Source organism: Manis javanica, chromosome 3 (genome assembly GCF_040802235.1).
Source record: "Manis javanica isolate MJ-LG chromosome 3, MJ_LKY, whole genome shotgun sequence".
Taxonomy (NCBI): domain Eukaryota; kingdom Metazoa; phylum Chordata; class Mammalia; order Pholidota; family Manidae; genus Manis; species Manis javanica.
The window spans coordinates 190,986,854-191,275,211 of NC_133158.1; the positions used below are offsets into that span (position 1 = coordinate 190,986,854).

General features: G+C 36.4%; 1 protein-coding gene and 1 long non-coding RNA gene across 14 annotated transcripts; one reads left to right on the top strand and one right to left on the bottom strand.

Annotated features, from left to right (window-relative positions):
• Positions 1-16,663: 16,663 nt before the first annotated feature.
• On the bottom strand, positions 16,664-66,913 carry LOC140848536 (uncharacterized). Of its 2 annotated transcripts, XR_012129604.1 has the most exons (4): positions 65,871-66,913; positions 65,450-65,604; positions 41,535-41,641; positions 16,664-16,763 (listed from the first exon to the last, which is right to left on the bottom strand). It is a non-coding gene; the product is annotated as an uncharacterized lncRNA (long non-coding RNA). The 2 variants fall into 2 exon arrangements; XR_012129603.1 differs by lacking the exons at positions 16,664-16,763; positions 41,535-41,641 and adding an exon at positions 59,849-59,975 and having other exon boundaries at positions 65,871-66,376.
• On the top strand, positions 23,544-228,150 carry PDGFC (platelet derived growth factor C). 12 transcript variants are annotated; one of them, XM_036999248.2, is made up of 9 exons: positions 25,011-25,141; positions 25,735-25,968; positions 29,089-29,150; positions 126,815-126,875; positions 138,648-138,843; positions 175,285-175,465; positions 216,896-217,103; positions 221,737-221,954; positions 226,545-228,150. In XM_036999248.2, exons 2-9 carry the CDS (start codon positions 25,851-25,853, stop codon positions 226,659-226,661), a joined length of 1,161 nt encoding a protein of 386 aa, XP_036855143.1. In that variant the 5' UTR covers positions 25,011-25,141; positions 25,735-25,850; the 3' UTR covers positions 226,662-228,150. The 12 variants fall into 12 exon arrangements, 9 of the variants coding, with proteins under 9 accessions (XP_036855125.2, XP_036855108.2, XP_036855114.2 ...); XM_036999258.2 differs by having other exon boundaries at positions 25,740-25,968; XM_017654129.3 differs by lacking the exon at positions 29,089-29,150 and adding an exon at positions 48,419-48,582 and having other exon boundaries at positions 25,000-25,968.
• Positions 228,151-288,358: the final 60,208 nt, after the last annotated feature.

The window sequence follows — 288,358 nt, forward strand, 5'->3', positions numbered from 1 at the left end:
GGATTCGGGTGAGCTCTAAAATCCAAGGTCAGTGTCATTGTAAGACAAGAAGAAGAGAGACACAGAAGAGAAATAGAGAAGGTGATGTGAAGACAGAAACAGAGATTGGGGTGGTGCTCCTTTAAGCCAAGGAACACCAAAGATTGCCAAGAGTTTCCAGAAGCTACCAAGAGGCTGGTAATGATTCTTCCCCAGAGCCTTCATGGGGCTGACACCTTGATTTGGTACTTCGGTCTCCAGAACAATGAGAGCACAAATTTCTGTTGCTTTAGACCACCAAGCTTGTAGTTATTTATAACAGCAGCCCTAGGAAACTAATACAGATTTTAACCTAAATTTAAAAACTCAGAATTATCTTTTCATTTCTTTTTCTCCCCTGTCCATCCCCACATCCCAACTTACTTTCCTGACAAAAAATTATTGCTGCCAAATTGTGTAAATTTTACCTCCTAGTGGGAACCTGTCCTAAGCCTTGGCCTTTGTAATATTCTTCATAGCTCTGCCAGAATAAATCACAATATTATTCTTTTCATATAAATAAAAATTTCAAAACCTTTCCATGATACTCCTTTGTTTATGACTGAAATAAAAATTCTTCAGCTTGACATTCAAGGCCCTTGAACAACCCAACAATATGTCCAACTGTTCTAATCTAGAATTCATTGTTTGGAGTCCTTTCCCATGAGAATTCAGTTCCAATTTGTGGAAATGCAGTCTTCCTGCTAAGTGTGTCTGATTCTTCTGACCTAAAATATTAACTCACTGAAAAATTTCCAATAGCTTGTTTTTTGCCTTTAAATGAGTTATATTTTGCCTTGTAATATATTTACATGTCTTCTTCTTGCCCTGTCCAACTAGAATATAATTTCTCCTCAAATAATTCTATACTTTTACTTACTCTTATTTGTCACGCATATAGCAGGCTTGTGAGTTAAGTTGGCATTAGCTGAAGTAGTTTGAATTTGTTAACAATTTGGAACTGATAAATCCAGAGACTATGTAAGGTTGAAAACCTGAGGTGTGGAGTACAGTTAGCAAACTATTGACATTAACCTCATTTAAGATGTACCACAGAAGGGTAAATGCTCTTTCAATGCTTACTTTGTTTTTTCTTAAGTAAGCTAAAGTTAACCTCAGTGTTTTTTGGGATATCCTTGCAAAATATGAAGAAACTGTAAAAAAAGCTGTATGATAGTTTTATGACTATATATAGGTGTTGGGTTCTGTGTTTATCATTATTTTGTTAACTCCAAAGAAAAATAGTACCTAAAGTAAAAGAAGAGCAAAGAAAAATCTACTTCAGTGGAAAACTGTATTGTCAAGACTTTAGAAGATACTCTCTGGATTGTCTGATCCTGATTCCATGGAAACTATGAAAGCTATTTACAACTCCTAAAATTGGAAAAAATTGATAGTAATGCAAAGTAATTCTTGTTTTTTTGCATGCAAATTCTATCTTGTCCAGTAGAAGTTCAACTGACAATCTTCCACCATCATGGAAAAAACGAATTTGGCTCCACTTGCACAATCATATCAATAGTCCTTATCTATAAATGTGTCCTTTCTTTGGATTTTCTTTTGAACCACTATAATACCTGCCTGGTTTCCTCATTGATTATGAATTTGATGAAATCTTTAGCATGTATGCATTTTTATACCCATTTGAGAGTCATAATTTTTTTTTGAAAATTAACTTTTAACAGAAATGAGTCTGTTTCATTCTCCCAGGTATTGTCATAAATCCTGGCTACTCTGCTCTAAGTAGGACATTGGGTAAATTGGAAATAATAAGAGAAGGGTCACTGAAGTAATTAGGGAACCTCAAAACCTGAAATACAAGGAACATTTGAAAATTTGGGGAAACTTAAGTTGGAGAAGAATAATTTTAAAGGGAAATTGTTGATCATTGTTCTAAAAACATCCTAAAGGGTGGACCATGAAAAGTAGTCACATTTCTTGAGTTTCCAGAGGATAAATCTAAAAAACTGGGTGAAATTTTCAGAGGTCAGTTTTGACTTGGTATAAATCCAAACTTGCCAATGAGAACTATACAGAAATGGTTTAGTCAGCTTTGTGATATAGGGATTTTTTTGTGTCTAGGGCTATTCAAATAGTTTGTGCAAAATCTTACGGCGATTCTTTTACCAGTGATTAAATTATCGACTGTAGAATTGGATTAGATGCCCTTGATAGGATTTCAATCTAGAGTTTTCATTTCATGATTCAATTCAATCCGGGTTGTGTAGGTGGGTTGACACTCCTGGAACACTAGCACCACCCTAAAAATGTTCTCCTTAAGTTATTGCAACTCATCTTTGCATAGTGGCATGGTTAAGGTGAGGCTTTCCTACATTTGGGAGTTTTGGCTCAGATCCCCAAACTGGGGACAAGACATAATAAGAACCTGTGACATAGATGATTTAAGATAGTCAAGACTTGTAGAGAATGGCGTGCTTATCAGCTTGTCAAAAACACAGAAGTACATCTCTATACCCAGCTGAGTTTCCATGAAGCTGCAGAAACTGAGACCTTCTCTCTAAACACAGTGGCAAGATATTTGGGAGTCTGGGACCACTGGGATCTGAGGGAGATCGGTTAGTTGGCAGCAGCTACCAGGGGAGTGGCCAGCCCATAAAGAATTTGGTGGGTAATATTTCCCAAAGCCGGTGGCAAGAGCTTGGAAAGTAGCCAGGTGTGAGTCATCAGGAGAGAACATTACACCAGCGACTGTTCCTTTGTGAACACCACTGGGGCATGAGTTGAATGGCAAGTGTCAGGAAAATATTAGCCCAAAATTGCACTGCTTGAGTTAGGAAACAGTCCAGTGCTGGAGAAGGGGGGTGAGATGGGGAAGGGCAGTTCCCAAATCTAACAGGAGAGAAACATTTTGAGCATTTCCCATAACAGAAGGCCCATATTCCATATTGCAGGAGCACCAGTTCCTTAAGAATGTGTCCTTTCCTCCTCATTCCCCCACCCTTTCCTCCTCCTCATCAGGAGCCATTAGCCTTGTGGTAAGAGGAGAAGGAGGGGAGGAGCAAGCCAGGGCAAGTGAGGCAAACTGCCTTGCTAACCTGCAGAATTCCTCCTGGGCTGAGCCTGAGCTGGGACAGGAAGACACTCTGAAATATTGAAATTGTTACATTAAATTGGAGCAGGGTCTTAATGCCTGCAAATACAATTGTACTGCTACATGAAAATTGTATGGAGATACAAAAACATGAGATATCCAAAAGGCACTGGAAGTTTGGGGCTTTTGCCTAATAAGTTGTGCAGACGTAAGACAGGAGCTCAAGAGGCAGGTGTGTAGAACTGAGATGGGGAATAAAAGGTTGTTTCAGCTTGCACCCCACTCAGTAGAGCGTATTTATGAACCTGCTTCAGTTGTCACAGCAAACTTTCCTGTGCAGACATAAGCTACTCTTTCCTGGGTACTCTTCTCAGTTATATACAGATTTCATGATAAGAAGGTCCATTCTGTGATTTGAATTTCATTTCACTCAGTCAACAAAGAGCCACAAATTTAAATTTGCTAAATGGATTTAAATTTCTTATTCTTCTGTTCATGGTCTCATAGCATGCACAAGTTTTCCTTCTTTTTTGTCTTTTTTCTTTTGAAATAGAAAATGTGATACATTTGGACATTATTTGAGAGTCTACTAGTTTAACTCCTATGTTGATACACAGCAGGTGGGGTATTTTTCTCTTCTTCAACCAATACTTCACCAATGCTACCCCACTCTGCACTTTCAGCTTAGAACACAAACAAGAGGGTGGGAAGGAAATATTAATAACATAAAAGGAATATTTTTAAAAAAATTTAAGTTGAAGGAAGAGGCAGATACTTGTTTAGCATAATACTGCACCACATGTTGTGGAGGACGGTCTAGCCAGAGATTAAATTTTACATTTCAGATCTGATTTTCTTTTAAATAGCCATCTAGAGATTAGAGGATTTTGACATTCTAACTCCTCTTCCTCCACCCTGAAAGATGGTTGAAGGCTAGGAGGACTACTTGTGAAGGAATTCTGAGGACTTGAAATTCAGCAAATAAATAGATTGAAAGAGAGAAGAATCAGGGAAGAACTTGCTACAAGTTGCACCCCTAGAACCGAACCCTCATGCCTGGAAACTGAAGTAGGACCAGTGAAGAAAGAAAGAGGAGCCCGCAGAAATCTCTAGTTCTCTTTGGACTTTATATGGACCCAAACATTTACCTGCTATTTTCTTGGCCAATCTCTACTTCTTTTACAACTGACCAATCTCTACTTTTTTTACAACCGTATCTTCCTAAAATCCCATTTGAATCAAATCATTCTTTCTACTCCTTTTTGCCATGGAACAAAGTCTGCCCTCTGGACCATGTATGCACACCTGCTCACTTCTCCATGCTTTGTGTGGACCCCTCTCCTTCCTTAGCCTTCAAAAGCCAATAGTACCATATATCTTTTCTTCAAATCCCTCAATAAGGCACGTTCCCTTTTGCCCCCAGGTCTTCACACATGATTTTTTTTCTGATTAAAATTTTCTCCCACCCCATATTTACCTGAAAATCTCCTCAAGTTCTTGATATCTCTGCTTAGAAGTTCCTCTCTCCGGGAAAGCCATTCTTATCCCTGAGATTTGGGATAAGTTACTTTTCCATGTTCTACAGATGTCTGCCCTTTACCTCTCATAGAATTTGATGTGTTGTGCCAAAGTAGCTCAAGCACATGCCTGCATGTTCCAACTGACTTCAGGCTCTGTAAGAGCAGGGAGCTTTGTGTCAATGGTTGATCCTGAGTACCTAGCACATGACTACCACCTATCAGATGCTTAGTAAACTGTCAGTGAATGTTTGAATACCAAAGCTTACTAGAAGACACATTTGACTGTTGAAACTAAAATCAAGAATTGAGATTCTTATCTTCTGAAACAGAACCAGTGTTGGTTTTCCAACACTTTTTCTATAATTCTAGAGTTTTATCTCAGTATTCATTTGATCAACTGTAAGGACCCTCAGCTGTGTTACTGCACTTGTTTATATTTTTCTCTTTTACAGAACTTGTTCTACATTTTACTATAAAAATTTAGTTATAAATGTGTCACTCCACTGGACTCTCAGCACATACAAAACAATATATTTTCTTCATTTTGGTATTGGGTTACCCACACTGTAAGCATTCAGCAAGTGCTTGTTAATGTTTAATGGAACCTCTTACATAAAATAATGTTTTCAGAAAAGTGATCCCTCTGGTGGCTACTGTACATTAGTACATATTTTTTTAAGTTATGAACTAGCTTAGCAAATATAAAAAGTAAGAATTAAATTTTGGTCTGTTAATCTTGTTATATGGTATTAGCCATACTGTATCTTTTGAATATTTTTTTATAGATGAGAAGGGAAAGATATGGAAAAGAGTTCATTAATAATATTTAAAAATATGAATTTACTCACCTTAACATTTATTGATGTTAATGAGCAATAATAATTCTTTCATTACCACTTAAAAAGAAAATGTTTTCAAGTATTTGTGGGTATATGTGTTTTAAAAGAAATTACGTTTACAATAAAAAAATTAAATAACTTTATTGTTTTGCCTATATTACCATACATCTGATAAAAGGGAACATGATGGCCAAGTGATATACATTTCCTATTTGGAACCTATTAGATTTTTGGATGCATTTGTAGGATTTGGATTATTAACATTTGACTTGATGCAATATTGAAAACATATTTTTAATCTCCTGTTCATGTGAATGGAGCCCAATTTTCAAGTTGTTAAGCAATTATTGTTATTTGATCAAAAACACTCAGCAACTTTGCGCTGGCTACATGGGGATGCAGACAGTAATAAAAGTGAGTGAGTTCAGTTTGCATACTTGTTATGCACACTCCCAAAAAATGCTTTTCTAGTAGTTTCATAATATAATAATAATTTGCTTTTTAATTTATGCTTCTAATACAAATATGTCCATAAGTTAATGTAGCTAACTTAGCTTGTAACAACATCTTTCCAAAAGTACTTTGTTATACTCAAAAGCATCTTAGGGACATCAATTACATACACCAATAGGGTTGAGTTTGTTCAAAATATACTTCTTAAAGTATATAATAATATTTTTATTAAAGCATATAGCTTTTGTATATTAGCTCACATAAATATTATTTTCATTTACTTAGCAAACATTTAATGAGCATCTGCTGTGTGTCTGACTTTGTGACACAACTCCTGTGTTAAGAATCTGAGGATTTGGGTGAGTGGTAATCACAAAGATATACAAATAGATCATTATAATACAATGTGTTAAGTGAAAGATGGAGATGTTCACAAACTCTTAAGGGATCACAGAGGAGAGTCATCTAACTCAACATAGGGTTTATAGAAAGTTTATGAGAGAGATGGTGTCTGAGCTGTGATTTAATCTGTAAATAAACCAGGGAGGAAAAAAGGGAGGTAAAATTATTATTCAAAGTTTGAAGGCAAGAAAGAACCTCATGTGTGGGAGGAAATACATGCCTTTTGATACTGCTGGAACCTAAAGCCAAAGCAGAGATGTTGAGGGATGAAAAAAAGAAATGGACAATAAGATCATGAAGACTGTGCCATGCTGTTTTGTAGTGATGGAGAACAGTTGAAGAATTTTAAGAAGGAGAATGTCATGGTCAAATTTGGAAAGAAGAAGAGTGAATTTGAGAAAGACAAGGCCAGAAACAGCAGGACCAATGAAGAGGCAGCTAAAATAGCTCAGACAGAGATAACGGAGCCCTTAAATAGAACAGTAATAGTAGGACTAGAAGGGAGAGGATGAATTGAAGAAATATTTAAAGGATCAAATTGGCAGGAACTGAGCTATGAGGGAGAGAGGAGAAATTCAAGATGATTTCTTAGATTCTAGTTTGGGTGATAAACAAGCTGCAATAATTTTTTTTACAAGTGATAGAAAACCCATTTCAAATTGCCTAAAAAGAAATGAGACTAAAATTTTAGAAGTAGTTGTTACTTCAGACACAAAGGTTCGAATGAAATGGCCCTGAAGCTTAGTCTTCCTGTCCTCCTTCTGCCTGTGTTGAGCCCTACCCCTTAAGTGTCCTGGCTAACCCACTGCTTCTCCAGGAGCCCCTGGGCTCTTCAAGATCCAGTAAAAAAGATTCAACCCTGACCCTGCATGGGACCTCCAGGGATCTGCTCCAACACTATGGCCAATATATTTAGGTGCTGTACAAGTTGTTAAATATCTTCAATAGCCCCGTTTGATATAGGACACATGGCACATACTCATTTTATAGTACACATATAGGTAATAAAGTGCTTTATCATAGATGATGAAGCTGATTGGTCAGATCTGGTGAACTGGAAACAACAAGTACTCTGGATGCCTAGAAGGAAACATGCATGCCAGCACATAAAACTTACAGAGCTAAATAGGCCAGGCACTTTGGTGAAGTTTTAGGGGTCAGTGATCTGAGTTAGGAAATGATGTTCTTCCCATGGCAATATACATTATGTTATAGTTTGCATTCCCCTAGAAATAAAACCTAAGACAAGGGTTAAAGAACAAAAAGTTTATTTGCAAAGTGATTTCAAGGAACACCAGTAAGGGATGAGGGGTGTAAACCTAGTAAAGATATTTTACAAGGAAATCGCCATTGTGTGTAAGTGGAGCTTAATTCCACAGGAACTATAGTAGATAGTGAGGTTTGAACTCAGCCTCACTGTTGGTCCACTTAAGGGGCAAAGGAGCTGGGATGTTTATACACCAGCTTCCACTAGTCTTTGGTTAAGAACTGCTCCTCCGGAGGATTAATTCCTTAGTACTTCTGGCTTTCATGTAGTTTATACCACCGAGAAAGCACTCAGGCAACAAGTTGCACATGCTGGAAGTTAGAAGGCAACCCTGTAAGGAAGAGGAGGTAATCCTGGAGGCTGGGAGGGGGATCAGAGCACCATTCAGATCCACTTATGCCCCTGATAAATTCACATTGTCCTGCCACTGCTTCTTCAAGGGATGCCCAATCACAGTTTCTGATGACAAGAACTATAGTAGGAGGATTTGTGAAATCAGATACAGGTCCTGCTGAATCTATTGGGCTCAACAGCTCAACTAATACTATCAGCCATTTTCTTCCTGCCACATTCTAGATACCCCTCACCCACAGCCATCTCCTCTTGTGGTCTAGTTTGCTTTCCCAGTGGAAAGGTCTATGAATCAAACCTCCCTGAAGAGTTAAGAGTCTCTGGTTAATAAGTTTGTTAAACAGTAGTTGGTGCAATTTCCCATTTATTGCTATTATGGGACATGGAAGCAGCAAAAGGCACTAGAGTGCATCCTCTGCATTCCAGACATAATCTTTTCCCCTCCATATGGAGCAGCAATCTGGTCTCTCCTGGTCATTAGTGTCAATTACTCTACTTAGTCTTGGAAAGTTTTTTTTCTATTCTCCTGATATGTGGACATGATGAGCCCAAAAGTTCAGAAGACAGTTACACTTTAATAGAACTATTAATATTGCCTCTGATAGACAACTTACCTTACCTACTTGAACACCTAGGAATGAAGACTGCTACCCCATCAGAGCCCGTCTTAACCCACCCTTAATTCTGAAATCATTTGTCTAGCTCTTGGGGACAAAGCTACATATAATGGCCATATGTTTAAAGTATATACTGCATCTTGAAGATCAGGGCTTCAACCCTACAGGGTGTTTCCTTCAAGCTGGCACATTAGCTACATCTTTAAGAGGCTATTCCAATTGTCTATCAGACCAAAGCTTCCAGATTATTCTATATAGGGTAAAGTCAGTGAATTCCAGTACGATATATCCATTGTCTCACCTAATTTACATTGAAAGGGATTCTTTGGATTAAGGTGATGTTTTGTTGGGTGTTAGTAAAGCAGACACTAAGAGCCCCTACTAGAAGAACTATAAAAAAAAAAAGAAATAAATCAGTAAGAATATAGATGATCTAAACACTATGATTCCCTTTAATAATTTCAAAAAAATACATTCCTCTCAAGTTTGAGTGTTCACCCAGATGTTTTATGAGGCTAGTGTTACATCATTATCAAATCTAGAAAAAGACATTTGAAATAAAGAAAACTACAAGCCACATGCACAGCAATCTTTAATAGATTGTTTCTATTTGGTATTATTGAACTGAATACCACAACAAGTAAAGAGAATACTATATCCTGACAAAGTGGGATTTATTTCTGTAATACAAGGTTGTTTTAACATTTGAAAATCCATCATTATCTTAAAGGAACATAACAGAAAAACCTCATGATTATCTAAATAGATGCATTTAATAAAATTCAATTAAGTCTCAACAAACTAAGAATAAAAGGGAACTTCTCAATCTGATAAAAAATGACAATCAATATATATATAATGGTGAAATAGTCTGAATACATATTCTCTGAGGTCAGAACAAGGCAAGAATGAGCATTCTCCTCACTTCTTGTCTACACCAAAGTACTATAAACTGGGTAACTAAAAGCAACATAAAAAGTTCTGTAGACTACAAGTCTAAAGTCAAGGTATTGGTTGGGCCATGATCCCTCTGAGACCTCTAGGAGGAGGATCCTTCCTTGTCTGTTCCTAACTCCTGGTGGTGGCTGTCAGTCCTTGGCATTCCTTGCCTCTTAGCTGTACAACTCCAATATCTGCCTCCATCTTCACATGGTGTTCTCTCTGTGTATCTGTGTCTTCTTATGACCATATGACCATCTTTTTATTAAAAAACCAGTCATATTGGATTAAGGTGCACCCTAATGACCTCATCTTAATTAAATCTTCAAAGACCTTGTTTCCAAATAACATCACATTCAGATTGTACTGGAGGTTCTGACATCAATATATCTTTTTAGGGGACACATCCAACCCATAACGGGATGACATGATTGTATACACAGAAAATCATAAAGAATCTAGAAAATTGTGAGTTAACTAGTGAGTTTAGCTAGATCAACAAAATCAATATATACAATTGATGTTATTTCTCATATTAGTAACTAAATTGGTAAAAGCAGTAAAAAGATGCAATTCCATTTGTAATAGTATTTAAAAAACAGGAAACTTGTTTTAGGGGTGAATTTCACAAACTCTGTAGGCTGAAATCCACCAAGCATTGCTGAGAATAACCAAAGACCTAAATAAATAGAAGGTGAGAATATATTCATGGATTAGAGACTCGATATTATTAAGATGTCAATTCTCCCAAATTTATCCATAGATTTAAAGTAATCCTAATCAAAATTCCAGCAGGATTTTAGATAGAATTCAATAAGCTGATGTAAATCATATGCACTAGTTAAAGCAACTTAAAATAGAAAAAGAACATATCTGGAGGACTCACACTACTGGTTTAAAGGCTTACACATGAAACTACAATAGTTAAGATAGTGCGGTAATGATAAAAGGACAGAAATATAGATTCAGGACACTGAACAAAGAATTTGGAAATAGACCCACACATATATATGTTCAGTTGGTTGTCAACAAAGATGCCAAGGCAGTTCAATGGGGAAGGCAAAAGCTTTTCAATGAATGATTCTGGAACAATTAGATATTCATATTGGGAAACATTTTTTTGGTCTTTCTCTGTACCCAAATATTAACCTGAAATGGATCATCATTATAAATATAAAAACTTAAACTTTTACAAAATTTCCAGAAGAAAACATAGGAGAAAACCTTTTAAGATTAAACAATAAAGATTTGTTAGATGAGATGTAAAAAATACCTCAAACCCTGAAACAAAAACATGATGAATCAGACTTCACCAAGATTTAAAACACTTTGAAAGATACCATTAAAAATCGAAAAAGGCTAACCACAGAATGAGAGAACATATTCTCAGTATTTCTAACAAAAGACATATCCAGAATATATAGAGAATTCTTAAAATTTAAAAAGAAAGCAAACAGTCCAAGTGTACTGGGGAGCAGCATGTTAGTGTTAGTTTGTTTGCTGTGTTAGTTTCCCAGGGCCCCCATAGCCCTAGAAAATAGCTAAACATACTGCCAACTGGGTGGCACAAAGAGATTTATTTTCTCACAATTCTGGAAATTAGAAGTCCAAGATCAAGACGTAGTTAGTTCTGGTTTCTTTTGAGTCTCTCTCTTCAGCTGGTGGATGGTCACCTGCTTGCTGTACCTTTAGAAGTCTGTCCACCAGGTCATGTTTCTGGAGTCCCTGAGTGTGTCCAAATTTCCTCTTTTCATAAGGATAACAGTCAGATCGGATTAAGGCCTACCCTAAAGATCTCAATTGCATTTAATCTCCCCTTTGAAGATCATACTTCCACATATAGCTACATTCTGAGCTACTGGTGACTAAGACTTCAGCATATGAATTTTGGGGAGTGAGGTGGAATTGTACGGACACTTCACAAAAAGAAGAGTTATAAATGGCCAATAAAAACATGAAAAATGATAAGCATTATCAGTCATTAAAAATGTAAATCAAGACTACAATAAGATATCACTTTATACTCATTAAAATGCCTAAAATTTTAAATGTTGATAATATTAATTGTGGAGCAACTGGAATGCTCATAAATGGCTGATGTAATTATAAAATGTTACAAACACTTTGAAAAACTGAGAATTTCTCAAAAAGTTAAATATACATCTACAACACAACCTAGCAATTCCATCCAAAGGTATTTACCCAATAGTTCTGAACACATATGCGTTACATAATGTTCCATAGTAGCTTTATTTATAACAGCAAAAAAACCTTAGAAATTTTCAAAATGTCCATCAGTGGTGAATAAATAAGCAAGGCATGGTGTAGTGATACAATAGAATACCCATCAGCAGTAAAAAGTAATAAGCTACTGCTACCCACAACATGGATGACCATTAGAATCATCCTGCAAAGTGAATGAAGCCATAAGCAAAAGAATAGATAATGTATGATTCCATTTATATAAATTTCTAGAAAATGGAAGCTAATCTATAGTGACAAAAAGCAGCTCAGTGGTTACCTGGGGATGGGGTAAAGGGAGGTATGGACTACAAAATGACACAAAGAAACTTTTGGAGGTAATTAAAAGTCACCAAATTGTATGCTTAAAATGTATGCACTAATTGTATATAAATTCAAACAACAACAACAAATGCTGATGAGGATGCAGAGAAAGGGGAACCCTCCTACACTGCTGGTGGGAATATAAATTAGTTCAACCATTGTGGAAAGCAGTATGGAGATTTCCTCAAAAAACTAAATATAGAAATACCATTGGACCCAGGAATTCCACACCTAGGAATTTATCCTAAGAATGCAGGAACCCAGTTTGAAAAAGACATATGCACCCCTATGTTTATTGCAACACTATTTACAATAGCCAAGAAATGGAAGCAACCTAAGTGTCCATCAGGAAATAAATGGATAAAGAAGATGTGGTACATATACACAATGGAATATTATTCAGTCATAAGAAGAAAACAAATCCTACCATTTGCAGCAGCATGGATGGAGCTAGAGGATATTATGCTCAGTGAAATAAGCCAGGCAGAGAAAAACAAGTAGCAAATGATTTCACTCATCTGTGGAGTTTAAGAACAAAGCAAAAACTGAAGGAACAAAACAGCAGCAGACTCACAGAACCCAAGAATGGACTAATAGTTACCAAAGGGAAAGGGACTGAAGAGGATGGTTGGAATGGGGGCGGATAAGAGGGAAAAGGGGCATTATGATTAGTACACATAATGTAGGGAGGGGTCATGGGGAAGGCTGTATAGCACAGAGAAGACAAGTAGTGACTCTATAGCATCTTACTATGCTGATGGACAGTGACTGAATTGGGTATGTGGTGGGGACTTGATAATGGGGGGAGTCTAGTAACCACAATGTTGCTCATGTAATTGTATATTAATGATACCAAAATAAAAAAAAAAGAAGGAAGAAGAGGAGGGAGAGCCAGGGAGGAAGAGGAGGATGGGCAGGAGGAAGGGGGAGGAAGGAACAGAAGGACAATGCAGAGGAAAAGCCCTTTTATTAAAGGCCATACAGCCGATTCAAGTTTAAAATTGAGGTCCATGTGCTCTGTTTCTAAGAAACACCCATTTCTGGCATCTTCTAAGTTACATGCCATCTCTGGCTGGGAGTGATAGTTCTCAATAAGCCAGGCCAAGAAAGGTTGGTGATCAAATGCAAGTACACTCGGGAGAATTTCTCTAGTTTCTACCTACAACATACAATTGGCTCAGGTTGACACTAAAAATTGCTTTCAAGGAACACAGTACAAAGATTGAGTTTCTTTGTTTTGCTGTCCATTCACAAGAAAATATCTGTAGAGATTTGACAAAAAAAATATAGATATATACTTCAATGAATTTTTTAAAGGAAGCAATATGCAATTAACTTCGATTCATTCGATTCTAGCTTTTGTCATTATTTTTACAATGAAAGCTGCCTTTGTCAAGGTCACCAAGTTTCCATGTTTTCAAAACCAGTAACTGCCACCTTTCCAAATTCAGCATGTTACTTTTCTATTTTTGCTATGCTGTATCCACAAGCCACTTTCCATACTTCTGGCCACTAAAAATATTCTTTTTCTCAGCTCTCATGACAACATTTCCTGATTTTATTACACATCAAAGAATTGGCTCTCCTTAATCTCCTTTTCTCACTCATTCTTTTCTACCCAAAGTCCACACATCACAGACTCTCAGGGCTTCATCTGGGGCCCTTTTCTTTTCTCAGTCTTCTCTCTATTGCCTTCCAGGACCTAGCACATTGCCTGATACTCACAGTTAATATCTGTTGAATAAAGGAGTAAAAAAAATACTAAAAATACAAGCTCAAAATAATGTATCAATACATTATTATGATTCATGATCTGGAAAGGAATATCTTTCTAGGATGCTAATAATGACACTTTAAATCGAGTAAATACTACAAGATAAATTTATTTCATAGTCACCTCATTCTAAAAGTGATTGTAATCAGCATCATCAAATTGAGTATATCCACTATACAGTCCAATTCCTCTTTATAATTACAGATTCCTCTTTATGTTACAGATGAAAGTAAATATTAGATGTGGCAAAGCTATAGTTTGAGCAAGATCAGGTTGCTATTATTATATTATTGTTATCAGGTTGTTACTAGCCCTAAAAATTCAGCTTATTTGTCCATATTGTTGAAAATAGCTAGATTTTACTTAAAAGAAAAATAGGAAGCATATGACTTTAAATAAATTTTAAAATGTGATGTCTAATTCTCAGCAATAATTCTAAAAACAGTGAACAGTAATGCTTTAAATGTATGCATGCATGATGGTTGCTGTCCTTTTACAATTTATCTAATAGTCACCATAGTAACAGATGCAGAGTCTCCTCTATGTGCCTCCTGGTGTTATCAATGTGAATAACAACACATTATTAGATTCACAGAAAGGCAGAGAAAAAGTCCATAGCAGAACATCATGAGATAAATTTTAACTGTAGTGTTTTAAATTAACATTTAAATATGGAAAATATTAATATTCATTATATTGTTATATAATGATAAAGGGAATATTTCCTTTTGTATCTTGAAAATGTTAATATTAATGCCAGCATAATTTGCATATGTATAGAGGAATAGACAGAGCCATCAATCAATAATACCCTTTTACAGTGCTCGGTGGAGTTCAAACAATGTAGGTTTGCTACAGCAGAACCACCAGCAAAGTTTGCCAAAACAGAAATTGGCCACAGTCATTTTACAATTCATGTTTGCATAAAAAGATAATGAATAAAGGCAATATAAAAATCCTATGTTGTTAAAATCTTAAAGAATATTTTGGGTAATCTATTTTTTTTTCTAAAGAAATTTGGATTTTAAGATCTTTTGTCTTCCTTCCTTCTTCCTTTCTCCTTTCTTTGATTTCACACATTCTTTTCCTTTTCCCTGAGTCAGCTTTTGCTTATTTCTTTATTTTAACATTTTAAAATCTTTTTACTGTTACCTATACTCTGTTTCTGGCCAGAGATGTCTTTAAGGCACAGGTAAAAATGTCTTTAAGAATAATGACTCCTTTAATAGGATGCCCAGCTAAGTGGAAGCTCTTTGGACAAAAGCTATTTTTCTCCAAAGAAAAAAGATTCTTTAAGAAGCAATATTCTCTCAAGGAAGAATATGAGAATATGTATATTCTCTAGTAGAAAATAAGAGAATGGACATTGACTCAGAAAATGTTCAAAATAGAAATCAGCCAAGTAAACTTTAATTTTTCCATTTATGGACACTGAGGATAGAAAACTTAATTACTTAAGTCACATCTCTAATTGTGGTAGAACTTAGAACTTTTGATTGTGAGCTCTTACCATTGAACCATAATGCCTGAAAATAAATTTATATCCTGGACCAAAATTTTGTGTATTTTGACACATGTTTAAACTTTCTAAATTAAATTACTAATGAAGACTCAGTTCTAACTTCAGAAATATCTGCTACCTTTCTTGATGAAACTTTTTGCGTGATTAATCTTATGAAGGAAATGTAAATGGAGCGGTGGGTGACAACTACATAACTGTCAGTGGCAGATTCATTCTAGCATGTGAAATGTATCAGATGAAACCTATTAAGGGATAAGGAAAATATCATCATAAACAGCGTTTTTATATCACAATAAATAAAATCAATTTGTATGAGCTTAAAGAATCATTAAAGTAATAATGTTTTACCTGAGTTCATCAAAGTTTGTTATTATGGTGAGATGACTTAATTAATTTATTCCTTAGAATAGAATTTTAGGTTTGTGCTGTTTTAAAGTAATGAATAGATGCCAGATAGAAGGTAAAAAACATAAGTGGCATGTTTGGCTCATTCTATGGTAATTTCTTTTTGTTTTAAGATATTAATTGAGAGCTGAAGCCTAAGATTTCATAGTAAAATTAAATGGTCAAGGCACATGATGTACAAAATGAATTGTTATTCACTAATTTACTTTACATTACATTAATTTATATATAAATATTCATAAAACAGAAACACTTTGTATTCCATTTCAGCTTGGTGGCCCTTAAAATATTTTCTACCTAAGCAGCAGTAGTTAGCAATCATTATTTCAAGGCCACATGCTTTCACACACATATGTATTTTAAACAGTAACATATGCATTTTAAAACCTAAAAAGAAAAAAGATTTGCACTTGACATCATAGTTTGAAAATATGACCAAGATACTTTCATAGAAGTTTCTTATAAAATAATGACATCTTGGATACAACAGATTGAATATTACATAGACAGAGACTTGTGAACCATCTGTTACATAAGATTTCTCTGTCAAAAAGAATTAATTCTGTTTAAACCAGTCAGGCAATACAAGTATGGACTGTTTGCCAGGCCTTAGAAATAACCTTGTTTTATTGGAGTGAATGTTGCCACAGTATTCATGAGAAAACAGGGTTTGCATTTCTTCTATCTTTGAAAAGGCCTACCTGCTCTTCTTCCCAGCCCATCAAATAAAAAAAGTCATACAAATAACTCTCACTTAGGTGTGACTTAGAAATTAGTACAGCTTGACTGCTGTTTTTCTTAATTTAGTGCTTCCTTTTACAAGATTCCCAACTTTGACTGACAGCCAAGCAAGAAAATGAACTCCACATGGCTCCATTCATCCCAATTATGTCCGAAGTAGCTGTTCTTCCTCTGTTTTTCCTCCATGAAGATTTATCAATGGGCATATCTGCATTGGGTGCTTCCTATTTTTGTTTATTTCACTCAACAGCTATTAAAAGATGTGTTGAACATGAATCTCCACATGCAGTGTCAGATACTGAAGGGGAGAAGAGGCACAGGATGGTTAGTGGATTAAAAAACAAAAATATGGCAAAACTTCTGCTATTAAAGAATTTTTAATCAATTACAGGGAGGGTATATCAACAAAACTAGAGAATATAACAATTAATGTTATGGACAATGAGGTTTAAGATTTGTCTTGGGAAGTTTTTCTAAGGATGTGAGATTTATTCCAATAATGTAGTCAGCGATGGTGAGAAATTACTTAGCGTCACCCTCATTTTAAGACACCATTGATTATAAAATTCCCCACTGACATATTAACTGCCTTTTGGAGAGAGAAAAAAAATAAATAGTTTTGCTAAGTTTCTTCCGACACTGAATATGACATGGTAGAAATAATGAAACAGAAAATAATCTTATCTTATAATTCAGAAAATACAACTATACAACTGATTATATATACTGCAGGTTTAAAATATCCTGGGCATTGTGTCAAAGGTTTTATACATTGTGTCTTTTTAAATTCCCACAGATTTCTGAGGTAGATTCTATTACTATCTGTTTATAGCAATGGCGAATCTGATGTTTTGAATATTAGTTGTCTGTTATACATTTTCTCAACTGATAAGTGGCTAAGATGTCAGCTTATATCTCTGACTTCAGTGCATGGACCACGACTCGGAGTCTATATTGCCTTCAAGAATTGATTGAGTGCCCTCTGTTAGAGGCAGAGTGATGGTCAAGTGCAGGGATTCTAGAGTTAGATTATTGAGTTCAAAACCCAGCTCTGCCACTTTACCACCTATATAGTCTTTAGCAAATGCTTAGCCTCTCAGTATCTTTGCTCCTCTGTAAAATCTATTTTATGTAACTATTTGTTGTGAGATGAAATAATATATATGAAGTCCTGAAAATAGTGCCTGGAACATAGTGAAAGTTGGCTTTTATTGTATGTTAAGTGCAATATGGTAAGTTCTGTGTAAAAACAGATAAAAAGAAAGCAAAGTAGAATAGAATAAGTTCTATATTGGGCTATGTACAATTGTGAAAGAAGCATGAGAAAAGCAAAGATGGTGAGGCCTTCCTACTGATCTCTGAGTAGGCAGTAGATAATGCGAGAAGCCAGGGGTTATGTTTGACATGGAAGCAGACACAGATGAAGATTGATTGGAGATGCAGAATAAGGGGGAACTCACACTTACCTTGTAATTTCTTGGGCCCCACAGCAGGTATTAATGTCCCTGGCAGACAGCTATTCTGGTAAAGTCCCTGATAATCTCATAGTTAGTAACAACAGAAACTCTGTTTCTTACTTAGAATTTTCACCTTCCCCAAGAAAATAGTAAGTCATCTCACTAACTTTGCTTTTTCCTGCTATTGTCCTTCAGAAATTTATTTGAACACACACTACATGTTTCCATCACCATAGCATGTCAGAGCCAGCAACACTTTAATGGTGATTTTGATAGAGAAGTTTTATTGCTAAGAAGGAGGGCAATGGATCCTTTCCCTTTCATATGGTTTCAGAAGATAATTTCTCATTTCTATAGCCACTAGAAAAGGTATTCAGTCTAAGACACAGTGACATTTTCATTGACTAAATGCCTAGTTTCTGGGTGCTTGGGGCACTGTCCTTTTGATGTCAGGCAAAATCAGAATTATTTACTATTTGTTGTTGGTAATAGAATTTTTAAGTTACATATTTATGATCAGAATTTTGTGGAGTTATTAAACAAACACAAATGCTTAATATAAATGTACACTTTATAAGTTTGAAATGTAGTTTTTGTGTCACTACATATTTAGCACTGTGCTAGATGATAGAAGGAATGACAAAATGCCATGGTTAAAAGTTCCAGCTCTGGAACCAACTACGTGCATTCAAGTCTGACTTTTTATAAATGGTGTGACCCTGGGCAAGGATTCTATTAATATTTACAAAAAGAGTATTACTATTCTATTAATATTTATAGAATGTTTACTCACAGAATATTAAATATTTACTCATAATTGATAAATTGTTTGATAAGCAGTAGGGGATCCCATTGGAGAATGCTCCATTGTGAATATTTCAATAGAACAGTAATGCGTAATCAGCTTCACAAGATGTAAAATGAAAGTAGGCAGGCTACAATAGTTCACAGAATAAGTGACAGTTGATTCAAATGCCAGACTAAATAGATTCTGAGGAATGAGAAACTTCTTCCCCTTAACTGGGTGGAGAATGCTGAATGTGAGTGTAAGTGGTAAAAATAACTTTTAAAGCAGAAATCTAGATAGGAAGAAAGACAAAGATATTCAAAGTGCTTTAAATTTTAAAAATACTGCTTTTCACAGACATAAAGTATGATCGTTTGCTTATCATAAATCATAAATATGAATGATAGTACCTAAAATAATTAGCTGATTCTCACATTTTTCTATGAGTTTTATGAGTGCTTAAAAAGCAATTTATGAAAGACAGTAAAGAATTTTTTTCCACTTACTGTCCAGTGGGACAGAAGTGACACCACTAGGGTCTTTTCATATAGCATATGCCATCAGATACAAATGTCCAAGGAGTTAGAATTTCAGTTGAAGACTTTGGTTGCCTGAGGGCTTAACAAGTCACTAGTTAGTTCATGTAGCAGTCTTTGTGCCTTGAAAAACTCCAACCAATCTGAAAATACCTTTGTAAAATTATCAATGAAGATTTATATTTGCCTCGCTCAAAGGCTTTAAAAAAAAAAATCTCATAGACCAGGAGTTTTAAATTAGAAACATATGGAGGGATACTTATAGAAATTGTGTGAGAGAGGCCTAGACTCTGACATCTATAGTTAATCATAAATTGATTCTTCAAAGGTAGCAACTCAGAAAGCAGTGTATTTCTGCCTTGCCCTGATGTTTTAATTCGGTAGCAATCCTAAGTAGGAAAGGAGTAATTCATTCCCTTTGTCCTCAAAGACAAGGAGATAGATTCTTTGAAATAACTGTCCACAGATGGTCTAGGCTAAGGCATTTGCTGGGTGAGTAATTTTGGCCCGGATAAACAGGATACTCATGCTAGCCCACGCTTTGGGTGGGCTTCAACCCCAAGACCAGCTTTTTGAAGCCTTAGTCACCACCACTGTGGCAAGTAACCCAGATTCACTCTGGCTCAAATCTTTTATTTAGGCTGTTCCAGAAAGATAGCTGTCTAGTGTCGTATTAGTGTTCTCAAGCATGCGGGAAAATCCATCTACACATCCCACAGTGCACCTCAAATTGAACAGAAGGGAAGGCAGTCGTTGTGAAGAAAACTTAGAGGGAAACGTAAGAAAGCTGCAGATAAGAATGCTGTTGTTCAAAATCCAGAGCCCAAAAGTGTCAAATTAAAAACACAGGAGGAGAAGGGGAAAAGCTTGAGTCTAGCATTAACTATACCTGTTATTAACAGTATGACTCCGGGAAGATTAATTCTCCTCTTTGAGTTGCAGTTTCTCTGCAGTAAGATGGGGAAACTGACCTTCCTCAAAGGATTGTGTGGGAAGTTTAAATGAGAAAATATACCTTGAGGTATCTAACAGTTCTGGGGAGATGACAGGTGCTTCAAAAAGTCAATTTGGACATGAATAATTCTCCCCTTATTTTAATTTTTCTTGGTTGGCCTTAAACTGTGAATCTTTTGAGCTGCCTGCAAGAGGAAAACATGTTTTCACCCTCCTAATTTCATGGAGGGCAAGTGAAAGAAGATAGAGATGTTGAGAAAGGAGAGAAGGTGGTTTAAGAAGATGGAGAAAATATCAAAGCAAATTGTGCTGATAAAAACAAAAATTTGGGAAAATAAAACACTGCCTTAACATGTTGCCAAGGCTGTTTTAGGATAGAAGCACTTTTTTTCACTATAAAGATTGTAAAGACAGCAAACAGCAATAATCACAATAGGGGTGGAGGATGAAAATCTCTTGAACTATCTTGGACTTCAAAAGCAATTGAGGATTCTTTCAGTATAAGATTAGTTAAGCCGTATTTTCTTTTCTACCAACCAACAACACTTCTTAAACATTCATTAAGTAGTGTGCTGAGGCTATCCACCTCGTTCACAAAGGCTAGTAGCCAAGGAAAGGACTGCATTTAGAACAATGATCACAAAGTGAAAGGGCTCTTCTCCCATGACCTTTGGGATAAGAGGGTCACTATCTGAGAAAGAGGGATCTGTAGCTATGTCTTGACCTCTTACTATGATTTGTCAAAACGCGGACAAGAGCCTTCATATCCTACACATGATTGCAAGGCAGAGAAAAATGATATCTTTTTGACTGGAGGATATGACCAAGCATCAGGTTTGGTTGATGTCCACATATTCAGGGGATGCCCCTTGGTCTCAAGATAGTTTCACATTCTACTGGTGTGATTCTATACAATGCTAGGAGATTGGTCACCTGTTCTTGGCTAATAACAATATTATTTCCTTATTTACAACTCACATCTGTACTATTGCTATTTTTCTTCACCTTGGGACCACACTTTCAATATTTTGATGCCATTACCATGACACTAAACAAATATTAAGAATTAAATTGTGGATAACCCACGTATTATTTATTAGCTCCTTTCAATTTGATAAAATTCCTGATGATTGCCCTAGTCAGGGATTTCCAAACTCTTTTTTTTCTCCCCTTCTTTTTGGTTAACAAGTAGAACTTGTCTTTCCAAATCATAATAGTAACATATAAAAGAGGACTACCTTAACTGGATGAGTTTAGGGAGAAAAACATGTTGATTATGTCTTGCCAGCCACCAAGATACCTTTGAGTGGAGACAAGGAAACTATTTTTCTAGTCATGTATTAAATCGCAGAAGTACGATTAAGTTGAAAAAGTGTTGTTATCATTCTCTGTTTGCTCAGAGAACCAAAGAATTCTAAAGTAGGAAAAGGGTTGAGACATCACCCAGAATACATTTCTCCCTTAAAGAAAAGGGCCCAGAAGGGTCTCTAGATCAGGGCTGTAGTCTTCATCCCAGTTGTAAAGCCAGACTAAGTTCATGGTCTTCACATCAACCAGTGAAATGATCTTTTGTTGTGGTGGTTTAAAGGTTACCAGGGCCCCTCTTTCTTTGGGGCTATTCCTGGCTACTTACTCCCTCTGAGCTCTGAGTCAGACAAGCACTTCCGAGATTTTGAAAAAATCTTTGCATACTCAACCATGATTGTAATAGGGTACAGCAGGTTTTCTTTAATGGGAAAAGCCACAGTGGGCCATCTAAAGGCCAGTCCTTGTCACCCGTTTCTCTTGGCTGCATACCTCTAACTTCCTACTTCCCAACTCCCTTCCCCGAAAAAAGTAAATTAGAAAGTACCTCTTCTTCTTTGAGAACAGGACCTTAGTCCAACCCTTGACTGAATGCCACAGGAAGCAAGCCTTTCTTAGATAAGCAGCTGTTACAATGGGAAGTAAAGATGACTTATGTGGAAGAGTAAAATATAAGAAAAAAGTGTTTATTATTTTTATGTTGCAAAATCAGAGTATTAATACATCCTAGATATCTAGAGACGGCAGGTCATATGTTTCTTAGGATAGCTGGAGAAAGTGGAGACAGAAAAGGATGTCTCTAAGGGAGACTACTTAGCTAATTTTTTTTTTCTCTTTCTTTTCCTAGAATAGTTCTTATTCCTGTTGTGATCTGTGGACATTTACTTTGCTTACTAATGTTATCTTCAGCCTCCAGCCTCATTTAACTCTGTGTGTGCTGCTTGCTAGCTATTCTGGAAACAGTAGACATTTAGGTAGATCAGAGATTTTCAAACGTCAGAAATTCATGCTCGATTATCTGTCATTAAAATGCTGAAAGGTTCTGCGAAAGTCTTAAAATAAGTTCACATGTATTCCTTTGTGTATATGTGTGTGTGTTAGGATTGAATCAGAAGAAGAGAGAGCAAGAAATTTTAAAATACCTGATTTTCTGAGGCAAAATATGTCCCCATGGTTCCTGCCTTTCTGGGTTTAAATGACTAGCTAAATGGGTATTATGCTTTAAAACTTAATTTCACTTAAAACAATTTAGTAGTGATACTAAATAGAACAACCAAGGGAATTCTACCATGTTCTTCAACAGGAATTTGTATGTAACATTCTTTCTGCACTCAGCCAGAGTGGATACTCCTTCCTTAGGTTTAAGAAAACATGAAAACCACAAAGAATGTTTGCAATTATTGGCAGAACAGATGCCTTTCCTCAAGGAAAATGCCTTAGGCCAAAACAAAGCCATATTGATTCAAAATATATTGTTTAGTAATTGTGCAGACTTTGATTTATATAAAATTTACTTGTCAATGCAAAGAACCCCTCTTTCTTGGGAAAGGTTTATAAGCAAAATTGAGCAGGAAGACAGGCAGAGCATAAAGTGTTAAAAGAATGAGCTACGCCAAGGGCAAGAACATTTCAAGAAAAGACAGGGCAAGTACATTGAAAGGAAGCCAGGCAATGTGAACGAGATTTTGTCTAGGGGTCATGTAGGAGCACCTGGCTGGCTTTATTTATAAGGCAATTGTCAAATCAATCTGTAGAATATGGATGAGGTGAAACACAGAGGCAGAGCATTATTCTAGATCATCTGTAACTTTTCAAATACAACCTTCATGCTGAAATTCCAGGGAGAATATAAGTGACTCCAATAAAGAAACCTGTCAGTCAGTCAAGAGTGTTTATTTATTATTCCCTTGGGCCAGGCACTGTTCTAGCCAATATGAAATGATACAAAATAAAGAGTAGTCATCACCCTTACAATCTTGTGACAGCAAATGGATTAAATCTGCAGACAAGCACACATACCCTCTATGTGGGTGGTCAAGAAACTGAGCTATATGGACATACAACAGCCTCATTTAGGAAAGTCATGATCAGAAAATAAAACTTACAAAATTAGAAAAACTGGGGAGTAATTAGTTTTATTACAGATAGATTAAAATGAATTCATAAAGCATGTCTTTTATGTAACAAGGCTCACTCTGCTATTAAAATTGGAAACACTCTCCCAGAGCCTCACAAATCTACAAAACATTTTTGAAACATATTTATGATGAAAATATGGATTTTGGTGCTGAGGTGCTGCAAAAGTGAATAAAATAACAAGCCATGTGCCCTCTAAACTCTTAAATTCTTTAAGGCCAAAAACAGGGCCTTTTTTATGTGCCCTGATAGCCTGCACTCTCAAGATAGAAGTGGTAAAGGAGTAAGAATAGATGGGGTAGGTGTGTGAAGTTTTCAAAGAGAAACCGGGCTTGGTGGAATTTTAAGAGGAAAAGAAGAGGATTAGTATATTACAAGCAAAGAGGTCGAGATGGTTGGTCTCAGTCTTTATCCAAATACAGGAAGAGAGCTTAGCATTTCCACCCTGAGGAAAAGTCTGCTCCTGGTTTGTAGACGTCCCTGCTCAGGGACCTTTGGATCCTTTTTACCGGGCGGCTCTCCTTAATACTTAGAAGATGGCCTTGCAGGTCCAGGAAGAACCTGGCCCTAAAAAGAGGCTTTTGGGACTCCACCGGTATTTCAGCTTATGCCTTAAGGCTCTACTTTTCTTCCAATCCCCTGTGGGGCACTGTACCTGGTCGAATTGTTTGCACTGATTTATTTCACAAGGGGTTGGGTGACATTCTCATTTGCTTGCCATGGCGCTTGGTTGATAGTAATTTAGCAACTTCACGAGGACAGAGATGTTTGTGCTTTCATCCCTACTGCCTCACCTCCTGAAACAGTGCTGGACCCAGTAGGCATTCAACACAGACTGTATTTGTTAAATGAATGAATGTTCTTATTTTGGCCATTGGTCTCTACTTTTGCTTTATTTCATTCCGCTTCAAAGAGCTGGAAACTGGACGGGAAGTCTTTGACTTTCAACTTCCCTTCCCTCGGTTCCCTCGGTCCAGTAACTCCGGCCAAGCCCTTTGGGAATGGGGATCCCCTCGGAAATTAATGGCGAGTCACGGCCACAGGGAGCGGGGAAAGAGGGAGGGATGCAGAAAGGAAGTGCTTTCCCACTTAGTCTTGCTTTCGCAGCACCCTTCGCCACCCACCTTGCTCTTTATTTGGGGGTGGGGGCGTCCTGTGGAGAGGAAACCGGGGGCCGCCCGGCTGCACTCCTGGCCGGGCCGCAGCGCCCCTGCGAGTGTCAGCACCTGTTGGAGCGCCGGTCGGCGGCCCCCGCGGGCGTCAGCGGCAGCGGCCCGCACCCGCCTCCCCCCTACAGCCGGCGGCCCGGGGAAGGTGGGGAAGGGGAGGGGACACGCCGGCGCCTCGGGCCGCCCGGCCTTCTCTCTGCAGCCGGGGCCGAGACGCCGCGCGGAGCCCCGAGGCGCGGGGGGAGGGCACGGGGAGCGACCGGAGCCCCGTGGGGACCCCGAGCTGCCGACCGCCCCTGGGCTTCGAGGAGCGGGGGGCGCACCCAGACAAGGTGAACTTCGGTCGCGGAAACCTCCGGCCAGGTGCCGGGAGCGAGCGCAGGCGGCGCGCCGGGCCGGGAAGCGGGAGCCCGCGCCCGGGCGGCCTCGGCGGCAACCCCCGGCCGGCCCCTGCCTCGCGGCCCCGGGGACCCGGCGCGGCGGCCTCGCCTGGCTTCTCCCCTCCCCCTCCGCGGTGGGGGCGGGGTGGGGCGGGGGAGGGGGCGCCGGGAGAGCAGCATCTATTGGCAGCTTTGTTATTGATCTGAAACTGCTGGCCGCCAACTTGGCTTCGAGCTGGCTCCGCGGGACCCTCGAGACTTCGCCTCTGTCCTGTCCCCCAAACTGACAGGTGCTCTCAGCAACTCGCTGGTGACTCCCCGCGGCTCCCTCGTCTCCCCCCGGCCCCACCCCCCTTTCCTCCCTCGCCTTCACCCCCACCCCCACCACTTCGGCACAGCTCAGGATTTGTTTAAACCTTGGGAAACTGGTTCAGGTCCAGGTTTTGCTTTGATCCTTTTCAAAAACTGGAGACACAGAAGAGGGCTCTAGGAAAAAGTTTTGGATGGGATTATGTGGAAACTACCCTGCGATTCTCTGCTGCCAGAGCAGGCTCGGCGCTTCCACCCCAGTGCAGCCTTCCCCTGGCGGTGGTGAAAGAGACTCGGGAGTCGTTGCTTCCAAAGTGCCCGCCGTGAGTGAGTTCTCGCCCCAGTCAGCCAAATGCTCCTCTTCGGGCTTCTCCTGCTGACATCTGCCCTGGGCGGCCAGAGATACGGGACTCAGGCTGAGTCCAACCTGAGTAGTAAATTCCAGTTCTCCAGCAACAAGGAACAGAACGGTGAGTCTTTCCCCTCGTCTCCCCTTCTTGTTTCTCGCTGTGCGTGTCACGTTGGCATTGTGCACTGGTGTGGGATGTACACGGGCCTGCGAGGGTATAATCGTCTCTCTATCCATGCAAATGCGCGCTGCGTTCGTGGGCATGGACTTTTGGAGGTTACGTGCAGTTTGCAACTTCGGGAGCTGCCTCAAAGCTCTACCAGGGCAACGTGAGTGGCACTGCAGCCTCAGCTAGGGAGAGGACATTATGGGAGCGATCGTGAGCGTCAGTTCCAATTCACAGTGCAGGACCTCTCGCTGCCAGAGTTATAAGTTCAAGAACTGCCTCTAAAAACGAATCCAAGATGAATGAGTCTTGGCATGTTTGACTTTACTCATTTTTTTTTTTTTATTGGGGAGAGGGAGTGTTTCAGGAAATGTGTCAGCCGCATTAATTGACGCATTCTAAGTAGAAGGACATCAATTAATCAGTAAGTAGATAGGAAATATAGAGGTCAAGAGGCTGTGTGGACACTTTTAGGGGGAATTAAAAAATATGTTTTTCTTGCGCTCTGTTTTTCTTAAAATGTGCCTTTGTACTCTGAAATCCTTACCTTTCTGGTGGTGTGTTTTTATGTGTTGGTGAATGACTACTATTTTGTGTGTGCTGGAAACGACTTAATCCTGCATAGGAAATGAGAATTACTTTCAGCTTTCAAGTGTACCTGAAATGTTTAGAAAACTCTCAGATGCAAGTCCCTTGGGCTGGGATTGCACAGAACTGGAGAAAGGCCCCTTTCATAAAGGCAGGGCAGCGTCAGGGTGTGTAATTTGCTTAGCCTCTGAACCCCATATGATTTACATCATTCAATTTCTAAACTCTTTTTCTCTTGATCTACCATTATGAAGTCATTTTTGAGAATACTTTGTAAATAGAAATTTTATACTGCACATGAAACCACGATGTTAATGTAGGCTGTCTAAAATTAGAATATTAAACACTCTGTTTACAAGTGGTGACTTGTAATGTTATTTGAAAAGAAATGTACATGTTTTTACTGCTTTGTATGGCATCTGTTCACAACGCAGGAATGCTGTCATTTCATTAACCAGGCGAAATGAACACAAACAGCACACCTAGAAAATCACTATGGGGTGTACTGTATTTTTAAGTCATAGCAACTTATGTCTCAATGTATTAGGGTGTTTCAAAGCTTCAACTTTGAATTGAAACTCTCTGAAGTGTTCCTTTTTAAGAAAGCACAGAGGGTTCTAGAGTACAAAAATAGATAAAGTAGGAATCCCTGGGTCTTTTCTAAGATTATTTGTATTTGTTTTATGTGCAGTGATACATGGTATCACATTTATCAGTCAATATTACTGTGGCTGTTTCTTAAACAACTTGCTAGTGTGATGGCACATGGCACCTGCAGGCTGCTTGAGCTGCTGATCAAAGGGCAGCCTAAGGATCTATCTCTAATCACAGGAGCTGCAGAGGACTGGAGGAAAGGGATCAAAGGAGCCACAGCACCAGCTGTACCCTGGCAGGAAACAGATCAGACCAACCTTTGTTCTTTCTCTTATAAAATAAATGTCCAGTTCAAAATACTGCTTCTTACTAGACAAGCTTTTCCAAAATGACAATGCACAATATTGCTGGCTTGTGTATTCCATTTTTTTTTATTCCTGTGCTTTATCATTTTCCCCACTGCTCTGTCTTAAAGCCTGTCCTGGCATCTGTCATATTCTTTAGTCTTAGCTACCTGTGCCTCTCTTTGTCCTTTCCTTGTCATGCTTTCTGTGATCCACACACCATCATCATTTTATAGTGGGCCCCAGAGTGCTCATGTGGCCATTGGCCACTTGATTGAATAGGTTCACATAGACCAGAGAGGTGAGTTCATTGAGCCAGGCCACACACATTCTGTTGCCATCAGAGGCTGGGCCATTTCCATTCCTAAGATGCATGATGCTAAAAATAGCCCAGTTGTTTCCTAATCTGTGGGCAGAGGATTGGGCTATGTTTAGCTCTTGGGAGGGTTGGCTGCAGGAAGTAACTAGAGGTAGAGGAACTACTCACCTTGTGTTTTTTAGCCTAAGAAGAAGTGGGACTGGCCATCACTAGGGGGCAATATAGAGCTATTTTCCTGCACATGCTCAGGTTGATTATGCTTCAAGTCTCCTAAGATTAGAGGAATAACAGGTAGGTGCTAAAGAAGTTCCCCCTGGAATGTGAACAGATTTGCTGGAACTTTTTCTTTTTTCTTTTTCTTTTTTGACTTTCAAATACTTCATTCCCTCTTGTGGGTATTTTTTGCCCTCATATTGGGTTATGATTAATATTTGATTGCCCCATTGCTCTTCTCAATTTTGATGATTTTCGATTCTGGAAGTACAAAACCTCCTGAGGATGCCACGTAGAAATGTCACTGGCCCAGTTCTTGCATTACATCATTTTAGGAAAGGTTTTCTAAATGCTAAGTGTGAAATGGCCAAATTGATCAATTGAGACTATGGAGCTCATTCCTACTTTCAAGCACCCCTCCCCTAAGATTCTCTTTTTCCTTGAATATTCCTAAGCCTCAAATGGTGTTGATTCTGTCCGATCCTCAGGCCTGCTTCAGTATTAACTTGCTGTCTCAAGAGGCAGAAAGTGATTGCTATAGCCAATGCTAGGTATTTGGATTTAGACCAGAACATATGGAAGTCCTTCAAAATCAGTTTTGAGAGATCAGTATCATTTACCCCAATATTAGTTAGCCAGTTTTTGGCTTAATACCATATTGCAGTTCTTGCCACTGTACTGTGACAACAGTTTTATCTTCCAGTATTTTATAACTTGTCCTTGCATCCTTCATTCTTAACCTGACTTTTAATGCTGAAGTCAAACATAAATCCATGATCTCCAGGTGTAAGTTAGAGGAGATAAAAAATAAGAACGTTGACTTCGGTAGGCTTCTGGCCTATACTTCCAGTATGACTGTGGGAAAAATTACTAATACCTGTGTGCACTCATTTTAGCAGAGAATGCCTACTGTGCAGTGAGTTAAGTTCTGGGATGGTGTTTATGAGTGGTAGCAGAAGGAATCGTATACTTCAAAAAACAAAATAATACAAAGCATACTTTATCTATTGCATTTAGCTCAAGTAAACACCAATCACAGAGTTGCTGATGGAGTAAGGCCTCACCTCTCTGTGTCCCTGGTGAGTGATTTTGTTTTAACCATATACCTGAAACCTGCTGCTTACTCTTCTTATTTTCTTGAACATTTTGAGTATAGATTCGGAATATGCCTCTGTTAGAGTTAGCCTATGAACATCCTTTATTGTATGTGTGCTTCTCCTCAAGGACTTTTGTGGCCTGTGGAGTCATTTACTTTGGGGACAAATGGTCCCCTAGTGATGCCTTTCTGGGTACATTTATTTTGTGTTTATGGCTTTGCTGTTTTTTTCTCAGTGCCAGCTTTTTCCTCCTCCTACTGTAGTGTGCCTGTGACTAATAAAATGGCACACACTCCCCTTACCCTTTTGAGATGGCAGCCTCACATCTCTATTTTACTGAAAAACAGATCATGACAATTCCTAGAATAGTGTCCATGAGTAAATAGGCTCTGACCTAGGACTAAAGGGACTTTCCTGTGCATTAGTCTATAAGTTATAGTGCCTGACCTTTGTGACATTTATTTTTGTTATTTAGAGACTTTTTTTTTATAACTTCCTCCCAGTTCTCTGCTGTGTTTGAGATAGTTGAGGAAGTTGAAGAAGTGAAGTGCCATTATGTAATGATGAATATTGTCTTTCATAATAGGTGACAGAAAAGCCCCACTCTAATGTATTTTTTTCTCCCATACCAAGTATTACCTTTCATATTTTATCTGATGTATGTTGTATCTATCTCTGGAAAGGTAATCACAAAGTACAAAGGTCTACAATTAAGCTTTTAGGGCTAGTATATCCGTTGTTAAGTAGTTGTAAATAGACGCTAGGATCGGACCCTAAACTTGTCCCATTGGTGCCATTTTGTAGAGTTCTGCCTGGGGCACCAAAATCTTAGTTTTGTTTATTCTTATTTCATCCTTCCTGAAACTTATTTCTTACATACCTTCTTGATTCTCTCATACTTCATGTTTTTTAGGTCTTTGTAATGCTGAAATTCTGTTTCATCTACTAACTTGCACACTTTTTGTAGAAACAGGATTCTAAGGATAATATGAAGTGTGTTAAATAAAGAATAATTGAATCAATGCATTCATATTGTCCATACTCCCCCAAGAAATGTTTCTAAGACTGCTAAAATTTTCCCCATGGGTTCCTATTTGTATCAATTAAAATGGTAGAAGTCATAGTAACAGTCTCTTCCATTACTTAGTCTAATTTTGATATTTCTGATTGTTTTTTGAAAATACTATATACATAACCAGAATCTCCGTATAATATTATATAATTTCCATATGACTCCTTTATTAAGTAGTCTCTGTGTATTATTTTTCTCCACCTCACCTCTGCTTCCAACTGTGATTATTTTCAAATATCTCCTTCTCTTCTCATAAAGATGGCTCTAGTGGTTGATTTGCATTTGGTATGCACCAGTCCTGCCATTGAGATTGTTAAAATATTGACATATTCCCAGTAGGTAGGGATAGGAGCCGGTGCTACTCTTCTAGGACAAATGGACCATCGTGAACCAGAAGCTGCAGGGCTCGTGCCTGGCACAGCTCAGGACCTCTAGGCCACTTCTCCAACCCTGCTGGTCTCCTTCCTGATCCATCAGTGTGCCTGCCACATTCATTGTTACACATTTTAACACATTCAGCTTTGGATTTTTAGTTCATATTAGAGTTCAAACACCTGTTTCTTCTCCTCCCTGCTTGGAGCCATAACTTGAAGGATGTGGCACAAGGAAAGGGTATGGCTTTTTTCAAGTCTCCTCCTTGCAGCATCTTTGATTCTAGCTCTCAAGGGCTGGGGCCTTGTAGGTGAGATGGGAAAGGGGACATGGCACACATGGCATGGGATTGCAGCCCTCAGTAGGTTGTTCCTGCTTCTCTGGGTGATGCTGATCATTTTCTTTTGTATGGGTAGCACCTTCCCGTCATCTAGATTAAATGGGTCACCTCCTCAGTGAGGTCTTTGTCTGACCAGTTAATCGAAATTAGCCAGCCCTTACTATCATATCTGGGTTAATTGACTGCACAGTGTTTATCACTTTGCTATTTTTCTTGTTTCTTAATTAATTTATTGTGAACCTACTCCAACCACCACCCCTGAAGCGTGTAAGTCTCCTGAGAGCATGGACCTTGTCCGATCGCCCTCTGTGGGAACTCCAGCACCTGGAGCAGAGAGTGGTGTTCAGAATGTGTCCAATAAATATTTATTGGATGGTTCTGGATATGTAGTACATTATTAGAGTAAGACTGTGGTGTTGACTAGAACAGCAGGCCGTTTTTGAAGATGTCCTTTTGGTCTTGAAACTCTCTGATATTGTTTCCCTTTTTTTTGTAAGAAGATAAGCTGGTTTATAGACTGTGATGAGAATGCCAAATCAGACTACTACTTTATAATCTTGGCATATATACCATGTCACCAGGTGGCTGTGTACCAAACCGGTGAGAAGGTTTCCTAGAACTGGAGCTGGTTACTCTCTTAAAAGTGCCTGTGCTGTATGTACCCCTGTATTTTCTAAAGATGGGGTTGTTGTGGAATAGGACCAAGAATTCTTGAAGAATGGTGGATTTTGGCTGACATGCTTTCAAAATCAGTGTGCTTTCTGTCTTTTGTTTGTGGCAAAGATAACTTGCATGGGCTAGAACTCAGTAATAAATGTGGTGTGTGGAATGTTTAGCCTGGAATGATCCCAAGATCCTGTCCTCCTATGTAAAGTGAGGCCTGGAGAGTGCAAATGACTTTGTCAAGGTCACTCTTGAGTGCAACTGTATTATACTGCCAATTTGCTGATCTGTTTTCCTCTGTGAAAACCAATTAGGCAAGAGGAATTCTAGTTTCAAAATTTTAATGCTTTATATGAAAGCATTTATTAGTTTAGGGAATAGCATGCTTCGCAGGTTGTGAGGGGAAATGGGGCTCCTTTGATCCTGAAACATTATCTACAGAAACACTAAGGCAAACAATCTCAGAATAATTACATTAATTAAATATTAATTTAATTACAATAACAGATAATCTGTATATTGTATATAATGTATATTATAATACTACTGTTGGAGTGAAAATCTGATATTTGGCAAAGGACTTGAAGCAATACCTTTAGAATTGTTACTTGTACATGTTCGGGTCTTACTTTAGGCAGGTGTACCAAGTCCAGGGATAAATGATGTTTATTTCAACATTTTGGTTCTTTAATTGATGATGAGGTGGAAGATGGTTGACATTGGAACACTGGGTTCCACAGGGAGGCTTTTAAAAAATAATTTTGAACATTTTATTTAGCAGGATGTCTCAGTGGTGAAAGTACCAGAGGAATGAGTAAATAAACATGGCTTAGTGAGCTCTAGAAAGCACAGCCTGTTATCCTTTTGAATGGATTTAATGAGTGACCTTAACTTTCACTTGTATTATGTTATATGGGATATTCTCTTTAGAGGTTCTGATTTCTTTTTAAAGTAGAGAGCATCAGGAAATAAAATTCATAGCCGTGGACTTGAATGGCTTGCCTAAAACAGGATTACCTTACCAACATTTTGTTTGTAAAGTTCCAGAATCTGAGAACAAAAGGGCTAAGAATTATGAAGAGGTCATCATTAAAGCCAAGTTAGTAAGACTGCTATTTTTTTTTTTTTGGTAGCAGTAGCTCATTTTGTCTTTTGCTTCATGAGGACACATTTTAAATTGGGTCTGAAGCCAATTTTATATGTTATCTTACTTCACATTAGACTTCATCTTCAAGCACTTATTTCCAGGTCCCGAGTGACCGAGCAGCCTCCAGCCTGGACATCTGCCTTGGTTCTGGGCCAAGCCGTCTTTGCCAGGTCGGCTGCACTGATTTTGTTTCCTTGGTGTTCCTCTTCTTGTCATGCTATGAATTTTTTGCACTTGACTCTTTCCCTGTTGCATAGTAGCTGAGCCATCTCTCCATTAGTGAGGTGTGTGCTGGGTTGTTGCAGGAGTTTGGGGGCAGAGGCAAAGTGAATGTCTGGTTCTTTGAGGGAAACCAGTGTTTTCCAACCAGCTGGAGGCATATGGATGGTCATTGTGAGATACAGATTTGCGTTGCTACCCTGTACGCTGTGGAGTGATAGGAAACCAGTAAGACGTTGGGAGGGCAATGATTTGCTGCATTTTTTGTTAGATGGTCTAAAGAGCTCTTAGTGGGTCTTTGATTTTGTAATGCTTAATAATTATGCGTCAGGAGTACCTGTTAGCTCCACACTTGTGCTCCATGTTTGCAGACAGTATACAGTTTATCTTTCTAACCTCCCCAAGAGGCAGTAGGAAAAACACTGAGGCTTCAGCGGCTAAGTAGCTTAGCCAACGTCCCACAGCTGGTGAATGTTTGGACCTGGGTCTGACTCCAAGCCAGAGCCAAGACTCAGAGCCACGTGCCCCTTCCTTTATGAGTTAAATGGTCTAATGTTTTATTAGAACATTGTTTTTATTCAGCAAATATTTATATGCATCTGCTCTTTGCTAAGCTCTGTTCTAGGTTCTGGGTACACAAAGAATAAAATGCAGAAGCTCTGTCCTAGAAGGATGACAGACCCTTCTTTCATCTCATGGTCTGTTAGTTCTGCGCTTCAAGTGCTACGGGAACACAGAGTGCTTTATTTCACTTCAGAAATCCTCTATTGATTGACTAAATGTTTGATTCTGCCAGGAAAAGAAGTACAAGGACAAAAGTTCCCCCAGAGGAGGTGATGTATTTTGAGGTGGGCCTTGAAGGGAAAAAGAGGAAAGCATTCCAGGCAGAGGGGATAGCCTGCAAAAGAGGCATGAAGAGGCCTATCGCTTGTGAGAGACGAGAAGAGCCTAGTGTTGAGTATGAGTAGGGGAAGGAAACGTGTCCTGGGTGTGGGCATTCAAGGGCCCTGATGCTAGTTGAGTTCCCCGTTAACAAACAATGAAAGGAAAGGTGGTCTCTGTGTTTCAGATGTAGTTAAGACTCTCTTATTTTTGGTTATTCTCTAATTAGGCATGTAGTAGCAGAGTTCTGCTCTGCTGTGTTAGTTGAGTGCCTGTTACTGGAATTTTCTCTCAGTCAGTAGGCATGATTGTAAGTTCTGAACTGGTTAGAAGGGCAGGCTGCACAGCCTCAGTTACACTCAAATAAGCTAAGCCCGTATCCACACTACTCTCCCTTGCTTCTTTATGTAAACAGAGAGCTATTTTCACACTTCATTCACAAAATGGATGGCATGCAGGATGAGGCTTGGTGAGTGATCTGGAGATTGCGATAAAAGGGAGGCGGCCTCCAGCACACTGAATTAGTGTCATGAAGCTTTTACATTGCGAGAAGCAAAGGAAGCCGCCTTAACGCTTTTAAGGCCAAGGCTTCCAGGTTTCATGGACAAGTACTTCCTACGAGGTTCCTCTGCATTGAGCAACTGCATCATTTCTCTAATGAGGTTCATTTTGGTCCCTTGTATAACAATGCTAGGAATATTTTATAGTCTTTAAGGATCTGAAATGAATGAGTTCCCTTGGTAGATGTGCATCTAGATGAAACACCATTTTTTTGAAGCTATGCTATTTGCATTCTAGGAAAGCCTTGTTCATGAGTGGATACTAGTTTAAGCTTTTCAATATTTGTGAGATGGAGATATACTTCTGTGCTTAAATATGCCCAGCTGGCCATCGCACCTGCCTTTTGAGTCACTACAGAGATCAGAAACCACTAACAGCAGAAGGTGGACTTATGTGGTACTTATCGCATGTTGTTTCTGGCAGTTATTTTTGCTGGGTATTTATGAGGACATCTGTCTCTTAAAGAGTCATATTATTTATCTTTTTTTCCACTGAGGAATAAATCACAGCTTGTTTCCCATACTGCCACACACATTCATAGTCCGAGATGATTAGAAATGCAAATTGGGAGCATTAAAGCATTATAATTTCTTTTTCTATGGCAGCAGGCGATGTTTACAATCAGTGTACTAAGAATGAACATTTGCTTAAAATGTGATTAAGATGTGAACAAATGAGAAGAAATATTCACTTCCTTAATGGAGATTTTTTTACTGGGTTTGGAAAAAGGGGTACCTGCAGTGTTCATTTCTAATTTACCATATTTTAAACCTGAGACATGACAGGTGGGGTGCACATTGTTTAAGTACACAGGAAAAACACAATAACATAAGGTTTTCAAATTGCTCAGTGGAAATATAAAGGCTCCTTCTAACTAGCATGTGATTTGCCATTGGATTATCCATTCAAAGGACAAAATTCAGCTGCATTGCTTGTGGTCATTCATGGATATGTGAACACTGTAACAACAACACTGTAAGAAAAACAGGTGGATAGTGTTAGGATAAAAAGCATGGATCTGCACATCCAGCCCCATAGTTGGGGTGCACAGGAGGCATATCCCCTTTGCTGGAAATATGTTTATGTTGTAGGGGTAATAATAAGTACTGGGGGGGTTGCTTTCAGTTAAGTAAGAGAGATTGCCATAAGCATGTCTCTGTAAGCGTGCATTTGGTTGCTGACTTTACTTTTATTTATAAACAAAAGCACACTCTATTTCTGAAAGTCTCCCTGAAAATGAATTGCCTCTATAATACAAGAGACTGGACCTCATAGCACGTTATCATTTTTGTACTTTCAGATGCATTTTTATATACATTAGAGTTATACATGATGGGCTCAGCTGTGTCTTTACTTTGTGTTAGTCACCGCAGTAAAAAAATGTCTTGCTGCTTCTCAAAAAATCAATAATCTAAAAATAGCAGGTATTTCTCAGGTCAAAATCTGGCCAGATATTGAGAGATTTTGAGAGAAATGTTGGGAGTAGATGCCTATTGATAAACACTAACCCTTGAAACAGTCATTTGATCTATTTTCTTGAGAATGGCAGCAGGCTTGAGGCTTATATGCATGGTGAAGAATGTAAAATTAGGAATAAATAATCTTTATGCTCATTTAAAAAAACCTTTTCCTTTATGGTGGAAAATTTATCTTTAATCTGTACTGATAATTTTTAATAGGCACCAGTTGAGCACCCAATTAAACTAACTGCTTTAAAATGGTTTCCTTTAGAACTAACATTTACATTCTAGGAAATCAATTAGGGTGTATGGATTTCACATTTCCTTTGTAATCTTCGTTTGCAGTTATTTCTGAATGCAACCTATCATAGCAAAACACTCAGAGGTGCAAATCTTTTAGAAGAAGTGCAAATGCCACACTTTTACTAAGAAAAATGGAAAAATAGGACTTTTTAAAATATGTCTGCTGACCATTAAAACTCCATAAAGCGCAGGAAATACTTCTGGTGTGTGGGAATGTGTGGTGTTTCCAAACTACAAACATTGTTTTGAAAATTTCCCCGGTAGTGGTGAGTTATATGAGACCACGTCCATCTAAGAAGAGCTTGTTTAACTGGCTTGTGGTTCTGGGGCTCATTCAAACACTCTTAAACAAAATAAAGGGAATGGATGTAATAACTTCTTTATGGAAAGGCCATAAAAAGGTACAGGGCCATGTAAACAAATTGGGTCATTTACTAGATGTTTAAGTGATAGATTTGTAGTTCAAATTCAGGGTGTGTACTATGTTTTATAGGATTGTGACCATGTTCTACCTTGAAAATGAGGTTACAAGCTTATGTTTTTGTTTGTTTATTTATTTTTCTTTAGTGCTTGGAAACCTATTATTGCTACTTTATCATACAGTTTGAAAGCATACTGAATATTTTAAGCACTTATATATATAAGTTCGTTCATCTTTGGAAAATGTTAGAAACCCATGTGTGAAGTTGAATTGACCTGATTCTTGGTAGCACTGGGCTCTGTTCAAGGAAAATAAGATGATTGAAATTGAAATTTTCCTTCTGGGTTGTTCAGACATGTCTAAACTAATTGTAAAACAGTTGTTTTGGCTTACAAGAATAGACTCATAACTACAACTGTGTAAAGTAGAAATCCACCAACAGTTGTGATTTACAGGTACTGTAACTTTGCCAGTCTTGTAATAAAACTGCTATTATAACCAACCTACTGTGATACTTATCTTACTTGCGACTTAGGTAAAACGTCCTATTCCAAGCTGTCCAGCTTTGGAAGGCCACTTTATAACATTAGGGTGTTTACCTCCTCTGAGATGGTATGAGGAGGGTGCCAGCACCGTCCAATAAAAGGAAGGGGGGTGGGTGCGAATCTCAGAACGTGTGGTGCTGTGCTTGGTGGTGATGACCCGTGGCAATGGAAGTTAGAAATAAGCTGAGAAATTGAAGTGAGGGAAGGAAACTAAATAATTTCTATGCTGATACCATAACATTTATTCATTCTGTAACTTCTCTCAATCAGGGTTGGCTCACTTGGCCTAAAGGAAGTAGATTGTGTAAGAAACCTTGGTTAAAAATCAAAGAGCCTTTCTAAGTCTTAAAAACGGATGGCATCATACTGCACTGGCAACTTTTAAGTGTTACCGCTGGGTGTTTGGCAGCGGAAATAACTGCTCCAGCTCCGCAGGCCTAAATAACAACGGACAATGGTGGATATTATAGTTTGTGTATAATTTGTGACTTGCTATTTCCTTTTCTTTTTTTTTTTAAATGAGTAACTTAGGGAAAGATGGCCTTAAGTCTATGAAAAAGTTAAGATCTGCTTTTCAATTGGATTCTCTCTGATCATGAAAACAATTTGTGTCTTTTCCTTTATCTACCCACTCACCTCTTTTATAGCACAGGTTTCTACATGGTTATATGCTATCTAAATAAAAATTCACCAGAGTTGTATACCACAAAGTGACACTTGGACTTGCCTGAAACTGTGAGGCATTGTGGGAGATGCGAGATTGAATTAGACATTAAGTGCTGCCTTCAAGTAGTTTATAGTAAAAAGGGGAGATGAGACATGCAGCTAGCTATAATACAGAATAAAGAATGAAATACAGTGTCTGGTGGGAATTCAAAGGAAAGCTAGATTATTTACAGCAAAGCCTTTGGGGTATGCTTAGAAAAGTTGTTATGGGAAGAGCTGTATTTTGAGCACAGGGCCTGGGAAGATCAGTAACCCATGTACGTGCAGAATCAAGGGTAGAGTGGATTTTAGGAGATGGGAACCTAGTGTAAATATGGAGAATAGAAAGGTAGGGGAAATTCATGCAGTCTAACGTGTGGCTTGTTTTCACTGGGACCTCAGAAATAGATTCAGTGAGCAAGTCATTAGAAAGTGGATGTGCAAAAGGGGGGTGCTGATGTTTGAAAAAGCTGGGGCTTGAATGATTAAAAGAGTGACTCCTCATGCTTTGTTTTGAGCTTGGCTTTGGGCCTTCCCATTCCAGCTACTCAGGCAGCCAAACCACCCACTGAATCTGACTCCTCATGGTGTATAGCAGGTACAGGCAGAATGAAAGTTGCTGAAAAGTGAAGAATAAAGTTAGGAAAAGGAAATCCCACATTACTTGTGACCGAGAACCATGATAAAGAAAAACAAAGAAGTAAATTAAAGAGAGAGAGTGTGTGAGGAGAGCTGGAAATGAGAAAAAGAAAAAGGGAGGGAGAGAGAGAGAATGAAAAACAAAGTAGCAGCTTTAAGGCAGATAGAGGAGGAGGCCAAGGGTGGGGAGAAAAGTCGAGCAAGCCTGCCTTCTGTATGAAACCCAGCAAGGATTCAGGAAAATGAGGATCTGTGAGTCCACAGCCTGTGAGTTCTCAACTTTGACCAAAAACAAAAACCCTTCAGTGTAATAAAAGGTGTAGAAGTGCAAGGGAGAATGGGTACAGAGTCAAGAGAGGAAGTTAGACAATGGTTTTAAGACTTTTGGGAAAGTTTTGGCCATCGAGGGAAGCAGATATTGCAGTGGTTCCAGAATGGAGAGAAAGAGAAGGGAAACATGTTTTGTTGGCCAGTTGGGTGGGTTTGGGAGAGATCCAGAGGAGAGGGAAGAAGAGCTTCAGTGTGGCGAGAGGTACGACTGGCCTCGAACCGCTCAGTGCAGTTTGCTGATGCAACACAGGAGAGGTGACTGCAGAGCCTTAGATGACAGGTCAGACAACTGCAGGAAGAACTGAGCATGCTGGTCAAGAAGTAGGAATAAAATTTTGTAGGAAGTGACCCTTGAGATCAATTTTGACAAAGTGAGAGGTTGAGAGGAGATGCAGGGGAGATTTTATCAGTGGTTCCCTAGCAGTGGAGTTGCTTAAACCCCTATAATGATGTTTTAGTCCAACCTAATGTCTAAAGTAGAGGTTTAAATGAGAGAAAAGATAACAAAACATGAATGTTTTTGCCTGGTCAGTCTTTCTTGAGTGTTAAGAAGATGATACGTTTTGATATATGGAGCTGGAGGAAAGTGGGTTGGCAAAGAAGATTCATGAATGCAATGGCAACAGTTAGGATCATTATGTGGTAGTAATTGGTAGTTACAGGCAAGGGAGTGATGTGGAAAAATGTATATTAAAAAGACACATCTAAACCAGAATTAACAAGGATTCTTAACTTATTAAAAAGCTGCAGAGATGTTAAAAGAAGCCATGGAATTTCAAATTAAATGACAACTTTGAGGGCCCTTACATTATCTCTCTCGTGCTAAAACCCTTGAAAGTATGCTGTCAGAAATCAGAAAAGGTAGCAGAAAACCACTTCCTGGGCTCTCTGCTATGGAAGCTCAAGCTTCCCTAGCATCTGTTTCAACACCACACAGTTGTTTTCTTTATAGCAACTATTAAGGCCACATAGAAATTTGTGGGGGGTGGGTTCAAGTTGTAGCAATTGTTTGCTTAAAAGAAGCATATACTGGGGTATGTGTATTCCACACTGTCCAAAGAGGGCTGTGTTCTGGGTACAGTGGCAGAGTAGGGGTTATGTGTGCTTCTATCATGTGGAATCCTTCTTTTTGCCCCATAATCATTGGCAACAGGTACATGGAACTGGTTTCTTGAATAACCATGACCCATGTGTCTTGATCAAAATGTAACTTTATTTTGTTGCTCCTGGATTTTACTGAGCAGGGATAGTTTTCCTCTATTCTAAGATGAATATTTATGCAATACCATGGTTTTTCAGCTCATTCTTAAGAGATACTGAGTTCTAAAGTAAACTTCAAATATAAACACCTTGAATTTAGAAATAAGAATCCACATTCTTTTGGAATACTTAAAACTCCAAATATGACAGCTTTGGAACACTTAACTTCCTACCAAGGCCGACTTCTGAGTGGAAACTTGTCCGGGAATGATGGTGGGTAGAGGGCACAGGAGCCTTGATCTGCCTGAGGGATTCAGCATTCAGGGAGCAGCTTCTGGCCATTTGCCTTGAAACATCTCACTGTCACCTGGTGTCCTCGGTACCTATCCTGTTGGCATCTCAGTCCCTTCCTAGCATCCAACTACACATGTGTTTAGAAGACTCCTTGTTTCTCATAGCTGGGCTTTGTCTTGCCAATGGGTTTCAGCCCCGGGCAAGCTCACTATGGATTCAGTAAGACCAAAGAATGACAATGGAATGTTCTTCGAGTGAAAGGGTTTATACCCAACTTTATTCCCATGGTGTCAGGTCAATCACTAGAATCCCGTCCCCTCAGAGTAAGTCTGCAGGCAGCAAGCTGGTCCCTGCCTCTGGGCCTCTCTGCCCCTGTAGCTGTCCCAGTCTCTGTCCTTGGTACTGCCACCACTCCAATCTCTGCTCTCCTGCAGCCTTGCAGCCATGCCATGGTGTTGCCCAGAGCACGGTGCAGAGCTCTTTATATAGAGTCAATGACAGCATATTGCCCACATGTGTGTGGTGAGCTAGCCAACCAGGACTAGGTGAGAATCTTGACCATAGGAACCTTCACTTTATTCACAGCTTGCTTTCAAGAGCTCTAAGTCTGAGAATGCAACTTAAAACTAATAGTTTTTGTTCTGTTCCAATATCATTCCTTCACAAAAATTAAAATGTATAATACAGTAAATTGAAGAAGCCTAGAAATATTGTCCAGCAAATGAATGAATATTGACATTTCTGTTTTCCACTAATTACATTTATATTTGTAGTTTCTTCATCCTCACCGTCATCTGCCCAAGTCATGTGCTAGTTACCTAAATTGTGACAAAGTGTCTGAATTCTTCCTTCTATATCCAGCTTTTCCCATGCCTTCCTGCACCTATTGATCATATATAGGAGGTCAATGCCAGATAATCTTATAGTAGGTGTTCTGGTTGTGTTACTCCTGTCGGGTTTGGAATAGTGCTTCTCAGACATTAATGTGCCTACAGATCACCTGGGCACCTGATTAAAATGCACGGTCTGGTTTTGTAGGTCTTTGATGGGGCCAGAGAATTTGTGTCTTAGCAGCTCCCAGATGCACCTGATGCTACTGGAATGAAGACAAGACTTTTGAGTACAGGGCTCTGCTCGGGTGTTCTCAACGTCTGCTGTGATCTCATCTCAATCTTTTTAATAAAAAGAGTGTATAGAGGAGGTGTCTGCTCACCACACAGATGACTCTCTCTGCCTTTGCTCTTGCAGCTCTTTTAACCAAGAAGTCAGTTCAGTTCAATGAACATCATAGGCCTTGTGTTCTGGTTGCCAGGTCTCATCCTGAGAACAGATAAAGGAAATGCAGTCCTTTACTGGATGTTGACTACTGAATGTTGGAGTGTGGCTTGGGGAACACCTAGGGATTTGCTCAGAGTGCTCAAGATGTTCCATTTCCTAGAAATGGAAGGCTTCTCACGAGACCATTATTTAAGCTGGATCTTGGTTCATAAAGATAAATTTATTAGAAAAGGAAGAGGTGTAAGCAGACATCATTAACTTAGGAGACAGCACAGAGTCTGTTAAAAAATCAGCTGTTTGGTGGGAAATAAGATTGAAAACATTTTTATTCATTAATTATGAAGGGTTCTGCCTGACATATCAAGTAGCATGTTTAGACATTATCTTATAGATACTAGGGAGAAGGCCATGTGCCTTCTGCACTATTTCCTAATTTTAAAGGCCCGTCTTTTCCTCTATTTTCAATTCTTATACCTGTATCAGATCAGTAACTTTATTTATTGAATGGTCTGATCTGGGATTTTTTTTTTTATTTGCTTTTTTGTTTCTGCCAGACAAGCTGTATCAGGATGATTGTTAAGGACAGAGAAGCTAGAAACAGGGGCATGAGTTTGACAGCATTTACAGCAGTTTGGATGTGGGATGATGAGTAAATGGACCAGTTACTGCCCGTGGTGAGAGTGGAAGGGTAACCTGCATCTCTCATTTACTCTGCATCCAGAGTCTATATGTATGTAAGACCCTGCCTTACTGGACCTCCGCACTGCTCTCAAGCCTTCTTATTTCTCTCAGTTGGCATGTATTTCTTGTCTAAATGTCCCAGAATATTGTAGAACCTACGGTTTTCTACCTTAAATTCTAATTATATGTGTATCTTATCTCCCATAATTTTCAAGTGTCAGAGTAAAATGTTGAGTAAATCTTTGACTTACTGTCCCATTAGATGGTAGATCTTTTAAGTGAAATGAAAACAGCCCACTTAAACCCAACACAGCCAGTTCTGTTGTGATGGCATCTGGTCTTGTAGGTCATCGCTGACTGGCTCTAAGGAAGTCATATGCTTATTTTGCAACCAGAGGGCACAACGTATGCCTGGCTTGATTTTGAGGAACTAAACGGGACACACTGGAAGTTGTCTTAGTCTTTCTGCTTAGACTGAGTAAAATGAATGTACAAAGAACCTTACTGGCAAAATTATTATGATGACTGCTAAGAATGTTATTTCCTCAAGAAAAAAAATGTAGCATTTCCAGGAAAATTATTTTTAAACAGGGAACTTTATGATAACATTTATTGCAATCAATTCATTAAGAAGAACATGGAATGTCAAACATCTCTTTTCAATAACTTTAACTTGTTTTTGTTTTGAATTATTACTTCCTGTTCTTTCTAGTTAATGTAAGATATATCCTCATGTGCTTTTTTATTTTCAGTTTGTTTTATCTTTTTTTTTGCTTTGGGGTTTTGAGATTGACAATTGTGATTTATCCCCTGGCAGCCAAAAATCCTGAAAAAGTCATTATTTCAAAAAATCACTCAAAGAATGTATTTTTTCTTGGAAATAAAGTCGATTTTCTCAGTTCTGATCAAATGAGATTACGGGCAAGTAGTCCTTAGTTCTGGCAAGTGGACAAAACAGAAGCAGACCCTGGAGAGAGAGAGTTCAGAATTCATGGCAGTAAGCACATGTTCAGTATGCCAATATTTATGGTGTCACAACCAAATTAAAACCATACCCTGTGCTACTTACATAAGCATGGTACCCAGATTGTGCAAGTTTATGCCTGTGTTTCTCAGTAGATTTAAGGCAATGCAAACATTCAGGACTCTTAGAGACTATGTTATTTATTTTCACATTCATTTTTATTTCTTCCCATGAGGGAGCATGAATTATCTTCATTTATATTCGTTTCAACGTTAAACAAAATTAGAAGGGATGGCATTTAGCAGGGGTGAAGCCTGGTTTTGTGCTTCTGTATACTATGTATTTAGGAATTGCATGCTGGCATTCTTGGGTCCTGTGCTGAGGGGGAGTCTAATGTGTTGGTTACTAAGAATGAATGTAGACAGCTTCTTAGGTAGATGGATGATTCTCAGTCTTTCATATCTAGTGTCTTACTCATGTTATTAGAAAACCTGGGTTTTACCCATTTGGAAAAAGAACAATCACATTTTTGGTAAGAAGACATATTTTAGGTCTTTCTATGGCAACTTTTAAAATATTACCATCTGGTAAATCTTTAAGGATAATAAAATCAGAAGCATTGTTGGGAGCACATCTTATTTCTCTACTTTTACAAGACAGAGAAATCTAGAAATAGTCATACTAACAGTGTTAAGCACTTGTATAGCAATGTAAGTGGCAAAGACAACAAAAACTGCAGTGATATTATTGGAAATAGGTTTTGTAGAAAATCCCATATCACATTGGATATGGCATTTGACTGTGAATGAATTCTTAATGAGCCTTTTGAAAGTCCCAGAATCATCCCAGTTTCCTCCTGATTCTACACTCGTGGAGACTGTAGTCTAGCAAACCATCTGGACAGGAACCAGATTGCTAGATGTCTTTAACAGCTTGGCTGTTTGGCTCTTTGGGAGGTGGTTGTATGATTTAGTATCAAGTGGAAGTTTTCATATTCGGTGTGACAAGGCAAAAATTCTGAAATGTTCTAAAGTAAGTGACCTAAGGGCGGGAGAATGAGGGAGAGAGATGGGAAGGTCATCAGTCCATACCCCAGGGTTGGGCTGTAACAAACCAGAAACTCCCTGTTCCTGAATGAAGTCCTTTCAACAAACATCTATAACCACCACATCCCCCTTGCATGACCATTGTCTGACTCATCAACAGCCCATCCACCAGCCTCTGGACTAACCGCCTTTCTCTGCTTTGCAGTAACCCGCCCCTCTTATCTGTAGCCAGTGTGAATCGAACGAACTTTCTTTTTTTGAGATCCTCATAAATGTGCCTGTTTCTTGAGTCTGGCAGACAAGTTGTTTCTGTTAACTAGCCTTGCTGCTGGTGAAGCAGAAACTTCCTGTTCCAGGACTCAATCCTTATCTGGCAGGCATTTCAGTAAACCTTTTTATTTCACTGATCTCTCGGGCTCTAGTTTTTGATTTGTCAGGTGACAGCAAGAGGCGATCTTTCAGTGCTTTCTAATTGATAGGATCATTGAGTAACTCCCACTGAGCAAATGAAGCTTGACTATGTAAATCTTTCTTTTATGATGGGATAGAATCCAAGGTATTTAAGAAGTCATTTTATCTTTGAGTTTGGTAATTTAAACATTGTATTTATGTTCTCTTTTGGTACTCCAAAAATCTATTAGTAAGATTTTCTTTGGTGTTTGCTTAAAAAGACAAATAATTGTCTTAAAGAAAAAACAATCTTTTCTTTACTATTTTTTTCCAGACTAATGTTCAATTGTTTTTATGTCCAATAATTTTTAAATGATCATAGATTTTTCACTGATTTTTTTTGTGTGTCTGTCTTATTTTGGTGCTGAAAAAGAAACAAAAACTGTGGAAACTATTCTGGGTATTTTAATCCTGCACAGATTACTAAAAAATACCAAGAAAATTTCTTTGGCTGTATATTTGAAGTAGATGACTGGCTTTTGCAGCTCATTAAAAGATGAATTTATTGAATGTTTGGTGTTAGGTATCTCATTATCAGACAATGTCTTAGGCATTGGAAAGAATTGGCCCATGCTATTGACATTCTTGACTAGCTGCCAAAATTGATTTTCCCATTTTGTATGTGACTTAGGTCTTTGTACTGAAATAGATGGCAGGCTAAAGAATAGTTTCTATCTTAAAACATGAATAGATTAAGTTTCAGTGCTGTCAGTTATTTTAGTGAATATAAAAAAATCCACTTTCATTGAAATGTTCTTGAAGATTTCTATTTTATTTTCTACATAGTAAGAAGTATTGATGTTTACCTTCTTGATAATTGACAATAAATACTACATTTCCTTAGAAACTTGGCTGTGTATGTCTATGTGTAATAATTAACCTGTTATTTAGGTTTCTCCATCATTGTTCTGTGACTTGACATTTCTTGTTTATGACTTTCATGACTCCTCTTATTTTATGGAAAATACTATATTTATTTGAGTGCAAAGAGATTGTTGGTAAAACTAGGTATTTAGTGAAAGCTCTAGAAAAAAGTTTTGCTTGTTGGAAACACCCAGTATTTTAAAATTCAGCAGTTTCATTCTTTTGCCTAAATGTATGTGTCTTATGTTATCAACAGGGCATTTTCTGTTTCATTTCAGTGTACATACTACAACAGGTTATACCGCAAATAAGATAATGTGACCAATGGTTGTCATTTTACTATTTCTGGGGAAGGAAGTCTGAAGCAGAAGAGAATTCCTGGGGGAAAGATTTGGGTGCTCCTCTACCCATTTAGACATTTCACTGGCAGGCTCTTTGACCTTAAAATTTATATTTGAAATGGCCCAGCGTTTTTGGATGTAGATAATTTTTAGGGGCCATACATCTGTGGATAGCAATGACTTACTTTTGATCCCTTATGTGCAGTGAGTTTGCAATAGAAAGCAAGTGTTTTAATATTTCCAACCTAGATGGAGTGTGGCTGTCCAGACTCAGATTTTGGTTAAGTTGAGAAAGCCCTTTCTCCTACTAGGTGAGTATCACAAAACTAAGGCTGACTCTGGAACCAAGGGAGAGACTGTCTTCTTTTCCTTATACACCATTTGAATTGCATTTCATAGATTAGTATCATGACCTTGAAAATGAAACTACTCAGGAGTCCTGGTTAACTTCTGCCTTTCTACATAGTCTCATAGAAGACAACGGCTCTTTCAACAGATTACTCAGTGAGAAACAAAAGCATTGAGAACCCCACAATTCACTAGTCACTACTTGCATGGTTATGTGATTTCAAAAAAAAAAAAAAAATCTGATTCTGGCATATTCAAAGACAACCACATATCAATAGAGAAATATGTATATATATGTTCTTTAAATTATTGCCTATATTGATTGTGGTGGGTGCTGAGAAATTGAAAGAACTATTAAGTAAATTTTAAAACTACTAAAATATAAATTGATCTTGTTATAACAGCGTATCAGTTGACATTTTTACTGTGACATTTTTGCCATTTTTTTAATCAATTTTTACATTTTGTCATGTTTATAATGTCATTTAGCAATTCAACAATTATAAACATTTTGAATCTATGTATTTGTGAGTGTAAAGATTTTTCCAACTCAACACTGCTTTTCAAATTTCCTACTGAACTGTGTAGAGGAGGAAAAAACTTTTCCTCTGTCCTTTTAGGTTCAGTGGCTGCTGTATGTGAATTAAGCTGACAAATTATAGATTAACAGGAGAAAAGGCATACAAATTTTGTTGGTATTTTAAATTTTATGTGCACAGGGACTTCACAGAGAAGAAAGAAAAACCCAAAGAAGATACAAGCAAGGTTATATACCATTTCAGCAAAGGGCTATAAATTGTGGGAAAGTGAGTAGGAAATATATGGGGGAAACTAGTAGAAGATAAGGGTTATTTTAGTCTGGTCTGTTCATGCATACTCACATCCCTGCCATCTCTCTGTCTCTGGTGATAGCTTTCCTCATCCTGGTACTGGAAAGAGGGGAAATTTATATCACTTCAACACAGGGAAATTTTATGCTCTGCTTTTTGCCAAATAGGGGCAGAGCAGAGAACTTTTCCGGCATCTGTTGATTTTCAAGTGCCTTCTCTTCAAAATAATCCTTATGGCAAAGTGGCATATTTTGGGGTGGCATAACCATTCATAACCATTGGTTACAGCATTTGTCTTTTTCTAATAGCCTATATAGCCTAGAAAAAGGTCATAGGTGGTGCTGGGGGTGGTTGGGCGTTCTGGTGCTTGTGTACCTCTGAGTAAAGCTACTTTTGCTTTGTAGTGTGCTGCTGAGTTTTCTTCCGGTAGGTATAGCTTAAGTTTTCCAATAAAATGTCATCCAGTTCGTGATAGTTTCCACCAGGACTGGATCTATACTGTCACAGATGATTTCCTCAGGGGGAGGGGCAAGGAGCAGCAGTTCTGTATCCTTATATGTGCCATACTTGATTTCTGTAGAAAATCAGAGGTCGTTCTAGTAATATCCAGTTAGGAAATGTGAAGTGTTATGACTCATTTTATTTTGGCTTTTCACCGTATAGAAAATTTCTTGGCTAGGAAGGAATTCCTTTTCAAACTGCCAGTCCTCTCTGAACAATGCTCCTCCCTTCTGAGTAGGTAGTTCTCTCTTTGCACATTCTTCTGGGCTTAGCTGCTGTGTGACCTTCTAGCCCCTCATTAATAATTTCCTGAGGCTGGTTTGTTATAAAGAAACATTGCAGCAAGACTGTGTGTGTGTGTGTGTGTGTGTGTGTGTGTGTGTGTGTGTGATTACGATCACTCCTTAATGACCAGCTCAAATGGTATTAATGCTCTGAAGAGAAAAAACAAGTGAGCATTAGATTCTTTCCCTGTTTGCATGTTAATCAAGGAGATCACACCCTTACGCAGAAGGTAATGAATGCTTTTTAACTTCTCTTCCTTCAAATTAAATGGCTCATTTTCTATATTGTACACACACTTACGTAGCTTGAGTAAAGGAAGGACCATGGATCTTCAAAGGCTTCTTAACATTAGGGTACTAGAGAATAAATTGATCTCGTTTTGATGCTTAACAAGAGAGGTTCTCTCTTTTCCTGAAGAAATCACCAAGGAACCGATTGCATTTAGAGATGGGCATTTGGGCTTCCACCCTTCTACACTGTAATCCGTTCTCACCTTTCTCATGTTTCAGTTACACATGACGTCAGCGAATTCAACACTTGTCCCGTGGTGGCCACTAGAGCAATAAACCTCCCATGAGAAATGCCGTGAATTATACAGAGCTGTCATTACTCAGGGGATGGGGGTACTGATCAAAATGCTGTGTTTGTTGGGAAAATGCTCGCACTGTTTATGGTAAGTGAAAAAGCAGGGTGAAAATTAGATTTTAAATACTTTTATGTATGCCCACAGAAATTTTTCCATATATGTAGATGGGCTAGAATGAAATATACTAACATGTTATTAGTATTTTGTCTGCAAGAGCTATAGGGAAACATTGGCGGTGTTGATATTTTAGTTCCTAAAATAAATTTGGTATTTTCTAAAATCTGTAACAATTTTATATCACTACTATAGTAGAAATAAAGCTGAGCTAGATTTTTAAACTCTAAAAGAAAGCACCTAAAATGCAAGACTTGTTTTTAGAAGGCTCGGAGATGGCATTCCAAAAGTTGGCCCTTTGGGGTTAAGATTTAAAGGTGGCTCTTAGTTTTCTCCCAGAGGCTGGATGTGGGTACAGCCAAAGTTGTAAGGCCGTTGGAGCAGTCGGTCAGCGAGAGCCATCACAATTATCTGTGTTGTCTTTGGCACTTTATAAGAAATGTTTTCATAAGACCTAAGAGTTTTGTCTGGGAAGAAAGAAGACAGCTGCCAACATTTGGCACCATCTGGGGTTTTCTACTTTTTCCTTTTTTTTTTTCCCTAAAGCTTAATGTGTAGACTGTACATCCTGCTCTTTAAGCCTTAAAGACCAAGAAAATACTGTGGGTTTTCTTTTTTTTTTTCCTGGACACTTGTTGGAAACATCTGGAATATGCCATTAGGTTGCACACCACAGGGTTTATTTACAGAGAGGTGTGTGATATAAACCATGAAAAAAAAAATGGACCAAGCCAAAACAAAACCCTGCCTGCCTTTGCTGCTGCATCCTATAGCATAAGGTGAGTCAATATCTGTATTGACCACTTATACTCCTGCTAGTCTTTAGTAGAGACTAATAGATTGAGAAACCATCACATTACTTGCCTTTCTAAGTACAGTATATCCTCAGATATCCCAGCACCTGGTCCCTTATTGAAATCAGGCAGTTTCTGCCAGGCCTGCATTGACCCTGAGGCTGCATGCTTGCACACTTTACAGTATATAAGTTCATCTGTCCTGTGACTACCTCATAGAACTCCAGGTGTAAAGCATGTCAAAAATTCTGTTCTAAAGAGTACTATTTTTTTTGTGGGGGGGAGAAAGACTACAGTTCATATTTATACTCTAAAGATTCAACTAAGGAATGGAAAAAAAAGCTAATAGTGATAACTTCATTTTTTATGCCTGTGATTGAAATCATACTTCAACTAAGACATTTATTTGGGGATATCACCCCCACATTAGTTTATCTAACACATTAAGGAATAAAATAAGTAGCAAAGAAAACCAACCAAACAAACAAAAAAATCCAAAAAAAAACTACACAGGTGTTATATTTACTGAATCTCATTTTTTCAGGTTGCTTTTATTCTCTATTGTCGTTCCTTCAGTTTAATGTTTAATTATTATGGTTCTATGTTTCAAATGAAAACTAGTGTCTGCAGGGTCTGGAACCTCTCAAAGTGCATTGACCTCACACTAGGCCATCTCAAGGGAGAACTGTACATTAAAAGGGAGTTTTGAGTAGGGAAGTAAATTGGGAGTCTTGTGTAGGGAAGCAAGTGTCAAAGCAATGGTCTATGTCAACTGTGGAGGGGAGGGAACATCCATGGTGAAGGGCTGGGGGCTGCAGTTGTATGTATATACAGATCCTTAATAAGAGATCGCTGGTCAGGGGCTTGTGTGTGTTCTTACTGTTTCTCTCCTTGGTTTTCTATCCCGTTTGCTTCCTGGTGGCAAGAATTGTAAGAGATCAGAGGGTGATTCTTCTTTTCCTTTCTGCTGCCCTCCTAGCCTTCTGTGGTTTAAGAGCTGTAATGGTGACTCATTACCACTGCATTGCTTGAGTGTCTGAGCAGAGGGATGCCCGTGCCTGCTTCCAGCCTTCTCAGCATTAGAACTGTATTTTCTTTAAAATGGTAACTTTAAAAATTATTTCAAGCATTCTGAACTAAACCTGAACTAAATATGTCTTCTTAATGCTTTTGTTCTGGACATTTTCAGGGCTAATAGAGTCTTCAAAAATTTGGGGCTGTGCCCTGGGAGGGGTTTAGGTATGGTTTTGTCAGGGCCTCCTCATCTTGTCTAGTGAGGGGTGAAGTCATTTTCTTAGTCACGTATGTCTTGGCACTGGGACTGGAACACAAGTCTAGCCCTTGGTTCTGGGTCTCAGTGAGCCTTGCCTTGCAATTTGGTTGTCTTGGTAATAAATAGGTGAACTCTCAAGAAAAGGCAAAAGCTCTAATTTCAGTGCCTTGGCAAATTTGAGCTCCCTATTGCCTCAGAAAAGGGATTTGTTGGCTTAAAAATAATACTATGATCTTTAAATGAAGAAATGATACCAAGGCTATTTTTCAAAACAGGTAAAAACCTTGCTCTAACATACTTGTTTATAATTTTCTCTGATAAGTGAAATAATCTTGGGTGAAATATTCTATATAGTATACTTTAAAATGGGTTGTTCTCTTTTTCTGCTCTACACATGTTGTGTTTCTGGTTACTTTGTTTAGCATATGCTTTGAAGCCAGAGCTATTCTTTTTGCCTTAATCTGAGTACATATTCCACATTCTAGGTGGTAGATAAGGAGACATTTCAGCATGTCTCCTTAAATTCTTGATTTTTAAGGTTATTTTCCATCTTCTGTGTGAGATGTGGATAGTATTAATTAGTAGTACTTTCTTCAAGACTCAGTACTTTTTTGTGTGTATTCTGTGGGCTGTTTTAATAGGTGGGACATAATCTATTTTTATCCCTTTTTGCGTAAGTATAATAAATACTCTATAGTTTACAATAAGAGATACGAAGGTTAAAGCATCCTGTTATTGGAATGATAAATATTATGAAACCAAATATGAGAAGAGGACAGAATATGAATTCTAATTTCTTAGTTCTCAGTGGTTGATTTGGATGCAATGTGATCAGCTTGTGGCAGCAGAGGGCTGCGATCTGTCTAGTAATGGGCCAGGTGGTTCAGGAGTCATATTAAGCTCATTAGTGGCTATCACAATAGAAAGAAAGTGGTACGGTATTGGATACTTTTCAGATTAGAATTAAAACTAAACTGCTGTGTCTGTATGGTCATTAAAATCCTCAGTTCCTTTTTGCAAGATTGTGAGTTGCTAGCCAGCATCCTGGCCAAATGAGTAATTGCTCTGTCAGCCTCTGCAATTTCATTTGTACAAATTCATCACATCCATTTCCTGAGCTAAACTGTCACATTAAGGGAGAGTGGTTTGAGTTCTTTAATTAATGACTAACTCATAAATTTATTAATTTTTTCCCCTTTGTTTTGGGAACAACAGTAACTATTTAGCTTCTATAAATTGGAGTTCAGTTGGTTTTTTTTTTCCTTCTGTCTTTCAAATCTGTTGTTTGATTTAGATTTTCATGCAGGAGAAAGCATATCACTGTCTTAAGTTTTCCTCTTGAGATGACATATATTATATTTTGATCTTGAAATCCTAATGTCTAGACCATTCATTAGTCTAGGGGTGAGTAGGATGCCCATGCTCCATATTCATTTGTTCTTTCAATAAATATATACTGAGAACTTACTGCATATGCAGCAAGCCACTAGCCACAGATGATGCAGATGTGAACAGAATGTACAAAATCTGACCTCGTGGAGGTTACTTTCTAGGAAGGAGAGAAAGATGACAGACCATTTAGAGAAGTAGAGTGTTGCTCTGCTAGATCACAGGAGAAAGGGGTGTGGGGTTAGAGAATGTGGGTGCAGTTTAAAATGAATAGTGCATGGAGGGCCTCCCTGAGGTGACTGGGTGCCAGTCTGAGGAGATGGGGGAGAAGAATTTCAATGCAGAACCAGTGGAGAAGCAGGGCCCTTAGAGAGCAGTGTGTTTGGCACGACTAGGAATTGCAAGGGGGAGAGCTGGCTTGGGGTGAGCAGGTGGGTGATGCATTGTATGGGGATTATTATTTTGGTTGGACTGAGAATAGGCTGTAGAGGTGCCCAGAAATGCCATTATGGCTTAGATCATAAGACAGTGGGTAAGCGGTCAAATTTGGGGTAGATTCTGAAATTACAGCTGTTAGAATTTGCCAGCAGACTGGAAACTAGGAGTTGTGGATGGATTGTCAGGAAGCTCTTCCCTAAAAGCCTGGACAAACGTCTTAGTCTTTGGTTTGCTCTTCATGTCCTAAAAGTCTTCAGGCTCCTTGTTAATTGCTCTGACTAGGGACCAGTGGACATGTGAATTGACTGTGAGAGTGAAAGGGTGGAAAAGATACAAGTTGGTGATGAATTTTATTGTTTATTTTTAAGCATGATTGTTGATAAATGTATGAGGGTTTAGGATCAATAAAAGAGAAGGAAGCAGATTTATTGACATGGAAGAATATTACCAACTGCTTAGCTAAGTGGAAGACTAGACTTTTTTTTTTTTAACAGAGGCAGGTTGTACTAGAATAAGAGATTTAATTTAATAATAAATATAGTTAACACTCACTGAGTGCTTATTGTACCATACATTGATTTACATGATTTATATACATTAATTCCTTAAATCCCCACAAAAAAATAACCCTGAGGGCAATTACTAGTATTACTCCCAGTTTAAGGAGAATGTAAACCGCTTGGACAAGGTCAAGTAGCTGCGCTGGGGCGCCAACGGAGGCAGTCTGGTTCCACAGCTGCAGGCCCTTAATCACTACATTATACTGCCTCACTTCAGTTTGTCAGAACTAAAGCTCTAAGTTGGAAGCTGAGCTGGCTTGCTCAGCTTAGGTTTCACTTTTTAAACGTAGGGAGGTTGGTGAGGGCTCTGAATACCCTGGAGATTTTCTCACCCACACCGCATATTTGTTTCAAGGAAAAGCTTGGACATTTGGGATAAGAAGAATCCATAGAGGAAGAGAAAGCAGCATGTGAGAATATGACTCAGGGAGACCTGGAACTGAGTTTAAATCCTACTTAGTTGTGTTATCTTAACTTGGTCACTTAACGATTCTGAGAGCGTGAGTCTCCAATTTGCAAAATTTTAAAATTAAGAACTACACTTGACCCTTGAACAACGTGGGTTTGGAGTTTGAACTTTGTGGGTCCACTGACCCACAGAGTTTTTTCAATAAATGTACTGGAAAGTTTTTTGGTGATTTTGCGACAATTTGAAAAAAACTCATAGATAAACCATGTAGCCTAGAAATACTGAAAAAATTAAGAAAAAGATATGTATACCTAAAATGTATGTAGATACTAGTCTATTTTCTCCTTTACTACTGTAAAATCAACAGTAGTCTATTAATGGCTAAGTTTTTAGAGAGTCAACAGTTTTACAGAGATTTTCGACTGCGTGAGGGACCGTGCCCATAGCCCTGGCATTGTTCAAGGGTTATGTGTACCCACCGAATAATGTTACTGAAACCCTTAGCAAAATGTCTGATCCGTTTAATATGTTTTACTTTCTCTGCCCATCTTCCTGGCTAGATAGGCTGAAAATGACCATGGGGTTTTCTAAAGATGAATTGAATAGAGGGGGAAAAAGAAAAGCTTGATTCAGGGGGGCTAGCAAAACCATCCAGCGTAGCCCCACAGGAAAGAACTAAAGAAATAATCTGTGTGCGTTTACCGAGATCAGTGCTTGTCAGACTTGAATGTCCATTTGAACCCTTTGCAATCTTAAAATACAGACTCTGCTTCCATAGGCCTGGGATGGGGCCTGAGGTTCTGCCTTTCTAAGCAGCTCTTGTGATGCTGACGCTGCTGGTCTGGGGGTCACACTTTGACTTACTAAAATAGATTTATGAAGTACTATGGGAAGTTACAGTGAGTTAACATTCAGGTCAGTATCAGTAAAGCATTTTTCCAGAGTTTCTCAAAGGTGGAGTGAGCTGCATTACAGGTGTTCATCTGCCACCCAAGGCTGTATTTCCACTGTTGCCAAATCTGTATGTACTACTGATACATCCTACACTCTGGAGGTTGAGCCAGTCTTGGATTTTATCTTACACACTGGTACAAGTTAACCTTAAATAGAAGTGGGTAGAACATTTAAGTGTTATCAGTTAGACAGGTTCCTGGGGAAAAGCGTTTGAGTCTCTCCACTGCGAGACCACAAAGCAAGGTGTTTTAGAGGCAGTTCACTCAATGAAAAGGCAGTCAGATCAGATGACTGCTAATGTTCACTTTAGCCTTTTGATGGGTCTTTAAATCAGACATTAACTGAAAGTGATAATCTAAGATCTACTTGGTGTTTAACATGTTACTACACTGAAATCTCAGAATTTCAAGGTTTAAGTGGGAACTATTCATTGTGTTCATAGTCATATACACTGTTTGATATCTGATCACACTTCTGTAATTATTCATACACACACACACACACACACACACACACACCAAGTATTGTGTACCTGCATTATGCTGTTCTTTTATTGTTTTTAGTATTTATTTGTCTCTTTTAAGCCTTGGTGATTTATGCACTTAACTGTTTCTCAGAAAAATTCAAACTTTAGTCTTCCTTCTAAGTTAACTATGAAACATAAATGGATAGGGCACTGTTATTGAGCATAAATGGATTGTTTCTTATTCCTCAGTTTTCACATAGCTGTAATGTTACTTTAAAAAGTGTCTATGTATGGGAAATGTGTTTTCTTTCCTCTTGCTGAATCTTAAAGACTTATTTTCAAGTATTTCTAGAGCTGCCACCTGTTAAATGATAGCGATCTTATGCCTTGTAGACATTTTTGTCATGGAAGAAGACAAACTAGAAAAATAAAGTGCATCAGATGTTGGAAAAATGTCATCAACTTTTTGAATCCTGTTTGCATTGAGCCCATGGACCCTCCTATTCTGGCCAGCCTTCAGGAGTGCCTGTGAGCACAAAGGAATGGCATGTATTTATACTTGTGTAAATAAGATCCTGTATACTTTCCACTGAGAACACGCAGGCGGCCCTTTTATGGTCAACAAGGGGTTTTCCCTCCTGCCTTTAGGCAGACCACAGGGCTAGGTGCTCAAGTGTGTGTTTTTGATACCATACGTAAGAATGGTTTCACAAGCTGGTTCTCTGTTATAAAATCTTCGAAACAGTTTGTTACACTTGCATTTATCCACTAAGAGGTCATCCAAGAACTCAGGAAGGGTTTTATGTGAAAAGCCAAAAAATCCTTTTTTCTTTTTTTTTATGTCAACTCTGTTCCTGTTCAACTTTGAGTTTTTTTAATTAGGTTCTGCCTGCAAAATCAATAATGTCCCATTATTCTGATCATACCTTGTTATGTTTAGAATTACTAGTGTGCCTTCAAAGAATATATGGTATCTTATTTTATTACTTAAGTAACTTTAAAATTTGTCTTTGATGAGGAGTCTCATGCATTCATATATCCAAATAAATTATTAACCAACTTGAAAATTGAAGGATGGGTGAGTGATTTTAGGACACACCATTGAGTATCAAACACATATTTGATACTTTATTTTGATTTGACATCATTTTTAATAGCTAATAATATTAACATTGATCATAATAACATTATTTTAAAACTGATTCATTCTAGAAAATGATAGACCTAACCATAAGCCACCCTCTTTCCCTCAGCACAATATTCCTGTGAGAGGTAGTTGGATGTCCAGCCTTGGATTCAAGGGTTTTTTTCTATAACTATGGAATAGAATCTGTTAAGAGGCATTTCCATGGCTGTCGGCCCCTCATCCTATCCAGTTTCTCATTTGTAAGAGAACACTTCATTTTTAATCATGTTCTGCAAGCTGCTCACCTGCATGGGAAACATTTTAAATAGCACTGTTTATAAACTGTGTACACTGTTAAAGAAAAGTTCCCTCCCACCTTAACCTTTCACTCAGGTTACAGATCTCTTATCATCCCTTCAGACCTGAGCTCAGTAACCACTGTGTTAGAACAGCCCTCCCCGTTACTTCATGGTTTAGCACTTACACACAGGAGTTACGTGGCTAGGCCGTTGCCCCTCAGTCTTGGTTTCAAGATCCTTTTACACTTGTGAAGACTATTGAAGGTGCCAAGCAGTGTTTGTTTGTGTGGATTATACCTATTACTATTTATCATTTTAGAAATTAAAACTGAGAAAGCTTAAACATATTTATTAATTCATTTAGAAATAGCAGTGTTAAACATATTAACATTAACATGCCTTATGAGAAAATGTATTTTCTCCAAAGCAAGAGTAGGAGGAAGGGCATAGTTTTACTTTTTTTGAAAGTCTCTTTAGTGTCTGGCTCACTGGCAGACAGATGAAGCCTTATATCTGGCTTGTGCACTCACTCTACTGTGGTATCACAAATTAAGCAACCTCAGAACAACTTGACTGCATGCTTGTGGGAAAAATAGCTTTGATCTCACGGATCTCTCAAATGGTCTTGTAGAGTCGTGCGGAGGTTCCCAGAGCACCGTTTGAGAACTGTTCTGGGGTAGAGGCCAGTGCACAAAGGGACACCAGCCCCAGCCTTTGTGGACCTGGGGTTGGTTCTCATAGTACTGAGCGATCTTCCTTCCTTGTTAATACCTTTAACTTTCTCACTACAGTAAAGTCTCTGAGAGGGCAGGGACTCCTTGTTTTTTGATGTTTACTTATTAGTTTATTCTTCTTCTTTGCATTATTTAACATTTATTGAGTGAATGGGCAGCATCAACTCCTCTTAGTGTTGAATATGTGTTTTCTAATCCTCTATTTAGGGCATTCATGTTACTAGTATAGACATGATTCCAGAATCTTAGAGAAGACTGGTGTAAGTCTCTCTGGCTCAAGCACTATCCCTTTTGAACTTCTTCAGGATACTTGGAAATATATACTAAAGTACTTAGTTAGGAAGGAAAGGCTATCTTCAAATTGGAAAATAATTGATTTGATGTAATAATAAGATTTCATTTATCGTTCCTTGAATGTAAATCAGTGGTTTGCTTCTTTAAATATGTACTTTTTGTAATTCACATTGTTCAACATTATAAAAGCTTTACATAGGTGAAGAATCAGAATTATTATTAATTATCTTAGATATCATGAGAAAATGAGAAAAATCTGTTATTTTTTCTTAGCATGTGTTTGTAAATAGGAAATAGTGCTTGTAAAAAGTAGTGTTGTTGATCAACTGTGATTGTTTAACAGTTTTTTCCCAAAAGTCATTCCCATGCCTTTTTACTCCAATAAGTCACTAGCAGAATTATGTATTACTAACCCTAGTAGGTAGAGTTGCATCTTTATTCTGCTTATGTCAACATGCAACTGGTACCAGTATTAACAGTTTTGTATCATATGGGCAATATCTAAGGAGCAGTTTGTAGCGAAAGAATCAGGGTCAGGAATTAAAATTATTATATAATAAGTGCTTGCTTAGTAGTAATATTTCTTAGAAGAATGTGTTGATCTGATTTCTTCTGAAGATACTTTTATGTCATAGTATATTTTGAATAGTATTTAAAAAAGCCATGATTTAAATATATAATGATAAAATATTTTCTCTGTATGTTTCATTTAGCTTATACAATTCTGAAGTGAATTCCTCATTGCCATTTAAATGAAAATATGTGTTTTTTATGTATGCGATTTTTATAGACTCATCTTTTCAAGTACATATAAGCCTAATTCTACTTTTTAGGTTTATGAGAGAAAATCCAGCAGTGGAAATAAGGCCTTGTTGATTATAGGATTTTCTTTCATGTAGGGTTGAACTTGCTTGTTATTTCTTGTTTCTATCTATGACTCATTGAGTTCCTTTTCTAGTGAATTCACATTGTTCATGATGTCAGTTTTACAAGTTTATACACATGTTGTTGTATAATATAATTGAAGACAACATTTGGAGCCAGAGAAGAACATAACTTTAAAAGTGGTGACTACAGAGGAGGAAGTAGTGTGCTTGGTGTGGCATACCTTTGAGCCTAAAGAATAATGATATGCAAATTAAATATCAAAGTATCTTCAGTTAATTTTGTATGCCTAAACTTTATTCATTCAAGAGCTGAAAGCAAAACCATTCAAGAGAAATAGTAAATAGTGAATCACAAAGTCCAGATCCTAAGGGGTATATTCTGTGTTGGTTTCATATATATTTACTAGGAAATCTAATATTTGTTAATAATACAGTGTTTACCTTAAATAAAATTTGATTTAAAAATTTTACATTATAATACCTATTCTTGTGTCTAAAATATTTTCCTAAGCATTACAAATATCATCAAATAAAGGTTACATATGTTAATAGTTTACTTATATGAGAAAACATAAATAGGTCATTATAATTTTGAGATTTTTTTTCTATTGAATATGTTTAAAATTTACTTGCAATAACTAATTTAAATATTTTCTTATGTAGCTTTTGTAATTTTTTTCTACATATGAATATTTATGCATTTCAAACTATTTTACAAAAATGAGATCTCATAAATGTTATTTTTAAACATGCTTTTTTCACTCTATAAAATATTGTCAATATCTTTCTGAATAAATACTTGCCTGTTATTGTCAGCTATTCTTAAACTCTTCTGTGTTATAACACACTTGACAGTCTAAAGAAATATGGAACATCTCATTCTCCCATAAAAAATGCATATAGAAGGAAATATTACATAATGTTTTAGGGGTCTGAGGGCTGTGAATCTCTTATTAAGAAGAATTGATCATATCATCACTCTTAATAGGATTCTAACCATTGGACAACTTTTTTGTTTAACATTGCCATGTTGGACTTTTAAGATTATTTTAAATTTGACTCTGATAAACTACTCTTAAATGAACATACAGTATATGTATATCTATTTATGTATTTTCCTATTTATTACATTAGAATGACTTCCTGGAGATGAGCTATTGGAACAAAACTTTACTTTTTCAGTGTCTTTGATAGATTGCCATATTGCTTTTAAAAATGCCCTTTCATTATAAATATGTAAGAGTAGCATTTTTCTTTACCTGGTAGAATCCCTCTAATCTTTGACAGCTAATATGAAAATGTAATATATAATATTGTAATTAGTAAATGTAGAGTGGTAAAGTACATTATTATAATTGAGAAGAATTTTCAGGCTCTGGTTTTACGGCTTTCAGTTTCTTACTTATCCTCTAAGAACTTTATTGTTGGTGACTTTTTTTCCTACTTGGAATTAAATTACTACAGAAAGAAATTTGGCTTTCAACAAATATTACAGATTGTGTTGTAGTAAGTAGTACATTCAGAAATTGATTCAGAGACTTCAGACAATTTAAAAAGTATTTTGCCTACCATGTTCAGATAGTGACTATGCCTTTCTTGTTTTAAACTTAGTAATTTCTTGGGTTCTTCATTTTTAGTTTATTATGGCGATATGCAGAAGAAATAGCTCATACTGGGTTTGCAGTGGAAAGGCAGTGTACTCCACTTTCTCCAGCTCCGCATGGAATTTTATGCACCCTAATTCTGGAGAAACAAGAATCAAATGCATTACATGATGGTATTTCCAAGAATTACCTATTCTATTACTATAATCTGTTCTTGGGAAACTTCTTCCATGACTATGGCTTCAATGACCACGTGTTGTTTGGTCATTTACACGTAAGTATCTTCAGCACACACCTTGTTTTTATGTTTCAGAACCACATACCCAATGCCTGCTGATTGTGACTACTTGAATGTTCCCCTTATACCTCATTGAGAACATGTTTAAAACTGATCTGAATTCCCAAATGTGATTCTTCTCGTGAATTCCCTGATATGGGAATGTCTTAGCCCATTCAGGCTCCTATTAAAAAAACTCCTAGAGATTGGGTGTCACGAATGTTTATTTCTCACAGTTCTGGAGGTTGAAGTTCAAGATCAAGACACCAGAAAGATTTTGATCTGGTGAGAGCCTGCTTTCTCATTTCTAGGCAGCTGCCTTTTCACTGTGACCTCACCTGGCAGAAGAGGTGAGAGCAGTCTCTGGAGTTTTTTTTATAAGGGCACTAATCCCATTTGTAAGGGCTCAAGCCTTATGACCTGATCATATTCCAGAGGTCCTACTTCTTGATAAGATCACAGGGAGGTTAGTTTTCAATGTATGCATTTGGGGAGGGCATAAATGTTCAGTCCAACAGTGGAATAAAAACACTTTCAAGTCAGAAATCTGAATCTCTCCTTCCTGTGTCTCTCATTGATTGTATTTAAATGTTTTCCCAGATCTCTTATTTCTACTTCCTAGGTATGTTTTAAGCATTCCTTTTAGTTGCTCTGCCAATTCTTGAATTTTAGACAACATCCTAACATCCTGGATTGCTACAGTGGCCTCTAATTTGTCATTCTCCTCCCATACATGTAGTCCAGCCCATATATCTTCTACACTGTTGTCAGCAATGTCAGTCTCTTAAAATTCCTTCATAACTCCCCTTAATTCCTTAGCATGACTTTCAAATCTTTCAAACTAGTCTTTCCTCTCCCACCCTCCACCCCTCCGCTAGCTCATGGTTCTACCATATCAAGCAAACTACAGGCTTGGAATATCCTGTCTCCTCACAGGTCTGCAGGTGCTGTGCCCTCCTCCTGGTACCCTCTTCTTTACTGTGATGGCTTTAATTTAACCTGCAGTTCTGTGTTGCCATGTCCTTGAAGCCTTCCTTGGATCTTTTAGGCTGTGTTGTGTGCTTCTCTTTGCTTTCATTATTCTTGGCCATGTGCTTATTCAGGCTAAATTTTGGTGTGTCACTGTCCATCATTTTTGTTGTATTTACATTTCTGCTTTCACAAAAATAGAATCATATGGTTCAACTGCTTTATAATATGATTTTTTCATAAAATAGTAGAATACCATGGATATTAAATATTAGTCAACTGCATATTTTGTTCATGGTACACTGCTGTCCCTTTCAATTCATGTTCTATAAATCCTTTGCCCAGCTTTTTACTGAACAATACATAAATTTTGACTCAGTTTTTTTGTGTCTCTGTAAGCAATGATGTGATGATTATCCTTTTCAGCTAAGTCTTGTTTTAAAACACTTAAGAGCAATTTCTCATTTTGGTTAGCATAGCTTTCATTACTGGTTAGTTGAAACTTTTTTTTAATGAATTTGTGATAATTTGCATTTCTGTTTTGGTAAGTACCTCTTCATATCCTTGATCTGTTTTTCTTTTGTTTGATTTGCCTATTCTCATTATGTGTAAGAGCATATTTATGATAAAGATTTTAATACATTGACACAGAGCTAGTGAATGTGTTCTACAGTTTATAATTTGCTTCTCAGTATGTGCACAGAAGATAAAAAAATATCTAATCAAAGAGATCTTTTCCAAAATTTTTTTTATCTTTCATTTTATGAAATAGTAAATGGTTTTTCAGTGACATATGAATAAGATCTGGCTCCTTTTTATTCAGGAACTAAAACTGTTGGGGCTGCTTGTACTAAACCCATGTCAAGCTCCTCCTTGCTCACTTTTCTTTTTGACTGAAGAACCTGCTTTTTCCTCTTTTTGGAGCAGACCTTTGCCCATTTTGTCTTTTAGGTTTTTGCTGACACACAAGCCTGGCTGCATTGAAGGACATGGTGGGATTTAACCTCCTGATTATTCCTTCCTTTACTGTTCCTGGAGACAAGAATAGAGGCTTTTTTCATTTCAAAGACTTTATTTTTAGTGACAAACATTTGATAATGAAAATGATTATGATTATATGTAAAGCTACTATAATTGAGCCATACTCTTTTGTTGAAGTGATAAATGAAGTTAAGCAGGGCCTCTGAATTTGTTGCTTACCCTCCTGAGATTGCAACTTCCTAAACCTCTTTTGTTGGTGCTTTTGGACACAAGACCTCCTATTACTCCTCTTGACATCCCTGATTGATAAAGCATACAGGCAAATAACTGAAAGTCCAATGCTAAGCAAACTAACAGCTTTGCTAAAGGTTGACCAGTCATCCAATAACTCTGTCAAATGCAGGGCTTCAGACAAATCATGTTGGCGAATGAGACTTGCACCTGAGACCGGCATGGGGTTTTCTCTTCCTTGACTGGGTCTCTAAACAGGCCTGATCTATGTTATCCAGCAAATCAGAATGGTGAGCTTTTGTGGGAGAGGTTTGGAAGGAAATGGCCACTGTGGTGGAAGGGTCCTGGCAGGAAACAGAAACCAACTAATGAAGAAGTTTTAAAAATAACAGTCGACCTATTATATGTTAACCTAAATAACATAATTTTATGGGAAATAATCATCTTTCCCAAAGAAGAAATTTATTTGTAGCAGTGAAATTGTTTTGTATTTTTGTAAATTTCTTTAACGTCTGACATACTGGAAGACAGCTGGGTGTGATACCGTGACACGTTGCCATGACAGGGTTAACTGTACACTTGAGAGAATCTTAGCAGAAAAGGCTAAAGGCATGTTCCTATCATTATGACAATAATTTTTATCACACGGACCCCTTGAAAGGGCCTTGGGGACACTGAGGGGTCATGCAATCACAGTTTGAAAACCCTTAAATCCAGAGGTCAGAGAAAGAGGAGGTCACCCGACTAGAGAATAAGTACACTCCAGGCCTTGAGTGAGGGAGAAGTAGAGGACCAGTAGAATGAATGGCCAGATGCTTCTCGCCTGCCACCTGACCTTCTCTCAGTGATTCCCACTGACCAGTCCTGACCTGAATGTTGGTGGGCAGGGGCACCTTGTCAGTGCAGGCAGAGGTCGGCACCTGAGGACACGGAGCAAGGCCAAGGAGGGCGCAGAGTGGGTGAGGAGAGCAGCCAGCACATCCCAGCCTTTCTCTGTTTGCTGAACCAGAGGAGAGCATAAGAAAGAAAAGTCAAGTACTGCACTGGCAGGTCACAGAGAAAGGGTGGAAGTTGTTGTTTTTGAAAGACACAATAAGCACAGTAAGCTACTGATTAGACCAATTAAGAGTATTAGCTCCTTCCTCTTCCCTGAAATGGAGTTAATTGGGAGGTGGAGGTTGTGGGGAAGAGAGACCCAAAGTGTGGTGGATTCTGTCTTCTAAGCATTCCTGCGTCCCCAGATACTGACTTATTCTTGAGATGTAATCATGGTTTGACGTTTAAATATTTAAGGAAACAATTCATATCCTGGGCAATCTAAAGAAAGATGCTTTTTGAAAATCAGCCTATGGGGATTATAAGCAATATGGATTTCACTAACAGGCACATTAAACTGCTGGGAAGTCATATATCTAACAAATAAACCAGCCATTTTTGTTATTATCTGACTCCAGCCAAAAAAGGGTGGTAATTTATATATTTTAATCTTAATCTTCAACGACTTGATGCTTATGTTTTTTACACAATAGGAAAAGGAAAGATACCATTTTGTAATTATACCTTACTGATCATATTTCCATTCTAGCAGTTGCCAGTTTGTATTTTAATGTTTTACAAAGTGTGTTCTTTAATTTCCTTGGAAGTAAAGACCTGTGTTTTGTTAATTGTGTGTTCTTGTTGTTTAACATAAGATCTAGCATATACAGTCAATTTTTGTTATTCCTGGTAATTATGTTTTTATAAAGTTGTTGCAAACAATGAATTAGTGAGTGCTGAACTATTGCTCCTAGGGGAAATGCAGGATCAGGTTCCTTTGAGCCCCTGGTCACAACATTTTCATCAACCAATAAATAGATAATCTCATTTTATGTGTATTTCTGTTTACAGAATATGTATGTTGTTTAGTATACACACATACACACACATTTAATATATATTGTTGACTCATTAACATTAAACTCAGCCAACACACTTGGGGCCTTGTAAAATAGCAAAATCACAACAAAAAGCACAAAATTGGGAAAAAACATGGCACTAAATACTCTGCATAAGGGGCATTTATATACAGTATGAGAGCTGATACAAGAAGGCAGAGTATCTCCTTGTTTGACGTCAGCTGGGATTGTATGCCTTAGATGACTCGAAGTTTTTGCAGCTCATATCTCTGAATGACCAGAAAAGTGTCATGTATTGATTTTCGGATTACAAATTTTAGCCAATAGGCAACCTAGAAAACACCGAATCCATGAATAATGAGAATCTAGTATAGTAGCTTTGAATATTTTAATTAATACATGAGAAGCATTTAATTTTATGAGAGGATATCCTTTCTAGTGATGTCTACTGTGGGCCAGCATTTCATTAGCTTTCTATCATTTTAGTCTTTAAGCAAACCTATAAGTTAGAGAACTTTTGCGTACAGGTAAAGCAATGCAGTGTTGGAGAAGTTATGGAACTTGCCCAGGGTTCTGTGGAGGTGTGAAGGGGTGGAGCCTGGGTAGTCCACAGGCCTCCCTGACTCCTCAAGGTGGTGATTGGTTAAACATAACTCCCCTTCCACACGTTTTTCTTCAGCTTTGAGCCCAAATATACTGTACTGTATCTGGATTTACTTCCTTTAACTAGATAAAGTAAATATTTTGTCTGCTGGGTATCAGCAAGCTAAACCTAACTGCATTCATTTATAAGATTAAAAAAAAATGTTGTCCTTGGAAATGTAAGTTGCAGTAAATGTGAAGATATATTTAATACAGCCAGTCACCTGCTCAAAACAGACTATTTGGCATATTAAAATTTCCTAATAGTAGATTAAATTAACATTAATTAATAAGTAAATATCCCCCTCCCATTTCTTTTGTCTACATTTTCTAAAACTTTGAACTATTTTTAAAACAAATCATATACTATAAATGTCATGACCAGGAATTCTAGGTCCTTTTAAATATTGCTATAATATTCTTTTTATGAAGAACATGTGGAATAATTTTCAAGGGAAAGAAAATTCTAAAATTAAAAAAAATGAAAGCACAGTGTATTGTGGGAATTTTCTGTTCAACAGATGCAGTTTAAAAAAAACACTCTTATACATGTAGTGTTAAAAATCCATATAGAGATATGTTCTACTGTAAATATAAACCATATTTCTGAATAGATACCTCTGCTTTAGTTTAACAGGCTGGTTAGCATAGTGCATGTGTGGGTGGTCCAAGTTTCACAGGACTTGAGAATTCTCTGGAGTCAGGGCCAGTGGTTTCAATTCTGGTATTAACAGCCTTGCGTTTGTCCATTGTCATGGCCTTCATTGTCCCAGCTGTAATACAGTTAAGGTGTGATGTATTTTAAGATTAACTTGGAACATTTTTTCCTGGATAGTAATGAAAGGTAATCACTGCTGACCCTCCTCCCCGACAGCCAGCCAGCCCTGTGATTGTCCAGTGACCTAAAGCATGTGCACTAACCAGAGAGGTTAATGTGATCCTGGACAACTTAAGCCTTCATGGATCTCTGCCTATAATTTATTGTTCTTCTCAGTAGAAATGTAATATTCTTTGTCCCATAGCTTAGAGGCACTCTTACCAGTCTCTTCACTGTCACTGCTCAGTTTTCTTTTCAGAAGCTCTACATTAGTCTTGGGAAGGTAATCCAAAAATGCTTTAATAACAGGAAATATTTGCCATTTTACCCATTATACAAAGAGTCCATGTGTTTAGGGAGCTGAGTCATACATCTGCTTTCAAGTCCTAAAGGTCAGAATTCTGAGGATGTCACATCCTTTGCTCTCACAATTCTGGTCGATTTTGTCTATTCAGAACAATGGGCTGCATTCCGCACTTTGCTGACTCTTCCCTACCCCCAATAGGTAGAAGGGAAAGAAAGTTAGCTATGGGCCTAATAGGCAGGAAAATTAGAAGCAGTAATAATGTGATAAGGGAAAAGGAGTGAGGCTGAATTTCGTGTACAATAAAAATAAACCTTATTCTTAGGACAAACCTAGATTCTTAATTGCAATTCTTTATTACAAGGAGTTTCAGCTTTGTAATGGGATTTGGTTTTGTTTACAATGATATGACTATTGTGGTAATGCCTTGTTTAAACAAAATTTCTTTGAAAATAAGGTAAACAATTCATTCTCTGCTTTACCACCCCCAAAATCTAATAGCATTTCCTATCCTACAAATTCTTCATTGATCTGGCTCAAATGTCTTGTTGCAATATCTTATCCACCTTAGATACCTTAAGTCTCAGTTATTCTGAAATCTTTTAAGTTCCTCAAATTGAATGATTTTTGGCTTGACTTTGTACATGCTTTTCACATTGCCTGAAATCTCTTTTTACATTTGTCTGAAAAAGTCTTACAACAATAAAGGTGAACAGTGTAGAATTTTTTAAGTTAAATCTGCTTTTGAACAAGGTTATTTCTTAAAATGCAGTGTATGTGAGTTACCAGTATTCATAGAAAAGCAATATAGGTGAGGCAAAAGCTCAAGTATGCTTTTGGGAGGTTAGAAATGTGAGTTTACTGACAAATGAAGTCAGTCAGTAACCCAGTTCATGTACTTCAAATCCAAAATCAAATGGCAACCCATTTGGTGTTGTAGCATTTAGTATATATTCCCATTTGTGGACTGATGATTTTTTTTCAGTGTTTCTACTTGTGTGGGCCTTCTGAGCAGGGCTGTGTACCTCTCAGGACACTGTAAGTTCTGGCCTGTCAGCACAGATGTCTTCAGAGTGCCATCTGAAAGTAGGAGAGGTAAGTGGATATGAAATCAAGTATTTAAAAATGTATCAACTAATATCCGTAAGTAACTGAAGGATGAATAACCAGGCAGCATTTCCCATTCTGCTCTGCATGAAGATTGAGCATTAAGCTCTCTCCTCCCTCTTTTTATTTTTTTTTAAGCTGACCTTAGTTAACCCTTATTGAACAGTTAGATCATTCATTGAAGGAAGAGGAGGGGGAAGAGGAAAAATTTTATCTCTTTGGATTATTCTTTTGTGTTTTTATGCTTCCCGGAAGGCTGGAAGAATAGAAATTCCATGTGCAGATGCCATGGGCAAAATCAGTTTTTTTTTTAACTGGAGAGTAGTTCTACATTTTATTGCCCTTTTTTTTCTATGAAAATTTGATTTTATGATTTAAAAGTCATTTTTATAAGATATGTTACCTATTTTTTATCCCCTTCATTTTCTTTTTTCTCTCTTTCCTCCCTCAACTGGTATCTTATCTAGGTAATTCAGAACATAGAATGTATTATATTTTCATCCTTTCTAAGTTTTGGATGGTGATCAGTTTTCTCTAGATATACACATATGTTGAGATATTGGATTAACACATTATTTATGTATAGTTTTTATTTTAATGCAGTCATTTTCCAAAAGTTTGACTGATTTATATGTCGCATCTTCTTGCTGGTTGACGTTTTGCACTTCTTTTTTCAACTAAGGTCTTCAGGTTGGTGAGGGCCTCTCATGCTTAGTCTCTGCAGAAGTTTCACTGCTTCCTTGTCCATTGTTTCCAGACTAAATCTCCAAAATTGCCCCTCTTGGGTTCATTTACTGCAATTGTGTCTACTAATTCTTCATTTTTGAAAGAGTTCATGCCCATTATTTGAGTTTATCATTCCTTTGTCTGCTGTGTTTTCTTTGCTGCTTTGTTTGGCTCTCTTGTTCATGTAAACATGTATCGTTAACATGATGGTCCTCTTGAGAAACCCCGTAGACATAAACACTTGGTCCTACAGTAATGATAAACTTTATTCTTAGGAAAAACAATATGAGAAAAAGTGGAATCTCTTGTACATAGTGTTTTATAGAAAGTCCTTTCTGGCTAAATTCGGTTCGTTAGGAGCTGTGTACTAGAAAGACTTTTTAAAGGTTACCATAAAAGGACGCGTCTCATAAAGACACCAAACTGATGGATTTGAAATGAACGCCATGTAAAGGGATGAGTGCAGAGCATGAAACAGGGAGAAATGTCTCTTTGCAGTCCATGACTTTGTCTGTCCCTCCACTGCCTGTCTGGGCCGCAGGCATAATTCCCCCCGGCATGTTCTGAGCCTGTATTTCATCCTCAGTGTACTCGGCCACTTCTCCTTTTTCTTCATACTGACCAGTAATCAGGAATCCAAACTTATACCCCTTACAGATCGGACAATAATGCATGAGTTTTCAGTCTTCAAAGATAAAATCAGATAGACAGATAGATGGAAAGGGTGTTATTAAATGATCTACAATGTGGAGAAATAAAACCGAAAGGGACAAAATAAATGAGAAGTGAATTTTCTAAATTGCTCATAGTACCTCTAACACAATGGAAAATGATATATAAAACTGAAGTGAAATGAAGTCTGGTTTCCAGAATTTTTCTGAAGCCCAACCAAATACATATTTGGTGCTGTAAGAGTGAATTATTTCCTTACATGGAATACTTCAGAGATGTAATTAATAAATCAGATATTCTAGAAATATTGACCACTTCTGCCATTCATATATTCTATCAATTGGCAAACTGAACTATTTAGTGAACTCCAGAATTATCCTGCCTCCAATGTCCTGTCTCTGTGATTTTGTTCAAGTTTCTCACTCTTGAAATGCATCCACCTCCTAAGTGTTTACAGAGCAAGTTCCACACATTTGAAAAGGCTTTAAGCCTCAGCTTAAATGCTATTTTCCATTCAAAGCCTTTTATGATTTTGCCAGGTGGAAATAATCTTTTTCCTGAGTTTCCATGGCCTCTTTTCTGTATCTCTGAACAATTACCATGGGCAATCTGTAGTCTTTAAGGGTTAGTAAACCTCTTAGCCCATAAAAAATGAGGGTTAATATATATCTTAATTTCCTACAGTTCTAAGCATAATGTCCTAAGACTATTTTATATTCAATAAATAATGAGTGAATGAATGAATAAAAGGATAAACTGGCTGTGATTACTGAAGTACATTTTTTTGTGATATGATTAAAGTTTATTGACATAAATTTATTATTTACGGTATACAAATCTGTCTTTGGGCTCATTTCTTCTTTACACATAAACTGCCCCAGGCCACATCATCTAATCTCTCACCTGCAAATGCTGTATAATGCATAAATGACTCCCTTATATCTATCTCTAGTTCTGATCTCTCTCTGATTCCAAATTTGTATATTTATTGATCTGCAGATACCTAATAGGCATATTAATGTTAACCTGACTAAAACAAAGTCTTCATTTTTTCCACAATTACACTTCTCCCGCCTTCGTCTTTTTCTTCCTTAGTAAAAGGTATCACTGCCACTTCTGTATACAGAGTTTATAACGAAGAGAGTTTGCAGAAGTCTTGATTCCGCCCCTTCTCCACCCTCTGGCGCACGCGGCTCAGCAGCAAGCCAGCGGTCTTCAACCTCCTTGCACCACCATTGCTCCTCCTGTAGCAGTGCCCTCAATTTCTTGCTTCTCCTCATGACCCCGCTATTCATTTGCACCAGCGAAATCTTTTAAAAATGAAAATAGGATCCTGCCAAGCCTGTGCCTCCCACCTGTGTCTTCCAGCACAACTAGAATAAATGCCAGACATTTATCTCTGGCTTCCAGGTCCCTCGGTGATCTGGTCTTCACCTGCTTTTCTGACCTGATTTTCTACAAATCTTCCCCCTTGTTCCATACATCCTACCCAGCTGACCTTCCAGAAGCACACTGAAGATCCGGTTCTAGCCACTCCTTCTGTCTGAAAAATATTTGACCCTGGATCCTTCTTTCCATTTAGATCCCAGCGTGTCTTCTCTGCCAGGCCTCCTGCAGGTCCACCGCTGCTCTGCTCCACTTGCTTCACTGCGCAGCTGTAGCCCCTGCGTTTCATTGTCCGAGTGCGGTCTTTTCCCAGAGAGGCGCCTTTGCTGCCCAGGATGGACGTACTGGAGAATTCGGGGAATTTGATTTTCTTGTCTCAGATCCACAACCTCCTAATGATATTTCTTCCACCTCCCAAATAAACTTACTGCACTTAAACCCTTGTCCCAAGGTCTACGGCCGGGGAAGTCAAAGCTAAGACACCCAATGTGACCACCAGCAGTACACGCTTGTCTCTGTCACATAACTATATTTTAATTCTCTGCATAGCACATAACATCATTTGATATTTTTCCTGTTACCTTAGATAAAGTTTATTTAAATTTTTTTTCTACCTGGGTTTTATGATCTAGCAGATTTCTTCATTAGCAGCTCTATGGATGGTAGTGGCTATGGTACCTTTAACTAAGGAGGAAGCCTGTGGGGGTGGGGCGTATATTTGTGAAAAATTCAGTTTTTTTAGTCGTGTTAAAATTAGGATGCCTATTAGTTATCTGCACATCAATAAATAGACAAGTTTGGTATCAGAAAAACAACAGAACTATATGTATACCCTCTATAGTACCCCCAGCAACTGAAACAATGCCTTGTGTATCACAGGTACTCACAGATGATTAAGGAAGAAGTTGGCAATGATTATACACAGAAAGAAAAGGCCCAATTACCTGACTGCATGCTAATGATGTTTCTAACTTTTATATGGACCAGCTTAGCAGAGAGAAGAAAAAAGGTTATTATTCACTTGGTCTGCAAAAGTATTTAGTAGCTCTTCTGAGTATTTTAGGCTTGGCTGCTTGGCTGGGGTGGTATATTAAGCAGAACCTTGAAAGAATAATATTTCAGTTGATATAGTTAGGCATGGGAAGTGTGATTTTTTTTTTTAGGAATAGGGGTCAGCAATTACCTGCTACACATCTTTTCTTTCATTTTCCCTCCCAAACCATGTGCTGTCTTCCCATTGCTCTCTCCACCCTTGCCCCCACATCCAGATATCCATGTTTGCTGCTTTTCTGTCATGTGTCTTTCTCCAGACCACAAAGTGTAGAATTGTAAGAACTAATTTTTTTCAGCCCTTTGTCGCCTGTACTTTGCATGTATTAGTAAATGTTCAATAAATGTTTGCTGACTGATGAGATGTTAGATCTGTTGGAGTGTGTGTTTGTATTGTCCTCTTTCAAGACTTATTCAGGTTATTTTAAAAGAAACTACTGGGAATTATGGGTCTTTCTAATGACATTGAATGGAATTCAGAAAAAAGAATCTTGGTTTTTATATTTCATTTAAAAAGATGGCTTGAATGAAAATGGCTTTTGTGTTCTTTGAAACTATGTCTTTATTTACAAATTAATTGCTTTCTGTAGCATTTTGCTTTAATGCTAGCAACTGAAATTATGTAAAAATAACTAATAACCACACTATTATAATAACCACAGTTCCCCTTTAAGTCTATTCGTTGAATAAAATGAAGTGGTTATTTTCTCCTTTTTGTTTTTGAGCTAGTTTTCTTAGTCATTTTTTTTAAGCTCCCAGAGCATTGAGTTTGATTCATAGATTTAAAATAATCCTCAATTAGGTCTAGCTTTTTTAATAGTATACTACAGTTGTGGTAGAGTGAGGTATAGATAGATATAATGAAATAATAATACTATCTGTTTGAGTATATGTTAATTTCCCCCATAAATTTAAATTTTATATAAGGAAGAAATTAATTATTGAAAGCAATTCTTCAGCCACATTAATTATTTCTACAAACAACAAAATAAACATATTTTGGGATATTTTAAACAAAGATTTTATGAAGCCAAAACAGACAATAATGTTCTCTGGAATCTTATGTTTAATGTACAGTATTATTACAAACTGTAAGCCATTCCTAGGGGCTTTTATGTGTAAAATGCTAGGAAATTCAGAGTTCAGTTGACACTTCATCATTAACAAATGCTGTTCTTCTGAACTGACTTTAACTTAAGCCATTATTAAAATAAAATGGGTAGGCCTTGCACTGGAGACATTATCACTAACCCTTTTTATGCACTTATTGTGTAGTTACTTTTGGTCAACATTATTGGCTTGGGGTTAATGTGATATTTCTGTACTTTTTTACAGAGTACCATCTACTCAAGTTAATAAATACAACTGATTTATGGTATTATAATAATTTATTACACCTCTACTGACATTTTTATTTCCTTGACTCTAAGATGCTCATTTTTTTTAGTTTTCCCTTGCTGAAGTTGTAATATACCTTAATGCTAGAATGTATTTAATGTCCTTTGTCTTCTTCCTTCAAAGCAATGATGTGTCTTAAAGTCAGTGACATCTTAAGCATATTAATTATATATACAAAATAACCCTTTCAAAGTGTGAAGTATAATTATTTAAATCATATACATTTGAGATGGAAAAGACCTTAAGGTATCAAATGATTCATTAATGCACAATTATTTATTTCACTGGTAAGGCAGCAGAGGTGCAGAGAAATTAAAAGAATTATTGAAAGTCAAACAGCTAACACATTTATGAGTAGAAGAAGGGGATTTTCCGTAATAATGTTGATGATTAATCCTTTAGAAATAATATATTCCTTTAACTGTCATTCTGGATTGGTTGGGAGAGAGAGGCAAAATCATTCCTTGCATACCAGTTTCTATTAATGAGTGCTAAGTCTAGGGCTATGGCCTAATTGTGCCGTCTAGCACAGTAGCCACTATCCACATGTGGTTATGTAAGTTTAAATGTGTTGAAATTAAATATAATTTAAACTGAATTAAAAATTGATTTCTTTTATTACTATCATCACTTTCAAGTCAGTAGCTACAGTTGGCTTGTGGCTACTTCATTGGAGATGCAGATCCTTCTGTGTCCCAGGAAATTGTATTGGATGGTGCTGGCCAACTGAAGGGGCAGCTGCATTATGGGGGCCCCTTTAGGTGATCACCTTTGAAACTAAAAGCCAACTAGGAGGTGAGTTTTTATTAAGACATAATATTAACAAATTTCTTATGCACACCCTGGGTAACTTGTCTTTGTTTACTAATTTTAACTTGGGTAGCAAAATCTCAACACTGGTCATTGGAATGGATTCTTCATTTGTGGGAGATTGCCTTTTTCGGTAGACATTTTTGTTTTCCTGCAAACACGTTTAGTTTCAGAAGGTTATATTTGTCTGGATGTGTGGCTGGCGAGGGCTGCCAGCCTCCACTTGCCCTGAATCTCTTCCATGGGTTTGCTGTGCAATGCCTTCCCCTCCTGAAGGGCCCGAAATTCCTAACATTAGAACAAGTCATTACATTAGAAATCAAAGGACACCATTTCCAGAAGGCTGCTTTTAACATTTATTCTAAGAGTGGAAAGAGGAGGTTATTTCCTGGGAGAAGAACATACTAACATATAACTGTATCTTCAGTTTAGTCATTGGCACATAGTAGGTGCTCAGATGTTTGACAATGACTAGGAACTGAAGGAAAGAATGATTAGATGATTTACAGAGACTCCTTCAATGTTGATGTTATATAATTCTATAGTTGAGCCATGTTTCTCATACTAATGGTAAATTGGTTTGTTAACCCATGTAATGGCAATCTATTAAACTTCAGTTTTATGCTGGACACACTTAGGCAGAAAGGACATATAATTTTCAGCTGTTTAATTGATAATCTGAACATTGCTAAGGCAGATTTCATTGTATTTTCTTTCATAGTCTCAGTACCTTGCAATTAAGGTCTCATTTATTTTTTTCCTCTTGTATTTTTGTACTCCAATGCCTTTCGAATTTTCATTATGTTGTCTTATATTCGTCTTTTAGGTTTCATATAATATGGTGCCATTTCAGCAAGCCTTCTCGCCTGCCTGTCCCATGTAGGCTGCCTTCTTCTGGGCTTATCTCTTTCTTAAGTCCTCTGACTCAGTCTTTTAATATCTCTAATTCTTAAATAATTTTTGAGTGTCTGCTATGTGCTAGGCATTGTTCTTGACTCTAAGAATGGAAACGTGAATAACATAGGCTAAGTCTCTTCTACAGATTACATTCTCATGCAACAGAAAGATAATAAACAAAAAGGTACCTCCTACACACACACCCCAAAAAAAAGAAAAAAATGTATCTTTAGATAATGGTAGGAAGGATAGGTGCATAGGGGAGAGGAGTAGGGGAGGAGGACGGGTGGCTTTAGATATGTTGCACTGGGGAGAACATGAAAGATGAAAAGGAAGCAGCTGTGCCAAAACCAAAGAAAGAGTTTCTAGGCAGAGAATGGAAAGTATAAAGACCCTGCCTAGGAGGCCTGTGAAAGGAGCAGCAAGAAGGCCTGTGTGGCTGCCAGGGATCTAGTCGGGGGCACAGAGATGGTTTGGAAGGTTGGCATAGGTAGGACCCCATCATGCAGCATGCAGGTTGGCATAGGGCCTGTCGTGTAGGACAGCTTTGCAGGTAATGATAAGGAGTTTGGGTTATATGCTAAGAATAATAAGAAACCTCTGGTGAGTTTTATAGGAAATAAATAAAATAATCTGATTTCTGTTTGAAAAAATCAGCTAGCTGGCTTCTGTGTGAAGAATATGCAAGGATGGGCACAAGCAAACTAGAGAGTAGAACAAGCAGTCAGGAAGCCATTGAGAAATTAGGAAAGAGAAGATGACGACTTGTACACGGGCAGCAGCAGTTAGCGTGAATGGAATTGCTTGGCATTTCCTCACTTCCCAAACGGCAACAAAGTGTCCCTCTTCACATGCCCATGCATTCTTCCTTGTTCTTTCTCTCTTGACAAAACTTCCTACTGCTCCCCTTCTTCCAAGATCTGTTCACTGGCCCATGTGGAACACCCCAACCCCCGATATCATTCCATGGGGATGCCGGCTCTTTGACCTTCCTTTTCTGCAAATATTCCCTCCACTTTCTCACATTAACTGGGTCACCTCTATTGCCATTCATTGTTGCAGATCTCTGCATGTGAACATGGAGCCACAGTCATCATTACCCAATGATACTTCCTACCTTCTTGAAAACCATTAGCCTTTTGAGTGTCATCCCATTTTGTCGTACTAGCCACTGCCTTTCCTCTTGCTGTCATAGTAACACTTACCTCACTGTGTGTTAATAATATGCTACTTTTTAATATTTCTAGTATATTGAAATTTCTAGAACAATACACATGTTCACTGGTGTATTCCTAATGTCTGCTATATTTTTGGATATGTTAGACACTGAGTAAGTAAATGAATGAATGGATTTTCCAGGTGAGATGTGGTGAAACAAAAGATTCTGTCCTTTAAAATTTAGTACTAGTGAGTCGTTTTTAACTGAATAGATATTTTGTTTAGGAATTGAATTAGGAACCAGAAACACATACCAACACATACACATACACCCCTACCCCACTTCCAAAGGGTGACTCCTTGGAGATTGGCATAACCCTATGGCTTTCTCTCCTCTGGGCCCCTTACAATATATTTTTAATAGCCCTCATTACACTGATATTATATTTTGGTTTTTCATTAAGCTGTAGCCACATGAGGGCTATGTTTATCACAATTGTCTCTGTACCTATTATTAGCATAATTAGCAGTTTATTACCTCAGTTGGCATCTATAATAATTACTGTTCTGGTGGTATAAGGATGTGTGTGTGTGAATGAGAGAGAGCTGCTAGGGAGGCAGAATTTTGAGGTGACAGCTTCTGTGTCAAAGAAAAATTAGCAGTATCAGCCAAGGAACCTCAAGTCTGTAGAAATAGTTACCTGTATTTCTTTTAAAAACAGTTCTCTACACTCTTATAAGCAGTAAGATGAGAGTGTTTTTCCTAAGTTAATTTTTTTTTTTTAATGATAAGCTTCCAAAAATGAGTAGTAGTAGAGAAAAAAACATTGGACTAGGAGTCGGGAGAATTGTTAGTAAAGAGCTGTAGGCATTGGCAGGTACTTTACTTGGAAATCAGTTTCCTCTTTCATTAAATGGAGAGATTGAACTAGATGAACCCCAAAGACTCATCCAGCCCTAACACACCATGATCTGAGAAGTAAAATTACAAGGTTTTGATTGCCATTTTAAATTTAAAAATTCAGTCATCACACTGGAAACATCTTTCTGCCCCTTGGCTTTACTGCCAAAGGAAAAGCGTCCTCTAGTTCAGTGTTTGTCTCTTCTTCCTACCCCTCCCCTTCTCTCCCCCGCCCTCTGCCTCCCTGTCTTTTGTTCTTTTTCGCAATTTTTACCTACTCACCAAATTCTCCAGACTTCTGGGATCACTTTCCCTTACCTCCCAAATCTACCCCATCCCATTTATTACGAGACATCCAGCAACATTCTCAGTAGTTTTGAAGTTAGGGGATGAGTGTTTGTTCCCCGTTTGCCTATTGCTGTGAACACTCGGTTGTAGCCTGACTTCATTCCTAATCGTCTCTCCCCTCCTTGCCACCCTGGCTCTACCTAGGGGGGAGCTCCTTCCTTCCTTCCTTTTTTAAACTTTAATTTTCTTTTAACTTTAACAGACTTGTTATATATTACAGACTGCCACTGCAGTCTTTTGGATAAATAAGGGAGGTAAATTTAGCATGGTATGGGAAGAAAATAACCTAAAATTGCTTGTGAGTCTTAGAATTTCTTGACTACCCCTCTCATGGAATTTATCTTATTGGTTGTCATATTCCTCAGGCCCAGCTTCCAGTTAATGCTCTTATAGTTTGAAGGGCATGTTCTCTATTGCAATTCATCTCCTACCTCCACTTCTTTCTCCCCAAAGCTACAAATTTTTGTTATTTTATTATGCAGAGTTTAACTTTGAATCTCTAACCATCAGGCTTCAACACACTTTGGCATATACAACAGGGTTTATTGTATGTTCTCAATCAAAAGAACCATCTACTAGACCATACACTTTCAGAATCAGAAAAAAGGAGGAAAAGGTTTGCAATTACAATTTTCACTTAATTTGAGCCAAAGCAAATTCTTAGGCAGAACTGTTCTCCACCTATAGGACAAACTAAAACTACAGGGTATGAGCGTGTGTGTATGTGTGTGTGTGTGTGTGTGTGTGTGTGTGTGTGTGAGTGTGTGAATTTTCCCTTCCTTTGAAGTTTTCTAAAGCACAATTTATGTATTTTCAAGATATAAACACTTTCTCAGATCATTTGATTTTCTTAAAGTGGGGAAACCTACTGATTGAAGCTAATTAAAAATTAGCTTGAAACTGAAGACATTTTTCTTCAGGTAGTGCAGAAGTTTGGAGAGAGTGTGGAGTTTGCAGCCAGGCTCTTCTGCATTCAAACCCATTTGCACCACCTTTAGGCATTTGTTCTATAACCCCAGTGTTTTCCATCTGTAGGAACAGTGATGATAATATCTGTCTCACAGACTTCTTAAAAGGACTAAATGAGACAGTGTTTAGGCGTTGACCTACTTTCCTGTGTAAGGCATTTCTTAGATGTATTATCATTTCAAAACAAGGAAGCTGACCATAGGCTGATATGTTAGAACAGTTGTATTTTTAGAAAACTAAGTTATTTTGAAATTCCAATTAAGTTTCGTAACTCTGTCCAAATTAGTACTGCCTTGTCACTCTTCCAATGACTACAAGAAGTCACAGCCGACTGTAAGCTGTTTCTGGGCAGTGGCTTCTCTGTGCCCATTATCCACGGGAAGGCTGATCCCGGGCAGCTCTCCCTCCCCTTCTCTCTTCCTCTGTGCTTCCTGGTAGGCAGGCGCTTGAGGAGGATTCCATCCGATCAGCAGGATCCCAGAGAAGGAGGAAGATGATAGGAGAGAAAGCAAGTGAGGAAGCCCAGCGAGCCTGCTGCTGGGGCTGTTTTCTGGAATCATTCTCCCTCTTCAGTTGGGGGTTTCCGAAAAACTTTTAAATAATTCTTTGGGCTGTTCCATTTTCTGTACCAACAAGTTCTCTACTCAGCAATTTGGAGGTCATTTAGGAAAGTTAGAGATTACTTTTTTGTCGAAAGAAGCACATGTATTTTTATGAATTGTATTGTTAGTTTTTCCTTTTTAATTTTTAATGAGATTAGTGGGAAAATATGATTTGTAAAGCAGGCCTGCCTTAAAAGATAATACTTTTCTTTACATTTTCCAGATATCCTCACAAACAGTTTTTAGACTGGATATTTACATTCTTCATTTACAAATTTGTATTGTCTATACCAGGTTGAGTGTGTATTTGGAAACAAGTGAACATTTATCTAGCTATGAAAGAGGGCACTTATTAAATATCATTGAAGATGTTAATTTTACATTGTAAAATAACTCTTTTGGCTGTAACTTTATTATCATACAACTTAAGACAATAGCAGAAACCATTATGAAATGTACATTCAAAGAAAGTTCTTTTAGGAAATTTGATAACACCTTCTGTGATAACTTTATGAATTGTATCTTTCAAGTATGTTCAGTGTTACTAATTAGTGTAGAATATTGAATAATTTTCAAAGGGACATGATCAGTAGATATAACCTTTCTAATACCTGTTTTCTCCTTTATTTTTCCTGAGTGGAGCATGTATGCCATTAACTCCATATATTTTACATATCTTCAGTATTTAAATATTTACGATTTCTCAAATTCCCCAAGAATAGTTATTTCTAAGGAGAAATGTGAGTTTAAGAATAACCGAATTTAAAAGGTGCCTCTAAGACAAATAAAATTATGAAATGTATTCCATTATGACTTAAAGATGATGTGGTACAAGTGTGTGATTTAGTGGAGCAAACTTGGTAAAGTAGATCATTATGGGAAGGTAAATGCACTCAAGTATGCCTCTAAAATTTAAAAAGTATTCTTTCCTCACTAATGGTATTTAATTAGATTAGAAACAAATTAAAACTCTTCTGAATGTTGGAACAGACAGGTGGTTTGAAATACAGATCAACTTGAGAAACTAATGAAAACAAAAAGTTACTATTTAGTTTACACAGAATTATTTTTTTAACATTCTGAAAGTTTAAAAGCTAAAAACTCCATATATAAGCAAAATATTCCTTCAAATATAATTCATGTAATTAGGTGAGTTAAAGATGGATTAACTTAATTTATTAAAGATTTTGTAAGATAAATAATTTGAAGCACTTTTTTTACTTTAAGAATTCTCATTTTTTCCATATCTATTTTTTAATATCTATATGGAAGATCAGAGTCAAGTTTTAGCTAGAACTCTTTACCCTACATTTAAATTTTAGCATAGTAGATGCTTTAAAATGTTTTACAAACTGTATTTACTGGAACCTCTTCTACAGTGCTTATGTTTCACCCTGGGTGCGGAGAGAGAATTTGACAATTTACTTTTGTGTCTGTAGCTGTTACGTGGACTAGTGAGAGGCGTTTTGTATTCCTGGGTGTTTGAGATGCTCAGAGGAAGGACATGAGAAAGCTCCCTGGGCCTCCCCCGTCTTTAGCTCACTAAAGTCTCACCCCTGATGAAGTTCATATGTTAAAATTAAATTTTAAAGAATTAGGAGAAGAGCATTTTATATGTTGGTGTATATAGGTATAGGCTAATTAAGAATCTTTTTTGGGAAGGACAGTATTCTGAGAGCTTGTTGATCTAAAAGTTTATGAAGTGATGGTAAGAGAAAATAGTACTTTTTAAAAGGTGAACTAAAATGATGGTAACCTTATGCTAATATCCAGTTAATTAGTTAAAAAATTTATTGAGTTGCACAACTGTGAATATATAAAAACCATTGAATTATAGACTTCATATGGGTGAACTTATGGTTGAGAATTATATCTCAATAGAGCTGTTACAAAAAATAAATTATTGACCCATGAGACCTAGATGGACAGTTACTTAGGTGAAGGATGGAAGTCGAAATTGGAGCTCAAGTGTTTCGGTGTGTAAGTGCTAGTTGATGCCCAGAGTGTCTGGGAAATCCTTCAGATCTCTTTACTCGAAAAAGGGGGTACAAGGGAGACTAGCTTTTAAGAGGCAGTTTTTTAACCTAAACTTTACATCTGGATTTTTCCATTAGCGAATCGTGAGGGGTGACCTCACTACCAGAAGTCTGTGTCCAAAATGGATGTTGATTGTGTTGCCAAAGACTATAATCGTAAAAATGAAAGGAAAATACCTCCTAAATGCTTTTTTTAATCCCTCCAGCTCTTTTAGCAGGATTCTTTTTATCTTATAGTTTATAATTTAAAAAATTATGTGTAGAATATGTGGCATTTTACTATGTGGAATATCAAAAATCTGACTACCTCCAATGTAGAGAAAAATTTGAATATTGATATACTGTTGACAGTATATTAACATTTCTTAGGTTTGCTTTTTTCCCACCTAAGATTATGGTTGGTTCCTTTTATTAAAATGGTGAAATCTCATTAGAATAGACAAATGATGCCAACTTAATTCATGGTAGGCTGTTAGAATGCTGTTAATTCTCAGAATTTAGGGATACTTTCGGTATCTTTGCCATAGACACACATCTCCTTTTCATGTTCTCACCTATCAGAAAGGAAGGAAGGAGGGGAGGAGGGTGGGGTGTCTTCTAAGGACATGTGCCTTGAGTGTAGTAACCACTTCTGTATCTGAACATTAATACTAGGCAAATATTAACAAACATTTGAACATTTGAGTATCTACTGTGTACAAGGGACTGAATTCTTAGATGTAGCAGGTTCAGTGATGAAAAACAGGATGCCTGGATACCTCAAGATGTTTTCAAGTTCATTTCTCAAATGGTGATCTCAGCCAAATGGAATCTATGCAGAGTCCAGGAATTTCCAATTTTGATGATAACCTTAGGGCTTCCCTTGTTGAATCTTGATTTTTCTGTCGGGCTTACTAAGTATCAGATACCCTGTTCTTGAACTAGAATCCTTTCTCCTGACAATCTGAAAAAAAAAATCAATATCCAAGTTCTGAACTAAATTCGCACTCTGTCTCCTTATTTATTTTTTGTCTAAATCCTAACAAAACTCTCCTTATTCTCTCAAATCCAAAGTCTAGCCCCTCTTTCTTCTTATTGAAATCTTGGTCCAACACTATTTCTGCCCAAGAATAGAATTTGCTTAATAATTAGTTATTTTCCAGTCATGATACTATTATTTATAAGTCATGAGCATATCTACCCATAGGAAATACAATTTTTACTTACTAGTGCATGGTACATTAACTATGTGAACTTAAATGCAAATAACCCCTCTGTCTAACTACTCCACCATTAAGGTATCTGTTCAGGGTAATTATACATGTCTGTTTAGTTCTGTTTAAGGGATTCATTCTAGAATCAGACATGATTAGATTTATTTCTCATCTCCACCAATTTGTAGCTGCTATAGACACAGTGTTTGTGTTCCCCCCACCAAATTCATATGTTGAAATCCTAACCCCCAGTGTGATGGTATTAGGAGGTGGAGTAATGCTGTAAAATGTTTCAGCCACTCTGAGAAATATTTGTCAGTTTTATATAAAACAGAGCATGTACTTGCCTATGATCCAGAAATTGTAGCATTGGAAATTTATTCCAGACAAAAGAAAGCTATATTTTCACACAAAAGAATATGTACATAGATTTTCATTGCTGCTTTATTTATAATAGCCACAAACTGGAAACAACCTAAATGTCTTTTGGTGAGTGAATGGTTAGACAAACCCTGGTCCATATGCACAATGTAGTCTTGCTCAGCTATAAGAAAGAACAAACTGTTGATAAAGTACAATAACCTGGATGGATCTTAAGGGCATTATTCTTAATGAAAAAAGCCAGTTTTTAAAAGGGCACATGATGTATGATTTCATTTATATAATACCCTTGAAATGACCAAACTTTAAAGATAGAAAAAGATTAATGGCTGACAAAGGACAGAATGGGGGAGGGGGATGTAACCAGGACAGAGTCACGTGAGGGAATTCCTTTGAGGAGATAGAATATCTGACAGTGGCCGTGGTTAGTAGAACCAGTATATGGTATCAAATCCTACAGAATTAGCACACACACACACACACACACACACACACACACACACACACTCATATGCACACTCATACAAATGAGTGCATGTGGAAAACTCAGTAAGGTCTGTAGTCTAGTTAACTGTTGTCGACATGCCTGTTTCCTGGTTTTGACATTGTCTTATATATGCGATGCCACCATGGAAGACGCTGAATGAGTGAAGGGTTAAAGGGATTCTAGGTACTGTTTTTGCAACTTTCTGAGTCTATAATTATACCCCAATTTTTAAAAGTCAAAAATTACAAAATATAACTGTGATAGTTTCCTAGGGCTGTTTTAACAAATTCCCGCCAACTGAGAAGCTTAAAATAACACGTTTATTCTCTTAGCTTTCAGAAGGCCAGAAATCTGGAATCAAGCTGTTGATAGAGTTGGTTCCTTCCGGAGGTCCTGCGGGAGGACCTGCTGCATGCGTCTCCTGCAGCTGCTGCTGGCTTTGGCTGTCCTTTGGGGTTCTTTGCCTTGTGGGTCCATCACTCCAGTCCACCTTTGTCTTCATAGCCTTTCCCCTGTGGCCCTACATGTCAATTCTCTGTCTCCTTTCTTGAGGGCACTAATAATTGAATTTGACATTAAATCCAGGATGATCTTATCCTGAGACCCTTAACTGAAGAATCTGCAAAGACATTATTTCCATATACAGTCACATTCATAGGTACAGGGATTTAAGACTTGGAAATATGTCTTTGCAGGAATACTAGTCAATCTGTTACAACAACCAAGAACAAAGAAAAAAGAAAATCACCCATAATTACATTATCAGTGATAAATACTGTTTCAATATTAGAATATATATATATGAATATTTATGGAAACGTGTGTGTATAAATGAAATCAAATTACAACTAATGTTTTATGTCTTTCTTTTCTTATTTAGTTTTGTATCACGATAAATTTTCTAGGTATAGAATAGTTCATTGAGTGACATGTAATTGTAATTACACAGATAATTATAAATTACACTGTGCCAAGTGCTTGTACCTCTGGCTTACTTGTCTTGTTTTTTTATTTCTTTTGAATTTTCTTTAATATTTACCATGCTGAGAGAGTTCTGCACATCCCAACTTTGGAAATGTTTAGGTAGGTGAACTCATGAAAATGTTGTTTGTATAAAACAGGAAATTTCATTTTAAGATTTTATTTATAACAGCTTTATTGAGATGTAATTCATACACTATATTATTCACCCATTTAAAGTGTAAAATTCAGTAGTTTTTAGTATATTCAGAGTTGAGTAACCATCATCATGATTAAGTTTATAATATTCTCAACACCTCAAAACAGAACTGGAACCCTTTAGCTAGCATCTCTTTATCCCTTCATTCCCCCATATCTCAGCAAAGACTGATGTACTTTCTGTCTCTAGACATTTGCCTGTTCTGTACATTTATATCAGTAGAGTCATATGTATATACCGTTCTTTGTGACAAATTCCTTGTTTTCAAATTGCATCTATTTTGCAGCGTGTATCTGTATTTCATTTTTATGGCCAAATAATATTGCATTGTGTAGATATACATCACATTGTGTTTAACCATCCATTAGATGATGGACATTTGGACTGTTTCCAACTTTGGTTATTATGAATAATGCTGCTATACTTGTTTGATTATTACCTAAGGCTACAGAACCATAATTTCAAGCACAGGTCCCTTCGAAAGATCACTGGCTTGAACGGAGGTAATTAAATATATAGTAGGTTTAGGGAGACAGAAATCAACAAAGAGTTACTGGATGGAAAGAGGTTATTTGAAGGATTGTGGTTTGTCAAAAATTGAAGTAGGATATCATCACAGTGTTACTAAAATTTATTATTTTGTGCAATGTTCTTGTGGTGATAATTTCCCAGTGTTTTCTATTATGCCATACCAATTATGCTTGTAATTAAAAGTTTTTCTATTATGGTGTTTAGCAGGTGGCTTCGTTTATATGAATATTTTAATTCTAAATTGGCATTTCTAGATTAAACAATTATGCTAAAATGAGTGAAGAGAATTAGGAGAACTAATTAAATTGCCTTTAATGAAATATTACGTATTTCACCAACTATTGTAGGTAATTAGGGTAATGTTGTGATGATACACTATAAATTCACTATAAGTCTCTCAATGTTTTATTCTTCCCTTAAAGCTAGACTAGCCTTTGTGAAATGACATGAAAGGGAATGAAGTTTCAGCTTTTGAAATTAATTAAAAAATGCAAATTAAGGAGAAAAAAGTCCTCATTTTCATCCATTTTACAGTACAAAATCCCTAAAACTTCATGTTCCATTTCTTTGGTACTGATTTATAAAGTAAACTTTAGGCATACTTTGATTTTCTTTTGTTTCTATTTTTAGCTTTCATTTTACATTATATAATTTCACTCATATTCAAGCAAGCAAATTTGTTGTTTATGATTAGACTTAGAATTAGGTGCTAGTTTAAGAGAATCTGGTGAAAAAAATAAAATGTGTAAGGTACGATGGTTTTATTTTTCACATTACAGTAGTATTAAAGGCAGGTGCTACTTAAATCATTCATTTCTTAAAATCTCTTAAAAAATATCTCTTAAAACTTACTGTGAATCTCTTTTTGGTCCGCTTTTATTTTTAAGCCTTTGTAATAGGAAATGCTCCTAGTGTAGGATGGTGGACTCCAAATATTCATATGCTCTGAGCAACATAAATACAGTTAATAAGCAGTATGATTGCTTTTATTTATCAAACAAAAGTACCTTTATTTTCCCTGCAGTAAAGACTGAATTTCTATCATGAGACACATTTGATTATGTCCAAGTCAGTTTACTAAGGCACAGTGCAGTGGATGGGGACACAAATGATGTCCCTGCTGTCTTAGTTGCTCAGGCTGCTGTAACAAAATACCATGGACTGGGTGGCTCTGACAATAGGCATTTATTTCTCACAGTTCTGGAAGTCCAAGTTTAAGGTGCTGATAGATTTGGTTCCTGGTGAGCTCTCTATTCCTGACTTGTAGACAGCTGCCTTCTCACTGTGTCCTCACATAGCTGAGAAAGAGCTCTGATACCTCTTCCTTTTAAAAGGACACTAATCTCATATGGGACCCCACCCTTGTGACTTCATCTAAACCGTATTGCTTCCCAGAGGCCCTACCTCCAAATACCAAATCCCCATTAGGGCTTCAACATATGAATTTTGGAGGGGTCACAATTCAGTCCATAGTGCCAGCTAAAACCAGGTTTCCTGTTACCATTTGGGGTCTCTTTGAAAGTGATTATAGAATTAAAACATGTTAGAGATTGTCCTAGAAATTCCGAGACAAGCATGATTAACTTCTAAAGTCCCATTTTTGCATTGAACTCTTAGTAATATGCCTGCTACTTTAAGTAAATATAAAGTTGCAACAGTATATAAACTCATGGATATAAATGAGTTATGTACATAACCATGGCAAATAGATTTGAGACAACATTGTTTTTACATGAAGAAAACATAGGTAACTAAGTACCTAGTAGTAAGTACAGTTTTTTTAGAAAACCAGATGAGTTTATTTATGTTTCCTGGTTAAAGCAATTGCTTTCCCCTTCCTGGCTTACCTAAAATGCCATCTACCTAAAAAAAAAAATGCAGTGTTTTGGTAGGCTTTAGTTTGGTTGACCTGATGAGATCATTGGCAGAGATGCCAGCAGAAAACTAGGAAAATGGAAAACTCACCTTATAACCTAGGCTCTCAGTCAATTTACACATGGTTAGAGATAATAGGTTTCTTAACCTAAAGCCCCATAAAATTGAGCCAATTTGTGATAAATGACAAAGACAATGGATGCTGTTAATGTGAAGAAGTCACCTGCCACTTGTAGGGTTCATGCTCATCATGGGATTGATGAAGTACACAAAAAAGCAAAAATAATCATTGTCTATGATGGTGGGGTTGGGGATGCACTACCAGACTTTGTTTTCAGTCAAGAAAATAAATACATGAAATTAAGTGTGAAAGTGTATTAATCTTAATTCTACAGCTTGTGAATTTTTACAAGTATATACCGTATCAGTCAATCCTTACCCCACTTGAACCACTATTTTGACTTTTATCACCAATGATTATCTTTGTTTTTTCATGAACTTCATAAAGTAGAAACATGCTGTATTAATCCACTACTTGAATGTGAATAAAGTACCATTTAATAAGCTTCAACCTGGAAATTACTAAATTAGACTGAATTACTAAATCTTAAATAAACTACCTTAAATTATGTGTATATATTATGCATGCATGCAGAAATAATCATGGTAGAGTTATATAATTATGACCACTAATCAGTTTTGTTTTATGTTAGTCATTTCAGGAAATTGCAGAGGTTTCTAATCCCTCTAATTGTTAGCATATTAAGTATTGCTTTCCTATTTTTTTCAGAGTATGACATTTGATGAAAACATTAAATTAATATTTTCAGTGTTCTTATGGAAATTTAATTGTATCTGTTTTAATATTTGATTTTTCACTTGGTAGATATCATCACTAATTAAAGTAAAAGCCATCGGTGCTATAATTTTGAACAAATTTCTATATAGTTCTTTATGTTATTAATATATTTATGGAATAATTTAGGAAGGAATTCATTTAAATTACATAAGGTTGATTTTTTTAAAAGAAGTTTTTAATGTAAGTTGTTTTTCAGTTAGAGAGAAGTTTTCTGCTGTATTTTTTTTTATATAGATTAGCGTGAACAGCATCGGAGATTTTCAGTATTCACTTTTTTTTTTAATTGAAAACTGCAGTCTTTGGTCAATTAAAATAGCCTGAAGTAGAAGTGACTTTAAAAATATACATATCGAACCCAGTGTTTAAACTAATATCTATGAGCCTATATTGATATAAATTAATGATTGAATAAATAAATAAATGAGGAGAATAGACAAATTTCTCATGCAGAAGAAATCCAAATTACTTATGTGAATACCCTCAAAGAGATGGAACATAACTCCCCACTTTTTAAGTGTGAGCTGTGCATCATAACCTCCTTTAAAATAATACAGTGCAAAATGGGAGTAGTCTTTTTAGGGAAGAAACTTGACAAATACTGCCTCACCCAGGTGATCTAATATCAACATTGGTGAGTCATGTTGAGAGTATGTACTTTTGACATGATGTGATGAGGATGACATTTTCTTCTGTGGTCTTGCTCCTACAAACTCATAACTTTGGTCTAATCATGACAAGACCGTCAGGCAAATCTCTATTGAGGGATATTCAACAAAATACCTGACCAGTATCCCTCAAAACTTTCAAGGTCATCAAAAAATAAAAAAAGGAATGTCTGAGAAATTGCCACAGTAAAGAGAAATGTAAGGTAATATAGTGACTATAGTAATGTTATATCCTAGAACAGAAAAAGGACCTTAGGTAAAAACAAAGGAAATGTGAATATTTCCTTTGTCAATAATATTGACATTGTTAATAATAATGTATCAATATTGGTTCATTAATTATAACAAAAGTCCCATAAGAATGTTAACATGTTAATGATAGAGGAAACAAGATTTAGAGTTTATGGGTACTCTGTACTGTCTTCACAATTTCTCTGTAAATCTACAACTTTTATAAAGTAAAAAGTTTATTTAAAAATTGTATGGAATTATTTGTAATTGAGGAAAATATCCCAGTTGCCAAATTCAATTGACCTACCAGTAGAACCCTTTATATACTCCCCTTTCTGCACCTTGAGACTCCATCAGAAAAATACTAGAGGATAGCCAGAAACCTGTCTGCAAAGAGGAAACTGTAAGAACGTTATGTATCTATCAGAAGTCTATTTCCACTTTAATTATATCCCCAAACTTTAAAGATAAACCTTTGTCCATGCTCAGACTTTTTTAAGTGCATCATAAATCTTTTTAAAAAACTGTCCCCCTAAGCTGCCTTCCAAGAATTCTTAATTACAACACAGTGAAACACCAGGAAGTCAACTCCTATTACTCATCTGTCTACTCTTAGGATTATGGTTTTACTTTCCATTGAATCATATTTTTACAAGTGATTATAAAAAAACATAGTAAATCAAAGAGAGAAAGTCATTATTCCTACTTTGCTTTACACCAAGGAGTGGCCACCACCCCTCACCGTGAGCCGTAAGTATTCTAGAGTTTGAAGTAGGGAAATAGAAATTGAATTTTAATCATCATCTTTAACAACAAATATAATTTTAATGAAAAGTGGGCAGAGAAAGCTTATTTACATTTTCAAGATTTAGGACATTAAGAAATCTAAGCAAGCAATATTTTAAAGAGATTTGTACTGTGAACATGTGAAATACTTTTTTGTTTGTTTTAAAGATTTCTGACCTTACAACTCTGGAAGTGCCATTATGTGACATGTATTTATGTATGTTTAACATGTATACATATAGTCAAATGTAAACACATATAGGCAGATTATTAATGGAGTTCTCTGTGCTTACACACATACACAACACACACAACACAAGTGGCAAAGGAAGGAGCATCTTTCTTACAATAATGCTGGGTTTTATGTGTAACCTTGTGTCACCAACACATTTGCATAATGGATATGTAAGCAGAGCTAGGATGTATATTTGAAGTAGTATATCTACAGTGTATTAAATGTGGGTACAGTATATGACAATAATGTTCCTTTATTCCATTTCAGCGATAGAATGTATGCTTTGAAAGGCTTTTCTAACATAATTAAAATAAAGCTGAGCTCTTTAAACTCTAATGTATTTACTTTGGTATCTGGACAGTAGTATTTATTTGGGAATATATCTGAGATTGCATACAGATATTTCTAAATGGTTGATGGAGAGGGGACAGCTAGATATATATTTTCTACTCCAACTTGAACCACTTGATAATTCATAAAATCTTTTATAAAATTTGGAATGGAACCTTAGTATTTTAGACAGAATAAAAATCTTTGAAGACTTGGCCTGGCTGTGGTACCTAAGTCTCTGTATTATTTGTGTTAAATTTTGCTAATCTCTTTGAGACACAGTAAGTTACATATCTGGATATTATGGGTAACTATCTTATCTTTGAGAAACAGGTAAACATAAGCAGTATGTGAAATACCTTACTAAGGTGTCTGGCACATGAGTAGAGTTCAAGAATGATACTGAAGGCACTCAGGGTTTTAGTGAGGAGTCAGTGAAATAAAAAACATGAAACAGTGCCTAGCATGTAGTAGGCAATAAAAACAAGGTCATCATTATTCAGCAGATACACTCAGATTGTCATACTCTTATTCACTAAAAATGATTAATTTGTTTAACAAAACTTGAAGGTTACATTTGAAATCAATATGTATTTCTGGTTCTAAGCCTTTTCCAAGACTTGGCCAGCTCTAGCACCTCGATCCTTTTATATTTCACTATGTGCAAAGGAGGCATGGAATCTGGTTCCGCCAGCCCTGCTGTTCCCAGACACTACTGTTGCTAAGATATGGAAATTTAAGCAAGGTTGATTTTTCTCTTACAATGTTCTATTTGCTCTAAATAGTAATTTTCTTTGAAAGAGGTGTCTCTAGGTAATTTACTTTTTAACTTGTGCTTTCATTCAGCTAATATTTACTGGGTACTTGTTATGAAGCAGTTGAACCCAGATGAAGTCTCTGCTCTCATTGAACTTACATTCCAGTGGGGATAGGAAACCAACAAACATGTAAGTGTAGATCTGTCAGAAAGTGAGTTGGGAGTGCTAAGAAGAAAAATAACACAAGAGTAATAGACTACAGAGAGTGATAGATATGCTGGTAGGCAGGCACTATTTTAGTAGCCTGGGAAAGCCTCACAAAGGAGGTACCTTTGAGCTTCAAGTTCAAGTCGTTAGTTGGAGTAATGGTATATAGCAGGTGCACACATGAATGCAATTTTCTTAAAGCTTGGCTCATATCTCCCAAAGTTTATGCCACACAGAAATCTTAGGAGGTAATTAATTCTTATTTGAATCTTATAAATGATGGAATTAGTCTTTCAAAGGATGCATGAATGGTGGTTATTTTTATTAAGGAAATTAGTTTTTGTTATAGGCAAGGGAACTAGTAAGGGTAGGACACTTGTGTTATTTTATTTAATGTTCACAAGGTTTAAGAGGGTATAATTAGCCCTGTTTTAGAGGTGATGGAGGCTCAGCAAAATTAAGTAATTTGTCTAAAGTCACTATTAATGACTAATTGAAAAAAGATTTTAATCATCATCTCTTTTCTTGACATGAGTTTTGTCAGTGACTTCACACTGATAAATTAGGAACACCACAGGGATGAAAATCTAAATCACTTAATAAGAGGCTCAGTTCTCTGTTCCAGTAAAGACTAATGACCTTCCCCTAGCTCCACCATTCCATTTTAATACCAATTTAATTCAACTTAACCTGTAAATTGTATTTTGTAATTAGCATCGCATTTAAGTTCACTTTCCTTTACAAAATTATTATTTTTTTATAGTTATTTTAAGCTTACAGGTTACCTGGCTTTCCTTGGATTACTAATAAGACATGACAGTCAGAGTTCTTAAAGGAAGGTATCACTGAATGTTAGGTCATACGAGTGAGGTCAAAATTGGCTTTAAAGAAAACAGCATTATCTTGGAAGCTAGAGGCTTGCTTTCTTTCGTCTTCCTGACAAACCTGTGCAGTTGCTTATTTTCTCTACTTGTACTTTGCTATGTTTTTAAATTAATCTTGAAATTATGTAAAGAGATTCTACTAAATTGTTTGTTCTACAGAGATGGATAGTCTGTGTATTGGTATTTGGTAAGACACACTCTTTGCACATTAGGATTTATTTGTATTTCTGGCAATTTGACATGTGTGTTGTCCTGAATTGTCATGTCTACCAATTAGTTCTATCAGTCAAAATTCATTCTTTCGTTTTTTAGTCACTTCTGTTCTTAGTATCTGTTTCCGATGTTGCTTTGCTATGTGTTATTTCTTAGTTTTAAGTTTTGGCTGTGTTTTTTCTACTGTTCATAGATGAAAATTCTTATGTTTACTGCTGTTATATATTATTTGTAATAAGTATAGATGTAGACTATACTTACTATTGGGGAACATTTTACACGCTTGTGAAGCTGTTCTATCACCTTTGCTTAGTTTCATTGAGTATGTGTTCCCCCATTAAGACTGAAATGTATGCATGCACATATGTGATGTGGCCCACTCATGTATCATTTTATTATAGAAAGCTGATGTTTAATTTGTTCCATAAGTTTTTTTATTTCATAATCATATTCCTTTTATTTTCATAATCATATTCCCCATATTTTAGACAATTTCATCTGTCTAAAAATTAGCACTTTTTGAAGTAACTGCCCTTTCACTCTATATTTTGTATATATACATATGATACACAGATACACACATATATATGATACATATTCACAAATATGTATCAGATAGATAGATAGATGGATAGATAGATATGTATACACAACACACTTTATTGTTGGGTTTTTTTTCTCTTTTTTCACTATTAGTGCAAGGGGGGTAGGAGATATTTGAAACTACTTTATGGTAGGCTAACAACTGAAACTAGTAAGGGCTTTGCATATTAATCTTCAGGAACTAGGTACTTTATTTATCCAAAAAAATAATTGTTGAGTGCCTATTTTTTGCTCTGCATAGTTAAAGATTTAGAAGTTTGAAGGAAGCCAAAAAGGTAACAATATTGTGTGCTAGTGCTGGGAAGAATATTTCAGGTCAAGGGATGAAATGAACCAAAGCAGGATGTCCATGCACATGAATGTTCAGGTACAAGCAGTTGGTTTGCCTGGAGTATAGAATGTAAGTGAATTGTTAACCACCTGCAAACCCGTCAATAAGGGATTATATGAATGAACTATGGTAAATTTATACAATGTACTATACAGCAATTACAATAAATACTCTAGAGCCCTTTGTACATGGAGAAACAGAGCACTGAATTAAAAGAAATTAAGTTGCAGGAAATCCTTCTGGTTTCATAGAATTTAAGTAAAGTGTGAAAACATGCACAGCAATAGGATATTTTGTTTATGAATATAAACACATTAAGGATAGTATAAAAACACACATGAAATAATTAAAAGAAAATTTAGGATAAAAGTTATGTCTAGGGAGGCAAGGGGGAATATGGGATTATAAAGGAGAACACAGGGTCTCAGCTGTGTCTTCAATAATTAATTTCTTTAAAAAATTCTGAAGTAAATATGCAAAATATTAATAGTTGTTAAAGCTGGGTAGCAGATACCAAGTTTTCATTGTAATACTTTCTGAACTTTTTGTTTGAGATATTTTATGACAAAAATCACAAATATATTTATTTAACAAGGTATGGTAGTATGCATCAATTCAAAAATAGGAAATTGAAGAAGTGGTCAGGAGTTCGATTAGAAAGTGTCTTATGGGGCTTGCTGACTTTTGGATTTCTCATACAAGTGTATCTATTACTATGGTCTTTGTTACTCATCTTTTTGTGGATGACTCTGCAATCACTGAGTCCAGCTTAGCCCAGCCTGCTCGTCTGCTGGTATCCTTGTCCTGGTATCATTATGAACATAGCATGTCCAAATTTAGACTGTCTCTTACTTTAATTCTAGATACCTGGCCATTATTCTTGTCTCTCCGTTACCACCAGTATATTCACACACTCCTACCTATTTCATGTACTGTAGATTTATATTCTATATTCTCTTTCCATCTTTACCATCATTAATAGAATCTGGGCTCTCACTCCCTGTTCCTGACCTTGCTGGCCTCCTTCCCTTTGGGCTTTCTTCATATAAATCCTACATGTACTTTCTGGAGAGACCCACTGAAAGCAAATCAAACCATTACACATGCTTGCTGGAAACTCTTCAGTGACTTCCTACTGCCTCTAAGAGCTCTTTAGTTGATGGAGCCAACTATGAATTTTGAGCTTGCATATCATGTAGGTCATTAAAGAGTTATATAAAAAAGGAACCAGAACTGGAGAGAGTGAATTATAGTAAGAATTTCTAAAGGTGTACATTTAGGAGATCAAGATTGGAGATTAGCTTTAGATCAAATTAGAAATGATTGACATCTCGGGGCAGTAGCCAGGCGGATGGGTAGAATTAGACTAAGTTTTACATGTACTTGGTCCAAGTTTTCTCTTTACTTCTTTAATAAAAATGACCAATATTTATTTAGAGATCTTAAGTCTAGAAAAGAACTATTTGGAAAATAGTCAAGTTGGGGTAGTTGAAGGAATGTGATTAGATTATCATGTGGCATAAGGAATAGAAAGCGTGGAATGTAAAGTATAGAGAATACCAACCAATATTTAAAGAGATGATGAGAATAAAGGCTTCAGAGAAGAAGTAACCAGGTAGTAGTAGTAGTGCTAGAGTGCAGGTTTTATGGGGAGAGGGAGGAGGGGTCAGCTGTGTCAATGTTGCAGAAAGTCAGTTTACTGCTGATTGAACATTGTCTTTTGGATTTTGCAGTTAATATGTTCGTAGGTACCACAAGAAAAGCAATTTGAATGAGGGAGTGAGAGTGGAAACCACTGGAGTAGTAAGTGAATGGTCAATGAGGATACGTTGACCATGAGAATCAACTGCATGTTCAAGAAACTTTAAACAAGAGTAGTAGGATAGTAAGACAATATTATATTTTATTGGTTTTGCTTATTTTTAATTATGGTGGGTGTAACTTGAGCAAGTCCAAAAATCAAAGGGGTGGAAATCCTAGGAAAAAAAAGTTCCTTAAGCACCTGGAAGATTGGATATTATTAAGAGGAGTGGAGAGGTAGATTATTCTGAGCATAAGTAGAGGAACTTTAACCTGAGTAGGGGAGCAAATGCTTTTTTCCTGGAGAGTGAAAAGGAAAGAGGAAATACAAGCCTGGAGATAGGCTTGTGAAGAAGTGGAGAAGAGAAAGCAGTATAGAATCTGGAAGGTTTGTCTTTGCCAAACTCATTTATCTCACTCCCAATTAAAGGTTTTGATAACTTTCAGGAGTATATTTAACTTGTTTCTTAAGATACCAAAGAGCCTCATCTCATCTGTCACATGCAGAGTAACAGCTTTATTGTGTAAGTTTCATAATTTTGTTGTGTCATAACACTGCAGACCACCATTAATTACTCTAAGTCTCAATCACAATTGAAAGGTTAAAGCGAATGTCTTCAAACTGCAATTTGTATGTATCCTATTCATTAGACAAGCTCTTCTGTTTGGTGATTAATTTTTCTCTTTGTAATCTAAAAATGAAAATAAATTCAGTTTTAAGCAAGGTGTATCTACAAAATAATATTCATTAATGTGAATATTGACTGAGTTTTCTGGGAATCTAGTTAGATAATGAAGCTGTAATTGACTCATAGTTTTCTCATATTTTCAATTCATATTTAATATAGAAAAAAGCTATGTGATTTTGCATCCTGGCATTGCTCTCTTCTGAGAAGAAAGGTGGAGCTCAGTCAGTTTAATGTGGGAAAGGAATCATGTTAAGTTTAGGGCCAGAAAGTATATGTGTGTGGACGGAGAAAGGGCAGAATGCAAAATGAAAGAAGGCTAACCTAATGTGAGTTGAAAGAATTTGACTACAGTCAATATAGTTAATTCAAACAATTTTTTTTGAACTATTTGCTTTGACTTATTAAAGAAAACATAGCTTTCAAATAACTAAAAAAGTGAGACATTCACTTTATTTTTGAGTCAAATGCCATTCCATTTTTTTTCAATAAAACCTAAAAAAATTAATCTCACTTCCTCTAAATCCCCAAATAAGTTTCTTTCCTGTTTCCTGTTTTACATAGAGGCCTGTATATTGAAAGATTTGTGCATTACTGCAGAGGGGTATTGACTGGGTTTCTTTACTTTACACTTTTCATAAAGTGAGTGAGATCATTTCTGCCAAAAGTGATACCATCATTTTAGCAGATGGTCGATAGACTCATTGTTAATCTTTTCTTAGCTCAATTTCAGGTCTTAATAGAATATCTCTACCCCCCCAGAAAAAATCTATTTCTAGATCTGGTACTTGATGGTACATAAAACTCGCAGTTTTCTCATGAAGTATCTTTCAGTGGCTGCCCTTGTTTTTGTGACTTATGTCCCTGACAGGTGGAATGACTTTCTACTCTCTAACTATTTTGGTTGCTGTAGCAACTGGCTGTTCAGATAGCATAGTTTGCTTTCAATTTTCACCTTTTAAGGCACATCTGATGTGTTAGATATTTGACTTTTACAAATATATAGCTGCAATTTTGGTTTTTCATATTCTATGTTGTATCAATTTATTAATTACAATTTACCGGTTTAAAATTGTGCTCAAAGTCTGTTTATATTGGAAGTTGTAGCTATGACATAGGGCTGGAAGAATCCGTGTCAGATAGCATTTCTCTTTACAGCCCAACCTGTGGACCTGTGTGACCAGGAGCGTGCAAAACTCCTTGATCCTCAGGTTTCCAGGCTGTAAAATGAAGCTATCACCTCTCAGGGTTGTTTTGGGGAAAAAAAGAGAATGGATGACAGCCTCTAGCATACTCAACCAGTTGGGGAATAGATACTCATAAACATTGTTTGAGAGTTGTTGATCCTCTGAAACATTCAAGACAATGAATTTTACATCTAATCTTAAGATACTAGAGGGTTATTAAGCATTTTAAATTATGCCAGTAAAGACAGAATTATCCCCATATGCTTCTGAGTTGTTGTTTGATAAAAAGATTCATTAAATTTGATGTATTAATAGCTTTGATCAATTTGTAATTAATGAGAATGCCTTAATCCTGATACCAAGTTTTCATTATTTTTTTTTCTTTTGTAATTTGTAGTTGAAATGCTATAATCATTTCTAATCTTAATTTTTGTGGAGATTTGACTAAGTTACCTTCTTTTGAGTCACGCAGTGAAAGTGGATTAATTATTGTTGTGGTAACACTAATGTTTAACATTAGCATGTTTGTTTTTTTAGTATATTGACAATTTTTGGCTCTTCAGTTATTTTACTAACTTTTCTGTTTCAGTATTTCATTTTTCCTTGTTTACTTACTCTCCTTTGCCTTCCTATGTGACTTGTTTTAGTCTCCTGGTTTTGTTTAAAATCACTGAGTCATGTTACATATATATATATATATATATATATATATATATATATATAAAACTTCAATTTTGTATCTCTTTGAGGAATAAAGGTAAAATTTATCACTATTATGACATTCATGTTTTTTATCTGTTTTTATTAAGTTTTCATTGATATATAATCTTATGCTCAGATTTCACATGACATCCATGTTTTTTATATTGATTTATTATCCCAAATTAGATATAATAGCATTTAAATTTTTGTATATTTTATAGTACTCTTGTGTTAATATTTTTATTTTTTGAAATAGAAGATTTTGAGAACTAAGTGGATTCTATGTGTTTGGCCTTTTTCCTCACCTTGTTAATAGTAAGGCCTCTGTTAACAAAAGATCTCTTTTTGGACAATAACTTATGTGGTCATTCTGTGCAGTATCCCCTGTATGGTGCATAGTAGTAGAATCTGTGAGTGGTGCAGAAAAAGATGTTATCTGAATTCAAAGACCTCCCACTTTACTTGCAGAGGCAAGGATAACAAATGTGAAATGGGCAGTTCATAACTGGGTGTGATTTTTATATCAGTTTGCATGAGGATTAGTAAAATGAATGTCCAGAGGCTATGAAAATCCCTGAGGGTAATAATAACTACAGAAGTTTAATTAAAGAATATGAAAATAGATCAAAAGCTAGAAAAATGAGATTAAAATGACTGAAGAGCCCATTGCTTGGTTTTTGATCAATTTTCTGTTAACTTTTCAGACATGATTTCTTATTTTTTGCCTCTTTAACCACAGAGTCCTTTTAACTTCCTCTTTGGTGGAATCCCAATCACTCTGCAACCTTATGTTATCAGTTTTAATCTTCTGCTTAACATATTTCCTGTTTACAACTTGCTTCTGAACTAGATAATCAGTTTTGAATGCAAGATTTTGGAGATTGAACTATTGCTATGTATTTGTTCAGATAAATTGATTAGTTAATTTTTTTCTAAAGTGTGTTAAAAGCCTATTGTGTACATTACAATCATGATGGGACCAACCTTGCAGGGACAGATTATTGATAATCAGCAGAATTGTAACATGCTGTTGAAATATTCTGACATCCTTATGGAAAGACTTAAATCCTAAGGCTTTAGCAGGAATCTGGGGCAGGTGGGTGGTGGAGACAAGATACTTAAGTTTCCCAGTTAGGAAGTCAGAATGACAATATAAGTTACAAGCTTTTGCATTGTATAGTTAGACTATAATCAGGTTACGCATTTCTCAAAATATTTTTAAACAATATCCAATAAAAAAATCAAGATTATGAAAATAAAATATAGTTCCATGAAAATTGTAAAGGGAGAGTTAATACACCAGAATTACCACTAATACACTTATGGTTATAAAGTAATACATTTGGGCATGGATGTCCTTTTAGCCATGGAATAATGGATGTGGATAAATGATTAATTAGTTCAACAATTGCTTTTTGAGTATCTGTTATATACCAGGCACCTTGGAAGATGTTAAGAAATAAAAGGTGAATGATACATAGTTGTGAACTTTGAGGAATGCACCATAGGAGGGGAAGCCTCAAAGTCTAGTTAAGTGAGAGACAGAGTTAGGTAGCCTTCGGCATGCTTCATATGAATTACTTTAAAGTATAATATTTGTGTATTTATGTATACACTTTCCACCTAAGATATCAAAACACTTGTAATTACTAAATTGTGGGGATTTTTTGCTTGCCCTTTGAATTTCTTAGTGGACTTCACTGCTGGCTGACCAAGCGTGGAAACCAACAGACCAATGAGAGCAGTAATTGTGCCAGTGTTGCCTCATCAAGAATTTTTTAAATTTTGATATCAATATACAATCACATGAGCAACATTGTGGTTAGTAGATTCCCCCCATTATCAAGTCCCCACCACATACCCCATTACAGTCACTGTCCATCAGCATAGTAAGATGCTATAGAGTCAATACTTGTCTTGTCAGTGCTATACTGCCTTCCCCGTGACCCCCCTACATTATGTGTGCTGATCATAATGCCTTTTATTCCCTTTCTCCCTCCCTTCCCACCCATCCTCCCCAGTCCCTTTCCCTTTGGCAACTGTTAGTCCATTCTTGGGTTCTGTGAGTCTGCTGCTATTCTGTTCCTTCAGTTTTTTCTGTGTTCTTATGCTTCACAGATGAGTGAAATCATTTGCTACTTGTCTTTCTCCACCTGGCTTATTTCACTGAGCATAACACCCTCTAGATCCATCCATGTTGCTGCAAATGGTAGGATTTGTTTTCTTCTTATGTCTGAATAATATTCCATTGTGTATAGGTACCACATCTTCTTTATCCATTCGTCTACTGATACACACTTAGGTTGCTTCCATTTCTTGGCTATTGTAAATAGTGCTGCAATAAACATAAGGGTGAATATGTCTTTTTGAAACTGGGCTCCTGCATTCTTAGGGTAAATTCCTAGGAGTGGAATGGTATTTCTATTTTTAGTTTTTTGAGGAACCTCCATACTGCTTTTCACAATGTTTGAGCTAATTTACATTCCCACGAGCACTATAGGAGGGTACCCCTTTCTCCACATCCTCGCCAGCATATGTTGTTCCTAGTCTTCTCTATGTTGGCCATCATAACTGGTGTGTGGTGATAATCTCATTGTGGTTTTAATTTGCATTTCCCTGATAATTACTGATGTGGAGCATCTTTTCATGTGCCTGTTGGCCATCTGAATTTCTTCTTTGGAGAAGTGTCTGTTCATATCCTCCGCCCATTTTTTAATAGGATTATTTGTTTTTTGGGTGTTGAGGCATGTGAGTTCTTTATATATTTTGGATATTAACCCCTTGTCAGATATGTCACTTAAAAATATATTCTCCCATACTGTAGGATGCCTTTTTGATCTGCTCATAGTGTTTGCTGTATAGAGCTTTTCAGCATGATGTAGTCCCATTGTTCATTTTTTATTTTGTTTCCCTTGCTTGAGGAGATTTGTTCAGGAAAAAGTTGCTAACATTTATATTTAAGAGATTTTTGCCTATGTTTTCTTCTAAGAGTTTTATGGATTCATGACTTACATTCAGGTCTTTGATCTATTTTGAGTTTACTTTTGTGTATGAGGTTAGACAATAATCCAGTTTCATTCTCTTGCATGTAGTTTTTCAGTTTTGCCAGTACCAGTTGTTGAAGAGGCTGTCATTTCCCTCTTGTATATCCATGGCTCCTTTATCATATATTAATTAACCATATATGTGTGGGTTTATATCTGGGCTCTCTAGTCTGTTCCATTGGTCTATGAGTCTTTTCTTGTGCCAGTACCAAATTATCTTGATTACTGTGGCTTTGTAGTAGAGCTGGAAGTTGGGGAGTGTAATGTGCCCAGCTTTATTCTTCCTTCTCAGTATTTCTTTGGCTATTCAGGGTCCTTTGTGGTTCCATATGAATTTCAGAACTATTTGCTCTAGTTCATTGAAGAATGCTGTTGGTATTTAGATAGGAATTGCATTGAATCTGTAGATTGCTTTAGGTAGGATGGCCATTTTGACAATATTAATTCTTCCTATTCATGAGCACAGAGTATCTTTCCATTTACTGGTATCTTCTTTAATTTCTCTCATGAGTGTCTTGTAGTTTTCAGAGTATAGGTCTTTCACTTAATTGGTTAGTTTTATTCCTCGGTATTTTATTCTTTTTGATAAAATTGTGAATGGAACTTTTTTCCTGATTTCTCTTTTTGCTAGTTCATTGTTAGTGTATAGGAATGCAACAGATTACTGTGCATTAATTTTATATCCTGAATCTTTGCTGAATTCAGGTATTACTTCAAGTAGTTTTGGAGTGGATTCTTTAGGGATTTTTATGTACAATATCATGTCATCTGCAAACAGGGACAGTTTGACTTCTTCCTTGCCAATCTGGATGCTTTTTATTTCTTTGTGTTGTCTGATTGCTGTGGCTAGGACCTCCAATACTCTGTTGAATAGAAGTGGGGAGAGTGGGCGTCCTTGTCTTTCTCCCAATCTTAAAGTATAATGTTGTTAAGTATAATGTTAAGTATAATGTTGGCTGTGGGTTTGTCATATATGGCCTTTATTATGTTTTGGTATTTGCCCTCTATACCCATTTTATTGAGAATTTTTATCATGAATATTGGATGTTGAATTTTTTCAAATACTTTTTCAGCATCTATGGGAATGATCATGTGTTTTTTTCTCCTTTTTTGTGTTGATGTGGTATATGATATTGATGGATTTTCAAATGGTGTACCATCCTTGCATCCCTGGAATAAATCTTACTTGATCATGAGGGATGATCTTTTTAATGTATTTTTGAATTTGGTTTGCTAATATTTTATTGAGTGTTTTTGCATCTATGTTCATCAGGTATATTGGTCTGTAATTTTCTCTTTTTTTTTTTTTTGGTGTCTTAGCCTGGTTTTGGTATTAGAGTGATGCTGGCTTTGAAGAATGAGTTTGGGAGTATTCCCTCCTCTTCTACTTTTTGATCAACTTTAAGGAGGATGGGTATTAGGTCTTCACTAAATGTTTGATAAAATTCAGCAGTGAAACCATCTGGTCCAGGCATTTTGTTCTTATGTAGTTTTTTGATTACCAATTCAATTTCATTGATGATCATTGGTCTATTCAGATTTTCTGTTTCTTCCTGGGTAAGAGTTTTTGTTTTTTGGTTTTTTTTGTACTGGTGATGAATGACTTCATAAAGAGATCGAGTGGATCTCTTTTTGTTTGTTGTATCCATATGGGTCTTCTCTCCCTAAATCACAAGACAAATGCTTAAAACATTTATTGCCACTGCTATAAGTAATGAACAGGATAGTTGTCCTCACGTAAATAAAACTACACTGTCTTCATATATTAACTTCTTTTCTCCACTAAAATTCTTTTGTTGACTTGCAAATAATTTGGAAAGAATTAGGACAGAAAGAGATACTGTCATTACTTCCAAATGGAGAGTATTATAATCAACAGATTGAGAAAGGATGTTATAAAGTCATTTATAGACTTGTCTAATATTACCCAAGAAATGTGTGTGGTGCAGCGGATATTAAGGACTTGGTTGGGCAGATGCTGGATATTTTTATAGTTAACACTCCAAAGCATGAGAAGGTCAAGTCCTCTGCACACACCAGCAGGCATGAGAGCCCAGAGCCTGCCTTAGAAGACTGACTGCACTGAAATGGCGTTGAGTGCTCAGACTGCTTGCAAACAATACTGTGGTCTAATATGCATTTGCTGCTCAAATTATGTCATTCAGTATCATTGTCTGCTGAGAAATTATGTGTTCAGCTGAACTCCTTTGGCTGAAGAGTTCATTGATGAAACTCAGACATGTTCCAGTTTTCATCCATATTTTAATATACCATATATTTATGGTTTTCTCCAATTTTCTCCACCATCAATAGTCCCTTGGATTTTCATATCCTTTTTTTGGACTTCCAGTTTACCACCTATCAAAGATTAGGACAGTATTCTGTTATGGTTATATTTCATTTTTGTTTGAGAGTCGTGGTGAGGGAAATGATGGTGCCATCAGAGAAAATTAAAATGTAATGAAAAAAACACAGCAGGAAAAATTAAAACAAACTGTGTCTGAACTGTTTCTGGGGAGGAAACTGTTAATTATGCTTTAAATGTGTGCAATTTTAGTTGTAGCAGGACTTCAAAGCTGAGTTGAGAAACCTATCACTTTTGTTAACTATGCACCAACTGGAGTATAAGCTACTTAAAAAGTGACTATCATTATTGTCATGGCATCTGCCACTATTGCTGTCTCAGTAGTTTCTGGCATTTGCTAGTGATTTATGTATGTTTTTTCATTCCTCTTATGAGATAGGTATTACTTTGTCCCATTTTATAGATTTGGATTTCCAAGATCAGGGATTTTAATTGTCTGAGGTTTTATACTGACTGTGTTCAGCCCTTTTACAAGACTTCCAAATCTCTACAGTAGAGCTCAGTAAATGCTGGTTTGCTGCAAATATTTCATGTCTAGGTAAAAAAGAATACTCCACATCACAAGAGTGGCACTAGTTTGTGTTTGTGTTCAAGTTTTTCAATTATAAAAATCTCTAATGTACATTGATGCTGATGGAAAATGCCTTTTTAGTGAGAAATGATCAAACTTTTAATTAAAGTTTTCCCTTTGTTATAAATGGTGAATTATTCAGCCACAAAGCTAACTACCTTTATTCACCACCATGTCCTAGGACACATGCTAGGGAGGGGGGTGTGGGAGAAAGGTTTATACTATTTGCCTAAATTTGCACTTAACTTATTTAATTGAACAGTATAAAAGTTTGCTGAAAGGTTAATCTGAGGTCATGTTCATTTGTCTTTGGTCTCTGGCCAGCTGGTAATCACTACTCCTGAAGGGCTAGTGACTCTGAGGGTTAATGTCATAAGACTTTGAGGGTAATGTCCACAGCTTTGTGAATCCTCAGTGAAAATGTATATGCATGTGTATTGCTAAACGGATATTATGGGGTTATTAGAAAAATGGTTGGGGATCCATTTTTCTAATGGGGATATAGAAAATTTATATGGGGATAAAGAAAATATAAACCTTGAAACAACATATTGAAGGAATGCTCAGTGTTAGGCTTGTAAAAGTGTTCTTTAAACTTTTATTTGCTATTGTGTTGCCTTAGTAATATGTACAAGCAACATTGTACAGTTTATTAAGTTTTTTTGGTTTTTTTACATTAGCCTTGTAATCAACACATTACTGAGCATCTATTTACTCTGTAACAAACAACAGAGAGGGGGCTAAGAGATCTTGCTCCTGCCTCAAGGAGATGTCAGTTCAGTGACACAGACACATAATGGGGTGCCTGGCCTTTGGTGATGGGAAGGAAGAAGCTTTGTCTCTTAGTACATTTAGAATACATGCAGTGGTGGGGCAAGGGACCTGCTTATGGAAGACTTTTCAGAGAAGCTGAGACTTTACCCAGACCTGGAAGGCTAAGAGACATGTGAGATGGGAAAGACTTCTCCACGCAGGGGGCAGGCTAGCGCCAAAGCTGCAGCAGCATGGCCTGAGATGAGGAGGTACACGGTAATTTGCTCAGTTGGAATGTGGGCACAGGAGATGGATCATCACTTTCAGGAAGGAGAACCTCAAGCCTCCAAGAGGAACATGCTGCCCCTTGCAGTGGCCAAATCCCCTGCTTTCCTGGTCTCTCCACTTGGTGAGTGTGCAGGCCTCTCCTCTTCCTCTGTGATGAGGTTTCCAGCTACTTGTCTTGTGCCCCTCCGTGACTCACTGCCTCTAACTGACACCCCCTTACTGTGATCTTTAGTCACCTCACCTGACACATGTAGTTTCCAGACCAGTGCCCACCTTTCTTGTAGCCCAGGAGCTAACACAATGTAGAGCGCTCTGGAGGTGCTAATGCAGGCTGCCTGCTCAGGTCAAAGTCAGTAAGTAAAATAAAGTCATGATCAATGAATCAGTCAAATAACCAGGAAGATCCGCACATGTACTTCCAGGTCCATATACCTTTTCCCTTGGTAAACCAACATTTTGACCATTCAACCTTTAAAAAATAGCTATGTGCACACAGCTTTATTAAACTTTTATTTAAAAGCTTGCAAAACTACTACTTAGGTATGTATAGGAACTCAATTCCATTCATAAAGAAAGCCAGTTGGCTGCTGTTGAAAACTGGGCAAACCACAAGATTAAAGAAAAATAGAACAATACCTGTAAACTTCGCATCTCCTTTCAGTGTTGAGGTTCTCTCTATGAAGCTGGTCCACTTCCAGTCTGTGGAATTGTGTGGAATGGAGCTCTGTTAGCTGAAGAGCTCATGCCTGTGAGGTGAGCACGAGGCTGTTTTATATGTGAGCCCCATGTTACAGTGCTGGCAGTCCAGACTTCTGGACAAGCCACAATGTGTGTCATAGGCAGCATGGCAATTTCAGGGCATTGGCCTTGACTGTTACACAACTTGGAATCACAGTTTTCACATTTGGGCAGGTTACTTAACTCCATGAAGCCTGTATGTGCAATGGTAAAACACCTTTCTAAATACTGGGACCCTATGAGAATCAGTTGACATATGTATGTGTGTCTTGGAAAGTATAAAATGACATGTAAGTTAGATTGGATGTATAATGTGAAGGTATGATGTTTAGGGAAACTATGAGATTTGTGTGTGAGATTTGTAGTCACAACTGAGTATTTGGGTGGATGAGAAATAAAAACATAACTGTGAGTTAGGAAATCATGTCTGAAGAGAGGATAGGCCTCTGTCTGGACAAGAGAACTATATTTCTGGAGATAATGCCCTTGAGAAAATAAGAGGATTATAATCATCCAGAATAATGAGTGTCTGAATCCTCCATCACACTGTAGTAGACACACAGTGTGTTTGTTCCCTCAGAATTCTGAAGACAGTTCACAAAGGAATCATTACACAACAAAACTTTTTTTTGAAAAACGCTTTTTTTCCCTCAGACATGTTGTTCTTGATAAACCGTTTTCCCCTCTAATTTTGTGAGAGTTATATGTTCCCTTTTCTCCCAATGTATTGTGAATACTTAATGTAGGTAGCTACCGAAGGCTTATACCCCAATTGCTAAAAGATGCAAAATAGACCAATAATAAATGTACAATGCATGTGTGTGTCAGTGCGGGTGTGGGGGCAGAATGTTGGAGGAAATGAATGAAACACTAAGAAAGAATGATACGAATTACAGAACAAAAAACATAAAAGGTGAAGCAAGACTGAATGTTACGAAAAGAAATGAAAGCAACAGGGAAAAAGAAATCAACAAAAGTTTTAGGTAGAAATATGCAGGACTGAGGAAAGATCTGGGTGATGGGCCAAGCGGAAGAAAAAGCACCACATGACAGGGAGTGCTCTTTAGAGAGTATTTTGATCTCAATCCTAATTTTATGTTTGAATTTATAATCAGAAAAGATCTCATTTTCCTTACAGGCTTTCACAAACTAAATTAAGTTGAAATATTTAGATGGTAGAAATACTGCACAGAGTTAATAGTGTTTGTGTTGTGGCCAGCTAACTAACTGCAACCTTTTTTTTTTAAATTTTAAAAATGCTAGGATGAATGGGGTGTTCCTGGTAAGTCTATAAGGAAGGAGACAGTATACAGCTGGGGCAAGCAGGGCAGGGTTGCATTTGCAGCACTTACTCCCAGTGGTGACAGTGACAGCAAGTTCTACTGTTGATCAACGCAGGGGACTCTCCACGAGTCCCTCGTGGTTTGGCATGAATGTCTACGATTGTAACCTCTTAGGACGTATCCTGTGAGGATTATAGCACACATATACTGTAAAATCATGTTCAAATTTCCTGTTGGTATTTATCAATAAGAGATTTTAAAAATGTATCACTTATAAGGGAGATGGCTATTAGAAAACTTTTTTAACTATTACAGGAATAGATTGTCAGTTTTCTGCTTGACCTTGATTTAATCTTGAACACATGTTTGTCTATTCTTACTCTGTTATCAACATGGACTTCTAAATGTTCTTCAGCAATTGATTGATTTCTTTTTGTTTTTTGAAGGATGTTACTACTTTTCTAGCATTGTCAGTTAACCTACTAATTAGAAAAAGTAAAAAAATGTGTGACCTCAGGCAGGATGTTAATGCTTATATTTAATAACACACATAACCTGTTCATATTCCTGAAAAAGAAATAATAAGATTGTGAATGGAGAATGCAATTCTACTATAGCATTGCAATAAGTAGCACAGTATGTATGTTCTCTGCCTTTCTTTTTATTAAATAGCAGAGCTAGAGGAAGTCTTCCTATCAAGTTAAGTTAGATTTTTAGATAAATAATTAGTATACATACCTTCCTAAATCAGATTTTGACACCTACACTAAACCATGACACTACAAAACAGTCATGGTGATCTCCTTCCTCACATTTAGTGAATATATGACTAATGATGTTTAGATACAGAAATGAGTTTCTTAATTGTAGGTCATGTGGCTTTGTTTTAGGATGCATATTATGTGTCTACCTATAAGAATTATAATATAGTGTGTCATTACTCAGGGTATTTCTAGCTGCAGATAATAGAAAATTCAACTCATGGCTTAAATATTGGATTTATTGTCTTATCCAACAAGAAATACAGACTTAGGGCAGTTTCAAGCTTATTTAATTCAAGGTTCAGTGACATCATCACCAGGCTCTTTAAACCTTTTTTTGACTATCATCTTTAGCCTGTGGACTATAGTTTAACCTGAGGCTTGTCCCAGCATCAACTCCTTACATGGCTGTGTACAGACACAGAAAAGGGAAGTTTCTTTACAATTATCTCTGTTTAAGTACAGCTTGCCCTTCATTGGTCAGAATTGGGTCTCATGACCCTGCCTAGAACAGTCACTAGCCAAGGGGCAAGAAGACCAGCATGCACTGCGTTAGTTCATTAGTGATTCCTGCTGGGCAGGGGAGGTGTTCAGCCTCCCCTGAAGGGCTTGGTCACCTTGAGGAGGAAGAATAAAATCAAGGTTCTGTTAATGGAGTATAGTGAGTATAAGATGATATTTGGAATATTAACAAAATAGTGTCTGCCAGATATCAATTCACAATGTTTATATACTCTGCTAAATAATAAAAACTATTTTACTTTTTAATAGTTAGGAAAACCAAGTCTTAAACTAAACTCTAAGTCTTGTGGGAACAACCATTAAGAATGAAATATAAGTTAATCTTTTGGTCTTCTATGAATACTTTATTCATTGCAAAATAGTTTGGCTTTTTACTGACAGACGACTGAAGTCTCTAAAAAATTGCTCCACAAATGTTCTTATATCAATATTTATGATTTCATGTACATACTTTGCTAGAAGTTACTCTTGCTTTATCTTATATAATGTCTGCCCTTTCAAATCTCCATCTAAGTGCCTATTCCATCTCCACCGACCCCCAAGTCTCATCTCCAGCTAAACCTGCTAACAATTAAAGAAGCATTCCAGGTGATAATTATCAACCCAGGAGCTGTCAATTGTAGTGTAAGATTAAATATTAGTTTAAGTGTGTTAGGATACCTAAGAAGAATTTCCAAAATTATGTTTTTACATTGGAAACTGAAAATAAAGAGAATAGAGACTTAAATATTATATAAGACGAAATGGCAACAATTTGACAATACAGGCATACCTCATTTTGTTGCACTTGACAATGTTGAATTTTTTCAGATCAAAGGTTGGTGGGACCCCTGTATCAAGCCAGTCTGTTGGCACCATTTTTCCAACACCATTTGCTCACTTCACGTCTGTGACACATTTTGGTAATTCTTAGAGTATTTCAAACTTTTTCATTATTGTATTTGAATTGCTGTAATCTCATGATAAAAGTTTAACAGAGGAGTTGCCTTTTAGGGATGAGCAGTGCAAGTGGTTCCTTGAGATGGAATCTATTCCTGGTGAAGATGCTCTGAAGATAGTTGAAATGATAACAAAGGATTTAGAACCCAACATAAACTTACTTGATGAAACAGCAGCAGGGTTTGAGAGGACTGACTCCAGTTTTGAAAGATGCTCTATTGTCGGTAAAATGCTATCAAAACAGCATCTCATGCTACAGAGAAACCGTTTGTAAAAGGAGGTCCATTGATGAGGCAAACTTCACTGTTGTCTTATTTTAAGAAGTTGCCATAGTCCCCCCAGTGGGCAGCCCCACCACCCTGATCGTCAGTGGCTGTCAACACTGAGGAAGGACCCTCCAGCAGCAGAAATGACTCACTGAAGATCAATGGTGGTGATAGCATTTTTTAACAATAGAGTATTTTTTAATTAAGGTATGTACATTGTTCTTTTGAACATAATGCTATTGTGCATTTAATAGACTACAGTAGAGTGTAAACATGTAATGTAACTTCTGTATCCACCGGAAAACCAAAATAATTCATTTTCCTTGCTTTATTATGATACTCACTTTATGTTGGTGGTCTGGGACTGAACCCACAGTATCTCTGAGGCATGCCTGTAATAGAGAATGAAATTTAATATTTTCATATGACATTTATATTTAATTGTTAGGAATTTAGAGTCATAAAGACACATGATGCTTTTAAAGGGTGAACAAATATTCTAAACCTCATTAAATGCATTTAAAATAATTATTATAGTCTAGAAAATGTTGAAACTACATTTTCATTAGTCTGTTTACTAAACGTAACCCCAGTCATTCGTTTGAGGATATATATGTAATACAAGATTTCATTGGATGCTATTAAAATGGAAGAGACCAGATAAAATAAGAACACATGTATTTTCTATTTGTAGAGCAGAACTGATGGTAAAAAGTTTAGATATCAAATGTTTAAGTAAGGGGTGGGTGTATGTGTGTGTGTGTGTGTGTATGTGTGTGTGTGTACATGCACACATGTGTATGCACAAGGCTATTTTTCTCTGCATAGTCTATTTCTGCTAGAGTTAGGTCATTAATTTGGAAATGTCTAACTCAAGAAATATTATTATGGCCTCTCCAAGTATGTGACACCTGAAGCAACAGCGCCAGTAATACTGTGAACATGTCTTTCATCTAAAGGTTTATAATATGTATATCTAGACTGGAAAGTTCCTTTTTATGAGGGGTTTGCCTGAGCCAAGCCTGAACTCCCAGCAAGTTTAGGCCTACAGGTCCCATCATTCTCTTCTGAGGAAACATTGATAAGATTTCACTTTTGTAGACTCCATTAGATGATTTAGTGTGTTTTATGACAGCGAGGTAATAATTTTATACAAGTACATATGTAAAATCACTTCCACATAAAATATTTGCTGCAGAGAATTGCGGTTCCTTGTTTTCTAAGCCTTGGCATGCCTGCATTTGAGGTTTGGATCAGATAAGCATCTCTTCAGCCTCCAACAGCTACATGAAAGTGCTTGTCAAACTCAGCACCATTTTTCAGAGTTAAATCAGTGGGTTCCTTCTCTCATTTTTTTGATGGAACTGGAACTTTTAAATTAGTCTGAAGGAGACATGTAGCTTACACAGCTGTACAGACAAAACTAAGCCATCTGCAGTAGTCATTTTCTAATTACGAACACAAACTTTCTTTCTTTAGATGACAGGCCTTTGATATTAAAAATTATGTCATAAAGATACATGTATATACTTAAATCTGCTATAGAAACAAATATTTAAGTCCAACAAAAATATAGTATGGTGTAAGAAAGACACAAATCCTACCATTTGCAACAATATGGATGGAGCTAGAGGGTATTATGCTCAGTGAAATAAGTCAGGCAGAGAAAGACAAATACCAAATGATTTCCCTCATTTGTGGAGCATAACAATGAAGCAAAAGAAGGAACAAAACAGCAGCAGACCCACAGACTCCAAGAGGGGACTAGCGGTTACCAAAGAGTAGGGGTTTGGAGGGTGGGTGGGGAGCGAGGGAGAAGGGGATTGAGGGGTTTTATGATTGGTACACATGGTGTGTGTGGGGATCATGGGAAAGACAGTGTAGCACAGAGAAGACAGTAATGACTCTGTGGCATCTTACTACACTGATGGTTGCAATGGGGTATGGGGGGGACTCGATAATATGGGTGAATGTAGTAACCACGTTGTTTTTCATATGAAATCTTCGTGAGAGTGTATATCAATGATATTTTAATAAAGAAATATATATATAGTATGGTGCATTTACAAATTCCTGTGTACATATTTTAAATAATTATTAGAGTATTTGGTTTCATGACCTATTTCTATTACTGGAAAGGGGGAAAATAAAATGAAGAATTCTTCAAATTCCACAAATGTTAAGTATCCATATTTCAGCTGATTTTATCTAATTATTACAAAGCAAGTAAGTGTCAGATGTGGAATCAAAATATGTTTGAATGTAAAAAAATACACGAGACCTAGGGAGTATTCACTAAACTCTGAATTTAATTCATTTGCAGTTACTTAAGCTACAGCGTTTTGATCTGTATTCCTTTATGGATTCTAAGACTGAACTTTCACTAAAGCCATGAACTTAAAAATTGAAAGAAATGAACTGAAAATTAAAAAGGACAAAAACCAAATAACCAAATAACTTCTTAAGTAATAACTATCATACTTATTAAATAATTATTCTATAAAAGAAAAAGAAAAAGAAACTAAAGGACAAAAGCAAGGTATTTACCAGTGTAATGATTGACTATCACTTACTTTATTTCATGGAAATAGAAATGAAGTCTATAGTAGACTGGATGCCATGTTATAAAGATCATCCTTGAAATCTGTTTGTAAAAGAGGATTGAAAACTTCATCCAACATGGGATAGAGTCACAGACTCATTAGTCTGTTTATATATTCAGTAAAATGCTTTCTGTTGAACTTGTTTCCTAATATGTATATGGGATCGGTGTATTTGGATATGGACAAACTGAATTTCACAATGTGTTTTAAATATTAAAATTTCTCTTTTCACCTTTGTAAATAAGTAGCAAACAGTATACGTATTTAGATTAAAACATTTAGAAAATTCTCATTACTTTTACTTCTGTAATATCTTACATAGAAAGTATGAAGAGGCCACATCTAGTGGTTATTTTACCTCTTTGAATACATGTAACTCTTTTTACTGGTTCTTATTAGTCATGTTATTGACTATTTAAGGTATTACATGTTGGAGAGAGAAATGGCCAGAAACTCAGGTCTCTGTGTCTGATCTCTAGTCTGGTAGAATGTAACTGACTCCCAGGCTAGGTTCTGAACGATGTGTTAGCAGTAAGACACTCAAGCATAAAAGCACATTCTTTATGCCCACTGAGTTTCTGCGTGATGATGCTGGCGACCACAGAAAGCCTTTCCCACAGTCTAGACTCATACCTGGATTGGGGTCTATTTCTTGTCTCTTTTACTTGAGGATCAGCCCTGAATGTGGCCTTACAGATTTTTATCATTCTAGCTGAGAGAGAAGGAAGTCAGATGAAAAGATAGGGAGTACCCTTCCACATGAATAGAGAAGGCTCAAGCCATCCTTGCTGTGCTTGCCTTCCCACAGGTTTCCTCCTGGCCTTGTTTGTCTTTCCTTCTAGGGCCATCTCCAAGTAGGATAGGACCTTAAGGAGGGGAAAGGATCCTTAGGGATCCACAGAAGAATACATGCTTTTAGTTCTTCTGCTAAAAGGTTAGGGTGGATTAGTTCTAAATGGCCTATAGAGAAGTTCCTTAACTTCCCCCTCAAGATGGATGTGAGAGTACTCTTTGCCAAAGGAGACCCTTATCTTGTGGGTGTGCTTGGATGTGGGTTGGATTCTCAGCAAACGTGAAGGCTAGTGGAGAAGTAGCAGAGAATCCCCAAAGCACCCCTCCACTCTGCCCATTAGATGTGATGATATTGTTAATGAATTTTTCAATGAATTAAAATAACAGCTTAGATAAGCAGCTACAAGACTTTTCTTTAAGATACTGTGAGGAAAAACAAGGCTCAGATCATCACAGTAGGCCTTATCTTTATCAAGAAGAAAGTTAAGAAAACATATCAAGAATGCTATATAATTGTGACACATAATAGTAAATGATTATTGGCAATAGTCTAGCTAGTTTTCTTCTGCAAATGGAAAATGGGCAATTACACTGAAATGTTTGCATTTTTTTAGAAAATTCATAAAATAAGTTTACATAACCCTTGCTCTTGAAATTTATCATTCCTTGACTAGGCTAAATGTAAGCATGTGAAAGAAAAGATAATGCAGCAGACTAGGATGAGATGTGGATAAAGAGCTTGAAGCACACCTGAGTACATCTATAGTTTTCATATCTAAAAAACTTAAATGACTTTGATCTGATGACTGATCCAGTCATTTTCTTGTCCTTACTCAAATATTCAGCTGTAAATGAAAGGAGCTGGAGCAATGATCTTTAAAGTCTTGTCCAGATGTACAGTATTATGAAATAATAGAAACATGAAACAGCATATAAAAGAATGCAGTGTTGATTGATCTAGACAAAGACACATTCAGAAAAGTGATTGGAATTGATATGACGGCTTGACTAGTGGGCATGACATCAAGGAGGGGTTACTGAGTGACTTTTTCTAAGTTATATGATAGAACCTGAAAGCTGCATGTCTATAATAACACAGTAAAAATTCATTTAACCTTGTTCTTACAGTGGTTTTAGAGAAATCCATTTCAAAACCTGATGATTCCTTTTAGTGAAAAGATCAACACTAGAAAAAATATAAACTTTTTGAGAAGAGTTACCCTTAACATGAGACATTCTGTGATTTTAAGTGTCATGGGTGGCATACATTAGTCTTCTGAACACTTATGTTTATATATTTGAGATGGCAATTTTAACTATTTTACAATATGTTTCTGAAGTCTTTTTCCAATTGTCTTCTATTATGGATATTAAATGCACATTTAAGGGTAATTATCTAATATTGTTCTACTTTTCCTCCACATTAAGTGACTTATGTAATTAGTTATAGTTCTGTGTTATTATGACTTCTTGGGCATAGGGAGAAAATTTTCTTAAGGCTTTTGAGTTTTCATGCAGCTTTTTTTCCTTAAAATATTCTTGTCAGAAAATTCTTTGATTAGAAGAATTTACAAAGAAACTAAAAAACAGATAACGAATGCCAAGCTTTGAAAACTCAACTTTCAGATTAAAGAATAGATTCTCAGTTGTGGAAAAGTGAAACAGTAGAATTCATAAAACTTGGGAGACTTATTACTTGAGATATAAAAATCCAAACTGGAAAGTCTGCCTGGTAATGAATGGTCTTAAAAATAATAATTGATAATTTTACTTTGAAGATTATTAGAGGCTTGGAAGGAACTGAATAAAAAGGAAAAGTAGTGTGTTGTTGAAAAATCAAAATAGGGAAAATCTGCATGTTCTATTCAGTAGCTTGCGTCCATAAATCACGTTTTAGAATACTGGAATTTAAATGCCTCGTTGTTTGTAGAAAGGCTTAACCAAAGACTGATCATCAGCTTGATTCTTTATTATTAATGGACTGTATTTGCTAGAGGTGCCCAGTTTGTGTTTTTCGTGCCTTAGGATACTTCATTTTTGTTATCGCTGCTGCTGTTAGGCTTTTTATGAAAGAGCGATACAAGAAAGTAAGCAATTTAAGAGAGGCAACAAGGACTTGAAATCTGAAGTGCTTTGCTTTCTCAGCCTGGCCCAGTTTTTGCTAGATGGGATTGGGTGATTGATTTTATGTCTTGGTAGACCATTTTTGTTATCTACACATGGGCACATAAGTCTTTCAAAATACCTTGTGGAGATAACAGAAATTAATTAGTTACTCTCATCAACCAGCAGAGACAAACCCTTCCTTATTGTGATATCCATAGGGACAATGATTTAAGGGTTAAATTTCATGTTTTTCAAACTAAAGTCTTAAGGCTCATCAAGGTTTTTCAGTGTACAGCAGTAAGGAAACCTCCAGAAGGAAGAACAATGGTAAAAGAGGGAACTAATTTTTGAACATAAGTGGTGTGTAAAACACCCTACAAGGCAACTGATACTATCTATGTTTACAGATGAATTATGTGGGATACAGAGATGCTATGCAAATTAGTCACAATCACATAGTTATTTAGCAAATGGTTGGGAAGATTCAAAGTTAGACATATTTCAATTACTTAGGACCTATAAGGTATCAAGTACATGTTAGTCTTTGGAAGTGCTATGATTAATTAGACATAGGACTTCTTTGCAGGAATTTCTTTTAGTGGTAAATCATTGTTCTCTAATTCTAAAGTTCTTGCTCTGTTCATTATTGTACAATAGTACGAGGATTGGAATTACAGATGGTGTAAAGATTCTATCCCACTTACAGGAAATGCAGGCAGTAAAGTTTTTGAATGCTAGAACAATGATTATGTATTACTTTGGTCTGCACTGGGAAACCATAAGTGCAAAGGAATTTGAGTAAAAGAATGACATTATTTTAACTGATTTGTTCATTATAATTTTAAAAGTCATTTTTTGGTGAATTTTATCACTAGGGAAATTCAGTCTGCCATATTTTGGTTATATCCTACTTTTCGTAATCATTTCATGATGCCTAAGCACAAAATGATTGGGTTCAGACTGGACTTGACTGCCCCTGGTTCAAACCCCCCAGCGAATCAGTTTTCCTTTCACAGATCTAAGTCACAGCCAGCCATCTATCTAACCCACCCATCCACTCATTTACTAATTGCACAAATATTTAAGTGCTTTCCACATGCATGGCTCCGAAGCTAGTAGCCCTGGAGTATGATGGTAAATGAGGCAAACTTTGTCCTACACCGAAGGATTTACCTTCTAATTGGGTAGGCAAACAGCAAATGACTAAGTGTTCTAATTGCATTTATTATGTGTGCTATGAAAGACAAGTAGAGCCTGCAAGGAGATCATATTACAGAGATCCTGTGTTAACATGGCAAATGAGGTAAAGTCTCTGAGCAAATGACACTCATACTGAGATCTAAAGAGTGGATAGAGTTCGAGAGGAAGCAAGAGACAGAGAGGGAGAAACGAATGGGCGGGGTGGGAGTGTTGGGGGGTATTGGTTGGAATTCCCAGAGATGGTCTCAAAAGGAAACAGCATATTCCATTTTATTTCACTTTTGCCTCTTCTGAATTTCTAGCACTTTAGTGTTTGTACCAATCATCCTGATTTATTAACTAAACATATAAAGTAGTATATCATGCTTTGTCTTATTGTACATTCCCAATTGTACATTCCTAGAATATTCAAATTTATATTTTAATCACCACAGTGCATCAAACAATGCTTTGCATATACATCTGCTCAACTGATAACTGATATAATGTACTACTAGTTTTTGCACGATTTGGAATGAAATCAAGAAGGAAGAATTTTTATAAAAACAACCTATAAATGCATCACTTATCCTATTATAATATCATTATTTACCTAGAATGATTTATTTATTGTCATATGAATGTGCCACTTAAAATTTGTCATCAGTAATTTTTCAATTAAAAGAGAGAAGTATTGAAAATGAAACTAGTTGTTTTGTACCTTGAAAATCATATCATTATTAGGTGATATTGAAATGATTCATTTGAGATGTTTAGGTAAATGGACCACTCTTTTTTAGATGATGTATTGCTTTTGATTATTGAAAAGTGCAATACAGATATTTGATGTGTTAATTGAAGATACATTTCCTAGCTAATACTCTCAGAGAAGGACAGGGTATTACACATAGGAATTGTACTGCCAATTTTTGCATTCATGGCATTTCACCAAATGAAAATAAGCTATTAACAATGAGAAAAACTTTAAAGTTTCATAATTTTAATTAAGATACTCTTTTCCTAACAGATAATATAAAAATAACTTTTTAAAAATATTTTATGCCTTCAATATTTCAAAGTTCTCACCAGAAGTTCTGTATTATGAGGAAGGAACTGATGTTATAATCTGATATTTAATGAAGAGTTAAGCAGACAAATAAGAAAGAATCCTGGTAACCAGAAGCCTTAGCAGTGTGAACAGCGACTAACGTTTTCATAGGCTCCCTCAACGTTTTCTCTTAATACAGTACGTAAACCCTGTCTCCACAGTCATGTGTAATTCTCCATGATTCCATTTTCTCATCTATAAAATTGGCAATTAAATGGTACCTATTTCAAAGGTGTGTTGGGAAGAGTAGACAGAAAATGTATTCTGAAGCTTATTTCAGAGTTCTTTCCTCATATTTTTATAATTTACAATATTGTGAGGGCCTGATTAGGAATAGATCTTCTTTCACTAAGTTTGTAAAGGACACAGGGAACCTTTGTATCTATTTACTCAGGTTATTGTTTAGGTTTCCTTTTTTCTCTACAACAAAGTATTTGTGTTTGATTCAGCTTCTGTTCCAGCTTTGACATTTTCTTCCTCAGGAACATCTATCATTCTAAAGTCGAATCTCCATTCTTTTGTGTTCTCTATCTATTCACATCTCTATCTCCCACATCTCAAGGTAATGGCTCCTCAGCATTTCACTAATAACGTAAATTGGTTTTAAAGTTACTTCTTAAAGTTTTTATGCTAAATCACTTCTGTGATGCATTTTTCCTGATTTGTCAGGATAATATTCCCTTTTTCTTGCACTGTACTATTTATTTTTCACTGTGTTCATATATTTATTTTACCATTTACCTTGTTTGAATGAAGAGACATCTGGTGACAGTGGGTGTATCCTGGCAGGTAGGGTGGACTTCTGGGGCATGGCCTGTCCTCCACTTGAACGATGGTCATATTCCCTCTTCAACTCTGTAGCTAGAGGGAGGGTTGACATGTATATATCCAGCCCAGTTTCCAGTGAGGAGGGGTATCTTCCATCTTTATTCCCTCAGATTCCGTTGTTCTTCTCCAAACAAGAACATGGCAGACATCCATAAATCCCACCCTTCTCCGTCACCAGGCGGATTCCTGAATGCACCCTGGGCGTAGCAGTTCACCTTCTCTACTGCAATTTCAACTTCTGCCATTTCTCCTTTTCTCTTGTATTCATCCATTATTTTTGCTTTGTTTTCTGATAATTGAAAAATCTGAATGGTTGAGCACATACAAGGCTGTGAATATACATAAAATGGCTCTGTCCGTTTCAAAACTAAGTTATAAAATAGAGGGATATTTATTTAGTCTGGCATAAATCCAGTGTTTTTGACTACGAGGCAGCTTCAGGGAACGTGTAGTATCTTCCTCTTATTTCTGATGGATTGGCTGGTTTTGTTTCTGGAACTAAATCATAGGTAAGCTACTGATTTATTTTTCAGCTTCAGCTGACTTGACTTTATCATTTGTAGAAATTCTCCCCAGATTATATAAGATTTGTTTTGCTAGTCGTAGCTTTCAGTTAAAGTTGAGTTTTTATTGTTTTCTAGGATTTGTCTTAGAAACCACTTTAAAGTCATTTTGTGTTTGACAATATTCAAAGCTGGATATTTAAACAAAATATTTTAAATATTCAAATAAATACTGATATACAACCTATGATCTATAATATTTTGTTTGTTAAATCCTCTGATATAGTATTATGGTATTCATTGATTTTTCTTTCCTTGTTTATTATACAACAATTTACTAACTAAACAATATGTAGCTATCCTTTATCACATTTTATGAGCATCTTATAATTTAATGTCTCACATTAGAGCTAATGTTCAAAAGGCTGTGAGGCTGTTGATTTTGATTTGAACACAGAAGGTACTTTATGTCTCGCATTTGGCCGTGCCCCTTCTTCATCAGTGTTATGAATCTCCTGAGAAGTACCACTGCAAACGAATATATATGCATATGTAGCAGTGACCGCCAAATGTGTTATATAGTTGTAAGTCACGGATGAGTTTGGGCGTTCAGTGTTTTGAACAGAAGTGACTAGTTTCGGATAATTTAGTAAGTAAAAAAAGATCTCTGGAGCAGTGGGGCTTTAGTATTCTTTGAATCATTACTTTGCATGGATGACTGTTTTTTTGCTCAAAGGTGATATTTTTCTTTTTTCCTTTTTTTTCTATCAAGCGATAATACTTCTCCATTATATATTTTCTGCAAATACTTACTAAAACCATATAAGTCCAAAGAATGTGTAGGTTCTTGATATAAAACACTGAACACATCAGCCTTGTTTCCATTCACATGACCTTATAGCTTTTATACCAAACTTGACATTGTATTCTTTACTTGCACAGTGTTTACCAAAATCCTATTTATCTGTGCTATTATTCAGTAAATATTTTTTTCTTACATTGAGGAACTTTTTTCTTAAATAAATAGATTTTTCACAAGAAGCTGTAGGAAATGTTCATGCCAGCAAAATATAATTTGTATATATTTAATACCTATTAAAATGAATTATCAACTGGTAAAATAAAAAGCATGCCATTTTTATGTACTACCCAAAATCATACTAAGAACTACTAGTGGTACAGTTAGCACACTTTCAGAAACAGCGGTGCAGAACAAGGACTGGATAACAATTCCGAGCTGGATAATCTGGAAAGGGCTGGCTATCAATATCACTTTGTAAGCCAGGAGGGGTGAGACTAGAGACTATGTCCAACTATGCTTCCTTAATCTATCCTAGAGCACTTTTAATACTGATGGGGAAAAAGTACTTTAAAAAAAACTAGCTTTGGAAGGGGACATTTGTTATAAATAGTAAATATTTCCTGTATTTTCTAAATGTCATTATTCATTTAGCATTATATATACACCTTATTTCACTGTAAGAATTTTTAACAAAAGCCTTAAGAGTACAAATGAATTCTGTTACTCATAGCAATCCTAAAATGCATTTGAGCTTGAATGTTCATTGTGTTCAGAAAGCATTTCTTTTCAAAGGGCAAATCATTTGAAATTATGTATTCAGTTGCATTCACATGGAATGTCAAAAAGGAAAAAATGATTTCCAGTCAAGGAGCTAAAACTTAAACAAATCCTTCAGTTACAGACTCGTGAAGGCCTATAAGGTTAAATTACAAAATGTGTGAGTCTGACAGATGTGCCTTGGGCGTTCAGATGGGATGAGATCATTGTATGCTATAGGTCCAGGGGCTTTGTGCAAGAAGTGGACCCTGGCTGGCCCTTTGAAGTCTTGAGTCAACAGGGTATTCCAATTCAAGTGCATCAAAGCGATACCACCAATATGTTTGCTAATGTATGTGCTAGAAAAAGCAAATCCTTGATCAGTTTTTTGGATTTGAAGATCTAGTCTTGTTTGCATAGACAAAGCCATAGACTCTTGATCTGGTTAACCAGAAATCTACACTTGTGTCATGTTGCTTTATGTTTGGGTTTAGTGATATGTGTGTGTGTGTGTATGTATGTGTATGTATATATGAATACATTTCAGCATATTATCACATGCAAAATAAGCATAAACACAATAAATGACAGCAGCTGGGGCTGTTGTTAAAATGGTCCAGTTATAACCAGAGTGGGCAAAAACTATCATTTTCAATCTACAGTGGTAAATTAGGATTTCAGTGATCTGATATTATGGGCAGCCTTTCTTAAGAGGTTTATTTTTGTAATCTTAGGGGTTTTTTTTGTTATTACTCATCCTTTATTAGTTTTTTCCTTTAAAAATGTGCCATTGAGTTACTGAGAACCAAATAAATGTATAGACTTTTTAGAAAAACTATTTGAGAAGCCTTCTGAGTTATGTTATAGGCAGTAGTATGAAACAGTAGATGTAAAATGAGTGCATAAGGTGACACCTTCATCTTTTTGTATATACCGCATAATCAGGATCCCAATGTTTGTTTACAGTAAGGCTTAAGTGTTACAGGCTAGCCTATAGCTTTTATAAATCATTCATAGAATCCATTTACTTTGGAAAAAAATTTTAAGATAGTTTTTTATTTAAGCTCATGCCTGAAGTACTTAAGCAGTATATTCTAAGTATATTTTCATTAATAAATGATTTTCCTAGAGTCTGTTTTAACCCATTTTCATTTGAATTTTGTATTTTAGGCACAGTTTATATTCATCCTTGTGCAAAATATAAATATGTGTCTATTGAGTAGAAATGATGGAAAGTTTTAAAAGAGCTGAGAATGATAACAGATGAAGTTCTCTTTGCATGGCCCATTAAAAAAGTAAATGTCTTCATTGTAATTTTTTATTATAACTTCGCCATTTCTTATCTTCAGTCACATTTGTAAATCAAAAACTCAGAATGACACATTAACTTTTTGGTTAGACTCACTGGGTCCTTGTGGCTGCTTGTTTGTTATCTTGATTTCCAGTCTTTGCCAGGAAAATATTTTCAAATCTAATCCTTTTTAGGCATGTTCGTTTATAAATTGCCTAGGTTTGTTCCAGTTCCTTCCATTTGTCTCTTTTTTTTTAGTGCTAATATTTGCACGGAATTTCTTACGCACTTCCCATAATAAGCTGATTAAAACCCCTGTGCTGGCATCTACTTAAGAGAAGTTGCAGCTGCTAGTACAACTGAGCAGTTAATAGGAAGGAACACTAAGGATTATGGCCTTTTCCTTCCCACATTGGTTTTCTTTACACCATGTTTACAAAAAGCCTCCTGCTTGTGAACAGTCATTCTGTTTACCTATAGGATTTTCCCTCCACATTTACTTTCAGTATTTCAAATCACTCAGCAGTCGGTGTTTATCTTCTTGCCTTACCTTTTTTTGGTACAGTTTCTATAATGAAACTTTATAATAATTTTATAAAGCATACATTTTTTTCTGTTATATAACTATAGAAAGTATAATATACAAATAAATTGCATTAAAATAGGGTTCCATTTTGGAATACTGTGTGAACATGTACTGTGAGAAAGTCACATAGTTATCCTTAGAAAATGGCTCTGTATTAAAAGATACCTTAATCTCCGTGGTGTTCACATATCAGCTGCATAGGGATTGAGGGTCCTTTTTGAAACATCATTCCATATTTCTTTTTTTAAAAAACAAATTTAAAATAAATCTGGATTAATAAGTCTTGTGGAAACAACTTAGTAGTATCAATTTATTTATGAAAAGGGTAAAAGCCATTTAAATATAGAGGGATAACACTTCAAGAGTTAACACAGAGAACAAACTTGAAACTGCCTTACAAGCAGAGGACAATAATATGTCATGTGCTCATCTTTTCATTCAAGATTTAAGACAAAAACATTTAAGTTCATTTCAGCCTTGTGGTTTTATAACATTGTGAAATATTGTCTGTCTTGAAATACTTTAAACTTTAGTGCTAGTGAAATTCCTTTGCATGAGATTAATGGGTAGGAGATGGGAGGAGAGGAAAATGAAAATACTACTATGGTAAAATAAGACAAAAAAAAATGACTTGTTAAAGTGTAATAAACATGTACAGAGAAGTAAAGGGAAGAAGAATCTTGTAGAGGCATGAAGTGGGGAAGTAAGACAATTGTTTTTGTTCAGTAGACACTCCTAATTTATTACTGTCTCCTGGCTGTGACTCCAGTCTTTTTTGTATTCTCTTAATGAATAACAGGGTTTCAAAATCATAAAAGAGTGAAGACAAGCATTCTATTATATAGTTACCTTTAAGGCAGATCATTAGATAAATATGAATTTATTAATTCAAAAAACACATATTGGGCACTTCCTATCGGCAATGTACTATTCCAACAATGAGCAGCAATAAACAATACAGACAAAATCCCTGTTTTCAAGGAACTTACCTTCTGGGAGGAAGAGAAGGTTAATAAATCAAATGCATGTTACATGAGATGATTTCAGAGAGTTGTAAGCACTAAGAAAAAACTTAAAGTGATGTGATGAAGAACTTGTGCTAAATATAATGATAAACAGTCCTATTCACAACAGCTACAGAATTGCTACCTTTAAATTCATCTAAAAAAAATGTACCAGGTCTTTAACATTAGCTTTCCATGACTTTCTACCACCTAGATGATCACCAACCACCACTGTCTCTTGAAACAAAAAGAACTCTTAAAGATTGTGAATATGGAGACTTGCTTTTAAAAGTCACTTTGTTCAAGAGGTAGAAGGGTCACTGAGCATTATTGCTTAGAACTTTGTAGTTCAAGTAAATAACCCTTGAGTATGTGGCAGTGACCCAGGACTCCAGGGCAGCAGCCTGGCTCCATGTCATATGTCCTTAGCTCAGTAGGCAGTCAGTGAATATTTATTGACTACATTATTTAAGCACAATTCTGAAATCTAATTCTACTTAGAATTGGTTTCTGTACACAAATTTACTAAAAATTGCTGCTTTCTGTGTACATTAAAATGTTTTATTTTTGACTTAAAGATGTCAAGATGAACTTTGTGGGCACAGAAATATTTTTAAATATTATAATATAACTCCTTTATAAGACTTTTATTACATAAGACTTTTATACTATATACTTTTTATGAAGGAAGAGCAAATTAAAAATAATAATGAGGTCACAGTTACTGTCCCACTTACACTTTTTAATAACTTACACTCTTTAATAAAAAATGATCATGCAGAATTGTATGACCCGGCATCTAATGATGATTTAAAATTCTCACTGTACAATGTTAAAATTAATTTCCTGTACCATATTCACTAAAGGACAAAAGGAAAGAACCTACTTACTGTATAATTGTCCAAAAAAGAGTTTTCGTTAATATTGAGTAAAAAAATCAATTACCTATATAGAGCCTATGTATCTGTAATATTGCTATCTTTTAAAATTTTCTGTAATCTCCTTTATGAAACAGTCTGGAGAAAGATTTTAATATCATTGTAATAACAATTCTTTAAGAATCAAAAAATAATAACATATGCATCCTTGTGCTGCTGCTTTTCACCCTGACTGAATAGGCTTTTTTCCTGTTAAAAAAAAAAAATAGAGGAAAATTCTCCTGTTGTCTTAAGTGTCTTCTGAAGATGAATCACTGTTAATTAAGTCACAAAGGAGCTAGGGTCAAATCAGATATAGTTTATGCTCTCTGACCCACCTCTATGGCTCAGGAGAACCACCTCATTTAAAATATTCCCACTGTTAATTACCCTAAGGGTTCAAGTTGCATGGAAGGAAATAGTTTTCTTACCAATCCATGCCTGCTGTTTGGAGCATGTTCCCAACAGGCCCATATTTGTTATTACTTTTTTGTTATCTCTGTTCATGTCTTGATCCAGTTAGAAGCTTTCTCCTTGGCTGAATAGCTTTGATAAAGTCTTATTCAGAATATTGCTGTAAGACAGTTCATATGAGGGCATAACAGTTTCTAGCCCACTATGGGTGCTCAAAAATTTGGTAACTGTTCTTGTCATTTGCACTTCAGAAGGACTGTTAGAGTAAATAAATCCTTCTTGTTGAAGTATAGAAGTGCAATTAAATTATCTGCTATATTCTTTTATATAGACATTTCTTGATAACAAGTCTTTAAAATTTCTCCAGAAAGATATTTTTTTAGTGAATATAAAGAAATTCTGAGACTAAATTACACATTTGACATACTTTTTTTTCAGAAAATATTTTAAACACTTGTTTACAGCTGCTTTGGAAGTCTGAAGTCTTTGAAATCATTTTAAATTTTAAAAATCATTATTTTTATGTAAAAAAACATGTAATCCCTGTTATATATGTGTGTGTATGTATGTGGGTATTTCTTTTTCAAGTCACTCCAAAACTCAAGTTGATTTTTCAGAATGCATTTCTTTTTTAATCCCTGATTGCTAAATTGGTTACTCTTTTACACTGATACTATTTTTCCAAAATGGCACTGTTAAGATCTCTGATTCCAGAGTGAAGGACTCATTGTTTGGTTTGCTTTATAATGGACAAGTCATTTTTGGAGAATGTGTTTTTAACCTTAATTTCATAGATGAAATGGTTCATAGCTTCTAGAGGCTGGATGAGTATTCTGAAATTGTATGGTATTGTGTGAAAAGTCTGAGAATAGGTTAACAATTTTCTGGTTCCAGCATCTCTGCCTTTCATTAGATTCTCAAAACTTTCTCAAGCCATTGGTTTAAAGGGCTAAAAAAAAATAGTTCTTGTTTTTAAACACTTGGTTCAGAAGTTTAACATACTTGAGGATTTTGGAAGCTTAGTTTCATCATTAGGGCAGTTATGAAGGAGCTGAGGCTTTAGATGTTGTTTAGCAAATCATGTCAAGGTTTGTTTTTTGTCTCAAAAACTTCCTACATTATTATATTATTTTGTCCAGATCATCCTACCGTCATGCTCCTTACTGGAATGGTGCTACTCTCGTATTGTACCATGCGTAATACAGTCAATTTTAAACATTACCTTTCATACCCGTCATCTGGAACAGAAAAATTAAAGACGTAAGGACAATTACATTTGTGGTATTGGTATTGTGGTAAGAAAAAAAATCATGAAGAAAAAAATATCACCTTTGTTGTTGTAACATTAAGTGTAACATATATGTGTTTCTGAAGTCTGGCCAAGAAAATGGGAATTTTATTTTTTAAAACAGATACTTTTGATTTCAGAAAGAAAAAGGAATGCTTCCCTGAATATGATGCTCTTTAGATGATTTTTGCAGTTGCGGGAAGTTTTATTTTAGACATCTCAAAGATCATAGCAAAGTAATTCCAAACATGCATTTAATGTAACTTATTCTTGATGACATTAGCAGTAAGTTGCTGGTGTCTTTTTATATAATTCAGGGGATTTTGGTCAATTCTTCGTAAGCCAGTGATTGTCCAGGAATCAACCTATATGTCATCCTTTTTACCAAATTATCTTTGTAAATAGGTTTGCAGCTGAAATTTGGCCTCTGTTTCTAGGCAGTTCAGCCAGTCAACAAATACTTACTAAATGAGGCACTGTGTTATTCTTTGGGGGATACAATACTAATAAAAATCAAACAGTGAAAACAAAAACCTAGGCAAAATCCATGATCTTTTAGTTTGTTAATTACACTATACACAGATACTTTAAAAACTAAAGCAAGTAAGTAAATGAATATATACATGAGACCTGCATTCACTGTAAGGATCAACAGTTTTTACTTTTATAGTATGGTTTCATTTTTTTCATAATTTTTAACTCTAATTATTAAGTATATTTTAAATGATCTCTTATCTTCTCTAAATTGATATGTAATTTGAAAGCAGTATAAATTCTGGGAGAATGTCTACGAAGTAATTTTAACAGGTGAAGGGGATTAAGAGGTACAAACTTCCAATTATAAAATAAGTCACAGGGATGAAAAGTAGAGGGTAGGCAATATAGTCAATAATATAATAACATTGTATGTGACAGATGATAAGCATACTTAACTGAGACGAGCATTTTGTAGTGCACATAAATGTAATCACTATGTACACTCGAAACTAATATATTGTATGTCAACTGTGCTTCAATTAGAAAAGAAGGAAGGAGACAGGAAGAGAGTGAGAAGGCAGGCAGACTGGAAGAATTATCTGCTTTATTGTTCTAAGCAGTGGGAAGGAACCATAATCCAGCAATTCAGTAATAATTGGTAAAAATGTCTCCTGTCTCATTGGTAGTATTAGAAGCACCTCACAAATAACCAATGGAAAAGCAGTTAAAAAGAAAAGTTATTAGGATTGTTGCTTTGTTGCTGTTTGCTTTAACCTTCCTTGAAATATAATCCTGTAAATGTAATTGATGTTACCAAATTTACAAAAACAAAGTTCTACTCAGTGGGAGAACTTGAACAAGGATGCTACCAGTCAAACTGATGTCCAGGTTGAAAGATTCCCTGGTATCGTATGATGTAGTGGAAAGAGAAAAAGATTTAGACTCAAAAAACATGGATTGGCAGTTAAGGTCCCTTGTCATTAGGGTAATCATATATCCAAGTTTCCTGGGGACGATAATGGTTTATGTTTGTTGTCCTGATGCAATAATGCCACCGTCTTTCATTCTTAAAGTTGTATTATTGTTTGGGGCAAGAAATTATATGGCCAACTTACTGTGACAACCAAATCTATTTCATAATAATAAAGTTTGTGTAATACATGTGGTTTTCAAGGTTGTTGTGATAGCTGGGAAAAACATCTAAGCAGGTGCTTTGTAAAATGAAAATCATGCTAAGAGCTATAAAGAGGTGTATAAATATTAGTATATTCATTTGGGCAGAATGGTTAAGGTGACCATATAAAGGAAAGTGGTTTTATTTTAATCATTTTTGAACAAATTGATGTTGTTCTTGTTTGAGTAGTTGTGTAATGCCCTAATTTCCCAAAGTGTGTTATGTTGAAATCAAATCACAGACTATGACTACAAGGAATATTGAAAACTAGACTTTTTTGGTAGTAATGAGAAGGAATAGATTTCACTTAATAAAAATGTCAATGAATTTACCAAACTGAAGGAGAAAAGTAGAACCAGTCATTTCATGATTTCATCAACATTCAATTCAGGTTTGAATGTTCTTACATTTTGCTTCTTTATCATCTTTAAGAAATACTTCTATTAGCTTTGGAAAATGATAATAATTGTATTTTCATAAGACATTATTAGTGATCACAAATTTTAATGCTTATCCCTATGAATTTGATCTTGAACTTACACTTTCTCCAAGAAAAGCATTTTCATGTGATGCTCCTCCGAACTCCATTTTATCTCAGATGATCATTGAACCTCTGTAAAGTGGCTGCACTTTAGTCTTTTGAATTTCTTCTGGGAGGCTGTATTAATTTAGTAAAAGTTACAGTCCTTATATTAATTTGAAACAAAAATAAAAGTTTTTACCAATTGCAAATGAATTTCTAACAACTTCAAGGTCTTTTAATCAGTAAGAAGAAGAAACTAATTTTCCCTAAATCTGAGAAGCTATTAACTGAACAGACATCAGGAGGACTTTAGAAACTTGGCAAGCAAGAGTCAGAGCACCATATGGAACTTTAAAAAATATAATTTCTGGGACAAAATGTTTGGGTATAGTAATTACTACTTCACAGGGATGTTAAAAACATCAAATAGATAATATGTATGAAAGCATCTGGCAGTAACCTGCAATTTTGAGTAGGTGTTCAATAGATACTTGTTGAGTAAATGAGCAGGATCTGGGAAGACCGAAGAGTCAAGGGAATATAGACTACCAAATAATGCTCTTTCTTTTATTTTTTTCTATGCCAGCCAAGACCCTGTCCCTTAAAGATTGCTACAAATGACCATGAATAAAAGTTCATTTGACTGACTCAGATAATCATTTTTACAAGCTTTATGTGTCTCTTCAATCACTCAAATTTTTTTACTTCCAAAATCTGAAATTGAAGATTCTGAACCACCTAGATTAGGATTTGAGGTCACCAAAAGACTCAATTTTACTATCTCCATCTACTGGCAGGGAGGAACTATACCCAAGCATCTGGACTGGCATAGAAAAGAGGAGAAAGAACATTTAAAAGGTAAGCAAAACATATGTTTTTATTTACTCTGCATTTTTAAACTTTTCTTATCATACACTCTAACGTACTCTCACATAATTAAGGTTGATATAATGAATCTTATTAAAGAAGATAATTTGTTTAGGTGGCATGTTATTCTTACCTGATTCTTCACCATGAACAAGTGCAGACTTGAATGCCTTCTTCATAATGGGAGTCCTCTATCCTTAAACATCTAAATTTTTATCTAGTCGTTCCAATGCTCAGTGCTGTTTTCATATTCCTAATAATCTTCAAACTGCAGTGTGCTTACTGAAATGTGTCCAGTTTCATTTCTTTTTTCTTTGATCAATGTTAAAAATAATTTCTCCTGGCATATTATATTGACTGTTATGGCATAGAGAGAGTAGAAATATGATTCTCAAAGCATAATTATTCTGGTGTTTCTTAGACTTTTTTTTCCATCTTTTGGAACTATTTTCTTTCCATCCTTTGTAACTATTTTCTTTCAACAGAAAGTACTGAATAAAAATTTCTTCTTAATTAATGAATAAAAGTCTTAATACATATTTAGATTAGCATTTTTTTAATTTTGGTATTTTGCTTGCCCATCAGAAATCTTTTGTTTCCGTTGACTTTTAACAAGACTACAACCTTGAAATCAAATTTTGAAGTATTATAACTTCTATAAAATAAATATTTTGATGGTGTAGTTATACAAAAATAGATTTCTGTAAATGTAAATCATGTATTTTAAATGATTAGCATAGTTGTTCTAATATTTCTATTATGCATGTCTTTCTTTAAAGAGCCCTATCTCAACTTGAGAATAAGAGTAGTAGTTATTTGTCAAGTTAACTAGTATTATTACACTTGATGCAGTTAAATTAATTTGCACTTTTGTTCCTGTTAATGTTCTCCTGCTCCCACTGACTCCTTGAACATTGTTTCAATTTCTTTGTTCCATTCTGGAGGTCAAGGTTCCATTTCTTTCAGAAGAGGAATACATGGATTTATAGGGAACATGGGTGGAAGGTTTTCAAAATCAAAATTGGGTTTTATGGGCAAGAAGTTTCAGGGAAATGTTGTGTTCAGACAAGGCTTTTCACTTGCTGGGAGGTCATGAACACAGCTGGTCCATTTGCTGGCTGGGGGATGACACTCATATAAACAGTGCAAATACCATAAATAAGGATCTCAAATCTTGTGGCATCTGACAGTATCCAGTCTGACAGATATCCTCAAAGTCGTCACTGAGATCAGGTGTTAAGGAATAGATCTCTGAATATTCTTGAAGAGACTAGTGCTGATGAATTGTTAGAGAATAAATTTCTCACAAATGGAACTTCTGGTGGACTTTGAAAAGTTTCAGTCAGTCCCTGTTTTGAATAGAAATATGTGTCTTCTTGTACCTGTTCCATCTTCTGTTTCAGCTCTCCTTTTCAATCCTCCTCTAGATATTTGGTTTAATTTTAAAACTATTGTCATAAAGTTAGCTGTTGCTGAAGAATGCTGCCAATGGATATATTCAAGCCAGTTCTAGAATGAAGTATACTTAACATCTTCATGTTTATGCTTATTTGCTCTGTTTTAATAGACCAGCTAGGTGATAAAGTTATGTAGGCTGGTGTGAAATTACTTGGCACAGTTAGGTATTCTTATGGTCATTGCTACAAATGCCTTTGCTTTGATCAATAAAATTTATTCAACCAATTTGCCCACCAAAACTATGTTTTATTAACATATGGATTTAATCTCTTTAAAAAGCCTCACATTTATATTTCATCCATAATTTATTATCACTTTAAGATTGGCAAGAATTGCTGAAGGTGAAGTATGTGGTGGGGAGGTGATGTTTTTCAGCAGGGCAGAATGATTAGAAAATTCATGGATATAAGTTATTTAAACCTAGCCCATCAAGGGAAGTCATGTCCTAGTACAATTGCTCCTCATTTATCCCTGGTATAATTATGTGGAATTACTGCTGAAACCAAAGGTCTTGCTACAAATGTAGCTTATAAATCTCAAATATTGCTTATGAAAATGTGAACACTTTACCACTTACTGACAGCATTTAATAACATTTAAGATATAAGATAGGAGGATATTTGTAGAGAAGTGAGCAAATTATTATTTTTACTGTCTTTGGGTATTCATAAGAAAATCATAGGCACATTACATATAAATTATATATATATTCACCTTTGAACATAAAATGCTAAATAGGAACAGGAAGCCATAAAGTCTCATTTTTCATCATTAATTATTGCTGAATATATTAAAGCTGAAATGAATATATTCCCATTTGATTACATAGGAGTCATTTATCTTTCCTAATTTACAGCCTCACCTCAAAGAGAATTTTAAACATATTTTAAGTATTCACTAAAGGCATAAACTAATGGCATTATTTGCATGTTTTCTATGAAAGAGTGAGTTTTAACTGATTACATTTTCATTACTATTTTCATTGATGAAATTTAAACATCTTCCCATCAAAATGTCAGTACTGAATCTAGGTACTGTATGCTTACAAAGAAATATGTACCTACTTTCCATGTTGAAATTGCTAGTAAACTCCAATCTGAATGTAATAAATTGCATGTCCAGTACAGATAGAAAATTGACAGATGTTGAATATTCAAAGCAGAAGAGATTCTTTATTAAACACATTTTCTCATAAATAAGCTTGTTTGTTTAAAATTACATAATATGAATTTGCACTTAATCACATTAGCTACTGTTTGTCATAACATTATTTCAAATAAAAGTATTTTTGTACTTAAAATTCTTTAGAACTCCTAATATTTTATTTAAACTTTTTAATAGCAGTTTTGCTTAAACAAGAGAGTTGGTTAAATATTGAAAAATTAAAATCAGTAGTGAATATTTACAGTGGATGTTTCTTTTGTCATGAGAATTTCTCCAAATTTAACTCTATTCTACATTTTGGTTTTGGCCTCTTTATAATATCTAAAGTAATGCACAACTTAACACAGAATAAAAGATAATAGCATTGCCTAAGCATGCTTCCTTACAGTAATGTATGTATACAATTAAATTTATTACTAATTGGTGCATGATTAAGGGATTAAGGAGATTCTGTGTTTCTTATATACTTGGTTATTTATCCTGTGGCACAGTTGGTAAGATTATGGCCAGTTTATCTTCCATAAGTGAGCTTTCACTTAGAAACATTCTATCCCACTGTATAAAACCAAAGTAGGTCATTTTACCATTGCTTTAAGGCTAAGATACCATGCTGTCAAATCTCTACCATTCTCTATCTCATGCCTCAATACCAGAACAGAACCTTATAAATCTTACTCTCTGTGTCCTTTGTGATGCCAATTCAGATACTTCAGAGCATGAAAAGGGAGAACTAATAATAATCACACCAAGATAACAGGCCTAGACCAAAGCTGCCCCAGGCAAACCCAAACCTGTCCACTATGCAAGGATTTTGGCTGCAAGTATAGAAAATCCTGACTCTTAATTGGCTTAAACAGTAAAAGCGATTTATTTAACCATGTACCTGGGAAGCCCAGAGATGGGACGGATTTACTGTGTGGTTTGAGCTGGGGTCCAGCTCCATTGTCCTGCACTACCATGTGTCTGCCCACTTCTGTGCACTGACTTTTTCATTGAACTGGATTCTTACTGTGACAGCTTAATGGCTACAGTAGTTCTGGACCTCACTTCTGCACCCACAATGGTTTCCTCCCCAAGTGTGGGAAAATCCAGTGGATTCACTCTGATTGGCCCATTAGAATCATCTCTGCAGTGAGAAAAGTAGGCTTACACTGATATTTCTAGGAATACTTCCAGACTGCCTCAGTCTAGCCATTCTTTTATTTTCTAGTAGTTGCTTCACAGTGGTGATGAGGGATGCCAGGAATATGCTCACAAGATTAACTTTCTCTTATGTGCATATGGAAGATTTTCTTTGAACTTTCTGAAACACAGATCCCCTATTTCTTGCCATTTCTTACAGGTAGATAGGAGGTTAATGACTGAATTCTTATACTTCTCACTAAATGCAAAACAATTCAGACCTTTTTTTTTTTTTTAACAGATAGTGTCAGGTTAAGGAAATAAGCAAAATTCCTACCAAGTTGCTGTTTCCTTTCTCTTTAATCAACCTGTGGAAGGGAATAAGAAATTTTAAATCACTGTCTAACATCACTGCTTCTTGCTAAATCACTTGGATGTTTGTGAAATTGGAATTCTCATACATATGACCAATTTTGCATTATCTTATATAGCAATCTCCTATTTCCAGACATCAGAAAAGTTGATACCTGACAGTAAATTTTCTTTCATTGCATTTGAATTAGACAGAATATGTTGGACAAAGTTTCACCATGTACATACTGATTTATAATTATCAAGGTGGTTAATGTATACAATTATTATTTAATTCGGACTTTAAAACAGCCTATGGTTATCTTCAGTTTATAAAAAAATACACTTTATTATCAATGTCTTGCCTAAAATAACAGATTTTATCATCAAGTGATTTATATTTCAGAGTTAAGATAAAGTAATTACTGTAATAATGGAATTCTCAGTGTGGCAAAATTCTAGAGCATGTTTTATTGTTTTAAAATAAGCAAGCATATTAAGAAAATGCAAATCTCAGTAATGAGTACTCTTTGAACTGTCACCTTCAGCTAAGTTATAATATATGGAAACTTAGGAATGAAGGATGAAGCGTTGAAATAACATGTACAATGGTTTTCTGCCATGTTCTGGGATATCAACTTTCTTTAAACTATCAATATGTAGTAACTAGTGCCATGTGCCAGGCACAAAGCTGGATACTGATTATGGACTTCAGTAAAAATAGGCTTGCCTTCTAAGAATTCATAGTGTGGTAGAAATTAAGAAATGTCAACATGTACGTTGTGATTAAAACATGCAGCCCTTAAGGAATGTACAACAGAAATCAAGGATGGCATTCTGAAAGAACTAACATCTGACGTGGGCTTAATAGTTGATTAGTTTACTAAGTACACCTAGTTCAGGAATGGTAATAAATTACTGTCCTAGAGATTGTCACATTAAGAGAACAAGGCTTTGTGTTTTATCTGATGTTCCAAACCCGTGGAGCAGTACATGAAATATAATAGGTTCTCATAATATAATTTTTGACTATTCGTTCCCTTGAAGAATAAAATGATTATCTTCTGGGATATATCAAGAACTTCAATTGGGCATATCTTAAATAATTACATTTGTTTTATGGTTTACTTAACAGAGCAATGCCTTATTGTATTTTTTTCCTTAGTGAACATTTATTCTTGAAATTTGTAAAGCAGCTTGAGGTAGACAACATTAATTACATTAATTGTCTTTATTTTGCAGCTGTTTTAAAGGTATGGGAAACAGTAGATTGGGCCAATGGTAAAACAAAAACTAGAGTGGTTAAACTAGTATATTAATCATACTTTTGTATTAACAGTCAAAATTTAAAATACTAAGCAAAAAAACAGGGTCTTTCTACATAAATTGTAATTTATGAAGATACTTGTATGCACTATGGAACTCAAGTATATCTTCTCTACAGATTCAAGTAAGATTAGGATGAGGAAGCCCTGGATTTTTTAGGCATAAAGGTGCCAAAATAATAGTCAGTTTCATCTTATATGTACATAACATATGTGTATATATTATATGTGATACATACATACCGTATGAATTTAACTGGTGTTAAAAGTAGCATTTGTTAATTGAGATTTAATGAGATCAAATGCAGAAATGGCTATATAAATAAACTAGCAAGAACAGGATGAAGGATTATCATAGGCAAAAAAAGAAAAAAAATAAGGTGGGCAGAGCAAAGCACAAGTACAGCCCATGAATATGTGTATTTACCAAATCAGGATTTGAAAATAGATCCAAGTGACTATTACAGAAGTATCTCTTTTTAAACACAATTTGAAAATAAGAGATATTTGGAAGGAAACATATCAAAAATTTCACAGGGTATCTGTGGAGTCTGCCTTTTTATGGTGACAGGTTGCTGCAGTCTTGCCTGTGTGGAACAAGAAGGGGAATTCTTCAGAGCTCTAAAACTAAAACAATATTGGAGACGTTTCTGTTTACCCTGATTCATAATCTCCCAGTACTTTGCTACAGTCAGCTTAGAACATTAGCTTGGAGAAGGACAGCGGTGACTTAGCTTTCCTTGTGAGCTACATTATCATCCAGAATCGTCTTCTTTAGTGTTCTCTTTATTAATAATACATTTTCAAATATTAGAATTTAATTGCTTTTTGATTCTGTTATTCCTACCCTCTTTCATTCATAGTAAGTGTATCTTTGCAAAGATGAACAGTAGGAAATACATGGCAAATGTTATGAAATTGCTGTGATTTTAATTCTAAACTCATTGGATACATACAGATGCATAATGACTATGTAATCAAATTGTATGTGCATATACATATGTATATATAGTGAATAATTTTGAAGGCTTACCTTGTTTATTATTAAAGTATAATTGATGTTAGCATTATATTAGCTCCAGGTGTACAACATAATGATTCAATATTTATATATATATGGCAAAATGATCACCACAAGAAATTTAGGTAATGTGCTTCACCACACATAGTCACAAAATTTTTTTTCATGAGGTGAGAACGTTTTAGATCCAGTCTCTTAGCAAATTTCATATATGCAGACAGTATTAACTGTAGTCACCATGCTGTACATTGCATCCCATTATTTATTTATTTTATAACCAGAAGTTTGGACCTTTTGATCCCTTCCTACATTTTCCCCAGCCCCTTCCCCCTGACTTCTAGTAACCACCAATATGTTTTCTGTATCTATGAGCTTTTTTTTTTTATTTTTTAAGATTCCACATATAAGTGAGATCCTACAGTATTCGTCTCTCTTTGACTGACTTATTTCACTTAGCAAATGACCTCATCACAAATAGCAAGATTCTTTCATTTTATGGAAGAATAATAATCCATTCGTATATATGTACCATATTGTCTATCGATTCATTCACAGATGGACACTTGGGTTGTTTCCATATCTTGGCTATTGTAAGTAATGTTGTAGTGAACATGGGGTGCATATATCAAGTTAGTGTTTTCATAGAATTTATATTATCAATCTTTCTTCCTTTCCTTTTCTTTTCTAGTTTGGTTTCATTTTGGTTATCAATACTTCTACTTTAAGAGGGGTTGGGCAGGATGATATCAAATGGTGTGTAGTCATGTTTTAAATTTAATGTTTATTTTTTCATTTTTTCTTCTAAGCTCAGGAACTAAGATGAACAAAACTTAATTCTTGTTTAGGATACATTTCAAGGAGCATGTTGTGAATATTTTAGTGATTTTACTACAAATGTTGGCTTCATTTCATTGGTACTTTCTTTGAGTGTACTGTCAACTAACTGGACATAGGAAAAGCACATGTTCAGTTAAGTAGTCATAAAATACATATTTGTCTCATCTCTAAGATACTAGTAAAGTCACGTGTTTGGAAAGGTGATTTTTTTTGAACAAGAGAACTATAAATGCAGAGTCTTGATTTGGTAGAATTTAATGTTTGTTGGTTTTTTTGCCTTTTTGATTGTAGGGCTAGTTGTTTGAGATTTACATAAAACTTTGACAGTCATGTACAAATAATTTGTTTGGTGGCAAACCTCACTACATTTTTAGGTGAATTTTTGGGAACAGCAATTTGATTTAAAAAGAAATTCACAATTCTTTCACCATAAATAAGCCCTGGTTTATCAGTCTTTAAATTATGCCTAATTATAGTTTAATGGAATTATGAATCATAAAGGGGAAAAAAAGATGTAAACATAATTTAAGTATATGCATTTTAGCCATGATGCATTTTTGAAAAATCTAATTCAGGTCTTTCAGTAGCCATGTAGTTTTCTAGATTATATGTGAAATAGTGAACACCACTGTATTTGTAAAGAGTACCTTGGATTATAAAAGGAATTTGTTTTGAGACAAAAATGGGCAAATATTAAATTTTAATCTGATTAGAAAAATTAATTTGTTAAAAATATTGCCAAAATGAGAAGGACTCTTGATATAAATTGCTGCTATAAATGCCTCTGAAATATGTAGCTTATTGGAAGAAAACAAGAGAATGGGAAAATATCTCATTTTTAAAAGGAATTTTTAGAAATAGGTAACTTACTAAATATAATTTTAGCAATAAATTATCATCATTTTCCTAATAGAATTTGTCAGCATAGAGGAGAATTCATCTAACTTGATAGATCCTTCTGTGCCCTTAGGAGATTACTAGCACTAAATTATGTGCATAGGAGAGGTATTGGGTATTTCACATATGTAATATAACCAACAGCGGTGTCAAATATTAGCATCCAATAAGAGGAAACATGTTTCTGTGTAGGTTACTTATTGCTCAGGACAAATATAAGCACTGAGAATAGTGGCATTAAATTATTTACTTAATTTAAAAATCCTGTGACAATTAAGGCCTATTTTGAGTGTGATGATATTCCTCATAATTTGCACTGTATATATAGTCAAGGGAAGTTATACTTGTCCTTATCTTATCTTCCTAATTGTAAGTTAGAAAATATGAAATAGTACTTAAGAGGTGTTGAAATAGCCAAGTTTAAGAGAATGAAAAAGCTGCTGTCAAAATCATAACTACAATTTGTTAAAATTATTTTTGGGTGTTTAACAATACAACAGGTTATTCTTTAACCTTAATAATATTCTAATACATGAGCTTGACATTTAATCATTTAAATTCAAAAAGTTTCTTAAAGAAATATTCTTAAATTGCATTTTATCAATGTGAAATAATGTATTTTGAGTAACATAAGTACTAAGTGAAAAGTTGCTGCAATTACTGTAATTGCTGCTGAAGAATGGGAGCAGAGACAAATACTAGTAACCCAAACAGCTGTGTGCACAATAGAAGATGTATTAGTTTTCTAATTTGCACAATAGAAGATGTATTAGTTTTCTAATATTATGTATGAAATGAACAAAAACTTAGCAGTTTAAAACACTCTTTATTCACTCTCAGCTCTGCAGGTCAGAAGTTCAGGTACTGCGTGACTGGGTTCTTGCTAAGAGTTTTACAAGACTAAAATCAAGGCATCAGCCAGACTTGATTCCTGCCTCGAGGCTGTTGAGAGGAATATACTTACAAGCTCGCTCAGGTTCCTTGAGGCTTCAGGTCTGAGGTCCCCATTGCTTTACTAGATGTGAGCCATAGACTGCTGCCAGCTACCGAGGCTTCCCACATCATTTGGCACATCGCCTCCTCTGTTTTCAAAGCCAGAAACAAAGAATTTTCCTCCTTTCGAATCACTGTCACACCGAATTTCTCTGTGTTTAGGAAGGGCCTACTTCTTTTAAGGATACACCCTATTATTAGGTTAGGCCCACCCAGATAGTCCACCTATTGCTTAACTGAAAGTTAACTAGTCTAGTCACAGAAATAATATTCCCAGCATTTTCACAGCTTCCACCCACTCCAGGCAGAGGATTACGCAGGGGGAGGGACACTGGGATCACCCTAGAATTCTGCCTACCACAGAGGGAAGTGAGATCATGGTGTGAAGTCAGTGTGAGAGCACATAGAAGTTAAGATACAGAGTAGGGAAACTGAGGACTAAGAGATTAGCTGATTAAAAGGGAACTACAGTATGGGAGGTAGATGAAATGGAAAATAAGAAAAGACAGAAAACTGTCACTGAAAGAAAAAAGAAGACAGAAGAAAAATGTTGAGTTTGGTATAAAATCTCATATGATTTATTAAGCCTTGCTTAATCCCATAGTTTGAAGACCTAAAAGGAGTAGATAAAATGCAAAATCCATCCCATTTCTAGAAGTAACTATGTATATATTGAAAGATTGAATGTTGGGAGAAAGGCAAATGAATGAATAATGGTATGTATAAAGTAATGGTAGTTTTATTTATTTATTTATTTTTTGAGAGGGCATCTCTCATATTTATTGATCAAATGGTTGTTAACAACAATAAAATTCTGTATAGGGGACTCAATGCACAATCATTAATCCACCCCAAGCCTAATTCTAATCAGTCTCCGATCTTCTGAAGCATAACGAACAAGTTCTTACATGGTGAACAAATTCTTACATAGTGAATAAGTTCTTACATGGTGAACAGTACAAGGGCAGTTATGACAGAAACTTTCGGTTTTGATCACGCATCATGAACTATAAAGAATCAGGTCAAATATGAATATTTGTTTGATTTTTATACTTGATTATTTCTTAATAATACTGCAAATACAAAGTTTAGTGTTATAAAGCATATCTCTAAATTATGAAAACTAATGAGGGAGGTATTGCTACCGCTTATAATTGGGCATTTTCCTGATATTATGCATATATAAGTTACACCAAAAAATTGTGTTGGATATCATATCATGTACATTACTTCATATGTTCAAGTTCCAGTTTAGAACTCTTAAAATATTTTTATAAAATCACATTAGAAATTAAATAAAAGGTATTTTCAAAGTTTTTGTTTTTCTCATGGAATCTAGTGTACTTAAATGGGTTGAATTTTTGTGGCCCAAAAGACCATAACTACCTTACTAATTAGACTTTTTGTGTAAGCAAAAGGACTGTAAAATAGGATATTTTACAAATATCCATTATGAATATCCTGTCGTTACTAACTATGAAGTAGGTAGGTATAAGAACATTTATGTCTCAGCAATACCAGTTTGCTGTCCTCCTCATCTCTCCCTCCCAGCACTCTAATCAAAAGAAAGAGAGATATTATTTTAGCATTTCACATTGTAAAAGATTGCCTAGTAAACTTGGAAGCTGTTTTATGCTATATTCTCCTCTTAGAAATTTAAAACCCATATTAGCATATTAAAGTCACAGAGAAGTCCTGCAACATTTCTTTTAATGTCTTCATAGAGTGCTAATAGTTCCCTTGCAACATGAAAGTGAGACCATTATTTTGACCTATTTGCCTTTTCAAGGTCATTTGCAGTTTGAAGTCACTTAGTAACTACAGTTCATGCAAAACTTTGGGCTATATAGGATACCTTTTTTCAGAAGTTATAGGCCCAAATGATAAACTGCTACTGAGGTCAGTTTATCAGCTTAGTTTCTAAAGTATTAAGAATAAAAAACAGGTGAAGAAAGCTGCATATGGAGTGTGATGTGATATGCAAGTTGACATTTATGCTAATAGATCAGTGAGAGGAACTGTTAACTTCTTATATTACTACATCTTTTATCTACACTACATCTACGTCAACACATTCATTTTCCTCGACTATCTTATCTTAAAAACCATCATGCTTTGTCATATACAAAATTAAGGCAAATATTTAAATAATTAATTCTGCCCTCCAATTCTTATTTTTTAAATTAGGTGATTTAATTATTTGTAGTTTTTAAAATAGAGTTATATCAAGTTTCTTTTTATTTAATATGGCTCATTTTGTTAAGTTTTTAGAGATAGGGTCTTAACTAGGTTTATTGTGATTTTAGAAATCCGAAAGAGTTTGCAGTTTGACATTTCAATAATTAGATTTAGAAGACTAATTTATTATGTTATTTCAGGTATAAAGATACACAAGTTTTTAGCAATAATATTAAAATACTCCTTTTTTCTGGATAAATTCCAAAAAAGAGTTTGGTTTATATTGTATAACACATACCCAACACTTGTTTGGGGTAAACTATGAATGATTAAAAAAAAAAACATTTACTTTGAAACCTATAATTTTTGACATGTCTGTTCTAAATGTATGTCTGTGTGCCTATGTTTTTGCTTTAGGAGTACAAGATTCCCAGCATGAGAGAATTATTGCTGTGTCTTCTAATGGAAGTATTCACAGCCCGAGGTTTCCTCATACTTATCCAAGAAATATGGTCTTGGTGTGGAGATTAGTAGCAGTAGAGGAAAATGTATGGATACAGCTTACATTTGATGAAAGATTTGGGCTTGAAGACCCAGAAGATGACATATGCAAGTAAGTTATCATACTTGAAATGCAAACGCGGTGTAACAATTACTAGTCTTCCAAGTTGCCTATTTTGAGGATGTGATTCTGAATAGCATCTTCTGTTCTGTTTGGTTTTTCTGATGAGTCACAAAATTTACAACCTTATTTGACCTCTGTTTCATTTAAAATATTCATTTAAAAATAGAAGTCACATACTGTACATGTGCCATCATTAGTTTCTATCTATGTCTGAAAATAATTTGAATTAGCTTATGGTAAAAAATAGATAGAGAGTAGAATGATTTATAGTAAGGAATAGAGAATAAAAAGCCAAGTAAAGGAATGCAGTTGTGCCAGAAAAACTTAACTGTTAATTAGTGCCAAATATTTTATATTTGTGCTTCCTAATAGCCAAGTCGATAAAATGAACAATAAGCCATTAAAAGAAAAAGCAGTATTCATGATTACATATTACCTAGATACACAGATGGGGACATACACACACATAAGATTAAGAAGTTTGGATATTTCACCACAAAGAAGTAACACAGTTCTAAAAGCAGAATTTGAAATTTAGTCTAACATGGTTAGCCAGGTAGAAATTCATCATTATTCTTCAAGATGCATTCATGAACCAAAGTCAGCTGGAGTATTTCACCCACGCAAAAGACCACCTACTGTATGTCACACAAATATTACTCTTTAAATCCTATGTGAATACACTTGTCAAGGTTGGGTGGTCTTACTGAAGATTTTTCACTTCAGTGGCATTTGTGTATCATCAAAATACTTTACTTGGGCTTCTTTGTGGGGTTCTTTATTTTCTCTTTGATATACAAGTTAAAAGAGAATTTTCACTTTATGGTATATTAGAGATAAATATTTCAGTACAGATGAAATAAACTTTGTACTTGCTGTCATCACAATTTGTATTTTTAACATTTACATAGTGACTTTTTTTCATATTTCTTCTTTCTGGGACTATGCATTTCATGTTATTTTTTTCTCATATCTATAATCTTTAACTTTGAGAACTAGAAGCTGTCCTGTCTTGAGAGATTGTTATTCAGCCCTTCATTTTATAGATAAGGGAACAGAGATCAGAGAAGTAAAGTAGCTGCCCTAGATCTTATTCGTATTTTATACCTAAACAGATGCTAAAACCCATTTTTCCTAGTACCCATTTAGTGCACCTCTGGTCTTCTTTTCATATACAAGATTCCTTAATATTGTCAAAAATGGTGAAGCCTTTAAGATTTTGCCCTGCTTGCAAAGAGCAAGTTAGGCAGCCAGTGTCATGGATGCTGATCAAAGACAGGAGACTCCTGGGACAGAGACCCAGGACGTAGCCCTACAGAAGAAGCCAGAGGATCAGCGCTTCTCTCCGGTTCCCTTAGCCCCGATCCCCACAGGTCAATGCCAGCAGGGTCACAGGACACCTGCCCATGACACCTGAATGCCTAGTGGGTTAAGTTACAGGAGAGGCAGCATTTTTTTTTTTTTTTTTTGTGTGTGTGTGTGTGTACATAGTGATGTAAATTAGTAGTTAAGTAATAAAAATTACTTTATCATCCAGCATGCCTCAGCTTCACTAGCTTTGAGACTCAAGAGTGATGCTTCCAGGGTAGTTCTGAAACCCCCATCTCTTATTCCTCCCTGAATGCAACTTCTTGTCCCTGCAAATATAATCATCATCCTGTTTTCTTTTATTTGATCTCCTAATTTTCTTTCTAATTTTACCACATGTACATTTCCCTATGTACTATCTATAAAAAGTAAATTGAGTTTTTTCTGTTTTGAAATACTTATCAGTGGGATAATACTGTGTATTTACTTTTATGACTTGATAATGCATTTCAAAACAAGCAATATAGACAGTATGATGTTTTTAAAAGTTAGTTCATGTTGATTTAGATAGCTTAGATCATTTGTCTTCCTTGATGTATAGTACCCCATTATCTACATGTCACCCTTTTTTGTCTGCTTTGTTCTACTTTGATGGATGTTTGGCTTGTTTTCTAGTTCTTCTTGTCCAAAGTTCAAGACAATTTTCTTTGAGACTTTATCAAAGAATGGCGTTGCTGCCTTAAGACATTTATATTTTCAATTTTACTAGGTAGAGTTGAATTTATTTTAAAGGTGACCAATTTACACACCTACCAACAATATACACAGATTTCTGTTGGACCACATTCTCACCACCCTTTTGATTTGTCATTCTTTTAATTTTTGGTAGTATGGTAAATATGGAAGTGTACTTCTATTAATTTTTATTTGTTTTTCCTGATTCCTATGAGGATTGAGAAATTTTCATGTTATTATCTGCTACTCATATTTCCTTTTCTGTGAAATGCCTGATCATGTCTTTTGCCCAGCTTTTAATTGGACTGTTTGGCCATATAAGTTTTGCTTTTCATGTTTAAGTCCCTAATCTATGTGTAACTTATTTTTGTCTATGGTATGAGGTTTTTCATTAGGCTATCCAGTAGTATTCCAACATCATTTATTGAATAGATACTTTGTCCCCCAGTAATGTGCAAAGCCAGCTAGTTTGTAGGTCATATTTCTGTATATGATCTGGTCTGTTTCTGGGCTCTCTTCTCTTTTGCTCAATTGTGCCAATCTGTGCAGCAATGACACTGTCTTAGTAATAGCAGCATCATAGAAGCTATGTGATATAGGACTGTCATTTTCTTCTTTTGGACATCCATGCTATTTTACAATTTAATATTATTTTTTAAAAAATAGGTTGTGAAGTTCCTTGAAAACTCCTGTTGTGATTTTTATTTCTATAGCATTGACTGTGGAGAACATTTTGAAGAGAACCGACATCCTTATTGTAATGATTCTTCCTATTCTTGATAATTTTTTTTCTCCACTTATTGGGCCTTTTTTATTGCCTATACAGTTTTCAAATTTCTCTATGAAGATGTTATCCAGCATTATTTAGATTTGTTTCTATATTCTTTATAGACGTTCCTAAAAACCCCTTTTAGAAAATCATATTTCTATTTGCAGATTGTTGGTATTTATAAACGCAGTATATGTTTTAGTATTGGTCTGGCCATCTTGAATAACTTTCTGAATTAATTTAATAGTCCTGGGGATTATTTTGAATTTATGTAAAATTCACATAGTTCATGAAAAAAAAATCTTTCTTCCTTCCAGATCTTTCACTCTTTTACCCATGTTTTATTACGTATTTGATTATATTGGCAGTTATCTCTGTCTTTTTCCTAATTTTAGAATTTGATTTTTTTAAAAATATAAACTATAAAATTCAGAACAACTTTACATTTACAGAATGTTGCAAAGATAATGCAAAGTTTCCCTGTACTTTTAACCCAGGTTCCTCCAGAGGTAACATCTTACGTAACCATGGCACATTCCTATAACTAAATAATTAACATTCCTGAAATACTATTAACTAAATAACAGACTTTCTGCATATGCCAGTAGTCTTTTTACTTTATGTCCTTTCTTGGCTTCAGGACCCTTCCCAAGATAAGCATACTGCATTCAGTTATGTCTTCTTAGTCTCCTCCAATCTGTGACAATTTATCTCTTGCCTTGCATTTCATGACTTTGAAAGTTTTGAAGAGTTTTGGTCAGGCATTTTGTAGAATGTCCCTCGATTTTGTTTTTTCAGATCTTTTCTCGTGATTACACTGAAGTCATAGGTTTTGGGGAAGCATTTCAAATAGGTGATATACCGTTCTTCTCATATTGTAACGGAGGATTACATCCTGTCAACCTCGTTGGTCACTGACGATGCTGACCTTGAGCACTTAGGGTGTGATTCTCCTCTGGCAAGGCAGTACGTTTCTTTTTTGTGCTTTATTATTGGGAAGCATGTAAGTAAGTTCAGCCCACATTCAAGGAGATAGTGATTCAGTTCCAGCTCCTGGATGGTGGAGTATATACACATATTATTTGGAATTCTTCAGGAAAGAAAATTTATGCCTTCTTTTTCCTTCCTTCCTTCCTTTCTATTTTTCTCCCTTCCCTCCTTCTTTCTTTCTTCTTCAATCATTTCTGTAAGTAGAGACTCATGGAGATTTATTGTTTTTGTGTTACAACCCAGTGCTGTCATTATTTACTTTGTTATTGAAATTATTCCATCTTTGACCACTGGGAGTTTGCTGTTAACATTATCAGCATTGAATATGGTGATTAAAGTACTTATTTTTATTATTTACTAAGAGACATTTTACTTCCCCTTTGGGGAAATTTTTTACTTATCTTAAATTTTGCATTTAAAAATAGGTTATAGACATAATGACACTTTATATTCACCATGCATTACCTAGGAGCAAGGATATTTCCTATGTAATTTCAATTCCATTTTCACATGCAAGAAATTTAACATTAATGTGAAACTATCAAGTAATGTATAGTTGATTTTTTAATGTTTTTCATGATAAAATGTTATCACTTCTTTATTTTGAGTTCTGTCTATGTTTTGATTCAGTGGTGAATCATTGATTTTACATTGTGTTTGGTTATTCTAACTCTTTTCTTGGCTTTTCTTGGCTTTCATGACATTGATATTTTTGAAGAACAGTCCAGACCGTTTGTTCTACAGATTGTCTCTCAGTATCAATTTGTCTAAATATATCTTCATAATTAGATCCTGCTTAAAGATTTTGGCCAGGACACCAAGGTACACTTCTGATTGCTCATAATGTCAGTTTATTGCACTACCAATGGCATGAATTTGATTTCTCAATCTTGTTTTAGATGTAGCCTGACCATTTTGATAATGTGGAATTTTTATTTTTGTCCTTTGGAGATAATATCCATTGTTTCTTTTTTAAATTGTATCTATATAGAAGCATATTTTTCATTTTCCATATAAATGTAGAAAATTATTTAAATGCAGTTTTTTATAGATTGCAAAATTAATTGTAATTTAGGTAAAGAATATGGCCTGCTTGTGATTGTTTGAAATTTAAGACTTGGCTTCATTTACTTTAGATTTTTAAAGTTTCCAAATGTGTTGGAAAAGGTGTACTCTTACATTGGCGGCTGCAGCACTCTATGTATGTCCATTGAATCTTGTGCTGATGATAACATTTGTATCTTTTCTGATTGCTCTTCTTGATTTATCAATTACTGAAAGAGATGTGTTAAATTATCCTAATAGAATATAAATAGATTTATCAGTTTCACTTTGTAGGTCTGTCAACTGCTGCTTTATATGTTTTCAAAGTATGCTAGTTGGTGCACACAAGTTCAGAAATATGACGTTGCCTAATCTTTATTAACGTTTTGTTTTTGCTTCAAAGTATATTATACCTAAAAATATTGATAAACCTACATTGGATAATTGTGGTTGTTATCTGCCTGGCATTCTTTCCATTCTTTTACTTTCAACTTTCCTATGTCCTTTTTGTGCATGCATGTGCATGTTAGTATTTATGTCTGTTTGTGTTTTGGTTGTTTCTTATGAAAGGAGAATGAGTAGAAGTAAAAATAAAAATTCTGCAAAAAATAATCTTTATATTTCACTAAGGAATTAACTCTAGTACATTGATGATTATTATGCAGTATTTTGGACTCAGTGCTACTATTTATTTTGTACATTCAATTTATACTCATTTTTCTTCAGTTTCCTTGTATTCATTTAGTTTGTGTTCTCATTCTGTTTTTCTTTTCTATTAATTTAGAAAGTACACATTGATTTCTATTTTTAGATGGCTACCTTAGAAATGCATATTTAATGTAATGTCTAAGGCTAGTCAGTGTTTACCCCCTTCTCAAAATAAAATTACCTAAGAACCTTTTAACTACTGTGGAATGCTAACTCCCCAGATATCACTACACTATGTTGATCAGACGGTCCGACCTGAGGTTATTGATTATCATGGTGATAGTGACAACCTTGACAGCTTTAATAGGGCCTGGGGACTAAAAGCAAAACCAGATTTTGATGAGAATTTGAAGATTGGTTTAGAATGGATGTTTTCAGTATGGACCCTTGATGGAGATTGGATATACCTCAGGATATAGTAGTATAAAATTGGTAGAAACAAGGCAAGGATTTTCAGGAAAACGGTTCAGCAGTATCAGATATAGATAGTAAAGTGTGGATGTGTTCAATTGAAGGAAGTAATGTTTTTTTTTGGGGGGGGGAGTTCCTATAATGAACAGTAACATTATTTGGGCAATAACGAAGACAATCAAATAGTGATGTCACATCACTGCACTTTAACTGTGTGGGGCGGGTGATCTCATCCTGTGTCCAGGCTGGTTTGGTTCTCCTTACTGTCGCCCCACTCCTGATTTTGTAAGTGGTAGTTACTGAGGATTTTAGTTTTGTATTTTTTACTTCACAAGTAAGACACATTTTTTTATTATTTTGTATAATCAGTGTTTTTTAGGTATACCCACGTCTCCATTTTTTGGTGCTATTTCTTCCTCCATTTGAGAATATTTTTTTTGTAGTAGTATTTCATTTCTTCTTCAAGTATACTCTTTAAAAGTCTGTTAAGTGAAAGCTTGTTGGTAGTAAATACTCAGCTCTTATTTATTTGAAAATCTCTTTATTTCTCCCTCTCTCTTGGAAGTTAGTTGGATTGGAAATAGAATTTAAGATTTGGTGTTTATTTTTTCTCAATACCTTGAAGATACCATTCCACTGTCATAGAGTTGTTGACAAGTCTGCCATCAGATTTATTGTGGACATATCCCTGTATTCTCCCACTGACTGGAGACATGTGGGCAGCAGTGATGAGAGGGAAAGAAACTGCAGGCTGCTTCTGCTGTACTACTGTGGTTCATTAAACCCCTACTTTTGTACCCCAGAGCTCAGCAGATACCTGCAGGACTCCAGAGCATATTTACCTCGCTGAAATCTTTATTTCTTGTGTTTGTTTTTCTTCCAAAGAAATATCTTACTTCCCTCTGTTCAATATTATATTAAAACAATGTTTTTCTTTTAATCATTTATTCAACAACTTTAGTTGTGGTATACAGAGAGGAGTTCCTCTGCCTAACTTTGTCTACCATGTGGCTGGAATGTAAACTGTTGTCAAGTAAAAAACTTTTCTTCATAAGGCTTGGTACTGAAGTTCAAATTCAAAATCGATTTTTTAAAAAAATGACAAAATTGATTATTCGATATAACAGCACAACAGTACTAAAATACAAATGTTCCCCACCTGCTAAAATGCATTTTAAGAATTTAAACCGCACCATTTTAAGTATTTTCTCAAGTAGGGAACATAGGAAAGTCTGGAAACAAGGAGAGTCTAGAAAGTCTGAGTCACTATTTTAGCTGTATCATTAAAAGACGACAGACTTCGGGGAGATGTTTGACTTTTTCCCCACAGCCCTACTGCTTCTCAAAAGAAAAAGAGCGTTGTGTTTTTGTGCTAAAAGATTGATATTATTACAAGGAGCAAAATAAGTAAAACACAGATTAGATTTGATTGCTTTTGTACTTGGACAAGATATGCAGGTGGCATGGTGAGGGTATAGGGATGAGACAAAGAGGGGAAAGATGAATGGTGTGTGTGCACACATGTGTGTGCATGCACATGCATGTGCATTTTGCTGTTAAAAAAATGCCAAAATGTGTCTTGTTTCTCAGTGTTGTCTGTGTGTGTGGCTCTTATGTTAGTGACATTTGTTACATGATCAGTGGAAAACTTCTTTTAAAATTCTGTTTGTTTGTTCTTCTTCTGAGGTAAATGATCTACTTACCTTATGTAAGATTTTGCAAAGAGAAAGACTTTAAGGTACAGCATTTAAAAAAGGATGGGATCAATCTGTCCACCTTAAACTAGTGCCTCTTACTCACCAAAACAACTGAGTTTCTTTTGGAGGAAACACTATAACCAGTCCCATGTGGAAAAATTTTAATGATAAAAATGTTAAATATGCTAAATGAAATAAACATTGTTTTTTAATATTTGGAATTTAAGGTAATCAAAATTGTTAGTTTTTCTTTAAAGTTAAAAACATTCTTTTGGACATTTCCCTTCCTCCTGGCTATTTGCAATGCAAATAATGTGGCATTATTATTTGCTCTTTCATTTATTCTTACATTCAACAAATACTTCTTTAGCATATGGTAGGTAACAGGGTGACAGCAGTGAATAGGGGATGGTTTATGCCATCAAGAATCTCATAGTCTGGGTAAAGAAGCAGACAAGTAAATAGGTAATTAAAATAAAATGCCACCAACCCCAGAATAGGGTCAATATAGAGTACAGTTATTACCTTTACTGAATATGTTTAGATTGCTTGGTTGATCATTTTCTAATTCCTACCATAACTGTGTATCTTATTAGCAACAGTCTATAAGTAATTGTTAATTAATTTACCATAGAGAAATTGGAGTACATGAATTAACCCTGCCATGCAGACCTCAAAAATGCAAACATATCTTCTCTGTTGCACTCTAGTGGATCTAACTTGCAAGAATAGTTTAGATTTCTTATATCACTTTTACCATGCTCGCGCAAAGTGGGGGTGATAAAATTGTAAGGAAATGGCCATACAATTGAAATAGAGGAAGGCAGTATTGCTTATTTAGTTGATAATGACCTTAGAGACCCAAAAGTGCATCACAAGAATTTCTTTTCTAAGAAAAAATGTTTTCATGAGTCCCTTGAAAAGGATTGAAAGAAGAAAAGGCACCACTAGCCATATTTGGCATAAATAACCCTATCTTTTAGCCCTGAGAGATCCAAAGGTGTCATGTAAAGCCCCTTACCTACTTAATTCCCAGCCTGAATTTGCAGAACCGGTTCTGAGAATAAGCAGCTAGGTGTTGGACTGTAACTCAGAATCATGCCCCTGTTCATCAGGGGAAGAAATAAGGTTAAACAAAAAATAACCAGTACCTTTCTAAGGTACACTCTGAGAACCTCATCGGAAGATCAGATGCTCGCTTGGTGTTAACGAAGCCAGGGTGCCACGTTCTGTGATATGCCCGCTTCAACCGCAGCAAGCGGAAGGAGACCAGATTGATGGTAGAGCACAAATTATACATCCCCACCCCTTACTCTAGTGGCCTATCCGCTGAAGCTCATGCAGGTTGGTATCCAAACAGATCACTTCTGTTTTAGGGAAGAAGGGGAGGGTGCACAGGAGGAAGCTGTGTAGACAAACAGTAGTGTCTGTCGTGACTAAAAAGTGACATAAGTATTAAGTCATATAAAGATTAGTTACAATCCAGAGAGGAGTGGGAATACAATGTGTATGTGGTCTTGAAGTATAGGTAAGACTTCAGTAACTGAAAAGCACCTAATAATAATCAGTAAAAGTTATTTAAAATAATAGATGGATTAAAGAGGAATGAGTACTCCAGTCAGGTAGACTGGATGTGGCAAATATGGGGAATACTTTCTGATCGATGTATTTCTCTGGAGCATGAGATGCTGTGGAGGTGTGGTAAAGGGAGGGCTGTACTGGTGGACAGGATCAAATTGTGAAGAACTTTGAATACTAAGCTGATAGGTTTGGACTTCCTTTTTTATGCTGTCAGAAGCTAAGGGTTTTTACAGAACAGAGTCAATTACTAGTCTATATTTTAGGAAAAGAATACTGACAGAAGCATGCAAAATAGATTGGAGGAGAGTTTGAAGACAATTGGAATAGTTGGGAGGAATTTTGTTATTTCTCACACAAAAATTTTCAGTTAGTTATTCCCTCAGATCTACACTTTGCCTCGTTGTTTTCTTGATCCAGTAACAAAGCATATTCCCATTTTAGTGCTACTGCCTTCAATGTTGAAGTTCTGTTTGGGTGTGTGGAGATGGGTGCCCACTCATGTGTAGCAGAGAAAATCTACAGATATCCCAATGCTTTTTTATTTGAAAGCTCCATATTCTTTTTCCTTGGGGCACAAGTTTTGGGAGAAACAAAATGGCTAATTTCAATATCACTGACATTAGAAATATTTATATTAAGGGCAAACCAAGGAATACCTTAGAATGTTAAATGGTCATTCTGTTATAGAAAAGAGATGGCTTTGCTCTTTTAAAACTCCAGGGATTAGGCCAAGTTTACATGGGCTCTGAGAAGAGCAGACTGTACAGACCCATATTGCATAGCTTCTAGAAATAATATTGCAATTCTGCTACATGTGTGCCTTAACAGAGTTAGTTTTCCTAGCTTCCCAAAGGTGGTGTAAGTCAACAGATAGTGGGATTCATACAAGAAAGTGTAACTTCAAGACTTTTAATTGCAGTTACCCACACATAATTAGCCAGTGACTGTAACCAGCTTAGAAAGGAAGTGTTTGGATTATGCTACTGAAATTTCAAGGACAGGCTTTATCCAGGTTCTGAATGATGCCATCAGCTCTTTCTTTTCCCTGTGGTTTAACTTCATTCTTAAATGGTCTGTCTTCATAATATAGCAGAGAAAACCACAGAAGTGCCAAGATTTCAGCACTTGCAGTCTCTGAAGAAGACAGGAACTTTTCCTGCAAAAGTTCTCATATGTGTTTTGATTGGTCTGTTTTGAACCAAGTATCCGTCCCTGGACTAGTTACTACTGGAGGTGGGGTGGGGCTGGGAGCGTGTGTTACTGTGCTTGGCAAGATTTGGTGACATGCCCATTCCAAAGCCAGGCGATGGACTATGATTGCTGGAGAAATGGTCCCTGAAAGCAAAACTGTTTCTTTTTCCATCAGAAAGAGCAAAAGGTGCTGCTGGTACAAACAAAAAACAATTTCTACTATTGGTGCTAAGAACCACAGCTGAAGTATAGCTTTCAAATTTACACTTACTGTTTTTCTTACTACACTTCTGGCCATAGAATTCTTTTCAGGGTAAAGACTTTACCAGTGCCCTTTACAGAAACTCTTTTGAGTGTAGCTAGCTCAGTGACATAATTTATAGTTTTGTTATCCTTTAACCTCTGTAGCAAATACTTCTGTAACTTAAAAAAAAAAAAATCATCCCCAAGAGGACTTAAAATGAAGGGTGGGGATCTGACCAAGTCTGAGATCAAGGGACTCTGCCCTTGGCTAATGAGATGTTTTAGTTTTGTGTTTTGAAATGTTCAAAATCAACATTTCAAGTAGAGAAAGAATGTACCCTGTAACTCCCAGAACTCATGTCTGGCTAACCCCATGTTGGTCTCTCCCCAACCCTTTACCTTTTTTCCTGTATCTTATCCTGTCCTCTTCAACCCGATACCTCTCTCTTCTTTGCCTTCCTCTTCCCACCTCGCTGTTTATCGCCCGATGTCAACATTTCCCCACATTAATTCAGAAAGGTTTACAGTGTGCGCTCTGTGAGCGTGTGGGGAATGTATGACTGCCATTCTCCGCGGTATGCCTTATGCCCAGTCACTGCCTTGCCGCCACTGGGAGAACGAGATCTCGTATTTGAGTTGCCCAACTGGCACAATGGCTTAAACGTGGACAACTTTTAGAGCCAAAGAAATACCCATGTTACTAGCTAGCTAACTGGCTATACATCTGTACAATTTTACCCGAAAAGAAAAAGTAGGGAAGAACACCAATCATCGATCATAAAGGACTTCTATGGGTATAAATCTTAAAACATACTGTTACAATTCTGCACTGGCCCTTCTTATCTCAGCATATCCAGTGTTCTATGCAGTTTTATCTCCAATATTAAATCATTAATATCATTTGGTTATATGAGCTTTCAAATGACACTTCCTGCAGATCACCTAGGCCTGACCCTTGCAGAGCTGTATTGTGTTCAGACCCCAGCTCTCTCTATGGAACAGCCTACCTTCTAAAGGAGCTGATCTTTAAGCAGAAACCTCTTCTGGCTTTCATAATACAGGCTGATGCTGACTTAGTATTTATCTCTAATAATTATCTGATTTCCCCTCTAAGGCTTTGTCCAGAGTGACTCCAAAATATCTAACTTTTGCCAAAGAATTACTGATTTGCTATGTTTAACAAAGGTTAAATTAAAATATATAACAAAAGATTTCATTGCATCTGATTCACATGTGAAAGCACAGAATGAAAGTTAAGGACAACCTTCCCAGCTTCCTTGGCAATGTTGGTTCTACTTATACCTCCATTTTTAGCAGAAGGAATGATATGAATAATATGTGCTATTCCATGTTTATTGCAAGTAAGGTGGCCTAACTGTGAATCCTAGTAGGCATATTGAGTATTGTCATGATGGGTGCTTGTATAAGCCATCCCTTGGCTCTAGAAAATTGGCAAGACCTCTGTGTGTTCATAGATATTTACCCAAAGGTGGGCAGGAGGAAGGAAGAGGCTAGAGGATCCTGCGCGCTTGGAGTAAACTTTGCCTTTGTGAACGCCAGTTCAGGGCTCTGGGGTCGTGAGTGATCTGATGCTTCTTTTTATGTAGATATAGAAATATGCTGTTGCTGAGACTAAAGTATACCTTCTTTAATTTTTATCAATAGAAATATTCAGGCTGCTGGTACACTGAGGTATGATCCTTATTCCATTGTTAAAATGCTAAGAGGAGACCACAAGGAAAAAGATTTTTCCTCATTGCATCAAGATAATATCTCGAATGCATTTTTCAGTACACAGTATCGTAACTACTAGTTTAGGAAATGATAAATTCCAGTTGTGCTTCATGTTCCATACTGATCATTTAGATTTTTTTGGTGGGGTGAATTGGCAACTTATTTATATGATAGAGTTTAATTTAACTAGGAAGAGCACTGGCTTGGAATGCCCAACATATTTCAGATTCAGTTTGTCATTTACTACTAACTATATGGCCTTGGTTAAATTACCTAGCCGGTTTAACCTTATAATGTTAAAATATAGTTAAGAAAGGGAATTGGGTTCCAGATGATGATTCATCACTTCCAACAGTTAAAAATGTTTTCCTGGAATATCTACAAATATATGATGCTACTTAACACTTGTTTTGCCTTCATCCAAACAAGCAGTATTTTTATAGAAGTTCTTTGAAAATATTAAAGGTAATGTTCTAACGTTTCTGTTTCTATGAGAAAAAAATCACTTCAGATTTCTTAAGCTGTTGATTTATATATGATATTTTGGGGTTAAAATCTACTTTTAATGTCACAGTTTTAGGTGGAAATTTCTGAAAATTCTGCTAAGTTCCATATTGTAATCAGGTCAGTGAAAGCAATTTCCTGGAAATGCTCCTACTGTAACAACAGCCCTGTGTAGTGTCTCATCATCCCACACCTCTTCTGCACGAATCATGCAGAAAATGACCTGCGTATATTACCTAGCCCCACTCCTTCCCATATTTGAACATTAAGAATCTTTTTCCTTTAAATCAAGTGTAATAGGACAAAAATTTAACCTTAAAAATCTATCAGGTGCTCAATTGTTTCTTTTGTCATTTTCAAGCTCTCCACTCTATGCTGTAAGACCAAGAATTCCTGAATGTAATGGGACCAAGAATGTTTTTGGTTCAGTATACTGCTGGTGTTTATGAAGTAAGTGTAGGACTTATCCATTACATACAATCCTTTTTTCCCTGAAAAAAGTTATTCCTCATAGCTGTTTCAAGCACTTGGCAAAATGTGTGAATAAATTTTCAAATATCAAGTGCACTGTGCTCCCTGTCTGCAGAGACACACAGATCATTTCCCCATATGGCAGCTGATTTAACCCCCTATGCCTTTCTCACCAGAAACCCCATGCACTAGCTTCAAAAACATCATCTCCTTGACCTTTCTGTCTGTAGCTCTCCATCTCAGACCATCAGTTTGAGAAAGCAAGCTCATTCATGATACCAAAAGATTTCTGTAAATGGAACCAGTCATGATTTATTGCTTCTAAAATTATTTTAGGGGATGGTGGTAGGCTCTGTTTTTGCTGAGGCACTCAGGTTAATCTCGGTAGAAATGAAGCCTGCACTGTCTGTTATCCTAGGGCATTTTGGGAAAAAATTCTTTCTAATTGCACTTTACTTACTATTTGTAGATAAAGAGCTTCCAAATAAGTGACTGTAATAGTTGGACATCCTGCCACACATTATGACACTCCTCTTCTAAGCTTAGCAAAAAATGCAGACACTTGTTTATCTGTCTCAAGACCTTTAAAAGAGGAAATTTCTTAGTAGATAAAAAAGAGGTTCAAAAATCTATTCAAAGTTTTCCATGTATCATGCAATGAAATTAAGGGAAAAGAGAAGGGAATACAGAAAGAAGAGAAAGGAGGAAGGAAGAAAGGAAAGAAGGCAGGCAAGCAGGTGACCTGAATGCTGTGGGCTGTTTGCAGACTGCATTCCTTGTCCAAGCTTTCAGGTCACTGAGGGCCTGGGTGGGGAACCCAAGCAGGTAGGTGCCATGTGATAAAGTTTACATGTTTACTGAGCACCTGCTATTGACCAAGCCCTAAACTAGGTTAGTTACACATGAATTCTAAGCATTCAGCCATCCTTCTTGATAGATATTATCCCTGTTTTAAAATGGAGAATACAGGCTGAAAGAGGGTATACAAACTGTCCAAAATTGCAAAGCTAGTAAATGATAGAGATGGTGTTCATACATTTGCTCTAAGGGATAGTGTTATATAAGAATAGAATTATCACTGTCTTTCTTAGCTGTTCTAATTTTTGCTAGGCAAAGAAAACATCATTATCTGTCTTTCCCATTCATCATTAGATTAAAAATAGCACCTTATAAAAGAGCATGTACCTTTAAGTGATGCAGTCATGATCATATGAACAGTTTATTTTCTATTTGATGATTTTGTTAATAAAGTAGTTACTGGTTTACAATAATATAATTCCATCCCCAGACTGCTTACAATAAGAATTTATGGTCATCACATCTTTTGTAATTGGTTGGTAAAATTCAAGTTTAATTATGCTCAGGATTACTGGGCTGTGGTGTGATGATTAATCAGAGATTTAATACGTGCTTATTGAACACCCACCCAGTGTAACGAGGCCTGAGTGACAGAGAAGAAGTCTTAGCATAACCCTTGCCTTCAGGGAATGTCTAAACTAACCAGAGATACCTAGGCTTGAGAGAACCAAGAAAGTAGAAAGATAAATGTTAAATTGTGAAGAATAGAATATATTTGCAAAGTGTAGAAGCCTTAACAGAAACAAACAGCCTGGCAGGAGATCACTAGCAGGGGGCCACCTTTGTGAATTCACCACTAGAATGTGGCTTTTAGCTGAGATGACTCATAATCTAATTTGAATAACACACTGCACAGTGATCAGTTTCTCAATGACAGGCTTATATGAACCAAACTCTCAAAATATCCAACCCATAAACCAGAATGAAATGTATGAAGTTTACATGAAAAATATGGAATGCCCAAGTTCTGGTTTGATGAAGAACATAACACACCATTGATGGTTTTGTAGGCATTGTGCATGATGAGTGGGCCAATGTGTGTTTCATGGAAGTGGCATGATACAGTAAGGCCCATGTGTGAGGGAGGCGAGCCTCCCAGTGGTCTAGGGACAGGGAGTGTACAAGGAGAGAAAGAGGGTAGGTGGAGGTTTTGCAATAATCTGCATTATAGTAATGGGGGCCTGAAATAATGGGGTGTCAGTATGGAGAGGGAAATAGACAAAAGTATTTTGAAACAGAAAATATTTGAACTAACAATGTATGGAATGGGTTGTTTGTGACAGAGGAGGATTAGTAGTAGGCCACGCCGTGATTCAGTAATTGCCTGTTCAAGAAAACAGCAGGGGAAAGATCTAGAAAAACTTATCTGCACTCGTGCTTGTTACTTCCTTGAAAAAGGTAAACTAGTGAGACAGAGAGAAGGATGGGTAACAAAAACAAGGTTTGAGTTTCCTTGAAATATGTAATTGATGCTGCTTTTCCAGTCCTCTATTCAGTACAGTAACCAATACTGATGATGAGGTATGTAAGTTTATGTCCTCAGCTGAGCTTCTCATGGGATCTGAAAAATGTCCCTAGTTGGAGACAAATTTGAAAAAGAGTATGATGCTTAAGCCATAGAACTAAAACACTGCAAGTCACATAACCAGGATTAAGCCGGTGCGCAAGTATACACAGCAAACCAAAGCGCTTGCCGCGGTGGTGGTGAGCATGTGGGAAAAGGAAGGATGATTCACATCATAATAAATTTCTAAAAACTAGTGTCTAATTACTCTGAATAAAGGCAACTGTCCTCTTTTTTAAAAAGCCATTTGCAATTATTTCTGAGAAAATGAGTCATGCTTGTGAAGAACCAAAATTAGAGGAAAAGAGAGAAAAAAAAGTTTGAGAGTATGAATATTACTTGTATGGGAATATTTCAACCCCACATGCATAATCATGACTATTTGATAGCCTACTCCATCTATATATATATATATATATATATTTGTATATAGATATGTGTGTTCTTATTTTATATATATGCAAACTCATCCATCTAGCCATCCCTAAACACTCGTGTGGACCTTGCTATGTATGAACTCAATATTGGCAATAAAAAGATCATTAAATGGGCCCCTTGGCTCCCAGGAAGCATTGACAAGTAAAGGAACAATCGTCCAAAAAATAGAATTCAAAACAGTAACGGGTGTGGGCCGCACTGTAGAAACGTTGCAAACTTGGCCTGTGGGACTCAGAGAGCATCTCTAAGGTCTTACGTAGCTGAAATCTGAATGATAAAGGAAGGGTGGCAGGGGGAGTAGGGAGGTAATGCTATTGGTAGTAAGCAAGTTAATCAATCAACATTTGAAATGATCCTTTTAAAGAATGTATTCCAGGCTCATTATTTAAAAATTGCCATTGGCAGTTTCTAAGTATATCCAAGGAAATACACTTCTGTATGTGCTTGGAGCCCATTAGTCATAATTTGGTGATACAAAGTACGTTCTTGACCTATGACAAGAATATTATTGCTGGAGTTGCTGAACTAAAAAATGTGATCATATTTGCCATCTGGTGAAATACACTGTCTCGTCCAGGTTGAGTCTCACAAATGACTAAAGCCCTAAGTAGCCCACAATTACTCAGTCGCCCAAATGCCTACAAGCAGAATGGAAAGTTGTCTGTGTTTCGGCACATCCCTGAACTAAGGTCTGGCGTGGGGGCAGGGAGAGGAGGAGCATGGCTCTGTCTTTTCCTGTCCTTTGCAGTTTGAAGTTCTCCATTTCTCCGATCGACCACTAGAAGGGTCAGTGGTCCTGCCACAGTGTCACACAGTATATAGAGTCTGGGGATGTGGAGATGGAAAAAAAAAAAAATCAAGTCCCTGTCTTCAAAGAGCTTATAATTGAAGTTCATTTTTAGGACTGTCCTATGCTATACAACATTTTGAAAACAAATTTAAATGTGTATTTTCATATTTTAAACTCTAAATGAAAATATAAACAACTTCATCGTGAAACCAGAGTACATAAATTGCTACAGGCAGCTACTTGGACGTCAGTTGTGCCTGTATGTATAATTAATGCAGCTTTTCAGCTCAGTTTCTTTACTGATGAGGTATAATGTCTATTTGGTTCTATTATGTTACTGACATAATAATACTGGGAGATTTCTCACACTACCAAGTGATTGGGTGGTACTTTTGTACCTTATTCGTATTACTTTCTTTATAAGATTAATAAAATTACAAAGTGAAATGCATGATTGATTCTTGGCATTTTTCAGAAAGGGAAATTGAGGCGCAGTGGGATAAGTAGGGACAAAAAAATTTCTGAATGTATGGATGGAAGTCATGAAATAATATCAAAAAATATATAAAAAGCTATGCTATTACCCTACCTCTTTCATCAAGGAATGAGAAGTCTGAGAGAAAAACATCTGGAGCAGAAGAGGAAATGAAATGGGTGATACATTTAAAATGGTTTAAAACTGCTGAGTTTTCTGGTAGCACAGGAGCCTGTTAAAGCCTACGGTAGGAATCCTGGATATTAAAGAAGCACCTTGCAGGGGTGATTTTAACAGGATAAGGAAAGAAATAAATACAGAGCACAAGGAAAATTTTAAAAGTGAGAAGAGGAAAATCAAACAAACCTAAGGCCAAAAAAGCGGTGCTTCGGGATATTGCCCAGGAAGGTGGATTCAGCCAAGTGGTAAGCCTGGTATTTCTTAGTTCAGTTTTCATGCCCAGGAATATGAAGTAATCGCCTGAGCAGGACTTACCACAGTGATCAAATCACCTAACAATCTGAAATGTTGCCTTTCATATGAAGATTTTATTTTGTTTTGTTTCTTGAGAAATGACAGTCTATTTTTTTAAATAAAATAGACTAGTTCTGTGGAAAATATGATCTATATATCCAACAAATCTTTTGTCATTGGATATAAAAGTAATGGTGCTAGAAAAACAAGAGTCAACAAGTTGTTTTCATACTTTTGACATGTGGCATGTATAGGATGACTCAGTCCTCTAATTTCTGAAATTCTAAGTTTCCCCAAAAAGAAGTTAATTTATTTCTCTTTTGTCAAGATTTGAAGTCTCAGAAATTGTTACTAATGTCTATACTTCACTAAATTTCCATTAAGGAGTTTATTTTAGTCTCCATAGGATCCCATTCTCTAGTGAAGATTTATTGTTTCAGAATTGTTAAGTAAACTTTCTAAAAAATTTATTGTACCTGCTTTTCCTAATTCTTTCTCTGGAATCTGCTTATTTTTTGTTTTTAAGGTATTCCAAGCGATTACACAGATTGATAGTGAACATCCTTAAGTAAATACATGCTAACTTAGGCATAATATAAAAATGAAAGTGGTTAAAGTAGAATTTTTACCTATTCTACAATACTTTAATTAATCTATACCCTAAGTACACAGATAAACACCCATATATATGTGTATATGTATATATATGTAAGTGCATATATATCCCCATATATATGAATATATATGTATATGCACATGCATATATACACATATTATATTGTGATCACTGAAGAAAAGGTAGAAAAAAGCAAATGAAATAGCAGCCAAATTCCTGTTAGTTGTTTGAAACATTCCTTTAACTTAAATTAGACAGGACAGGTGAATGAATGAAAAGCTAGAAAGTTTAGAAAACTAACAATTTTCATTAGATAATAGAAACTTCTTCCAGGTATTAGGCATCTTCTTGATGCCAGATTCCATTCGGTTATTACGTCTTGGGATCACTGTGATATTATATCTGAGAGGGGATACAGGGTGTATTATCGGATAAAGGGAGCATATGTCAAATGAATTCTGAAATGTGCTTTTGTGTGCTAAAGGCTGATCTTTTAAGGTATGATTTGTGCTGCACAGTGAATAAGGAAATGGGTTTTGTCCTGCAGGCAACACTTGGGCAGTGCTGTAGATCTCCCCCAGTTACCAGTCAGCACCTTGGAAGAGTTTTGTGAAGTAACACAGTTAGGAGGTATTACACCATTTCTGATAGAGGGGAGTCACTTCCCTTCATGGGATCAGAGCTTCTCCTGATTCTGGGCCTGCACAGTCTGGGGTGGGCCTTGCACCATAGGGGACTCCACTGTGTGGTGTATTTCCTTGTTCTCAATGTTTCTGGGAGTATATGTATATTTTTTCTCTCATTTCATGATATGCTGGTTTTTATAAGTTGGTTTCACCTTATAATACCGGAGTATGGATATTGCCTGTAGATAATTATGCTCTTTGGTAATAATAGTGCTATATAGACAGACCTTGGAAAATAGCGTTTTCTAGAAAATGTTGCAGTGCATAATGTTCTAATAACATGTTTCATACATAAGCTGCATATTTTATTTTTTGACATAACTTTACACACCAAAGGAAATGTGACTTGGTTCTCAAACCAACAAAAAAGCTGATTTCAAAAAATGACCTTCCATACTTTCTAGTCATACTGTTATTTTGCCAAAGAGTAATCTGAAGCCTAGAGACATTTTTTATTGAATGTCTGTTTCCTTAAAATAATTAGTACATTAATCAGCTTTGAAATTTCTGCTCATCTGTTTGTGTTTGTTAAAGTACAAGTCTATGGATATGTTTTGACTGATGTCAAAATGTTGATGGATTATTCTGGAATGCCTAAAACTTCTTTGAAGCTCAGAGTATTTTTTTTAGAATGCAATTAAGAGAAATCATTCCATTATAAAATAAATATCCAGTAAGTATTTTTTTAAGTCATACTCAACTGTACCTGAAATTCCCTGATATCCTGAAAGGACAAATGTTTTCATTTCATTTTCGTATATTCTAAAACAAACTCATTTTATTATTTCACAGACCATAATGTAAATTCACGTACCTAAATGGATGAGCCTTTTAAAATGCCTTCTGCTGCTGATCAGCCATTTAAATATCTTCTTTTAAAATCAGGCCTGAAATCATAATAGTGCTTTAATAAGCATTACATGAATCTTCTCCACATTTTATTGTCACACTACTTAATTTTTTCTCTCAACCTTACATAAATCCTTAACTAGAGTACCTTGGAATGTGCAAGTGTACCAATGATACAGCATACATAAAAGCTGAGAAAACACAACCTATAGCAAAATCCTTTAAGGATGTCTTGATTAATGGCATCATGGCCTTTTATAGGTATGTTTAGGCTATGTAATTCAGCTATGCAAGAAACATACAGAAAGAGCAGCCTGTAGGATGTGTTTTGGTAGTGATTGACTGTGGATTCCTATACCTGGAACAGTTTTTGGTGTTGGATAGATGAGAGAATATGTTCTTAGCCCTCCTTCCTTATCTTAAATTTTGATGCACCTTTAAGTACACCTTGACATGCACATTCCCATTTCAGTATTCAGAGATGTCCTAAGCTCAATCGTGAGGATGCATTATAGGAGGTCCTGCCTTTTTCCTATATCCATCTACCTCTGCTGACATGTCTCCCCTTGTTCTTACCCTGTGTATTCAGAGTAGAAGGGAAAATGACCAGATGATAATCCATGAGAGAAAAAGATGGTTTTAGTCTAAATAGAATATTGCTTTAATTTCTTATATTTAGTTTATCTACTTTAATTTTACAGTGTTTCAGTTTAGGGAACATGTAATAAATGTATACTGTTGATCATTCATTTGAAGTTTAATTACTATGGTGACTTATTTAATATGTATTTAATAACCATGTGCCTCAATGCATCATAGTAGGCATGCCTAGTTGTTAGTGAGAGTTTTTTGTAAAACTAATTACAATAGAGTAATGTTGAGTATAGAAATGATCCTTAGCATTAGAGAGGAGCATGAGTACTATACCATGCTTGGGAGCAATCTCTGAGTTGGCAAAGATTAGCTGCCTAAATCTTGGCATTATTGCAGTAATAATACAGTAATAGATGATGTTTCTGTTAAAATGCATGCATACACATAAGTAGTAGTTGATTGAGGATAAGTAATCACACATTTCAATAACCAATCAGTCTTGGAAAAAAGTGCTGGTAAGTCAGTGAGTGCTTTTAATATATTCATTTAACCCCCACAACAATCATAAGGTTGATACTACTATTACTGTGCTTATTTAGTAGGGTAAAAAATAATGACACATAAATTAGGTGTTCAATATTTTCACAATTTATTGATGAATCTGGCATCTACTATTGTGAAGGGAGCAACTATTAATATAAATAGCAAACATTTATGTGTTTATGTTTTTCTAGGCAGGTGAGATTCAGGACAGTTTCTCCCATAGAAAAGAATGGCCAGTGGGGATGGTTCTGGGGTCTGCCCTGAGCCAAAAGTTGTGATCTGTGCTGCTTATCAGTGTATGAGGAGCTCAGGGGCCTGCTTTTCAACAGGGTGGAGTCTTCCATGGGTTACATATGTGGTGGCAATAATAACAATTATTTATTAAAACAAACAAACAAAAAGAGACCACTTACTGAGCAGCTTTTTGTTAGGCACTATTTGAAACATTTGAGCACTCTTACTTAATCCTCTCAATGATCTTGAGACTTAATGAATAGATTGCACATTTTAAAGAGGATCTCGAGGAGTTTAAATCAGAATTCTCAATGTGGATTATGACTATCGACATACTGTGCTGGATGAGTCTACTGTGTCCTGTTTAACTAGAGACAGTATTATCTTGTGGTTAATAATCTGGAATCTTTCAACTCGGCTTAAAGATGGTAGCATGAGAGGTGAGGTAGAAACCTCCTCCCAAAACCACATGTAATATGAAAATATAGCAAATACAACTAATCCTGAAAGAGCAGTAGGAAAAAAGGCTGTGACAGACTGCCTGCATCTGAAGAAAACAGCAGACCTCATGGAAAAGGGTAAAGTACCAAAGCCATGATCCAGTGGGACCCAAGCCCTTCCCCCACCCCAGCTCATTGGCAGGAGGAAGAGAAATGGAGCAGGGAGGGGGTGGAGGCCTAGAACTGCTGAAAACCCAGCCCTGGAGATCTGCTCTGGGATGCATGAAACTACATTGCAAGGTGCTCTGGAGATTAGTGGGGTTGGAAAGCTAAGATTGTCAGAATACCTGGAGAGACTGAGATTCCAGCCACTTGTGAAGAACAGGTACCCACAACTGGCTGCTCTGGGACCAAAGAAAGGCAGGCACTATGAGAGACTTCCCAACAGTGAGAGGACTGTTAAAGGGGCAAGAATTGCAGAGTTTGCTGCTCAAGCGAAATGACAGGTGGACAAAAATATCCCAGCATACTTAGGCCAGCAGGTTGGGAACATTCAGAAGCTTCAGGTGCCTCATCCCCTTGGCAGGCACTGCAGTTCTGAGGCCCCCTACTGTGATATTCAGCCTGCCACTCCTTCCTCCTGGCCAGCATCAGCTCACAAATCTGCTTCCCCAAACATTGCACCACACAAGACAGAGGGTGACCCACCTATGGCAGATACAAGGCTGTAGTATAAGACTCCTCCCTGCACATTCAGCCCACTCCCCTGGCAGTGCAGGCAGGCACTGCAGCCAGAAGTAGGAAAGATCTCTTTCCTCCTGGCAGACATGAGTGCTGCTAGCATTTGACCCCTGCCATTGCTCCAGGAACTGAGTAGCTCCAGAGAATAGAGCTTCTGGGACTAGAGGGCATTGCCTACACCAAGTTATTACAAATATGAAACATCAAAAGAATGTGGTACAAACCAAAATCCCACAAACACCAGAAAGAAGACTAAGTGAAACTGAACTCACCAATCTTTCTGAAAAAAAAAAAAAAGATTCCAAAATAAAAATTATAAATGTGCTCACAAAGCTACAGAAAAATAGTCAAGATCTCAGGATGGAATTCAAGAAAGAGATAGAAACTTGGAAAAATACAGTATCTGAAATGAAACATACAATGGAGAGATTTAAAAGGAAATTAGTTGAAGTAGAGGAGAGGGTAAATGGAATAGAAATTAAAGAAAAGGAATACAAAGAAGCTGAGGCACAGAGAGAAAAAAGGATCTCAAATAATGAAAGAATATTAAAAGAACTGTGTTACCAATCCAAACAGAACAATATTTGCATTATAAGGGGTACCAGAAGAAGAAGAGAGATAAAAAGGGATAGAAAGTGTCTTTGAGGAGGTAGTTGCTGAAAACTTCCCCAACATAAGGGATCCAAGGAAGACAACACCAAGACATATAATAATTAAAATGGCAAAGATCAAGGATAAGTAAAAAGTACTAAAAGCAACCAGAGAGAGAAAAAAATCACAAACAAAGAAAAAAACATCAGGCTATCATCAGACTTCTCAGCAGAAATCTTAAAGGCCAGAAGGGAGTGGCATGATTCATTTATGGTATTTAATGCAATGAAACAGAAGGACCTTGAACCAAGAATACTCTACCCAGCAAGATTATCATTTTAATTTGAAGGAGGGATTAAACAATTTCCAGGTAAGCAAAAGTTGAGAGAATATACCTCTGACAAACTGTCTCTACAGTGTATTTTGGAGTTACTGCTATAGATTGAAGTGTTCCTAAGGCTAAATAGCAGTCACCGGAGGAAATAAAACCACAGTAAAGGAAGTAGACCAATTAATTACAAAGGAAATGCAAAATGAAATCAACTACCCCCAAAGTCAGTGAAAGAATAGACAAAGAGTACAGAATATGATACCTAATATATAAAGAGTGGAGGTAGAAGAAAAAGGAGGAAAAAAAATAACCTTTAGTTTGTGTTTGTAACAGCACACTGAGTTAAGTTAGACTATTAGATAGTTAAGAAGCTACCCTTGAACCTTTGGTAACCATGAATCTAAAGCCTACAATGACAATAAGTACATATTAATCAATAATCATCTTAAATGTAAATGGTCTGAATGCACCCATCAAAAGACATAGAGTCACTGAATGGATAAAAAAGACCCATCTATATGTTGCCTACCAGAGACTCAACTTCAAACACAAAGACATACACAGACTAAGAATGAAGAGATGGAAAAAGATAGTTCATGCAACTAATAGGCTCAAAAAAGCAGGAGTTGCAGTTCTTGTATCAGACAAAATAGACTTCAAAACAAAAAAAGTAACAGGAGACAAAGAAGAACATTACATAATGATAAAGGGGTCAGTCCAACAAGAGGATATAACCATTATAAATATATATGTGCCCAACATAGGAGCACATTCATATGTGAAACAAATACTAACAAGGGGAGAATATAATACAGTGCATACATTTTAGGAGACTTCAACACATCACTCACTACAAAGGACAGATCAACCAGACAGAAAATAAGTAAGGAGTCAGAGGCACTGAAAAACACATTGGAACAGATGGACCTAACAGACATCTACAGAACACTACACCCAAAAGAAGCAGAAAACATATTCTTCTCAAGTGCTCATGGAATATTTTCAAGAACAGATCATATACTAGGCCACAAAAAAGAGCCTCAGTAAAATCAGAAGGATTGAAATTGTACCATACCAACCAGCTTCTCAGACCACAGAGGTATGAAACTAGAAATAAGTTATGCAAAGAAAACAAAAAATACCACAAATACATGGAGGCTTCACAACATGCTCCTGAATAACCAATGGATCAATGACAAAGTAAAAACAGACATCAAGCAATATATGGAGACAAATGACAACAGCATTTCAACACCACAAAATCTGTGGGATGCAGCAAAGTCTGTGCTAAGAGGAAAGTATATTGCAATACAGGCCTACCTCAGGAAAGAAGAACAATTCCATATGAACAGTCTAATTCACATTAATGAAACTAAAAAAAGTAGAACAAGTGAGGCCCAAAGTCAGTAGAAGGAAGGATATAATAAAGATTAGAACAAAAATAAATAAAATTGAGAAGAATAAAACAATAGAAAGAATCAATGAAAGTGGGAGCTGGTTGTTTGAGAAAATAAAAAAAATAGATAAACCCCTAGCTAGACTTACCAAGAAAGAAAGAGTGTACACACATAAATAGAATCATAAATGAGAAAGGAAAAATCACTGTGGACACCACAGAAATACAAGGAATTATTAGAGAATACTATGAAAAATTATATGCTAACAAATTGGATAACCTAGAAGAAAAGGAAAACTTTCTAGAAAAATACTGTCTTCTAAGGCAGACCCAGGAAGAAACAAAATCGAAACAGACCAATTAGCAACAATGAAATTGAACTGGTAATTAAAAAACTACCTAAGAACAAAATCCCTGTACCATATGGCTTCACAGCTGAATTTTACAGAACATTTTGTCATGACCTAATACCCATCCCCCTTAATTTTTCCAAAAAGTAAAAGAGTAGGGAATACTTCCAAACTCATTCTATGAGGCCAGCATGACTCTATACCAAAACCAGGCAAAGACACCACAAAAAAGAAAATTACCAATAACCCTTATGAACATAGATGCAAAAATACTCAACAAAGTATTAGCAAGCCTAATTAAAAAATACATCAAAAAGATCATCCATCATGATCAAGTACGATTTATTCCAGGGATGCAAGGATGGTACAATATTTGAAAATCCATCAACATCATATACCATGTCAACAAAAAGAAGGACAAAAGTCACATTAATAACTCCGTAGATGCTGAAAAAAGCATTCAATAAAATTCAATATCCATTCATGATAAAACCCTCTACAAAATGGGAATAGAGGGCAAGTACCTCAACATAATAAAGGCCATATATGACAAACCCACAGCCAACATCATACTTAACAACAAGAAGCTGACAGCTTTTCCTCTAAGATCGGGAACAAGACAAGGATGCCCACTCTCCCCACTTCTATTCAACATAGTTCTGGAGGTCCTAGCCACAGCAATCAGACAACACAAAGAAATAAAAGGCATCCAGATTGGTAAGGAAGAAATTAATTTGTCACTGTTTGTAGATGACATGATATTGTACATAAAAAATCCTAAAGAATCCACCATAAAACTGCTAGAACTAATAACTGAATTCAGCAAAGTTACAGGAGATAAAATCAGTACATAGAAATCTGTTTCATTCCTATATACTAATAATGAACTAGCAGAAATGGAAATCAGGAAAACAATTCCATTCACAATTGCATCAAAAAGAATAAAATACCTAGGAATAAACCTAACCAAGGAAATGAAAGACCTATACCCTAAAAACTACAAAACACTCATAAAAGAAATTAAAGAAGACACCAATAAATGAAAATGCATCTCATGCTCATGGATAGAACAAATTAATATTGTCAAAATGGCCATCTTGCCTAAAGCAATCTACAGATTCAATGCAACCTATCAAAATACCAACAGCATTCTTCAACAAACTAGAGCAAGTAGTTCTAAAATTCATATGGAACACCGAATAGCCAAAGCAACTCTGAGAAGGAAGAATAAAGCTGGGGGGATTATGCTCAGCTTATTCTCTGACTTCAAGCTCTACCTCAAAGCCACAGTAATCAAGAAAATTTGGTACTGGTACAAGAACAGAACTGTAGACAAATGAAATCAAACAGAGAGCCCAGATAAAAACACAAGCATTTATGGTCAGTTAATATATAATAAAGGACCCATAGAAATACAATGGGGAAATGACAGCCTCTTCAATAACTGGTGTTGGCAAAACTGGACAGCTACATGCAAGAGAATGAAACTGGATTATTGTCTAACCCTATACACAAAAGTAAACTCAAAATGGATCAAAGACCTGAATATAAGTCATGAAACCATAAAACTATTAGAAGACAACATAGGCAAAAATCTCTTGAATATAAACATGAGAAACTTTTTCCTGAAAGCATCTCTTCAGGCAAGGGAAACAAGCATAAATCAATGAATGCAACTACATCAAACTAAAAAGCTTCTTTATAACAAAAGGGCACCATCAGTACAACAAAAAGGCATCCTATACTATGGGAGAATGTATTCATAAATGACATATCTGAGAAGGTGTTAATATCCAAAATTCATAAAGAACTCACATGCCTTAACACCCCAAAAGCAAATAACTTAATTAAAAAATGTGCAGAGGATATGAAGAGACACTTGTTCAAAGAAGAAATTCGGTAGCCAACAGGCACATGAAAAGATGCTCCACATCGCTAATCATCAGGGAAATGCAAATTAAAAGCACAATGAGATATCACTTCACACCAGTTAGGATGGCCAACATCAAAAAGACAAGCAACAATAAATGCTGCCGAGGATGTGGAGAAAGGGGAACCCTCCTGCATTTCCCCCTCCTGGGAATGTAAATTAGTTCTACCATGTGGAAAGCAATCTGGAGGTTCCTCAAAAAACTAAAAATAGAAATACCAGTTGACCCAGGAATTACACTCCTAGGAATTTAACCAAAGAAAAGAAGATCCCAAATTCAAAAAGACATATGCACCCTTATCGCAGCACTATTTTGAGTAGCCAAGGCATGGAAGCAGCCTAAGTGTCCACATCAATAGATGTATGGATAAGGAAGAAGTGGTACATATACACAATGGCATATTATTCAGTCATAAGAAGAAAACAAATCCAACCTTTTGCAATAATTTGCAAATCCAATGGATGGAGGTAGAGGGTATTATGCTCAGTGAAATAAGTCAGGTGGAGAAAGACAAGTACCAAATGATTTCCTTCTTTGTGGAGTATAACAACAAAGCAAAACTGAAGGAACAAAACAGCGGCAGACTCACAGACTCCAAGAAGGGACTAGCAGTTACCGAAGTTGGGGGGTGGGGCGGGAAGAATGGGTATGGAGGGATGGAGAAGGGGATTGAGGAGTATTATGATTGGCACAAAAGGTGTCGGGGGGGGGTGTTTCACAGGGAAGACTGTGTAGCACAGAAAAGAAAAACAGTGACTATGGCATATTACTGTGCTGATTCACAGTAACTGAAATGTGATGTGTTGGGGGTCTAGATAATATTGGTGAATATAGTAACCACAATGTTTTTTATGTGAAACCTTCTCAAGAGTGTATATCAATGATACCTTAATTAAAAAATAATAGTAATTTGGGCTCTGAAGTGTACAGCAAGATTCGTGCCCCAGATCTATACTCTAGGCCAAAATAACTTCAGCCTTTCTGCATCACCTCTCTGTACCTCAGTTACCCCATCAATGAAATGGATATAATAATGGTAGATATGGACAGAGTTTTGTTGGAAGATTGAATGAGTTAATATTTATGAAGTGTCTGGCATGTGGTTTGCTTTATTATTATGGATATTTGTACAAAATTTTAGAAATCTTGGGATTTTCATTAAAAAATATAGTAATTCATTCCTTTTTGTCATTCAGTAATATTGTATGCATTTCCTCATATAGTTTTTATACTTTATTGGTTAAATTTATTACTAAGCCCTTTTATAATTTTACTGTGGAAGACATTTTTCTCTATTGAGTTTCTAATTTTTTTTGTTGTCATAAGAAAAACTATTGATATATGTATATTGATCCTATGTTTAGTCACTTCACTAAATTATCTCTGGTTCCAGATGGTTTTTAAAGCCAAAAACGTTGGAATCATTTTGAAGAGCTGTTTTTATCTCATACCCCACACCAACTTGTATCAGATTTACCTTCAAAGCATATATAAGCATGTAATCATCTTTTACCTCCTAAACATTACCAATTTCTACCTCCCCTCCCATATTCTAAGCCACCCCATCCCACACGTGATTATTTCCAAGCCCTTCCAGTCCCTGTGTTTACCCTACTGTTGTGTGTTCTCAAGAGAACCTATTATCAACTAATGATAATTTTTCTCTTCTGTTTCTATTACAACATTTATTTATTTTCTTTCCTCCCTTACTAAAACAGCGAGAGCCTCTCCCTAAAATGTTGAAAATAGTGGTGGTACTGGCCAACTCTGTCTTTGTTCTAACTTAAATGAAAATGACTTTCATCTTACTTAATGTAAAACTTGTAGTTACCTTCTGTTAAGTAATTTTCACTGTGATTTGAAAGTTCCTGCTATTCACAGTTTATTTAGTTTTCATCTAGTAGTTAATTGTATCATGTTGTTTTAACATTTATTAACATAAGCAAATGATTTTTCTCCTTTTAAATTCTGAAGGGTCATTCTTTTAGTCCTCATGTTCATGAAGTAAATCTGTATTCTGTAATTCAGTATTGTATCTTTTAATTGACTGATGAATGATATTTCACTAAATTTTATTTGGGCTTTTTGCATTTCCCTCAATTTATGAGTGATATTGGTCTGAATTTTTAATGTTTAATATTGCCTCTTGAAAAAGCTTTGATACAATTTTTTTTATTTATTAGAGGTTTTCATTGCTATTTTTACAGGTTTATTGAGGTATAATTGAAATATAACAATGTGCTAAGTTGAAAGTATACAATGTGTTGATTTGATACACTTGTATATTGCAGTGGGATTGCCACCATCATCAGGCCACATCATTCCATTTCTTTTGTGTCCTGTGAACACTTAAGATGTAGCCTTTCAGCAATTTTGAGGTACATAATACAGTATTGTTAACTGTATTCACAAGATTTAGGCAAGTTTTACTGATTAGGCAGATATCTGTCATTTTCATTTTTTTATAATTGCTTATATAAAATTGGAATTATATGCTCCATTAAAGTCAAATAGAATTTTCCTATAAACCCCATACCATTACATATTTTTTATTGATAAGTGTTTGAGAAACTTTTCAATTTCTTCTAGAGTTACTAGTTCACTTTTTGTACTTTTTCAGCTTTGATCCTTTACGTTTTCCTAATACACTACCCATTTCACTTAATTTCTCAGATTCAGTTGGCATAAAGTTACATAAAATATGCTTACAAATGTTTCATTCTTTTCTGTGATTGTATCTTCCTTTTCACTTCTTTGTAAGTTCTTGTTTTCTCATTCCACCTCTCCTTTCTAAGTAACAGCTTTTGGTTTTAATTCTAAACCCTAATTTTGTTTTTTAATGTATCACTTATAGTTTTGTCTTCATTAGTTTTCAGCTTTCGTTTGTTCTGCTTATTTTTTTTTAGCTTTACAGATTGAATTCATAGGTTTATTATTGAATTTATAGATTGAATTATATATTTATAATACTTTTATTTTGTTATAAGATAATCTAAGTCTATTAACATCTTACCATATACAAACCCACCAAGTACAATATAACCATTTTTCACAGGTAAAACTCATTTTTTTATGAGAATTACTCCATCATGTGTTGTCAGTCCTCTGAACCATGCTGTGTAGTTCCTACATATTCAAACCTCTACATAAGGAATTTTGAGTGACTAAAAATAATTATTACCAAATTAAAAAATATATCTGTAAAATGTGTATGTCCCACTTAACCAAGATGACCCATCAGTTTTATTTGAATAGTCCTTATGTTTCTCCAGTCATTAAGCAAGACCATTTGACCAATTTGAACAAAGGATACACAAATTCTTTGTAGTTAGGCCTCAAAATAAAGCAAATATAATTATGTAGGCATATTTTTAAGTATAGTGCACAGTATGGCTTAGCACTTAAGGGTATTAGCACTTAAGGGTATGGAATTCAACTGCCAAAATTGAAGTCTTGGCTCTACGTTTAGTTGCTGTATGACCCTGGCCAGGTCCTTGGCTTTTCTATATTTTATAATCTATAAAATAGGTACAATATGAACTTCCTATGATTTTTGTAAGGAGTAAATGAGTATATGAATGAGAAGCAGTTAAGGTATTATTTTTAATTATTTTCAATATAAGTTAAAGCATTGGATAGGCATTTTGGTGTCCAAAAGAGGATCTAAAATTTCCATTCTGTGTATGAGTTGTATGCTGCTAAACGGAAATATAAGCCAATAACACTGTACAATAATTGTCATCTTATTAATTTTATTACATTTCCCAGCAAGCTCAGACTCCCGTTGACACTTGCAGGATTAGTCCTTTTCAAGATGCACATTTATTCTTTGGCAGTGTTTCGTACTACCATTAGGTTCCATAATTCACGGGATAGATTTAATTGACAGGGTGTTAGTTAATATGAACTAGAAACAGCCTATTTTGCAAGGTCGGTCTATTTTTGTTGAAGGAAGCTGGGTGTCTGACAATTATGTTTATCAGTGAATTTATTTCTTTGGTACACTCCTCACAGTCCTTGATAGTAAGAAAGCAGTCCTCATGTCCTCACCGTTTTTAAAATCCCACATGAAAACGAAAATTTTGTCTACAATACTTGTTTGTTAAACATAAAAGAACATAAATCCTCCATGGGTCCCCAGGGGCATGTTAGAGAAAGGGAGTGGTCATTGTAAACCATTTAGCGCTGTGTGCTCTGTATCATGTTGCCATGAGAAAGTGATATTTGATTGGCTCATAAAATAGGTTTAGTAAATCCTTTCAGTACTGACGTGAGCAAATGGGCACGTTGGAAATTAATACCTGAGAGTGTATTATAAGGATTACTATGTCTCCAGAATAGTCACCTGGGCATGTGCAGATTTCTGCATTTAAAGATTATTATGCTTTGTGATTTCACTTTTATGTGTCAAATGTTACTTTGTTTTATTATCTTCTTTTCATTTTGCTAAAGCCTGCAATGTCTTTTATCATTGTTTTCTCTCCTCAATTTCTTCTTAATGTTTTGAGTATGTTATAGTATATCAAACAGCCAGCTTCTGCAATGAACCCCATATTTTACAAATGACATTCTGTCAGGAAAAGGAAAATTCAAATTATTAGGGAAGATGATTGGATTTAGCGTGCTAGTCTTTTTCCAACCACACTGTATTTTCTCAGACATTTTAAAAGGAAACATGGACTCAAGCAGCAGTGGTTTTTGCTCCATTCTGTTTCTTATTTTTTTCTGTTTTGAACATTAGATAGCACAATAGGCATGGGGGTGCTTTCCAGGTAGATCTTTACTTGGTCTACTTTGTATGATCTGGAGTATGAAGTAAAAAATAATGTGATTTTGTCATCATATCCTTTAGCAAGGGGATTCACTGTTTTTAATAAAAGGGAAATCTAAGCCTTAGTAGATAATGGCATTATTAATATTTTTCAATTCCATATACATCTATACAGTTGTTGGGTATGACCATAAATATTAATGGTAGAATAATTGGATGAAATTTAGAATTACATTGTTATATGACACCACTTCTGAAAAAAATCCTAAAATGCCTAGTTTACTATGGAACAATGTGTAGCACATGTTAAGTTCTACTGTTTCATAGGCAAAGAGCATAGTACTCTTTTAGATGTCATTTAACCTTCAAGGGGTGCAAAACTATGTAGGTTTTTAAAGCAGTATGGTAAATGTATGCACCAGACTTGAATGAGCATGTAAGAATTAGCTGCCAGCTGTCTAACTGCAAATCTAGAAATTGTTATAAATGTTGATTTTTTTTTCAAATGGCATCAAAACCAGTAGAAAATCTTCACGAAAAATGTAATAATGTACTTGTCATTCTTACCTAATTTGCAAGACAGCAATTTTTGTGTCAGGATTATAAAGTAGACAAGGCCACATTTAGGACTTATTTGTTCCAATAAATCCTTAACATTTGTAATCCAGATATTTCCATGTGTGATTAAAAGCCTCTTTGAGATACTTCTGAAGAGCTTACAAATTAAATAAACACAGTAGTAATTTTCTTTAAACAGAAATAAAGAAATATACAGTAAAATAGTTATGTGAGTCAGTTGCATATGATAATCTTTTAAGATGCTTCTATTAGAAAGATTATCGTCATTATTTTGAAAATGATGTGAAGAACATTTTGGGTGCTGTGTGTTCTGCTCAATCAGTTTATTGAAAACGACTTCATCCTTGCCAAATGCAAAGGCTGCTTTTCGCTTTCATCTCCTTTGATATTCCTTTCCTTGGCACTTGGCCACCGTTGACCACTCCTGCTTCTGGTGCATATTCTCCTGTAACTCTGTGTTGTTTTCCTCCTGTTTCCATGATTTCTCCTTTTCAGGATGTTGTTGTCAAAGGATCTTTTCTTTCTACTCACGTTTGAGATGTTACTGTTTCCCGGCATCCCTCAAGCATGTGATGGTCCTGTGTCTCCGCCACTCCCTCATTGACACCTCCACGCTGTGCCTCATTATGCTGCAAGGGTGGCAGACTTAGATGTCCCCATGAACAAACAATGTAAATAAATGAATATCTGGGTATTTAAAAAAAAGTATAGAAAATAGGAATTTTTGGAAATGAACAATAGCAGGTTCCATCAAAAGCTGTTTCCACTTGGCCCCCAGCTCAGTGGCTATGAAAGAATGAAGGCCCAGTGATCACTCCTTCATTCACCAGAATCTGATACAGTATTGTACTGTGTGCCTCACCTGTAGGTGCTGGAGATAAAACAGTATATTAAACAAAGATACCTCCCCTCCTGGAGCTGATACGATTCTAGAGATCTGAACCCTCATAGAGTCACACAGTAGGGTTAATGATATTAGTGTTACCAGATCTTCAAATTAAAAAAACAAAAACAGAAATACATATTTTTCTATACAATGCCACTTTTTAAAATATTAACTTAATTTTTTTTAAGAAACATAGAGCCTATTAAAACGGTGCTTACCTGTTTGTAACAGTGGCCTGCAAAACAATATTCTAACATCTGACTCTGAAATACTAAGGCTTTGCCTACACCTATTTCTCCAGCTTGATCTCCATGCACTTCTTCGTTTCCCACCCTCTATTCATAACTGATGGTGCCTGGCGCCTTCTTTCTTCTATTACATCTTACTTATTGTACTTCTCGCTAGAATGCATCTCCATTTCCCGCCTTTTCACCCCTGCTCACTCAGTGCTCACTGACAGCCCAAATGTTCCTTTGTAAACTGACCCTAATCTCACTGTATAGAGTTACTCTTACTCTGCCAGTATTCCACAGTATTTCCTACATTCTCTCATTAAAGCACTCAGCAAAGTGTTTTATGGACCCTGAACCCAAAGAAGCTGTAGTTTCATCATTATATCCTGAAAATCAAGCATAACATTTTGCACCAAGTCAGTGCTTCATAAATACTTGCAGAATAATTGACCAGACCAGGAATCTGGCTCTCTTCAAACTAGCTAGCATTGATAGTAACCTACATCAGATGGGGTTACCTCCCTAGCATGGAACAGATAGCCTATGAATAAAAGCTTTGTTTCACATGTAAACAATTTTGATATAAAAATTGTGCTTTGATTTAAAATCGTAGTTATCAACTTTTGCACCTGGTGTATCTGAAATAACTACTTAGGTCTGTTCTACCCAATTCCTCTTACTTCTGACCCCTCCTCTTTTGGCCCCACCACACACATATACTGATATTCCTGGAATGGTACTACTGAATGGTTTATGCATTTATAATTTGTAACCCTGGACTTGTCACATAATATAGCAGAAATATTCTCTCCTCTTTATATTTGACTTTTCTTACTGCTTTCAGACTCCCAAGTTTATATTAAAATTACATGTGGGAGTTGGGACAAGAGATGCTGGATAGAGATGAGGGACAAACTTACTAAGTGGCAACTGTGCCAACAGTATTTTAGGCAGTGCGTATCTTTCCTTTCTTAAACATCCCTGTGAGTTAGGTAGCATCATCTTCAATTTAAGGGTGAGGAAAATGAGGCTGAAACAGGTTAAGTAACATAGCGTAAGAGAGTTCTGGATACTTCCTTAGTGAAGACTCAGTAACTAAAATTAGTTCATTATAGACTTTGCCCTTTTTCAACAATGTTTTCTTCTGTAAATTCAATACTGTACAAAATATATGCTTTTTAATTGTCTGGTATCTGAACTTAGACTTAAAAAAAAATATGCCAATGATTTTCAACCTTGCCAGACCTCCCTTTTAAGGAAAGTTTTACAATGTCCTCTTTAGTATTTTGAAATGCAACTCATAGTAGTGATCATCTATTTATATGCACAATTGTTTGAAAAATAAATGTAATGACCTGCATGCTACATAAAGCTGAAATAACAAATAATTTGTATTCAAATAATTTATTTCAGTACATAATTACACATGTACAATTACACTAGAAAAATAAAGGCAGTAGTCAGATGTTTGCATCTTTTAAGTAGACTGGTGAATGTAACAGCTATAAACATTGCCTGATACGCTTAGGTTTGTTTTCATTGTGATACAAACAGGTTCAGCAGTGCTCCTGTTAGTATGTTTTTCCAAAATAGTAACTCTGGTAAAATTTCGAAGAATGGAAACTTCCTTCAGTTTATTTGATAGTTGAATTTATGGAAATTTTGGCTTAAACTAAAAGTGCAAAACACATTTATATTTGCAGTGGTAACAATGCTAGGTTTCAGACTCAGACGAATTATAGCAAAAATGTTGCGTACGTGAACGTCCAGTGAACTACTGCAGAGGCCTGGAGGATGTGGGGCAAATATTCACTTTCGTGACTTTCATTCGAACATCTAGGGACCTTGCCCTCCACATTTCCTAGAGCCATCCACAGCTCAAGTCATTGAGAAACCTAGAAAGCCTCTACAAATTTCTAAAACATTCTCTTAAGGGGCAATACTGGTCTAAACCTTCCAAACCAAAGTTCACATTTGTTGGAAAAATACTAAGCATGTAGCCCTTATGTTTAAGATACTGTGTGTCCACGCAGTGTGAAAGAGAAGTATATAAGGACTGATTCCTTTCTTCAAGCCTAGGAAGGTGGGTCACTCACATATATATATATAGTTGAAAATATGTGTTGATCGACAACAGAAAGATGACGGTGAGCTGAGACTGAAAGGAAAAGCCTCACAGAGGCAGGGCGCTACGAAGTGAGAGCCGAAGGCTGTGTAGATAATTAAGTGGCTCCAGAAAAGCTTTCCTCACAGATGAGGAAAGGGAGCCAAGGAGTCTGACACCAGTGAGAGGTCCTGTCAGGAAGTAGTGGGCAATCATAATAGAAATTAAGATGGGAATAAAATGTTTCTGTCCAAATGGAAATTAAACTGAATGTCAGACAGTGATTGCCTCATAGAAAATATGTAAATTTTCAGATGGATGTTTAGTGAATTTGGAGTTTATTAACTCTAAAAGTGGAGGGTGTAGAGTAGAACTCATATTTCTTTCATTGAAAATGCATCTTCAGTGGTGTCCTTTCTTTGGAATATTTTATTACTTTAACCACTTAAATTTGGGATGAACTTATGGCTGTGATTCCTACATGCATTCATTGCATCCATGGATGTGGAATTTGAGTAGCTAAAGTAAGCAGAGCATGACTGAATGTCTTCTCTCTTTGTCTCTTACAGGTATGATTTTGTAGAAGTTGAGGAACCCAGTGATGGAACTATATTAGGGCGCTGGTGTGGTTCTGGTACTGTGCCAGGAAAGCAGATTTCCAAAGGAAATCAAATAAGGATAAGATTTGTATCTGATGAATATTTTCCCTCTGAACCGGGGTTCTGCATCCACTACAACATTGTCATACCCGTAAGTACCACTTAGAGTTCCCCTTATATCACTGGGTTGGTTATTGGTTTACATTTTTTCCCCCTTTTTAGATAAGAGAAGCAGGAAAAACAAACTTTTTCCTAGCTTGAATTTTTTTTTCATACGTGTCACTCTTTTCACAGTTGTTTTAACACAAGTTATCACAAATACCTTGAATTTTATCACTGTAGATCATTATCTGTGTTAAATACCTTATCAATATGAGATAAAATAGGTTTTTTTACAACAGTTAGGAAATGGTAGCATATCTGTCAATCAGCAGCTCACTGTGTGGTATCTCAGTGTTGATGGGAAATTATCTAGGGTAGATAGCATTTTCTCTTGAAAAAATAGGGAAATTATGCATTTATTACTCTTACCACTTCGCTCACCATCAAAATTTGGGCTATATAATGTCTTCCTGATTTAATTTTAATTTTGAATTAAATAATAAATGATAAAATACAATTTTAGTGTTCTAGGATTTTTGGTGACCCTTTCTTACAGGATATTATTGCATTTGCTTAATGTTACTCTTATTCTAAAGATGTAAATTTTGAAGCTTACACAGGACTGATGACTCTTATTTTCAAATGAATATATTTATATATATTTTGGAATGAATATCTTGTAGAGCTGGAAAGCCAGCACTATTTGACATTAATACTGTCTGAACTAAATGCGTGTCTCTATTGCTGTGTAAGTCCATATGCCCTTTTGTGATGTTTTACCTTTTTCCCTCATTAAGGTGACGTTCCTTTTCTGTTCCTGCCAAAAATTTATTTTTTAGATGTGTTGTATACAAATATGTACATAACATTTCTCTTTTTACCTTTTTCTGTAGGAAAATAAACTTATTACCTGTTAATTCTTTCCAAATCAATGCTTTAGTAAAATACGTTTCAAAAGTAGTTATCTCAATTTTCCCACTTAATATGTATCGTGCTTGAATATTATTCATGTCCCTGTGCTCCAAAAAGGAAGTTTTGAAATCCTCACTGGAATTTAAGAAATCTACCTATTTTGTCTAATTATAATTGTTATTGTATTTTCACTTGTATCATGATTGCTTGTACCCTTCATGTACTATTTCAAACTTGTATCTATTTGTTGCAGACAAAACAAAAATGTTGAAAACCCTTTTGCTATTTTTTATCACATTCTACTTTTACTAGTAATACTTTTACTAGTACTTAGGAAAATATTGATCAGTATTATCACCATTTAAAGTAATATAAAAATTGATTTTGATAGGAGATTTAGCAAATCAGTAGGCACATTTTGAACACATCATGAGGTGGACTACCTGAATTAACATATATGCTTTACTAGTACAAAAGTAATGCACAAAGTAAGCTACCAATTCTTGAGGCAAATTAGAAAATATAGAATTGATATTTACATTTATATATTATATTCATACAGTAGTGAGCAGAAATTTTCTTTTTTTAATTGCCCAAACTGAAGTCTATGGAACATTATTTAAGCAACTAATTAAATTAAGAGATTTAAATATTGAGTTAATAGCTAAAAAAGAAACAATAAAATGCTAACTGAAATTTGAAAATAATAATTATTAATTTAGTAACAATAGAATCATTTATTATGTACAACTGAAAACAGATATCTCTAAAACATGCTGTAAATTTATATTGTGAAATCTTGATCAATTTCCTTATATAGATTAAGATACTCATATCTCTTCCTTTTATGAAATACTATTTGCCCGTGTAGGTTCCTTACCATTTCCTTTATTAATTGCCAAAGTTTTCTTAATTCTTTAGTATTTTTTATTTTAATTTAATAAAATTTAATAATTTCACCTAGAAATGTAAAATGTTAATAATAGGCAAGATGGACTTTTTTTAAACACTATTGATAGGTAATAACTTTCATACTGTGATTATTTGTTTATATAAAGACACTAAAAATCTGTTTAACACACTTGTACAGTAACTTGCTTCACAGCAATTATGAGTTTAATTTTTCTTTTTTAAGTCTAAGATGGCCTTGGGAGCCATGGCTGTACTTCCATGAAGTTGTACGGTCCCCATTCTCAGTTTGGGTTTTTAGCATACCTAATACTCTTAAATGTTTAAATATGAAACAGTTATATTTTTCCATAAAACATAATGATATGTCATGTATTACAGCAAAGGTTGTATTTATACCAAACCTGTGACAAAAATGAACTTGAAATTGAGAAGTTACTTATATTTTAAATGAGCTATTCTCTTCATATTATATTGTTTAAATATGTATAAATAGCAATCTACTCTCATGCTACAGAACAGGGCATGAGAACTAAAGTGTACATATGCCCACACCAAGAGTTGACTTTTCCTGATTTTGTGGCTACATGGGTTATCTGGTTGGATAACCCAAGTTATGTGGTTAAATAAAATATATAAAGATAAAAACACAGGAGATTTTCAGTGCCTAGATGAATTCTGGGTGCATTATAGGTTCTCAGTAAATACTTGAATGCTTGAATCAATCATCCAACTCATTGTCACTGACACTTGTATTTATTGGTAAGTGTGTGTTAGACTGATGACCCTTGAGACTGAGGTGAGATTGAGAACTGTAAGGATCTGCTGTATCACCCATCCTTTTGACTAAAGGCCCTGCTGCTTGGCTTTTACCCATTATGAGATTTACTATGACTTAAGACCAGAAACTGCATCTGAGAGCTTTTGAAGTGTGTATCACTGGTTACATAGTTAAAATTAAAGTCAGTACATTTTTGAATAATTACTGAAATAATTTGATGATTGGACTTTGATGGGCTAAGAATTGCCTCTCCTGGTATCTATTGAGCCATGTTTCATATGGCAACTAAGTTAACCTCTGACGGGCTGCAGAAAATGGAGATATGTAGACAAATAGTACAGAAGACCTTATATTAACTTGTTATATGCTTAGGAAAACAATACACTTCAGGCTGGAAGAAACCAGAACACATGATGGTAGTTTCCTATATTGCCTACCAAGTATGGCTTGGTGATTTTAATTTTGTTAGGTTGCTTTTTGCAATGATTACTGACACATGAATTTTACAATCTCAGAAACTTTGCTTGTTTTGGGTTTAAATTTACTCTGACAATTTATCTGCCACCTATTGTCTTGCTTCCTCTCCCATCTTTTGTCTTGGTTCTCTGTATCCATCTGTCCTTCCACACAGCCACACTCATTCTAGCCTTGGTAGCTGCACAGAAGGGCGAGATTTGATGAATGAATATTTGACAAGTGGTTTTGCTTTTAAGCCTCGCAGAGGGTTTTGAATCATCATTGAGTGTTACTGAATGACATCCCTCCTTCCTCGTCTCCCTGCCCCCAACCCCCTACATTAGTAGCGTGGCAGCAGCCCATCAGTCTTACCTGTGTGTCAGTGAATGAAAGCCGAAAGAAAGAAGTCTAGCTTTTGGAGAGGAGACTTCAAAGTTCTTGCGGCATTTGCTCAGGGGCAAGTCCCCCTCCAACTCCCTGGATCATCTCTGATATTCTTTTGTCTTTTTTGCCTGGGATAAATTTCATAATTGGCACACCCAGTTCCCTGGAGGCAATGGTCTTGCTGACTGCAAGCACAGCAGTATGACCTTAGGAGCCACTAGCCACCATGGTTTCTAATTTTCTAATGATAAAAATGTTATTAGCCACAAGTCCTTAGTTGATTATTAACTTCCCGCATTGAGGTTTGTTACTGAGTGTCTCGCACAATGCCAGAACCATTGCAGCTGCTCATTCATATCTTCCAGAAATTCAGCCATTCCCCCTTAGAGGTGCCTAAACCGGAGAGGTTCTGCACTAACTTCTCATTTACTATTTGCTACTTTTGTTGCCGTTGCACAGTGGTGATGATTCATAAACTAGAAAACTGGAGAATCACACTTAAACCACCACGTATTTTCCTGGTCCTGATATATTAGGCTCTGTTACCAAGGAATCATTCTTGTTCTACTTGAAGAATTGAATTGGTTTCTTTTTTTCTGTTTTGGGGTATTTGTGTGTGTGTGTGTGTGTGTGTGTGTGTGTGTGTGTGTGTGTGTGTGTGTGTGTGTGTGTGTGTTTTGCTTCTGTTTCTGGTTTTGGTGAAGAGTGGAGCATCCAGGGTAAAGAAATTAGTGCTTACTTACTACATTGTACCCATCTATGTATATACAGAAAAATTTGAGTTTAATCACTTTTTTTTTTCCTGGGACAATTACAAGAAAGTTTATGTTAATTTTTTTTATTTTTTGCTAGCAAGAGAGATAATTGTGAAGCCTTCTTTGGAATGTGAATGGGTATTTTATTCAAGTCAGCCTTTAAGACCCCATTATTCTGATTACTATGTATCTTAGCAATAGAGTTTTAATACGCTAGTTAAAATTCTCAGTTTTTGCCACACATGTTGACATTAAAAATCATGTTCACTTTTATAAAAAGATGATTTACCCACTCATTTTCTCTGAACTGATGAATAAAAGAACATATAGTTGAACAAGGGATTTATTATTTTGAATGAAGTGATTTAATACTTAAAGATTTTATATATATCTTACATATACATGTACTTTCCCTTGTAATGTTATGATTTCAGTATCATTTTCTTGATTTCCCACTATTTTAGAATAAGATATAAATAAAATTTGTCTTTCCATTTTACTATTATAAGTTGATATTAAAGGCTAAGTTTTACTTAGAAAAGAGTTTAGCATAAGATGTTTATCTGAAACTATAGCTAATTGTAGCTTCAAAAAAAAGTACTAGAAATACTATATAAGTTTAAAAATATATTTTAATATTACTTTCAAAAATTATTTATCAAAATATATATTCCCCAGTCATGCCCCATTAACAATGAAAAATGCCCATCCATGCAGATTGATGCCAAATGATATATATTCAGCTTTTATGATTGTGCATAAGGAGTTAATAATGTCTTTGATTTTTTTTCTCTTCATGCTAAAAGAGGAAAAAAAAAAGGCCTGGTAGATTAGCAGTGAGAGATTGTTTGGGAAGAAATGAAGCAAAACTGAAATAAAACAGTGCAAGCTTGTTTCTGTTTGGAGGCCACACACATTGAGAGCCCAGCACACATTTCAGATCTCTTAGAAAAAAAAGAAAATTTCTTGTTTAATTTTGAAGTAATTTATAATAGATTATGTATGTTTTACTCTGTGTACTATAGCATAAGCACCATTATTTAAAATGTTAAGAAACCACAAAGACTGAAAAATAACATCTTTTCTTCTAGCATCAAAAGACCGTATTAAAAGTCTTACTTAAAAAAATGTCTTAATGTAAAAAATATAGCATATTTTTGTCAGATAAGTATTTCAAAAAACTATACCTATTTTTGAAATAAAATATCCTAATCCAAATCTGAATATTTTTAGCTGTTTTATTCTCTTTGTATAAAACTATTCTTCTTGAGTTAAGATTACATACTGTGTATGTGTTTTTTAAATGGTTTTGTGATTTGAGGTTTTTCTTTTCCTCCCTCCAACTGGGTTAACACTGAGAAAAATGATTAAACTACCACTGATTATTTTAAAGCCATTTCATTGAATATTGTATTTATAGAATTTTAATCTAAACTTTCTGATCAGAAAGGAATAATATAATATTTTCAACAATTTATTTACTCTCAATTTCCATTTAAAGAATGGATCAGTTTAGATTAAAAGAAATAGTTATAGCTGTAATAACAATTGACTCCACATATTTTTATGTTCTTTTCTTTATTGCCTGAAAAGGGGAGGGTGGGGAAATGAATGAACCGAATACTCCTTTACTCCTTTAACTCACAACAACCCAAACTTGTCTTTTCAGTTGCTACCAAATCTGTTGTATTATTTTTATGATTTTATTTTTTTATTTTTTAATATGCATAATTAGTCACATTTGCTTGGATATTATTTTTTATACTTGTTAGTGAAATTATATCCAGAGATTAAATAATATTAGATAATTGTGTGTCAGAGTAATCACTTTAGAACCCCAACTGTGTTTTCCTTCGTAGTGACTTTGTAAATGACTTGTCCAGAGTTAGGTCAGTGCCCGGCCAGTGCACACTGTAGAAGGGTGTATGGTTTCCGTGGGGAAGGTTTAGAAGGACACTTGATGCCTGAGGTGCCATTAAGGAATGCATGACTGATTGCCAAAGTAGTTATTAATTATGCAGGATACAGAGAACAAAGCAAGCTCAGTGAATATTGAAGTTGGATGGAGGAAGAAGAAAGGAAGATATTTTTTCCGTCCCTTCTGGCATTTGCCAGTAGATTATTTAACTGTTAATATCATGTAAAGAAAAGTCTTAACTGAAGGCCAACTTTGCTTTTATGTCAGGTTAAGAAAAATTCCAACTACATCTCAAATAAGGCATCAGATTCATTGGTTCACTTCCTTAGGAAAAAATTAGCACACCTGGAATAAAAATAGAGCAATATCATAACATTAATCCCATTGAAAAAAATGTCAGTGCCAGAATGGCGGGATTTTTTTTAAATACACATGTTCATAACAAATTGTATGACATTTCTATATTATTATATTAAATTGATTTCAACAAGTGAGATTTAGGCTAAAACCCTTCAAATTAATATTTTATTTACCTCAAGAGAATAAAGAGAAGCATTTGCTCTTAGAATTATTTTTAGTCTTTAGAGAATGGAAGAAATACTTCAGTTACTATATGTCTGTACTATAGTCTGAAACACTTTTTGAATGATTAGATTTTTATTAAAATATACAATATACTTGTATATTTAGACAGGGATGCCTGGATGACAGTATTTTATTGCATCAAAGAAATTACACAATTGCTGTAGAGACTAAACTCTTAATTGGATAAGAGCTGTTAAATATATTTTTCCACTCAACTTCTATCCCATAGACATAGTGCTCTCTTTCATGTGAAGATTCATGGTTTCTTCCATTTCTATTGATTGTTTTTGTTCTAGTTAATTCCTACCTATCTAAGAAAGAATTTCACAGTTACTATGATTTGTATTTGGAAAAAGGCAGTTGGTACTACTGCACTGAAGGTAAAAAGGCAGACAGACCATCTTAAGTTGACATAGAAGGGGGTTGTAAGAATTTAGACTAACTGAAAGTTTAAAGTGTGATTGATTCATATTTTATATCTAAAGCCACAAAGATTTAAAAGCTTAAGTTAATATAATCTATACCCAATGGAGAGACTCGTTGTCTAGAAGTAAGTTTGCTGCCGTTTAAAATGATATAATAAATACTTTTTTCTTCAACACCCCCATCCATTTTCCTGTTACTTCTTTCAATATTTATTGAAGGATATTTGATATTTTGTTGTGAGAAAATTCAAATTTGTACATGGTCCTGTCCTGGGTCTCTGAGAACTGACCTTGTTTTGGAGAAAAAAAATACATATATACATATATAACTATGTGTATAAGTCATGTTAAGTGGTTTGGAAAGATTCTGAGAAGGAGAAGCAGTTGCTGAGAGCAGAAGGACATCATGCTGCCTATGTTAAAGAAAAAAAGCAATCAAACAAAAACCCTGGGAGTTACCTAGTATAAATATTGTATCAAATATAAAATTTCTCAAGAGCTTATTAAAAATGCATATTATCAGATGTCAGAAATTTATGATTCTTTTGGTCTGGAGTGGTACCCAGGTTATCTGCATTTTCATCAAAATGAGCTTGGAAATTCTGATACAAGATAGTCTCACATTGAGTTTGTTGAGGAGAAATTGCTCTAAAACTATATAAACTGAGCAAGATGCAGAGTTTTAATATAAGATGTTGAGGGAAATATTTTTCATATTTTTTGGAACAAATTGGGAACTCTGCGTATTTTGTAGCTAACATACCCACGTGTTCTCTGATTTTCATTATTGCAAAAACAATGGGACTTTCTCACAGAACTAGAGATTTCAGTCTTTAGTACTTGCATTTATTGTACTGACTTTTCTGAACTATATATTAAAGCCTATCAATTTTTTCAACTGCCAGTATCTGTTCCCTGTGGAACTAGAATAAATGACAATCTGCCTTCTTTTCTAGTTCAACATTAAGCTCATCTGATAATTCTCAGATGACAAAGTTCCAGCACTGAGGTACAGTTCTAGATAAGATATTCATTCATTCATCTGATGTGATAAGACACTGTTAGTAAAACAGGATGGTTGCAGCCATCAAGAAATCCCCTTTCGTGGTCCTCATGCCCCTTTTTTTTTCACAAGTAATTTAAATTTTTGTCAGAGTTTTACTTGCACAGTTTTAAAAGGCAAATAACCTCTCTTCAACTTGTCATAAAAATAGCAATGGCCCCTTTTTTACCCCTGCCAAAGATATTTTCCTACTTCTTGGAGGCAAACACTTCCAGTTCTTCTGACTTTTGTGGAACTGACCTGTGCATCTCCGCGTAACGTGCTTTCGTTGCTACTTCTTATTTCTTTGGTGTTAAGCACTGACCACGCTTCCCAACACCCCATCCTCTGTTACATCCTAATGACATCATGCTCCAAAGTCTCTATGTACAGCCAGTGGCTGTGTGAGCACAGCTGGGCCATCAAGTAAGTATATGATGGCGACACTTCCCTTCTTGCTCCTTTTTTTGGTTTGTTCTTCCTAGAGTTGTGTTGTTTTTCAGATTGCTTTGCTTTCTATATATTTCACATGGATTCATCCCCAAACCATTCCTCAAATTGTGTAAGTCTCCTGTCATCATCAGGTACAGTTAGACACATCAGGTTTTCTAATACAGTTGACCCTGAATGACACAGGTTTGAACTGTGTGGGTCTGCAGGTATGCAGTTTTCTTTTAATAAATACATGGGAAAAACTTTTTGGAGATTTGCAGCAATGTGGAAGAACATTATCTTTTCTCTAGCTTACTTTGTTGTAAGAATACAGCCTGTAATATATACAGAATGTGAAATGTGTTAGTCAACTGTCTATACCAGCAAGGCTTCCTGTCAACAGTAGTATATTCGTAGCTGAGTTTTCACAGAGTTAAAGTTATAGAGATTTTTTACTGCTCAGTGGTCAGCATTCCTAACTCCCTGTTGTTGAAGGGTGTTTATAATTGCATCTTCCAGACAAAATCTCTGCTGAAACAATCTCATCTACAGCTTGCACTGACTGCCCTCTAGGCCAGCTACACGGCCCTGGTCCCTGGGGTCTCCGGCCTTACCGAGGGTTCCCTGGGCCACGTTCTTGCCTTAGATGCCTTGGCCGCACATCCTTTGTCTTCCTCACTCTTCGTTTTACTTCCCTGTGTGGGAAGGGAATAAAACTCCCGTGAACTTACTGAGGAAAAGGAGCATCAGAGATGAAAGTGTTGTGATCTTGCATAACTGAAAATGCCTTTATATAACCCTCAAACTTAAGTAACAGTTCGTGAAGTGTAGAATTTGAACTGGACACTAAAAAGCTGACGGGACATGCTTTGCATGCGGATGGGCTTGCCGACTATGGTCTTTATTGTACTGAGAGCTGGCCAGATCAATCCCTTGAAAAGCCCCTGATTGCCCTAATCTCTTTTCCAAGGGTGTAATTCTGGCGGTTAGTGTTCTGAAATGAGAGCTGAGTGGATTAAGTCTGACAGTCTCAGCATTAAACATAAATATTTTTACTCAGCCTCCTCCATACACCCAAAAAGAATATCAGTTCTCTCAACTCTTCTTGGGTTCCCCAGCCCATAAATCCCCAGTTTATTCTGTGCAGGGAACGAATCTGAACAGGGAATAAGTCAGTGTTCTGCCTCAGTCGGGAAACAGATTAGGAATTTCATTTTCACCCAGAACTCCTGTTTTGGGTCCCACTGTCATTTCCACTTACATGGGTATGTCACCAGATCCCAGAGCTTTTTAGTTGTTGTTCCATGTAAATCATGAAGACATTTTGGCTTTGTCCCTGGTGAACTTTGTGAAGTCCACTGATGCCGTGGCTACGTACGCACCTGCTTTTCAGTTTCCAAAATGTTGTCATTGTTGCCTCCTTTCTGATGTTCTTTGGCCTTAAAGGATTATGTATTTCAATCTGTCATTTTAGGAGAGAACAGAGCTAAAATCCCCATCTTTTTCTCACTTTCTTGTATTCATATATCAATCCTCTCATTGAAGACTAAGTTTACATTTGATTAACAGATTTTCAGAAACTGCACAATATAGTGAAGACACAGTATGTACCAGTGCCATGCTCTGATCCGCTTTCGGTACAACTCTGCCTTATGCCCCAGCACCAGATAAAAATGAGCCCCTATAAAAGTTGCCTTGCGTGATTATGCTAAAATTATATTTACTTCATAAATCTTGGAGAGGCATAGAGAGGACTTCACATTTATAAGCTATTTAACATATCCCTGAACTCTGTTTTAATATTAGTATTATCTATTGGGGTACCAACCAGATTCATTGATCATGCATGTTAGTTGTAACCAAACAACTCCTATAATCCTCACATTTAAGAAAATGCTGTACTCATAAATTATCTTTAAATATTCATCTATTTGAGTAATGCCATTAATGTATTTACTATTTTAACATGTAAACCAGAATATTAAAATCTTACCTCTTTAACTAAGATGGCATACTTGCTATTATTTAAGATTACTTGGAAATCACCTGAATCTGATTTTATATATAATACAACCCTCATTTTTTACATCCTCTGCGGTCTTAGAACATACCTGAAAGGTAAGTGCAGTTAGGGTTATATGCTCCTCAAGAGGTTAATTTTTGAAAGTGAAGTATATTCTCAGCATATTTCTAAAAATTAAGTGCTTAATGTTATCATCCTGGAAGTGGTTGAATGAGGCAGAAGAGAAAGAGCATATGTTGAAAGAGGTACTAGGCTTGATGGGTGTTTTTATATCATTTAATCTTCATCATGCAATATTATCACCATTTTAGATTACAACTCAGAAGGTCATTTACTTAGATGTGAGGGTATCATGTAAGGTTTTCCTAATTCTATTGAAAGCCAGGCTGCCTGTGCACTGTTTTGGGAAATATATTAGGAAAATCATTGAGGAAGGAAATGACAAAGATTTTCTGTCAATGTCTCTGTTTTTCTGTTAAAACACCTAAGTATTATTTTTTATTTCTGTTGGTTTTGATGTCATGGATACTTTAACTTTGAGAAGTTAGTGAATTAAATAAGAATTTACCATTTTTAATTTCTTAATTTTCTTTTTTTTTAGTAAATGATAGTGGTAATAAATATTGGGGCTTAACTTGTAGTTTCTGTATACAGCTGCCTTTAAAATGCAATCAGCAACCTTTAAAAGTCACTTTCAAAGTAAACACAATGTTAAAAAAAAGTAAAAATGCATTTGGAGTCAATATTTCACTGATCATATTTCACTTATCAGTCAAATTCCATCACTAGTGAAAAATAGCACTTACTTGTGAATATCCTAGCAATTTTTTCAGCTCCAATGAATTTTTCAGACCTGTGTCATTAAGGAAACTTTAAAGGTTAAAATTTATACATAGAAATAAGAAAAGAAAATTGGAAAACAAGATTTAATTAGCAGTCTCCTATTAATATCATTCTGGAATACAAAAGACCCATAGCCTTTTTAGTTTGAAATTACGTGGTTTGTGCACAGTGTCTGAAATTTAATAGGTGCTTGATAATGTTTGAAATGAATAGAAGAGGAAGCACAAAGCTAAGGACTAATACACATGAAGAATGCCATTTTGCAGCTGTGTGCAGGGTGGCTGTATGTAAGCCACCCAAGGCCCCTGTGAACTGGAGGAGGAAGTTCCGGCACCAGGACGTCTTTGTGGCAGCGCCCCAGGGCAAGGGTCTTGTATCTGCCTAGGTGTTTCCACTCTGCTTAAGTAAAGACAGCTTTTGTGTAAGTGTGAATAAAAGCCATTATAGAAATACCTGCCCGGTACCTTCCCTTGTAGTTCTCCACTGCAAGCAGTTATTCAGAAGGGGGATTAAGGTTGTCATCTGTTGCCTTAAAAGACTATATGAATGATCTTAAGTACTTCCAAAGCAGGTTTGTTTAAGAAAGCTAAGATTTACATTAAAATTTTTTTCCCCCTTTGGAAGAATAAAGGAAAGGCATTCAAGGGCAGTTGTTTACAACTCTAAAATAAAATCTGAGATAGGACTTGGAAATTAGTCTGGGTAACTCCAAGTCAGCCGAGGTGATGTCTAATACATTCTCTGAAAACAGGCTTTTAAATTTTATAGCATTGCTAAAGAGGAAATGCCTTTTTCTAGAGGAATAACATTCAGATAGGGTAGAAAAAATAAAAAAGAACAGAAGTACTTTCCTGCTGGGTATAAGTTAGTGAAATAGCATTAAGTGTAATTAGTTGCTTTAGGAGAAGATACGTGAAATAGACTAAATTGCTAGAGAGACATAGAGACACTGCATGCAAAAACTTGACTTCCAACACCTGAGATAGGCGGTATTAAAATATATGACACATCCTGTGGATGAGGTGCTTTAGAAGTCATCTCAAACATTCTGACACAAATATTTTCCTTTCTTTCTGGAATACGATGAGTGATGCTTTGTGGCATTTTAATCCCATTACTGATAAAAGTAATAAAAACTGAGTCTACCCAGGCATATGGTGTTTTGTTTTAAAGTCAGATCCTTCTCAGACTTGGTCTTCGGCAGGGTGCTAATGACTCTCTGAATTTAACATTTACATGCTGCTAGTTTACCCTTTGGGACTCCAAAAGAGTGTAGTATTTTATGACTAGATGTCCAGAGTGAGTACTCTGACTACAGTTTGTAAGGTGTGCATTCATACTGCGTATTTAAATTGGCTTCCCCAAATCTTAGGGTCATGCTCTTCAGTAATCCACAGTTTGTTTTCTCTTCCAATAGAATTCCTAAATACATAAGAAGGTTTCACTGTTTTCCTTTGGGTTGCCAAAGTCATTATTTGGCATGTATGGCATAGCCTAATTCGATGTCATTGAGCAATTTAAGGATGTTAACTCTTTAAAAGGACATATGGACCTTCTGTTATGGTGCTCTTTGCATATGGGTTTTACTTCTTTATTATGTTTTAAAGTTGTGGCAAGATGCAATTTAGCTTATGAAAGTATTCAGTCATCTGACTTGGAGATATATGTAATTTTGTACTTTAATGTAACTTTGTGTTAAGCTGGCAAAAAAAACCCAAGCTTATCCAAATAAATACTAATAGTACACACCATTTCCTGAATACCTACTACTGTATTAGGTTCTTGATATACATCCTCTCATTTAGTATTATGATAACTCTATGAAAGTATCCCCATTTTACTTAGGAGGTAGTATGCTCAGATAAAGAATGCAGCTTGCCTAAGGTTCATAAAAAATAAATGGGAGAAATTATAGTCAAATCATGAATTTTAACCTGACAAATCAAAAACTAGAGACTGAGAGGTCTATGAAATAAAAGGGTTTATTGATCCTTTACAAATGCTAGCCAGAATAAGGACTGAGTCCTGGGGCAGGAAGTTTCTGCTTCATTAGCAGCAAGGCCAGTTAACAGAAGCAACTTGTCCATCAGACTCCAGAAACAGGGCACAATCATGAGGGTCTCAATAAAAGAAAGTTCATTCAATTCACACTGGCTGCAGGTAAGGGAGGCGGGCTACCAAGAAACAAGGAAAGGAGAGGGATAGGCGGTTAGTCCGCAGAGAAGGCTTGTGGATTGGTTGATGATGTTCAGACACTGGTCGTGCTCAAGGTGGGGAGGAGGAAACAGTGGTTCTTGGGGCCTTCTAAATGCTTGTTGAAATGACTTCATCCAGGAATGGGGAGTTTCTGATTAGCTAAGGCCTGCAGCTATGGATTGATGACCATCTCCTGTCTCTCTCCCTTATTCTCTAGCCCTTATCTCACTTAATTTAGGACATTTCAGAATTTTTCCTTATCAAACCATTGTATATAATATTTCCTAATCAACTTTTGCTCAATAAGAACTTTTTTAACATGTTATTTTGAGATAACTGTAAATTGACATTCATTTGTAAGAAAGATCCTGTGTACCCTTGACCTACTTTTCCTCAGTGGTAACATCTTACATAGCTATATATAGTATAATATCACAACCTAGAAAGTGACATTGATACAAGCCACCAATTCCAAAAAGAAATTTTTCAGTAAATAAAAATGCACAGCACCATACGAGGTATTAAATGAAGATGTTTTATGGGAAGACTTCCATAAGTAAAAGTTAAAAGAATGTTTGATTAATATGTCAAACATTTTTAATTTTTTTAAATGGCTCAATCAGGAATAACAAGAGACAACATACATCTTTATATCATGAAATGGCTACAGAATATCAACTTGGTCAGAAAGGAAATTTTTATTCTGAACTAGATGATCTCATAATCATCTAAAATTCATCAGTTGTGCAGAGCCATTTTTGCAGTTTAGAGTAGAACATCTATCAAAGATTAAAGATACAAAATCAAAAATAATACCACAAATCACTCCTCTTGATATGGGATTCAAATTCAATGTGTGAAACTTAAATAGTCACTATAAATAAATTCATGAATAGGGCTTTGCTGCCTCTGATGCAGAGATTAATGAAGTTTTAGGATGCTGAGAGCTCAAGATAAAATCTGTAGCTTTAGACTGATGTCAAGATTGAGAACTGATTGCTTAAAAAAGCCCTTCATTTCTCCAGAATAGATTGATGATTTTAGTGCTACTAAATCTCTTCTCATGCAAAATGTATATAATTTGGTTCTAACAGGCATGGTATGTGGGAGTATTTACATATGAAATGTAACTGTATGATATGTGAAAGTTAAACTATTTCAAAAGCAAAAGATAGTCAGTCACCTGTGTGATATTTTTCGTTATTTTTAAATTTCAGAATCCCATTGAAGCCAGCTCATGAGCACGCGGGGCTTATAGCTGGTCCAAAAGTTGACTAGAGTAGTTCAAGTGGAGACTCATAAAAATGTAAAAATGATACACACACACTCTAAGTATTTAATTTTCATTTCACTACTCTTCATTTAGTGAAAAGACCTTTCTTTAAGGAGGGATATGCTGTTTGGAGTCCTGTTGCATTCTTCCAGGAATCATAACCATAATGCCTTGATTATGACTTTTATTTTTGGTTTCTTTAAATGCAAATTTGAACTCAAGATACAATTTAAAATAATCTTAAGTACATAAAATCCTGTGGTTTTCCTACCTATATTTTAATACAGTTGTTTCCCTCATGCCTAATTAACTGAAGAGGAGTTATTTTATTTTTTTTAAGGTATTTTGTATGCAGTCCTTCCAAAGTGTTCATGTAAGTTTTCAGAGAGGCAACAACTCTTATTTGATTGGGTTACTTAATAGTTGAATAATGATAATTACAATAACAAGTACTACTGATATAAATCATTAATATAAATAATAGTATATAACTAGTTAATAAGTAATACAATATAAATACTACTTGACACAAATACAGTTGTCTCTTGGTAATGTTACTGACAGAATAGGTTCCCAGAAAGATGGGGCCTTTCCAAACTGTTCAGTGTCAGAAAGCCAATATACTCAAACTGAAAGGAAGCCCAGCAGTGCAGGTTCTGTTCAACAGTCAAAAACTGGAGAAGCAGGAGTGAGGCTCACAAATCAACTTCTTGGGTCATGAGAGCCAGGACGTCATGCAGATACAGGACAGTTTTTAATGAAGATGTTAGGCCTTAAAGACAGGGGAGGAATATTCATGTTCTTTCTGGAAGTGGGCAGAGAACTTCTCAAAACGGCTCTCTTTTGACTTCTAATGGGTTCTTCTGGTGCTGTCATGGCACTGGTGGGAGTGCCACTTAGTATGGAAATTAGATTACAATGAGGTTAGAGGTTATTTAGGGGTCAAGGGAGCTGCCACTGTGGATTCCACCAGTTTCAGCTGGTGTAGTCGGGAGGGGAAATTCTGGCTGCAGGCATCCTGTTTCTTAAAGATTAAGCAGAGTTAGAACGGGGTGGAAGTTCAGCTAGGACATGTAGGCATTACACCTGGTAACGGTCTGTGTAAAATCCGACTGGTGGAGGCAGAAAGGATGCTGATGGCATTCAGTGAGTTATGGGTGTCATCAATCAGCATGCTTTCAGTGCATAGGAAAGTTAGCTAAACCAGGAGGTCAGTTAGGTGAAGTCAGTTAAGATAATGACTGTTGTCCTCTTTTAACTTCTGATACACTTCCCCATAGTATGTCACTGGAAATTATAAATGAAATGTGTGGTTGCATTTCATAATTGGTACCTGTGCCTTTGGTATACATATCAAAGTAGCTAACAGTATTTCATGGCAGAGTGTAGACATTTAATGCATTTTTATTTTTTCCTATGATTTAGCCTTATTATTTTTCAAGATACAGAGAATACTTAGAGTTTGAAGGAGCCCATTTTCTACGAATGAGATATCCTTTATGTATAACTCCAGATGAAGATGTATGAAGAGGTATTTTTATCTTACTGAAAAAGCAAAATACTTATGGAAAGAAAATACTAGATATTGACCAAACTAATGAAGGAGCAGGATTTCTTTTTCCTTTCTTCTTTCCCTCCCTCCATCCCTCTTCCTTTTTTCTAGGGTTTTCTAAAGTTAAATTGACTCCTTAGTTCAAATCAAGTATTCTACTTTCTAATACATAGCATGCTCTTCTAATCAGGGTAAGGTATGCTCTGATTTGACTCCCGTCTGCCTTCACTAAGGAAAAAGGATGACTGAGACTGTAAGCTATACTCAGGCTAAGTGGCTTTAGTTTCCCCACTGTATCAGCCTGCCTGTGAGTGGCAATGGATCAAGCCAAAGAAACATTGTTTAAAATGAGCTCAGGTTTATTTTCTTTACAGGCTATTATTATAACCCACCCATAACACACAATCATTGAATGCTTGGATATAACAATGTATTGTGATTAAAAACTGTATGTGAGCAATAGTGTTTATTCCTCTAAATTCTTGGATGCCTGTCTGGTGCCCCTAGCTCCTTGACTGCTGACCTTGGCGAAGAGTGTTCACTGAGGCCTCACTGCAAGGGGATTGTGCTGTGGCTTTGAGTGCTAAGATCCAGCTTGAATTCTCACTCTTATACTAATCTACCTTTATAACTTTGGGCAAGTTTTCTTATCCACAGAATATGAATGACAAAAGTTTCTGCCTTATAGCATTGTTGTGAGGATTAAGTATCAAATGCTTAGCTCAATGTTTGGCATGCACTAGTCAACAAATAACGTGTTACCTTTATTTTAAGGTCACATTTCTGGCATGTTCTGATTCCAAGCCACTCTCTCCTTAAATCGAGGTTTTTTTAACTTTTTGGAAGACTCCACCACAAGAAAACATTTTAGAGTGTGATCAATCATGCATACATTTACACCCACATACACACACAGAAAATCAGATTTTAAAATATGATATATGTACATATATTATGAAATAATACTTAATATATGAAATCAGTATTACATTTTCTTTTCCATCTTCTTTACATTACTTTAAATAGCTAGTTACAATGTACTAAGTTGATTTCACAACCCATTCAATATGTCACAACTTGAGTTTGCAAAATCTGACCTGACTGTAAAAGATGTATCACTTGTAAATGAAAGAGTATGCTTTTTGGCCATTTTACTTGCCTTTCTGGAAAAATACCATATTATAATAAAATATGTAAGAATTCATTGTTACAATCCCCAAAATTGATGTTAAAAAACACTTTCCTTTATAACCTGCAAAACCTAAAGTGAATTTTAGAAAGTATAGACTCAAAGTCTTCCATCGATGTTGACCTATTCAACTGAATGGATCGTAGGGATTTGTCCCTGATGGTCCCTTTTCAGAACTGCATTGATGCTTTAATAATGGTGGGAACTATTTATTGATTGCCTGCTTATACTTCACAGTATTAAAATAGACAACTTGTTTGTGGTGATACACTATTGGTTTAGTTTGCTTGCCCACTTTTTTTTAAGAATTCATCAGTCTTTCAGTGCAGTAATTTAGGATTCAATGAGTGGTTTTTGAATCAACAGTCCAGAGTGCCCCTGTCCCCCATGGCTGTTTGGTGCCAGTGGCCATGGAACTTGCATTCCTGCCCGCCCTCCAGCTATCTTTCTGTTTTCACTGAGACCCAAGAAGACGCTAGAATTCACTATGGATAGCTGTCTTGTCTCATGGTAGTATTTGCAAAATGCCGTAGTGTGCTCTCTCTGGTGTAATTGGAAACACAGGTAAAGGTTTGGAAAGCAGTTTTTCATTGTTTAGATTGATTTCTAGGCTATATGTATATTCCATGAAATGAGCCCTTTTGTGATTTAGTCTGTGTATTAATGGCATTTCTGCCCAAGTATAAAACATTTTTGGTAAAAAAAACTTCACTCAATGGAGACATTTTGCTTGGGAGGCACTGTAGTTCCAAATCATTTCTCTACTTGTTCATGCTCCCGTTTCTCTGCTTTTCTTCTGTTTTCTGATCTCGACATGTTTTTGTTTCTAAAAATCTGCTCTATGATCTTTACTTCATAGTGCGTCTGCATAAGGTTAGTGCTATTAACATGCTTTATTATTTTTAGAATAATTTTATTGGATATACACAGTGCTAAGTAATTGAAGCTAAATATTTTTCGTGGAGTGTGACTATTAGGTTTTAATTCAATTCCCAATTGGCTGAAGTGTTCCACAACTATATTGCTGTTATTATCACATTATTAATAAATTGTATTAATACAATTAATATTGTATATTTCTTCATGTATTTGGATCGTGGCTTCAGTGAAATTTGTATTTTTTTAAATCTCTTATCCATTTGTAAATCAGACAGATAATATTTATTTAATGATTTTCCTGCCCATATGCACCCACCTATCCGCAATGCTATACGTCATAGAACATTAGAAATTTCAGTCTGTTGTCACAGTTTTTTTTCAAGCAGGGACAAAGACTCCAGGCTTTTTTCTTGACCCTTGGGATTGAGAGAAAATATTTATAGATGTTAACCAAGGTGAAACTACTTTTCCTATTCCTTTTGATCTCTATGAATAATAAACGGTAAGATTTCATTAGGCCTATCAAAGTTGTCAGGCCTTCCTAGAATAGATTTGAAAGTTGATGGCCAAAAGCAGATTAGACTTCCAGGCCCATCATAAGCAGACAGCGTGTCACACTGTTGGTACCACACCTGTAAGCATTAGGTAGGGAATACATCTTTTTAATATGTTTTAAGACTTGCCTTTGTATTACATATACGTAAGATTACTTCTTCTAACATTCCTTTTAGAACAACTTTGTTGGGGCATAGGTAATGCTAAGTAATTAATATGTAGAACTTTGTTTTGAAGACTTATTTAACTGCTATAAAATCTTTGCACTGCTTTGTATTCAGTGGATTTTTCTTCAGTTAACAGGTGAATTAATTCCTTAGACTTCAAATCTTATTTTAAATAACCCTTCTTTATGAGGTTATTTTGGTACATTTTTCACATTATTTGTCTGTTTTGCTTCTTGATTTCCTAAAGCGGTTGTTTCTATATTCAAAAAAAAAAAAACAACCTCATTTTTGAGGTCTCTAACTTAGATGTTTTGAAGGCATGTCAAACTCAACACGGTCATTTCTAAATTTCCAAGTTCCCAATAAATATATCACAAATTGATCATAAAAAAAATAATATTATACTTTTTTGCAGGTATAACTGCAGTGCATCTAAATGCCTTGCCACAGAAGACTCTCTTATTCATTAGGGTATTCTCACTTCTTGCAGAGTACCTGCACATAATAAGCACTCCAGATTTTTAATAAATTTAAAGTGAATGAATGAGTGATGAATAACCTCTTTCATGGATACTCTGGTGGCAGACAGACGTTGCTGTGATAGCCAATAGCACAATCATAAGTAGCACTGGCTGGAAAACTGCCAGCCGCTGGGTTCTGTTGTGGTGAACTGAAGTCCAAGAGCCTGAAGCCAGGGAGCAGTAGCCCTGGGCCCAAGAGGAATGTTGATCCTGGGAAAACCCTTGGTGGTTTGCCTAAGAAATCATTGCCACTTTGAAGATGTGAAATTTGTGTTCATGCCAGAACTGAAAGTTAAAAGTAAGACAGGAAAAAAGATTCAGGTTATATGAAGTAATAAAAAATGTCCAAGTTACCACCCTGTTAATTAACTGAATTACAGATTTCTTAGTATAGCACCATATCGATACCTAAGTTTGTATCATGACTTTCAAATTACATAATACTTTAACATATCTTAGCATGTTTAGTTTTATAGGTATCTGTGATTTTAAAAATTCCAATAAATAATTGGAGCAAAATTTCTGTATTTACTTCTTTTTTTTTTCCCCCATGCAAGAGATTTTATTATCTGAAGAGAAAATGGCTGCCCCCAGAGAGAGGGAGCAGCAGCTCATGGGTGAGGAAGTGCATTTGTTTGTTTGTTTGTTTGTTTTTTTGTTTTATTTATTTATTTTTTCTTTTGGTATCATTAATCTATAATTACATGAAGAACATTATGTTTACTAGGCTCCCCCCATCACCACGTCCCCCCCACAAACCCGATTATAGTCACTGTCCATCAGCGTAGTAAGATGCCATAGAATCACTACCTGTCTTCTCTGTATTGCACAGCCCTCCCTGTGCCCCCCCACATTATACATGCTAATCGTAATGCCCCCTTTCTTTCCCCCCCACCTTATCCCTCCTTTCCCACCCATCCTCCCCAGTCCCTTTCCCTTTGATAATTGTTAGTCCATTCTTGGGTTCTGTGCTTCTGCTGCTGTTTTGTTCCTTCAGTTTTTCTTTGTTCTTATACTCCACATATGAGTGAAATCATTTGGTACTTGTCTTTCTCTACCTGGCTTATTTCACTGAGCATAATACCCTCTAGTTCTATCCATGTTGTTGCAAATGGTAGGATTTGTTTTCTTCTATGGCTGAATAATACTCCATTGTGTATATGTACCACATCTTCTTTATCCATTCATCTATTGATGGACACTTAGGTTGCTTCCATTTCTTGGCTATTGTAAATAGTGCTGCGATAAACATAGGGGTGCATCTGTCTTTTTTAAAATGGGCTGCTGTATTCTTAGGGTAAATTCCTAGAAGTGGAATTCCTAGGTCAAATGGTATTTCTATTTTGAGCTCTTTGAGGAACCTCCATATTACTTTCCACAGTGGTTGAACGAATTTACATTCCCACCAGCAGTGTAGAAGGGTTCCCCTTTCTCCACAATCTCACCAACATTTGTTGTTATTTGTCTTTTAGATGGTGGTGATCCTTACTGGTGTGAGGTGATCTCATTTTGGTTTTAATTTGCATTTCTCTGATGACTAATGATGTGGAGTGTATTTACTTCTTAAACTTAGTATTTTTATTTAGAAAACTTGATGTGGATAGGATTTACATTTACAGTACACAAAGCAATTGATCTTGGTCACCAATTTAGGGCACAGATTCTCTTTGTATTATTAATATTTGCATATTTTTCTCTATCCAAATAGAGAGTTTCAAAATACAAAAATATTTTTTTAATTAGTTTTGCATATCTTTGTTCTGATTCACAATCTCTTTGCTTCCCAAACAAAGTGACTATGTGACTTTGGCACAAATCTTATGAATAGATTGTGTTTTAATTGTTAAGGCCACTCCATTTTTAACCAGTATTGTTTATATAAATTTCTTTCTTGTATTAAGCAAAAAATTTCCTTTTCTCTTAATTCCCTCTTACTGATCCCAAAATTTCCTTTGAAACTGCATGTAGTAATTTTATGACTTCCTTCATCACTAATAATGTGTAACCACTTAACTACCTTATAAAATGTATTTATGCACATCATCTTATTTGAGCTTCAAAACAACCCAGTAAATTAGGTAGCTTATGTGTTAGTATCCTTGTCTTATAGGTAAATACTGTAAAACACAGAGAAAATAAGTCATTTGTCAATGATCACACCCACAAATAATAAATGGTGCATCTAGGTCGATGTCCAAATCTTCTGATTCAAAATTCCACATTCTTTTAATGCTTTTTTAAGTGATGCCCTATAAATTCTTAACCCCATCAGACTGGATACCCCCTGCTTCTTTAGTTTCCCAGTTGTGTCAGCCATTTGTTCCTCAAGGGACCTTATTTTCAGTGGTTCAAGATGGAGTATGTGTGTCTGTGTGTATGTGCATGTGTGTATATGCTCATGCAGGCCTTGAGAAAATCCCACGGCTTTCTGGTGGTTATAGTCATTAAATATTTTGTAATTATAGCCAGTCTTTGCACCACCTCTCCCACAGAAATACTTTGGGTTTATTTGAGTCTCATATGTTATGTAAATTAAAATAAATATTTTCAGAAACAAATGTGTTCATTATTTACCATATCAGAGTATGTAGTTCTCAAGTGAAGAATTATGGGCCTCACCCTTATTTTGTACATTACTGGTTAGTGAAATCAGAAAACCCTTATTTTCTGAACAGCTGTTTAACATTCATAAGTTTTTCTGATTGCACTCCAAATTTTGTTAAAGGGAAAACCTCACATCTTACCAACTTCATTCAGTCTGGCTACCACAGGAAATAAATGTTTTCAGGTTGTAGCAATGGACTCAGTAAAACCTGAGTATTTCCAAAGGTCACTGAGAAACTGCTTAACCCAGTTGATACAGGATTATACCATGCTCTGAGTATCAAAGGAAGAGGTTAGCCTAGTGTCAACAATTACGTAAGTCTATACTTGAAACCCCAAAAACAAAACTAACCACTTCCTAGATTCAGAATAGCAGTAGCACAAGCCAAAACCACAGTTGATCAGAGCATCTGAAACCACACTTTTGCTGGTACTAGTGTATAATTATTTCCATAGATTCTGCATAAAATCATCAGAAGCCAGAAAGTATTTCCACATCAGTGAATAGGAAAGACATTTAGAAAGATAAATTACTGTAAAGTAACCATTTGTGAAAAAGAGGGAAAAAAAGAACATATTTCATTGCATGAGTATTCACATTACAGACTTAATAAGTGTTAAAATTGATTTGTCTGAAACCATCAATGTTACTTATGGTGGAAGTTGCACGTTCCTCATAAAGTCAATACTTTTATCCAAATACTCTCCTGTGAGCTAATTAGTTATAAAATGATTAAAATTAGAATTTAAATTTCAGTATTTTTCACATTGAATAAGAAGTAGCATATTGAATTCACTGTGATGACCAGATTAGACAGATGCTCAATTTAAATACAGATTCTTTTGGCCTGACTGAGTTTCTAATATTAAAGTTTAACTTTTTTAGCCAACTCTGTATCAGTTTGTTTTGCAAATTTGTAAATTAGTTTATTGTTGACTCTTCTGAAATCTCTCATAGCCAAGTTCTTAAAGGTCCTGAGTAACAACATTCTGAAAATTCTCATTGATCTCACATGTTGGAGGTTCTAGTGATTCTGTAGGGAGGAATGCGGCATTCCTCCCAAAGGGCACCATTTCTTTGTCTTCCTTTGTACTCAGTGTTTATTCTGCACTTTTCTTTGTCTCCATCACCACAGCATTTGCCTACTTTGACCCTTTATTTATGGGTCTCCTAGTCTGAAATTTTAAGTGCACCTGATTTAAGAAAGTTCTGGAAATACCCAACCACAAAATCATCACCCCGCCAGCACGCACCCATGCACACGCGCACATACACACACACACACACACACACACACACACACACACACACACATCCATGAAGAGTGTCCATGAATGAAATCCTGTTGTTCCACCTGAAATTATGTGTATTTTAGGTTCGAATATCTGTAGTGTTTCTGGGCAATGATTCTACAGTTTCTTTGTGCACCGTCCTCCCACTCTCACAATTTCTTCTCTCCCTTCAAACCCCTAGTATGATTTCTCCTGCCCTCACTTCCAGGTGGAAGTATTCTGTTTCACAAGAATACAAGCAATGAGAAAAGGACTTCCACAAGCTCTCACCATGCTGTTTGCCCACCTATCTCATCACCCTGAACACCTGAACTTCCTTCCTGTGACCTTGGGCAAACCTTGGGGAATTAGGGTGCCTACCTGGTTCCTTCTTTCCCATTTCTTCTCATCCACCACTACTCCCTGACTTTTTTTTTTTTAACTTTTTATTGGTTGATTCCCTGCAGCAAACAAATATGCTATAATTTCTCCATTTTAAGAGAAAATGTCCTTGCCTTGATCCCACACTCCTATCCAACCCCCGGTCCTGTTCTTCGCCCTCCTTGTTGGCCGCTCCTCAGCACAGCTCTGTGTGTTTGTGTCTCCAGGTGCTCCCCTTTTATTCTCTCCTAAACTCATGCTCATCAGTCAAGCTTTTTGCCCCTATCACTTTACCACCTGTTAAGGTCTCCAGAAAACGAACATTGCTAAATCCAGCGGGATATTCTGCCCTCTTATCAAACGTGTCATCACTCTGATGCTGCTGATCCTCCATTCCCTCCTGCTGAATCCTTTTTTGCTTGGTTTCCAGATCATCACACTTTCTCCATTTTCCTCCTCCCTCACTAACTGCTCCTTTTCAGCCCCATCTACTCATTCCTCATCCTCTCTGTGGCCTGGAATTACAGGAGCTTCTTGAGGCTCATTCTTTTTTTAATGAAGACTGATTTTCCAGATTCAGAAACCATGATGCTCACCTTTTCCTATTCAACACCTACTCCTCTGCTGATCTCATCAAATCTCATGTCTTCTTGTACTATCCATAAGCTGTTGGCTCCCCCATTTATAAACCCAGCCCCTTCATATATCCTGAAATTCTCTCTTGAATATCTGATTCCCACCTCAACCTTTCCATTTGGATCATCGGAACTGCCTCCCACACACCTCCACGTCTCCACCTTTGCCTTTCTGCAGCCCTTCTTCATCACGCAGTGCATATGACCCCTTTCAAACCTCAGGTAGATAATACCACTCCTTTACTTCGAACTCTGCAGTGGCTCCCCACTAGGGATGCCAGAATTTGCAAATAAGGATACAAGATTCTCACATAAATTTTAATTTCAGAAAAACAGTGAATGATTTTATCACTTTGGGCCATTCTTATACAAAAAAATCATTCGTTGTTTTTCTGAGATTAAAATGTAATCGGGCATCCTGCATTTTATCTGGCAACTCCAGTCCCAGCTCACTCAGGGTATGTTCCTCATCCCTGCAGTGACCCCGTAAGGTCCCACGTTACCTGGCTCCCTGCTGCCATTGCCCCCGAGCACAGCCAGTGTCCCCTCCTTGCTGTTCCTCAAGTACACCAGGCATACTTCTTGCCTTAGAAGGTTTGCCCTGCTGTTGCATATGCCTAGAATACTCTTCCTCACATAGCCACAACCCTCACCTTCTTTAAATTTTGCTTGAAATCACCATTTCTCAGAGGCCATCTCTGTCTCCCTTATCCCTTCCCTGATTTACATTTTCTGTAATACATCTCACCATCCAACATTGTTTTATTTCTTTATGGTCTGTTTCTCTCCAGTAAAATACATATTCCATAAAAGCAGAGATATTCGTTTATTTTGTTCACTGCTGTATCCTCAGCACCTAGAATAGTGCCCAGCCCATGTTAGCTGTTCAGTGTGTTGAATAATTGAATTTATCTATCACGTGAATGACATTTGGGTAATTGAGAACCTGTTAGTTATGGATGGACCCACTTATCTACAATAGTTGTTATTAGTTTCACATAGTTTACCCTCAGAGTGCCCTATCTGAAATTCGCTGAAGCAGTGGGCATTTTTAGAGAACAAGGTAGGAGTGAGGAAAATAAAGATGATTCCAGAGTATTGGATGCTTCAGGCAAAGGATGACAGAGTAGGGAGGTGGGTAAGGAGCAAGACAAAGAAGAAAAAGTGTGGGAAGATACATATAAATTGACCTTGCACCCTATTAAACTTCACTGAGACTTTTGCATCTCAGTATGCTAGCTTTCCCCAGTCCATGCACTGGAGTCTACATACAGATAATAGTGGCTATTTTAATCGTCCAGTAGTTGCTTCTGGTTGATGATGGAATTCTACCTTCTTTAAACAGGTGAATGTTACCACTTTCTGGAATCCTAGTCCCTTTCCATCACTGAATAGTGATGACCTTTCTAATGCTTTGATATTGTTTCCATCCAAGCTTCTCAAAATTCTCCTTCCCTCACTTGTACTGACAAAGCTGTCCTGTGAGCCCTTAACTTGAGTCTAGCTGCTCCTTTTCAAGCCTGTTGCACATCTGGCAGGTGCCCCACATATCAGAGTGATGTCTGAAGGGTCTATTTTTAGATGATGTTTATTAACTTTAAGTTAGGGAACAATGAGCAAGATCTTAAGCTGGTTGTTCTTTAGTCTCTTTGCACAATGTAAATGTAGGGTCTAAATCCTCTTGTTTGCTTTATAGTTTAGCTCACAGGGGCAATTATACCCTAAGCTGTTAGGGCTCATTTCTACATTTTGCCAATGTACACTGAAAATTATTAACAGCATAATGGCTGGTGTGTATACAAATAGTATCATCATTTAAACAATCTTCCTCTATGAACATTCAACTTTTAATTTTATTTTTATTCTTCTCATTAATAATTCTGCAATGAATATCCTTGGCTTGTACCTATGATTATTTTCTTGGGATAAAATGCTGCATAAGAATTTACAGGATTTTATAAAATGGGCATTTTTAGACTTGTGGAAAATGCTGTCCTTCAGCAATACTGTGACTTTTTACCCTTCCATACAGTTTATGAGAAGGATACTCTTGCCCTGTGTTTACCTGCAGTGGATATTATCTCTCTGCTCTCTTCAAATTCCTTTATTTCATTAAGCCTCTTCTGTTTTGATTGTACATAGACATAGATTTCACCCCTTATTATAGTAAGCCATTTTCTAATGTTCCTTCCCATATATCCATTATTCTTCTTTTTTCTCATTGTCAAACTTAATGAAAAAATTCGACTCACTTTTTCCTTTCATGCTCCATTTTCTTAAGGCCCTCTTTCTTCCTTATTTCCTCAGTGAAGCTTCTCTATACCTAAGACACAGAAAACTATCCACTTTCTAACTACAGTGAACTGTATCCCTCTTCCTTCTTGACCTTTCCTCCACTTTGATGTTGCTAGTCATCTCCACTAATCAACACTGTCTTCTTCTGTGGCTGCAGAATCACTAATGCCCCCAGGACCTGCAGGTTCTCTTCTTTGACTTTATCCTTTGGCTGATAAATTTCAGCTTCCAGTGCCACCTCTGCACCTCTGCTTATATCTAAGTACTGGGAAATCCCAGAATCCTCTCCTTGATTATCTTCTCTGCTCATTTTATTTGTACTCTCATTCCCTGGTTCTAACCAGCATAGATACATACATGTTAATGCCTCTCAATCTCTGTCCCTGACCAGTTCTGAATATGTAATGCCATGGAATTACTTGCAGTTGTCCATTGAGCATATCCATGTCAATCCCCCACAACTCCCCTACATAAAATGACCTGACCTGAAGTTTTTCTTTCTTCCATCCTTACCTATTTTGTTTATGCTGGACAGTTACATCACTGTTGACTCATTCTTTCAAGCTAGATGTATTAAATATCATGCCACATTCTTCTCTCTTTTACTCCCTATTCTATCAGCGACCAATTCCTGTTGATTCAACTACAGTCACAATACTTTGACACCCTCTCCATTTCTTTTCCTCTGTGGTGGTCATCAGTTTGTAAAGCATACTTTTTTTTTTAGCATTTCATTAATATTTTTCTATCAGATCATAAAAGAATTAGGGATCAAAATTATCCAGGAGACATAAAATCTGTTCTCTGCTTTGAAATAGTTTATGGACAAGGGGGAGAGAGAGATGCAATAATTGCAAGTCAGCACGGTGCTAGAGCTAGTGAACAGAATTATCAGGATCAGAAAAGGGCAACTAGCTCAGCTGTAGTGGAATGAGAGGGAGTGAAAGCCTCGGGAGGAGGTGAATCTTCATTGCTGGGTAGATATCAGCCAGGGTAAGAAGGGAGAAAGGTAATTCCTGACAAAGAGAAACAGCATGGGTGGTTTACGTCTTGCACCAGAGCCTACACAGCCTTTTGCCCCAGTCTGTAACTCCTCACACAGAAGAGAAGTAGAAAGGCAAAAATATAAACTGATGGTATCCTACCTTTCTTGAAATCTCTTTGACTCTCCGCTTTGTGATGAAGTCCAAATTCCATACGCTGGCACGCACAAAGGCCTCCTAACCACACCTGCTTTGTCTCCTCACCTCCTGCCATCCGCCCCCCCATCCAGGCACCGATTCCGCCACACGCTGCCTCTTCCTCTTGACTCGGAGCCATACTTGTTTTCCCAGCTCAGCTCCTTGTAAATACCTGCAGTGTTTCCTTTAATCTGTGTTAAGTATTCTGTTATTCTCTAAACTCTAGATTCACTTACTCCTCTTTTTTTTTGGTTCCTCTTAATTTTTCCGGGCAGAATTAATTGCTGTCCCAGAACTTGGTTTTTAACCTCTGTTGTGGTCCTTACCCAAGGGACACAGGTTTGTCCATCAAGAGGTAAGAACAACACCATGGCCATTCATCTTCATCCCTTCAGTATGAGCACATAAAAATAGTCATATATATGGTTTGCAGAATGATTTTATTTTTATGTGCCTCTGTTTTTTAAGCCATGTCTTACTTATATCAACAGAAAGAAAAGGCCTCTCAGGTGTGCTTGGGGATGATAGCAGCAACTTTTCACATAATATTCCACATTCCTTTTTGCACTGGGTGATTTTTTTTGGACCTTGCCAGAATTCTAAACATGTGACACATTTTAATTTTACTATAGTGGCCAACATGAAAAAATATATAGTGGTCTGCTCTTTTATTTTTTAGACCTGCTCAGATTTGTGGATGAGCACTAAAGACTTTATAGCACGACAGAAATATCATAGAGTGATGAAGAATGTAAAAAGAAATGACCTAGCACTTGACAAAATAATTGCCATTCATATTTTCCTCCATTGTTGAAATGAGCACTACATGCTATCTGACTACTTTATAGAAGTTTCTTTCAACACAACCCCATACACTGTAGTTAAGATAACAGCAGTTACACAGTGGGCCTGACTAGAGAAATCCTGCATTTGGGGTGGGGTTTTGTTTGTTTTATTTCATATAAAGACTTTATAGGCAAGAAATAAGAATTCAAAAAACTGAAATTAGAGCTGTGAGCTAAGGATATTATTACACATTTTTTTTTTGCAGTTTCTCAGCACAGAGTTATTCAAAACATACCTAGACTTGCATTCACCAAACTTGTTGTTGTAAAATGCCCGTCTCTCCCCCACAGAACAGCTACTGTATATAAATCTGTTTTAGCAGCGGAAGAAGTTTGAACAAAGATTTTCCCTTTGGGGCAGGACAAGCTCTGATTTGTCATGTCAGTTTTATAAGAATGTTGGGCAGGGATATCAGTGAACGCTGACTGAATAGGTAATATCACTCCATGCAGAACAAACTGACATAAATCACCCACCAAATTTTTAAAAATAATTGTTTATCTTGACTAAAGCTGATACAATGTGGATAATAAAATATACAATAAAAATAGTGTGTATGATAGTTCCTGGCTATGCAGAATGCTCAATTTTTCAATTATCCTACTTTACTTAATCCTTATAACATTATCTAAGGTAGGTGGTATCATCCCTACTTTGAACATTTATCCCTGCAGACACACACATAAGTGAGGTATTCACCATGTAATTTACAGAAATGCTCAATTTTCTTTGGCAAGTGGGTATGGTTCTCCTACTCTGAAGAAGAGAACATCATTTCTGTCATTGTGGTCTGTAGGAGGGTTACTACATGGCTTTTGACCAGAAAAAGTGTACCCCACTGGAAGATGGAAGGTAGATTTCAGAGGACATAATGGATTAACAGATGTTGGATGTAGGGTGTAAGCAAAGGATGACTCCAAATAATGGAGCTGCCATTTACTGAGCTAGCAAAAAGGTGCCAGTTAGAAATAGGAATTTGCTGGTAGTCAGCATGTATAGCACATGCAATGCTTTGAAACCAGATAAGATCACTAAAGGAAAAAGGCAAACAAAATAGAAGAAGCTGTCTAAGCAATAAGCCTTGGAACACTCCAGCCTGCAGAAGGAAGGTGATCAAGAGGAACCAGCAAATAGCTAAGGAGAAGCATCCACTGAGGTAGGAGGAAAACTGGCAAAGCCACTTTTCAGGAAGAGAAAATGGGATTCAGCCATTTGGAGGGGTCATTAGTGTCCTTCAGACTTCATAGACGTGCTAACCACCTCCATTACATTACTTCATTTTCCCCTCACAGCAATCTCCTGAGGCATTTGTTATCACTATCCCTAGTTTCAACTACTTGCTTACACTCATTTTACTCTGTCAATCTATTTTAAAATAAATAACTCTTTAACATTAGTTCTTACCCAAAGTAAGGTCTTCCACTCATAGAAAATTTGAAGGAGGTTGAAGGTATTTTCTGACCATTGAACTTACTGAACACATAATTGAAAATAACTCCCTTTCATTTCTCAGCTAGATTCCCACAAAACATTCCACAATTCCCCTTAATGACTGTTTAATGATATGCTGAATAAATATTGAATTACAAGATAAATTTCTGTAAGAAAGAGTCTTTAGGGATTCTGGTGTCTGAGGGGCACATTAATTCAAATGTTTCAGTGAAGTGTTTTTCTTCTAACAGTTCTTAGTTTACATTCTCTCTCACTTGAAGTTGTTCACAACTGATCATTCCTTGAGTACTGTAACAGTGAAAATTCACCAACACTGGATATAAGAATGGTAAAAAAAAGTCATGTGATATTTTGTTGTCAAACACTTGCAGCTGCTAGATGTTGTTTCAGCTTTTTATGGCTTGTCACAGTTTTTGATTCAGAGGAATAGTTTTTAAATCTTAGTAAGAAAAAACTTCATTTGGCTTCCTGCAGATGTCATTGTGGAAAATGTGCTTGGGACTGTGTTATTTAGTCATCCATGGAATTCTAGTTTTCAGTATAGATTATTACTTCCAATCCATGATTTTACTAGGAAGTGGAAAACTCTGTGTATGAACTCTGATTCACCAGCCCTCAATCAGCCTGCTCCCCAGTAAAGGGTTGGCTTCTCCTGAGACCTTCCAAGCTAAGACATTGGCAGTAGAGTGACATTCTTTACCTGGGGTGATTGCAGACCTTTAAAGCTTAAGGTGAGGAGAATTTGAGGGTAACAGTGTTGTCAATTGAAAATGTAGTCAGATTGTGGTAGTTTTCACGTTTTGTACTGATAGGAAAATTGAGCTGGTAGCAGTTGTTTCATCTACTAATTTAGTAGGAAGCTGTGCTTATGAACCTAAATGTCCACCCCCTTTTTTTAAGAATGTTTTCATCAAAGCTGGTCATCTCTTTTTCCGTATTTGGGCCCAACCAGAATACTGCTGCCACTACTCAAGGTTTGCCTGAAACCATGAAATTCATGGCATTTGAAGGTCAGCTTCAGGTCTGAGCCTTGAAATTAGTGCTTTTAAGTGCTGGATGATAAACACTGTTCCCTTTTCATAGTGGACTGTCACTGTGATTGGTGTGATAGATTAAGTCAAGTTTATTCGATTTACCATGCTCTTTCAATAAGAACCTCTTAATACTAAGACTTGGTCCAAATATGATTGGCCACCTTCCCTAGGATTTCTCACTTAAATATATAATCTGCATTACCCTCACAGTATTAGAACATCTGTTCTTGAGAGGAATGCAAGCATTTGCTTTCCTTTGCTGGCTTAAAAATAATTTAAAAACATAACCCACATAACTTTTTGGATGAATTCAGATAAGAACAGGGGAAGGACAGAGAAGCATGTTTAAATGAATTGTTCCAGGGCATTCTTGTGTCTTTACAGAACCTCCCATCATTTGTTCCTGGCAGGCATTTTTGTCTGCATGCCTTGTCTGCTGCTTAGACTCTGAAAGTCAGACCTATATGCAGTGTATCAGATTGAGATTTTATCAATAAAATTGGAGACACCTTTAAGAAGTAATGTAACACAGGACTGAACTTTTTTCTTCTTCTCTTACAATATCTGGATTACTGTTTTGTTTTATTTTTAATAAATTATAACAATAAAATCTAATCTTCATTCCTAGCCTGTCTGTTAGGTACGAATGAAGTGAAAGGCTCCTTATCAGTTTGAAATGTACTGTATGCGGTTGGCTAAGAAAGCCGCAACATAAATCTTTGCAAGCCTTTCAAGTTTTGCAAGTTGCTATGCTACTCATGGTAAACATTTGTATGTCTGTATTTGTACAGGAAGAGTCATTGTGAATGTACTTTAAAAAAAATTGCACTTTCCACAAAGTCCTAATAAAAAATAAGCTATGGCTTTTTAGTGATAAATTTATTGTGAAATTATAAGCTCTTCAGATAGTACTATTCCAAACAGGACGTCAGTTTTCCTTTTCCCTAGAAAGGAAAAGATGGTAATAAATGAAGAAAATCTATAGTAAAATCTAAAAAACATTGAAGTGTTTATTTTTCAGGAGTAACACTGGAGAAGCCAATAACTCCTGCAGCCAGACTTGCTGTCTTGAGCTTGTATTCATTCACATTGCCATTGATTTGTCTGAACACAGGGATGCCAGTTATTTTTCAATAATAAAAGTATAAATATATTTGTTTTACAGGTACTATTTCATGTTAAGTTTACTTTTACTGTCCACGTTCACCAGAATTTGGGTAATGCTTATTGGTTTACTTATGTGATTCATAACAGCAAATTCTACACATGACTGTTAACGGCAAGGGAAAAAAATCTCCCCTGTGGCACAGAATACTTGGCTTATGAAGATTAAGCCACACAAGGGCAAGAATTTTGGTCTGCTGTGTTCACAGTGCCCACCTCATAGGATTATATTCAATGCTTGTGAAATGATTTAAAGGACATAGTATGATATTAACTAACCTTTGTGAGCTGCTACAATAGATATCAAACTGAAACATCAGAGACAACGTGTTAGTTTGCCAGAGCTGCTATTACAAAGTTCCACAGACCAGGGGCTTAAGCAACAGCAAGTTGTTTTCTCATAGTTCTGGAGGCTAGAAGTTCAAGATCAAGGTATCAGCAGAGCTGGTTTCTTCCAAGGCGTTGCTCCTTGTCTTGAAGATGGTCCATCTTCTCCCTGTGTCTTCTGTGGTCTTTCTTCTGTGCATGTCTGTGGCCAGGTGCCTCTTCTTATAAGAACCAGTCATACTGGATTAGGGCCCACCTTAGTGAACTCGTTTAACTGCAATACCTCTTTGGAGGCCCTTTCTCCAAAGAGTCTCATTCTGAGTTACTGGGGCTATAACTTTTAGATGGACCCAATTCAGCCCATAACATGGCATTTATCTCTGTGTATTTGAAAACATGTTGATATCAGTTCCTAAAGATGAGCCTGCTTCTTTCTGATTTTCAGAGTCACACAGCTTCCATTCATAAGGTAGGGATGCCTTTCTAGGCATATTTGGGTTGTTTAAAAGACAGAGTAAACTTGTATGCCACACTCAGGACAGGAGAAAAAAAACAAAAATCAATGTCAAATTATTCTAACTAACCTTTGGGCAATGTTTCCCAATATTCACTGATAATCTAAAATAACAAGGAAAATTTAAAGAAAAAAAATAGAGCTCAGACACACCACAGGCTTACTAAGTATAGTATGTTTTCTTTTTGAAGCTTTCCAGATAATTTTGCTAAAGCTGTATTGGACCACTTTTCTGTTTTGTTTTGTTTTGTTTTTAATTGGTATGTAATTGACACATAACATTGTGTAAGTTTAAGGTGTAAATTTGATTCATTTATATATTGCAGTATGACTACCACCATAGCATTAGCTAACACCTCTATCATATACCATAATTAATATATCATTTTTGTGGATAGAACACTTAAAATCTAATGTCTTATTAACTTTGAAGTATGTAATACAGTACTGTTGACTGTAATCACAATTCTGTGTATTAGATCTCCATAACTTACTATCTTCCAACTGAAAGTTTGTATCCTTTGACCATCTCCCCAGTTCCTTCACTTTCCAGCCCTGGTAACCACCATTCTACTCCCCATTTTTATGAGTTAAGCTTTTTAAATTCTACATATAAGTGATATCAAACTGCATTTTTCTTTCTCTGTCTGACTTATCTGACTTAATGTAATGCACTCAACATCCATCCATGTTGTTGCAAATGGCAGGATTTCCTCCTTTCTCCTGGTTAACAAACACTCCATTGTATGTGTATATACCACATCCTTATTCATTCATCTATTGACAGGTTGTTGATCTGTTGCATTTAGATTGTCTTCATATCTTGGCTGTTGTGCATAATGTTGCAATAAACATGGAGGTGCAGATATCTTTTCAATATCCTGTTTTCATTTCCTTTGGATACAAACCCAGAAGTAGGACTGCTGGGTAATATGGTAATTCTGTGTTTAACTTTGTGAGAAACCTCCATACTGTTTTCCATAATGGCTGAACAAATTTATATTCCAACCAACATTGTGTAGGATTTTTTGATAATGACATCAAAAGTACAAGCAACAAAAGCAAAAATCAACAAGTGGGACTGCATTTGAAACTAAAAACCTTCTGCACATCAACAAGATAAAAAGGCAATAAAAAAATTAAAAAGACCATCAACAAGATAAAGCAAACTATGGAGGGGATAAAATGTCTGCAAAACATATGTAGGATAAGGGATTAAAATCCAAAGTATATAAAGAACTCATACAACTCAATAACCAAACAAAAAGTGATTGAAAAATAGGCAGAGAATCTGAATAGATATTTTCCCAAGAAGATGTCCAGATAGTCACTACATAAGACAGTAATGAAAAGATGATTAATATCACTAATCATCTGAGAAATGCAAATCAAATACACAGTGAGATAATCTATCACCTGACAATGGTACAATGTCTATCATCAAGAAGACAAGAAATAACAAGTGTTGGTGAGAATGTGGAGAAAATGAATCCCCCTTCTATCTGGTAATTACATAGAATTCATAAATTTAAAAGCTGGAAAGACATTTGAAATGTAATGACTTTAGCAGCCATGCTTTACCGAGGAGGGAACTGAAGCTCCAAAGAGGTTATAGTATCTGTCCAAATTCTCTTTCCTAAATGTGAGCAGCCCTAGGATTAGAGTCCAGGCTTATCAACTCGTGATCAGGGTTCTTCCCTCATGTCCTACTGTCCTTCAGAATGATAATCAGCAAGGAATTTAAAAGACCTCATTTCATATAGGATTCTGAACACACACCACTCACATTTCAGAAATGTGTTCTGACAGGACACTTTATTACATAGAGATTTCAGATCCCTTTTCTGCTCTCTCCTGACCTGTCCTTCCAAAGTAATGTAGCTGGAAGAGTCTAAGCTAGGACTAGATACCGAATCACAATGTCACTGCTCTCCTGAAGGTAAGAGCAGAAAACCACTTTTTGGCTTAGTAAGGTAAGGGTGTTGATTTATTTGTTTCCTTGAAGGAATACCAAGAAACTCTGCTTTCTGTTCCAGACCATTGGCAGCCACTAGTCTGAGGGCATCCCATACCTTAGTAATAAATACCTGTTTTCAGGGTGACTAAAAGAGCCAGGAGGGTGCAAATCCAACACAATTTGAGGCACTTTGCCCAACATAAGTATTTTTTAAATAGATACTTAAAAAGATATTGTTTGAATTTTCTAGGCACCAAATATGGGAGAAATGTTATTAGCTTATATTGAAAAGAGGAGTTTTGGTTACAGAAAAAATTAAAATGTAAAAAAGGACATTATTTTCCCTAACTTCTTTTTTCCATTGCTCCTCCCTTTGTCTGAGAATCCCTGTAGACAACTTAGAAGAGCAGAACTTCACAAGTGAACAACTTAGTTGTTCCTTAAACCAATGGGTAGCAGAGTGACAGTCATGAGGAAGCTCTTAAATAAAAGTATTGCTTCCTCTGTTCAGTCCAGGATTGTCTTTGAATCCAGGGGAAGTGACTTGATTCTTCTCTCCTGTGTTTTAGGTGGGACTGGTATGTGTGTGTGTGTGTGTGTGTGTCTTTGTTGTTATCTTTTCATAATTTAAATATTTTAAGCCCTAAAGGTTTAGAACATCATAGAACATCAACTGCTATATTCATCGGTGACATATGCCAGGTTGTTTTCTCCCAACTGTTGTCATTTGAGGGGACTGACATTTCTGATACACCTCATTGAAACAAAGGTGTGCATATTTTGTTTGTCCAATATTGCAGGCTTACTTTGTTTTGCATTCTTTTGTATAAATACTTTGAACTTTATCTCAGCAATATTGATTTCAGTTGAAACTTGCATTGCTTCAAAAGGAATGCTCTTTGCAAACAGTCCCCAACAAATGTGGAAGCAAAATAAGCCAGCTCATTCTTGCATTATGGCCTAATTGAAAATCGCTTAAATAACAACTTTATATCATGCCTAAAACATGTATCTGACACTCCAATGAATAATATATACTTTTGGCATTAGCTTTGTATGTATTTGCTCTCTGTGTACAGATTTGATTTGTTGTATATCATTATAGTCATGAGTAGTAATGCACTGAGTATTACTGACATTTCACTTTCACTTTATATAAACATACACATTTTGCCTTATGTTTTAAAAATTTGCAAACCATCTGCATTAACCTTCTCATGTTACAAATTTAATCAATATTAACCAAACTACTTAAATTAAAAATGAAAACTTGTATTGAATAATTGTTTATTTGTATCCACAATATAGCTTTCAATAGTAATAGTAGTTTATCAAAGCAATTCTTCACTTCCTTAATAATGAAAAAAAATACTGAGAGTATCATAAATACAGAGAATAAATTGGAAGTTGCCATAGAGTTCAAGGGAATGGGTGAAATAAGTGAAGGGGTTAAAGTGGTACAAACTGCCAGTGACAAAATGATTAAGTCGTGGGTGTGAAAAGTATAGCATAAGGAATATAGTCAGATTGTAGTACCTTTGATGACAGAAGGTAACTTGGCGAGCATTTTGTAATGTATATAATTGTCAAGTAACTAAATGTACATGTGAATCCAATGCAATGTTGTATATCAAATATAATTGAATTTTTAAATTAAAAAAAATTAACAACTAAATACTGGAAGTAAATAAGAACAAATTAAGCTTTGTTTCTATTCTCAAATGTTGGAGAGAATAGTTGGAATCATCTTAATGTGAAAATCTTGACATTATTGAAATGAAATCTTTGAAATGAGAATGAAATCAGCGTTGGACCCAATCGATTTGTGCTAATCATGCTATAAAAGTGACTCCCCACCCAGGCAAAAGGGGACTATGTTCCCACAAAACTGTGAGCCATAGCAGGACCTATGTCTGCCCCTGAGAATGGTGGTCCTTTTCCTAATTTACAAAAGCAGCTTTTGCTTTTCAAGCCATGGATAGCTCAAAGAGGGGAATCTTTTCAAATTGACACATTTGAGAATGTGAAACAGTGATGGCCCTGTTAGAAGGAAGTTTTTAAGGATAGATTGGGTTTTATGAAAAGCTGTTTATTATAACTGGTAAAGATTTATTATGCGCATCATAGGAAGGAAAGTTTTGCATATGGAGGAAGTAGAGCAGCATTTAGCATGGCTAGAGGTACAAGGTCAGAGATGAACATGACGTGTGCAGCAGTGAAGAGACTAGATCGATTGGAACAAAATGAGCACATGTTTGATGAGCAGAGGGTTAGATGGGAAAGGCAAGCAGAGGTTGGACTGCGAGGAGCCGGAGAACAAGGTCAGGGATTTGGATTCTATCTTCCAGATGAAAAGTCTTTCTTGGCGTTTGTCCAAATGCATCACTTAATCAGTGATAACTCATTTTAGGTAGATTAACCCAGGGTTATGCAGCACAGAATACAGGGGATATGGAAAGACTGAAGGCGGGAGACAAAGTTGGAAGCTGCCCTAATGGTGCATGGTTTTCCTTCTCTAACCCTGGACCCAAGTAATGAGGAGGAAAAGGAAGAGGTGATGTTTTTTTTATCGTAACTAATGTGATTATTTTTATCTGATCTCTAAAAGGAATATGTGTTTATTATACAAAATGTTGAAAATATGGGTATCTATAAGGAAGACAGTCAAAATCACCCATTCTCATTTAAACCATAGATGAACATGTTGGCATTTTAGGCACTTCTAATTTTCTGTTTTGTTTCAGTTAGTGTGTTTTAAATCAAGGTATATTTACATAGCTTGTGTATATATATTTTTTTCATTTATTACATAGTAGGCATTTATTTGTTAATTAAAAGTCTTAAAGGACCTCATTTTTAGTAGCTATACACTATTTCAGTTTGAGTACAGTGTCATTAACTATTACACTAATATAAATTTATATTTTTCCTAAGTTTGTTATTATAAATACTACCATAATGAACATCAGTCAACCTAAGTGTTTTATTTCATGCTTTTCTCTCCCCCTCCTCTGCAAAAAATAAAAATGAAAATAAATGGCAATAAAAAGGTGATCATTTGTTCATGTATTTTTTTAAGTATTTTAGTAAGTATAGTTGACATGATATTTTATTAGTTTCAAGTGTACAACAGTGATTTAACGTTTATATACTTTACAAACTGCTCACTATGATAGGAGTAGTTAACATCTGTCATCATACAAAGTTATTACAATATTACTGACTATATTTCCATGCTATATTTTTCATTCCTGTGACTTATTGGTTTTATAATTGGAAGTTTGTACTTCTTGAATATGTTCATACATTTATTTTGCCTACTTTAATTTCAGATCTGATTTACCACTCCCTAACCGTAGTCTACTTTAAAAATTGAGGGGGGAGAGCATTTTTCACAATGAGAACAAAGAATGCTAAGATTTATATGGAACCACAAAAGACCCCAAATAAGACAGCCAAAGCAATCTTCAGAAAGAAGAAGAACATTAGAGGCATCATGCTCCCTGATATCAAATTATACCAAAGGTATACTGATCAAAGCAGTATGGTACTAGCCTGTAAGTAGATACATAGAGCAATGAAAAAGAAAAGAGAGCCCAGAAATAAATTCAGGCTTGTATGGTCAATTAATCCACAACAAAGGAGGGAAGATTGTACAATAGGGAAAAAGATGACCTCTTCTATAAATGGTTTTGGGAAAACTGGGCAGCCACATGCAGTAGAATGAAATTAGATCACTTCCTTATACCATACACAAACATAAAGTAAAAGTGGGTTAAAGACCTGATGTAAGACTTGAAATCATAAAACTCCTAGAAGAAAATATCGGAGTAAACTCTTGGACATTGGCCTTAGCAACTTTTTTCTTGATATGCCTCCCCAGGCAAGGAAACAAAAACAAACATATATAAGTGAGACTACATAAAACTACAAAGTTTCTGCACAACAATGGAAATAATCAACAAAATGAAAAGGCAACCTACTGAATGGTAGAATTTATTTGCAAATGATGTATCCAATAAGGGCTTGATATCCAACACATATATGCAACTCATACAATTCAACAAAAAACAAACAAATAATCCAATTTAAAAAATGGGCAGAAGAACTAAATAGACATTTTTCCAGAGAAGATATACAGATGGCCAACATACAGGAAAAAAATGCTTAACATCACTAATCAGGGAAATGCAAATCAAAACCACAATGAAGTGTCACCTCACACCCATCAAAATGGCTAGTATCAAAGAAGACAAGAAATAACAAGTGTTGTTCATAATGTAGAGAAAAGGGAATCCTTGTGCTCTGTTACTGGGAATGTAAACTGTAGAAGCACTATGGAAAACAGTATAGAGGTTTCTCAAAAAAGTAGAAATACCATATGATCTAGTAATCCACTTATGGGTATTGTTTTCTGGAGAAAACAAAAACAGTGATTCAAAAAGATACATGCACCCCTATATTTATTGTGTCATTATTTACAAAACCCAAGATATGGAAGTAACCTATGTGTGCATTAGCAGATGAATGATAAAGAAAAGGTGGTACATATACACAAAGGAATATTACTGAGTCATAAAAAAGAATGAAAGCTCGCCATACAGAACAACATGGATGAACCTGGAGGCTATTATGCTAAGTGCAATAGGTCAGACAGACAAATACCATATGATTTACCTTATATATCAAATCTAAAAAACCAAATGGAAAAACCAAAACCTTGAAACAAACTCATAGATACAGAAAACAGGTAGCTGCCTGAGATAAGGTGCTAGGGGGTATGGGGGGCAAAATAGGTTAAGGGCATCAAGAGGTACAAACTTCAAGTTATACAATAAATAAGTCACAAGGATGAAAGGTACAGACTGGGAAAAATAGACACATATTGTAATAATTTTGTATGATGACAGACAGTAACTACTCTTACCATGGTGAACATTTTAATCCATGTCTCTATAGATAAGCATTTAGGTTATTTTCACCTTTCTTTATTTCAAACAAGCACTGTGATGAATATCACTGCACATGTTTACATATGCACAAATAAAGAATATAAATCTCAAAAGTGAATTACAGGGACATGAGACATAAAATCCACAACGGTAGTATCTTATGTACATTAATTACATCAGCTAAAGTGGTTGCACCAGTTTACACTCACTTCTACAAACAGAGCAAATTCCTATTTCCCCATATCCTTGAAAGTTTTTTTAAATGCTTGTCAATTTCATGTATGTAAAAGAGTAGTTCCTCTTTTGTATGTTAAATAGTATCTCATTTTGTTTTCCATTTCTCTGACAAAAAATGAATTTTAAGCATGTTTTCCTATGCTATTGGCCATTCCAAGTTTCTTGTAAATTTGCCCATTTTTTATTGTTTGTCTCTTTTTCTGGTATATTCTGGATACTAATCCTATGATAGCTGTATAGTTTGCCAAGGTGATGTCCCAATGTCTGTCTTTTAATCCTGTTTATTAAAAAAAATAAAATTGTAGGCAAATTTATCAGTTATCTTTTATGGTTTGGATGTTTTCTATCTTGATTAACAACTTCTCCAGTGTCAGAGGCTTTTTACCTATATTTTGTTTTAATTCTTTTTGGGTTAATTATTGTATACTAAATTTTTAATTCATCTGACACTTATTTGCATACCTACCTGGTGGTTTTCCAGACTGAGGAAAATGTAAAATGAAAATAAAGGAAAACTTGGTAAACTATTATAATTTTCCTTGAAAGTCTATAATAGAACCATGGAGACACTTGCCTTTTTAGTTAAGTGATAGATACCCGCACCTACCATAATCCGTGATAATAAAAGTTAGCGTCTTTTTCATTGACTAGACAGAAAATCTACCACCGTTCATCTCTAGTAAGTCTTTGCAATGTAATGACTTCTAATTTGGGTTGAATGCACTTTTGCTTCCTGTGTGTTCTCAGCCTTAGTCTGCCCAACTTCATAAATCCAGAAGAAGTGCATTTTCCTTTTAATAGCAGCTAACAGAGGCTTCATTTTACTTTCAGCAGATCACAGAAGCTGTGAGTCCTTCAGTGTTACCCCCTTCAGCCTTGCCACTGGATCTGCTTAACAATGCTGTCACTGCCTTTAGCACCTTGGAAGACCTCATCCGGTATCTTGAACCAGATAGATGGCAGTTGGACTTAGAAGATCTATACAGACCAACTTGGCAACTTCTTGGCAAGGCTTTTGTTTTTGGAAGAAAATCCAGAGGTAAACTCAGATTAGAACCTCATTAAATGTTCTCACCTGCTCATGTTTCAGAGTCTTCTGCCATCGGCTAATGAGTAGAGTTTAAAATTCTTCAGTGATATATGTAAATAATCCATTTTTGTAACATTTGAGCATATTTCCATATTAAGTAAGCATGCATACAAAGGGAAGCACCTAATAATTTACATGGGTTTGGAAGATTAAAAGAAACACTTTTGCTGAAAATTCTCATCATTTCTTTAATTCAAAAATTTGATGAAGTCCTCAAATTTCATAAGGAATACTGCTTATCCAAACCTATGTTAGGGGTATATTGACTTAGAGATTCATTTCTTAGCTGCTAAACCAGGTTTAGAGCTAGAAAAGGGGGAAGCTCTAGCACAGTCATTATCTACCATGTCCCCATGGGACAGAATTACATCAATTTCCATTTCCTAAGCCCACAAACTTTTCTAAATAGTATGAAAAATAACAATAGCTTACCACAAATAGAGGTAGTAGCTTCCAAGATAGGATTTAGAACAAGAAAATAATGACCTAAAAGAACCCACACTATGATAATTTTCCTCTGTATACATTTGTTTCTGAAATTATCATATTTGACCATATGAGCATATCTCCCTTCAAGAGTGAAAGTATGGATAACTTAATTTACACATAGTCAAGAAATTGGAAATAACAACTGAATGTTGCCTCAGGTTAGCTAATCTCCCCCACTGGTAACATTAAAATTGGGAAGTACCCATATCAGACACAAATGGAACTGTAATAGAAATAACTGTGTAAGTGCAACCACTCAAAAAATCTATTTCAGTCTGTCAGAAACACTGACATCTACCCAGGGACACCTTAAGAGGGCAGAATGACGGTCTGGAGAATGTATACCGAAGAAACAAGTTAATTTGAGTGATTCACAGGGGCAGATTACACCAGACTTGTTCTTCTCAATCTTGTCAGAAAGAAACCCGATTCCCCTCTTTCCCGCTAAGAGTTGCCACCCTTCTGGATTAGGAGCTTTCATCTCAGCAGGTCATGTTCAGACTTGTCCAACCATGGTATTTTGCTGTGACAGCAGACGTGGTTTTCTTTCAGCAATATTTGAAATCAGTGTTCAAGTACATAGCAGTCAAATCCTGTGCAGATGCTGAAAGCTGCTACATATTTATAAGATTTGATCTTGATGAATAACTCATGAATAACTTGATGAATAACTTCCACCCCACTTAGGAACAGGAAAATAAAGAACTGCAAGGCTAGCTGAAACACCCATGAATAGAGCCTTTATTAGCAAATTTGAAGTTGATTATCATGTTGATCTATAAGAAGCAGAGGGAGTAAACCGGATTCTAAACTCAGATCTACTTTTATGACAGCTGATCTCAGGATTCAAGCCTAATCCCCCTTCCAGCCATGACTTTTCTGCTTGTAATTCACCTGGTGCTCAAAGAAAATTTGGCCAGAGGGTAGCATGTGTTTAAAAGCAACCAGCACTGAGCCAGATCTTTCAAATATTCATTTAGCACTTTCTAAATTGAAGCCCTTTGCAGTTTGCCAAAACTATTAACTTTTTAAGTGTACAGTAAGTGTGAGAAAAGCAATGTATATTTTTGGAACTTTACATAAACTAAAATGCAGGTGTGGGGTAACATCTATATAGACAAAACCAACTCCCCTCCCAAGATTCTTTCTACAAAGGAACCAGGAGTAAAACATTTAAAAACTTCTAATTAGACATCGAAATAGATTTTCCAGAGAATAAACATATCACAGTGTTACCACATTCATCTTAAAAAGACCACCCTCAGATAGCATTACTGTAATAGAATAGCCTTGGACTGAATATCTTAAAAGCATGAACAGCTAACAAAGTAAAATGTGACCATAATTTTTCTCTCTGTCAGTATTATCCTTCTTAGTAAAATGTTCAATATTGATGAATCTGATCAAGACAATTTGCAATAGAAATAATAACTTTTATTAATGACCTACTCAAAATTTTCACTCTTTAGAAAGACAAACTAATGCATGTATTGTCTTATGAAGTGTTTTATGAAAAGCAAACAACAGTTTGAATACTGTTTTGCTTCATAAATATTTAGCAGAGACAAACTCATATTATACTTAGGTTATAAAAAATATGTGTTTGTTGGAGTGTGATCTTTATCTCTCTTTTTTTTTTCCTAGAAATTCTGAACAATGTTTGGAGAATTTATGATACCAAATTATAATCACATGATTTATTTTAATGAAGTTTAGCTGATTGTGAAGCCTTAGAAGTAGGAAGCATATATTTAAAATAAGATACAAATGTAAAATCCTTAATGTACTTTTAGCCTAATGTTTTTCTGTTTCTTTATTTTTTCCCTTTCTTCCTGTGCTTCAAGGTTTTCATTCATACCTTGTTACTGCAGAAAAAAAAATACCATATTCTCTAAGTTAGGTTTAACTAGTACTTAAAAAAGGCTTTTGACTTTTGTGTCAAACATGATAAATGAGTGGAAGCTAAGTTGAAAGTGTGTTTAAATTTTCACGTTGTAGCAGGTATCATAACTTAGGCCACTTGGGAAATCTATCTAACCGTTTATTGTGGTTAAGTAAACATTTTAAAGTGAACATATATGGTCTCATTTACTAGTTTCATGAAATAGTGTGTTTAAAACTATTTGAGGTAGATGAATATCCTTTGAAACCTAAGGCCTTCATTCACATTCTAAAGAAGTATAAATTTTAAAGAAGCATTGAAAATTTTGGCAACAGGCTTTTTATGTGTGTGTGTTTTAGATTTTCTCCAGCCTTGCCTAGAGGTTAACTCCTAGAGAAAATATTCCAATAAGCTCATATGTAGCTTTTAACAATGAAAGAGCAATATGTACATATGCTACTAGTTCAGCAAAATGACATCAGGTAAAATATGTGACATCGCTTAACCCAATTATCTCATTAATTCTGTCAGCGATATGTTGGTCTTTTATGGCACTCAAAAGAATGAACTCATTTCCTCTTACTATTTAAAAGCTTTACTTTCACAGTATCATTTTTGGGAAGAAAAGGAAATCTTTAAATACTCCAATATAGTGATTTTCCATTGAGTTGGGAAAAATGATTTTTAGCTGGATAAATTGTTGAAATGAACCTACTGACTCAGCATTTCCTTAGTGTTTCCCTATACTTGACCAAGTTCATTTGTTCAGCCACACAGGTTGCATGTGTTTATAACTCACAGTTGCATGTGCATCATTTATAATATATCTCTAAAAATGCCTGCATTGGCTCCCTCTGACATTTTAGAAAAACCCGATTACGTATACAAGTAAACATAGCCAAGAAAACAAGTATTCTCTTCTTATTTTCCTTGCCATCTTACAGTTACTAAAAATATTGGCACTTAATTATTAAAACTGAATTACATAGTTATTAATATTTGAAGCCATCTTTAGCCAGAAAATACTTTTTGCTGTTACTTCAATCCCTTTTTGTAACATTTCCCATGTTCATGAAAAGGTATTTAACCAAATTCATTATATTTTAGAAATATTCCTAAATTTTAATAAAATATTTTGGAAGGTAAAGAGCTCTGCTGAGTTGTATGTTTCCTAAAACTTTTCAGTTTTATTAGAATTGCTTTTCTTTGCACATTTCTAGGGGAAAAAAAGGCAAAGCTATAAAGCAGAAATTAAAATTATGTTAGAGATGCTTATCCTAATAATTACTATTCATATGTTATGTATGAATTGATATTAAACATGACATGTTATTTTGATATAACTTAACTGAGGCAAGCATCATTTAGTAGTTAAAAACAATGGTTCTTTGAGAATTTACTGCAGCAGCCCAATGAAAGGATATTTTGTTTGGTCTTCACAAGTAGGTATTCTTTTAAAGAATAAAGCACAACATAGTTAACCAACTTGCTATAAGAAGAGAGACAATTGTAAATAAGTTCTTCCATCCTTCGGAAGGAGAAGAATAGAAGGCTCAAGGAATCTAGATAAACTAAATTTCAAGGACCATAAATTACTCAACGAACCAGAAGCAGTGCTTTCCAACAACTTCCCCTCTTTGAAAATGTGTTGGTTTTTTCACTCATGGTCTACTTAGCTGTCTTCAAAACTGCATTTTTTCTTCACTTCTTTTTTTTATGTTTGATGATATTTGCCAGAAAGATTATAGAAAGTTCTGTCTACAAAGGTCTGTAAATTGTTCTTCATTAATTGCATGAGCTTGTGATCATTTTTAAAATTGCATTTGTTTTTTAATCGAAGCATTCATGGTTTTACATTCTATCCTTCACTCCAATGCTCTCCTTGTATACTTTTTTACTAAGGTTAAAAGGTGTAACCCTCTTTTACTCCATAAAGTTTTCTATTTATAGCTCTCCACTATTTTGTTGGCTCTGTTCTTAATAATGCACAATGGCATCTCTTTATTGGTCACTAAGTCATAATGAAGCTTTGTTTACTATAAAATGAAAGTCCAGCTTGGGAGCTGCACAGCCCTAAAACCTAGTTAAAATAAGAAGGGATATTGTTAGGGTTATTTTTCATGAAACAGCGAGATTTATTTATGAACAGAGTTTAATGAAATACATTCAGGCTCAAAGCATGAACATCTACTTTTCTTTTTTGCCATGTAGTGGTGGATCTGAACCTTCTAAAAGAGGAGGTAAGATTATACAGCTGCACACCTCGTAACTTCTCGGTGTCCATAAGGGAAGAACTAAAGAGAACCGATACCATTTTCTGGCCAGGTTGCCTCCTGGTTAAGCGCTGCGGTGGAAACTGTGCCTGCTGTCTCCACAGTTGCAACGAGTGTCAATGTGTCCCAAGCAAAGTCACTAAAAAATACCATGAGGTAGGTATATAGTTTTCTTTTGGGGTTCTTTTGGGTTTTTTGTGTCTTAAAAAATAACAAATCAATGTATAGAAATGAATTTTTGGTAGGAAAAAGAGGTGTTGCACTCATGAAAAAAAAAAACAACCAAGGTTCACAAAATAGTTCGTTTTCATTTTTTGAAATTAAGACCTTTAACTCAAAAACCCAGACATTAAGGATTTAGAAAGATTATATCTTGTACAAAAAAGAAAATGTGTTCTTCTGTTGGGGGTGGGGAAGAAATAAAACTTTTCAACCTCAAACTTTTCAGACTATGAAGGGAAAACATTTTTAGGACAAACTTGAAGATAAATCATTGTCTATTTTGGAGAAAGGAGACCTTTGATATTTATTTTTCCATTTGAAGTAATACAGGCACATAAATTCCAAAACATATTCATAGTTATACCAATCTTTGAATTGTTCATGTTGTTCTGAATAGCATGTTAAACTTTCTATGGATTCTTCAATCTTTTATGACTTTATTTTGTGAAATTAAGGAAAATATTAAATGTTGGTCATTATTGTTTTTCAGAGCTTTGGGAATCTTATAATTTAATACACTCCAAAGTGTCACTGGGGCTAGAATATCCCGTTATACCCAACTGCCTCTCCAGCAGTGCCATGGAACATTTATACATTAGGAGGCAACCCTTCTTCATGACTCATTTATTTTTTACAAGTGTTTACATTATTATACCAAGGCCAAATTGGCCCATCTGACTTCATTTCCATATGAGTTCATTTCATTAGGTTTTATTTTTCCTACTAAATAAAAGAATCAGACAGAATAAACAGCAAATTAACAAATAAAATGATTGTTTCATGTGAATAAAACATCAATGAAACACCCTTTAGGTAGTCCAAACCTACACAGGGTCATAAACTGCACTTCATATGACATGGTAGTCCTGCCCTTCACTGATACTGTGTTGGCAGATGATAAAGTGGGGAAAAAAAGCATTCGATTTCAGAAGATGAGACCCTGTTTCCATCCTAGATCTACCGTTAGCTTGTGACCGGCAGCAGAATATCTAACCTCTGTAACAACAAGGGTAAAATATGATCATTTCTGAGGTTTTTCCTAGCTGTGTTATTCCATGACAATTACTAGACTGCAATTTTTAGAAGGTAACATTCCAAAACTACCAGTATGTGATTAAAAATAGGGCTATTTACTGCCATTACTCATGTTCTACTTTCATTTCTACATCACATGCTGATAAAGAGCTTTGTGGTGGGAGCAGTCTTTACTCCAGTTTCAGGACAGAGATAACCATGAGTTTAGTGGCTCAAGGAGTTCCAGCCAGGCTGTGCCCAAAAGCTGGCCATATTGCTATTCTGTGAATTGGGAATCCAGGAGAAAACCCTTAGTATGGTAGTTCTAAAACAGACTAAACTTAAAATGCCTTAAAGATAAGGCAGATATTAGAGCTGATTGGCATATATGAAAGGATGTGATGAGAATAGGAATTAAACTAGAATAACCTTTTCCACCTAAAAGCATTCCAGTTTGAATTTTCTAAAGCAGACCCTTACCAAACAAAGTGTATTTGGGGACCTGATTCAACCAACAAGTCTTGGGTTTATAACCATGATTCTTAGAGCTACAAAACCCACCCAGACTGGTCATATTAGCTTTTTAAAATGAACTTACCAGTTACTGAGTCCATATCATACTTTTGGTCAGCTAAACCCTCAGGCCAAGGGAAGCCCCCTCCATCCTATACTTACAAATTTCTTTTCAAATAACATTAATTTTAGTGTTATTCAGAAAGTTGCCCCAGAGCATGCAGTATCTGTTTTAAAGTCTCAGTTAAAACTCTTATGTGGGGAGAATCTATGGGCAGTACATACAGACTCACTCGCCTTCCAGAAAAGTCCATTATTGTCCAGTCTTTGGGTGGGGTTGGTTATATATGCATTATGCATGTGTACTCACCTACAGCTATGGATGTTTATCTAATTAGATGGCCATCTAGTGCAAGTTTCCCACAAATATTTCCAATATATGTGTTTGTAGAAATATAAAGTTACCTACTCCACATTTCTCACAAATATCTGCAATAATAATTGTGTCTTAATTTTTAACAATTTTTTGTGGGAATTATTAATTTTCCTGTGATAATTTTTTTGTTGACAAATTGCCCTATGAAAACAAGATTGTTTACTTGGTATAATTTATCATTTCTGAGGCATAAATTTTTGTCATCCTATACTTTGGAAATAATTTCTGAATTCAGTACTACTCCTACATAAATAGTTCTCAAATGATTGTCATGATACCATTAGTCTGGATTTAGACAGTTAACTCATTTAAAGTGAAACCCATCTTGGGCTTTAAAAATTCTTTTTGATCACCATTTTTCAAATTTTCAGTCTGAAGATTATGCCGCCTTGAGGAGAAGGTAGAAGCAAACACAGAGCTTAGAAGTTCTAATTTTTGTCTCTTTCATCTCTCTCTCTTACACCAGCTTCCCTAAATAGTAAGCTGAGTTGTATTCATTGTGTTATTAAGAAGGAAAACACTGATTATGTCCCCCCACTGTGTATTAGAAGTTTTTATCCAAGACTTTAACATCACTTGATCATTATGAGATTCTTCTGCTATTTTTAAATCCCTACAAGCATTAATGGAGAAAGACTGATGGGCGGAGCAGGAGGTGGGGCACTCTTATTTGGTGTATGCATCTTGGCAGAAGCACTGCTAGAGGAAAGGGTTGTAGGATTGCAGCTTGGCATGCTTGGGTGTTACTTGGGACTGTATAACTATGGTGGCCTCTCTAACTTTGACCTTGCATAGTAATTTTTTTTTTCCCCACCAACTGGGAAAGTATATACAAGTAGAGATAGGAATTAAAGACATTGGCTATGCCAGTATTGCAGTTTATCTATCCACCCAACCTCATTCCAGAAACGATTGGTAACAAAAGTGGGATAAGAGGGCCTAGAACCAGTATCTTAAGAGTAGTTTTACTCTTAACTGGCTCAAAAACAGTAAGTCAGTGCTGACCCAGAAAATCATATTCAATAATCATTGGTTGAGTTTCACATTAAAATGATATAGTCTCAGTAACTTTTATTCTGCAATTATAAAATGTAAAAGACAGAAAATCTACTTAAAAAGTTGACTGCTTCTCAGAGTTACACAAGAGTTTTCACTTTATCTTTCTAGGAAGAAAGTTACTAAATTAGTAGAACATATGACTAGCAGTACTCTGGGTCTTTATAAAATTATCATTCTAACTTTAATAATTCATATTTGGCTAAAGTACAGACACTGGCTATGTCACTTATACTAAGCTTCCATTCACTCATGTGTAAAATAGGGATAATTATTGTAAATTACTTCATAGAATTCTTATGAGTTAAAGTATGTAAAAACATTATTATAGTGCCTGGCACCCAGTAAGAATTCAAAAAATGTTAGCTAATTAACCTTTGATATGACCACATACTCCAAATAAGGTATACAGCCTCTTTCTTTTATAAATCTTCAAATAGAACAATCATAAGACCTAACTTGTGCCTTTTTGGATTAATGAAAATTTCCAGGAATGGTAACTTTTAAAGCTGCAATCTGAAGTTATGTGTTATATCCAGAGAGCAGATGAACTAGACAAATTCATATTATTATGTGCTCTGTCTGCTCTTTGTTCATAATCTAAAACAAACACAATTTCTGAAACTTTATCATTTCTGTTATAAGAAGTAAAATATAATACACATTGAGTAGGTAGTTTTTGTAAAATACTTGAGATAATCTTTAATAAAATACATAGCTACATCCTTTTGTCACAGTTAAAAGGAAATATATTTAGTGTCAATATATATTTTGCTATTTTCTTATTAAGAATCTCAAGAATCTCAAATGAAAATAACTTTATGCAATAGAGGCATTATTGTTATTACTGCTAAACTTCCATATACTACCCAGTAGGACCCAGCTGCAGAAAGTTAGCTGTGACAGAGGCTGATGTCTATGAAGTACATCTAATCCATCTCATCAAATTTATAGAGGACTTGAAGGGGAGCCAAGAAAATTAATGAGTGGTATAATTGAGCAAACTCAGCTGTAGGGTGATCATCTTTCTTTTCACAGTATTGTAGGACTTGTATGTATTGCTTCAAGGACAAATAGTTGTTAAATATGTGAATGAATGAATGAATGAATGAATGAATGAATGAATGAATGAATGAATGAAAGAAAGAAAGAAAGAAAGAAACCAACCAGCAGAAAAATGAATTGTGCAGTAGGGGCTCCAGAATCAAGGTGAAATTCCCTCTAGTGTCGTTGCATGAGAAATGCAGAGTGCACAGGGAGTCTTTCAATTTAAGGACTGTTAGTAATCTGAGGCAACATCCTTCCAAATCATTGGTATTAAAATGTCCTTTCTTTCTTGAAATTATGATCATTTATGATGTTTTCAATGGTTGGGGCAATGTGTTTATAATGTTGTAAGTTTTTGTTGGGCCCCAGCAGTCTTGTCTGAGATGTTACTTGTGCATGAAATCAGAAGTTACAGACATTGGGTGATTTGACAGATGGTTAACATTTTTCCCTTTCAGGTCCTTCAGCTGAGACCAAAGAATGGTGTCCGGGGATTGCATAAATCTCTCACTGACGTGGCCCTGGAGCACCATGAGGAGTGTGACTGTGTATGCAGAGGGAACACGGGAGGATAACCCCTTCCCCACGTGCAGCCCTCTCCCTGAGCGGCCCAGCTCAGTGGCTGATTCTGTTAGAGAATTTATGCATTATCTCCATCCGTAATCTCAGTTGTTTGCTTCAGGGACCTTTCGTCTTCAGGATTTACAGTGTGTTCTAAAAGAGGAGACACAAAACGGAATTAGAACTTGTGCGACAGCTCTTTTGAGAGGAGGCCCAAATGACAGGAGAAAAGGTCTTTGGTCATGGACAAAAGAAATAATTAAACATTGTAGATCACTAGCTATTCCCAGAGTATCAACACGTACTTACTCAGCTAGCTGTCTTCTGTATTTCAGTTGTCTTTATATGGTTTAGGTTGATGTCAGTGCGGGGAAAAACTGTGCAAATGAGCACCTGATTCTGTTGCCTTGCATAACTCTAAAGCTCCATGTTCTGGGCCTAAAAAAAATCACAGAAATCTGGAATTTTTTTCTTACATTCACATATATAAACCAGAGTGTTCTATGTTCTACAAACTTGGCTTTTAAAAAGGAACTATGTTGCAATGGATTAAGTTTGTGTCATGATGATAGGAAAGACTGGATTTTCCATATTTCTTACTAAAATTTCTACCGGTGGAAAGAAGAGAACTTACATTTACGGTTTGGAAGAGACCAACCGGAAAGGACGAGTGGCCTTATCTTCACTTTAAGTTGGTTTATTTGTTTTATTGTGTACATTTTTATATTCTCCTTTTGACATTATATCTGTTTGCTTTTCTAATCTTGTTAAATATATCTATTTTTACCAAAGGTATTTAATATTCTTTTTTATGACAACCTAGATCAACTATTTTTAGCTTGTTAAATTTTTCTAAACAGAATTGTTATAGCCAGAGGAACAAAGATGATATAAAATATTGTTGCTCTGACAAAAAAAGAGAAAAATACATTTCATGTATTTCATTCTTGTATGGTGCTGGAACTTAAATTACTCTGCATTTTAAAATACTGAAGTGGGAAATCAAAAGAATTTGGTATGTTGCGAAGACTTTTTAAAAGTAAATGATCACATCTTCCACCTCACTATTGGAGATGCAAATAGAAAACAACACGTTTAAAGTAATCATTCAGATACGGTCATTACTAACCCCTAATCTTTCTTTTGGGAAATGTGAGCCTAGCTCAGAAGAATATAAAGCACCTTGAAAAAAAGAGACTTGACAGCTTCCTGACAAAGCTTGCTCTGCTGTCCTGTAGGAACACATCCTATTTATTGTGATGCTCTGGTTTTATTCTCTTTAAACTCTGTTCCATACACTTGTATAAATACATGGGTATTTTTATGTACAGAAGTATATCCTTTAACCAATTCACTTATCATACTCTTCGGCAATTGGAAAGAAAATCAGTAAAATACTTTGCTTGTAAAATGCTTAATATTGTGCCTAGGTTATGTGGTGATGATTTGAATTAAAAATGTTTTGAATCACCAATAAAAGAATGAGGCTATTTTGGGAAGAAACTGAGTGTGTGTGTACAAGATTTGTCTCTCCAACTCCAAGAAAACAAAGGCGATAAAATTTCACATTACCATGATTTTCATTATGCACAGGCCTATGTCAGTTCAAAAGAAGGAAAAGCAAACATTTGTCAAGAGGCTTCCCTGCCTTTTGCCTCCAATGCTTTTGAGTAGTTTTCTTTTTCTCACTGGTCTTGATACTGATTTGTGGCCAATTAAATTGCAACTGACTTGAAAGTTGTATGTAATTTATGAAATGTTTAATGATAGAATCTATGGTCACATGAACCTGGGAAAAAAACCTGTACGTTCACACTCATCTTCACTTTCAGTGGCAGATCCTCACTGGGATGAACACACTTTGATTTGGCATATGGACCAATTTTTTATTTTTAATATATTTTACACAGCACACTTCATGGTGTAGGTCTCCAATTTCAGATGTAGATCTCTACTCAGAGCTGGAATCTGCTCTTTCCTTTTCGACCTGCTGGAGGTGTCGAGGGCTCAGAGCACTACTGTCTTCCAATTCCTAAGCAGCTCCCTTTTACCAGATCGTCTCCATCCTGCATTCCTACCCTACACCCAACCCAACCACATGAAACCCAAATAAATAAAATGAACATATATGTTCTGTCTTACCAACTTACCAGGTCGTATTCTTGTCCCAGATCTCTAGAAGCCCACTAGATAGACCTTCACTGTGCCCCACAGAGAATGTGAGACCCTTGACCTCCCTGTCATCAGTCACAGCTCTCATTAGCACAGCAAAGACTTCGCCAAATCTCCCAGCAAATGACCAGTGTAACTGTGTTTAATCCAGCATTTTCAGCAGTTGATTGGAATACCTTCTTTTCCTTTAATTTTTTTAATATGTATTTTTTTTGTTTGCTTATAAAATGTTGAAAGCCAGAGGAAATTACTCAATGAAACTAGTCCTACGTGCTGTTGCCAGTCACTGAGTGGGAAGGCAGTCATGAGGCCTAACTGCTTTATACTGATGCACGGATCTTCCAGCGCATTTTACTAAAAAAAAAAAAAAAAAAAAAAATCAACCCATTTGGCACACGTGACCAGAATTTTTCAGAATTCCAGAAAGTATTGACTGTATTGACCACAGACTCTTTCGTAGGTGATATCTGTGATGGGTGTGATTGTCCCTGAGAGATGGACTGTTTGCCTTGTGATTTTTATTAAAATAAAATAGGCACGAGGCAGCTTTTGTTGTCTACATTTTTCATTTCTACATCTCATCCCCTTCCTCATATAATTATTTAAGCACTTTGAAAAGGTACAGATGGCAAACAATGAGTATCTACACAGTGAGAACAACCTTGCATGGTTCTGTTATCCACAATGTTTCATTTCAGTACATTTACTTTTGTTTATGATTGGGTTTAAGGAAAAGCAGAAAATATATCTTACTTAATATCACTTAATATAATATACCTAATATCATGTAATCCCTATCTCCAAAGGATTCTGATATTTTTATCTATTTTAATTATTAATTATAAACGCATTTTAAAATACAAATATCACTCCCCTTTAAATTCATAACAAGGAGTAGGACAATTGAAGATTATTGCTTGACGTCTTGTTTTCCCTTCTTGATTCATATGTAATCAATCAGCAAGTCCCATTGATTTTACCTTTGTAATCTCTTGTATCTGGGTCTCCCTGTCCATTTCCACAGCTGCTACTCTGATTTAGACTCTGTCTGTTTTATGCTGCACACCTTTTCCTAGTCTTCCTGCCTCTAGCCTCCCTCTCCTCTGATCCATCCTCACCACACCACTAACAGGAGGGTCCTTCAAACAAATCCTGTCATGTCACTTGGGTGGAAATTTTCCAATAGAAGTCCATCAAATTAAATTTTAGTTCTTTGCATGACACTCAAACCCAATATAATCTCATCATTTCTGCTCATTTTGCACCAGCAAGCCTAACACGCCGCTCTTGTGAACACTTAAGAGTTTCTTGAAAATGCCAGTATTGCCCAGGTCTCTGCTGGCACAGGCTGAGTTCTCTCAAAGCTCGGTTCCTGCTTCACCTATCTCAGTAGCTTCCTCTCGGGTCTCAGCTCAAATGCCACCCTTCAGTAAGGCTTTTCTTCCTTAATTCAAGTGGGAATTCAGTGTTAGTTACCATTTCGCTTATGCTACTAGGAATGTTTCAATTATAAATACATCATATTATATAATTACCTGCCATCACTTTGATTTCTCGTTAGACTCCTAAGGATGAATGAATAAATGATTTTTTAAAAAACATAGCGCTAATTGTGTCATCAAGAATCTTGGAACTCCTAAATATCCCCAAATGAAGGAGTTAGTATATGGAAGCTGAGTACTGTTTTAGTTCTAAACCAGCCTAGTAGTTATATTGGGGCACCTGCCATCATGACGTCAGTGTGCTGACAAAAATGTCCACTCCTTGTGACATAAGGAAAATGATTTTCCTCTTTAGCAGTTTTTTGAAACTATGTATTTGGTTTTCCAGTTAATGATTTTCCTACCAACTCTATCTCAGATATCACTTCTTTTCAAAGGTAAGGAGATTTATTAATTCATTTATATATGATTTATATTTTAGAGATTTATTCTATAGCATTAAATTTTTGGAGTCAGATTTTAAAAGTTTTAAAAATGTGAACATATAGGTGTATCAGTAATTGATGGTTCATAATCTTTTCATCACTTATGTTTGACTCATTTTGCATCATCAAACCTAATGTACAGTTCTAGTGAATACTCACGATCTCCTGAATACTCCCGCATAGCCCTATGCTAGCACATTCTGTGCTCTTTTAGAGCACTGTTCCTGCACTTCCCCTATTACATTAACTTCCTCTCATGTCTATTAAAATAGTAATTATATCCTTCTGTACTCTGCTTCAGAAAGCATTTGCAAAGCCGCCTTCTAACTAATAAGCCATTACAGTGAATCATGTTGAGAATAAATCTGTAAATTTAAGAAAGATATTTAATATTTTTGTAAGAAATTTTTTTTAAGATAAATAACTTTATCACTTTAAAAAATTGTATATGCAATCCCAAATGGCTTTTTCTCAGAAATTAGAGATTTGACCCTAAACTTCACATGGATATTCAAGAAATCCGAAACAGCCAAAAAAATCTTGGAAAACAACTAAAGTCAGAGGACTCACACTCCTGGTTTCAAAACTTACTACAGAACTATAGAAATAGTGTGGTAAGGTTACCAAGTTTAGACATACAGAGCAATGGAACAGATTGAGAGCCCAGAAGTTAATGCTTACATATATGGTCAGTTGATTTTGACAAGGATGCTAAGACAATCAAATGGTAAGAGAATATTCTTTTCAACAAGTAGTGCTAGGACAACTGGATATCCACGTGGAAAAAAATGAATTTGGACCCTTATACTGTATACAAAAATTAACTTAAATGATCAAAGACCTAACTGTAAGAGATAAAACTATGAAACTCTCAGAAGTACATGTAGGAGAAAATTTTGATGAAATTAGTTAGGCAATCGGTTCTCAGATATGACACCAAAAAAAAAACAAGAAACAACAGAGAAATAAAGTAGACATCATGAAAATTAAAAGCTAAAAGCTTTTGTGCTTCAAAGGGCATAGAAAGGAAAAGAATATAATTGTAATTATATATCTTATTAGGGTCTTTTATCTAGAATATAAATAACAACAAAAAGATTGAAAAATTGGCAAAAAGCTTGAGTACATTTCTCAAAAAAAAATAAGTGATATGCAGATGGCCAATAATCACATGAAAAGACAGCCAATATCATTAGCCATTAGGAAAATGCAAATTTAAGTTACAGTGAGATTACTTTATACCCACTAAAATCACTAGAATCACAATGAGACAGTAAGTGCTGGTGAAGATTTGGAGAAACTGGAAACCTTGTATATTGCTGGTGGTATAAAATGTTGTAGCTACTTTGGAAAACAGTTATGTACTTCTTCAAAGGGTTAAACATAGAGTTAACATATGTGTCAGCAATTCTACCTATTGGTATATAATTAAGAGAATTGAAAATCCTGCACGTGAAAGTTCATAGCAATATTTTTCATAATAATCAAAACATAAAAACAACCCAAGTTCCCATTAACCAATAATAAATGAATAAACAAAAGTGGTATATCCAGACACTGGATTATTATTAGGCAATAAAAAGGAATGAAGTAGCGATTCATGCTGCAACTTGGATGAACCCTGAAAACATTATGTTGAGTAAAAGAGGCTTTTCATAAAAGACCATGTAAGGTATAATTTTATTTATATGAAATGTTCAGGATAGACAATCCATAGAGAAAGAAAGCATATTAGTATTTGCTGTGGGCTGGTGGGAACAGAGATGAATGGGCAGTGACTACAGTGGGTATAGGGGTTCTTTTTGGTGTAATGAAAATATTCTGAAATTTGATACTGGTTATCTTTTGTGAATATATTAAAAACCACTGAATTATACATTTTAAAAGGGTGATCTTTTTTTTGTATTTGAATTATATGCCAAAAAAGCCATTTTTTAAAAATTGTAGGTACATACACTTAGTAGTGTTTCAGAAATAAAGCTCCTCACCCCACAATAAAACAAAGAATAAATTTTTAAAATCATCTAAAATTCTATTATTTAGTGCACATCATTTCTAACTGCTCTCTATGCATATCATAATGTACATAAATGAATGGGTGGTGTGATAGAATTATTGGTTTCAGTTCTATCCCTTGTAATAGTAATTGACATCTATCCCTTTGCCATGGCTTAATGATGGTTGGAATATATTTCTCGTTTGAATTTGGTCTTTGCCGTATGTCTTGCTCTAACCAACAGGATAAAAATGCCTGTAAGGCTACAAATGTGCTTGTACAGATGGGTTTGCACTGTGACTCCTGCCATCACCACAGGAAGAATATGCTGCAGAGAGATTGCCGGCCCCAGGAGACACCTGGGGCTGATTTAACCCAGTTGGTGCCATGGAGTCAAGTACTACTAAGTCCAGGCAACCCACAGATGCTTGGATGCGACGTGGATGATTCTTGCTGTAAGCCACTGTGATTCTGAGGGTATTTGTTATGCAGCATTTTTGGGGAATGGTTGGCTAATAGAAAAGTATTATTTCACTTCAGATGAGGTCATATCATACATGCTATGTTTTTGTGAAACTAAGAGATATATCTTCACTTGAAACTGATGGGAAAAATTGAAATGGAACAGAAAAAATATATACTTTGGTAAATGTTTCATCAATGTTTAGAAAGATATAACCTTTCTAAACCCACTAAAGTAGTGACAAAAATGTTATTGAAAGTATGGAATCATTTGCCAAGCACTTGCATGTATTTCAGGCAGTACCTACCGATTTGCTGTTAAGAATGAAGAGGAAATAAGGTTTCCCACCTCTTCAGCAGCCATCCTCATTTTTGTTAATTTTATTATTTATTTTGTTAATAAACAGCTAATATAAACACATCAAAGACACTTAATAAAAATGTTTTATGCTTATATTTAAATAAACTCTTTTATTACATGAAGTACCTTGGGAAATTTCCATCTATTCTTTAGGTTATTTCTCTTTCCAACCTTTGTTTTCTCTCTCTCTCTCTCCCCCACCCCTTCAGACCCTCACCCCCAACCCACCCTTCCCTTTCTTCCTTCTTTCTTTTTTTGGCACAAAGTTATTTGCATAATTCCCATACATTAATTTTTTTTCCTCTGATCATTTACATAATGCAGAGTTTTTATCCAGACTACTGTTTACTCTGATGTGGGAAGGGTAAATTCTTGATTTCATTCTTATGTTACTATAACTTGTTTGCCAAAGAAAACTGCAGTCTGAAGATTAGACACTACAACCTATTTAATTTTCTGTGTCTTTTGGAGGAAGGAGCCTGAGAGCACTTGGCAGAATGTGCAACCTTTGATGAAAGAATTCTGCTCAGCTCTCTTCTCAAAATGTCTTTTGCTGGGATTCGCTCTGGTAGATGTATGAATCCATTCTTCATGGAGTGGTAAAAAGGGATAGATAAAATAGGTTTCAGATCTTATTTATAACTCAGTGTAAAGACCTTGAGGCTGTACTTTCATCTCAGGGCAGTCCCCCCTTTTGAATTTCCACATTTCATCTGACTCCACCCAGAAACTATTTCCCTTGCCCTTCTCTTCACAACAGACAAAAGATAACACCACCTTCTCTGACTGCTTGTCTTCAAAGTTAGCTGCATTGGTGAGGCTGTTCAGCATTGTGTTGCTGTACTATATTTGGAAAGAGAGGATAGAATGGGAATCATCCTAAGCCTCACCATAAGCTACCGTTTCATTCCTGAATGCTCATTCTCTGAAGTTTGCAGCATGAAGAATGTGCCTTTCACTGGATGCTATTAGCAAATGTTTTTTGTTTTTGGAAGTTTGTTTCTGCCATATAGCTCCCCTTCACCATTGTTATCCTGACCTTAGATAATATTTTCATATCATAAACTGTTATGATACTGACAATGATTCAATTTTGGCTGAAATATTTATATTTTTGCTACTGAAATAAGCTACTTCTGCTTTTATATTTATGAACTAAATATTATATGAGTGTGTAAAAGCTTTTGTGTTCTGTATTTAATCCTGTCACAGACTTAATTTTATAAGTTAACACTACTCAGAACTAGGTAGGTTGTGGGTACTCTGCCCATTTGCAGAGAAAACCGAGACTTCACCTTCTTCTCATGTGTTGTGAGACAGGTCTTCCACAGAACACATGAAGAAAGTTCAATAATTTCTAAGCTAAATTTAAAACAATTCCGTACAAATGTTTTTCATCTCCTGTTTAGGAAAACATCAAATTATAAATTTCATAATGGCCTTAAATCATTTAGTAAGTATTTTACTAAGAAGTTCAAAATCTAACTCTGTTTAAAGAGCTAGTATTACTCCTTTAAGTAATACCTCTGATATAAGTCAAATTCACAACATCCCACTAAACACTGCATTTCCTGTTAACCAAAAGAGATCCTAGAAAAAAATTTTCAATTTGAATACAGTTTTTCCAAGTTCTTGCTGGGCTGACTGATGAACAACCAGCTCCAATGTCATCCCCAGATAGAGAGATGTATATAAAAGAGCTTTTGTAAGAAATTACCTAGTTTCTGACAAAACTAAAATGTCTATGTATTTAATAGTAATAAACAAAAGATGAATTTTGAGAAAGAATCCCCTCCAAAATACAGAAAATAAGATGTATTCTTATTGATCCACATTTAACTTGGACAAGGAATAAAGTTATTATCTCCTAATTCAGGTGCTAATTTTTAAAAATACAATACCTGTGGTAGAGTTTATCTCCCAAATTTCTAGACTGTCAGTCCTAATTTCAAGAGTATTCACAGATCAGCAACTATATGTTATATATATCAGGAGAGAAATCTTACAAGAAGAATAGGAATTACATGAATAATTCATTGACTGGAGTTGATTTGCTTTTTTTTCAGTCCTAAAACTGCGATCTGTCAACTAGGTTTGCCAGCATATGAACGGAAGTAGAGAGGAAGAGGCTGAGTGTGCTTCCCCCAGGTTAGCTCATCAATTCCCTGGTGCCTGAGGGGCTGCGGTGCTTTACCACCATGGGAAGAACCCTCGCTTAAGCAGAGTATAAAATGGAAAGGCTTAAGTTGATCAACTCCATGTTGAGTATCTTTAGTAGTCTTCTGAAAGATAATAATTCAACAGATGAGTTTTGATTACTATCATATATTTTGATGGCTTACTGTGAATGATGTGCTAAATCAAAATCTTACTGTATTACATAAGGCTGATCTGTTCTGACAGTATATTGTGTCATCATTGTGGAATAAAGGCATATGAACAGTTGTTAACAAGACATAAGTCTTGTTACAGTCTTAAATGGCATGGTAATAAATCATAGTGATTTGTTTTTAAACTGTCTTTTATCCAAATATACTTAAATGCTTTATAATGATTACTTTCATAGAAGAGTTTTTCATCTTAACTTTTGCAGTTGGAGATTGAGTCAGAAAGTGGGAATGTAACATGACTGAATAATTGCTCAACATCACACACAGACATGTAAAAACACTTGAAAAAATCATGAGGTTCATATTAGTTTCCATTCATGGCAGAAAGCAAACTATTTTGCATGCACATGCGTCTGCTTTTAAAATCAGCCTATGATAAACATAGCCTATGTTCTTCTTTATATAAAGCAAGCTTCATTTTTTTGTCTTGGGTTGTATCAAAGATGTTTCCCAAAATCTATTTGTAAAACCTAGATCTTGGGTGCCCAGCCAAATCCTATAATAAATAAAGGTCATGAAACCCTCTACCCTCCATCCCAGACTCCTGCCAATTCCATCAGCTGCTATGAGGGATGCTTAAAGACACTAATGTGCCTACTCATCAGTTACAGCTGATCAGCTTGTGGTTCAAAGACACTTAAATACTTTGACAAGGAATAGCTTAAACCTTTCAGCCCAGCCCCTCTCCTCCTCGTTTCAGTCCCACAGTTTCCCATAGAAGCAAATTCATCAATAACCTCAATAATCAGCCTAAGATCTCACATCTAGTAATTTCTCAATGATTTTTGAATAAATAAATGTAGAAGTCAATATCCAAATTACTTTTCTAAGATCTCTCAAGATTTCAGTTGGTCAATGGGATGATTTGCAGCTACTTAATCATGTACATCATGGTTAAGTGCCTGTATGGTGTCCTGATATTATAAAGTCAAAGTCTTTATGTGTCTCACAAACCCATCCTTCCCCCCAGAAAACCCACTAAATTTTCTTTTTGTTTTCTTAACAAGTTGACCATAAGATTGGTTCTTAGAATCAAGATTTGTATGTAATCGTTTCAGTTTATGAATATAAAACATAACTGTAGTTAAAAATAGCCTTTGAGGTCATCAAGTCTTTAGTGTAATGATCAGTTTTACAATATAACCTGCATGTTACCTATAAACTTCAACTTACTTTCTTCATCTAGATGAAATGATCTCTGATCATCTTATATTTAAAACTTTGTTTGAAAACATTCACAGAGAGGGAAGAGACTGCTCATTGAGTCAGGATTCTGTTGAACAGTTCAAAAATCAAATCTGCCTTCCTATACCTTCCTTTCATGAGCCTAGGTTCTGATCTGTGTAACAATTAAGACTATCTCTTTCAAATATTAGAGGATGAGTTACAGATTCCTACTATGTGTTGCCTTCTACCAGTAAAGATCACTGAGCTTAAGCATCAGTGCTCATACCAAACTTCATATGCCATTCATGGCCTGATTATTGACATCTGTATGTTGACTACTTGTCTTAAAATCGCATCACAAATCACCCAGAGCACTGAGACTAGAACCTCCTTTGATCTGGATGTGGTGCTCCTGTTGAAGCTTGCCTAGCCGACTAGCACCTTGAAATAAAAGTGGGGTTCCTGCATTATCAGTATCTGCATCACCTGGACTGTGTTAGATATGCAGAATTTGGGACCCCACCAGACTTATTGAATTGGAATCTGTATTTTAACGAGCCTCCCAGTGATTCATGTCCATAGTGGAGTTTGACAAGCACTGATACCTAGGGTAGTGTTACCCCAGTGCTGGAGTGCATCAGCCTGATGTATCAGAGCTCTGAACCCCAGGCTGATGCAAATGACTTCTGGAAAAGAACTGTGTGATTTACTGTATGGCTGTCAGGAAGTATCTGTCTATGCGACTTGCCACCCTCTTTCCTGAACCTTTCTTTTGTTGTTTCCAGTTTGCCTTTATTTTGGATCCTTGTCAGTGATATGAGACTTACATTTTGATCTCCTATGCTGATTTGTACCTATTCCTGGATCTTTACAGGCTTTTCCTGACTCAAGCCCGGCACGTTCGTGCCTTCAACTGCCTCCCACAGGCTGGTCGTTTCACGCTCTTCTTTCTGACCTCCATCCAGCTCGGTTCCCTCAACTATCCACCTGAAAGTTGTATAGGTACCATTTAAATAGAATTCACATCAACTGCTCCCTCTTCCCACTTCCCTTGTTCTTGTTTCTTTTAGGTATTAATGGTATCTACCAAGTTATTAACTCGGGAAGCATCCTGAACATTTCCCTCTCCAAACCCACCTATGTCCATAAACCACCTAGTACAGCTAGCTTCATTGTTGAGCCACCCTTTCTGTACCCACTCCCTCTGTTTCAGCTTAGACCACCATTGCCTTTCAAGATGTATTATGAATTTCTCAATAGATCTTTCCATTTGCCCATTATTACTCTCCCTGCATTACCTCTACCTCTGCCCCTTCTCCAGCTGCCCCCCACGAAGCATACAAAGAACTTTATTTCCATAAAGAACTGTCTAAATCATGGATTCCTGTCTTCCTCAGATGTTTCCTAGGTCACACTGTGCAATGAAGTTCACACAGCTTTATGGAGACCCTGGTTCTGACAGTCTCACTGAACTGGCTCTTTCAGTTACTTCTTTCACCATTTAGCACCTCAGTTCAGAACCCGCATAGGTGCTGCTTACTCTGACTTAAATATCTTTGTTCTTTTCTTTTGTGGCAAAAACCTGTTCATCCTTCCAGACCTCAATAAATGTCCCTTTCCATGGAAAGCCTTCAAGATTTTAATGCTTTTATTAAGTGTATGTTGCATAGAGTGTCTTATAAAACAGAGAGGCTGTGTTGCTTAGTAGGGTCTCTGGAATCAGCTCTCAGTTCTGGCCCTGACTACTGCCCTTTGGCTATTTATTAATTGCTTTGATTCCCCTCTTTGCTCTAGAGTAATAGAAATCAGAGGACCATTATTGAAAATTAAATTACCTAAGTAAAACATTAAGCAAAGTGGCTGGTATACAGTAGGTGTTAAGTAATCATTGTTGCTTTATAGCCATCTATGATCGTTGCATTTGACTTAATCTCTCCTTAGCAGATTGTGGACAACCTCAAGGAGGCAATGTCTTCCTCAGGGATAACGTTTGCAGCTGCCACTGAGACCCCTGTGGATTAGGCACTTAGTAAGTGCTCCTTAAATCAAAATTCTCCACGATATTACATTTTGCCTCAGTGCCCATTAAATACAAACAACCTACATCAGGGAGAAATTCCCAGTCCTTAGATGACACAGCCATCTATAGCATGGTCCAGAGCCATGCTCCTTTTGGTTCTCTGTTCTTTACCCAAATATTCTTTTTTCTTCTTCTTCTGTAAAGAGAGTGTGTGTACCCCTGCACTTCTGTGCTCCTGTGATCAGTGTCCTTGTACTCACCTTCACCACAGTCATAAAATTGTGTTTCTCAATCCAGTACTATTTCAGTCCTCATTCTGTTTGTTGGCCATATTCTGTGTATTTATGTATAGCTATTTCCATCAAAAAGATTCTCTTCTCTGTGTTTGGGGGCACTTGCGCCACTGAGGTTCTTTCTAAGGGATACCTATACTTTCTTCTGTTTAATCTGCTGCTGTCTCAAGTTGCAAGCTATTAGCAGTGTTGCCAGATCACCTACCAGAGATCCCTCCCAGTATTTGTAAATTGTATATATCCAGATACATTTTGAGATAGATTTCCTAAGAACTAACTATACAGATAAAGAATGAACAAACTCAATTATGGTTTAAAAAAATCCATGGAGAATTTCTCCATTAACATATGTTTCTCCATCTTGCATCCCAACAGACTTTTTAATTTGAGAATTTATTGTTTCTTGATTATGTGACATTGGAAAGTTACTGTTTTTCAAGGATGCTTGTACCTGAGTATCATCATTTTATCATGTCGTCCCATAAAAATAAGTGACTTAGCATCTCTGACAAAGCAGTATAAATCAGTGGAAAAATGGGGTTCAATTATAGAATTTTCTCAGAAAACCAGCATAGCTCTCAACTTGAATCTGTCCCTATTCTAAAAGTCTACTACCAAAATCTGTTTATGTATTTTAGTACTTAGAGCAAGAGCTCTTAGACTGAGATCCATAGATCTACTTGAAAAGATCTGTGAACATCATAATATTGTATGCAGGTATTTTGTAAACACATCATATTGACACTTTCTAATAAAGTCAAAGGACTTGATTCAAAAAGGGTTAAGAATCAGTGATGTCACAGAGAAGCCTAGAAGATGGTAATGATTTGTAAAGTTATAAATTTCTGAAGAATGGTGATAGGAATAAGGCTAAAGCTGTGGCTAATATACACAGTAGAACTATCTGTTGAAACAGGCCACACAGAGGGAAGTGGGATGTTTTAGTGAGAGATCATCTCTTTTATCAGCACCACAGCTGTTAACTTGCATTTTAGTTTCAGTGAAAGCAGTTCGCACAAATCAGAGCCCGTGGGAATCAGGCTAGCAGCCTAGCTACATTTACGATTTAAAGTTCAAGGGTGCTTCAATGCAAGGTGAATTTGACTTTCAGAACTACAGGAAGATTCTCATGGATTAAGTTGCCAGATGTTCGTCAGTGATAATTACTAAGAGAGAAAACAGAGCCTTCCTTGGAGATAATATGGGAGGGATGATAGAGACGGCAACTAAAGCTTAAGCACATTAACCTCTGGTCAATTTTGGGCTCACCTCCAGCACTGAGACCACTTAATTTTCACATGGTCAGTTGGTGAGGTCCTCCCCTACCCCCCAAAACCTTACAAAAGTAACCCTCACCACATGTTCAGAGAAAATCCATATGACTCAGGCAACAAAGTCCACATTTAGAAGAGAATAAAAGAGGAGAAGAATTCTTAACTAAAACATGACCTCAACAGTTTGCTAACTTCCTAGTAAGTTGCGTCCCAAACCTGATGTTTCCAACTTAGAATATGGCTTCATATTTGTTTCAAAAAGTACACACACCTCCTTCAAGCCATTCAAACACAAAATTTACAGGTGATATTTCATTTTTCAACATATGAATCATATGTGACAACAGCAAGAAAAAGCTATTGATACAGCCTACCACTGAAATTTCACAAGTGTCTACATTTCTATGAAAAAAAGTAGTTTCCCTAATGTTGGCCTTTGGCATAATTTTTTTCCCATTATCTCTTGTAAATTTGGTTTCATAACTTTCCTCCTGCTTTTTGTCATTAGTATTATATAATGAACATTTTCCCCATGTAATTAAAGTTTTATATTTAAATTGGATGGTTTCATAATATTCCAATATGTGAATACTCCATCATTTATTTATCTCTTCTCTTTCCTTTAAAATTTTATTTTGTATCTTATGTTAAGGGGTGAACTTCTTTGACTCTACTGATGAATTGATTCCTACGATGAATATGATGGTGATTGGTTAATATTCTAAATCCATTATGAATTAACTATAGCAAAATATGTGTGTGCCAAGTGTTGATGATAATAATGATACAAATAATGCAGGCCATTTTGGGGTTTGGGGAGAAGGATGCCTTGTTTTACTGAGGGTTTACTCAGGCCAGGCTATTTTCTTCACCGGCAAAAGCCCTTTCCCTAAGCTTGAATCATGTACTGTATGAGGACAATATCAAGAAGGCAATAAAATAAAATAGTGTGATTTCTTTTGAGGATCTCTTTTACACAAAGATTCCATCTACACTGGAAGTTAATTTTTAAGAATACATTTCTAATAAGTGCATAACTCACATGCTTCTTCTATGCAGAATGCTACCCTAGATAAATGATTTTCTCTTTTTGTCTCAGAAAATGCTTTAGTTCAAGTATGGATCATCCCATTGAGCTTCAGGTTTATTTTGCTATCTGTTTAGCTTCATAACTTTCATTATTATTTTAATAAAATTAGACTAATTAGATCATCTGGTGTTATCACTTTTGCCATGTAGTGGTAGACACTTGTCATCAATAGGAGTAAACCTGTATTTTCCCTCAAGTTTATTAAAAATGCTTTCTTCTCCTTATATGCCATATGAGGAATCAGTTCTGCATTTGTATAGGTTTATAGCAATGGCTAGATCTAATCTAGTCAGCAAGACTAAAGATATATAACATAACCTGAAAAGGCCTATCAGAGCTTAGCAGAGAAGAATTGTAAAACCTTAGCAAGAGTAAGGAAAATCATGGTTTAAGCCACAAAAAGGAGCAGGTGCCAGCTGTGAAAAAATCTTTTTTCAAAAATCTTGGCAATGTGCACTCACAAGTTATGTTTTTGATTCCAAGGAAACCTCAGTATTTTGTACAAGCAGCAGTGAGGAATAAACACTATTTTATGATCTTTGGATTTACTAGCATTCCATTCATAGAATCTGACCAGGCATACACACACATATACACACACAGACACACACGCACACACGCATGAACCCACATTCCCACTCATATACGTGCATGTGCACCATACCAAAATGTGTATAATGTGAAGTTTAGAATAAAGGAATTCAATATAGAATATTGTTTTCTGAAGGTGCTGAGTACATTTTGGGACAGTGTCTGACTCTTAATGGGTACTCAGTGAGTATATGTTACTGACTAGTTGAATAAATGACTGAATAAATATATAAAAATATTAACATAAACCAAGAACATTATGAGAGTTCAAAATTTCAAATACTCAAACTAAATAAATTTAATGTTTTAAAACATTCACATTTTAAAAGTGGGGGAAGCAGGAGGAAAAATCTGGAGCTGATGGATATGTTATTACCTTAATGGTGGTGATGGCTTCATGGGTATATGTATGTTCAAATCTATCAAATTGTATACATTAAATACATGCAGGGTTTTTTTGTATGTCAATTACACCTCAAAAAAGCTGTCAACAAAATAACATTTTCAATACCCAAAGTAAGTAAATATAATGCTCTAAAACATTCCTGTTTAATGTTTCCTAGACAAAGCCATCTAGAATCTGTTTTATCTTAAGTAACTCAATTTTGCCTTGGATAAAACACATAGATTTAGATCAAGTATTAACAATATGCTTTGCATCTAAGACTTACCTATTTGGCATTTTTCATGTCATTGTCTCCTACTACATCTAACATTTTTTTCCTGTAATATGTTTATATCTTATTTTAAATCCTGTAAGCACATTCTAATTCTAAGACCTGAAAAAGCAATTTTAAAAGTTTCAGACGCATTTAATTTTTTTAAATTCCTGTTTCTCAGTGCTGTAGTATGGGGAGGGACACTTTCTAATTGGAAAAACTAATAATTTTATTTTCCATTATGGCAGTTCATTACTGCCCATTACCATAGGGAGTTAAACTATTAATACCATATTTCTAAGAGAATTTCCTTTTCTCCTTTGTACCTAAATAAGAAATGAGATTGCATCATTTCCCTTGACAGAAATTTGGAAGCCAGAAAGAGCCTCTGTTAAATAGTTTTCAACTTTGAAATCTGCAGTTCATACATTAAGCTACCATCTCAATGTACTTCCATGAGCAAATTGAGTTCGCAGTTTCTTTTACTTCTGCCTGATGGCGAATGATTTCCATAAAACCAATTTCTAGCATCTGTCTATACTTTCCTGCTATCTCGTTAAATTTCTGGGGCTATGTTTCTTGCAGTAATTTCTGCACCTCAGGAACTATTTCTGGTGGGAATATCTAGAGACATGTGGAAGGCAACAGGGCACAGTGGCTATCTGTAGGGCTCTAGGGTCAAAGGGAACATGGTTTAAAATCCCAGCAACTGCAGTTTTCAGCCATGTGACCCCAGGAAAATAAACTCTCTAAATCTGATTCCTCAACTCAAAAAAGGAGAGGGAATGCAACACCACCTACCTTTTCTATTGCTTTAAGGATTACATGAGAAAATTCATGAGAAACACTTTCTCTAGGGCCTAGAATACTATAATGATACAATAAACCTGAGCTCTTTATTATGTGTATTATTAATCGGATTCAAATTGTTATCCTACTACCTAACTTTGCATTTCCTTAGCACATTATCCTTGTAATTTTAGGTTCTCTTGACTGATTGCTTAACAGCCTGCCCTCCTCGCTGCGGACTGCTCAGTGTTCTCACTGGGCCTCTGGGTGCTGGTTTGTGTAATGCTGATGCCTCTTTTGTACGCCTTCCTAGAAAGGATTTATTCTGATTACAAATGGGGAGATACAATCATAGGCTATCTACCTATATCTGCAGTTCTCTATGTTGATAAGATGGTGAAAGTTTGACCTACTGAGTCTCCAATTTAGGATTTTTTTAAAGGCCTTTATCAAATCTTGGTATATAATCAATTGTGGTCCAAGTAGCCATAGAATCCTTTGATTACATAAGAGTTAGATAAGCCAATGGGGTGATCTGAAGGGAGAAGTGAGGCTCATGACCTATGGGTACAAGCAAATTTATTGAGAGGGAAGAAGGTAGAGGGAGGGTAGATGAGCTTTCTAGAACTTTAAGGGATTGTTTCAAGACTACTGGCTGGGTAGAGGGGGTCTGTCTGTGGGATCAAAGAGGGAGAGTCGGAAACATGAGAGGCTACAAAACAGGGTTGGTAATTTTATATAAAATGAAGGTTCCTGTGGCCATTATTTTCACCTGGCCCTGGTCGGCTTGCTCACTACTCATGTGTGGGCAATCCGTTGTTACTGACTCTCTATAAAGAGCTCTGCCCAGTGCTCTGGATGACACGGTGGCATGGCCGCACAGCTGCAGGACAGCAGAGACTGGAGTGGTGGCAGTGCTGAGGACAGAGACTGAGACGGCCGCAGGGTAGAGAGGCAGAGACCAGCTTGCTGCATACAGACTTGCTCTGCGTGGACAGGATTCCAGCGACTGATCTGCCACCGTGGGAATGAAGTTGGGTATAAACCCTTTCACCCCAAGAATGTTCTACTCATCCCTCGGTCTCATTGAATCCATAGTGAGCTTGCCCAGAGCTGAAACCCATTGGCCAGACAGTAATATTACCAGGCATGAAGCAGTTGGCTTCCCTGAGAACCTTTATATTCTCAGAACCCATGTGAAAAATCACTGCTTTTTACATTACATCTTGTTACTTTCCTAGTATTCAAACATGGGTGATTTTTGGACAGGAAATTTCTTTCACCAGGATGCATAAAAGAAAAAGTCAAAAAGACTTATTTCCAAAAATAAAAAGGATTCAAATCAAGAAATGCCTCAGTGTTGCTAGGTGATAATCACGTGTTTGCATTTACCTGGTCTTTCATTCATCTATGAGGCAGTAGCACACGATCTCATGACCCCGTTGTTCCCTTTAGCACATTCTGTGGCAGTCATTTGTTTTCATTATGTATCCCCTGCTGGATTAAGAATTTATTGAGAAAATTGTTAGATCTTATTCCCAGGGCCTGGTCATAGCAGACAGTTGTTAAATATTGAAAAAAGTACATAATAGCTGGTAAATACTGAAAAAAAAAAAACCCACAAAAAAACGAAAATAAAAACACCTGAAATCACTCCTTGAGGTTTACTCATTAAGATATGGAAAAGATACCTTCCTAATTTATGATCTTAATACATCCATTGATTTAGCTAGATCTATTATTGTATCTTTTGCATATGTCTTGTTCCTATAAGCTGTTGACTAGTTATGTTCAAGGTATTAGGTGAAAAACTAATAACTCTGAAAAACTCATAAATGTAGGATTAAGTTCAAGAGTACATCTTCTCATAAACCTACATCAGAAGTCTGGGGCTCTAATAGCAATATGTAAGTTAGCAACTTATAACAGTGAAAGTCTGCAGACTCTTTTCTGAAATACTAGGAGTCCAATATGTTTTCAAATTCAGAATATTTTAGACTTTAGGAAGGCAAAGTAGTGGGATATAGTCTGGGTATTGCATAACATCCCTGTTAACATCTGGGGCAGCACCCCAGATTTAAGTGCTTTAATGTTTTTGTAGCAAAATGTATGAATAAGTACGTAGTAAGTACATAAATACATAAAATAAATAGTGTCATGTCAGTTTAGGCTGTTGTTTCTACTATTAAGCTAAATTCAAATATGACCAAATGAATTTAAAAAGACTTCTGTGTTTCATTTTTTTTTCTGGACTTAGGAATTGAAGATAAGAATTTATAGACTTACAATAGCTTCTTTACATAGCTCTTCCCTGTTTTCAAGATTTTTTACCCCACAATTAGTGTTTCTCAATATAGTAAAAATGGTTTCTCTTGAGAGACTGCCTTTCCTAATTACTTGAATCATTGGTAAATGATTTACTTTTGGCCTGAAAAAGCATGTAATATTTTCTTTGCCTGGACTTTTGAACAAATTTTAAACTCTACATTTATGTTATGAATGGTGTTTTATTCAAAGCTAATTTGGTGTGAAAAATATAAAAGAAACAGCTTAAAGCTAGCTCAAGTGAAGGAAAGGCATTATCTTGGTCTATGATTTCATAGGTGTTTGTTGAAAGGATATTTAATATTAGCCTGAAATCACAGGGACTTACAGTGGAAAAGAGACTTACGTCTCTCAGGGGACATATGACCCCTCCATCACTGTCTCTCTTGGAAGATCGACGCTGTCATTCTCTTTTCTCAAATGATTTCTGAAGCTTCCTTTTCTTAAACATGGTTCAATGTCCCTGTCCCTGTGACTCTCTCAATATTCATGAGTTCTCTGTTTCATTACCTTCTAACAATTCTTATGTCTTACTTGGTTTCTTGTTTCAAATTAAACAAAATTCAACAAATTCAAACAAAAATCTGGATGAGGCTAGATCCGATGTAAAAGCCAAGCCATCCAAGGCAGTGGATTCATTAGATGTTGCAGATCCGGTTCCAGGAAGCAAACCCTGAGACAGGATTTCTATGAAAGTGGTTTTTGGGAGGGTGTTCTTAGGATTCACACCTCTGAGGGATGGGAGGGAGAGAACTGGTCAGAGGGAGAAGTAAGGCTGTGAGGCAGAGTTAAGGAAAGGCTCCGCCAAACCCTCTGGGGCCTGTAGGGTGTCCTTCCCAGTTGTGCTGAGCCGGGGCCGGGGGCTGAGCCCTTACCACCACGTGTCATCCCGTCAGTGTATAACAGAAGGAGCAGCTCCCCTCAGCTGACAATGATTAGAGAGAGCAGACATGTGCGAGCCGGCCACTGCCCACTCCCCGAGCAGGCTCTGCCCAGAGGCTGTGGGTCTAGGCACTGCACTGCAGTGGCCAGCGACTCGGATTCGGATCAGACACTGCTTCCGTGGTCCAGCTGAGTGCGGTGGGTCTCTGGCCTGCTGCCCCTCAGCAGTCAGCTGCTTGCACCTTGCAGTCTCTGAGGAAGAGATGTGGACAGGTCTGATCTCTTTAAAGATAAGTGTAAATGAGATCTTTCTGAGTTGGGAGGGAAAGAAACTGTGGCCAATACATTTAACGACAGGTCTGATGAAAATTCAGAGATAGTTCAGGAAATACAAATTATTTTTATAATATACCTTCTGAGTAATTACATGCATACCACAGTTAGCCTTAACTGAAGTTCTCCGAATTTAGGGAGTGGAGGTAGTCACGGAAGATGTGCGGTCATCTTATGCACTAGTCACCCTGTACTTGCGTGCTTGAATTAGAGCCCAGAAGTCAAGGCATGTTTCACAGAACCAAGATGAAAAGGATCTTAATTTAAAATAGTCGCTCTGGTGCTTGCCCCTTTAAAACATACTGAGGCACATGTTTGCGCCTCTGAAAACGTAAAGCAAAATGTTTGTTTAAAGTACATTCTAATTCCCTTTACCATCATTTTAAGATGGCACTTAAAGAAGTAAGTGCAGCATTCCTTCTAGTACAAAAGCCATGAACAAGACTCATTATATAAATATTTTGCTCTGTGGCACTAGCATTAACATATCATGGCTATAAAAACAACACTCAATCATAGTGCCAGAGTTTGGGTACTGTCTCAAATATGGTAGCTGAGGTTTAAATGATTGTAAACACAAAAAGATTCCCTTGAATGATGTCTGAGGTGTCCTTTCCACGTACTTGCCTTCTTCATTCTCCTCACTCAGGAGGAAAAGAAGAGAATCAAATACATGAAACCCTTCCACGTGCATATGACCAGGGGGGTCCCTGTGCTCTTGAGCAGCCAGGCCTGCATGTACAGAGACCTCAGCGAAGCTCGGTGCCATGTGACGTTCTTACTTGCAAATCACAGAATCTTTTTGACGAGTCTAAGTGAAAAAGAACTGAATGAAAAGATATCAGATTGTTCACGGACCTGGGCAAGGGCCAGAAAGTCATGCTCTGGTCTCTGCTGGCTCTCATTGTCAGCATTCCCCTCTGCAGTTTGGCCTGTACTGGGGGTTACCCCCAAAAAAGTGTGTTTGAGACATTACTATGATACTTACTTTAATTGAATTTGTTATATCAGAGCCACTGTTGCATGCAAAATACAAGGGGAAAAGTATTTGATGTATCCCCCTCCTCAAATATGCTGCTTTGTTTTATTTATTTATTTATCTGGGTCGCATATTTTTCAGATGAATACTAGGCTGATAATTCCTATCTTAAACATGTTATGAAGATTGCATGTTGTTTTTGTTTAATGGATTAATTTCAAACAAATATATCCGACACATTGTATTTCTTATCATTGTTTTAATGTTCTTTTGTTTTATAAAATGAGACATAAACATGAAAAAGTGTAAAAATAAAAATAAAGTTTTCTCTAATTCAATCAGGACTTAATCCATTTCTCCCCTCCTTTTACCTTTCCTTCTTCCTTTTCTTCTTTCCTCTCTCCCTCCCTCATCCCTTCCTCCCTTCCTTCTTCTTTGTTTCCATCCCTCCTTTAAGTCCAGCCTTTCAAAAAATACTTATAGGTCACCTGCTGTGTACCAGGCCAAGGTCTATGCCAGGAATCACGTAAACAAATAACTCTGGCCCAGGTGTAAAGGGCCTCATCGTCTAGGGGAAGAAGCATCGCTCTGTGATGTAATATTTTCCCACAGTTACGTGTTGTAGCGGACGTCCATTATCCAGTCCCTAGAATGAAACTCCTCTTCTTTATGGTAAAACTAACTTGAACTTTTTCTTGGGAACATTCCTTCCCCACCTAAGTCCTAAGGTTTGGTTGGAAGTGACATCAATCACAGACTCAAGAATGGACGCTGCTCATTTTCTCTGCCAACAGTAATTGGCATCCAGCCAAACTAAGGATGAAAGTGACACCGGCAGGAAACCGGGCTCAGTGGCGGACATGGGTGTCATTGCCCACAAACTGAGTCCAGTCCAAGCTTCGCCCACAGCCAGAGATATTTAGTGAAATTTTTTCCTTCTTTCCCTCTGGTACAATGAGAGGCAAATTAGAGATAATTGCTTCTCCATTAGTAGAATGTATCAGAAGCATAATGCATCAGAGTTCATTGAATATTGTAACATGAATGAGAGAGAAATGTTTATAGCTTTGAGCCAGTGAGATTTTTGGGATTGCTTATTTTAGCAAATTAACCTAGTCTATCCTGACTAATAGAAGGTAGTTGGGGACTGATCAGATTACTGAGGAACAGCAACAGGAATCAAAAGGTTATTCCCAAGGGCACATTCTAATTAATGGAGTTCTTACAGAAAACAAAATTATTGCTTTCTAGGTACACTTGCCAGTGTCATTAACTTTAAACTAAATTTATGAAATTTTAATGTATGTGTTGCCACAAAGTATTTATTCTTTTGGCCTTCAGAGTTATATTTATTTATTTATTTTGCAGCTAGCTAGTTCTAATTTAGCTTGTCTACCTTGGTACTGGAAACTTTTTATTTTGAAATAATTATAAATATACAGGAAGCAGCAAAGTTAGTAGAGAGAGGTCCCATATACACTTCACCCAGTTTCTTCCAATGATTACATATTACATAATTATAGTCTGATATCAGGCCAGGAAACTGGCATTGGCACATGTGTTTATAGTTCAGTGCCATTTTATTGCATATGGAGATCCAGGTAACCACTACTGCCATCAAGACAGACAGCCGTCGGTCCCCTCAAGATCTTCCTCATGCTACCTTTTATAATAACTTCACCTTTTCTCCATCATCTCCTAACCCCTGGAAACAACTAACCTGTTCTCTTTCTCTATAATTTTGACATGTGGAGACCCATAATGGTTTTAGTACATTTCTTTGTATAGCATTTTTACTGGTTGCCTGAGTTTTTTATTTTTTTCTCTAGGTTGCTCTGGATTATTAAATACACATAACTTATTATAGTCTATTGGTATCAACATTTTGTCAGTCAAATGAAGTGTAGAAACTTACTTGACTTTATATCCCTTTATTTCCACCATTTATAATTGTTCTATGTATTATTTCTTCATATGTAGAAAACCACATTAGAGGTTATTTTTGCTTCACTCATCAAACATAATTTAGAAAGACAATAAAAATTTATGGTATTTACCCATATTTCACTCTTTCTGTTTTATTTTTTCTTCCAGTTGTTCCAAAATTCCTTATTTTATCATTTTATTTCTGGCTAGAAAATTTCCTTTAGGCATCCTTTTAGGGTAGGTCTGCTGGACACAGTTTTAGTTTTAGCTTTTAGTTTTCCTTCATCTGAGGAAAAGAGTTTCCCTTCATTTCTGAGGGGTCTTTTCACTACATAGAGAATTCTGTGTGGAAGTTCTTTTATTTTAGCACTTGACAAACACTGTCCCACTTCCTTCTGGTTTCCACCCTCTTACATGGGAAATCTGCTATCATTCAAATTGGTTTTTTGTATAAGTAAGGCATCATTTCTTGCTGATTACCTTTAAGACTTCCTTTTTTCATTTAGTTTCAGAGGATTACCTGTGATGTGTTTTGGCATTTTCTTTGGGTTTATCTTGTTTAGTGTTTGCTCAGCTGCTTGAATCTCTAGGCTAATGTCTTTTGCCAAATCTGGGAAGTTTTCAGCCATTTTTAATGTGAAAACTTTTTTCAGCCCATCCTCTTTCTCTTCTGCATTTGGAACTCAGATGCCATAAAATTTTGTTGTAGTCCACCATGTCCCAGTTCTTTTTTTTTTCTTCAGTCTATTTGATCTGTTTCTCAGATCAGGTAGTTTCTATTATTTTATTGAGGGTCTTTATCTTTGCTCTTGTATTTTTCAATTCTAAAATTTCCATTTGGGTTTTCCTTATGTCTTCTATTTCTTCGCTAAAACATTCAATTTTTAAAATTTGTTTCAAGCGTCTTCATAATTGCTTGTGAAAGTGTGTTCATCATGGCTGTTTAAAATCCTTGTCAGAGAATTCTAACATTGGTGTCATGTGGGTGTTAATGCCTATTGATTCCCTTTTCTCATTCAAGTTGAGATCTTTCTGGTTCTTTGTAAGATGAGTGATTTTATATTGAAATCTGGATATTTTTGGTATTATGGTATCAGCTTCTGTATCTTATTTAGATCACGTATTTTGGCAGACTTCTGTTGACACCTCACTGGAAAAGAAAGAGAGCATTACTTTGTTACTATCAGGTGGGAGTGAAAGTCCAGGTTCTCCACTTGGCCTCCATTGACCTGGGGATGCAGAGGGCTCCTGCTTCTGCTGGAGCTCAGGCTTCCCAATACGCTTCTATTTATAACACCCTGGCCAGGAAGGAGAGGGTGTCTCACGGCTACTCTTCACATAGCCTCCCCTGACACTGTGGAGGGTGTAAATCCTGAATCTCCACTAGGATCCTGCACACTACCCTAGTGAGGATGAGGAGGGGGCTTCATTCCTGCTCAGTAGGGCGGAAGTCCAGGCAACCCTGTTGGCTTTCCCTGGAACCACTCAAGTGGGAAAGGGTGTCTTACTATGGCCTGGTGAGGACTGAGCTCTAAGGTCTCCACTTGGACTTTGCTGACAAGCATGTGGGTGGACCCAGTTTTTCCTGTGGCGTTTGCCTGACACAGAGTACTTATGTTCTAAACGTTTGTCTTTCTAGGATGCCCCTTTCTTCTTCCTGGGTCTTTTTTTTTTTTTTTGTCTGACCCTATTGACATTTCCATGTTGTCTGCTTCTCCAGTACCTCACCTACCCAGTCTGAGGTATTAAACAAAACAAAAACCGGGGCACTTACCACTGTCATTCTTCAGATCCAGAGGTGCCTATCTACTTTGCCTTCTTCTCTCCACTTTACAGAGTATTCTTATGTTTGTTTTATAAAACTGATATCCAGGGTTTTTGACTGTACTTACTGGGACGAATAGGTAAATTATATGTACTCCATCTTTCCAGAAGTTCAAATAAATTTTTTTAAATAAAGATGATAATAATTTATATAATATAAATTATATAATTTGATTTATATTATATAATATATAATATATAATAATTATATAATAATTATTAATATTTCCTAGTTTATGCCAATTACTATTAGGTTTAAATACTTATTTAACATATATGTTATAATTTGCAGAATCAATATAGATTATTCAGCCAGAGATAACAATGGTCCCACTATTCTATAAGACTTAATTTTAATGTATTTGACTAAAAATAAATGGTGATCTCATTTGACACATCTTTATTTGTGGCAATGTTTGACTATTTTGAGTTCTCTAATACTCTCCTAAGAGTGATTTACAAGGAATCTAGCTTCATTCCATCTAATTGTGAGTTGACAATCTAGAAAACAGCAACCAAGTTTTGCTCTAGAGGCCCATCCAGAATTCTATCCTTTGGTAGAGTTTAATTCTTTTTGATAAATGATGCTTATGAATCTATTACAGCTATTATAATACATGGACCTCTTTTTATTCTTCTCCAGTTACTATCTATTGTGCATATTTAGTATCCTAATTTTGTCTAAATTAGCCTTACAAATGGGGAGTGTAAAATGCAGTCTTTCAAAAACTAGGCTTTAACCATGCCAAGAGCAAGTTGGCACTGATATGATGAATGTGATGTTAGCACTTGGACAACCAAGATCATGAAATGGGGAATCATTTAAGGCATAAATGGAAAGACTTGTAATAGCATTAATTTGTCTTCAGAGAGACTGGCTTTATGCTTCATTTTCAGACCATTGTTTCTAGTGTTCATGTAATCCTCGTGGAACGAGTTTATAGGTTTACATTTTATTTTACTTTTGCTACCAGAGTAGAGTCATCTTTGAACTAAGTTAGATTTTTAGTCTTTTTGCAGTCTGAATCTATTTTTTGTATTAATGTTTACAGTATGCTGTTTACCAGAACTAAACTCCCAGAAGATCTGATAAAATATACACATGGAAAAAGAAAGAAATACACCGTATTTGGTAATGGTGATGAAGGTGGGAACATATCCAGCAATTTGTATCCTAAAAGTATTTTCATAAGAAATTTATTTTACTTATTACAGGATCCTATGAAAGCATCATTGCCAAATCTTTAGTGAATTAGTATGAAATCCTAACTCAATATTATCCACCACTTATTCAGCAAATATATAGTGATAGTCTATGATAGGCAAATTATTGTATTATTGTGTAGGGTAGAAGCAGAGACATAAAGAAAATGACCACACTTCCTATATGCTCTCAAGCAAAGACTAAATCTGGTTCAAAAGGAAAGCTACACACTAATGGTAATGATGGTAAAAGGAAATGTTGTAAATGTCAAGGAAATTGTAATAGGCAAATGCTGGAAAACCTAACTAGCTGAAATAGTGAGGTGAGACTTCTCAGAGGAAACTGAATTGAGTGGACAGTGTGGGTGGCAGAAGGAATGAAAGCAGAGGCATTGTGAAGAACACTGAAGTGATAAAGCCTCAAGCACACGGGGGTCTGAACACCAGAAGCAGAAGGAAGCTACTGGATAATGAAAATCAGAAGAAAGGAACATTTTAAGAAGATACGTTTTGTAGAGGGGTAGAAGGAAGGGGACAGTGTTTTGGGGTCATATTTCATACTCTGACAACTTGGGAAATTTGGTGGAAGGGTTTCATCAATGTTAATCCGAGACCACAAGAATGCTTGACAAGTTCACATGAAAGGCAAATACATGATCAAAGTGTTATTTTAGAAGCTTACATTCTGCAGAAGTGTTATTCTATATAGTGGGAAACTGGAAGACTAGGAGCAGACCCACCAGTTGAAGATTAAGATGGCAAAATCAGGTTTAAAAGCATCAAGTCTGGTGATCATGGTAGAAAAACAAGGGAAAAGCTAATTATTAAAGAAATGAAGATCTTGGTTGATGATTGTGTATACATGGGAAAGGTGGAAGGAGCAGAGGAATAATCTGCTAGGGATCAGGAATAATCAAGAAGGACTCTAAGCCTCTTATTGTTATTGTTGGAAACCTATTTGTAAATTGTTTAAATTGTTTGATGAAAAATTAGAGATTACATTTTAAAAAAAAAACTTACTCAAATTGTCTGGAAAGAAGTAAAGAAATAATAAGGTGGGTTAATGGAGGTCAGTGAATATGTTGGTCAAATGAAGGGAGTCAAATAAAGCAGAAAGTAGGGAGTGGTTTGAGAGGGTTAACTGAGGATGTTGAATAGACACTATGGAGTAAGGAGGAAAAAATCAAAAGATGCAGGACCTATAGCATGGTGTAGGTAAACGGATGGGATGGAGAGCAGAGATGGCCACTGGGAAGGTAATGTGCTAATTTCTTTCCCTCTGAGTAAGGAGAGAATAAAGAGAAGATGAACGTGGAGATGGATCTTAGAAGACAGTTTGTGTCGTGATCTGTGCCACAGACTGGAAAGTTGAGTTCACTTTCTTTCTTACTACTTCTGTGACCTTAGGCAAAATACTGTCTTTCTAAATTTCAGTGCTTCCCTAATCTGCAGATATGATTAATACCTCTCTGGTTGGGTTATTGTAAGGAATAAATAAGATAAACTGCATAAAACACTAGCACAATATCTGGCACATTGCAATCTAATAAATATTATTGTTATTTCAAATATTTCATTTTGAACTGAAGATAGACTCATTAAATTTTCTGCTCAAAATAATACATACATAATTCAGGTATTTCAGCCAATTTGTTTTCCTTTACCTTCAGGGTTTTTCTGAGAAAGTTAATCCACTCAAAGAATATTTGCATTTTAGTAAGAGCCTTCAAAACTAGGGAGAGAGAATGGGGGAGAAAAAGAGATTTTCTGCTCCTCATATAACTTCACATAAATGAACACCTTCATGCCAATCTTTGTGTAAACCAGGCCTGCTCTGTACCATGTTTGTAATAGGATTTTTGAAAAATCCAGTTATTCTCACCTAAAGACATATGTAATAATATGCTTAGCTGTGAATTACTTCTAAATGCCCTTAAAGTCACATAGTGCTTGTAAGATTTGATTTTGTTTGAGTTTAAACACTATAATATTGGGCCACTGAACAGGAAAACTGCCAATTCCCTTGTCATCCTGGCTTGTGTTCCTGGGAGAGTGTGCTCTCAGAAGCTTGGACCTGGGGATGCACCGATGTTACAGTGATAAAAGTTTCTGGAGGATCACGGGAAGATGGCGGTGTGAGTAGTTCAGAGGAAATCTCCTCCCCAAAACATATATATTTATGAAAATACAATAAATTCAATTATTCCTAAAGGAGACACAAGTGGATGCAGTACAACAGCCATGATATATCTACATCTGTGAGAAAACAGCATCACACGAAGGGGGTAAGATACAAGCCGCAGACAGGTGGGACCCGAATGTTCCCCCACCCCAAAACCCGGCGGGAAGAAAGGAGTCAGAACGGGGAGGGAGTGATAGCCCAGGACTGCTAAACAACCAGCTCTAGAAATCCACACCCGGAACGCAGACACAAGGTGCACGGGGTGCTGGATATTAGAGAAATGGAAAAGCGAAACCTGTAGGCAGGTCCTCACAACCAGTGCCCCTGAGACAAAAGAAAAGCGAGTGCTTTCTGAAAGTCTTAAAGAGACAGGGACCCCATAGCTGGACAAAGTTGTCCCGGCAGCTGGGAATACTGGGGAAATGTAGGCACCCTAAACAGACACAGTACAGCTCTGAAGCCCCTCACAGGACTAGGCAGCCTGCCAGTCATTCTTCCAACTGGGGTGGACCCCAACACACAGGCCCAGTAGCAGGAGAGTGGGAGCATGCGCTGGGGGCAGAAGCGCTGGAAGGAAGCAAGAGCAGATCCGTGCACCGCAGGAGAGGCTTATGCTAGCCTGCAGCAGTGCAACTGAACAGCCCGGGCGTGGCTTGCATGCACTGGCGGCAGTGAAACCAGAGCCTGGTAGAAGCCTGGGCGGAAAAGCCCCATGCACACTGACAGCAGAGCCAGAGGGAGCAGGTGCGCTCTCAGGAGCTGACCAGAATCCCAGCCCAACACACAGCTGCCCGGGCCAGACCCAAAGGCTGCTGCTGCTACACAGCTGCCTGGCAGGGTAGCCGCTAGCACGGAGGAGCACACCTGGCATGCCTGCCATTCCCCGCAGGGATCCATGCTGCTCTGACAGACACCCCACCCACAGCAGCTTAGGAGGTAAACCCAGTGGCTGCTCCAGGAGTGCAGGTAGCCGTCACAGGCAGCGGAGAAGGGCAAGGCATCCAGCAAGCAGGAAAGGACTTTCTTCTCCCAGATGACACACCCACAACCTGCCTACAACCACTGTTATCACCATGAAAAGGCAAAAAAATCTGGTCCAGTCCAAGATAGTTACACTTGAGAAAGGATCTGCAGAGGCAGACCTAACCAGTCTCCCTGAAAAAGAATTCAAAATAAATATCATAAACATGCTGACAGAGCTGCAGAGATATATGCAAGAGCTAAGGGATGAAGTCCGGAGTGAGATTACAGATGTCCAGAGGGAGATTACAGACATCTGGAAGGAGATTACAGAAGTGAAACAAACTCTGGAAGGATTTATAAGCAGAATAGATAAAATGCAAGAGGCCATAGATGGAATAGAAACTAGAGAACAAGAACGCATAGAAACTGATGCAGAAAGAGATAAAAGGATCTCCAGGAATGAAACAATATTAAAAGAACTGTGTGACCAATCCAAAAGGAACAATATCCACATTATAGGGGTACCAGAAGAAGAAGAGAGAGAAAAAGGGATAGAAAGTGTCTTTGAAGAAATAATTGCTGAGAACTTCCCCAAACTGGGGGAGGAAATAGTTGCTCAGACTATGCAGGCACACAGAACTCCCGAGAGACGGGATACAAAGAGGTCAACACCAAGACACATTATAATTAAAAAGGCAAAGATCAAGGACAGGGACAGAGTAGTAAAGGCAACCAGAGAGAGTGAAAAGGTCACCTACAAAGGAAAACCCATCAGGCTATCATCAGACTTTGCAACAGAAACCTTACAGGCCAGAAGAGAATGGCATAATATATTTAATGCAACGAAACAGAAGGGCCTTGAACCAAGGATACTGTATCAAGTACGATTATCATTTAAATATGAAGGAGGGATTAAACAATTCTGAGACAAGCAAAAGTTGAGGGAATTTGCCTCCCACAAACCACATCTACAGGGTATCTTAGAGGGACTGCTCTAGATGGGAGCACTCCTAAAAAGAGTACAGAACAAAACACCCAACATATGAAGAATGGAGGAGGAGGAAAAAGAAGGGAAAGAAATAATAATCAGACTGTGTTTATAATAGCTCAATAAGCGAGTGAGGTCAGACAGTAAAGTAGTAAACAAGCTAACCTTGAACCTTTGGTAACCACAAATCTAAAGCCTGCAATGGCAATAAGTACATATCTTTCAATAATCACCCTAAATCTAAATGGACTGATGCACCAATCAAAAGACATAGAGTAATAGAATGGATATAAAAGCAAGACCCATCCATATGCTGCTTACAAGAGACTCACCTCAAACCCAAAGACATGCACAGATTAAAAGTCAAGGGCTGGAGAAAGATATTTCATGCAAACAACAGACAGAAAGAAACAGGTATTGCAATACTAGTATCAGAAAAAACAGACTTCAAAATAAACAAAGTAACAAGAGATAAAGAAGGACATTATATAATGATAAAGGGCTCAGTCCAACAAGAGGATATAACCATTCTAAATATATATGCACCCAATACAGGAGCACCAATATATGTGAAACAAATACAAGAGAATTAAAGGAGGAAATAGAATGCAATGCATTCATTTTTGGAGACTTCAACACACCACTCACTCCAATGGACAGATCCACCAGAAAGAAAATATGTAAGGACACAGAGGCACTGAACAATATGCTAGAACAGATGGACCTAATAGGCATCTATAGAACTCTACATCCAAAAGCAACAGGATACACATTCTTCTCAAGTGCACATAGAACATTCTCCAGAATAGACCACATACTAGGCCACAAAAAGAGCCTCAGTAAATTTCAAAAGATTGAAATACTACCAGCCAACTTTTCAGACCACAAAGGTATAAAACTAGAAATAAATTGTACAAAGAAAGCAAAAAGGCTCACACACACATGGAGGCTTAACAACATGCTCCTAAATAATCAATGGATCAATGACTAAATTAAAATGGAGATCCAACAATATATGGAAACAAATGACAACAACACAAAGCTCCAATTTCTGCGGGATGCAGCAAAAGCAGTCTTAAGAAGAAACTATATAGCAATCCAGGCATATTTAAAGAAGGAAGAATAATCCCAAATGAATAGTCTAATGTCACAATTATCAAAATTGGAAAAAGAAGAACAAATGAGGCCTAAGGACAGCAGAAGTAGGGACATAATAAAGATCAGAGAAGAAATAAACAAAATTGAGAAGAATAAAACAACAGAAAAAATTCAATGAAACCAAGAGCTGAGTTCTTCGAGAAAATAAACAAAATAGATAAGCCTCTAGCCAGACTTATTAAGAGAAAAAGAGGGTCAACACACATCCACAGAATCAGAAATGAGAAAGGAAAAATCACAACGGACCCCACAGAAATACAAGAATTACTAGAGAATACTATGAAAATCTATATGCTAACAAGCTGGAAAACCTAGGAGAAATGGACAACTTCCTAGAAAAATACAACCTTCCAAGACTTACCCAGAAAGAAACAGAAAATCTAAACAGACCAATTACCAGCAACGAAATTGAAGCGGTAATCAAAAAACTACCCAAGAAAAAAACCCCTGGGCCAGATGGATTTACCTTGGAATTTTATCAAACATACAGAGAAGACATAACAGCCATTTCCTTAAAGTTTTCCAAAAAATAGAAGAGGAGGGACTACACCCAAACTCATTCTATGAAGCCAACATCACCCTCATACCGAAACCAGGGAAAGACCCAACTAAAAAAGAAAACTATAGACCAATATCCCTGATGAACATAGATGCAAAAATACTCAAGAAAGTATTAGCAAACTGAATTCAAAAATACATCAAGAGGATCATACACCATGGCGAAGTGGGATTCATCCCAGGGATGCAAGGATGGTACAACATTCGAAAATCCATCAACATCATCCACCACATCAACAAAAAGAAAGACAAAAACCACATGATCATCTCCATAGATGCTGAAAAAGCATTCGACAAAATTCAACATCCATTCTTGATAAAAAATCTCAAGAGAATGGGCATAGAGGGCAAGTCCCTTAACATACTAAAGGCCATATATGATAATCCCACAGCTAACATCATACTGAACAGCAAAAGGCTGAAAGCTATTCCTCTGCGATCAGAAACAAGACAGGGATGCCCACTGTCCCCACTGTTATTCAATGTGGTACAGGAGGTCCTAGCCACGGCAATCAGACAAAACAAAGAAATACAAGGAATCCAGATTGGTACAGAAGAAATCAAACTGTCACTATTTGCAGATGACATGATACTGTACTTAAAAATTCCTAAAGACTCCACTGTAAAACTACTAGAACTAATATCAGAATTCAGCAAAGTTTCAGGATACAAAATTAACGCACAGAAATCTGTGGCTTTCCTATACACTAAAAATGAACTAATAGAAAGAGAAATCAGGAAGATGATTCTATTCACAATAGCATCAAAAAGAATAAAATACCTAGGAATAAACCTATCCAAGGAAGTGAAAGACCTATACCCTGAAAACTATAAGACATTCTTAAGAGAAATTAAAAAGGTCACTAACAAATGGAAACTCATCCCATGCTCCTGGCTAGGAAGAATTACTATTGTCAAAATGACCATCCTGCCCTAAGCAATATAAAGATTCAATGCAATCCCTATCAAATTACCAATAGCATTCTTCAATGAACTGGAACAAATAGTTCAAAAATTCATATGGAACCATCAAAGACCCCAAATAGCCACAGCAATCCTGAGAAGGAAGAATAAAGTGGGGGGGATCTCACTCCCCAACTTCAAGCTCTACTACAAAGCCACAGTAATCAAGACAATTTGGTACTGGCACAAGAACAGAGCCACAGACCAGTGGAACAGAATAGAGACTCCAGACATTAACCCAAACATATATGGCCTATTAATATTCGATAAAGGAGCCATGGACATACAATGGAGAAATGACAGTCTCTTCAACAGATGGTGCTGGCAAAACTGGACAGCTACATGTAGGAGAATGAAACTGGATCACTGTCTAACCCCATACACAAAAGTAAACTCCAAATGGATCAAAGACCTGAATGTAAGTCATGAAACCATAAAACTCTTAGAAAAAAACATAGGCAAAAATCTCATGGACATAAACATGAGTGACTTCTTCATGAACATATCTCCCCAGGCAAGGGAAAGAAAGGAAACATGAACAAGTGGGACTATATCAAGCTAAAAAGCTTCTGTACAGCAAAGGACACCATCAATAGAACAAAATGTACCCTACAGTATGGGAGAACATATTCATAAATGACAGACACGATAAAGGATTGACATCTAAAATATATAAAGAGCTCACACACCTCAACAAACAAAAAGCAAATAATCCAATTAAAAAATGGGCAGAATTGCTGAATAGACAGTTCTTTAAAGAAGAAATCCAGATGGCCAACAGGCACATGAAAAGATGCTCCACGTCACTAATCATCAGAGAAATGCAAATTAAAACCACAATGAGATATCACCTCACACCAGTAAGGATCGCCATCATCGAAAAGACAAACAACAACAAATGTTGGTGAGGTTGTGGAGAAAGAGGAACCCTCCTTCACTGCTGGTGGGAATGTAAACTAGTTCTACCATTGTGGAAAGCAGTATGGAGGTTCCTCAGAATGCTCAAAATAGAAATACCATTTGACCCAGGAATTCCATTTCTAGGAATTTACCCTAAGAATGCAGCACTCCAGTTTGAAAAAGACAGATGCACCCCTATGTTTATCGCTGGACTGTTTACAATAGCCGAGATATGGAAGCAACCTAAATGTCCATCAGTAGATGAATGGATAAAGAAGATGTGGTACATATACACAATGGAATATTAAGCAGCCATAAGAAAAAAACAGATCCTACCATTCACAACAACATGGATGGATCTAGAGGGTATTATGCTCAGTGAAATAAGCCAGGCAGAGAAAGACAAGTACCAAATGATTTCACTCATATGTGGAGTATAAGAACGAAGGAAAACTGAAGGAACAAAGCAGCAGCAGAATCACAGGACCCAAGAACAGACTAATAGTTACCAAAGGGAAAGGGGCTGGGGACGATGGGTGGGAAGGGAGGGATAAGGGCGGGGAAAAAGAAAGAGGGCATTATGATTAGCATGTATAGTGCGTGGGGGGCACGGGGAGGGCTGTGCAACACAGAGAAGACAAGTAGTGATTTTAGAGCATCTTACTATGCAGATGGACAGTGACTCTGAAGGGGTATGTGGGAGGGACTTGGTGAAGGGGGGAACCTAGTAAACATAATGTTCTTTCTGTAATTGTAGATTAATTATACCAAAATTAAAAAAAAATTTTAAAAAGTTTCTGGAAAATTATATATTTTAAAAAGGGAAGATTAAATCAGAGAATGATTTATACATTTTGTTGCTGCTTTCTTGGTTTTGAATTAAAACAAATCAACATCAAAGATTATTTGTAAGAAAGAAATATGTGCCCAAACTGGTAAACATGTTTTGAGCTTCAGCTCTTTTTATGGTACTAATTCATTGGTGTAAACATATATTTTAATTTATAATCATGTATGTATTTGTGCCAAGATGGCAAATACTGAAGAACATTCATGTTATACGTTGGGACTTCAAAATGTATTTCTGATCTATAAAATAAAGATTTTGGATTGAATTTTAAAAAATAAATGAAATTAGTGAAAGGTGAGCTCTCCTTGAACCCAAATAACTTTTAAGAGTTTATTTATTTTTGTTACTACTTATAACATGGACACTGAGGACAATTACTCAGAAATTTCAATAAAAATAGTAAAGATTCTGATGAATATCAAATCAGAATTAAGAAACTGAATCACAGATCTCTGTGCTTAATTTCTTTCGTGGGTTTTGAATTTAGGATGTGGAGAATTCTGTGTTATTATATTTCAAAAAAAACAAATCATTTGTCTGCATCTCAGGGCAGTGTTTTGCAATTCAGACAAGTGAAAACAGAAAGAATTTGGCACCACCACTACAAAGAGCCATGCAATGATGGTGCACTTGATGGATGAGCTCACACCTGGTTCATAGCCATCACTAGACTCCCCAGTCATGACCGCCTCTGTGACTCTGCAAATGCAACGAGTTTAAACTGAAACATGGAACACATCTTATTCTTCTGTGATAACAGACCGTCATCATCAAAGACTCTATTGGCATTTTGCATGGCAATATTTCATGCCCTGCATCTCCCTGAAGCATAGAAATCCTAGTATATATTTGTTTTTTAATTGATTTGGCAACTTCTTTCTTTTGTAATCCAATTTTTAAGGAATACTTGAATGCCAGTGATGCCAGGGTTCTTGTTCATGAAGCCAAAGAATGAGCTTTGCAAACACCCAAGGTAGGAGAGACCAAGGCAGAGGCTTTTATTTAAAAATAAAGTGAGAGGAAAGGTCTCTTGGCTCACGCCAGGAGGGGACAAGAGAGCCCGGGGTGGCGTGTTGTCTAGGGGATTTATAGGCAGCTGAGGATTTGGGGGAACTGCCGGCATAGGGTGTGGACTTGTACCACGTGCCCTGCCCTCAAGGTGAACTGGGTTGTTGTCTGTTTGCTAGGGCTGTTTACAGTGAAGTCACGGGTTATGCTGAGATACCCTTGCAGAACACTCAAACATTCCAGGCGGAGTTGCTCCTGGCCTTTCAACCCTTAACTGATCTCACTGAAGATGTCTATATTCCTAGTCTAGTATCTTTACCCTAGAGAATTAGTATGACCTTAACTTTGCATAGTGCTGAACAGAGAATTTCCATAGGGACTTTACATTGTTACATTGCTTTAACTGTAAATATCCTGCCTTGCTTTTTCCAGAGGCCCTCACCCTACTCTGTCTAAGCCCATGGTCCCTGTCTCACCAGGGTTTTATTTCCAAAATCAACCTAGTTTATTATTTTCTAAAAGGTATGCTGACTGTAAAACAGGATTTTTTTTGGTATGTATTTTTAAATTTTAGAACTTATAAACTAAATTATCTCTCTGATCAACACTTTTTTTAAACTTGCCAAACTCTGTGGCTCTCTGTAAATTACATAATTTAAAATAGATAAGCCTGATATTCTCATTAAACTACTTTCTTTCTGCAAATGTTTTTGACAATGATGTTAACTTTTCCAACCAGGGTATGTTACCTACAAATTTCTTCATTTACTAGATATTTTAGAATAGAAGAATGTTGTAGATGTGGTTCCCTGGAATACAGACCCCAAGATAAAGATTAGCATGAAGAAAGTTATTAGGGTGTATTTCTGGGTTCAACACCTGTGTGGGAAGGAAAGCAAACATGACAGAGAGAGATGGTACGCTGCAAGGTAATCTCGACAAAGGCCTCAGCCCACTCTGTGGGGAGCTCTGTCATTCACATAGTCCTTCAAAGTAGTCTTAAATTGGAACATTTAGGTGCAAGGCTGATACTCTCCTGTATTAAACAGTAATTGGATATAGGCTGCCCCGGAAGTAGGCAAGGCCTACTTTTTCTGGAGAGGGCTGACAGCTATGGACTGGAACCTGGCTTCATTTCCAGAGCTGGAAGAACAGGTCCTTCATACCTGAGGGATAAGTATCTAGGTATCATGATGTCTACTATGCAGAGTTAGTGCAATAAAAAATGTGAAGCCAAAAGGATCCTAGACTCTGCCATCATCTCAGAGAAAAATAAATTTAGTATGGTTTGTGTTTAAAAGGTATGTATTGCTAAGAAACTGAAAATCACATAAATTATAATCATAGTTGAGATACCATAAATTTTACCACTCACAGAGATTTATTATATTAGTAGCTTTCTATAGCTACCTTCCCCTACCCTTCTTTTCTCAAAGCAGTTTATGGGAGCAGAGTTATATACAGACTGTGGGTAAAACTGCAATATTTCCAGAATCTCTCACCTGTCCTTAGTTCATCTCCATATCAATAGGTGTTTCCAAGGAGCGGAGAGAAGCAGCCATCTCCATATCAATAGGTAATTACAAGGGCCTGCAAGGGCTTATCTGGACCAGAGAGGTTGGATGGGTGGGGGCCCCTTCTTCTGCAGCCAGGTCACTGGAGACAAGTGAGAGCAGAAATGGGCTATTCCTTGTTAGAAATAAACAATTTTCTCTCACTTTTGACTGATTTTGGTTACAAAGGTATTTTGCCCCAGGATTTTCCCCCAGAGTTACAAACAAAATGAATTTGGAGTTAGATTTGACAGTGTTCAAACTTCGGTCATATTACTAAAGTGGTCCAATCTTGTACAATAATATCTTGGAACCCTGTTTTCTTATTTTTACAAATGAGAATAATCATGGGGCACAAATTAAACGAGATGGTATTTTTCACAGACTTTGACTTTTAGAGATAGCTACAGTTTGCTCCTTTCATTCCAACTGTTACAAATCAAAACCCAGATAAGTAACAATTCATATCAATGTTGGGACCTTGGTATTCTCTTGGTAATTTAGAAGACAGTCTTCTGTTTGTAGTAGGATCTTTTTGTATTTTTATCATTATTTTGCCTTTTTTTATAATGATACATATTACCAATTTGATGAAAATCCTGCAGGGCAAAATGAACCACTGTTTCCCTGACCTGTAAGAATGTTTCAGCAGTATTCTTTGATGAAACTAGTGTCTTCAAGAAGAAACAAGTTGAGAGTTTGATTAATGCTGGCAAGTAGACTAGTGACTGGCATCACACTGAAGCATTAACTTTCTAACTTCCTAAATGGTTAGTTAAAAAAAATTTGCAGCCAAAAAAACAATATATATATATATATATATATATATATATATATATATATATATATACACACACACATATATACATACATATATATATACATATATATACATATATATATATACACATATATATATGCCTGACCATTTTATCAATCATTTTCTATAGTTATTGTGTTTTTTCCTCTCCCAACTAGTAATACATAAATTCTCAAAGACTTCACAAAACTGCTAAAATGAATTGATTCCAAAATTTTTTACCAATCTAAACGTTCTCTCAGAATAAAGATGGTTGACATCCTTTTTTTAATTACACCTACCACAAGAAGGGGTGAGGTAGCTAGAAATAGTGTCACCTCAAGCGAGAATGATGGCAGTGGCAGTTTGCCTTTTATATCAGAGCCCCATATTTTCTTTTTATCTTTTTTAGTTCTGACATTTAATTCCCTCCCACTGCTCAGTAGCTTGGCAGTATGATCTTTCTGGCCCTCTGCAACTCTGGGGGAAAGTCCCAGGGCAACATACCTTTGAAACTGAAATCAGTCAAAGGAAGAAATAAAGTGGGAGAAAACCATTTATTTCTAATGAGCAGTAGCCCACTTCTGCTCTTCCTTGTCTTGAGTGACCTGGCTGCAGAAGAGGAAACCCCACCCAAGCTCTGGTCCAGATATGCCTCACTCCCCCTTGTAATTACCTACTGATAAGGAGATGGACCACTTCTCTAAACTCCTTGGAAACACCTCTTGATATGGAGATGCACTAAGGGGGGAGAGATCCTGGAAATACTGCAATTTTACCCGCAGCCACCCCTCTAGAAATCTTGCCTCACAATCTACATGTCCCCCATCTTCCAGAATGGTCTCTGTGGGAGAAAAGTGGAGCACTGTAACCGAATTAATGATATATAATAGCAACAGCAATAAAATCATGATAATCATCAAGGCAGAGGAGTCAGCTAGGTTCAAAGTCCTATGCAGATCAAGTTCATAGCTCAACCATTCCACAGGTGGTCAGTAGCTGAATAGCTGAACAGGTAGGGAGTCCAGAGCAATCATTATGCGGCAGCTGCAGCCAGGGGGCAAGTCCAGGACACAGGGACTGTGGAAGAAAATAACCTTAAGGGCAATAAGATGCATGTTTTAATGATACTAACATAGGCAAATCTTGTCCATCAAGTAGGATGCATGCAAGAGAGCAGTTCTGTGATAGGACAGTGACAGGATGGAATCTGATTCTGGTCTAGTATACCAGACTTTCACCTCCCCTCCCTGTGGGTAAATTTACAGATAGGTAAATATATAGGGCTATGCGGGGGGTACATCACTGGCCATAAAGATAAAACAAAACTTCCCTGTAAGGTGCTCTTACCTACCAGATGTTTTGGGTACACTAACTCTGCTGTTACACCAGGAATACACTTGACGCCAGGTTCGAGGCCTTTCCCAAAGGTGTCAGAAGGGCCAGTCATTGCTGGTCCATGTGTTTAAATGTCCAGGGCCATGTCCACTCAACAGTGTCTCCAGGAGTTAATGCAGTTGAGGCTGGCAGCAGGATATTTTTCTACTGGCCATATCCTGGCTTCAATGACTCCTCTTTGGTTTGACCATACAGTTGTATAGGAGAGTCAGCAAGGTGTGTGAGCATATCCACAGGGCTCAAAGCTCCTTTTTGGGGTTTCTTATTCAAAAAACATAGCACTGTCCATAAATGAACCTACCAGCCCCGTAGACTATTGGTGTCCTACTTCAGGCCAGATTTCAACAAATCATTACACGTCTCTAGCATGCCTGCCCTGATAGGGTTATATGGTACATGAAATTTCTACTTAATTTCTAATTGCTGCATCCATTCTTGTAATTCATGTCCAGTAAAGTGGGTGCCTTGATTGCTCTCAATCACCTGTAACTGACCATAGGCTGCAAAGAGATACTATAGGCCACTTTTGGTGGTTTGCTGATCTGCATGACATGCAGAAAAAAAACCCCAACAGTCCAGTAGCCATGTCCACACAAGTCATGGCATACCGATATCCTTCTGATGTGGGCAGAGGCCCAATATAGTCTATCTGTCTGACATCCTTTACTATTGTCCCATGTTGGTGTGGGACTTGGTGTAAGTCCCTCTTAGAGCACACAAGCCACTTCTGGGCTCTGCTGACTTCTTCAAAGGTCAATGGCAAGCCCCACCAATGGGCTATAGCCCATATTGTCTTTTTCTTCATGTGCAACAAATGTGGATGTAGCCATTGGGCTACACAGAAGGCAGACTTTCCTTCTAGTCAACATACCTGGGCCAGTGTGTCTGCTTCAACATTCCCTGGGGATGCCAAAGGCAAATGGCCAGTCACATTATATAAAGTAACTGTCTTATTCTAAACAGAGGTCCATAGGTAGGTATTGCCCCAATTGCCCCCAAAGGAGCTGGTGACCAACCATTCAGTTGACATGGTACCATGTCAGTAGCCACAGGTCAAGCCCCAATAGAATGACCCAGCTGTCAGTGCAGATAACTATGCGGAAGGGCTCCTGGGTGATCAAGAGCTGTACTGCCCACAACTCAGCCCATTGGCTGCTCTTCCCCTCTCCATCCTCCATCCATACTGTCTCAGTCTTAGGATGGAAAGCCACAGCCCTCCACTTCAGGAGCTGCCCATGACCGGAGCTGTCTGTATACCAAGCATCTTCAGATATAGGGGCTTTTCCCTCCTGCTAAGGACTTTTGGCTACCAATGGCTCAAAAGCAAGCTCTTCCTGGTTTCCTTTGGTATACATCACTGGCCCCAGTAAGTATTGGAGTTCTTCACTTAAGGGGCTAGCAGAGAGGGTGTTATGCTACTGTAAGTATGTGCCCCATTTGGCCAATGTAGAATCTGTGCCACACCACTCTGTGGCCTCTGGGTCCAGTCTTGTACCCACCTGGTGATGGGATAGGTGGTTATTAACTTGGTCAGAGCTGATCTGGTGATGGACTGGTAGCCAGCAGGGCATGGTACACAGCAGTCAGTTGCTTCTTTATCAAGGTGTACCGGGCTTCTGCTCGGTAAGAACTTACCATAGTTCTTACCAGAATCCAATAGGTTGACATGTCCATTCAAGCCATTGCCAAAGATCCCATCCATAACCAACTTTGGTTACATGAACATCTATCTCACAGGGCCTTGTTTAGTCCATTACATTCAAGGCGTGTATGACCTTGACTACTCGGTTAGCAGCAGTAAAAGCAGCTGCACATGTCTCATCCCAGTGCCACCTGATGCCCTTTCATACCAATCAGTATAAGGGCTTCAGAATTTATGCCAAGTGTGGGATAAACACTCCAAGAAGCCAAAAAGATCCAAAACTCTTGTAATAATGCCACAGTTATAGGGGAAGAGAATGTCTGGACCTTGTCTATAACTGCTTCTGGGGTAACTTTAGTTTTACCCAACCAGACAGCCCCCAAGAATTTTACAAACAATCCAGGTCCCTTTCTCCTGTAGATGTTGCAGCAGTCTAGGAACTGCCCCTTCTAAATCTGCAAGAGAATCACATGTGAGCACAATATTATCAAGGTAGTGACACAGCCGCACCATTTGCAGTTTCTTCCATGTGGCCAAGTCCTGGGCTACAAGTACCTGACAAATGGTGGGGCTGTGGAGGTATCCCTGTGGAAGGACAGTGAATGTCCACTGCTGGCCCTCCCATGTGAAGGCAAACGGTCTCTGACTTTCCTGTGCTATGTCAATAGAGAATAAAGCATTAGCAAGGTCTACTACATAATGATACATTCGCAGCTCATGGCTGAGGGTGTCCAGAATGGCTGCTATAGAGGGGACAAAAGCATGCCAGGGGTGTGTGACTATATTCAGTTCTCTGTAGTCCACAATCATATGCCAAGAGCCATCTGGCTTTTTCACTGGCCACACTAGGGAATTAAAAGGACTATGAGTGGGCTTTATGATGCCTACCTTCTCCGACTCCTGTAGAGTTTCTCCAAGTTCTTTATGCCGCCCCAGGCAATTTATACTGCTTAGCATTTGTCACCTGCAGAGGTACAGGAAGAGCAACAGGTAGGTGCTTAGTATGTCCTCTTAGAAGTGTCTTTACCACAGTTATCCTCAATCTGAACTCACATGCAGTGGTCTGTAACCACAGGCCCTGCAGGATAACTACCCCCAAATTATATTCAAGATGGGGGAAAAGTGCACAGTACAGGGATATTTGGGGGTAAACGACTTATCTCCGGTGGGATTGGACTTTCATCACTCTAATTGCCTTACTCCATAGCCATCTATCACAGCAAGGGGTCCTGGGAAAATGCTCAGGGTTGCCTAAATCAGAGAACATTCAGCCCCTGTGTCCACCAGTACCAGGACACATACATCCATGGGGGACCAATGAGTTGCTAATTCTACATGTGGCTTCTGGTCCCCACTGGATACCCCAAGCTGGGGACCTTCACCACCCCCTCAGTCAAACCACAATGCCCAATCATTCTCCTGTGGGAGTGAGGGCCCAGGCAGAACCCGACTACTGTGCCCCAGGAAGTTTGCAGGACACCGGCCAGACTTGGGGCTTTGCCTCTGGCTTCTGTATCTTGGAACTCAGTGGCTGAAACTGCTTCTCTTGCTTTAACTAGTGCCACCATTCTAACAATATCTTATTGAGCAGCCCATCAAATTTTTCTTTTACTATGCAGCCTTTATCACATCAACCCACGTCTGGGTCCTTGAGACCTTGATGGAGCCCTTTGCACCTCTCCTTTCAGTTGTAGCCCATGCTTCCTTCCATGCTCTTAGTGTTTCAACCCCCCACCCCCACCCTGAGATCTGCTAAAGTATATTAGTAGCCTCACTTGTGGGTTGCCCTAGGTAGGGGGCAAGAATAGTCACTAGGGACCCAAAGAGAGATGGGGAGCTGTATGTAGCACCAGATTTCTCATTCCTAAGGTGAATAACTCCTTAACAGGACCCTGGGGGTCCACAATTATAGAAGATATTTTTCATGCCCAGCTCCCGTAACACTTCCTGGAGCTCTGCATACGTTTTCCAGCTATCAGGTAAGTATGGTAAATCACCCTGATGAGGCCAAACTGCCCTGATGGCTGCTGTCAGCCAACCCAGAAGCACCTGACTCCTGGAGGTGTGACTGGCACTTTGCAACCACTGCAGGAGGGAAGGGTGAGTCATCAGAGAAGCCAGTCTACTCATTCAGAACCTGACATAACAATGTTTTCCACTCCCATATCCCAGAGATGCAAAAGCCATGCCGAAAACAGATGCTCATGTCCACCAGCTCTTCCTGGGTAAAGGGGCAGACTATGGAGTGCTCTGCAACCAGGGGAGGGGGCGGCTCCTCCCCCTGGGCAACCTGCGGTCGTTGCATTTTTACTTTCTTAATACAACTGAAAGGGCCTTTACTACAGGAGAGGCTGGTGCCTCTGGTGGTGGCCTTGGCAACAGATCGTCCCCCAACCACACCCCCTCATTCTCTCCTGGCATCTCCTCCACCATCTCCAGGGCTGAAAGCACCAGTCTTTCCTCCCCCTCCCCCATGACCTCCTGCAATGCAGGTTCTCCTGATGTCTCCTCCCTTGCTGCTGCTAACATATCTTCCAGAAGCATGAACTGTCTTCTCAATAACTGTCTGTCTTTCTTGAGGGTATCCCATAGGTCATCACCCAGCTCCTCAAGTGAATCTGAAATGTGTCTCTCTCTCCTGCCATGTCTCTCTCTCTCATTGATAATGCTCTCTTTCATCTTGACAACCTTTTCCACTATCTCAAGGAGAAGGCATCCCACAATCCCAGCTGCTACACAGCCACTCGGGACCTCTAAGCAGTCTTCCACCTCATGGAGAGCTAATATCACAGTTTCTGGTGTCTCCAACCCTTCCCTAATTCTGGAGAAGGCTCCAGCCTTCTATGAGGTGCTTTATCCTAGACAAATTCTCCACTAGGGGCTCCCCAATTGGAAAACCAACAGATAGGGGGCTCCTGGGTGGAGCTGCATCCTCTATTGCTGCAGCCACTGAGGCCTCCCCACCATCTACAGGGGAGGTTCCTGGCATCTCTCCACCATCTCTAGAGAGAGCCTGCCCAAGGGTAGCACCCATATAGACAGATTTTTGGGTTCAGAGGTCATGCCAATTATCCTGGGGCAAAATAACTGTGAAGCTGAAATCAGTCAATGGGGGACGTAAAGTGGGAGAAACCCATTTATTTATTACAAGCAGTTGTCCACTTCTTCTCTTGTGTGTCTCTTGCAACCCAGCTACAGAAAAAGGCACCCCACCCAATCTCTGCGTCCAGATAAGCCCTTGCTTACCCTTGTAATTACCTACTGATATGGAGATGGACTACCTCTCTCCACCCCTTGGAAACACCTATTGATATGGAGATGGCACTAAGGCCAGGTGAGAGATTCTGGAAATATTGCAATTTTACTCACACCCTCATTTTCTAAATATACCTTTCTTCTCTATCTCAGTCCTTTAAATTTCTTTTCACTCACCATGTTTTGAGCCTGAGTCTAACCACATCACAGATTGAGAAATTGAAGAATTTAAAGCCAACTCAATGGGTTAATCCCTTGGAGAGAGATGTATATACTGGCCAACAACCCTTTAAGGGAGTTTGTGGGAGTAGAAATCAGACCAGTAGATAGAGACTGGATCATGAAATATCTTGTATGAAATAAGAAGGAGTTTAGATTTTTTCCTTATGTGGTGGAGTACAGGTAAAGAATTTTGTGCAGGGAAATGGTATGATTACATTTTTATATTAAGATAATTAAAGCTATGATCTCAATGCACTTGTTTAAAGTTCTAATATCTAAAACAATGAGATACAAAGATTTTCTAATCTTAAATATTGTAGTTGACTTCCTATTCCTTAAGTGATCTTGACATGATCAGATCCATTTCTCTAAACCGAGGACACACCCTCGTAAACTAAAAATATTTCATCTAATTTAACACACAGTGAAGATTGACCAATCTTAGTAAAACACCAACTCTCGGCTGAAGAAGACAATACTACTTAATTTTAAAAATTCAACTTCTTCCATTCACTTCAGTTTCTCTCTGTTTTTAAATAGATCGACATGCTCAATATTGTAGCCATATCCACATCCATGTGTCACTCACTCTCCTTGTTCAATATGATGGAAGCCGGCCCAAGACTGACCAGTAGCTTCTCCACTTGCTAGTGTCTGCCACTGCATTCCACTTCCAATCAATCATACAGCCTGTGACTATCTACTTCAAAATGAGTCTCAAATATTTGCCCTTTCCCCCACCCCCATATTCATTGTTATTTTACCGTTGCAGGCCCTTATCATTTTAATTCTGAACTGTTGAAATAGCTCCTTGACCCTGACTCTGTCTCTAATTTCTCATCTCCCCCAATGTCCTCATCCGGCTGCCATCATAATCATCTCTCAAAAAGACAGCTTTGGAAAAACTTCTGTTTTCCCATAGGATCAAGTTCAAACTGTTTAGTGTTCAAAGGCAGTTACAATCTACCCATGTTCTTGCTTTAGCAAAGTCTCAGAAAAGGAACTCTGATCCATTTAGGAGTAAATGTGCTGAGGAAAGTAAAATTTTTAAAAATGTAGTCACCTGTTTTGTGATCCTTGGGTAAGAAGAAAGGATTGGTTATCTGAATGTTGGTGCAAACTGGTGCTGGACAAAGGGGTCCCTTAAGATAAATCCAGTTTAGGATTTAAGGAGCAGTCACTCCTACATCTGAAAAATTCAGTGGAGCAGAAAAAAAAGCAGCTTCTTGCAATGGTTGATGGCAGAGCTCTGACAGAGACATTCTTTGGGAAGCAACAGTGGTAGTCAGGTGAATTAGAAAAGACAGACTGGGATAACCCTAAAGTGGCCAGAATCCTTGGGAAAAATGATTCTTTTGGAACTATGCTTGTGAATTCCCTGTCTACCAAAAAAGCAAGTGAGTATTTTCAAACTGAAAAGAATTGTGTTAACTGGTTTGCTGCAAGCCAGAATTTTGCTTGGCATGGCCTGAGAGAAATATCCTTCAACATTTTGCTGGCCTCGTCTCCCATGAGCTGCTCTCCCTCTCCTGAAAAGAGGGTACAGCTTCTCCTGAGCCATGCTGCCTGGTTCATTGCTACCTTCATGCACCTCAGGACGCTTGCACAATTGCACAGTCGACTTCCTCATCATGAAATTCCCATTCTTTCCTTGCTGGTCACAGTTCTAAAGACCTGTGCTGAGAGCAAATTTAAGCCAGTTTCTGTGTTCTTGTTGTCAGGTAGCATAGTCATAGAAAACTTTGAGGGGAAGGAAGGTCTGTTATTTTCCCACCTTCCATGTCCAGACTTTGATGAACACAAGTCTTAGACTAAATGCTGTCTCTCACATACACCTAAACACAGAAACACACATACATTTATTAGCAAAAATAAAATGATATATATATCCCGTTACTCAGGTTCATGACTCCATGAATTCCCAGACCACAAAAATTCCTTGGTAATCAGATAGCTTTGGATTAGATCTTAGCTCCACCATTTGGTTCTTGAAGACCTTGGATAAGTTACTTAACTTTTCTAATCCTCTCTTTCCTCATCTATAAATTGTGGTAAAGATCCAGGCATGTAGATATTCTATAAACATAACATCTAGTCATGTGTGGTGGGCTGGTGTAGTGGGGCCAAGTGGCTAATCTTCAGGAATTTTATGAGACAGTTGTTAACAGAGCTGTTTAAAAAATCAAATTATATAAGCTTGCAGTTAAATAAATTATATAAAAAAACAAACAACATTGAAAATGTATCATTTCCTAACCACTTTACTGCATTTCACTATTTGTTCCATGTTCTTACGCTACTTATATCTATGGTAGAGTATCGTGTGACTGCAAATCTCTTCCCACCACTGTTCTCACTGAAATCACGTAGTTCAGGAACTTGAAATCAGACATGGTGGGAGTATTTATACCAGGAAAATCAGCAAGAACTAAAAGAATCAGAGTTTACCATTTTGTTGATTGTCTCTAGACTTAAAATAATAAAGAAAATATCAATAATGTGGATTAAACTTTAAAAGTATGTCATGTTGTGGATTTTACATAGTAAACAGCACAAAAAAAATCGAAGAAATACACTTTCAGTGGACTGTTGATTTTGCACATCACTACTGACATATGACATTTGAAGTTCCAACCTATGACATTTGCAATTATGCTCATTCATTAATTGTAAACATAGGCTGTCTGTGGACACAAGAGTTTAACAATAATCAATGCAAGTATTCTGTGAGAATTTATCTGCATGAAAATTGCAATAAAGAGTATAGTATATTTTATGATTTGCAAATTGTGTGCTACATGTTTATATCATTTTTATAATAAAATCACACCCATACATATATATATGCATATCTATACATATATATATTTTATAGAGAGCTAGTTAAAAATTTACCAGCACTCTTTTGCACATGTCCCTTTTTCAAGTCCCCACTCAATTGTCACATCCTTCATGAAACCTTTTTAAATCTTACTAAATTGGTGTTAAATGTTCCTTCTGCTTCACCTTGCAATTGGGATCTATTTAAAGTGATTTTTACCCTAAAGACTAACTAGTTGTGCATATATCTTTTCACTTCTCTCTATTGTAAACTCCTAGAAGATAGAAGAAAAAATGTTATGTATTTTAATTTTGGTATGCCCCATAAAATGTAGCTCTACATACTAAGACTATCAGGAAATATTTGAATATTTTACCTGGTTCAATGAATACCAGAGTGAATGAGTAAAGGTTGAGTTTATATAGCATTATAAACTATAATTGCTTCTTCCTAATTGAGTCCAGAAAGTCTTCCCATCACCCCCTAGTAGATTAGCTGACAATAGTGAATTTAAAGTCAAAGAATTGAATTCATGTTTTTCTTTCTCTGCATTAGTGACATTTACTACATTAGCAAATCTCGTAGAATTTGCCTATTGTTTTCCTTAAGAAAAACCAAGTTTCATCTTCTTCACAAAGATATTTTGAGTAAACAAGAAAAATTTGTTCCAGTATAAAACTATTAGGTCCTCCGCCAGCTTTTACTTTCCTGCATTTTCTTGGCCTCAGATTCTTTACCTAGCCTTTGCCTAATAATATACTAATAATGGTAATGCTACTCCTACCAATAATATTAACTAATAATTGCATATGCATACTGTGTTCCAAGTGCTTTACATGTATTATTTATCTAATCCTGATCACATCTCTGAGTTAGGTAATACGTGGTTTTATATGAGGAAACTGAGCACAAGACCATTCATATAGCCAGTCTTACAGCTAGTAAGTGAGAGAGTGGGAATTTGAACACAAGCAGTCTAGTCTCAGAGTTAAATTTGCCAAAGCAGTTTGATACCACAGGAAAGAGACTGTCTTTTGAGGGAAAAATAAACCTTTTCTTTTCTAAAAGATTAAGCCCCTGAAAGAATCAGAGCATAGAGTCTATCCACAGACCTGACCTTGGGAAGAATTCATGATACTGTAGAGGCAGATTTGTCTGAGAGAGGAAAGATGAAAGCTAACCACTGCGGGGTCAGACGTTGGTGTGGGCTCAGAAAACCTGATGCTACGCTGTTAGCTCCCCCAGGTTAGGAGGGGAGAGATGCCGTATTCCCAAGATAGATTTGAGGGGATGCAAGAACAGAGAAGACCCATGTCTCACTCAGGCTAAGTCTGGGGTGAAACAAGCCTCCCGGAGAAGATCCCACCAGAGCTGTTTCCTGCTGGGAGGAGAAACGGCAGCCTGCGTGGTCTACGGCAGAGGGGCCTGCTGGAGCTCTGTGAGACTCAGAGCAATTCAACAGTTTCCCATAACTAGAGAGTGACAGGAGGACTGAGAGGGCCTTAGGAGTCATGACGAAGCCCTGCTGTCAGTACACCACTGACAGCTATTGAAACTGGCGTTCAAAGACCTGACGGGAGGAGGATGGTTCTACGAGGCGATATGCTGGGTATCATTCTCCAGATTTGAAATCAGAGTTTACTGATTTTTAACCTGGACTTACAGAGTAATTTCCAATTTCATTGAGTTTATCTGAGGGATAGTTAAAAACGTTTTATGTGCTAGTGATAATAGGGATTCATAGAAGACAGTTAATAAAATTACAGAAACTAAATTCCTTTCAAAATACAGTTAGGAGCTATAACATTCCAACTGGTCATATACTCTCCTCAAACAGTGTATATGTCCATTTAGAGGGTAATAACTGTGAAATATAATGAATATCTTACTGGACATGTATTCATTTAATATGTATGTGTATGTACTTACATATGTGTGCACGTGTGTTGACTGACTTATTGATTATTTATTTACCTATCTATTTGTTGGTTTACAGAGCACTATACTTTGCTGGGTGTATTGAGAACTTTTTGGGATGCCACAGTAGTTAAGAGTGCAGGTCTGGAGCCGGAGTCCTGGAGCTCAGATCCTTACCTGCGTTATACCATGTGGGTGCCCTTGGGTTCATGCCAGGCAGCTTCCTCATCTCTAAATCCTCACAAGGCTGTTTGGAATATCAAATGTGTAAACATTTTTAACATAGATAAAAGTGCGTGTGCCATTTGTAAGTCCCCAGAAACATCAGCCATGGTTATTTCATGTGGCCTTCATTTTCTTGAATGTCACCCTCAACCTTCTTCCTTATATTCATCTTGGCGAAGCCGGCCATGTAGGTGTTGACAGTGGGCATGGCCTCGATGTTCTTCCAAACCCTATGGAGCCCACACTAGAGAAACTTGGGCTCTCCTAGGGGTAGTTCTTCGAGTGTGCCCCAGGCTACCAGATCTCACTCCTGTCTCTCCACTCTTATCTACCTTGTTTACTTTTTAGGCTTTTTATGGGAAATGAGTCTTTAAAAACAGTAGAAGAGCAATTATCTCATGAATAATCATTCCCAGGAGATCATCTTTAAAAAATTGTTATGAAAGAAAAAACAGGAGTACTGAAGAAAGGAAATGATAGAATGCTTTCATTCTATCATTCTAACACAAACATGTCTTCTTTATGTTCATCTTAACTGAAGTCACAGATTGCAGTATTGTGTTTTATGTCTTTCATCATTTTCTCTGGTTTATATATTTTAAGCAACAGATTATTGCTTCTAATGAATGATTTTGCTGCTAATGCTTTGAAGTCATGAATCTGTTTCCTTGTATGGTTTTAAAGGTTTTTTTTTTCAAGAATCAGCCTTAGCCCCTTCTTATTTAGATCCATGCATGATTTTATTGGCATTTACTGAATATTTACTTTTATATTTACAAAAGTGAGTTATCAGTTGGATAAGTGGATAACTTGGATAACTTGGATAATTACTTCTGTTTACCAACATGTCAACTACTGAAAGCCTGTGGTTTCAGGAATGACCAATAGGCCAGTAAAAACATGCAAAGAGCAATGACTTTAAGAGAACAGGAGCATATGGTCTGTTGATACTACTGGCTAGAAGAAGGGCAGTGAATAGCCTGTGTTTCTTGCCCTTGGATTTCATAGTTACTGAGTTATCAAAAGAATACTAATAAAAATTTGAAGCTATATTGAGTTCAAACTATGAAATAAAAAAAGTCAATCTGGATTTAAGTCCCATGAAGATGATATATGGAGATTTACTTTCTGTTCTTTCATTTGAAAGAAATTCAGAATAGTTATGAAGGTATTATTATGAATTTTTTCATGTAACTTATATTGCAGAATAATTCCAAATTTGAAATAGAGAGTACATGATATTAGTTTAATGGTCACTTACAGTCTTTTGCTATTGAGAAACTTTAAAAGCTAATTCAAGGACTATGTATTCAGGAGAAGTAAATTTTGAGGTAAATTGACATAAGCGATATTTTAAAAGAAAATTTCAGAACATAGGCTAATAGTATACATTAATTTTTCTAAAACTAAAAGGAATTGTTTTTACTTTTTTTCCTTTGAGAGTTTAAGGTTATTCACAGCTATAAGGGAATAGAAAACTGATATGTAATTGAGGTTGTACATTTAGTGGTATAGATTCTAATATTTTGTCTTTTAATATTTGATTTTATGTTTTTGTCAGTGAACTGTTACTATTTTTTATTTAATATTCTATTGAACTTTCATTGGTAAACAATCTTAAGATGGTTTCCCATAAACAACACAGTGGTTTCAACATTCACAGATATTATCAAGTCCTTACCTATTGCAGTCACTGTCTATCAGTGCAGTAAGATATTATAGAGTCATTGCTTGTCTTCACCATACTGTACTGCCTTCCCTGTGGCCTACCTATATTGTGATTGTGAATTATAGAGTCCCTCAATCCCATTCTCCCTCCTTCCCCACTTACCTTCCCCAACCCCTCCCCTTTGGTAACCACTAGTCCCTTCTCGGAGTCTGTGAGTCTGCTGATATTTTGTTCATTCAGTTTTGCTTTGTTTTTATATTCCACAAATGACTGAAGTCATTTGGTATTTGTCTTTCTCCACCTGGCTTATTTCACTGAACATGATACCCTCTAGCTCCATCCATGATGTTGCAAATGGTAGGATTTGTTTTCTTCTTATGGATGAATAATATTCCATTGTGTATATGTACCACATCTTTATCCAGTCATCTATTGATGGACACTTAGGTTTATTTTGGCTATCTTAAATAGTGCAGAAATAAACATAGGGGTACACATGTCTTTTTCAATCAGGGATCTTCTTCTCTTCAGGTAAATTTCTAGGAGTGGAATTACATGTCAAATGGTATTTCTATTTTTAGGTTTTTGAGGAACCTCCATATTGCTTTCCACCATGGTTGAAATTTACATTCCCACCAATGCTGCAGGAGGGTTTCCCTTTCTCTGCATCCTTGCCAGCATTTATTGTTCTTAGTCTTTCCAATGTTGGCCATCCTAATTGGTGTGAGATGGTATCTCATTGTGGTTTTAATTTGCATTTCCCTGATAGTTAATGATGTGGAGCATCTTTTCATGTGACTTTTGGTGTTTTGTATTTCTTCTTTGGAGAAGTGTCTGTTCAGACACTCTGCCCATTTTTTAATTGGGTTACTTGGTTTTTGGGTGTTGAGGCATGTCTGTTCTTTACAGATTTTTGGATGTTAACCCCTTATCAGATAAATCATTTACAAATATATTCCCCCATACTGTAGGAGACCTTTTTATTCTACTGATGGTGTCCTTTGTTGTACAAAAATTTTTAGTTTGATGTAGTCTCACTTGTTCATTTTTTATTTTGTTTCCTTTGCCCAAAGAGATTTGTTCAAGTAAAAGTTGCTCATATTTATATTCAAGAGACTTTCACCTATATTTTCTCCTAAGAGTTTTATTGTTTCATGACTTACCTTCAGTTCTTTGGTCCATTTTGAGTTTACTTTTGTGTATGGAGTTAGATGGTAATCTCTTACATGTAGTTGTCCAATTTTCCCAGCACCATTTGTTGAAGAGGCTGTCTTTTCCCCATTGTATATCCATGACTCCTTTATCATATATTAATTGACCATATATGTGTGGGTTTATAGCTGAGCTGTCTGTTCTGTTCCATTGATCTATGGGTCTGTTCTTGTGCCAGTACCAAGTTGTTTTGATTACTGTGTTTTTGTAGTAGAGCTTGAAGTTAGGAAGCTTAATCCCCTCTAGTTTTGTTCTTATTTCTCAGGATTACTTTTTCTATTCAGATTCTTTTGTGGTAGTGAAACATTATTTTTTTAAAAAAATAGTTTCTGGGAGATAGGACACAATTTTCCTTACCCTTTACTTAGAAAGAAGTACTCTTTACTTAAGCTGACATTGAATGAAATTTTGAAAATTTAAGAAAATTGTGACATGGTTTCTTAGAAAGTCTGGGGCATCATTAAAAGCATGATATAGGGTAGTGAAGTAATTCACCTTTCCACTTGTCAAAATGCCAATTTTACACCTTTCCAAGAAAGAAAACTTGAAATTGTATATCTTACTGGGAATAACGAAGATTTTGTATAAGATACCTCTGATTTAAAGCAGACCATGCACCCTCAATTTTTTCATGTGTGAGATGAAGTTTATTAGAGTATCCACCTCACTCTAATATTCTTAATAGTCTAATAATTTTCATAAAACTCTAAGTGAAAACTAAGCAAATATGATTCAAAAAGACAGTACTTATCAAAAATGCTCCTAGTGATTTTTCTACCCATATTTCCACCAAGTAATTGTGGATTCATGCAAAGCAGTTCTGTAACAGAAGCTGCTTAGCTTGTTTCTCCCTGATTAATTTCAGGTTGCTGCATTCCATGATGAAACTTCAGAGTTCACCATGCAGTCCACCATCGTGCTGGTGCTGTGCACTTGAAATCTGGGAAAACACTGGGGATTATAGCCCACCTGGAATAATCTAATAGTAGACTCCACAGTTAAAAAAAAAACTGGCCTACATGATCTCATGAGTTTCTAATTTCCATGATACCCTAATTACATTTCTCAAGAAAAATGGCACATTTTGTTTCATCCACAGTCTGTGGTACTTGGTCTTATTATTGTTCTTTGCATATATGTATTCATTTCAGGAATAGGTCAGTTCTTGCCATAAAATCTTATTTCTCACTTTAAGGTAGATTCTGTCAGGTTTTACTAACCCTCTCAGTACATCTGAAAGGTGAAAACATTCTGTAGAAGGAAATGATTCTCCATAAAATTATGTACCTCTTTCAGCAAAGGAATACCTACATGTATTTCATATAAGATTGGAAGATGATGTGGTTATGTGCTCTTAGTTATTAAGCAATATTGTTTTTTCCAAATAGTGTTATTATGCTTTAAACTAGACATCTCAATTGAATTGGGCTTTCTTGAATAAATTAAAAAAATAAATAAATCTGCCAGAGTGACATCAGCATCACTGAGAAGGTCAGTCCTTATGTCTGTCCGTATCTAAGTCAGGGCTGATAGTAGGATGTGCTATCACAGAACTGGGCTCCTTCCAGCAATGCTAATAATAGGATTCCAAAATGCTAAAGGACAGGGGTGGTGCAAGGTGTGTGCAATTATCACAATCAGTGGCAAGATTAGAGTGACACCCCAAGGGGCTCAACCTTCAGAGAGGTGTAGCGATAGTATTCCTGCAGGCAAGAGTGAAAGCCAGTCAACTAGGGTACTATCTAATTGACACAATAAAAAATGTCAAGGATGGATAAGCAGAGACTGACGCCAACAGTGCCATAAAGAGTCGTGACTCCTTACTCGGTTTCTGTCCTGGAGCTGATTCTCAGCCTGGACACTGTTAACTGAAGGGGAAGCCAGATTCCTATAAGGAAGGACCTTGCAACACTGCAGCAAGTGTACTCAGCAGTAATTCCCTAGTCCTTTCCCGAAGTGAATTATAGACATTAACTCATATAAGTGTGCTTTGGGAAAATATAAATACCCACATCTTCAGAAGATTTGTGGACAGAGAGTCTAAATTAGTATCATTATCCAGAAATCCAAAGTGCCAAAGTTATCTTCCTGTTAGTGTCAGGGCACTTGGCAGCCAGGCAATGAAAGGAACCTTGTCCCAGGCCCAGCTTACAGTGGGGCCACTATGCCTGCAAACCCATCCCGGAGTCATTTATCCGATGTATGATTGAAATGGTCATACTTGGGAGTTGACAGAACCTTCAACTGGTTCTTGATCTTTGGGGTAAGAGCTACTGTAGTGCGGAGGGCCAAGTAGAAGCCTCTGAAATTGCCTCCTTCCTAAGAAAGTAAATCAATGCTGCACCCTGGGACTGCATGGCAGACATGAGTGTCATGTTCACAGAACTTAGTGGCCCCTCTTATAGTATATTTATCAGTCTGGTCTTTACACAGATATGATGGATCATGATGATGACAGTGGAATTTTACAAACTTAATCCAATAGTAGCCTTAATTGCCACTGTTATGCCGAACATGGCATCTTAGCTGATATAGATAAACAAAAATTGTGTCCTATGCTATATTGTCATTGAGCTGATGAATATCTTCCTTTGCAGCCATATCAGAAAGGGGGATCAGAAATTGTTTGCACTGACTTGGGGCAGGCAGTTGTATATATTTACGGTGTTGCCCCAGGTCTAGGTCACTTCTCCTACCGACTTCCATAATATTTCAAAAGGGGTCTGACCTGGACGCTCTGGGGTTTATCGCATTGTTCTAAAATTTTGAAGACATCATGATGACAGGACCAGAGGAGCACAAAGTGCATGGGCTGTGCTTAAATGGATGCATTCCAAACCTTATGAAGATTCAGGGCCCTACCATGTCAAAGAAGTATTTAGTGGGGGTTAGAGACCTGTGGGATTCTAGGGCATCCTTTCTAAAACAGAGAACAAATACTATCATATCTCACCTCCTACCATGAAGAAAGAAATAGTATTCTTGGTATGTTTTTCTCAGGTTCTGGAAACAGCATATTCTGCATTTAGAAATATTATTTTAATCCACATTCTGACTATGTATAAGCTGCCAGCTTTGGATGAGGCCCCAAGCATGAAAGAGCTCTGCAGCAGACCCAGGGAACAGCAGCACACTATGTATCATTTAGACAGCAGCAACTGGAATGTTATTGGTCCTTCCTGGAGACCTGGACATAAACATCAGGCGATATGGTCATAAGGTCAGAGAAGCCCATCTTGATAAGATTCTGCTGATCCTCCAAGTCATGAGCTCAGCCAAGCCCAGCAGTAATTCAGGATAAGATGGAAGTGATTTCACAAGTCCCAGGTGTAAGGAGGACCAGATGGCAAAGTAAGGAATGCAAGCAGGTGGTACAAACCTCCTTAACCGTCTCACCTACCATTCTGACTTCTGGCATCATGTATGGATTGGGGTCCCTTATGACCATCTGATAGGGGAGGAAAATTCTAGCTAGTTAATTAACTGGTCTACTAAGTGTGCTAGTGACAGTGGAAGATGAATTGCTGCTCTACAATCTCATTAGGGATGGCACTGAAAAAAAATGATGAGGGGAAATCCTCCCAATGGGCAGAATTCTGGGTGGTGCATTCAGTCATCTTCTTTGTGTGAATAGAAAAATAAGACAAGGTAAGAATGTCTGTAGATTCACGGTATTGGTGCTGAAAATAGAAAAGGGATTTGAAAAAAGGGATCTCAAAAGAGAAAGATTGGAAGATCTGGCTGAGGAGGCCTGCGGAAAAGGCTTGGGATTATATCTATAGGGATGCATATGCTGTAAGAATGTCTTGTCCTGGTACTCGTGCTGGTATCAGATGTAAACACCCACTGAAAAATATCCTCCAATGAAAAGACATTAAACAAACAGCAGACACTGGGGAAGCCAGTGCTGGCATAATGGTTGAAAATATTATAGTCATGTAGTCAAATAGTGTAGTCATGGAGGTAGAAATGGAGCCCATGAGTGGGCCTAAGAGTATGGACTCCCACTCACCAAGTCTGATCTAGCTATTGCCACTGCTGCATATTCAACTTGTCAGCAGTAGAGACCAACGCTGAGCCCTAAACAAAGCCATCTGAGACCAACCAGCCATGTGGTGCAAACTGATTATACTGGACCCATCCACCTTCAGCAACAGGCACCTTGACTGCAAGTGGCATGTAGGCTGATTACGAATTTGCTTATTTTGCACACAGGGCCTCAGCCGGTGGTTGTATTGGAGACTGTAGATTATTCAATTTGCCAACAAAATATCCTGAGTAATTTACACTAAGGAACCTGTTTTAGAATAAAGTTAGCACAGCAGTGAAACATGAACCCATCACATGTTGTACCACCCATAAACTACTGACCTGACAGAAATAGATTGATCTGCTCAGCAGGCGCCGAGTCTGAGTTGATACCCTGAGAGGATGGATGGTCATATGATGCAGTGTCCCCAGAAGTGGAATACCTGGATCCAGGAAACCAAAGTGGAGGTATGAATGGTATCATTCCTTTTAGTGACCTGTTTTGTTTTGTGATTCCCATATACCTGAGGTTCTCTGGGTACAGATCCTGGTTCCCCAAAGAAGGCTACTTCTACCAGGGGACACAGCAAGAGTCTTACTGAACTTTAAGCAAACTCTTTTACCTGGTCACTTCAGTCTCCTCATACCAAGAGACCAGTGGTCAGGAAATGAACTATTTTACTGGCATTGGCAATTGGACTTGATTTTCAGGAGAAAATGGGTTCACTGTGATACAGTGGGACATGCAGAGAATTTAGTCTCAGATGATCCACAGGGTATCTTATAGTATTTCATGTCCATTTTGATGGTAAATGGACAACAGAGCAGCCATGGCTGAAAAGAGGCTAAGATTCACTAGGAGCGAGGCTCTGTGTCTCACCTCCAGGCAACACAGCCTGAATTGCCAACCAAGCAATGAGGGAAAATTCAGCGTGTGTGCTGGAATAGAGGGCTGATAAGTAACGGTTATGAACTTGAAATCAACTGCAGTATCCAGGCTCTTAGTTTGTTTTCCTGACCATTGCCTAGGGTGTCAGGCATCTCTTCTCAGGTGGGTCAGATGTACCCTGAGAAGCTTGCAGATCTGTGTGGCACAAGGTGCACTGTAGGGAATACAATGGTGTGCTGCCCAGACCTTGTTTTTTTAAGCTTTTTTGAGGTATTGTTGATTCAGATCTATTCTTTAGGACTGATGTCCTCATTGGTATATCAGCTGCTGGTATCTTACAACAGAATCTCTCCTGGAGAACTGGCCTCAGCTCCAGGGAACTGCCTCCCTTCAAGTCACACTTGCCCCAGGAGGCAGCATTCCCAGTGACTGGCTACCCGGTGGAGGCGGGCATACGAAACCGTGTCCCCTTGCCTCAGATTGACACGGAAGGACCATCGCAGCTCTGTAGCTCCTGGTAGCATTGTCAGAGTTCTCTGTTAAACCTACTGTGTACTCAGATTTTCCCTTTGCCACACCTACTTTCTTCACTTTCTAGAGGTATTTCTCAGAGCTTTCACTGATACGATTTCTGCATGCCGCTGTTTATCTCACAGTCTGTTTCCACAGAACCCAGTCTAAGACAAATGGAGATAACGTTCCGGTCATTTGTAAACCAAGTAACTTTGGGAATGTTTTCACTATTTAGTTAAGAACCACATATTTTGAATAGTGGAAAAAGAATCCTCTGTCACTTACTCCTGAATAAGTTTGTGCATAATTTGAACAAGGTACAATCTGTGTACTGTGCTAAGGTGAATTATTGTGATTTAAAAAATATTCTATGTTAGCAATTTCAAAGGCTAGTTTTTCCACTTTCTAAATTCCTTCTGCTCTTAGAGGTTGGCATACCACATTATTTAGCATTTAAAATCCTATTCTATGATCAATTCAATTTACAAAAAATTAAAGGATGAATTTTCTTCTTTAGATCCATTTTGTTCTTATTCAACTCAAACTTCAAAACATTTTTTGGCACAATTCATGTTTATTCAACTTCTCCAAAATGTATAGGGTAATCCACCCCTCTTTTAGAACCCCCCACACACCCCTCAAGCTCAAAATTATTATTAAGTACATATCTGTGGCTTCAATTTCTGACTCAAAATTTTAGTAAATTCTTTCTGATAATACCATATTTGTTACAAAGCAATACAGTGCTGTAATAATAATTACATGTTATAAATGTGCTTTTGCATGGGGATCCTGAACTGGTGTGTGAGGCCCGTATCCTCTTTGTTACTCATGTAACATCTACAGTTTCTGTTTTGTCTGACTAAATTGACTTAATGTCTTACTGTTATTTTTTGTTAATTTAATGGTGAAGGGGAAATCTTAGTTTTCAATTCTGAAGAGGCCCCACTCAAACTGAAATAAAAGGCATTCTTTTACATTGATCAGCATTTTCTGTCTTAAAACACCAAGATGTTTGACATTCAATTTTCATGACACTATATCAAAGTGTTGCTGAAAAAATTCAAAGGACGTTTTGCCTATTTTCTAAAAAAAAAAAACTACACTAAAACACATATTTCTTCCACATACCCTTTGCATGGTGCTCAAACACACACACACACACAAACACACACACACACACACACACACACACACGGACATGCACTCACCAGGTATACCACCTTAGTCAATAGGTTGCACAAATGCTTGTGGTTCCCAAAATTTGGATAGCTTCAAAATCACTTTGAGAGCTTAGAAAATTTCTTATGTTCTGGAGATTCTTGCTCAGTAGGGCTGATGGAAGGCTTGGTCACATTGATTTTTCCTCCAAACTCTAAGTCACATCAAGTTTGAGTCCAACTGATGTAAAAAGAGAGTCAAATGATGTAAATTACTGTTAATATTTTATACATACATTGTGTATGAAGAATTTACTATCCATTTCTGATAATGCAAATACTGTTATCTATCTATCTATATATATATATATTAAAACTTTTTTATTTTGGTTATAAAGCCAAGGCTCTGAGATGATCCATATTAGAATACTGATCACTTTGTCCACATGAAATGCCCCTATGAATAATTTTGTATAATATTTTGGGTTTTCCAGACCATGTCTATATGAGCTTTTCACAATAGTGGAAATATCAGCAACACCTAATTTTGTGGCCCAGCACATTTACAGATAGGTTTCTCTTATAGTATAGGTCAACTTTAAACCAGTTACTCAAGACGTACATCCTCATGTTAATTCTGGCATTCTGATTTCATGAACTTCTTTCTTCAAGCAATTTTTAGAACAAATTTTAAAGTTTAGTTGTTACTCTCCACTACTGAGCTGAATAATCTAAACAAAATCACTTCACTTTCCTATGTTAGAATTTCCTTACTTATGAATAAAGGATGATTCTGAGGTCCCCTTATTGAATTACATGCCTAAGACACAGTTTGGAAAAGACAAAGGACATACCTCCCCCAGTAGCAACAAAAAGAAAGTTGTCTCTATATATAAAAAAGACGTAATTTTGCTGGAGTGAGGGAGGGTGGGCCTTGGGGAAGTGAAAATCAACCGTGTTTGACCTTTGGAGGCTCAACTTTTCAGATGATTTGGTATTTGTATCTTCATAAAGTTCATCACCTTCCTGAAACAAAGAGAATTGAGGTGGTAAATGCATTTTGCTTCTGATTCTCTAAATTTTACATAATGTACTGTTCGTTAAAAAATTGAAAAATCTAATTGAAAATTTTATCAGGAAATGAAGATCCAAATTATCATTTTTCCTAATTTATTGCAGAAGAGTTACTGTTCTTAGTGTTCAAGGGAGGTTTCTATCCTTGCCTTGGAATTCTTTTCTTAGTAACTATGAAGGGAGCATCTTGCCTAAGAAGAGAATGAACTAAAATAAAACTTACCTTCAGTTTTGCTCCCACAAAAATCTGATAGCTATGATGATGTCCTATTCAGAAAGACTCTTATTTTACAATAGATAACATTACATGGGATTTGGTTTTCAGTATTATATTTAAGCACTCCTTTCAGCACAGTGCTCGTGGGTTGTCTGTGTCGGAATTCTTTTTCTTTTTCAGATGAATGATCATTTTTACTAGCTTGTTGGCAGATGAAAGTTTGGTAATTTCAACCAGTTAATAAAATAACATTTTCTGTCTTGATATAGTATCATCCAGAAAATGCATTGTGGATGGAATTTTTGAAATAGAAAAAGTTAATTTCATAATATCTAAGGATAATTGAAACAGTAGAATTTCAAACATTAAATAGAATTAGGTTAGAGGGAGAGAACAAGAGACAGACATTTTCCCCTTTCTTTATGGTTCAACATAATTCTTTGAAGCTGTACAAGTTTCCATGTGAGGAAGCTTGCCTTGTAATTCTTAACCCTGCATTTTCAACCTTATATAATCTTCCAGAAATGAGAGCATATATATCTTAGTTTTGTTTTATTTCTCTCATAATAGGACCTGAGATTTTTCTGTATGTGTGATATATATGTCTTTTAAATACATGTGCTTATTTTCTTGTGGTACTTGTAGAAATAAATAACAGATTGAATGCCTTTTTTAAAGATTTTATTGACAAAGTTGATCATGGTTTTTTTTCTGGAAAAACTTTGTTTCAATAGTAAACTCAAGAAAAGTCTACAGAGGCTCTAAACACAATTTTTTATTTTTTTACCACAAGGAGCACCTGGCCAATTATAATGCCTAAAACTGTCATATGAGTATCATCCCTGTATGTGTTCTCACTAAATATGGGAAGCACATTTGACAA

What these genes read in the sequence shown, in the direction of transcription:
- PDGFC (XM_036999213.2), top strand. Translation starts at nt 24,493, where the DNA reads ATGAATGTTCTTATTTTGGCCATTGGTCTCTACTTTTGCTTTATTTCA. An exon ending in ACTACAACATTGTCATACCC is followed by an intron (nt 175,466 to 216,895) that starts GTAAGTACCACT and finishes TTTTACTTTCAG; the next exon opens with CAGATCACAGAAGCTGTGAG. An exon ending in TTTTGGAAGAAAATCCAGAG is followed by an intron (nt 217,104 to 221,736) that starts GTAAACTCAGAT and finishes TTTGCCATGTAG; the next exon opens with TGGTGGATCTGAACCTTCTA.